This window comes from Megascapheus bottae, chromosome 2, assembly GCF_031878675.1.
Source record: "Megascapheus bottae isolate mThoBot1 chromosome 2, mThoBot2.hap1, whole genome shotgun sequence".
Classification (NCBI taxonomy): domain Eukaryota; kingdom Metazoa; phylum Chordata; class Mammalia; order Rodentia; family Geomyidae; genus Megascapheus; species Megascapheus bottae.
The window spans coordinates 51230524-51517402 of NC_143510.1; the positions used below are offsets into that span (position 1 = coordinate 51230524).

Sequence of the window (286879 nt, forward strand, 5' to 3'; positions counted from 1 at the left end):
ACAGCTGAAAGCCAGCACAGGCATTAAAATCTGTGAGACTCTTATCTCCAGTTAACCACCAGAAAACTGGAGGGTAAGAGTTTCTCAGACTTTTCTGCTGGGCTGGCTTTAAACCATGGTCCTCAGATCTCAGCCATCTGAGTAGCTGTGATTACAGGCATGAGTTATCAGTCTTCTGTTCAAAGTGGTAATTTATAGTCATTTCTGTTCTCAGTTTAACCAGAGCTTAACCATTATGTCAAAGTTAAAGTGGTTTGTTGACATGTCAATATACCCCTTTGTGGCCTACCATGCTTGAAAATCATCCTCCAATTCCAATCCAACCCAGTTCTTAGGATACAACTCTTTTTATCAGCATCCAGTATATTAGTACTATCCCAGGACATGACAAAGTTGATCAATAATGCAACTGTATATTATATAGAAGTATGAGAAATATTAGATTTTTTTCATATCAGACAGCTTTAGTTTACTCCTTTGTTACTGATATTGATTATTCTAGTTACTTTTCAAATAATTGTTACCTATATTATTAGATTGGTAGTTTAATTTTCAAAAGCATAGATGAGGTGTGGTGGCTCATGCCTGTAATCCTAGCTACTCAGGAGGCTGGGATATGAGGATGCCAGTTCAAAGCCAGTCTGGGCACTAAAGACCACGAGACTCTTTTCTCCAATTAACCACTAGAAAACTGGAAGTGGCGCTGTGGCTCAAGGGATAGGGTGGTAACCTTGAGCTGAAGAGCTGAGGGACAATGCCAAGGCCCAGGAGTAGGGCAGGAGCCTTGAGCTGAAGAGCATAGGGACAGTGCCCAGGTCCAGAGTTCAAGTCCCATGACTAATACCCATCCTACACCCCCAGAGAAATAAGAACAATCTGAAAAATCAAAACCAAACCAATCAAACTAAAAAACTCCTAGTCACTCACTAATGGCTCACTCCTGTAATTCTAGTGATTTAGTAGGCTGAGATCTGAGGATTATTGCTGGAGGCAGGTCAGGGCATAAAAGTATCTGAGACTCTGTTTCCAATGGCACTGTGGCTCAAGTGGTAGAGCACCAGATGAGAGCACAAAAATGGAAGGACAGCATCCAGGCTGAGTTTAAAGCCCAGTACTGAACAAAAAGAAACAAACAACTTTTGAGGCTAAGATAACTGAAGACATATGGACCTCTCATGGGAAAGAAAGCCCTTAACTTACAGTATGCTTTTTAAAAAGTACTCTTAGGCTATAAAAATATATCCAAACTGAGCCCCAAATCTTAATAAGCTTGGCTAAAGAAGGGTAATTAAATAGTTAAGCACATTCTGAGAACAATATACAACCTAATAAAATGCTCTTTCCATTCCTGAAGGATAAAAGTAAAGTAAGATAAACAACTCACATTTGATAAGATGCTTATAAGCCAGGAGAGTGCAATGAAAATCAGAAGCTAGTGTGGAATTGAAACAGACAGTTTCACTGGAAGAGTGGTAAACATGGAATAAATTGCTAACCATGATCGTGATGCAAATGAGCCAGAGAGGTGACTTGAAGGACGGAATGAACAAGAAGGAAAAGTCTTAAAGGACAGGCAGGCTTATGCCAAACAGGCGCTTCCTGACCAGCCATCTTTTCTCATTTCTGAAGCTTCAGAACACCCAGGGTGCATTTTTAGATGAAATTCTTGTTAGTTTCCCTTCATTTAATCCATTCCATCCCTGGCAAATATCAGGCCATGTCAACAGCTGACAGAATGGACATACCTTATGATTCATACACATTATATTGCCCATATAGTGGCACATATTAGGGTTTATGATGAGCTACCATAATGCTTTACTTTTAAGTCTTTTGGCAATTTAGGTCATCTCTAATTTATTTATTTATTTATTTTTTGCCGGTCCTGGGCTTGGGCTCAGGGCCGGAGCACTGTCCTTGGACTTTCTCAAGGCTAGCACTCTACCACTTGAGCCTCAGCACCACTCCTGGCTTTTTTCTATGTATGTGGTACCGAGGAATCGAACCTGCGTCTTCGTGCATGCTAGGCAAGCACTCTACCACTAGGCCAAACTCCCAGCCTCTAATTTGTTTTTTTAAATACAGTTTTATTTTATCTCTATTTTCAGTAGTAGGGACAAAACTTAGGGTCTTGCACATGCGAGGCAAATGTTCTACCACTGAGATACATCTCAGTTGTTGGTCTTTTCCTTTTTCCAGACAGGCTCTTAGCATATAGTCTAGGCTAGTTGCAATCCTCCTGCTGCAGCCTTCTGAGTGCTGTGATTATATGTATTGGCCACCATACCACTCCCGCTCCTGCTCCCTCTCTCCCTCTCCTACTCACACTCCCTCTCTCTCTCTCTCTGTTAATTTTGGGGCTTGGACTCTGGGCCTGGGATCTGTCCCTGACCTCTTCAGCTCAAGGCTACCACCCTACCACTTCCTGTTGTCTAATGGTTAATTGGAGATAAGAGTCTCACAGTTTTTTGTGCCCAGGCTGGCTTGGGATGTGATCCTCAGATCTCAGCTTCCTGAGTAGCTAGGATTACAAGTGTGAGCCACCACCCCTGGCTATTTCTTTTATTACTAAGCTTAAAGTGTCTATTTCAAAGCCCCAAGTCAGTGGCTTATGCTTGTAATCCTTGCTGAGATCTAAAAGTCACAGCTCCAAGCCAGCTTGGCAGGAATGTCTATGAGACTCTTAAAAATCTGGGAGTAGGGTCGGGAGTTTGGCCTAGTGGTAGAATGCCTGCCTAGCATGCACGAAGACCCAGGTTCGATTCCTCGGTACCACATACATAGAAAAAGGCTGGAAGTGGGGCTCAAGTGGCAGAGTGCTATCCTTGAGAAAAGCCCAAGAACAGTACTCAGGCCCTGAGCTCAAGCTCAGGACTGGCAAAAAAATAAAAAACCTGGGAGTGGAGCTGTGGCTCAAGTGGTGGAATGCCAGCCTTGAGCACAAAAGCAAAGGGTACCCAGGCCCTGAGTTCAAGTTCTAGTATACACACACATATATATATATATAAATACACACACACACACACACATACACACACACACACACATGCTCACATTTTGAGCATTTTTCTACATCAATTCCATATAGATCTTTTCTCTTCACAGCATACTGAAACTCTAGCCAGACATCAAACTGTGTGTAAACAACTCATTTTCTTAGAGCAACAAGAAGTACATACTGTAAGTGTTTTCCATGCTGAAAACCTGGGAGCTGTTTCCAACTGCTGAAAAAAAAAGGAAAAAAGTATAGTATAGTGAATCATAAATGAACCATATCAACAGTAGCCTTAAAAAGTGGAATTACTTCTTAGAAAACCTTAGTGCATGTTCTTTAAAAAAAAATAAAAGCGGGTCAGGAGTTTGGCCTAGTGGTAGAGTGCTTGCCTAGCAGGCATGAAGATCTAGGTTTGATTCCTTGGTACCACATACATAGAAAAAAGCTGGAAATGGTGCTATCGGTCAAGTGGTAGAGCTCTAGTCTTGAGAAAGCCCAAGGACAGTGCTCAGACCCTGAATTCAAGCCCCAGGACTGGCCAAAAAAAACAAAAACAATTTTTATTCCTTTAAAGCATTTCAACATCATTACCTAATTCAGTTTTGGAATTAGTTCTAGGACCTACCAAGAGTAAAATCAGAAAGGATTACTAATATCAACTATCCAGGTGACAAGATGTCTATTTTAATTTTTGTGGGCTGTGGGGCTTGAACTCAGGGCCTGAGCACCACCCTTGGGCTTTCCTCAAGGCCAGCGCTCCACCACTTCAGCCACAGCACCACTTCTGACTTTTTTTCAGTGTATGCGGTACCGAGGAATCAAACCTAGAGCATAGTGTATGCTAGGCAAGCACTCTACCACTAGGCCAAACTCCTGGCCCGCAAGATGTCTATTTTAAGTGGTACTAAAATAGCCTGCCATTATTTACCTATTGTTTCTGCACAGAGAAATAATAAGATACTGTTTTAAGGGGCCGTGAGTTTGGCCTAGTGGTAAAATGCTTGCCTAGCATGTATGAAGACCGGGGTTTGATTCCTTGGTACCACATACATAGAAAAAAAAGCTGGAAGTGGTTCTGAGGCTCTCAAGTGGTAGAGCTCTAGCCTTGAAAAAGTCCAAAGACAGTGATCAGGCCCTGAGCTCAAGCCCTGGACTGGCAAAAAAAAAAAAAAATACTGTTTTAAAGATTTCCTCTTAAATGAAAGGAAACTTATGGTAAATCATTAGGATTCAAGACTGTTTATATTAGTGGTAATCACAGTTATAAAAGAGAAAATCTAACAGAAATGTGAAATACTAAAAGAATGATTTTGAAGTTTAAATCCTCTACTACTAGAGACCTCTATTCATCACTGTGCCCTCACTGTGCTTAAATAAGCTATGATAAGAAATACTATGTTTTACTATAAAGCCATTCTCATAGAAAGCTCTGAAAAATGGATGTATGCACAGCTCTTGTTTCTTTGGCTCCATGACAATCCTATGCCCATTTCACCCATCACAACCTGTTAGAAGCCCTGCACATTGGTGGCTTACACCTATAATCCTAGTTACTTAGGAGGCTAAAATCTGAGGATTGAGGTTTGAAGCTGGCTTGGTCAGGAAAGTCAGTTAGCATTATCTCCAACTAAAGACTAAAAAAGCAGAAGTGGAGGTTTAGCTCAGGTGGTAGAGCACCAGTCTTTTTTAAATTTTTTTTTTATTTTTTTGCCAGTTCTGGGGTTTGAACTCTGAATTCAGCTGGGCACTGTCCCTGAGCCTCTTTGTGCTCAAGGCTAGTAGAAGTCTGAGTAGAGCCTGGCTGCGGGCCCTGAATTCAGTCACCCGTACTGCCAAAACAAAACTTGTAAGAAGTTTGGAAGAAAGAACAAGTATTGTTATTTCTCGATTTTAAGGTCTAGAAAAGACTGATGAAGCCCGGTGCTGGTGGCCCACACCTGTAATCTTAGCTATTTAGGAGGATGGCAGTTCAAAGCCACCTTAGGCAATCTGTTAAGAGTCTGTAAAACTCTATCTCCCAATTAACTACCAAAAGGTCAGAAGTGAAGCTGTGGCTAAAGTGAGTGCTAGCCACATTATAAATTATAATAATACACGATTTCGATTATTAGCCATAATATAAAAAAAGTTGAGGGAAAGTGTCCAGGCCCTGAGTTCAAGCCCAGGACTAGTGCGTGCACACACACATCCTATTGTTTCAACTTTTTTTTTTTTAAACTCAGGGCTTCTCTCTGATTAGGCAGGTGCTCTCTATCACGTGAGCTACGCCTGCAGCCTTCCCTCATCCTCTTTCTTTAGGCTTGTTTTGGTTAGTGTCTCGAATTTTTGCCAAGGATAGCCATCCTTCCTACTTACGTTTCTTGGCATAGCTTGGCTTGCACCACCACAACCAGGCTTGCTTGTTTAACTCCTCCCACCACCACTATTTATTTTATTTATTTAATAACTGATCCTTTGAACTCAAGAGCTCCCACTTGCTAGGCGGTGCTTCCCCCCTCCACCCCCACATATTTCTTTTCCCTTTTCTGTTTAAATTCTTAATAAGGGGTTGAATTCTCAGTAAATATTCTCCTTTAAACAAACAGATAATCCACCCCTCCAAATCAGAGCAGGTTCACACTAAATAAGAAAAGTCAGGGAAGATAGTTTGGAAACAAGATAGATAACAGGGCGGACTAAGGAAGATGGAGCCGCACAGGCCAATGGCGGCAACAGCTTCATGCAAATCCCGCGCCCCCGGGCCCTAAGGCTAGGGGAGAAAATGGGAAAGTGCTTCCTGATGAAGGTCCCCTAAAGCCGAATTGTCTGGAGGAGCTAAGTTGGGGGCCCTGTGACCTTCCTACCTCAGTCGAGACGCAAGAAGTGGTGTCACCACAGCCACCTTCGCCACAGTCGCTCTGGCCACAGCTGCCCTGGCCCAGCCACGGCCCCTCCGCAACGTCCACTTCCGGCGCAACGTTCACTTCCGGCCCGCCCACGCCAGGGTGGGGCCCACTTCCGGTGACTCATCATGGCCTCTGTGGGGCTGAGGCAGTGCGGTAGACCTGGGGTAGCCTTGCCTTACTCTTTCTCTGCTGGGGCTCGCCTTCACATCCTCGTTGCTTCTTGGCCTTCGTCCCATTCTTTTTGAGCCCACCCTTGTCTTGTCCCTAATGGTCCTCTGGCGGGGTGAGGAGGTGAAGCTTTCCTTCTTGGGGTTCGCATCCACCGTCTTAGGAAAGACAGTGTATACTTAGGCCTTCGAGGGGATAGGACTGGATTAAGGTGCTGTCTTGGAGCCTTATTTGAGGAAGTTGTCTGGATAGGAATGTAATTTAGAATTTGAGAGAAGAAAAATTATTTAAGACGGGAGACAATAATTTAAAAAAATACAAATTCAAAAGAAACAAATTATCAAGAGTGGGAGTTTTGTGTATGTTTAGCATGGCATAACAGAATCTCAAAATTCAAAAGGGAATAATAGTGTCTGAGGATGATTGGTAGGATGATGGATGGTGCCTGTTGAAATAAAGGGAGTTTTAGGTTGGAGATGGCAAGTGGGTCAGAGTTACAATTTGAAGTAGAAAACCAGACATACAAATCTACTGTGAGCCTTGTTATATATTATTTTGTTACACAATATGTGTACACATATTGGGTCATTTTGTTATACATATTGTGTAACAATAATATAGACATGTAACTAAAATATATATGTATGTGTAACAATAGCATTCATATATGTAATAAAACATATACATAATAAAACAGAGTCGTCTATGTGTGTGTGGGAGGGGTGGGAGGGGTTGAGGGGCTTGAACTCAGGACCTGGGCATTGTCCTTGAGCCTCTTTGTGCTTAAGGCTAGCACTCTAGTGCTTGAGCCATGCCCTCACTAATAATACAGATTTTTAATATAGATTTCATATATATGGATTTTAAACTAATATAGATGTATTGTTCCCAAAGTGCTTAGGAAATAGCTACTAAAGTGGACTAATAGTTAAATGACAATACTATGCATGCCAAAAAGTAATAGAGTTTATAAATTCCTATAAATTATGGAAAATAAGGACCTTTTGAAGGCTAACCAGAAAAGGAAAGTATTGGCCTTGAAGATGATGTATTGGTTATTATATAATTTGTTTGTATGTGTGCAAGTGGGTGGATGTGCTGGTTCTGGGGCTTGAAATCAGGGCCTAGATGCTGTCCCTGGCTTTTTTACTCAAGGCTATTTTTTTTTTATTTGCCAGTCCTGGGGCTTGAACTCAGGCCCTGGGTACTGTCATTGAGCTTTCTGAACGCAAGTACTCTACCACTTGAGCCATGGCACCACTTCTGGCTTTTTCTGTGTATGTGGTATCAAGGAATTGAACACAGAGCTTAGTGCATGCTAGGCAAGCACTCTACCATTAGGTCAACTCCCAGCCCTACTTCTGGCTTTTTGGTGGTTAACTGGAGATGAGAGTGTAGCAGACTTTCTTGCTTGGCTTTGAACTGTGATTCTCAAATATCAGACTCCTGAGTAGCTAGGATTACAGGTATGAGCCACTGGTACCCAGCTGTGGATTATACGATTTAAAGCCAAAATGTAAAAGATGTGGTATGCCAAAGAATTTTACTATCCAAAACCTAAGAGGCAGTCTGGAAAGTTATTCTGGGTGCTGAAATACTGAGATTTCAGTAGGTGGCATATTCAGTGTCCCATTTCAGTAGGTTAGAGCCTAAGTGTGACTTGAACAAACCTATAGACATTCTATTTTTACATGAGTAGTTTGTAAATATAAAAATTAAGTCCCCCTTCCAAAGAAATAAATATTGATGGAAGATGGGCTCAAGCCATTTTTTGTTGAGGGACAGTGTTTTTTTTTTTTTTTTTTTTTTTTTTTTTTTTTTTAAATCATGACTGCACATTAGAGTCATCTGGGGAGCTCTTGAGACATTCTAACATTCTATGCCAAGTTCCTATCCCAGACAAATTTATCAGAAATGGTCATAGTTATTTTTTAAAATCCTACCCGGATGATTCTAATATGCAGCCAGCACTGTTTTGAATTTCTAAAAGCTATTCTTTCACCTGGATGGCCTGGATGATTCATGGGAAGGAGGAGCAAGCCGTTAAGTGCTTTTTTTTCCTCCCACAGATAAATTGGGAAGAATGAAAGCATCTCTGCATGTTTTGAACAAAGCATTTTGAAAAGGCTCCTGTTTTGGGCAAGTCAGTTTCAGATTATGAAGAAATAGTTCCAAATAATTTTTATGAAATCCTTAATTTCTGAATAGATCACAATATCATTCATGCACAGTTAATGGGGCCAGAGTGTTTTGGACAAAAAATGTAATTTTTCAGGCATTTTTTGTCACTGCTATTGTGACCCATAAATACTCTTCACTCAAGATACCTGCAGATTGACATTTATGAGGAAGAAAGAGCTAAAAGCTTAAGAGAATGGGAGTGGGTCCTAAACCAGAACGCAGAATCAGGCTTCACTGCATTTAGTAATGCCTTCTCAGGGTGACAGGATGCTCAATTGACAAAACTGTTCCATTTAGCACCAGGGAACAAGCTTGCAAACATACCAACAAAAGCCAAACATGTCTTTCAGTGCTGATTTTGAAATAAAAATGCACCCCACATCTGTTATTTTTATTCATAAATACTTTGTTCATTCTCTTTCAGACCAGAAAGTTCCTGCCATATCTGAAATCCCTGCTGAGTTTTCTTTTAGACTGATTTTCTAGCCAGGTTGATCATATTTGAAAAGGAGAAAAAAATTCAATAAGACAAAGTAATTTGCACAAGAGTCATTGTAGGAGACAGCTGAGATTAATACCCAAAGCTGAATCTGATTCTTACTGGTTCTATTTGTGTGCAGACTGGCATTTATCCCTAAATTATACACTATATTTTTAGAATTAATAAAGGCTATAAATAAAGCCTTGGGACTAATGAGTAAAAAGACACATCTGTGCTTTGGGAGACTGAAAAAAAATCTTTGTGGGAAAATGAAATTTTTGGTGATTCAAGTGGTAGAGTTCCAGCCTTGAGGGAAAAAGCCAAGTGAGAGTACAAGGTCCTCAAGCCCTTAGACTGGTGTGCACACATCTCAGAAGTGGAAACATATCTTGGGAATGAGGGTGATGGGAGGCACATGAATAGATGCAGGGTGAGCAAATGCAGTAAAAATGGAACTATGTAATGTGGGTAGGGATTGGAGGGGGAAAATGATGGAAGGGATGACATTGATCAAGATGCATTGTACTTACAACCTGATTGAGGGAATTACAACCCTTTTTGTTCAGCTACTTAATAAAGTTAAAAAAAGAAAACAAACATCTTTAAAGAAAGGTTTCTAATGGAGGTTTGCCAAAGAATAGTCAATGTCTAGTTAGCTCTAGAAAGCTAAAGAAAATTACAAGATAGGTGAGGAGAATAAAAGTAGTGATATTTTATCTATAGTTTAGATCCAGTGTCAGAAAATGTGTCTCATGATTCTGTAATCCACATTGTCTATAAGAGTTACTAATCCACAAATAGTACTTAATAAATCTTGCTCTTTTTTTTCTGACTTTGATGCTGAGAATTCAGCATCAAATAGTCTCTGACACCTCTTCTGGTGTTGGCTTCTAATAGTAAATTGTAAGTCAATCTTTACAAACCACTATTGGTTTAAGATAGGAAAGGAAACAAGAATGTCCTGAAAATTGTTAGAAAGATGATAGAATGGCAAAATTATGTTGAAGAAACTTTACCTACTTTTGAAATGATTTTTAATTTTTTAAGGTGTGTGTGTGTACTGGGATTTGAACTCAGGATCTTGAGCTCTTGCTCAGTTTATTTTTATCACAGCTGGCATTCTATCCCATGAGCCATCCTTCCAGTCCAGTCATCTGGTAAGTCATTCTGGTTTTCTTCAACCCAAATAGTGATGTCTTAGCTTCTCTTGTGTTTTAGCTTCTCTTGTGCTTTCAAAGTGCTCAAAACTGGCCGGGAGTTTGGCCTAGTGGTTAAAGTGCTTGCCTAGCATGCATGAAGACCCGGGTTCGATTCCTTGGTACCACATATATAGAAAAAAGTCGGAAGTGGTGCTGAGGCTCAAGTGGTAGAGCTCTAGCCTTGAGAAAGTCCAAGGACAGTGCTCAGGCCCTGAGCTCAAGCCCAGGACTGGCAAAAAAAAAAAAAGTGCTCAAAACCTCTTAAAATTTGAGGTATGGCACCCATATTTTGAATGACAACTACGTAATAAGAAATACTTGATCTTTTAAGACTAGGATGGCGAGCCAAGATTGCTTGATTGTCCCAAGACAAATATTGACACTGTTCTTTTTTTTTGTGCTAAAAAATCCTTCTTTAGAAGATAATGAAATCACCCAAATTAAGACTGCATGGCAGTCAAATGCGGGTAGCTCACGTCTGTAATCCTAGCTGCTCAGGAGGTTGAGATCTGAGGATCTCGGTTCAAAGCCAGCCAGAGCAGGAAAGTCTGTGAAACTCTTTTTTTAATATATATATTTTTATTGTAATTAATAGAAGGGTTACATTATATTCACCAGATAGAAAGTTCATCACTTCACATACATTGATACCCTTTCTCATGTCTTGCTCCCCATTTCCCTCACCCCACTCCCACTCCTCATCTTGCTTTCCTCCCTTCCCTATCCGACTTCAAATAACCAAGTACACATATATACAATATATCAGACAACCAGGTGAAATACTGTAACAATAGGAGATAACCAAGGGACAGCCAAAGAGATGAGAGATAACATAGTACATTAAGGATAACAATCACTCATTATATGGCTTTTGTTTCTATATCCTGGAGGTCCTTTTATTCAGCGTCATTCTATATGGCCTTAAGTATCTAGGTTTTGCTCTATTGCAGATCTCTGCTAGGAGAGCCCAAGGTTTCTACTGATCATGACAAGTGAGGGAAACCATTGAGCCTATGTTCCTCTGGTTCTGGCTTATTTCACTTAATATGATTTTTTCTAAGTCTTTCCATTTCCTTACAAATGGGGTGATGTCATTCTTTCTGACAGCAGCATAGAATTCCATTGTGTAAAAATACCACATCTTGTTGATCCACTCATCAACTGAGGGGCATCTGGGTTGGTTCCATAGCTGTGCTATGGTAAATAGTGCTGCAATGAACATCGTTGTGCTGGTGGATTTAGTCTGTCTTTATTTCTGGACGATTGGGTAAATGCCAAGTAATAGAATTGCTGGGTCATAGGGGAGCTCTATATTTAGTCTTCTGAAGAACTGACATACTGCTTTCCATAGTGGTTGAATGAGTTTGCACTCCCACCAACAGTGTAGTAGTGATCCCTCCTGGCCATATCCCCACCAGCATCTGTTGTTATTAGATTTCTTGATCCTGGCCATTCTAACTGGAGTGAGATGGAATCTTAGAGTTGTTGTGATTTACATTTCCTCCCCCTCCTCCTCCTCCTCCTCTTCCTCCTCCTCCTCCTCCTCCTCCTCCTCCTCCTCCTCCTCCTTCTTCTTCTTCTTCTTCTTCTTCTTCTTCTTCTTCTGGTAGTCCTGGGCTTAAGCTCAGGGCCAGAGGACTTTTCTTGGATTTTTCTCAAGGCTAGAACTCTACCACTTGAGCCTCAGCACCACTTCTGGCTTTTTCTAAGTATGCGATACCAAGGAATCGAACCCGGGTCTTCGTGCATGCTAGGAAAGCACTCTACCACTAGGCCAAACTCCAGGCCGATTTACATTTCTTTTATGGCTAGAGATGTTGAGCATTTCTTCATGTGTCTATAGGTCAATCTTATTTCTTCTTCAGAGAAGACTCTCTTTAAGTCTTTGGCCCATCTTTTAATGGGATGGTTGTTTCTTTGGAGATTAGTTTTGGAGTGATTCAATTTTTTTAGCTGTTGATATATTTTAGATATGAGGCCTTTGTCTGTTGTATGATTATTGAAGATCTTCTCCTACTCTGTAGGCTTTCTAGTTAATTTGCTACCTATGTCCTTTGCCATACAGAAGCTCTGCAGTTTAATGCAGTCCCACTTATCCAGACTTTCTCGGATTTAAGTCTGTGAAACTCTTAACTTCAATTAACCATCAAAAAAACAGAAGTAGAATTGTGGCTCAACTGATTGAATGCTTTCCTTTATATATATAAAAAGATAAAGAGGGCCAGGAGTTTGGCCTAGTGGTTAAAGTGCTTGTCTAGCATGCATGAAGACCTGGGTTCGATTCCTCGGTACCACATACATAGAAAAAAGCCGGAAGTGGTGCTGAGGCACAAGTGGTAGAGCTCTGGCCTTGAGAAAGTCCAAGGACAGTGCTCAGGCCCTGAGCTCAAGCCCAGGACTGTTAAAAAAAAAAAGATAAAGAACATAGCTCAGATCCTGAGTTCAAGCCCTATTATCAGCATACATGACTTCATGACCTTGTAGAGAATGATTCCATATATCTAAAACTTAATACAGAAAGACATTTGATGAAATGAGGCTATTGTCCCTTGTAGTCTTTATAGTCTGTTGTTTAAATTAACAAGTGGACATATGTATGGCCTTAATTAAGAGAAGATAAAACAACGCTGTAGAGGCATGTGCCTGTAGTCACAGCTTCTTAGGAGGCTGAAATAGGAGAGTCATTCGAGGCCAAGAGTTTGCCTCACAACATAGCAAGTCCCTGTCTCAAAAAAGATCTTGTTTACATTATGCAATTTTAAGGGAGAAAGTGTTCCTTCATAAAAAGTAGGTTTGAATTATCAGATATTAAAAGTGACTAGTTTTTTCTTCCATTTTATGCTTTAATTGGAGGATATTGTTTGTAAAGAATTTAGAATAAATTTGCCCAGCCCATGGTGGCTCACACCTGTAATCCTAGCTACTCAGAAGACTGAAATCTGAGGATAACTGTTCAAAGCCAGCCCAGGCACTAAAGACTGTGAGACTCATCTCCAATTAACCACTAGAAAACTGGAAGTGCTGCTGTGGCTCAAGGGGTAAGGCAGTAGCCTTGACCTGAAGAGCTCAGGGACAACACCCAGGCCCAGAGTGTAAGACCCAGGACAGACCAAAAAAAGAGTACATTTCTTTTTGGATAATGTCATCCCTTCTTTTGCTCTCTTCCAGTTTTTTCCTTTCCATCCTCACCTATAAGTTGTATATATATATATTTTACAGCTTCATCTTTTTTTTAAAAGAATTTATTAATGTTGATTTTTACATCATATTTTAAATGACAAGTTTAACAAACAAGTGTTCAAGGAGGGAATCTCTATTTACAATCACTGGGACTTAGTATTTAGAACTTAATCAAAATTAGGCTAAGGGTTTATGTCATAGAAACATATTAATTTAAGAAATAAAACATTATGTCTATAGAGTCATAGGTTTTTATGTCTATATAGTTACGTTTATATTTCCATTACCATATCCATAGCTTTGGGTATGCAGTTATTGAGTCCTCGCTCTTGAACTCTTTGGATTTAATAGCCACATATTAAGGATACCATGCGCCTTTTGTTCCTTAGGTCTTGACTTGTCTCACTCAACGTGATTCGCTCTAGATTCATCCATTTCCCTGTGAATGCCATTATTTTATCTTGTCTGTTGGCTATGTAGAATTCCATTGTGTATATATACCACATTTTCTGTATCCATTCATCTGCAGTAGGGCATCTGGCTTGTTTCCATTGCCTGGCTATTGTGAATAGTGCAGAGATGAACATAGCTGAGTAGGTGTCCTTATATGTTGGGTCATGATGTTTAGGATAGATGCCTAGAGGTGGTATGGCGGGATTGTAGGGAAGGTCTATTTTCAGTTCTTTAAGAAACCTCCACACTGCTTTTCAGAGTGGCTGAACTAGTTTACATTCCCACTAGCAGTGCAGTAGGGTTCCTTTTTCTCCACAACCCCACCAGCAACTGTCATTGTCTGAGTTCAAGATCTTGGCCATTTTTGTTGGGGTAAGGTGGTATCTTAGGGTTGTTTTTATTTGTTTGTTTGTTTGTTTGTTTGTTTGTTTTGGCCAGTCCTGGGCTTGGGCTCAGGGCCTGAGCACTATCCTTGGGTTTTCTCAAGGCTAGTGCTCTTCACTTTTACTACAACACCACTTCTGGCTTTTTTTTTTTCTACGTATGTGGTACAGAGGAATCGAACCTGGGTCTTCGTGCATGCTAGGCAAGCACTCTACCACTAGGCCAAACTCCCGGCCCAGTTGTTTTTATTTGCATTTCCTTTATGACCATAAATGATGAACATTTTCTCATATGCTTTTCTGCCATTTTAATCTCTTCTTCTGATAAGTCTCTCTTTAGTTCCCTTGCCCATTTAGTGAATGGTTTATTGGGTTTGGGGGGGGGATTAGTTTCTTGAGTTCCCTGTAGATACTGGATATTAAGCATTTGTCAGATGTATTGTTGAATATCTTTTCCCAGTTGGTTGGCTGTCTCTCTACTTTGGTGACTATGTTTTTATCTTTACAGAAACTTTTTTTTAGGTAGTCCTATTTATCGAGTCTCTCTCCAATCTGTTGTGACCCTGGGATTCTGTTCAGGAATCTTTTGCCTATGCCTATGAGTTCCAGTGTTTCTCCTACTTTATCATGTAGCAGTTTCATGGTTTCTGGTCTGATGTTGAGGTCTTTGATCCACTTTGAGTTAATGCTTGTGCATGGTGAAAGGCTAGGGTCAATTTTTAGTTTTCTGCATGTGGCTTCCCAGTTTTGCCAGCACCAATAATTGAATAGGCTATGTTTGTTCCACTGTATATCTTTGGCTCCTTTGTCAAATACAAGTTGACTGTAGGTATGTGGTTCTATTTCTGGGTCTTCTATTCTGTTCCACTGATCTTCTGGTCTGTTTTTGTGCCAATACCAAGCAGTTTTTGTTATTATGGCTCTATAGTAGAGTTTGAAGTCTGGTATTGTAATACCACCAGCATTGGTCTTTTTGCCTAGAATTGTTTTGGCTATTCTAGGTCTTTTCTTGTTCCATATGAATCTTTGGATTATATTTTCTATTTCTGTAAAGAATGTCTTTGGGATTTTGATGGGGATTGCATTGAATTTGTATATCAATTTTGACAGTATAGCCATTTTCACTATGTTGGTTCTCCCTAGCCAGGAGCATGAGATGTCTTTCCATCTCCTAGTGTCCTCTTTAATTTCTTTTGTTAGACTTTTATAGTTTGAAAGTTGTATATTTTTAACAGTGTCCAGTGAGTACTATTGCTGCATTTGTTCACCCTTTGTCCCTGCGTTTCTCTTCCTCACCCTACGCTCTCAAAGACATATAAATGAACAAAGAACATAAAAATAGCAAAAAAAGAAAAATAGTCTTGTTTTCAGTTCCTGGAATTCATTTTGGTAAGTATTTTGAGGGCAAGGAGTGTGGCCTAGTGGTAGCACGTTTGCCTAGCATGCAAGAAGTCCTGGGTTCAATTCCTTAGAACCATACACAGAAAAAGCCAGAAGTGGTGCTGTGGCTCAAGTGGCAGAGTACGAGCCTTGAGCAAAAAGTGTCCAAGGATAGTGCCCAGGCCCCAAGTTCAAGCTCCAGGACTTTGAATGATCTGATGTACATAGGAAAGGAATAGAAAGGCATAATGCCTAAGAAGAGTGTCTTTCTTTGGTCTTACTTTGTGTGAATGCCTAGAGACCTGTATAATTTATGCCCCAGTATTTTAGATCTAGCTTCCATATATGAGAGAAAAAGTGCTGTATATCTCCTGAGTTTGGCTATGGCTAATCTCACTTTACATGAATTTTTCTAGTTCCATCCATTTTCCTGCAAATGACATTCTTTCTAAAGGCTATGTAAAATTCATTGTGTAGAGGTACCATATTTTTTGGATCTACTGATCTATTGTAGGGCATTTTGGCTGTTTCCATAACTTGGCTATTTTGAATATTGCAGCATGAATATGGATATGTGGGTATCTTTATGGTATCATGGGGCTTGAACTCTGGGCCTAGGCGCCATCTTACCCCTTAAGCCACAGCGTCACTTCTGGTTTTCTAGTGGTTAATTGGAGATAAGAGTCTTGCAGTCTTTAGTGCCTGGGCTTCAACAAAAAAATTACTGCCTAAGCCAGGTGATGGTGGCTCACATCTGTAATCCTAGCTCCTCAGGAGGTTGAGATGTTAGGTTTGAGGCTCAAAGTTGGCCTGAGTAGGAAAAGTCAGACTCTTATCTCCAATTAATAAGCAAAAAGCCTGGAACTGTGGTTCAAATTATAGAGCTCTAGCGTTGAGAAAAAAGAGGTCTAGCACTGAGAAAAAAAATAGCATCCAGGCCCTGAGTTCAATCCCCAGAATTGGCACAAGGCTGAATAATTGATGTTTGGCCTGCCATGAATGGGATGTTGGACTGGGCATTTGTGGTGCATTCCTATAATCCTAGCTACTGAGGAAGCTGAGATCTGAAGATTGCAGTTTGAAGCCAGCCTGGCAGCAAAGTTCATGAGACCTTATCTCCAATTAATCACCAGAAAACCAGGAGTAGTGCTGTGACTCAAAATGGTAGAGCACTAGCTCTGTGTGGAAAAAGCTCAGGCCCTTTATTCAAGTTCTATGACTGACTAAATATTACAACTTTATACCTTGAGCATGGACAACTAGTAGAGAAATGTATTAAAGAACATTGATATGATGGTTGTGTAAGTGACTTAGAACATAACAAATGAGAAAAGATTAGGAGATGAAGAACTTAGGAATAACATTACAACCATAGACTTATCGCTCTTACTAGTATCAGAAATAATCAAATAAACCCTCCAGTCTTTTGGTTAACAAATGAGAATGTGAACAGAAGGGAAAATAACAAACTGATCTTCATCATAGGAAAAATATTCTTTATTTAAATATTCTTTATTTAAGTAAAACATGTTAAGATTTCAGTGACAAAATTGTGACAAAATTGTTAAATTTGTTAATTAAGATTTCCCTAAAGTTTAATAATGACTTAAAAAAGCTCTGCTGATTCTTTACTCCATAGCTTCTCCACTCCATAGCTTCTCCATCAGTTTTTCTGACCTAAGAAGAGATCGGAAGTCTCGTCAATGGCATTTTGATATGGAGTGTTTTTAATGGAAGACCAAAGCTTGGGGTGTGTTAGTAGCATTTGTAGCCCTAGTCAACTTTGTCTCCAAAGTCAGATGTGAAAGGACTTTTGTCTCTAATGCCATTTTGTGCAGAAGACAAATGTCCAAGAATCTCAAAGTTTAGAATACAATATTAGTAATATTGTTTTAAATTGTGTTAGTTTATTTTTACCTTTTCTCTGGGACTTATGTTTTTTAGGTTGCTTAGCAGTCACAGCCTTTAGGTCTTTTGAATCACTACAGGAGGACCAGAAGAAAAGTTAGTTGTAAACCAGCAGTGGAAAGCAGTGGAAAATTAGTAATTACTTGTGGGTGGTTAACCTAAGTGATAGTACACAAGTGGTAAATTATATCTATGGCCTAATTTTCTATATCCCTTAAGAGTCCAATGGTGTGTTTGTGGGGAGGGTCTGTCATATAGCTGTTCAGGAGACTGAGATGTTAGGATCATGGTTAGAAGTCAGCCCAGGTAATCAGCCCTGAGCCTCTCATCTCTAACTGCAAAAAAGAAAAAGGAAAGAAAGAAAATAAGAAAGTAAAAATTCCTATGGTGGAGCTGTGGGTCAAGTGGCAGAGCACTAGCCTTGAGCAGATAAAGTTCAGGAACAGCTCCTAGGCCCGACTTCAAGCCTCAGGACTGGTACACACATTAAGTGTATGCGCACGCACACGTGCACACACGCGCGCACACGTGCGCGTGTCCCAATTGGCAAAATATTCTTTCTAGTGCAACAATGAAAATATAGTTTATCTTACCTTTCACAAACCAGCATCTTTGGAGCAAAAGCCTGAAGAACAAATGATGGAAAATGAGGCATGGTATCTAGGAAATAGGAAAGATGGAGAAACACAATGAGTAAGTAGTTTTATATCATTGCAAAGATGACAAACTGGCAGCAGAAATTTCAGTCTCTTCTCTGTGGTTGTTACTGGAAATGGCTGCTCTGGCAGGCCTACCTTCCTAGGATGTTGTGACCAGATTTGTCACAGTGGAATATGAATGAGAAGTATTTTTCTCTGGTTTGGAATAGCTCAAAGTCAGTTGCTCCTTCACTTTTCTTTTGGAAGCAAAATATGAAACACTAACAGCCAACAAGATTGTTGATGGCCACAAGATGAAGAATCCCTGTCCTCCATCACTACCACACAACCAGATTTCACCTTGACAAGATGATATAAGCATGGAGTTTATGTTAGTAGAGCTAGTATTACTGTAAATTTTCTGGAGGAACTGTACTTTGAACTCAAGTCCTACATAGTTACTGATCAAGTGCTTTACCACAAACTGTGCTCCCAGATTAGCCATTTTCTATTAAGGTTGTAAGACCGCCTTTCAGAGATGAGGAAGATGTGTATGAGAAGTAACTTCCTTAAGGATTTTTTTTTTGTGCCAGTTCTGAGGCTTAAACTCAGGGCTTCAAGATCTTATCTGAGTTCTTTGCTCAAGGTAAATGGTCTACCAATTGAGTCACCCCAACACTTCTGGCTTTTTGCTAATAGTCTCATGGACTCTTCTGCCCAGGCTAGCTCTGTACCTCAAAGCTGATCCTCAGATCTCAGTCTGCTGAGAGAAGTAAGTGCAGATAATAGTATGTAGATCTGACTAAAAGCCAGTGGGATCTTAATTATAATGTTTCATCTTAGGGACAGGTTATAACTTGAGATAAGCTAAATCCAAATCTTTCATACAAACTTCAGTTTGTGCCAGAAAAATATTTTTCGTGGTAAGGAAGCAACAAGATATCAGTTGTTAAAAATCTGAATTGTTTGAAATTTAGAACTTGTCCCCCCCAGACCCTCATCCCCTTTTCCAGAGAGATAGGCAAAAATCTTTAGATGTGGTAAAATCCTTAATTGTGCCAATTCAATTTTCCAAATGAAGGATTTTTATGTGAAGAGCATAAAGATCAGACAGAGCTGGGCTGTTACTTGGTATCTGCTAGCTATAAAGGCATAGGATTGACTTGAATCCTACGCCTTTATAGCTACCAACTCTTCATTCATTTGTGATGATGTTCACTTTTGTGATGTTCACAATTTCACCCTTGCTCACCTACATTCCAGACATCAGGGTCAGGGATTTGATTTGTTGCATTAGGAAGTTCCTCATTTGATTCCAAACTTGAGCAAGTAAACCTTGGAAGATTAAATGGTTCTGAAATAAAGCAGAACCAAAAGTGATGTAATTCTTCCTATTGGGTTAACATATATGTAGAAAATATCCTACATCTCCACTGATGTCAGTTATTTGCACTGTAATGCAAAACTTACCATCATCCACAGAAGTTCTGTTGACACAGTTATCCTCGTGTTCCTTGAGCCTTTTGATTGGAACCACATGACAAGCATTATATTTGCAATTAGCCATCTTTTTAGCTATCTTTGGGTTTTTCTAGAAGGGAAAAGTTCATGTTAGGTTTTTCCTGTATTACATCCACTACACAAAAATCTCTGGAAATGATAGAGGTCATCATATTGCAGCATGAAGAATTTCCAGGTTTTTTTCTATACAAGATCAGAAGGTTTTTTTGTTTTGTTTTGGTGCTGATACTAGTGCTTGAACTGCCCCTTCACACATTATTGCTTAATTTTTGCTCAAGGCTAGCATGCTACCACTTGAGCCACATCTCCACTTATGACTATTTTGTCAGTTGGAGATAAGAGTTTCTTGGATTTATCTGCCCAAGCTGGCTTTGAATCTTTGTCCTCAGATCTCAGCCTCCCAAGCAGCTAGGATTACAAGCACATTGTCACCTCGCTGTCTTTTTTCTCTTTCTCTTAAAAAAAAAAGCTTTAAAAGATTTATGTCATGAAAAATTTCCCATTAGTGATTGGTAGTTTTTCTCAAGAAAACTTACCTTTCTGCATGATGCAAGGTGGTATTGTAGCCTGCTGGCTGGCATTCTGTGGTTTGGGTCATAAGGACATATTTGTAAGGTTTCTGGCTCCATTAGTCCTAAATGACAGAAATCACGGATAAGCAGAGAGAAGATATTTAAAATCAGATCATTTTGACATAAGCCTGTTTTATATTCTCAAAAGGGGCATGGTGTGAAAGATACAGGTATGTCAAGTCTTACCTATGGGAAGTTTATTATTAAAGCAATAACCTAAGCAGTTAAGACAATGGAGTAGGGGATAAATCACTGATTCCATGCCTTAGAAGACCAAAAAAATTAATGTTGCATAATATAATTTTACTAGGTTTTTTTTTTTTTTTTTAAATCAGTTCTGGGGTTTAAACTCAGGTATTGGGAGCTGTCCCTGAGCCTCTTTGTGCTCAAGGCTAGTGCTCTACCACTTGAGCCACAGTGCCCCTTCTGGCTTTCTCTAGTAGTTTATTGGAGATAAGGATTGTAATATCCTGCTAAAATTGCTTAACTTGCTCAACTACCTGTGTGTGGTTTCGACCACCTGCCTGTGGATTTTTTTTTTTTTAACCTTTAAACGCTCAACTCCACTGAAGCTCAGGCTATTCTCCACTATCCTGATAGTGGGGAACAGTTTCTGCCCAGCTAATAGATTCCTAACCTGATTGAGCTTGAGTGTTGGTGTTTCCTTTGTAATTCTGGGACACTTCAGATGTAATTTTGGGATACTTCCGATGGAGGCCCCAGCGAGATACCAGCCAACTGACCAAGTGTTGGTGTCTCCTTTAAAATTTTAGGACTTCAGGGGCTCATGGACTTTTCTGCCCTAGCTGGCTTTGAACTGTGACCCTTAGATCTCAGCCTCCTGCATTTCTCAGCCTCCTGCATTACTAGAATTATAGGCATGAGCCACCGGTGCCTTGTTTACTAGTTTTACATGCACTATTTGGCTCTCAGACTATCAAGCAGCAAAGAATCATTGAAAAGCTGGGAATAGGGGCTCATGCCTGTAATCCTAGCTTCCTGAGATCTAAGGATCACAGTTTGAACCCAGCCAGCACAGGAAGGCCCGTGACAAAGCTAAAAGTGCTGCAGTGATTTAAGTGGCAAGAGTGTCCATCTTGAGTAACAAAACTAAGGGACAGTGCCCAGGCATTGAACTTACACCCTAGTATTAATACACGTGCACGCACATGCGCGCGAATCCTTGAAAACTCAAAAACCTGGGGTGAAATGAAATTTAACACTAAGCTTGAGTGCTGGAGAAAGTAAATCCTGGGCAGCTGTTTCCTTCAACTTTTTGGCATTCCCCTTCTCTACCTTTCTCAAATTAAGCTCTTAATTGTCAGATATCCCACAACTTTTGGGAGAAGCATTAAGAATGAACAGCACCAATGTTTTTAAGTTCAGGCTAGTTTTATAATTGTTTGAAATAGCTAAAGTATGAAGACTCCTCGATGTGAGCAATATACCATCTCAGATCTGTTGCATTTTACTGCCAATAGGAGGCTCACTTTCCTTTATGCGGGCTAGCCTAGCAGATATTCATTTCAAGGACTTCCAAGTTTCCAAGCAACAGCTACTGCTGAGATTTCTGCAGAGCAGGGGCATATAGTTTTATAATCAGGTTGGGGGAGGTTAAGCAAGACTGGCATAAGCGAAGTGCCCTGGAATAACCATTTCAGTTCTGCTTTGCATCATGCCCAGGGCATAGACAAAGGGCACAGAGCTAGGTTGCTAAATGTCAGATTTTCCTGAGGGTATTTTGGTGATTAAATCCAGGGATTTAGATCCAGGTAGCTTTCAAGAACACAAGCCACAGTGGTTCTTTCAAGCTTTTGCTGCATATTATGCTAGAGTCATGAGCAGATATTATTAAGTGAATTGGTTTTCTAGAAAATAAAGCCTGCAGTATAATCCAATATTGTATAGTTATCTGTTATCTTTATGTTCTTAAAAGATAATGGAAAAAGTATTTTAAATATGCAAATGTAGCCTTCAGACAAATCATTTTTGCCAGTAGCCTAGAAAAGTATAAATTTTCTTTCTTCCCTCCCTTCCCTTCCCTTCCTTTCCTTTTCCCTTTCCCTCCCTTCGTTTTCTTTTTCTTGTGCTTGAGGCTTGAACTCAGGGCCTTGGGATCACTTGACATTTCACTCAAGGCTGGAGCTTTATCACTTAAACAACAGTTTCACTCTGGCTTTTGGTGATTAATTGGAGTTAAGATTCCCAGATTTTTCTACCCATGCTGGCTCTTTGAACCTCAATATTCAGATCTGAACTTACTGTGTAGCTAGATTATAGGCATGAGCCACTGGTTCTCAGCTTAAATTTTTTTTTTTACTAGACTTCTAAGACTGGTTTTAATAAACAGTTTCAGGATAGGTAGTGACAACTTCTGACATTAGATTGCTTGCTTAATTATTGATGTTCTTACAGCCAAAATATGATGGAACCATTTGATTTAACACATTTTAGACATGGCAGAAATATTCTAATCTTGATGCTGCCTTGATGCTAACCCTAGCCCAAAAGATCTCAAAGCCTACCTTATTCTGGAAGCAGTTATCAAGAATCCGTTCAAGAATTCCAACAGAATTACCACTGGAAGAGGAAGACAATCCTGCAAGCCACACAAGATGAACAGCTGAAGTTTGAGGTGAGAGAAAGCATAAACTTTATAATCAATGGTGGGTATCAACTTGATTTCCCAAGCTTATCCTTCTATTCCTCTCCTCCCACCATAGGTTCTAAGGTTCCTCAGAATCACTCAGAATCTCCGGAACAATTCACTCAGAATTTCAAAAAGAGTAGCGTATGGCTGAATGTGGTTTTAAGAACGCCTCAGGGGAATCCAGTTCATAGCCAGGGCCTTGCTCTAGGGGAATTAAATACCTTTAGGGAGGTTCCTTCAGCATATAGGAGGAACTGCTGGATAGTATTTCCAATAAAGTCTCTGAAGATATCCCATTGCTATTCTTAATCTCTTCTTTAAACTGGCCTTTCTCTTTATGGGGTGTCATAATATGGGCTGTCATATTTCACTGTCTGGAATTCTATTAACAAGCCTACTAATTTTTTTTAATCAAAAATTTCAACTTTGAGATTCTACCTCATTCTAGTTAGAATGGCCATTATCAAGAAATTAATAACAACAGATGCTGGAGGGATGTGACCAGGAGGGATCACAACTACACTGTTGGGAGTGCAAACTTGTTCCAACCACTAAGGAAAGCAGTATGGTCATTCTTCAAAAGACTAAACATAGAGCTCCCGTATGACTCAGCAATTCCACTCTTTGGCATTTACCCGAATGTCCAGTAACAAGGACATACTAAAGCCACTAGCACAATGATGTTCGTCTCAGCACTATTTACCATAGCAAAGATATGGAACCAACCCAGATGCCCCTCAGAAGATGAATAGATTAAGAAGATGTGATACTTATACACAATGGAATTCTATGCTGCCATTAGAAAGAATGGTATCACCCCATGTATAAGGAGATAGAAAGACTTGGAAAAGTCATATTAAGTGAAGTAAGCCAGACCCACCCAAAGGAAAATAGGCTCAATGGTTTACCCTCGCTTGTAATAATTAGTACACACCTGGGACTCTTCTAGCAGAGGATTACAATAACTCAAAACCTAGGTACCTAAGGTCATATAGGATGAGACTAAATGAAATGTACTCTAGGATATGGAAATAAGAGCTTAATCCATGTGATTGTTGTTCTTAATGTACTATGTTATTTCTTTTCTCTTTTTTTGCCCTTATGGTTAATCTCATATTGTTACTGTATCTGACTTTGTTACCTGGTATAGTGTATATATGTTTAATTGTTTACTTGAAATAGGAAAAGGAAGGAGGAGAAACAAGATAATTGGGAGGGGGAATGTAACTGTAACCCCTCTATACATTATTCCGACAAAAAAAATCAGAATTTAATTTCTTGTTGGTATTCCTAATCTAACACACTAGGCCCAGAGCCAAACATTTACATATGCCAAATCACTCCCACAGGTGTATATGCGATCATCATCATTTTAGATATTTGGAAGCCACCTGAATGATAATGGCCTAAAGTTATAATGCTAGTAACATATTGTAATAGCATTGTTTGAAGTAGCATGTACAAGCCCCGAAAGTTACCTGGTCTGAAGATACAGCTCAATGGCAGAATGCTTGCTTAGCATGCACAGGCACTACATTCAATCCCCAGAAAAGAAAATGGTATATAGTAAATAAGAAGTCAATGTACATGTACGAATCAATTTAATATGCACAATAGTCCCATGAGATAGACATTATCAATATTATTTACATTATCAATATTATCTACATTTTACAACCAGGGAAACTGAGTCAGCTGGTAATTGATCAACTTGTGATATGAACTCAAAACTACTTGGATCCAGAACCTGGACTCTTAGCCACTAAGTCAAAAGCCCTGTCCAATGCCTGGAATTGGTGACATACCTATAATCCTAGTTACTCAAGAGACTGAGATCTGAGGATTGTAATTCAAAGCCAGCCAGGACAGGGGAGTCCATAAGATTTATCTCCAACTAACCACCCAAAAGCCAGAACCACTTCTGGCTCTAGTGGTTGAGTGCTACCCTTGAGAATAAAGGGTAAGGGGCAGCACCCAGTTTGAGTTTAAGCCACATACATGCTTGCACGAGTGCGCGCACACACACACCTCAGCCCATATTCAACTTCATGGGGGCCTGATTCTGACTTATACCCCAGTGTGAGCTTAAACAATTAAAGCATCTTTTTTCAAGTGCCAGTCAACTTTAAACTTCAGTTAAGCAAGGAGTATAATATCTAGGAGAGCCTGATTTAGAAATGAAACATGTGGTATAGACCAAGTGTTGTAAGAGTTTAGCAAAGCCTAGAATTGCATTGTTGCTTTAGGTCCTCAAGATTGAATAGGATTTGAATTAACAAAAGGGAAAACATCCATATGTGAAAAGGGAAATGAGCACAGCACATTCCCAGTAGACTGAGAACACAGTCCCCAGTAGATTGGAGAATTTAGACATTAGGGCATAGCAGGAAATAAACTTAGTTTAGTATGGAGCATCTTCACCCAAAGTTTTGGGATAAAGATAAGAAAACCAAGTTGAGAAAGAGCTAAAAGAAGGATACGCACCATGTGAAGCTTAATGCTACGCTGCTACTGAGCCTTCTTGATGAGGCCTCTAGAGGCTGGCTTGCTATTTATTCTCCCCCATCAAGGTAGAAGACCAATAGAAACCCCACAGATCTCTTTAGAAAAACCTGGGTTTCTTTGATAAAAGCAGATGCTTCAAATGTTCAGGGTTTATACTAATCCAGCTTTTCAAGGATAAAATCCAGTAAATAAACTGAAAGATAAATTCTCTTTTCTAAAAATCCTGTCTTTCTTACAGATGGTTGAAATGTTACATTAAATGTTACCATTTTTCTGTTTCTCTTTCTCTTTAAAGAAAATACACTCAGAATATTGTAAACATGTGTGGAGATGTAACAATAAAATCTCATTCTAGTCTGTATAACTAATGTAAAGGAGTAAAAAATACATTAATTTTAGTGCGAACACATTAAACTCTGTAAATAATGCGGGTCACCTCCTTCCCATCTCTTTCTCCTGTACATACCATGGTTTAAAGTCAGTGTGTCATACTTACTCAGCTAATGTTTTACCACTTAATCCATGACTCCATTTTTTTTTTTTTTTGGAGATGGAGTCTTGCAGACTTTTCTATCAGGGCTGGCTTTGAGCTATAATCCTCTAGATCTCAGCCTCCCGAGTGGCTAGGATTATAGGTACATCCTGACTCGGTTTTTCTAACTCCCTTGGAATAGTTGGCACAATGTGAGCTCTCAGGATGTAGAATACAGGACTCAAATGAGAGAAAATGAGTTGGAAAGAAAATAGATGCAAAGATGGCTCTGCCTGATTTTTGCATCTCTCTGATATGAAGACAACTGTCTGATTTACTTAGTGCCTTGAAAGAATCTTGAAATAAATAAAAAATTTTCCTGAGTTAGAGGTGAAGACTTGGTTGGAATAACAAGAATATCTTAGGGCTAAAATTTGTTCAGTCCTCTAAGACTTATGGATCATTATTAAATAATTAATTTTGATTAATTTGGTTCTTCACAGGGCTCATTTTTCAAACTAGCCTCAATAATTAGGTAAATTACTACAACTGGCATATTTATTCAGTTGTTACTGTGTCCAAGAGGTGTTGTTCTAAATCAGTATTTCCCTAAGCTGGCTTTGAACTGGGATCCTGAGATCTCAGCCTCCTGAATAGCTAGGATTAGAGGCACAAGCCACTGCGCCTGACTTTAAATTAGTATTTCTCAACACATGCCCCTTAGCAGCTAACCCTCCTACAGTACTTATAAATGAAGATTTCTAGGTCTACCAACCCAAATCTCAGAGGACAGGTATAAATCTATTTCTTTAGTGATTCTAAGTATCTTCATATTAGAGCAGTGGTTCTTAAACTCAAAGCCTAAGAACCTGGAGGGCTTGTTAAACCTGAGCGTGCTGGATCCAACCTACAGTTTTGGGTTTAATAGGTCTGGAGGGGGCCAGAGAATTTGTCAAACAAATGTCAAAGTGGTGTAGATGCTCTTGGAGTACTGTGAAGGATATATTAAGAAACATTTCTAGCTGAGCACTGGTGGCTTATACCTAGCTACTCAGGAAGCTGAGATCTGAGTACTGAGATTTAAAGACATCTCATGTACAGAAGTCCATGAGACGCTTATCTCCAATTAAAGAACAAAAAGCTAGAAGTGGAGACGTGACTCAGGTAGAACTCCAGCTTTGAGCAAAAAAAAAAAAAATCCAAGTGAGAGTGAGAGTCCCTTAGTTCAAGTCTCACTGGTTCACGTTCTACTACTGGCACCAAAAATCAAATAAGAGGAATCATTTTTATCATTCAGGAGTATATATTGTAGTGCAGAGACAGAAGATATACTAAAACAAGTAAGGGAGGCAAGTGCTGGTGTCTCAACATCTGTAATCTTATCTACTCAGGAGGCTGAGATCTGAGGATTATGGTTCTAAGCTAGTCTAGGCAGACAAATTCTTGAGACTCTTATCCTAATTAACCAGCAAAGAGCTGAAGGTGGAGCCACAGCGCAACTGATAAAGCACCAGTCCTGCATGAAAAAGCTGAGACAGCTGGAGGCCTCAGCTTCACTACTGGGGGTGGGGTTCGGGAAGGGGTGTGTGTGTAATAGTATATATTATTTTGACATTGGGTAGGGTAGTTAGTAAGCAATGTATCCTAAAAGACAATAGGGCCTGAGGTTCAGTTGAGAGTTACAGAAGCATTCTTGATGGGGGATATAAAAAAGGGGAAGTATATACATATTTTGGGGGGATGGGGTGGAAGATATTTGTCTGCCTGCTGTAGAGTTTTGTGTAGGACATTTATGGAGGGTTAAAGCCAAAACACAGGTGCTACACTGTGAAGAACCCTGAAAGCCTGTCCCTTTGCTCAGGCTTCACTCACTCTACAGCCTTTGCGAAAAGTGCTGCTTGGCCAGAAAGAGGAAGTCTCCTCCGCTGAGGGTGTTAGAGGAAGCACAAGAAACCATAATGATTACTTGCACCCATGAGCCAATTGCAGAGGCTACAGGAAGCCCAACGCACCAACCAGGCTGGGCCCCTCTACACAGAGGGTGTCACCACCCAGGCTGAGAGTGTTTGGGGAGATCAAGGCCTTGCTGTCTGGATACTCCTCTCTCTTGGTGTCCATCATGTCTTTGACCTCTGCTTACCAGCATAAATTAGCAGAGAAGCTCACTATCCTCAATGACCGAGGTCAGGGGGTTCTCATCCGAATATACAACATCAAGAAGGTAAGCACAAGTAATGATCTTATCCTAAACTGGCAGGTCTAGAAGTTAGACTCAAGTGATCTTCAGGCACCCAGATTATTATGGAGGCCAGCAGATTGGGGAGTAGAAGAGGACTTCTTTTTAGGTTTTCTCCATCCTACGTATGATTCTTAGAGTGGGAGTAACTGCTTTCTACTAGAATTGAAGCTAGGGCGATGGTGACTGTGGTGGGGAGAGTCATTTTATTCTCAATAGTTTGGACATAGGTTTGGGGCTGGAGTTATGGGTCTTATCACTTACTTATTTTCCCCTGTGTGCTGAGTTAAAGTTGAGTCTGTGGCAAAAAAGAAAAAGAAAAAAGGAAAAAAAATGTAGAAGCTATTCCCTTTAAGGGAAAAGGAGTATTTAGATTTTAAAAGAAAAGTGGTAAATGCTTTTTAGGTTACTTTAAGGGCAGTTTGTGCTGTATTTGTGTGCCTGTGTGAGCAGAATTAGAACTGGGCGTCTGGGAGAGGCTGGTGGCAAGGGATGAGCCAGGGGCTGGCTAAGACTTCGGAAGGAGAAATGAAGACGGGGGCACTGTGGAAAGTTATTAGGAGTGAGAATAAGGGACTCGTGGGAGGAAATGTTTGTGATTTTGCAATAAATCACTAGGAACATGTTTTGTTTGTTCCCATTTCCCCTGTAAGTGCACTTTGGGATAAAATCTTCATTTAATAGACATAACAGTGAGCCCAAGTCTCTCACAAATTCTTAACTCTATGGCAAACCACTTTTATTATAGCTTCCGGCTTCTCTGGAGGGGCGGGGAAATGACTTCCTCTTTATTCTGGGACCAAGAAGATGTTAAGCTTTATCCAGTGAGAACAGATGCTGGGGTTGTTGCTTAGCTCTTAAGATAGTTGGCTCATTGTCCTGGAACTTGTTCTTAACCTACTCTATGCGTTTATAATGAATTCTCAGCCTTCTTTTTCCTACGAGATTGTAGGAATGAATGATGCAGGAAAAGGTATGTTTCAGGGAGGCAAAGGGTTGAAATATACTGTGGTTTTTCTGTGCAGACTTGTTCAGACCCAAAATCCAAGCCACCTTTCCTCCTGGAAAAGTCTATGGAATCATGTCTCAAGTATATCAACAAGAAATTTCCCAACATAGATGTCCGAAATAGCACGGTGAGAACTCCACCCTACTTTTCTCCTTTGACAAACTGTCTGCCAAGATGGTTCACATTCTCCTCTTCAGACAGCTTTTCTTTACATTTGGCAGGGGATAGTGAATCCTACTCTGAGTTTCCTTAGACATAAACATCAGGGCTTCCTTCCAATCTTGAGAATTCTGAGATGGGAGCCTCTCAAGCTAGAACCTAGCATTGCCCTGTGCCCTCTGTTGCAAGATCATGCAGACACTTTACCAGCTCAGCAGGGTGCGTGTATGTGTTTTTGTTCCTGGTTTCCACTCAACATTTCCCTGCTTAGAATTACATCTTTGGTGGGAAATTCCTTCTTTCTCCTTTATTACATGCCAGCAGTAAACTTCTTACCTGTTTTGTCTGTTGTATCTTCTTATCCTGCTTCTTTTGACTTTGATTTAGACTGTACACTTTTCCAGCTAAAAGGGACCTTGAAATATCTTCTCATTTAGTTCTCTGAATCTAGTCAGAATCACAGGCCACCATCTTACCTAGGTCAAGAATGTCTATTTAAAGATCTGGAGAACACTGGAGAGAGTTCACCTCCTGTGTCAGTGTACCCTCTAAGAATGTTCAGGTATTAGTCCGGGTTTGGAGTTAACTTTGGCCAAATAGCCTTTTATTTGTATGTGTTTTGTGTTTCTCTCAGCAACATTTAGGACCAGTTCATCGTGAAAAATCTGAGATAATTAGATTCCTCATTAATTACTACCAGTCATTTGTGGATGTCATGGAATTTCGGGTGAGCTCTTTCTGGCCCAAATCTCCTACGGGGGCATTGTCATAAAGCTTTCCCCTCATTAGTTACTAGGTGTTCATTTATGTAGCTTCATGTAGTTTTTTTTTTTTTGGTGGGGGGAGAGATACACTGCTATAGAAAGTTGTCTAAGTTGTATTGTTAAAGAAAATAAATTACAGAATTATATAGAAACTATCAATCTTAAAAAAAATTATTTGCCTCTTGCTATCCTGTGGAGGAATTGCATTCAGAAAGAGTGAGTTCAGGGAGAGTATGCATGGTATGAAGTACCTTATATCTGTGGGTACATCTCTGAAAAGGGTCACTGATGGCTTCCAGAGAAGGAACATCTTTTCTTTTTCTTCCCTACTTTCTTTACGTGGAAACTCTCTGGGACTTATAAAGAAGTGGTCCCTTGTTCTCAAAATTTGATATTATGTGTCATCATTAAAAAAAATCTCTATTCACTTTCATTTTCAATTTCATTTCCAGGATCATGTATATGAACTTCTCAACACCATCGATGCCTGCCAGTGCCATTTTGATATTGTAAGATCCTTTGCAGTCTTCTATTGTATGATAGAATTAAAGAAAAGTGTAGGCCTATGTTGAGACCGTGTAGAATGGGATGGGACTAAAAGAATGGCGATTCCATTTATTCCTTTTCAGGACCACAGTTCTTTTGTAAACAGTGCTGATGTTAAAGTATACTAAATTTGATTAACAGTGTGATTTAATTAATACAAAGGTTATACATTGTTTTTACTTTATTTCCTTCAACTTCCATATTCTTCCTTATTTCCCAGTCTCCTTTTATCTTGAGCTCTTATTTAGCCCTTGATGTTGTGTGTGTGTGTGTGTATGTGGCTTGAACTCAGGGCTCTATCCCTCTAGCACTTGAGGCATTCCTCTATTTCTGGCTTTTTTCTGATTAATTGGAGATAGGGTGTCCCGGACTTTCTTGCCTTGACTGGCTTTGAATTGTGATCCTCAGATCTTACTCTCCTGAGTAGTGAGGATTACAATACAAGCCACCAGTGCTTGGTCAAGCTCTTGACTTTTGTTTCCATTTCTACCTCTGAATTTTCAGTCCTCCAAGTTTCTACTTGTTATAGATTCATTTAAAGTCTATTTGACACTTTTGGGACATGGTGAAATAGACCCAAATTACTTATTATTCTGTCCCTTATCTATTTTCCTTGCAGAATCTCAACTTTGACTTCACTCGCAGTTACCTGGACTTGATTGTGACTTATACCTCTGTCATTTTACTTCTGTCACGTATTGAGGACCGGCGGATACTTATTGGCCTGTACAACTGTGCCCATGAAATGCTACATGGGCATAGGTGAGTGAAGGGGAGGTAATGAGCTTCGTTTCTGGTGACTTGAAGTAGGAAGGTAGCTACAAAGGAAATGGATGCTGTGATTTTTATAAGAAAATCTACATCATGACCCAGGCAAAATAACAGGTTTTTATGTATAGTTAACTCTTGAATATCTGCTAATGGATTATTCAGTTTGCGTTATCTCTGTTCTATTTTTTTTTTAAATCCTGGACTGGCTTCCACTTTGCTTTTTAGGTTACTACAAAAGAAAAAAAGAGGGCTCAATGCTGGTGGCTCATGACTGTAATCCTAGCTACTCAGGTGGCTGAGATCTGAGAATCCTGGTTCCAAGCCAGCCTAGGCAGAAAAGTCTCTGTGAGATTCTTATCCCCAATTAACCACTCTAAAACTGGAAGTGGTGTTATGGCTCAAAGTGGTAGAGTATTAGTCTTGAAAGAGCTCAGGGACAGTGCCCAGGTCCTGAATTCAAGTCCCTTGAGTGATTAAAAAAGAAAAAAAAAACAGGGCCAGGAGTTTGGCCCAGTGGTAGAGTGCTTGCCTAGCATGCATGAAGACCCAGGTTCGATTCCTTGGTACCACATACATAGAAAAAATCCAGAAGGGGTGCTGAGGCTCAAATGGTAGAGCTCTAGCCTTGAGAAAGTTCAAGGACAGTGCTCAGGCCCTGAGCTCAAGCCCAGGACTGGCAAAAAAACAACAACAACAAAAAGACAATTTAAAAAAAATATTGGTAGAATTAATACCAGTAGGATTAAGCCATTAGAGGAAAGTAATATATGATAATACAGTTAAAGCCAAATATAAGTGAATTTTAGATTATCTGCAATTCTCTCCTACTTCCATTAATGTAAATATCAGAATTTCAGGACTAGAAAATGAAGTCAAGAAGGCTCAGGGTGTAAGATGATTATTCTCATGTGTTTAAATGGATACCTGCCCACATTCCTGTCCTTTTATCTATCTATAGTTTCCTGCCCCCCACTTGCTGTGAACATTTGTAAAGACTAGTTTGATGGTCTTTGAGAGTGATGGGGAATGCCAGCCTATGCATATGTCTTTATCCTATTTACAAACATATCCTTTAAATCATTTTTATTGTTATTATAAAGGTGATGGGAAGAGGGGTTATAGTCACATAAGTCAGGTAAAGAGTTCATTTTTTTGGGGACAATGTTATCCTTCCCTCACTCTCTTCCAGTTTTTCCTTCCCATCCCCATTTTCATCATAGTGTCTAGTGAGTACCTTTGGCTACATTTATGTTCCCCCTTTCCTTCCCTCCACCCCCATCTTGGGACTTGAACTCTGGGCCTGGATGCTGTCCCTACCCCTTGAGCCACAGTGTCACTTCCGGTTTTCTGGTGGTTAATTGGAGATAAGATTCTCATGGACTGGGCCTGGCTTTAAACCATGATCTTCAGATCTCAATCTCCTGAGTAGCTAGGATTACAAATGTGAACTACCATGCCTGGCTTGTTTATATTTTGTTCCTCCATTTCTGTGCCTGTTGATCCTTCCAAAGATAGGTAAATGAACAAACAAAACAAACAGAAAAGAAAGCAAAATGGTAACACATTTTTAAAAATTCCACCTCTTTTTTCTATTTCCTGGAGTTCATGCTGATGAATATTATTTTACACGATCAGATGCACATAGCAACTGCGCTGCTTTTGTCCTCTCCTAAGAATATCCTCCTTCGGTCTCACTGTATGTGAATGCCCAGAGTCCTGTATAATTTATCATATCTCAGTGCATTTTAGATTTAGCTTCCTCATAGGAGAGAAAACATCCTCTGTTTGTCCCTCTGAGCTTGGCTTACTTCACTTAACATGATTTGTTCTAGGTTGATCCGTTTCAAGCATATGTTTTTATGTCATGCTTGAGGCCTGTAACTCCCCCGTCTTCTGCTTTCTCCCAGTGACCCTAGTTTTGCTCGCCTGGGCCAGATGGTCTTGGAGTATGACCACCCACTGAAGAAGCTGACAGAGGAGTTTGGGCCTCACACAAAGGCAAGTTCTGTGAGAGAGTGAAGAATTTCTCAGGCAAAGATGTCCCCATCTGTGACATGCAGGGTTTGTCTTTTCCTACAGGCTGTGAGTGGAGCTCTCCTCTCTTTGCATTTTCTCTTTGTCCGAAGGAACCAAGGAGCAGAGCAATGGCGCAGTGCCCAGCTTCTTAGTCTCATCAGCAACCCGCCAGCCATGATTAACCCTGCTAACTCAGACACAGTAAGTTCCCTTTTCCTTCTGTGAGGGGAACTGTTCTCTGCCAAGCTGTATCTGTAGACAGTGCTTCTTTCAGGAAGCATCATTGGCTCTCTTCTAAGACATAGTTCTAAGCTGATTGTTTCTTGTTTTTGTTCTTTTATTTTTGGTGTCAGAACTGGGGCTTGAACTCAGGCACTCAGGCCTGAGTGCTATCCCTTAGCTTTTTTTTTTTTTTTTTTTTTTTTTTTGCTCAAGGCTAGCACTCTACCACTTGAGTAGCTAGGATTACAGGTATAAGCTACATGTGTCTGGCTTCAGGTCTCACTATTGCAAGGCAAGCACTATACCACTTGAATCATACTCCAGTCTATTTGGTAGCTTTTTTCTTTTTAAAGCCAGAACTGGAATTTGATTCAGGGTCTTGTGCTTGCTGCATACAAACTTTATTACTTGAACCATACTTCTAGGTACCCCTCACCCTTTTTTTCCTTTTGTTATTTTTAAAAAATAATGTCTTGCTTTTTTTCCCCACCTGGCCTAATATGGTCCTATTTATGCTTCCTGTGTAGTTGGATCGACAGTTATACACATTTGGGTTCTTCCTAGTGTTTTTGCTTGGATTGTCCTCTAGCTCCTCCTATCTTCCCCATTTTAGCTTCCCAAGAAGTTAAGATTACAATCATGAACTACCCAGTACTTGGCTCTGGTTACTTTTTATAGCCAAAATATCATGATCGGGTTTGAGCTTTTGTTTGGACCAGCAATAGTGTGTCCCTGCTCATGGGAAGGATTAAGTCAATATTCATAGAAGCATGAATACATAAAACTGAGTCAGCTGGTGCTGGTGGTTTACACATGTAACCCAGCACTAAGGAGGCAGAGGAAGGAGAATCATAAGTTTGAGACCAGCCTAGGTAACATACAGAGATCCTGTCTTTTTGTTTTTTTTTTTTTTTTGCCAGTCCTGGGCTTGAGCTCAGGGTCTGAGCACTGGCCTTGGGCTTTCCTCAAGGCTAGAGGCTCTACCACTTGAGCCTCAGCACCACTTCCGGCTTTTTTCTATGTATGTGGTACCAAGGAATCGAACCCGGGTCTTCACGCATGCTAGGCAAGCACTTTAACCACTAGGCCAAACTCCCGGCCCCAGAGATCCTGTCTTAAAAAGAAGTGAAGCCAGGCACCGTGGCTTACACCTGTAATCTTAGCTACTCAGGAGGCTGAGATCTGAGGATCATGGTTCAAAGCCAGCTCAGGCACTAAAAAGTCTGTGGGACTCTTATTTCCAATTAATCACCAGAAAACAGGAAGTGGGGCTGTGGCTCAAGGGGTAGGATGGTAGGCTTTGAGCTGAAATGCTCAGGGACAGAGCCCAGGCCCAGAGTTCAAGCCCTATGACCTACTCCCCCCCCCCAAGAAAAAAAAAAAGAAAGAAGCGAACACACCCTGTGCTGGTGGCTAACAGCTATAATTCCAGCTACTCAGGATGCTGGAGTCTGGAAGATCGCAGTTCGAAGCCAGTCTGGGCAGAAAAAGTCCCTGTGAGACTCCTATCTACAATTAACCATTCAAAAACTGGAAATAGTGCTGTAGCACCATGGAAGAACACTAGCCTTAAGCAGGAGAGTACCCAGGTCCCGAGTTCAAGCCTAACAACTGACAAAAAACAAGCCAAAACAAAACAAGAAGCAAGCACAAGGAATTTGAGCTTGTGAGTCAGTTAATAAATGCTTATATTCGATTTCTGTGGCCAAAAGTCCTCCCTCCAAGCTCTTATGGCCTAATATTTTATAGCATCTTGTTATAAAAATGCAACTGCAGATACAAGATCGATGATAACTGCCAAATGAGTGATTTCTACCTTAAGTTTGAAAAAATAATTCAATGAAGAATCATGTAAAGCCTTTGAGTTTTATTCTTTTGCTATTAAAAATATCTAAAGGTGTTTTTTGTGTATATGTGTGTGTGTGTGCATGCGTGTGTGTGCGTGCATGTGTACCAGTACTGGGGCTAGAACTCAGGACCTCATGGTCTCTCTTGGCTTTTTTTTTTTTTAAATGAAAGCTGGCATTCTGCCACTTGAGTCATAGCTCCACTTCTTGCTTTTTACTGGTTAATTGGAGTCAGAGTCTTACAGACTTCCCTTCCCAGAGGCTTCAAAATGTCATCTTCAGATGTCAGGCTCCTGAGTAGCTAGGATTACAGGCATGGTTTAGATGAGCTGCTGAAGAGAGAGAAAATGTTAAACATTTTGTTTCAAATTCTGTTCCAAGCTTCAATTCCTTTTCTCAATAATGATTTTCCCCTGTCTACTTTCAATGCCTTCCTTTCTTGGAACATTCTTAAGTATTAGCTTATTAAAGTGCTGTAATCTAGTCTGATGAAATAAGTGTGTGTGTGTGTGTGTGTGTGTGTGTGTGTGTGTGTGTGTGTGTGGCAGGGTCTTCAGAATTCTGGGCATGTCCCCCCTTCCTTACCAACTACATATCTGTAGCACCACCCTCCATTGATTCTCAGCTTCTAGATTGACTTTTTCCTTCTGGGGATGACTAAGTTAAATAACTGCTTGGTTGTCTCTGCCTCTCTTCTCCTAGATGGCCTGTGAGTATCTGTCTGTAGAAGTGATGGAGCGTTGGATCCTGAGTAAGTTTAGTGGGATTAGTGAGGAGGAGCCAAGTGGCATCTTTGCACAGGTGAACATTCTAAGTGCCTTTCTCTGCATTCGTTACTCTCTGCAGTTGGGTTTCTTCTTTGTCATGGGTGCCTCAACTCCAATAGCCAGTGCCAGAAGTTGTGGAAGCTGTGTCTGCAGGGCTCCCTCTACATCACCCTCATCCGGGAGGATGTGCTACAGGTGCACAAAGTCACCGAGGACCTGTTCAGCAGTTTTAAAGGGTGAGAGACACATGAGCCAAACCATTCTTTGTTAACGTTTAGTCCCTCTTGATAAGCGCACGTGCGCACATGCGCGCACACATGCTTTTATGTGTGTGTGTGTGTGTGTGTGTGTGTGTGTGTGTGTGTGTGTGTATACACCAGTATTGGCATTTGAACTCAGGGCTTGGGGTGCTTTCCTAGCTTATTCCACTCCAAGAAGAATCAAAGTATTAGTATTTGTAAAGTGCACATTAGAGTTTCCTGGTACATTGTAAGCACTGGGTATGTGCTTGTTAAGTAAAAGGAGTCTCAAGGGGGGTGTGGGGGGGGGAGGGAAATGGGTACCAAGACATGTGAAAGGGTATCAATGTATGTGAATTAATGCACCTTCTATCTGGCAAATATCATGTAACCCTTTTACTAATTACAATAATAATAAAAGAAAGGAGTCTCAAGCCAGGTTTGTTGGTATGTAATCCCAGCTCTTGGAAGGATGAAGCAAGAGGATAGCCTGGGCAAGAAAAATGAAAAAAAAAAACCTGTATAAGGAGTTTACAAACTGGTGAAAAATAGACAAATTGTTATATTAGGGTAAAGGATTATGGCTTGTAAACACAAAGAGTGCTGTGGAAACACTCTGAAGGACATTGTAAAAAGTGAAAGAAGACAGATGCTGGTGGCTGACACCTGTAATACTTGTTAATCAGGAGGCTGAGATGAGGATCATGGTTGGAAGCCAGCCCAGGCAGCAAAGCAAGCCTGTGAGACTTATCTCCAGTTAACCGCTGACAAGCCAGAAGTGGATCTGGGTTCTAAAGTAGTATAGCTGTAGTCTTGAGCACAAATCTCAGGGACAATGACATGGCTCGGGTTCAAGCCTCAGGGAAAAAGAAAAGCAAAAAAGCTGTGTGCTGATGGTTCATGCCTGTAATCCTGTCTACTTAGGACTTGGAGCTCTGATTACAGAGGTTCAAAACCGACCCAGGCAGGGAAGTCGTGTGTGAAGCTCCTATCTCTAATTAATCACCAACAAACCTGAAATGGAGCTGAAATTCAAGTAGTAGACCACTAGCCTCAAGTGAAAAAATTAAGAGACAGCACTCAGGCCCTGAATTCAAGCCCTAGTGCCAGCACAATCCTCATCCCCCCTGAGAAAGCACAAGATTTATGCACTTATGAGAAGAAACCAGACTGTCAGATGGATACTGATTGGCCTTTAAGTATCCAGAAAAACTAGAGATAGGTAGATGTAAGCTATGGCTGAAGCATGCATGTGTGATGTATATGTATAAAAGGCATATGTGGTGTGTGTGTGTGTGTGTGTGTGTGTGTGTGTGTGTGTGTGTGTGTGTGTGTGTGTGTGTGTGTATAGAGTGGAAAACAGAGGAGGAAGTTGTTTAAGGCAGGGAAAGGTATTCTAGGCAGAAACTCCAGCAAGATTTTCAAGATAAGAGAGAGGATGGCTAGAGTTAAAAGTGTAGTAGGCCAGGAGTGTGGCTTAGTGTTAGAGTGCTTGCCTAGCATGCATGAAGACCGGGGTTCAATTACTTGGTACCATAAACATAGAAAAAAAAAATCAGAAGTGGTATTGTGGCTCAAGTGGTAGAGCTCTATCCTTGAGAAAGCCCAAGGACCCTGGTCAGGCCCTGAGTTCAAGCTCTGGGACTGGCAAAAAAAAATGCTGGTGTAGTTTAGGGTGAGGATTAGAAAGATGGGGCTATGAAGAGATGGGCTTGGAGAGATAACTGGGGACCCCACATACTCTGCGGTGGGGTTTGTATCTGTCCCTAAGCTGATAGGGAACTGTTGGGTGAATTCAAACTGCACAGTTGAGCTGATCACATTTGTATTTTAGAAACACTGCTGCAGGGAAAACATAGATTACATGGGAAAAGCTAGCACGGGAGTTGAAGGAAGTAAATCGGAGGATAATGGCAGGATTTCCAGCATGGATCGCTGGCATTCCTTCAAGTTACAGAAGGTGTGAGCCGAAGTAAGTTTGTGGAGAGAGGCCTGTGAATTCAGTTTTGAAGAGATTGAAATGGAAGTGTTTGGAGGATGTGGAGGGGGAGATGTGTGAGGTCTTTTACTGTGTGATGCAGGAACTGAAGACTGAGGTCTGGAATCAGATGAAGATCAGTGAGGTGTCAATCAAAACCCTAAAAGTAGGTGTGATTCTCGAGGAGAATGTGCAAAGTGAGAGGAAGAGCTGGCTCTCCTCTGGCTACATTGCTATTTAAGGGCCAAGCAGAGGCAGGGAAACCAGTAGGGGACATTGGAAAGAAGAGATAATACAGAAATTAAGAGAAGAATAGAAGGATTGCAAGTGGAGGCTAGCTTGGGGTAGAAAGTTTATGAGACAATCCCCCCAATATCAACCAGTAAAGAGCGAGTCGCAATAGTACACAGCTGTCACTGAAATTAAACATGAGGTATAAATAGGAGGATTAAGGTCCAGACTAACATGGATAAAAAGAAAATGTATCTGAAAAGTAATAAAAGCAAAAAGGACTGAGAAGTGGCTTAAGTGGTAGAGCACTTGCCTTGAGAGTGTGAGGCCCTGAGTTCATACCACAATACTGCCATAATCAGACAAAATAAAATTAAATTTAAAAAGAGGGAATGCCCAATTATTTATACTAGTTGTTGCTTAGAAAGCAAACCCAGGACAAATGAAAAATGCTCTATGGATTTGGCTATACAGGTCATCTTTTGGGGAACAACTTCATACAAGTGGTCAGGTTGAAAACAGGGTTGCAGTGGGTTTAAAAATAAGAGGCTGGGCAACAGTGCCTCACACCTCTAAGTCTACTTCAGGAGGCTGAAATCTGAGAATCATCAATAGGTTTGAAGCCAGTTCAGGCAAGATAATCTGTGAAGCTCTTATCTCCTATTAGCCATTAAAAAAAAAAAAAGCAAACAGAAATGGATCTGTGGCTCAAGTAGTAGACTACCAATCTTGGACAAGAAAAGCTAAGAGACAGGGCCCAAGGCTTGAGTTCAAGCCCTATTACTGGCATTAGAAAAAGAAAAGAATAAATGGTAGATAAGGAACTTAGTAACTCTTGAGTAATTTGTGAAGGGAAGAAGAGAGATGTATATCAAAGGGAAGATGCATGGGATACCTATATTTCCTGCATTTATTTCTGGTGGCAAATAAAGCATCCAGAAATGTGATGATCACAAAGTAGAAACTGACTACAGTCTTAGTTCCTGGAATAGTTTGATGTGTCTGTGCCAGGTGTGTGTTTATGCATGCATGCATATGTTTTTGTACATTATATATCAAACTTTATAAATACATATATATATTATATGTGTTATATAAATATGTAATTTCCAGACTTAAGAGGAGTAAGTCTATAGTTAATAATTGGAAGTCTCAGGATGTAAGCCAGCCTCTAGTGGCTTAAACCTATAATCCTAGCTACTCAGGAGGCCGAGATCTGGAAGAACATGGTTCAAAGCCAGCCAGAGCAGCAAAGCCTGAGGGACTTCAGTAAGATCTGGAGGTGTAGCTCAAATGGTAGAACATAAGCTGAGCAAGCAAGCCAAGGGAGTGGGAGCCCACAGAAATAGCAAAAAAAGGAAAGGAAAAGAATGTTTCAGAATGTGGATTTGGGTTATCTGTATGAAGAAATTGTGTAATGATTACTAATTCTAAGGAATGGAAGGAATGAGCGTTGTTCTTTATCACTAAGAATAGCAATGTACATATGATTTATAGTTTAGGGAGTTCTTTGACATAAATGATCTAATTTGATCCCCATGATAACTCAGGTATAATAACTCAGGTGCAATATGGTTTCCTTTTGTAAATGAAGAGACTAGAGAGGTTCAGTCTCAATGTCCCTCGGTTAATAAAAGGTAAAACAATTCTAATTTTTTTAAATAGTCATTATCCTGTTTCTTTTCCTTGTCCCGTATAAATGTTGAAATAATTATCCTTTCAGATTGCTATGTAGTTGAATCCTGATTTAATTAAGATATTTTTCAACTCTGAGTTTCTATCATTTTGTGCTAAGTTCAATAAAATCTGGTTTGGCTGGGGCCAAGAGTTTGGCCTAGTGGTAGAGTGCTTGCCTAGCATGCACAAAGACCTGAGTTTGATTCCTCCACACTACATCCACAGAAAAGCCAGAAGTGGTGCTGTGACTCAAGTGGTAGAGCTCTAGCCTTGAGGAAAGTCCAAGAACAGTGCTCAGGCCCTGAGTTCAAGCCTCAAGACTGGCAAAACATGCACACACACACACATACATATCCCCAAACTGCTTTGGAGAAGGGAACTGGTACGCAGCGCCATTAATATGATGACAACAGTGATGCATGACAAAGCATGGGGTGGATGGCTCAGGCTTGTAATCAGCTACTTGGGAGACCGAGATTGGGAGGACTGAGATTTGAAGCCATTTGGGGCAGACATTTGATACCCCTTCTCAACCAATAGCTAAGTACATATCTGGTTTATTCCAGTTATAATAGGAAATGTATAATCGGTAGATTGTGGTTCTAGAGCAGCCAGGCAGAACCCTTCATGAGACTTCCATGTCAGTAGAAGAAGTTGAGCAAGGTGGTGTATGGCTGTCATACCAGCTACAATTGGAGGCATAAAAATAGACACATTGGAGCTCAAGCACATACCCAGATCTGAAGAAAGAAATAACTGGTGCAAAAAAAAAAAAGGGCCAGAGGTGTGGCTCAGTGGCAGAGCACTTGCCAAGCTCACATGAGGCCCTGAGTTCAAACCCTGGTACCACCAAAAATAAACAAATAAATAAACAAACCAACAGATAAAAGAAGAGAGATATGAAAGGAACCCAGAGAACAAAGGGTCAACACCAATGCTGAGATTCTGAGTTCAGATTGAGAGAGCACAAATCACTGTGGCCAAATACCGTTCCCAGCCATAGCCATGAAAAGGTTTCTTAATTTGGAAATTCACATTGGCTTCTGAGAGAGCAGTTTGTTAAGTATGGAAGACTTTGTGGGATTCATGGTGAGGAAGTTAAAAAAAGTATTTCTTTGGAGGAGTTTGATGGTATGAGAATGGATGAGGTTCAGCACATTGTCAAGGTCAAGTGAGGCCCTTTGTTTGCTGAGCAGGCACTCTGCCACTTGAGCCCCCTTTTCCCCCAGTACTGTGCCCTGCTTCTCCCAGAAGAGTGTCTTGCTTTGCTGGTTTTTGAGCAATGAGTGTAGGATTGGAAAAAGAAGTCCAGTCCCAGCTTTGCCATTAAGGCGCTGGGGGCTGGAGGCTGGTGGCTCGTGACTCCTATCTGTAATCCTAGCTACTCCAGGAGGCTGAGATCTGAGGCCAAAGGCAGCTGGGCAGGAAAATCTACTAGATTCTTATCTTCAATTAACCACCAGAAAGTCACAAGTAGTGCTGTGGTTCAAAGCACTAGCCTTGAACAAAATTGCTCAGGGACTGTGCCCTGACCCCCGAGTCAAGCCCTTGTGTGAACTTGGGCAAGTAATTTCCTTTCTTCTGGTTATTATCTTTAATTTTTATTTATTTCATTATTTTATTTTGTGCTGGTACTGGCACTTAAACTCGGGACCTAAGTACCATTCCTTAGCTTTTTTTTACTCAGGGCTGGTACTCTGTGACTTGTGCCATGCTCCACTTCAGGCTTTTGCTGGTTCATTAGAGTAAAGAGTCCCAGACTTTCCTACTTAGGCTGGCTTGAAACCTTGATCCTCACATCTCAGTCTCGTGAATAGCTAGGATTATAGGCACACGCCACCAGCGCCCAGCGTTCTAGTTATCATCTATCTAAAAAATGAAGAGCAGCAGCAGAGTGGCCCTGAATCTCTCCAAGTCCTGCACACTAAGGGTGAAGAGCGCCAGTGAGCAGTGCTGTGTTCTCCCTAGCCCGAAGGCTGGAATCTCTGACTAAGGAAAAGGTGGGACAAAATTTCTCACTAGTGGCATGGCTGACCCTGCTGTGCTGTTATTTTTCAGGTATGGCAAGCGAGTGGCAGACATCAAGGAGAGCAAGGAACATGCCATTGCAAACAGGTAATGGTGGGCTATGGGCTCTTGGAGAGGGGATAGACGGAACAAGACTCTCCTTTCTTGATGCTGACTGAGTTTCTTTGGAAACCCATTGTGTCAACTGAAGAACCTTGCTGTGGCTCCACAGATTCTTGTATTTTCTTTGCCAAATCAACCATCCTTCTTCAATGAAGCTTTCTTCTGAGGAGTGTGTGTGTGTGTGTGTGTGTGTGTGTGTGTGTGTGTGTGCTGGTACTGGGACTTGAACTCAGGGCCTGGACACTATCCCTTTGTGTTTTTCTTTATCACATAAGGCCAGCACTCTACCACTACTTGAGCTACAGCTCAGCTTCCAGCTTTTTGATGGTTGAGATAAGAGTCTCATGTAACAGTCCTTCCCAGGCTTGCCTGGAAACTCAGTCCTCAGATCTGAGCCTCGTGAGCAGCTAGGATTACAGGTGTGAGGCACTGCACCTGGCCCATGGGGGATTTTGAAGAGCAGCAATATTCTCAAGTTTCTACTTTTCTTCCTCAGTGGCCAATTTCACTGTCAACGACGCCAGTTCCTGCGCATGGCTGTGAAGGAGTTGGAGGCGATATTGGCTGATGAACCAGGACTTCTGGGTCCCAAGGCAAGAGAAACTCTGGGAAGAAGAGGATGGCCAGTGATGAGCGAGGACAGGGAGCCACTTTGGCATTTAGAAGAGTTTTCATTTCATTTCTTTCATTTGAGGGAGACTGGGGGTTTGGCCTAGTGGTAGAGTGCTTGCCTAGCATGCATGAAGACCTGGGTTCGATTCCTTGGTACCACATACATAGAAAAAAGCCAGAAGTGGTGCTGTGGCTCAAGTGGTAGAGCTCTAGCCTTGAGAAAGTCCAAGGACAGTGCTCAGGCCTCGAGTTCAAGCCCAGAACAGGAAAAAAATTTGAAGCAGTTGTGCAAAGGAGTTTCCATTCAACAAGTGATTGTGAGTGCAGTGCAATCAGTGTCACTCCCTCCATCCTTCTCCCTCATCCAGATTTTGCATTTCTGATCCATGTAGATTCCTTGAAGTTTAAAGTATTTAAGACATTTTATATGTTTATTTTCTAGCACTGTCACAGTATGTTACACATTAATTTTGTTTACTTGTCCTGTCTTCAATTTGAATGTGAACTAAGTTGGTGGCAGTCTTTGCTTTACTGTTTTGAACCATATAAATATCCAGTAAATATTTCTAGTATTTATTTGTGTGTGTGTGTGTGTGTGTGTGTGTGTGTGTGTGTGTGTGTGTGTGTGTGTGTTGGTACTAGTGCTTGAACTCAGGGACTGACACTCTTGCTTAACTTTTGCACTCAAAGCTGACACTATACCCCTTGAGCCATACTTCCTTTTCTAGCTTTTTTGCCTGTTAATTGGAGGTAGAAGTCTTATAGATTTTTCTTCTTAGGCTGGCTTCAAAGTGGGAACTTCAGATCTCAGGCACCCGAGTAGCTAGAATTATAGACAGGAGCCACAAATGCCTGGCTAAGAATTTAACTGGATAGAGAGGGTGGGGGAGGGACTGTTAGTGTCCACCTCTGCACATATCTGATTCTGTGTCATGGGGGATGTGTTTGTGGGTCTGAGTATCATTGAACATTGTGGATATAGCTAGACAGTAGTATCTTTATACAGATTAGCATCCTAGTTTTTTCCATCCTGTGTTTTGAAATCTGTTTTTAAAGCTGAAAATTCTAATAGCTCTTGTCTTCACCATAGGCCCTATTTGCTTTCATGGCTCTGTCCTTCATTCGTGATGAGGTCACCTGGCTGGTTCGCCATACAGAAAATGTCACCAAGACAAAGACACCCGAGGACTATGCTGATTCGTTAGTATTGACATAGTTAAGACTTTGTCTTTGGATGGACGGGGAGGAAGGGCAAGGAGGCATTCATGAACCTCAGGATTTCACAGCTTCCACCCTTTTACTCTTGTGTCTATCTCCATTCAGATTTCTGGTCTCATGCCTCTTTCCGTTCTCATCCTCAACTTTGTAGGAGCATTGCAGAGCTACTCTTCCTCTTGGAGGAGATTCGGGCTTTGGTTCGAAGACACATCAAAGTGATACAGCAATACCATCTTCAGTACCTGGCTAGATTTGATGCTCTTGTGCTCAGTGACGTCATTCAGGTGCGTTTCCATGGGTTAGGTTCTGGTGATTTTTTTTCCCCTGTGGATCCATACTATTTGAATCTTATAATCTGCATAGTGGGTGAAACATGATCTCTCTGTGCCCCAGCTGACCTCAAACTCCTGGTTCTTCTTCCTCAGCCTCTTGAGTGCTAGGATTACAGATGCATACCCTTATCTCTACTTCTTAACAAAAAAAAAGAACCTCAGCAATATTTTTTCTTATGTTAAACTATATATAAATAGAAAAAAAGAAGAGAAATGAAGTGTTAACATGGCAGAAATCCCAGGAAATTTCCTTCATCTCTTGCCTGACTTTTTCTCTGTTGTTTGCACTTAGGAATTTCTTCCTACTTTTATTCACTGAGTGAGCCTGGGGTCCCAGTTTCTTCCCTGGAACTTACACCCACTGACAGCAATCCCTACCCTTCTTTTAGAACCTGTCAGTGTGTCCAGAGGAGGAGTCTGTCATTATGTCCTCATTTGTCAGTACCCTCTCCTCTCTGAACCTCAAACAAGGTAACTGGAGGGAAGTAGGGAGGTGGGTATTCATAAGCTCAATGTATTGTGTGTGTGTGTGTGTGTGTGTGTGTGTGTGTGTGTGTGTGTGTGTGTTGGGCACTGTCTTTAGATTTTTTTGCTCAAGGCTGGTGGTCTCCCACGTGAGTCACAGCTCCATTTCCAGTTTTTCTCTGATTAACTGGAGATAAGAGTTTCATGAACTTTCCTTCCTGGGCTGTCTTCAGCCTCCTGAGTAACTAGGATTACAGGTATGAGCTACTAGCATCTGATCCAATACTTCCATCCATCCATCCATCCATCCATCCATCCATGTATTTTTTTTTCTTTATGTCCTCCTGTTTCTTTTTTTAATATATTTTTTATTGTAATTAATAGAAGGGTTACATGATATTTGCCAGATAAATGGTGCCTTAATTCCCACACATTGATACCCTTTCACATATCATGGTCCCCATTTTTTTTTTTTTTTTTTTGCAATCCTGAGTTTAAAGCTCAGGGCCTGAGGACTGCCCTTGGATTTTTCTTAAGGCTAGAACTCTGCCATGTGAGTCTCAGCACCACTTCTGGCTTTTTTTTCTAAGTATGTGGTACCAAGGAATCGAACCCGGGTCTTCGTGCACGCTAGGCAAGCACTCTACCACTAGGCCAAACTCCCAGCCCTATTTTTAAAAAATAAATGTTGATCTAAGATCTAGGAAATAGGACAAGAAGACTCACAAGACCTACCATTCTTTGAAGTTACGTTTTACATGTTGCTTTACCCTTTCCTTTCATGCTTGTATTTTATTCATAGTTGATAATGGAGAGGAGTTTGAATTCTCTGGATTGAGGCTGGACTGGTTTCGCCTTCAGGTAATGGTTTGCTTTTGTTAGTGGTCTGCATCACTGGGTTTTACCTTCCCTTTTTCCTTCTTAAACTCTGCCTTAAGAAGTGAGTGAATCTTGAACATTGCAGCCAGACAGGATATATATAGGCCAAGTCATAGTCTCAAAGCTGTGGCCCCATTTCACTCATTCTGTGCTTTTTCCCGCCTCCAATAACAGGCCTATACCAGTGTGGCAAAGGCTTCTTTCCACCTGCATGAGAACCCTGACTTAGCCAAGGTGATGAACCTCATAGTTTTTCACTCCCGAATGCTGGACTCAGTAGAGAAAATGCTGGTGGAAACCTCTGACCTCTCTATTTTCTGGTATGTCCAGGTTCAGATTATTGTTATTATCAATTTCTTCCTCCTCCTCCTCTTCCTCCTCTTCCCCCTCCTCCTCCTCCTCCTTCCCTCCTTTTCCTCTTCTTCCTTCTTCTTCTCCTCCTCCTCCACCTTATTCTCCTTCTCTTTTCTCCCTTCTTACTCTTCTTCTTCTTCTTCTTCTTTTTTTTTGCCAGTCCTGGGCTTGAGCTCAGGGCCTGAGCACTGTCCTTGGACTTTTTTCTCAAGGCTAGAGCTCTACCACTTGAGCCTCAGCACCACTTCTGGCTTTTTTCTATGTATGTGGTACTGAGGAATTGAACATGCTAGGCAAGCACTTTAACCACTAGGCCAAACTCCCGGCCCTTACTCCTTCTTCTTCTTCTTCTTCTTCTTCTTCTTCTTCTTCTTCTTCTTCTTCTTCTTCTTCTTCTTCTTCTTCTTCTTCTTCCTCCTCCTCCTCCTCCTCCTCCTCCTCCTCCTCTTCCTCCTCTTCCCCTTGCTTCTCCTCCTCTTTTCCTCCTTCTTCCCCTTCCTCCTCCCTCTTTCACTTCTTCCTCCTTCTACTTTTCCTCTTCCTCATCTTCCTCCTCCTTTGTGTGTGCATGTATGTGTGTGCTCACATGTGTGTGGTGATGACATTGAGGCTTGAACTCAGGACCTCTCATTCTCTTGGCTCTTTTGCTCCTCAGCTTCTATCAATTTGCTAGCTAATTGGAAATAAGAATCTCATGGATTTTTCTCCCTGGGCTGGCTTTGAACTTCATATCCTCAGATCTCAGCCTCTTGAATAGCTGAGATTACAGGAGTGAGTCACCAGTGCCCAGCTGGTTGACTTTTAAACAATTAATTTATTTGACCCTATAAGGATTTTAATTCCCCTAGACAGGTGGGAATTTGTAATTCTATAGACAAATAGGAAATTCTTCTTCTTTTTTTTCATACTCTTAATGGCAGATGCTCAGCACTACAGCTCACCCATGGCAGCTTCTCCCTCTAATCCCAAGTGAGGGGATTGAAGGTGATCCTTTTTGTTTGTCTCGAATTAGTTCATGGGAGGAAACTTTCCCCAGCCTCCCCCTCATGAGATTAACCCAGCTATTCATCTTCTTCTTGTCCTTTCTCATTCCACAGTTTCTCCTATATCTTTGGGGTGTTATAATTTAAAATAAAAACAAGGGGGAAGAGACAGAAGGGCTAACACTGATCTCACAGCACTGTACATATAAACTGAGATGTTGGATTGCAACTATAGAAAGATAATTAAAATATGAAGCATTTGGAAGTTTAATGGTCATAACTGAAAAATTAACAAAGTTCTTGGAAAAATGAATGTTTAGTGTGTCTTCCACATTTATGGCCACCATTGTGCATAACTATCCATCAAAGGAACAAGCAAACAAAAATACAGTATGTTGCTGGGTGCTGGTGGTTTACACCTGTAATTCTAGCTATGTAGAAGGCTGAGATCTGAAGATGGAGGTTTGAAGCCAGACCAAGCAGAAAAGTCCATGAAATTCTCCAATTAACCAGTAAAAATGAGGAAGTGGAGATGTGGCTCAGTAGAGCCTTGAGTGAAAAAGACAAGAGAGAATGTCAAGTCCTAACTTCAAGCTTTCGTATTGGTGCACATACACAAATACAATATGTTATGTCTGCTCTGTGAGCAGTATAAATGGAAAGATATAAATACTCACATGGTAATAAAAGACTGACATAATACTTGTAAGAATAAGAAAAGGCAAAAAAGAGTGAATGAAATTAAGATATTATGAAATTGAGTTAAAATTCAGTCTCATAGAAGTAATCTGAGACAGTTTTCAGGTGGCTAAGCATAAACAATTATTTTTTACTGTTCCTGGGGCTTAAACTCAGGACTTGGGTACTGTCCCCGGGCTTCTTTTATTCACATCTAGTGCTCTACCACTGGATCCGCAGCTCCACTTCTGGTTTTTGTTAGTTTATTGGAGATGAGAGTCTTGCGGACTTTTTTGCCTGGATTGACTTCAAACTGTGATCCTCAGGACGCAGCCTCCTGAGTAGCTAAGATTTCAGACAGGCATGGATCACTGGTACCTGAATTATCATCAAATTTTGACAGTAATGTGAATTTAAGACATAAATTAGAGAGAATAGCTCAAATCACACAGAGGTTCTAAGGGATAAATAGCAAATGTTATGCAATGAATGGAAAGAAGATGATTACTCAACTGACCTGATGATAATTTATAAAACTGAAAGGGTTTTTCTAAAGAGGTTTACTTGCTGGCCTCCCTTCTGGCTTAAGCCGAGGGAGTGGTGAATATCCATAAATACCTGTTGGAAGAATAAATATTTTTTTTTCTCCTTCAAAGGGACCAACTTGGCTGGGTGCTGATGGCTCAAGCCTGTAATTCTAGCTATTCAGAGGATCTGAGGATAACAGTTTGAAGTCAGTGTGGGCAGAAAACTCTGTGAGACTTTTATCTCCAATGAACTACCAGAAAATGGGATGTGATACTGAGGCTCAAAGTGGTAGAGCACTGTCTCTGAGCAAAAACGCTTGTTGACAGTGCCTAGCCCTGAGTTCAAGGCCCAGGACTGACTAAAAAAAAAAAAAAAAAAGGACTAATGTCTAAACCCTGGTTTTAAGTCTCTTTCCCCATCACTTTCAGCTTTCATCTCCGAACTTTTGAGAAGATGTTTGCTATGACCCTGGAGGAACCCACAATGTTGCGATATGCCATTGCTTTCCCTCTGATTTGTGCTCATTTTGTCCATTGCACTCATGAGATGTGCCCAGAAGAGGTGAGTATTTTGAACTCCAAGCTCCAGGGGTTGATTTTGATCTCACAAAGGGTTCAAACATAAGTAAATAACACAACCCCCTAAATATCTCAGTTTGATGTGCAGTATATTCTTGTGTGTGTGTGTGTGTGTGTGTGTGTGTGTGTGTGTGTCCACGTGTGCGCATACACACATGGGGGTGTACTTGTGTGTGCCAGTACTGGAGCTTGAACTCAGGGCTTCGAGTGCTCGCTTGGGTCTTTTGCTCAAAGCAGGAGCTCTTATCATTTGAGCCAGATTTCCACTTGTGACTTTTTGGTGGTTAACTGGAGATAAGGCATCTCACAGACTTTTTCTGGCTTTGTGCAATCTCCGTATCTCAGCCTCCTGCAGAGCCTCCTCTATTTTTCTCGTCTGGGTTTCTTTAAAGCGAGGGGAGCTTAGGCAATGGGATGGGAGTAGTGTTGTGAGGAGGAAGTGACCGTCATGGCGACGATAGCTTCTCCCTTGCTTCTTCCCCACAGTACCCCCACCTGAAGAACCACGGTCTTCATCACTGCAACACCTTCCTGGAAGAGCTGGCCAAGCAGACCAGCAACTGTGTGCTGGAGATCTGTGCTGAGCAGCGGAATCTGAGTGAGCAGGTAGTTCCCGATTCCTGTCTCATCTCCCCTCTCCACCCCCAGGACCTTCTCTCTCTCTCCCTTCATCTCCCTCTTACAGGCCAAGCTCTCTTAACTGTTCTGCAAGTAGGGTGTGAGCCTTTGGGTACTTGAATTGGTGGCAGAGTCCTCTCTCAGTGTGGTCCCTCCACTCCTTACTTACTCCCTTAGGACAAGATAGAAGCACCCCCACATATATATGCATTTTTTTTTTCATTTGAACAGCTGCACTCCAGCAAAATCTATTATTGCTCCATTTGGAGCACTCTGGGAGATGAGTTCACTTCCTTTTCCTGGCCCTTTATTTATACACAGGGGCAAAAGTCCCAGATTCAAATGACTCTGGACATTTTCAGGCATCTCTTCTGTGTGGAGGCTCAGGGCTGCTTTTGTGTGTGTGTGTGTGTGTGTGTGTGTGTGTGTGTGTGTGTGTGTGTGTGTGTGTGTGTAGCTTAGTGGTAAAGTGGTAAAGAAGTCCCTTCTTCCCTTCCCTTGACTGACTCAGAGCACCTGATCATAATTAGCACAATCTAAATTTTAGTAACTTGCAAACGAGGAAATAGGTTTGCCATTGCCCTGAAGTCTTTGGATTGCTCACATTACACACCCTTCCTGGCCTTGAGTCAGGCTTTGTAGTAATTTTGTAGTTGAGAGGAGCCAGGATGTGGATATATATGCCTGTGCATGCATAGTGTGTATATAAACACACAGTTACATTATTACTTCAGGGGTGTGTGTGTGTGTGTGTGTGTGTGTGTGTGTGTGTTTTGATGTTGGAGTTTGGACTCAGGGCCCTTTCTTCCTTCTTTCTTTTTTTTTTTTTTGCCAGGCCTGGGGCTTGAACTCAGGGCCTGGTCATGGTCCTTTCACACTTTTTGCTCTATCACTTGAGCCACAGTGCCATTTTCAGGTTTTCCTTTGTAGGTGGAATCAAACCCAAGGCTTTATGCGTGCTAGGCGAGAACTTTACCACTAAGCTACAGTCCTGACCCCAGGGTCTTGCATTCTTGCTTGGCTTTTTTGTTCAAGGCTGGAGAGCTACCACTTGAGCCACATCTCCACTTTGAGATTTTTTTTTTACATATATTTTATTGTAATCAGTAGAAGGGTTACGTTATATTTTCCAGATAGAAGATGCATGACTTCACAAACATTGATACTCTTTCTCATGTTTTGGTCCCCATTTCTCTCCCCACCCCTGCCCTTCATCTTGTTTTTCCCCCTTCCCTATCCTATTTCAAATAACCAAATAAACATATATGCAATATATGAGATAACAAGGCAAGATACTGTAACAATATGAGATAACCAAAGAACAGTAAAAGAGATGAGAAATAACATAGTACATTAAGGACAATAATCACACATTATATGGCTTTTGTTTCTATATTCTGGAGGTCCTTTCATTTAGCGTCATCCTATATGACCTTAAGTATCTAGGTTTTGCTCTATTGTAAGTCTCTGCTAGGAGAGCCCAAGGTTTCTACTTCCACTTTGAGATTTTTTGATGGTTAATTGGAGCTAAAGGTTTCAAGGACTTTCCTGCCCAGATGGAATCAAATTGTGACCATGCTATATTCAAACCGTGATCCTCAGATCTCTGCCTCCTGAATAGCGAGGATTACAGGCATGAGCTACCAGAGCTTGGTTAGCTTTTTACTTTTTTTCATATATAAAGCTAAAAGTACTTTCTTCATAGTGATATAATATAAATTAAGTAGAGCATGTTAAATATGTGGCACTCAATAATAATGTGGATCTTGTATTAGTTGATGTTTAGTGGACACTAGTCTTGTGGTAGGTGTCTGGGAGAGAAGGTGCACAATCTCTGTGTGCTTTAATACAAAGAAGGTATGCGAATGAGCACAGTTATAGGTATATTCATCAACTCTGTATGAATACTATGTGCAAGGGAGACAGGGGAAGAGATTTACTCATTGCTGTAACAGGGATGATTAAACTGTAGGATGAATAATTTGTGTATACATCTGTACTTTTGAAACCTAATGAATCTTGGCTCTCCAGAGTTAACACTTGGAGTAAATAATTAATGGTGCTATTACTAATGGAGTTACATTTTGGGAGACTGCTTTCAGCTTTTTTTTTCTTTGCCAGTCCTGGGGCTTGAATTTTGGATGTGGACTCCTTTTTGCTCAAGGCTATTGCTTTACTACTTGAGCCATGGCATCACTTCTGGCTTCTCCTATGATTAATTGGAGATTCAAGTCTCATGAAATTTCTTGCCTGGGATGGCTTGGACCCTCAGATTTCAGCCTCATGAGTACTAGGATTACAGTGTGAGCCCCCAGTACCTGGCTTCAAGGATTGTTTATCAACCATAAACACTATTTTTTTTTTGCTTGCCAGTCTTGGGCATTGAACACAGGGCCTGGGCACTGTCCAGCACTCTTCCAGGCTTGCACTCTACCACTTGAGCCACAGTTTCACTTCTAGCCTTTTCTTTTTGGTTTATGTGGTACTGAGGAATCAAACCCAGGGCTTAATGAATGTTAGGCAAGCACTTTACCACCAAGCCACATTCCCAGGCCCTACTATAAACACTTTTACACAGTCTCAGGGTTGACATGTCAAGCTAGACTTGATTTATTTCAAAATAACCAAGCATTTGGCTTTAAAAAAAAGTATGTCTATGAAGTAACAAAAGCAAGATGTGTGTGGTGGGGCACTCATGTAATCAAACTTAGCTACGTAGGAGGCAGAGGTAGGAGGATCACTGTCTGAGGTTTGCCCTGGATGTGGAAGGGGGTGGAGGAGGAAAGAGCAAGACCCTATCTAAAAAACAAACTAAAAGCAAAAGGACTGCGGCATGTGGGTCAAATGCCTAGCAAGTGTCAGGATCCAAATCCCATCCCAATCCCCCCAAAAAACAATCAAAATCAACTTTCATATACTAACCTAAAGGTAATTCCAGGATGGGGGTAGGGAAAGGGTGACATTGATCAGGATCTGCTGTATTCATAATACGATTTGTTGAAATGAAACTCTTTTGTACAACTACTTAAAGTAATTCAGTAGAGTACTTTCCCTGTAACAGAATCAAAGGTGAGAATCCCAGGTTGATTCCTTGAAGGTAAACGCCTGCATATCCAGTTGTATTCTGTATTTTCTGTAGAGCTAACTGGCGATGCGAACAGATGCAAGATGGATGCTTAAGTTAACTGCTGAGAAAAAAACTATATATATATATATATATATATATATAGTTTTTTTCTCTCTCTCTAAAAAGAGAAGGAGAAGTAGGAAGACATTGTTAGCCACAATATAACTCTATTTGGAGCCCTGTGGTGGCGTGGGTGACTTGGAGACAGAATGGGAAGGAATGTAGCCCATGAGACAGATGTTCTGTCTAGAAAAAAAAAAATCATTGTTTTCTGTCAGGCATGGTGGTGTAGGCCTGTAGTTCTGTAATTTAGGGAGGAGACCACCTGGCAGGAGAACCTTGAGTTTGAGGGCACCCTGGGCTGTGTGGCAAGTTCCAGGGAAGATTAGGCTTCATAGGCATGTCTGTAGTTCTAGCGACTGAAGAAGCTGAGCTCTGAGAAGCAAAGTTTGAAGCCAGAGAAATCGAAGAGTCTCTTATCTCCAATTAACTCACAAAAAGTAAGACTAGAGATGTGATTCAAGTGGTAGAGCACCATCCTTGGGTGGAAAAGCTAAGCCAGAGTGGGAGGATGAGAGGAGTTCAAGCCCCAGTACCGGCACAAACAAAACCTCCAGATCTGCGTTCCTATGTTGCAAAGCCCTACAAAGCACACAGTTGAGCAGAGCTCTTGATCTTCCTATGTTTACTTGTGAGGTTTTCTTTTTCTTCCTGTTAGGAAAGTTTTTCTTGAAACTTCGAGGTTGTACATGGGAGAAATTTATGACAACTAAAAGAGACAAGTACATTCATTCCAAGTAGGCCCCAATGAGAGAAGTATGAAGAGAGAGAGAGTAAAAAAGAACAGACAATAGCAGAGAACCTTTCTCATAGTTGAGAGCAAACAATCTCATTTTTCCCTTGGGTTGCATGTTCTCTAAAGCTCCTCCCTAAGCACTGTGCCACCACTATCAGCAAAGCCAAGAACAAGAAGACCATGAAGCAGAGGCAGGGTCCCAGGAAAGGAGAGCCTGAGAAGGACAAGCCTGGAGCGGAGAGTCACCGGAAGAACCGCAGCATTGTCACCAAGTGAGTAGCCGGGTCTCCAGGGGGTGAGGGATAAGCTGCCTGCCGCAAGGCATGAAAGGGAAGAAAGGAGGTGGTACAGGAAAACAAGAGAGGTGAGGAGAGGCTGTGGGAAGGGATGGCTGAGGGAGCCGATGCAAGTGTGAACCCTCTCCTTGGTGTTTGAAGTCAGCATCCACAGGAGCTGCTCTGGGAGGAAGATGAGAGAGTCTGAGGGCCCATGGGCCTGGCATTAGCAGATAGTGCCAGACTCATAATCAAGACTTGTTTTACTTTACAGCATGGACAAGCTCCACTTACACTTGACAGAACTGGCACTGACAATGAATCATGTATACAGTTTCTCCGTGTTCGAACACACTGTCTTCCCCTCTGAGTATCTCAGCAGCCACCTGGAAACCAGGCTCAACAGGTACCCTGCTTCCTTGACTATGTGTGCACAGGGTGGTGGATCTCAAGGTGGAGCTCTGTCACATTCAGCCTGACAGTTGTGATGCGATGAGCTAGATGCTGGTAGCTCATACCTGTAATCCTAGCTGCTGCTGCTACTGCTTCTTCTTCTTCTTCTCCTCCTCCTCCTCTTCCTCCTCCTCCTCTTCCTCCTCCTTCTCCTCCTCCTCCTTCTTCTTCCTCCTCCTCCTCCTTCTTCCTCCTCCTCCTTCTTTTTCCCCTCCCTCCCTCCCCCCTCCCCCTCCCCCCCCTCTCTCACGGCCCCAGGGCTGCATGCAGGCTAGGCAAGTACTCTACTACTAAGCCACATTCCTAGCCCTTACTCTTAGCTTTTTAGGAGGATGAGATCTGAGGATTAAGGTTCAAAGCCAGCCCATTCAGGAAAGTCTGTGAAACTCTCTTCTTCAATTATCCATCAGAGCCAAAAGTGGAAGTGTGGCTGTAGTGGTAGAGCACCAGACTTGAGTGAGAAAGGCAAGGACAGTACATAGGTCATGAGTTAAAGTTTTACTGCCAACATAACACACACACACACACACACACACACACACACACACACACACACACACAGCAGGAATAGAGGCATGGCTCAAGTGGGATTGAACACTAGCTGAGTTAGTATGCCAAGCAAGAGTGGGCCGTGAGTTAAAAAATTTAGTACGGTCAAAAAGAGGTAATTCAGAGTGCAAACTTGTGACATCTACCAGACCTTAAAAGACAATCCCTTTCCTGTATATTTTCCCTCCTTCGCAGTTCTTTAAAGTATGAGGAGCACCCCTGTTGCCCTGTCTATGGTCAGCAACTAGGGAAATGGGGAAGAATGATTATGAATGATCTTTTTGTCTTCTGCATTTTAGAATATGTAGCATATTCATTCAACAAGTATTTATTGAATATCTATTACATGTCAGGAGTGTTCTATATGCTGTTGATATGGCAATATAGGAAGAAAAAATGAGAAACCTTTGGCTTATATAGCTAACCTTGCAGTGGAGTTGATTTACAAACATCGATTAGATGTTGATAAGCCTTAAGCAGAAAGTTAAAGCAGGGATGGGAGATTGTGTGTGTGTGTGTGTGTGTGTGTGTGTGTGTGTGTGTGTGTATGCATCTGTTAGAGTTATAGAAGGAGCTAAGAAACCAGGTGTTCACCTCTCAGGGGAACAAGGATTGTAGGGAGAGGAAACAGCAGGTACCAAGGTTCTGGATGAGAACGTACTGGAATGTTTGAGGCCAGAGGGTCTGTGGCTGAAAGACTGTGGACCTGTAGTTAGCTGGGGCAGAAGGGAGGCACATCATGTGAATATTGCATGTCATTATTAGGATTTTAGTTGTGTGTGTGTGTACACACGTCTGCATGTGCATGTGTACTAGGCTTGAGCTCAGGGTTAGGCACTTTCCTTAAGTGTCTGTGTTTAAGGCTAGCACTTTAGTACCTGAGCCACAGCTCCACTTTCAGCTTTTTTTTTTTTTCTGGTTCATTGGAGATAAGAGTCTCATGGTCTTTCCTGCCTGTGCTGATATTGAACCTAGATCCTCAGATCTTAGCCTTCTGAGTAGCTGGTATTACAGGTGTGAGCCACCAGCACTTGTCTAGGACTCTGGTTTTTATTTGAGATGAGCCTTGACTAGCTCAGGGCAGAGCTGCAGATTTGCCTCTGTAGTTCATTCTGGCTCTATTAACAGGAGTAGAAGCAGAAAGGGCAGTGTTGAGTCTGTCTTGGGACTCTGAGCGATGTACATTTATCTTTCAATTAGGGTTTTGCTTGAGTAAGGTAAAACTGCTTTGCTTTCACTCCATACACGTTAGCACAATGTCAAGGAGATGACCGTGGGGTAATTGCACATTTGCAGCCCTTCAGCGGCTAGGGTTGGTTTCTGGGTGTGGGAGCAGTACAGGCACCCTAGTTGAGCTCTCCCTTAAGGGCACAGCTTCTTGTTTCACAACATCATTGTTCTCCAAGCCCCAGGATTGGTGCAGAGGTTTGATCTCAGTAAAGTCTGTCTCTTCTGTATTATTTCCTTTAAAGTGATATCAGGGGATATTTTCCCCTTACATCTAGGGAGCAGACTCTCCAGTACCCACTCCTACTATAAACATTTTGTCAAGAGCACCAACCAACCAAATATAAACTTCCAGACATTAGTAGCTTGGAAAGTCTGGGAGACTCTTGTACTAAGGAATAAATGACTGACATAGGCTTGAAGTGGGCTGCTTCTCTTCACCAAATGATTTATTTTATTTATTTATTTTTGCTAGCTTTTTTTAAAGCAAAGAAAAATCCTTGCTGGTGCTTGGTGGCTCACACTTGTAATCCTAGCTACTCAGGAGGCTAGATTTGAGGATCATGGTTCAAAGCCAGCCCAGAAAGGAAAGTCCGTGAGACTCTTATCTACAATTAACCATAAAAAGTTAGAAGTGGAGCTATGGTTCAAGTGGTAGATTGCTAGCTTTGAGCACACACACACACACACACACACACACACACACACACCCCAACAAGAACAAACAAACAAAAAAAACTTCCAGGAGAATGTCTAGGCCCTGAGTTCAAGGCCCAGGACCAGCAAAATGAATAAGTAAAATAAAAAATGGAAAACACCACCAACAAAAACCCCTTAAGTCAAAGCAGTGACTTGAATTGTGTAACCTCAGGTAACCTGGGAAGGTATTCTGGGGGAAGTAGGGGCTTCTGGAGGAGAGAGCTCTTCCTGATGTGTCCCTGCATAGGTGTGCAGTCCCGATGGTGGGCCTCGGCTGTCTTCCAGGCAGGGAGGCTCTATCCTGGCTGGCATCTGAGGCCACTGGGGATGACACTGCACATGCCTGGCTAAGCATGATTTCCATTCCTGTCAGCAGTCAGAACCAATACTCTTCTCAGAGAGAAGACAGACACTGGGCCTGAGCATGCAAGTGGTGTGAGCCCTCAGTTGCAGGTGTGTGTGTGTGTGTGTGTGTGTGTGTGTGTGTGTGTGTGTATGTGTATCCTCATTTCTCCAGAGGAGAAAGGAAAGAGCACAATGCTTGGAAACCAAATGTGAGTCCCAGCTGTGTTCCTCACTAGATGAGTAGTCTTCAGAATGGAACTTCAGTTTTGTTATCCGTCAAACTGCGAATAAAACTGCCAGGCCTTTATTATGTTGCCATGAGGTTAATTAATTAATTAATTTATTTACTTATTTATCTATTTATGATGATGTTGGGGCTTGGATTCAGGGCTTTGGGACTTAGAACTATTTCCTTTGAGATTTTTTTTTTTTGCCAGTCCTGGGGCTTTCTCAAGGCTAGAGCTCAACACCTGAGCCAGAGCACTACTTCCTGCTTTTTCTATGTCTGTGGTACTGAGGAATTGAACCTGGTTCTTTGTGCTTGCTAGGCAAGCCCTCTACAACTAGGCCATACTCCCAGCTCCTTTGAGATTTTTTTAAGGTTTTTTTTTTTTTCCTGGCTCAAGTCTAGTGCTCTACTACACTGAAACCACAGCTCCACTTCTGGATTTTCGGTGATAAGAGTCTTACAGACTTAACTTCCTGGACTGGCATGGGCTGGCTTTAGACCCTGGTCTTCAGATTTCAGCCTCCTCAGTAGCTAGGATGATAGGCATTAGCCACTGGTGCCCAGCTTGCCATGAGTTTTAAGTGGGTCCATATGTGTAGTCACATGCAATACTGATTCTGATTTTATTTCTGTTTTTGGTCCCTTAGAGCTATTGTGTGTTTGGCTGGCTACAATGCTACAACCCAGGAGATCCAAAGGCCTTCTGAGCTGTTGGCAGGCGTTCAAGCATACATCAGTCTTATTCAGTCCCTGGCACAGTTTTTGGGCACAGATGCTTCTAGAGTCGTGCGTCATGCCCTCCTGCAGCAGACGCAGCCCCTGGATGCGTGTGGGGAGCAGACCATTACCACGCTCTATACAAACTGGTTAGTGCTTCTGTGCTTCCCATTGCCGTACTTCCTGGTTAGCACTCTTACTTTACAGGCAGGATCTCAGGACCTAAGTATTGTCTCCTCGGACTGTCACCGGCCTCCAAAGGAGTCTTTCATTTGCTTAAAGACTGGAGGAACCAGCTGGGAGCAAACCCAATGCTTCTCTGTTTATGAGTTGTTTTGTTTCCCCCTGACCTTCAGTGTAACACTTATCCCGCCTTGCAGCCATTTGATCTTTAGCCTCTTGATCTCTAGCTCCTGACTTTGCCTTTCTGTATTTTGACTGTTTCGATTTTTAATGATTTTACAGTCAGGTAATGGTGGCACACACCTGTAATCTCAGTAAACCCTGTCTCAAAGCAACAACACCAACTAAACAACAATTTGCCTCCTCTTTCTGGTATGTCTTATGTCTCATTTTCTGTCGTGGCTTCTCCCTCTGAGAACCACACTGCTTGGAGCAATCTCTCTGGAGCAGGATCTCTTCATCCTCAAATATGACCGTATTGTTAAGAGCAGGGAAGAAGGCCTCTTCCAACTAGAGAAGGTTGACTTAGAACTATTTCCTTTGAGACTGTGTAAGGAATGGAGTTAGGATTCCTACCTCCCCAAGCCACTGGGTGGCACTCTTAATCTAATATCAGTTTAGCCCAAACTTCTACAAAGGAGAACCCCCTTAGGGGAAAGAAAGTTTCCAAGTACAAATGCCAATAGGAGTCCAGCAGGTAAGGAAAATGGATGTCTTGGGTCAGGTTGAGAAGAGAGAGGGGAGAGGGAGAGGGAGAGGGAGAGGAAGAGGGAAAGGAAGGGGAAAAGGGAGAGGGAGAGGAAGGAGACCCTGTAAAAGGGACCATTTTGCACCACCAGAGTATTGCCCTAGGATTTGGGCTTTTTGGTGATTAATTGGAGATAAGAATCTTATCTGTCTTTAGCTGGCTTAGGCAGCTTTCGGGGTAGCTAGAAGTACAGGCATGAGCCACTACTTCCCAGCTGTTGCTTTTTTTTTTTTTTTTTTTTTTTGGTCATTCATGGGGCTTGAACTTTGGGCCTGGGCAGTATCCCTGAGCTCTTCAGCTCAAGGCTACCACCCTACCCCTGGAGTCACAATGCCACTTCCAGTTTTCTAGTGGTTAATTCTAGTGGTTAATTGGAGACTTTAGTGCGTGGGCTGGCCTTGAACCAAGATCCTCCTGAGTAGCTAGGATTTCAGGCATGAGCCACTGTGTCTGGCTTTTTTCCCCCTTTTTTTCTTTTTTTTTTTTTTTGCCATTCCTGGGCTTGAGCTCAGGGCCTGAGCACTGTCCTTGAACTTTCTCAAGGCTAGAGCTTTACCACTTGAGCTTCAGCATCACTTCCAGCTTTTTTCTATATATGTGGTACTGAGGAATTGAACCCGGGTCTTTGTGCATGCTAGGCAAGCACTCTACCACTAGGCCAAAACTCCTGGCCTGCTATTTTTTTTTTTAAACAGCTTGAACTTGTGTTACATAACACAGGGTCAGAGCAAGAGGGGACTTTGAGGGGAAAAAAGAGGGGAGTGTGATTTTTAGGGGGAGGGGTGTGCACACTCCTACATTTGGCAGTATAGTGAAATACCCTGCAGATTAGAAGACAAGTGGAATTATATTTCTAAGACTGTTTTTGACCCAATAGCCTGCGGGTGATAATTAGCTGTCGGTTCTGTCTTCTTTGAGGCTCTTCTCAGTATTCCAGACTTTAGTGGAGTTTCTTATTCTGATTTAAGCAATGGTGATGGGGAGCAGGGTCAGGGAGAAGAGGCTGGACACTAACTTTCTTGGCCCACCCTGTAGGTACCTAGAAAGTCTCCTCCGCCAGACAAGCAGCGGGACCATCATCTTTTCTCCAGCCATGCAGGCCTTCATCAGCCTTCCCCAAGAGGGGGAGCAGAACTTCAGTGCAGAGGAGTTCTCAGACATCTCTGGTGAGTCCAGGATCTGGTCTCTGTGCTATAGAGCTAAAGGTTCCCTCTCAAACAGTTCCTTGGCCTACTGAACATGCCCAAATATCCTACCTAGAGTTCCCACTTCTATGCTAGGTGTGTGTGTGTGTGTGTTGGGGGGGTGGATATGGGTGGGTGTGCACCTGTGTATGTGTATGTGTGTGCATATTGGTACTGGAGTTTCAACCCTGTACTTGGATGCTGTCCCTTCCCTTTAGGCTCAAGGCTGGTGCTCTGTCATTTGAGCCACTTCCTGCTTTTTGTTGGTTATCTGGAGATCAGAGTCTCACAGACTTGCCTGTCCAGCTGGCTTCAAACTACCAGCCTCAGATCATAGCCTCTTGAGTAGCTACGACTAAAAGGTGTTAGCTCTCAGAGACAGTCTTTCTGCTAGACCCTGGGAGCAGTGATATTCGGAACATAGCTTAGAATTGAGGAATAGGTCAGGGTTGTTGAAGATAGGGAGAAGGAGAATTTAGGGGTTAGGCAAGCACACTCAAGTGAAACAAAGGGATTTAATGTTCAAAGAGTGGTAAAGGGTTATTGTGCTTTCAACCAAGAAGAATAAAAGAGCAGCATACACAGTAAGAGGAATGGGGTAATGTGTAGAGGCAGGGAGGGGGAGGGCAGGTGTTGTTATGCTTGCAGTGATGAAACAGAGTCAGATATCATGGCTGTGTCTTCCTGGAAGAGCCTTGACCAGTGTTTGCATCAGTGATGTTTAATAGGAGTGATGAGGTGAAGATGATGAATGATGTTTATTGTCAGCTAAGTTGTAAGTGTTTACAATCTACAGACGGACTCTGGTTCTCCTCATCTTTCATTGGAAGACACCGAGGTCCAGAATGGCTTGCTGGGTCATGCTTTCATAAATGATGGAACTGAGATTTCAACTCAGAACTGTGAAACATCACAACAGTGCAGAGTTGCTTTCCAGTGTATGGTAGTGTGTGTGTGTGTGTGTGTGTGTGTGTGTGTGTGTGTGTGTGTGTGTGTGAGAGAGAGAGAGAGAGAGAGAGAGAGAGAGAGAGAGAGAGAGAGAGTGTGTGAGAGAGAGAGAGACAGAAAGACAGACAGACAGAGAAACATACATGTGTTATAGGTATGGAGAAGGGAACATATAAAGAACATATAGTAGTTGGAAAACTAGAGGGATCTTCTTTTTCCTTCTTTCCTTTCTTCCCTTCCTTTCTTCCTTCCTCCCTCTTTCTCTCTCTCTCTCTCTCTCTCTCTCTCTCTCTCTCTCTCTCTCTCTCTCTCTTTCTTTCTTTCTTTCTTCCTTCCTTTATTTCGTGTGTGTGCTGCTACTGGGGTTTGACTTCAGAGCCTGGGCTATGTCTCTTAGCTTTTTTTTTTCTCAAGACTGGCCATCTATTACTTGAACTCATATAGGTCTTGTTTTCTTTTTAAACAGAGTTGTTTCACTGACTAATTTAGGCAAGAGTCAACCTCCTTCTTCCCCTCATCTCCATATATATTTCAGATTATGGCTGGGTGTGGTGGCTTACACGCATAACCCCAGCTACTTGAGGAGGTGAGGATTGGAATCATCGTTGTTTTCAAGAGGTGTGAGAGAATGATCTCAACTATTACAACTGAGCATGGTGGGGCATGTGTGTTGCTCACTTCTGCAGGAGATGTACATTTGGGGGATCACAGTTCAGGCTGGCCCAGGAAAGAGAGACCTTACCTAAAAAAGAAGGAAAGTAAAAAGGCTAGGAGCATGGCTCAACTGGTGGAACATCTGCCTAGCAAGTGTGAGGCCTCCACTTCAAAGCCAAGTGTTGCCTAAATACATAAACAAGCACACAAACTTAAAACGGTGCCCACCGTCCGAAACAGACAGGAGATTTTCCACTGATGCTTCCCTCTCTGTTCTCCAGTTTCTTTGGGGATATTAAGAAAGCCAAAGCACACGCCACTGTTTTCCAGTTCTGCCTCCTTACTATTACCTGGACTCCCTAGGTAATTGACCTTCACTTACTCTACCTGCTGGAGGGTCTGAGTGTCCTCTTCCTATCAACTCTACCCACAAGCTATAGGCAGCCTCTAAAGTCTGCTTTAGGTCTCGCTGACAACTGACAAGCAGCAGGAGGTAGTGCACATTCTTCCTTTTACCACCCCCACCCCAATTTCCCTGGGTTGCCATGGTGATGGGGCAATGCTACTGCAAAAATAGATAGATAGAGAAAAGGATGCCCTAGGGTGATAGCTGGGGGGTAGGGACAACTGAAGTTAGTTAGTTTTGCATATCAAACTGGTAGCCCAGCTTCTGAGAGGGCGATTCAGCCATTCTTCATCTCTGGCGGCCATGTTAGCACTACTTAAGGTGATCAGCTATGGATTTTTTTTTATTAGCTATGGATTTTTTTCTAATTATTAACTCACTTCTTTTGTAATTGGTTAGTTATTTTATTTATTTATTTTTATGTATGCGGTACTGAGGAATCAAACCCAGGGCTTCATGCATGCTAGGCAAGCACTCTATCACTAAGTCACATTCTCAGTCCTATTTGGGTAACTCTAAATATGTGGTTAGTATCTATTCTGGACCAAACTCTATGTCAATTGCTGTACCAACTCTGCTCCCTTTGTTGTTGTTGGATATGGATACCTATTTGTTTTGCTTTCAAAGACTGGAGTGTAGAGTCTTAACTTCCTGTCCTTTCAGAATGTAGAACAATGATGTTGGACTTGCCTTTCTTCTGCGACTGTGGCGTTGGTACTTTCTGGTCTTTTATGGCTGGCTCTGCTGGGATGGCCCATAGCCAGAGATTCTTCCAAGCTGAATTTGTTACTCATGTCTCTCATATGGCATAACCTCAGGCAGGTTTTTATTTAATTCACAAAGGGCAAGGACTTGCTAGAATGTGAGTGATAAGACATTAGAAAAGGCTAGATATAGAGAAATAAAAATGTAGAGCAAAAAAAAGGAGCTGAGACTCAGAGGTTATGTGTTGTTTATGAAATAAAAGAATCAAGAGCAAACCCAAGGAGGGGAAAACTGGGACAATGAGGCATTAAATAAGGGAAGAAGAGAGAGCCATAGAAAAATCTAGCCTCTAAGTAAGAAAAGAATAGTCTGTGTTGGGAGAAGCATAAGGAGCAGGGTGGCATAGTCCTGGGTTTCTGGAAATTCCCCTAAAGTGATTAAATAACCTTGGCCAAACATCTAACAACCCTTGTTTGTATCTCATACCTCAGATTTAATATGTGTCACAGTTTAATTTCTTATTCCTCTTTCCCTCCCTCCCTCCCTCCCTCCCTCCCTCTCTCTCTCCCTTCCTTCCTTCCTCCTTCCCTCCACCTCTCCCTCCCTCCCTCTCTCTCTCTCTCTCTCTCTCTCTCTCTCTCCCTCCCTCCCTCCCTCCCTCCCTCCCTCCCTCCCTCTCTCTCTCTCTCTCCCTCCCTCCCTCCCTCCCTCCCTCCCTCTCTCCTTCTGGGGGTTTGCTGGTAAATTGGAGATTAGAGTCTCATGAACTTTCCTGCCCAGGCAAATTTCAAGCTGTGATCTTCAGATCTCCGCCTCCCGAGCAGCATGAATAACAGGTGTTCATCTGTATCTCTAAGTATTCTAAGGTTTTTTTTCTTAATAATGTCATTTCTTATTATCACATCAACTCAAAGGATTTCACTGGAGATAACAATTTCTTCATTTTATAGCATATTAAATAGGCTCAGAGAGATTCAGGGACTTGTTTGAGCCCTAAATAGAATAGAGTGAGGAGAGCTAATTCAGTGAGAGAGAAATCCAGATGTGAATGAAGGGACTGGGAAGTCCAGGTTCATACAAGAAATCGATCAAAGAATGATGTTTTGTGGTAAGTTGTGGTGTCAGCGCCAGTGGGAAGACGGTGTCTCATTGGTAGACCTGTTACCTGAATGTAGGATTGCAGGCCATTTTCTTCCCCCTCCTTCACTTCTTTCTTCTTCTCCTTACTGGATGACATTTTAAATATTCAAATGACCCTATAGCTGTTTGTGTAAGTGTTCCAGTGTCTCTGAAACTATTCCAGAGATGCGGGCATTGGCTGAACTCCTGGGCCCTTATGGCATGAAGTTCCTGAGTGAAAATCTGATGTGGCACGTGACCTCTCAGATCGTGGAACTGAAGGTAAGGTGGAAGCCTGGCACCCAGGGAGAGGCCCTCTCTGGGGGAGGAGGGGAGAGTGGTGGGGACTGAGAGAGAGATGGGGTATTCTCTTCTTTTCCTTCTTGGTGCCTGTGTGTTCCTGGGCTGCAGAAGCTGGTGGTGGAAAACATGGATGTACTTGTTCAGATCAGATCTAACTTTAGCAAACCAGATATGATGGCATCTCTGCTGCCCCAGCTGACAGGTACCTCCCCCTGCATCAAAAAGGAGCCATGGTAACCACCTTGTGAATGACAAGGGATTTCAGGGATTTGAGGGGTCAGGCTAGATATGAAACATCTTTATTGTTCTAATTTCTCATTCTCTCTCTAAGTGCCAGTACTGGGACTTGAACTCAGGGACTTGTATCCTCCTTTAGTATTTTCACTCAAGGCTGGTGCTCTACCACTTGAGCCCCAGCTACACTTCTGACTTTTTGCTGGTAATTAAAGATAAACATCTCATGAATTTGTCTTCCCAGGTTGGTTTTGAACCAGGATCCTTAGATCCCAGCCTCCTGAGTAGCTAGGATTATAGGTGTGGGCCACTAGCTCCCAGCTCTAAGTTCTCTTCTTTACCAAACGTTTTTCTTCTTAGGGGCTGAAAATGTACTGAAGCGCATGACTATCATTGGAGTGATTCTCAGTTTTAGGGCCATGGCCCAAGAGGGACTTCAAGAGGTGAGAAGGGGCAGAGATGGCAAGGAATCCCAGTGCCACCATGGTAGGCTTCCCATCAGAAGTAGAGGGAAGGATTGGTGAACAGTTAGGAGAAGCAGTTGAATGGGGCAGAGGTTCTATGGAGAGCTCAGCTGAGGGACCTGGAGGCATCAGAAGACAGTGTTTTGTTTTGTTTTGCTTTTTCTTCCTCAAGGCTAACATTCTACCACTTGTGCTGCAGCTCTACTCTGGCTTGTTAGTGGTTAGTTTAGAGATAAGACTCTCATGGACTCTCTGCCCCAAACTAGCTTCAAATCACAATCTTCAGAGCTCAGACTCCTGAGTACCTGGGATTATAGGTGTGAGCCACCAGTGTCCGGCTCCTTTCCTTCCTACTTGTTTCTGGAGGTGTTGGCTTGGTGCTCTGTGGACTCAATCACCTTTTCTTTCTCCAGGTTTTCTCCTCTCACTGCCCCTTTCTTATGGGCCCCATTGAGTCCCTGAAGGATTTTGTCACTCCAGACACAGACATCAAGGTATGGAATCAAAGTGGGATCTGGTTAGGAGAATTTCTGTGGAAAAGTATGTCACTAGGATCATGTAAGAGGGGCATAACTCTGAAAAACTTTACAGGAAACTGGGTGCCTGGTGGTTTATGCCTGTAATCCTAACGAACCAATAGGCTAAAATATGAGGATTGAGGATCGAAATCAACCCAAGCTGACAAGTCTGAGAGACTCTTATGTAGAGTTAACCAGTAAAAAACTGGAACTGAATGTGTGGCTTAACTGGGAAAGTGCTAGTCAAAGAGTAAACAAGCTAAGTGAGGCCAGGTACCAGTGGCTGGCATCTGTTCTAATCCTAGCTCCTCTGGAGGCTGAGCTTGAATCCAGCCCAGGCAGAAAAGTGCGTGAGAGTCTTATCTCCAATAAACTACCCAGAAAAAAGCTGGAAGTAGAGCTGTGGCTTAAGTGGTAGAGTGCTAGCCTTGAGCACAAAGAGGCTCAGGGACAGTGCCTAGGCCTCGAGTTCAAATCCCAAGCCCAGAATAGAAGTGTGTGGAGAGGGAAAAAGAAGGCTGGGAAGCCATGGGGAGTACAAAGAGAAGTAGGGAGCCCTGTGTGGCTTGGGGAAACATTCCTGAAAGGTAAGAGTTGAAGTCTAGATTAAAACATGTAACTTTTCACCCAAAATGAGCGCTATGTAAATTAGATGCCAAGTTCTTTGCTAATAGCTCCTCTGTTTAGTTAGGGTTTTGGGTGTTCTTTTTTGGGGCGGGGGTAAGATTTGTTTCTTCCATTCCTATTCATTGCCTTCAGTTTCTTTTTCTTATCTTTTCTTAAACCTTCTGGTCCCTGTGTCTGTCACCTGTCTTGAGCTCCTATGCTACAGAAGAGGGATCAAAGGCAAAGGGCTTCTATGGGTAACCTGAGTTGATTGCCCATGCCCCTCCCCTTCTTGTGCCAGTCTTGAGCTGGAACTCAAGGGCCTGGGCACTGTCCCTTAGCTCTTTTGCTCAACGCTGCCACTCTACTCCTTGGGCCAAATCTCTACTTCCAGCATTATGCTAGCTAATTGGAGATTAGAGTCCCATGGAGTTTTCTTTTTTTTTTTTTTATCAATCCTGGAGCTTGAACTCAGGGCCTGTGCACTGTCCTTGGGCTTTCTTAAGGCTAGAACTCTACTACTTGAGCTACAGGATCATTTCCAGCTTTTTCTATGTGTTACTGAGGAATCGTCTTTGTGCATGCTAGGCAAGCACTTTATCATTAGGCCAAACTTCCGGCTCCATCCCATGGCGTTTTCTGCCAAGGCTGGCTTTGAACTGAGATCCTCAGGTCTCAGCCTCTGGAGTAGAATGATTATAATATCCAGTCAATTTGGGGGGATGTAAACCCCCAATAGTAGAGGTTATTACAGGATTACAGGCATGAGTGGCTGGTGCCTGGCCTGCCTTTCCCCAGTCATCCCTCCCCAGTCAGCTTGTCTTTTAATCATCTGGAGCAAGCAAGCATGTTACAGGAAATGCACGCAAAGCCCGGAGATAAGATCCTGTCAGTGATGGGCAGGCTACTTTTCTTATGACCAATTCCTTTAATGGAGAGAGATCTTGATGCTAGGGACTGGTGAGAAGGAAGAATTAAAGTGGGATGTGAAGAACTACCTCTCTTCTTACCCTGGGGAAAAAAAGACTTATGAAGTTCTCCTACCCCCATCCACCTGAAGCCATCTGAGAACCAGGAAGTTGCCAAAGGCATTGAGGGGCTATACTTCACCTGGTTGGCTGCCCTCTTGAATAGTCTTTGACTTGATATTGGCTGCTGCTGCTGTCTAGGCTGAGTGCTTCAGTCTGTCAGGAGCTTGTCTAGCTGACATCTCTTGGACAGCTCCAGCTGTTAGGTAAATGGTGGGGGGTAGCAGAGAAGGGGTAGAGATGCCCTGTTCTTTTGAGATTCTATTATTGCCTTAGAAGGATGAGATATAGAAGAAAGTTGAGTACCATTGCTCATGTCTGTAATCCAAACGGAAGTAGAGCTGTGGCTCAGGTGGTAGAGTTCCAGCCCTGAGAGAACAGGGATATTGCCCAGGCCCTGAGCTCAAGCCTTAGGACAAAAACTAGATTAGAGGTTTTGGAGACATGGCTTGGGTGGTAGATTGCCAACCAGTGAGTGAAAGTGTCAGATATTGAGTTTCAGTCTCTGTCTCAGATAAAAAAAAAAAGGAAAGACTGAAACAGACAAAATTAATTAGGAGGGGGGGAAACAGGGACAGAAACATGAGAAGGGGTATCAATGTGCGAGAAGTAATGCACCTACTATCTGATGAATGAAACTGTAACCCCTCTATACAATATCCTGACAATAAAATTAAAAATAATAATTAGGAGAGAATTGACATCTCTTCAAACATCCCTTTGCTTGTCCATGAAACTACAGGTCATGGGCCTGCTTCCTGATCTGCTTTACCAAAGTTGGGGCAAACAGAGCCATTTGGTTCAGAGAGGATTTGAATGAAGGGCAGGGAAGAAAGTAGCTGAAGTTTGGCTTCTGTGTCAGTATCAAGGGCAATGTGAATAGGTATTGTAATGTCTGTGGGATTCTCTGAGTAGGATGTGCTACTGAATTGTCCAGTATCGGGACAATTATCCTTGGTCTCTGATCATTTTAAAGTGTGTGTGTGTGTGTGTGTGTGTGTGTGTGTGTGTGTGTGTATGCACATGTGAACCCAAGGCCTGGGCACTGTTACCTTAGCTTTTTTATTCAAGGCTGGCACTCTACCACTTGAGCCACAGCTTCACTTCCAGCTCTTTGGTGCTTAACTGAAGACAAGAGTCTTATAATCTTTTCTGCCAGGCTGACTTTGGAACCTTGATCCTCAGATCTCAGCTTCCATGAGCCACCAGGGCCTGGCTACATATGAGAAAGCCAAGACTTAAAGTGGTTATGTAACTTTTAGCTAAAGGTATATATTTAATATGGGATGTTATAATTTGAAGCCAGATGTGTTTCACTTTAGCACTACCTTCTCCCTTTAGTAGGCCATGGGATTGAAACAATTAGATTCTGTTTGATGAAATAAGCCTTCTGTTTTGCCTCTTTTCTGAAAAATTAACCAATATCTGGTGCTAGGTGTGTTCAGTGCTAGATGGTGGGACTAGAAATGGGTTTGGGTTGAAGTAATCAAGGGAAGCCTGAATGAGAGAAGATTTGAGTTAAGCCAGAGGAATAAGCAGCAGGGAGAGAGGAAAAAAAAGCATCAAGGAGAGAGGCAAGGATGTGAGCCTCACTATGAGAAAAAAAAGAAAGGAAAAATGGATCTTGGAGACAATGAGTTCATGGAAAGAATTCAACATTTAGGGAAATAAGACTGAAACTAAACTTGTATTATAGAGGAGACCAAATACCAAGTGAAATTATTTTCTTTTCCTGAAAGGCTTGGGAGAAATAGCTAGTGAATAAGGGTAGTATACCAAAGGTTTCAAATCTCCCCCCCCCCTGTTTTTCTACCAGGTGACCCTGAGTGTGTTTGAGCTGGCCTCTGCTGCAGGAGTGGGTTGTGATATTGACCCAGCCCTGGTAGCTGCCATTGCCAATCTGAAAGCTGGTAAGATGGGGAAAGAGGGTAAGGGTAGGCTTGTGTTCTACTTTGAGTTGGGAAAATGTCATGTCAAAGAAGTCTTGACTGGAGATTGTGATTCAGAGGATATAAGTTGGGTGATAAGAGAAGACTTAAACTGGATACCCTAACATCCAGAACATAGTCATAGAGGTGATTTAGTTCCTCTTCAAGTTCCAGTCAACTCACCTACCAGTTGGGTAAAAGCTGTCCTAGCTAGGCTCATGCCTGTAATCCTAGCAACTCAGTCCAGGCAGAAAAAGCTATGAGACTCTATCTCTAATTAACCAGCAAAAAACTGCAAGTGGAGATATGGCTCAAGAGAGCTGATGATAGCAGTTCAAAGCCAGCCCAGGTACAAAAGCCCATGAGACTCTTTTTTTTTTTAAGATTTTTTTTATTGTGATTAATAGAAGGGTTACATTATATTCACCAGATAAAAGGTGCATAACTTCACAAATTTATCTCCAACTAGCCACCAGAAAACCAGAAGTAGCAGTATGCCTCATGTGGTAGAGCACTAGTCTTGAGCTGAAGAGCTCAGGGACAGCATCCAGTCCCAGAGTTCAAGCTCCATAACCAGCCAAAAATAGAAAGTCAGCTGGGGCAAAAAAGTTCATGAGTTGTCTAATCTCTAATTATAGAGGTATGCTTCAAGTGGTAGAGTGCTGGCCTAGAGCAAATATGCTCAAGTCTTGAGTTCAAGCCCTAGGATTGGCCAAAAACAACAACAACAAAAATCATTTCTGAGACTGTTGCGCACCAGATATACAAAGGAACTTATTGTCTGGTTGGGGAAATAAGATTAATGCCAATGGATCAATGAGAGAACAAGATAGTATCTGATTTCACGCTAAGTTGTGTAGTATATAGTATCTAAGTTTCCCAGAATGATCCTGTGCTCTTCCCTCCCACATAACACTTTGACACTCTCCGATCCTTCTCCAGGCTCCACTTGTCTCTTCTAAGTTCCCTTACACATTTCTTCTCATTAGCATATTCATACTTATACACATCCAGAAGATGATAGAACTCAGAGGTTGGTGTTAAGACCTTTAAAAGTGCCACATTCACCTTTGTTTCCCCTCCCTACTTGGTTAGTGAGAATCTTTTCTATCCTTTCTATCTCTCTGTTCCTTTAGGCAGTTGACAGGTGTTCCAGGACTACATATCAGCAGAGCTCTTAACTACGCGCTCTGGCCTCTTATGAGGGGAGGCCTCCAGGACTCAGGTGCTCAATAGAAGTGCATGCTAGTGCTGTTTCCTGGTCTATGTTTGATTAAAGCATGTTCATCAGATTTTGTAATTCTGCAGAGTAGGACTCCTGCAGAGGGTAACTCTTGTTCATTGACTACTTTCTCCTCTTCCTCCTGCTCCTCATTATCATCATCATCATCATCATCAACACCATCATCATCGTTGTTTTATTGTTGTGCCAGTACTGAGGCTTGAATTTAGGGCCTCAAAAATCACACTTGTTTTTTTTGCTTCAGGCTGGTGCTCTACCATTTGAGCTACTCCGCTATTCCTCCATTTCAAACTCTTTGGTGCTTAATTGGAGATATGGGTCTCATGGATTTTTCTGCCTGGTGAACTTTGGAATGGAATTCTCAGATCTCAGCCTCCTGAGTCGCTAGGAGTCCAGGCAGGAGCCACTGCTGCTCAGCTGACTTACCCTCATCTTTCCTCTTTTCCTCTTTCTCTCTCCCCAGATAGCTCCTCTCCTGAAGAAGACTACAAGGTGGCCTGTCTGCTGTTGGTCTTTATTGCTGTTTCCCTCCCACTCCTTGCTACTGACCCTTCTTCCTTCTACAGCATTGAAAAAGATGGTAAGTAAGGAGCAAATGAGAGGGACCAGTGCTCTTTAAGCATTTCCTGGGGAGGGAGGTGAGATAAAGACACATACCTGGAACTTATGATTCACCTGTAAATTTCTGTTTCCAAAAAAATCACTTGAGAATGAGCTACAAGTAAAATTCACTTCCAGTAAAATGTCATAGGAATATTCTTCCTCTAATCTACGAATGTCATCTAATTCATTTAGTATTTAAATAGGAGTGGTCCAGACTGAAAAAAAATAATTACTAAGTGTCATCAAGCTACAGGTATCTTCCTTGGTCAGTTCCTATATCTCTTCAGCTTTCTCTTTATAATAACCTAGGTTACAACAACAACATCCACTGCTTGACCAAAGCTATCATCCAGGTGTCTGCTGCCCTCTTCACACTCTATAACAAGAACATTGAAACTCACCTCAAGGAATTTCTGGTGGTGAGTAGTTCTAGATTTGTAAGGGATAGAACATTGCACAGGGCTGGAATTAGTTTGACTTAAATCCCTTTTAAGTCAGTGAGCTTTGGAGTCTAACCTTCCATCTAATTCATTCAGTAAACACTGAGAGGCTACTTTGTGGAAAGGAAAGAGCTAATTCTAAATTCCCTGACAGCTGGTGTTTGAGTCTCTGCTGAAATGCTTGGAAAGATCATTGGACAAAGAAATGAGAAAAATCTGCCAGGCACCGATGGCTCATGCCTATAATCCTGGCTACTCAGGAAGCTGGGATCTGGGGATCAAGGTTCAAAACCAGCCCAGGCAGGAATCTTCAATTAAAGAGTAAAAAAAGCTGGAAGTGAAAATGTAGCTTAAGTGGGAGAGCACTAGGCTTGAGCAGAAAAGCTTGGGGACAGCATCCAGGCCCTAAGTTCATGTCATGAGGCGGGGGGTGGGGGAGGAAAGGGGGGAAGGGAGAGGGAGGGAGAGAGGAAAAAAAGAGAAAAGTATGAATTTTGCCATTATGAACGTGTATGATCTCTGGAGAGTCAAAGTTGGAGCCTCAGTTTTCTCATTTATAAATGAGGGAGATTAAACTTAAATTATGATTCATTGTTTTGGGGTGCATCAGAATGTTCTGGAGAACTTGTTAAAATAGACTCCTGATCCTTACCCCAGACCTACTGAATTAGAATCCGTGTTTCTAGCTTAGCCTCCACAGTATCAGCTATGCATTAAAGTTCTAGAGACACTGAATTTTATAATCTATAGGGACTTTTGCCGGTGCTGGTAGCTTACACCTGTAACCTTAGCTACTCAGCAGGCTAAGATCTGAGGATCACAGTTCAAAGCCACCTCAGGGAAGAGAAGTCCTCATGAGACTCTTATCTCCAGTTAACCACTCAAAAATGGAAAGTGAAGCTGTGGCTAAAAGTGGTAGAGTGAGAGCAGAAGCACTCAGAGACTGTGCCCAGGCACCGAGTTTGAGCCCCACAACCAAAAACAAACAAAAAGGATCTTTCCATCTCTATGCTGAGTCAATGACTAGTTTTGAAATTTTCTGATAAATCAGAATCTCTTGGGGAATTAACATTGGTTTGCATTCCCAACAAGTTCGCAGTTAATGATGGTCTTTCTATCTTGGGATCTTAGCTTTGAGGATGATGGGATACCGGACTAGATTTCTTAGGACTGGAGTTTACCTTCAGCCAGCTAGCCGATTCCACTGTAGAACACGTCAATTTGTTTGAACAAATGGTTTAAAAATGGTTTGACTCCAACTATCACTATTGATCTTAGTCTTGCTCTGGAAAAACAGAACAAAAAGAATATCCTTCCGTAGTTGAAAGAGATCCTAGAGTTTTTCCATTCTAAATCTTCCATAGAACAATCCCGACAATGCACTCTGACACAGGGTCTATTGCCCAATATCTGCTCAGCAATAGGGATCCAATTCCTTTGTAAAGATGGTTCTCCTTTCCTCCCCCCAGAACGGAATAGTAGATTACATTGCTTTTCCCATGGTATACCCTGATTCTATCAAGGCTAGTAATATCACTGTAGGTTGGTGAGAAAAAAGTCTCATAGCAGATCTCTAAGATGGTGTGAGAAGGGACATTTTCCTCCTTTCCCTTTGAGCTCATTTGTTTGCTAAATGCAGGTAACCTGGGCCTGGAATATGACTCACATTTCTTCTCGGCTTTGATCTGTTGGGGGCCTGGAGGTGAATGGAGATGACAGCCACTTGGGAGTTGACAGGAGGAGAATACCAAGAGCACTGTGTCTGAATCAGAGGCCCAGCTCTGGCTTTAAGTGGAGTGAGGAGTCAGCTGTAAACAGCTTATGACAGGGGTGCCTGGAGGCTGCCTAGGAAAAAAAGAGACTCATCTCCTGGCACACAGTATCACCAGCCTTTGTTCTCCATTTTTTTACCTTTCTCCCTGCCCCTTGTGACCTGGGCAGGATCTTGTCTTCATTGGCAGAGCAGTTGGATCCAGGCTGGTCTGTAGGCTATGTATGCCTCTGAAACCTTGGGGACTTGCCACTTTGCCACTCTGGGAGTCTTCACACAGAACAGCCTAGCACTTCTTAACTCCTCCTTAATCTTTTCTTAACTTTTTGTAGCCTGAGGCTGTCCTATTCTGACCTCCATAAAAAAATATGCTTCTTTATAAATGTTTCCCTTACAGGTGGCCTCTGTCAGCCTTTTGCAGCTGGGCCAGGAGACTGACAAGCTTAAAACCAGAAATCGGGAATCCATTTCTCTGCTTATGCGCCTGGTATGTATCTTGTTTAAGCTGGTCTGTGAAAGAGAGGAGAGGAGAGCAGGAGACTCCTTTTTAGGGTCTTTGGGTCTCTGCCATCATCATCACTTAAAAGCACTAACAGGGAACTTAACTCTGCCTTACCCTCTCAGTCTGTCCTTCCCGAATGCTGAACATTTTAGATGTTTCTAAAGAAACATTTAGATTTCTTCTAAAATCCAAGAGTAGAGCGTTTAATGCTCTGCAAGACTTCTCTGAAGGATAGGAAGAAGACAGCTACGTCTGTATTGGTGACTGCCTGTCCAGCATGCATTTGGTTTTACTTGACAGCTTCCCACCACTATAATTCTTATCTTTAAAGTACTCTGAAGAGAGTACTTGTGGCAGGATGGAGGAGAACTGGAAAGGTTGGGGTGGGTCTCCTAAAAGGGTAGTGATTTTAGCTAAAGGGCAGGAAGTCTGATTGGTCAAGAATTAAGCAGTATCTGAGATCTCTTCTCCTTGCTTCCCAACCTATGGACTTGTCTCTGCTCTGGCAGAATGTTCTGGGAATTCTGACTCAGATGACTTTTTAAAATTTTCCCCATCATGATCCTATTTCCTTCTTCACTTTTCATCAGAGTCTGAGTCTCCGGGTTGGGACCACATTTAGATGAGGACAGAAGGGGCTCCTGCCCTGAACTCATTTTGGAAGTTCTCTTGTCCTCCCCTGGCTTAAGAGTCAAGGATGTGCCCCCTGGACCCTGTGCCCTACCTCATAGCCCACATTACAAGGTATTGGAGATCCCACAATCACCTGCCACCTGCCACAGTTCTCACCAGGCCACCAGGGCGTGGTGTGGAACTTCTTCCCCAAGTCCATCCTAAGAAGATAAACAGCTCAGTGTGAGAGGAGAGGATGTGTAGCTGCAGTTGAGATGTGCAAGCAGGGAAGTCCACATATGTATACAAAGCCCCTCAAACTGGGAGTGAGACGAGAAGGGGTCTGAGCTAAAAGCTGGTTTCCTCTTCTCTTTCATCTTCTTTTGGTGGTACTCTATGAGTAGTCTAGGAATTCTTAATTCAGACCCAAGTTTGAAGGTTGAAAGATAGAAAATTACAGTTTCATATCTCTCTCTCTCTCTCTCTCTCTCTCTCTCTCTCTCTCTCTCTCTCTCTCTCTCTCTCTCTCTCTCGTGTCACATGAGTTATAGGCCTCCATTTTTATTCTTGGCTCAGGGCCCAGAAATGTTAGGACTCCCTAACAAGTTGGGACTCCCTCCTGGTCCTCTTCTAATAAACAGGCTTGAGTGCTATCTATGGCTCAGTTTCTCCATCTAGAAAATGGTCTGGCCTGATTAAAGATTAAGATAGAGCAGAGGCTGGGTGTTGGTGGCTCACAGGAGGATCTGAGGATCACAGTTTGAAGCCAACCTAGCCAGTAAAGTCTATGAGACTCTTATCTCCAATTAACTACCAAGCATATTATCTCCAACTAAAACTACTACGAATAGCTAGGAGAGGACCTGTGGTTCAAGTAGTAGAGTGCTACATTTGAGCAGAAAAGCTCAGTGATAATGCCCAGGAACTGAAAGAAAGAAAGAAAGAAAGAAAGAAAGAAAGAAAGAAAGAAAGAAAGAAAAGATAGAGGAGAGGATGGACATGACCTGGAGTGTGCATCTATGCATGTATGTGTGTGTATGGGTGTGGGGAGGAATTATTTGATGAGGGGTGTTGGTGCTGAGTATATGCATGAAAAGAGGAGAGCAGATGCCAGTGGGCCAGGTGGAGAACAACATTTGGGGCAGCTTTTAAAATACCAACGTAATTAATTGTATAAGGGGGTGATTTTCTTTTCTTCTTCTAAGGCTGGGATCACAGGTGCATGCACCACTATACCAACAGTGTCATGTTCCTTTATTCACAAAGGTGGGCAAAGCGACGGAGTGGTTAGAATTAATGAGACAATGTGTAGGAAAGTGGCTTGTTCACTTTAGCTCCGCCAAATAGTAGGTGAAGTAGTTTCCATTGTCTACTGATCCTTTTAGTTTCTGGATGATTTAGACAACTGCCTTATTTTTCTTTCCTTCTTCCTTCCTTTTTCTCCTTCCCTTCCTCTCTTTCTCTCTCTCTCCTTCCTTTTCTTCCTTCTCTCCCCTCTCTCTCTCTGGATGATTTAGACAATTCTTCCCTCCCTTCCTCCCTCCTTCCCTCCCTCCCTCTGTCCTTCCCCCCCTCTCTTTCTCTTTCTCTTTCTCTCTTTCTTTGCCTCTCCTCCCCCCTCCTCTCCACTCTTCCCCCCTCCTCTCCCCTCCTCTTTTCTCTTCTGCCTTTTCTGCACATATTGAGTCTTGAACTCAAGACCTGGGCTCTTGATTAGCTTTTTCATTCAAAACTAGTGTTCTACCACATGAGCCACACTTGCACTTGTAGCTTTTGACTGATTTGTTGGTAGTAAGAGTCTCATGGACTTTCTTACCCTGGCTGGTTTTGAACCATAGATCCTCAGATCTCAGCCTCCCGAATAGCCTAGATTGACAGGCATGGGAAACCCCTTCCCCGCATAGTGTCTAGCTCCATTTAGGCAATTTTTACCTCTACTAATTCTGAACTGCTGGTCAACTCCAGTCTTTCTGCCTTGACTCCCACCTCAACTTCAGCCCTAAGGTCTAGGAAAGTATCTGCCCTTAGAGCCTTTAAGTGAGGCCTGCAGAAGCAGAGTTAGGAACAGGCACTTTTTGTTGGAGGTGAAGATTAGAGGTACTAGCTGCTACAAAGCAATTTAAATGCAAATGTTTTATTTTTTTTAAACAGAGAAATTGGAAATGGCTGGAGGGGAAGAAGTTGTATTTTGAGTTAAAAGTCTATTTGTCTAGCCCCAAATACTGGCCAGCTCTTATCTCTGTGGGAGTGGGCTGGGGAGTCTTCCTATCTTTCTGTCAAGCCTAGGCAGTTTCAAGGGAGTGTTACCAACCTGTTCCTAGGAGAGTTGGCTCTCTCAGAGGACCTCTCTCTCTCTCTCTCTCTCTCTCTCTCTCTCTCTCTCATCCTTCCTTCCTTCTTTCTTTTTTTCATGGTGCTAGTACTAGAATTTGAATTCAGACCCCCACTTGTTACTTTTTCCCCCTCACTATACCATTTGAGCCACATCTCCACATCCAGATTTTTGCTAGTTAATGGAAGATAAGAGCCTCATCAACTGTCAAGCTTTTTCCTGTCTAGATTGGCTTTGTACCAAGATCCTCAGCTCTCAGCCTCCTGAGTAGCTAAGATTACAGGCATGAACCATTGGCCTCTGATGGATTAGTGTACAGTTTGATATGAGTCATACCAGATCCTGGTGCTTAGCCCAGTACTTCACATTTATTGGTGAGGAACCTGAGGAAGAGAGAGGGGAGATGAGATGCAACTCAAGATCTCTAATATGAATACATTTGGGACCAGAACCTAAGTTATTTTTCCACCACCTCTTCCTCCTCCTCCTCCTTTGCCAGTCCTGGGGCTTGAACTCAGGGCCTGGGTGCTGTCCTTTAGCTTTCTTGCTCAAGGCTAGCAGTCTACTACTTGAGCCATAGCTGCACTTCCAGTCTTCACAATTTTTTTTGTCAGTCCTGGGGCTTGAACTCAGGGCCTGGGCATTGTCTTTGGGCTTTTTCAAGGCTAGAGATCTACCACTTGAGTCACAGCACCATTTCTGGCTTTTTCTATGTATGTAGTACTGAGGAATTGAACCCAGGTCTTCATGCATGCTATGCAAGCACTCTACCCCTATGCCAATCTCACAGCCCCTACTTCTTGTGTGTGTGTGTGTGTGTTTTTTTTTTTTTTTTTTTTTTGCCAGTCCTGAGCTTGAGCTCAGGGCGTGAGCACTGTCCTTGGACTTTCTCAAGGCTAGAGCTCTACCACTTGAGCTTCAGCACCACTTCCGGCTTTTTTCTATATATGTGGTACCGAGGAATCGAACCCGGGTCTTTGTGCATGCTAGGCAAGCACTCTACCACTAGGCCAAACTCCCGGCTCCCATACTTCCTGTGTTTTGCTGATTAATTGGAGTCTCATAAATTTGTCTGCTCAGGCTGGCATCCACCCTCAAACCTCAGATCTCAACCTCCCGAGTAGCAATGATTACAGGAATGAGCCACTGGCACCTGGTCTCGGAACTTAAGGTTTTTGGCCTTTACTCCAGGAACATTTCTATTGCCATAAACTTCTGCCAGTTAGGATCCCTTGGGACTCTCTCATGCTTGGTGGAGAATAGGAAATCAGGGCTGTACGTCCTTCCTGAAGTCACTCCTCATTTTCCTGTGCCTGTATGGAGTAAGACAGCCTAGGGCTGAGAAGGAGCTCTGTCACCACACCTCAGCTTTAGGTTTGCTGGCAGCTTTCCTTTCTTCCCAGACTGCTGTTTCTGCTCCTCTGAGGTTGGTGTGTGTATTGCACGTGCATGTATTTGAGAACAGCAAAATGTTACCAATGTAAAACTTGAAAGGAGTTCAGGGAGAGACATAGCAGAAATGTGTTCGAGTAGGTAGGATCGATTCTCTTTCCTTAGTGGATTTTTCCAACATGAAATATTTGACATCACTGGAGAAGCTATGTACAGAAATGCTCAGAGGATGTAATAACGCTTTCCCTTGGGAATAGAGTTTTTGTCCTGTAACCTTTTGACATGAGATACTAAAGGAAATAGGCCCTGCTTCTTTCTCAGAGATGGAGATTCTCCCTCCACTGGATTGTCCTCCTCCCATTTCTCCTCTCAGTCTTATCTAGGCATCCTGATCTCTCTTCCTGCTTGGCTGTGGGAGCTGCTGGGCTTACCATAGCACACAGGCTTCTAATTAAACTAATTAATCATGCCTGCTCCTTTATGTAGCATCCTTACTGTTCCCCAAGTGCTGTACCAGGAGAGGGAGGAACTGGAGGCCCATGTGGATTCCAGACCTCTTTTCCTTGGCCTGCAGGGGCAATTGTTTCTGTGACTGTAGAGCTGTGTAATTAGCTCTTCTTTCCAGCTTTACCTACATCTGTGCTGCACTCTCATACACGATTTAGTATCCAGAGCAGGAGAGAATGGGGTTGCCTGGCTGTTAGAACAGCAGTGTTATTATTATTGTTATTCTTTCTGTTTCTACTCTGTGTCCTTCACATTAGCACTGACAAAGCAGATGGGCCAGTGTCAGGAAGGAAGAAGTGAGAAGGGGGACTTGGGAGCCCCGAGTGCTCATTCTAAGGGCTGAAGTTGGGACCAGGAACTGCCTGAAGAGGAACTGAGTTATCACAGATTTGTGTTCTATTGAAGTTTCTCATCTCTTGGCCCTGTCTGTTCCAGGTGGTGGAGGAATCATCCTTCCTGACCCTCGACATGCTGGAGTCCTGTTTTCCTTACGTCTTGCTTCGAAATGCCTATAGGGAGGTATCTCGGGCCTTCCACCTGAACCGGGTGCCTGCCATTCCCCACTGAAGGTCCACGTGGCCCTACCTATCTAGACCTATGACTGGACGGAAGCTGTGGTTATTTTTCTCAAAGGGGGTGAGGGGTAGGGTGGGTCCACTAGAGACATACAGCGGGGGGGGGGGAGAGGGAGGGAGGGAAAGAGAGGGGGGGAGAGGCAGAGAGAGAGAGGGGAGAGAGGAGCTGATGAACAGTTATACAGCAGAACAATCCAAGGCAGAAAAATGGTAGAGAAGTAGGGTAGGCTGGGGCATGGAGGACAGTTCATGGATGGGCTACATGTGTAAATTTTGCTATGAAAAAACGAGTGACCTGTAAACGTATTTCTTATCTCTGGTGACTAGAGCTTGAGTTCTGATAGGCATGGGTCTCTCCGACCTTCATCACTATTCTAGGACAATGCTGGCGGGCAGAGATGATCAATCATCATATTAAACCATAATGAGTTTATAATCCTCCCTCTGGAGCTGCTATTGTCTCCTGCACATTCATTAGGACGATTATCTCCTCTTCCTTTTCCAAATATGTTCAGCAAACATTCAGCTTGCTTCTACGGCAGAGGACCAGCAAAAGGACCCCTCTTCTCCTTTAGGGACTCACTGGGTATCTCCGGCTTGACTGCGCTTCCCTCAGGGCCAGGGAGGAAGTGCCTACTGTAGTTTCACCATCCATCTTTCTCTTTGCCCTTTGTGGATAACGAGCGTGATCAACCATGCTCTCACTTGCCTGCCTCTTTGTTGTTGTTTATGCCCATCCTAGGGCTTGAACTCAGGGTCTGAGCTTTTTAATTTTATTTTGCTCAAGGCTACTGCTCTACCACTTGAGCCACAGTTCCAGTTCTCGCTTTTTGCTGGTTACTTGGAGATAAGAGTCTCAGAGGTTTTTCTGCCTCAGCTGGCTTTGAACGGAGAGCCTCGGATTGCAGCCTTCTCAGTAATTGGCATTAGAGGCACAAAACAGCAGGGCCAACTCCCTGCCTTTTTTTTTTTTTTTTTTGAGTGGAGGGGCAGTCTAGAGCAATCATAATGAAGTGGCCCAGATTCATGTAGACTTTCCCTCCTGCCGTACTTGTGGGTACCCTTCCGCCCTATTTGGAGGGAAAGATTTTAACCCCAAATCCCTATGTCAGCCTGAGCACAGCTGTTGCTCCAGGCAGGGATTTCTCTGGTAGATTTTAAATTTCCCAAACCTCATTAGGTTGTGGGGCCCTGGGAGTGGGTGTCCTTGAGGGAGTACAAGCTATTTCAACTTAGCCCTTTCCTGCACTAATTAGAATTTCAAGTGTCATAGAGCCTGGGGCGTTAAAGATAGCACTAAACTAGGTTTAGTTAACTCCATGGCAGGAAACAGTGGTCCCATCCATCACTCTGTATCTATCCACTGTCATTGGGATGCCATAGCAGGCCAGAGAAACAGATTAGGTGTGTCATAGGTTCAGAGTGGTTGGAATGGGCAAATATAATTAGCTAGTTGATTAATTAAGGTCATGTCTGTACTTTCATGATGAAAAGGAAGCAATTGTTGGCTTTCTGCAAAACCATCCGGCCTTCATTAAACCAATTTGATAGCTGTTTTGGTGATTTATTTTCTGTGTGTGTGTGTGTGTGTGTGTGTGTGTGTGTGTGTGTATTTTTCCAGATCTGGAATTATTTAATACTTTCTTGACTTGGCACCTATCATCAACACATGTTTTCTTCTTAGCAACAACTGTCTGGATAGAAGCAACAGTGAGTCCTGGCTTCATGCTTCAGCTAATTGTCCTTCCTTGCTATGGAAAGGACATGATGTTCTAAGGAGTGATTCAGTGTCAGGCCTCCTGAGACTGAAGCTGCAAATGCATTAGATGAGGAGGAGAAGGCTAAGAAGGATCTACTCAATGACCCTACACTCATTCTTTCTCTTGAATCAGTGTCTTGTTGAAATAGCTCAGCCTGGCCTTTAGCTGACAACCCTCTGCCTCAGTCTCCTGAGTGCTGGGATGCGAGGTGGGGACCACTACATTCAGCTGGTCCTTACACCATTATGCCCTCTGCTTGATTCATCTACTTTTTCTATATGTGTGGGGAGCTGCTCACATACACCCTCCTATGAAATAAGTTGTTCAGGGGGGCAGAGGGATAGACATATTCTTTTATTGTGGTTTATTTAGTTTGAGATAAAATCTTAACTTGCCCTAGGCTGGTCTTGAGCTCATGAGTTAAAAAGTAATCCTCTAGCCCTAGCCTTTTGGATAGTTGGAGTTATGGGCATGAGCCATCATGTCTGGGTGTTAACTTTTATGGAGATAATTAACCACATACACTTGTAAGACTCAGAAAGATTGTGTCTTACATTTTGAGTTTCCATCAATGAAAGTGTCTCACAGAACCATAGTACACTATCACAATGAGGAGAATGGCATTGATACAATCCACTGATCTTCAGATGTCCCAATTTTACAGGCACTGGTCTTTCTGTGCATCTGGTTTTAGCTCTTTGCAGGTTTGCAGGTTTGTGTTTGTGCCACCACACCAAGAGACAGAGCAGTTTCATTGCCACCAGGACCCCATCCTCACCTCTCTCTCCTCCAACCCCCCTTCCCCTCGCCAATCCAGGAAACATGGATTTGTCCTAAATTTTGTGACTTGATATCTTTTCATAAACATGTAATTTTACACACACACACACACACACACACACATTTACCTGCCACCACCTATACTTTTCCAAAATGTTTCCATCCTTAATAGTAATTCTGTAAGGTAGACTGGGAAAGCCTTTTTTTCAGGTCAGGAAACAGCTCAGTAATATTAATTAAATGAGTTAATAAAAGTCACATAGTTAGCAGGAAAACTAGAACTGGGACCCATATCTGATGCTCACTCCTAGATTTTCTATTTGACAAAGAAAGAAAAAGCCTTATTTTGGGGGGAGGGGTGAGTACTAGTACTGGAGCTTGAACTCAGGGCCTAGTGGTCTTGACTCATATTTTACTCAAAGCTGGTACTCTATTACTTGACCCACATATCCACATCTGGCTTTTTTTTAAATACATCTGGCTTTTTGGTAGCTAACTGAAGATAAGAGTCTCATGGGTGTCTCTGTCCAGGTTAGCTTCAAACTTTGATCTTCAGATCTCAGCCTCCTGAGTAGCTAGGATTATAGGTGACTCAGACTGCCTATTAATAAAGGAAACCCAGAGACCCGTGGAGGAGCAAGGAAGAGATGATGAGGGCCCAGATATCTTTTACCACTTGGAACCAAAGGTGAATGCAGAGTGAATGGACAGATGAGAGGACAAGAACTCATTTGTACTTCTGGTAACTTCACCTCCTGGTCAAGAAAGCAAGACATTTTGCAGCCTGGAACATAGCCAGTGATGAGCTGTTTTGCTCTCAGACTCCCCTATCATGCTTTGCTTAGCCCTTCTTCCCCCCACCCCCCCAAAAAAAAAACCCCTAGGAATGAGTTAACAGGAGAAATTGTGACCCTGATTGCTTTGTCTTGTTGGCAGAGAGTAGGTTCTAGCCTCAGCATTTTCATTAATGCAGTGTTTTCATTAAAGTCTCCATTAACTCACTTGCAGCAGTGAGATGGAATTATCCCTCCCACCAGGCCCGGGGGAGATGCTTGCCAAGACACGATTTCCTTTGGTCCGTAGAGAGACACTACCTCTTCTGCTATGATTTTTCACTCAGTGGGCAGGTGCAGAAGGTCCAAGGTATGGTCAAGGTGTGTGTGGGGACCTAATCCTTGCCTTGGAGAAAAGGAACACTTGTGGTTTGAGCTCCAGGACCTAGGAGGCAGGCAGAGAGGTCCCAGCTAGACACAGACTTCCATAGCTTCAAGGTTCTCACACCTGCTTCTGTCTTCTCGAACAAAGTTTGACTTTGAGACACAGCTAGCACATGGCTGAAATGCACTCACGTTGTTGGGGGAAGAATGTTCTTTCTGTCCTCCCCCCTAAGGCCTCCTGCTTCTCCTGAGTACCTGTCATGAAAAGGAGATGAAGATGAGTTTCCCCTCAGCCCCCACACCTCACAGGGTTGTCAAGTGTTCTCCCTCCCACCTGAACAGGAAGCAGGAACAGTGGGGCCAGGTTGCAGGTTGGGGAAGGCAGAAGTTAACTTGAGCTGAGTTTGCAGCCTGGGAGAGCTTGAGGAGCAGGCTTTTCTTTTGTCACTTTGGAAGGAGAGGATTGTGGGGATGCCCCTTTAAATAGCATTCCCGTAGGAGGCAGATCACATCTATCCGTCACCTGCTGCCAAAGCATCATTTTTGGGTGGCTCTATCAAACTTGGAGCTTGTTGGGGTTAAGTGAGTGAGGAAGCAGAGTTTCAAAGAGGGAGCAGAGACAGTTCCGAAGATAAAAAGGAGAGGAATGAGGTTGGACAGAAGGAACCCGGAGAAGGGGGTGGGGGTAAAGAACCAGAGAGAAAAACAGAGAGAAAAGAATGGCTGTCTTTTCAGTCTGTGAATGGCACAAATATATCCTATTCTTATCTCTTTAGAGGTTGGGGAAGGCAGAAATAGGATTGGATTGCAACAAGAGGAATGAGGTTGAGGTTTAACATTAGGACTCGTGACTAAAGAAAGTAAAAAGAGCTGGAGTGGCAAGTGCACTAGAAGAGACTCGGTTGTGGCTTTGTGGCTGATTCTGTGGAGGACAATATTAGTGTGTGTGTGCGTGTGTGTGTATACACACTGGCCCTTGAATTCTCCCTTAGCTTTATTGCTTAAAACTGGAGCTCTATCACTTGGGCCATACCTCCACTTCCTGAATTGTGGTTAATAAGAGATAAGAGTCCCACAGATTGTTCTGGATTTGAATTGTGGTCCTTAGATGTCAGCCTTCTGAATAGCTGGGTTACAGGCAAGAACCATTGGCATGTGGCTTAGTTTTCCTTCTTGTTTACTGGCTGCCACGATCAGTTTGATAGCCTCCAAAGTCTCCTTTACAGATGACCTCCTCTTAAAATGGGACCAAAGGGTTGCATGTGCCATTGTGTTGAGAGCAATCTTCCTGGAAGTATGTCTCTCAGCCTTTCCCTACCTCTCCCAATTTAAATACCTATCTGAATTGGAAAATTCCTTAGCTCAAATCCTAATTTTCTAATTAGATCTCTTTAAAAACTGATCATTCCAGTTTGTGCCAATTGGTAAGTACTGTCATCCAATTGATAAGGAAGGAGATTGCTCCCAGTTTTTTGTAACTGACCTCTCTATCACTCTCTCTATACATACATACATACACACATACATACATACATACAGAGATAGATACCTCTACCTCTACCTATCTATGGATTTATATGAATATGTCTATATAAATATTGATATATATATCCATATGGGTATAGTTTTTTTTTTTGCCAGTCCTGGGCTTGAGCTCAGGGCCTGAGCACTGTCCTTGGACTTTCTCAAGGCTAGAGCTCTACCTCTTGAGCCTCAGCACCACTTCTGGCTTTTTTTTCTATGTATGTGGTACCGAGGAATCGAACCCGGGTCTTCGTGCATGCTAGGCAAGTACTCTACCACTAGGCCAAACTCCCGGCCCCATATGGGTATAGTTTTATGTAGTTGTACAAAGGGGCTTCACTTCAGCAAATCATTTCCGAAGTATAATGCATCTCAATGAATTCACCCTTTCCATTGTATTCTCCCATCACTCCCGGATCTTGAGAACTGCGTGTGTCTGAATGTGACTAGGATGGCAGGTGCAGTGATTTCTGGGCTGGGATTGCTCAATGAGCTAAGAAAGGACAGTCATGTGTGCTGAAATTAGATAGACAGTGGGGGAAATCCTGATGTACTTCCTATGTTTTTGCTCCCTCATTGACCGCCACATCTGTCTGCCTGGGCTTCCCAGGGAGCTGCTTCAGCTGATACATCTGGCAGATCTGAAGCCATGATTTAAGCTGCCGATTCTTCTGCGCTGGGAGTCCTCCAGCTGTGACAGTCCATCCTCTCTTCCAGCTTGCCTCTTCCCTTCTGTTTTCTCTTCCTTTATTTGGGGAGAGGGAGAGCCTCCACCTGATATTTAGAATCATTTCTCCTGTTCCCCCTTCCTTCCAACCTCTGAGGTATTCTTCCTTGTCGGTGTGTATGTCTACCTTTCTTGGTCTCTGAGACAGTCTTGCTATGTAGCCAAGCAGGCCTCCAACTTGAAATCTTCCTGTCTCTACCTCCTGAGTGCTGGGATGGCAGGCATTGCCACCTCTGAATTCCTGCAATGAAAATTCACATTCGGAGATCTTGGATTAGTGTCTGGTATTAAATCCGATAGCCAGTGAGCCCATCTCCATTTTTATTTGCATACATGTTTCCCCAATGGAGAACAAAGGCATAGAAGTGGTTCCCTCAACACTCCCCCCAGGTAGGTACAAGAAGAACCTGAACCAGAAGAGGTTTCCTCCTGTCACAGGTCTCAAGTTCAGGTCACAAATGCATACGAAGTAGCTAGTGTGTGCTGGGCTGGGCCTTCCATTTCTTTCTCTGAAGACTGAGTAAGAGGAAGGGAACTGGAACGGCTGGCTGAGTGGAGGAGAGCTATCAGGAATGATTTCCCGGCTGGGTGCAGTTACTGGATAGTGAGAACAGAAGTGGGGCTGCCTGCACGGAAGAGCTTTAAACTTGAGAGGAATTCCCTCGGGCCAATCGGGTGTCTGGAGGCCTTCTAGGGTAGGCCTCGGTGATGGAGACCGGTGTGTGTGTGGGGGGGGGGGGGAGGTCCGAGCTTTACAAAGCCTGCACAAACTTGCAGGGGACCCCATACAAGTCAGGATCACCAGTGGGTTTTGGTCTGGCTGGGATCCCAGGGTGGGAGACATAGATTCTTTCTGCTCCCTCCTCCCCAGGGACCCCACAGCCTCCCGGGCACACTTGGACTCACGAGCCCAGGCACCTATACAGAAACTCAGAAGACACACGGAAGGAACCCGGACGCCCCCCACCCCCGCCCCCCAGGGTCCTGCCCACCTCCTCCACTGACACTCACCCCTCCCCGCCTTCCCCCCGGCCCTCGCGCGCAGGGCGCACACGGCCATCCCCGGAGGGGGCCCGTGGGCGCCGGGGCACGCGCGCTCGCCCTTGGGCAATCCCCGTCCGAGGGTGCCCCCCACCCGGCTTCCAATCGCTCCCGGGGGAGCGGGAGGAGTGGCTTGGCCGAGTGAGAGACAGCCGAGCGGGGCGGGCGGGCGGTGGAGCAGGGAGGGGAGCGGAGGGAGGGGGGCCCGGCCGGCGGACGCGGCGGCGGCGGTGGAGGAGGAGGTGGAGGAGAGCGAGGCGAGGAGCGAGGCGAGGAGGCGGCTCCGGCAGCGCGCGCGGCGGCGGCGGCAGCGGCGCCGGTGGAGAGCTGGGACCCGGAGGGAACCCGGAGCTCAGCCGGCCGGCGAGAGAGGAGGAACCGCAGCCGCAGCCGCTCTGCCAGCTTGGGCCGAGCTTAGAGACACCGGCCTGGCTGGTCCACGCCAGCCGCAGGTGGGAAGGGCCTGGCTTGGATGGGTGTGGGGGGTGGGAGGTGAGGGTCTCCGGATGAAGGGGCGGGCGGAATGGGGGCTGAGGGAGGGGTTGTCTCCTCCCTGTTTCCCTAGACCGTGGCTGAGCATGGAGCTGTCACCCCGCAGTCCTCCAGAGATGCTGGAGTCCGACTGCCCGTCACCCCTGGAGCTCAAGTCAGCCCCCAGCAAGAAGATGTGGATTAAACTGCGGTCCCTGTGAGTGATGGCCCTGTGTGTGTGTGTGTGTGTGTGTGTGTGTGTGTGTGTGTGTGTGTGTGTGTGTGTGTGTGATAAATGGGGAGTGTGTGTGTGGGGAGCTGGACTGAGTGTGTGTCTGTGTCTGTGTGTTGGGAGGGTAGCTAGAGCCCAGCTGGTAGATTCTTTCGGGCACACGCGTTAGCAGGTGTGAGGAAACTCGGCCCTGACACGCGTGTCCAGGCCACATGTGTGAGGCATGTGCAGAGCCAGCGGGTGTCGGGTAGAGCCGGCTTCGGAGTTGCAGAGCTGAGGTTGTGTGTGTGTGTGTGTGTGTGTGTGTACCTTCGGTGACACACGCAGCCGTGTGGCAGGGCTGCGGACAGGGCAGCATTCAGGAGGTGCCAGGCTGACTCACACGGATCCCTGTTGTAGGGCTGTGCAGATGTTGTGAGGGCGCAACACACGTGTGTGCACGCATGTCCCCGGGTCACGGGGTGTGCGGAGTGATTGCACACGGCTGCGGGTCACGTGCCTGGGGTCATAGGTAACCTGTGCCAACCTGTGGGTTCTAGGCACATGGACTGGGATCCTGCAGCTGATGGGGAATGGGGGTGCTCCATACCTGAGCACCTCCTCAGTCCTGGGAGCCTGGAAATTCATTCTGCATATGAATGATACACCTGGAATCTGGAGGAGGGGGTGAATGCCCCACTGGGAGCTGGAAGAGGGGGTGGTAGCCAAGCAAGATTGATTGACAGGAGCAAATTAAGCAAAGGCTTAATCAAAGCTTTTTTGTTTATATTTAGGATGTCTAAGCACATGGAGGCATCATTTCTCATTGTTGCAGGAGCAGCAGGGCTCTCTGGGAGGATTGGGGTGGGGGGGAACAAGAGGGACTCCTGTGTCCCATGGATGCACCAGTCCCACAGAGGAAAAGAACTTTTCTTCCTGTCCCTAAGAAGAGGACAGGATTGGGTCAAAGACAAGCCATGTATGGTGTTTACCTTCCAGCCAGCAGCCATTGGGCAATCCTCACAGTCTGTTGATTCTTAATGAGTGGAAAAGGGGCATTGCCTCTCTCCCTAAGATGACTCCCTGAAGCCCCAGGAAAGAGACTCTGTTAGATAGGAGATCCTGAATGCTTAATGAAGAAAACAGTCATCACAGCCCCTGAACTCCATTCCTTCCCAGTATCGACACCATCCCTCCCCCAGTAATAAGCATGGAAGTATTCCATTTTCTGGGGTTCTGATAAGGAGACAGAAGGAGGTAGGAGAAGGACAGACGCAGACAGTGGTACTATTCTTTAAGTATTTTACCTGAGATGGTAGGGTTTGTGCCTTTGTATTGGGCAGGTACATCTGAGGTCGATGCTTAGGGAGATCTTAGGGAGAAAAAGGCATAGTGGGCAACAAGGCTAATCTAAATGTGCTCCCTTCTGTCCCCCTCCATTGCTGCTTCTGGGCCAATGCAATTTGCTGGGCTCTATGAAGCGCAGCCTTGGAATGAGTTCTGGGATGAAGAAATGGAAAAGGGGAGGGAATTGATTTTTTGTTGGGTGAGTCTTGATAGAAAATGATGCTCTGCTAATGATAACTAAGCTGAGGAAAGAAGGTGAGCAGGTAAGGAAAAGGATAAGGGTTAAGCCTCAGGGTCTCTACATGGGAGAATTTGAGGTGTCTCAGGATGACTTCCCAATGACTCAGCCACACTCACCTGGCCTCTGGTCTAACTAAGTAGCAGGAGCTTTGTAAACGAGTGGGTTTTGCCATTTTATCACCTCTCACATCCCAAAGTCTTTCCTGAAAGGTAAATTGTGAATTGCTGTTTCTCCCTGTAGTGTGGTTAAATGCTCAGTAGTGAGAACACAGGATCCTAGAAGGGGGAATTAACTCTGGGGAGAGCAGGGAGCAGAGGCAACTCTGCCTTTAGTGGTACCTTAGCAGGAATGGCCTTTTGTGGTGGGCAAGGATTATTAATGGTCCATTAGATTACTCTGGCCTTCCCTCTAGTAATCTGGTTCTTAGGAGTGTAGCGGGTTAGATATAATGATTTACTCAGGAAAATAATGTTTTCTGGTTATTCCTCACCAGCAATAGACCCTCAATCTCATATTCTCAAAGCAGAGAAAGATCTGGATCTCAAGATAGGTCCTGAGTGAATGGCTTTTTGGACATGGCCTTTTTTAATATTAGGGAGTTTTTGACAATCAGTTGAAGGGAAAGTAAAGGCTTTTTAGGGCTTTTGCTGAGCTGAAGTTCCAAGTTCTCTGGGGTCAGATTGTTTCTAAAGAGGTGAGTAAGGAAGAATTCCTTTAAATGGAAATAGAGCTCTTCTGTCCCCTCATGACCTAAAGTAAAAAGAGGTTGTTAGTCTGGAAACAAGGAGGTAGAAATAATTGTAATAGTGAGTGGAAATGAAGACAAATGGAACATCTATGTATCTATTTTTCTTGATTCCCTACTCAAACATCCTACTCCCCCTACCCTTTTAATTTCTAATCTACTGTGTCTAGACCCTCTATGAGTTTTTCCTTTGTTTGTTTGTTGTTTGGCCTAGGGGTTTAAATTCAGGCACTTATGCATGCTAGGCAGGTACCACTTTGCCACACCTCCAGTCCTTTTTATTGCACTTATTATTTTTGAGATAGGGTCTAACTTTCTGTCCATGCCATGTTCCTGGACCATGATCCTCCTATGTTAGGTTTCCCATTGTAGCTGAGATGACAGGCACACACAACCACACTCAGCTTCCGCCAATGAGATGGTGTCTTGTGTACTTTTCTGCTGAAACTGTGATCCTCTCGATCTCAATCTCTCAGGGAACTGGTCAAAAAGATGTGCATCAACACCGGGTCAACATTGCCCAGCTCCTGGTTGAGAAAGGATCTCATGTGTACCGTGGCTGGCTTCAAACTGTGATCCTACAAAGCTCAGCCTCAGTGGAGTGGAATCTACTGGCAGCTAGCTTCTTTAGAATGTTTTTGCTTCTGGATGAAAGGCCCCAACAATGTGATTATGCAGGCAGCTTCTTGTTGAGGAAAACATGTAGGAATTTTGTTTCCCAGACAAGATCCCTGTGAAGGTTAAATTGAAAATGTGGAGCAGATGAATTAGAAAAATGGGATTTTTATCTCTGGCTAGCAGGAAAATTTCTTCTAATTAAGCAACCCTATAAACTGAAGCATGTGAGAGGTGTCAGTCTGGAAAGGATGGGTTGGTCAAGATGATTTTCAGCCTCTCTAAACCTAAGATGAAGGATTTGATGTGGCTGTCCATTCTCTGAGACCTTTTGGGGCTGTGGGGAGGAAATGTAGAAGTAAGAGTTGTCTGATTTTCTTTTTGTGAATCAAGAAAAAAGTCCTAGCAGGGATGGGTTTCCTGCCTCAGCGTATTCATTCATCTAGCAACAGGATGAATGGGCCCAGGGGCCCCTGTGTGCTGGGAGCTGGAGGTGAGATGGTAGATGTGATAGACTTGGTCTATGGGGCTTGGAATCTGGCTCAATCCTATCTGCTGAATTCCTCATTTTGCTATCTACACCTACCTAAGAGAGACAATTCTACCAGTATGGATGTTTGTCTGATTTTTTTTCTCCCGTGGGAGGGAGGTTTACATACACATAAAATGCATAAGAATTCTCTCTCCGAGGACAGTGTAAATGTTGCTCCTTGCTCCAGTTTCCCTTGGAATTTTTCAGATAGAAGGTATTTTCCCCGTCTTTGTTGTGGGATAGGGTGGATGTATTCTCCTTCCCGTCACATCCAAATTTCAAAGGCCCCGGCTCAATGTCCTATGATACAGTTTAAGGTCATAACAGCTGAGAGTAGTGCAGAGGACCCAGCTGGGGATGCTTTTCTGCTTATCTTTGTTTCATTTGAGTCTAAGGTGGTACTTTGAACATAATAGGCACTCAATAAATACTGTTAAATAAAGATATGAACAAATGGATGAAGACATATATGTGCATATGTCATGGAGCTCAGTTCTGTCTCTGATTTTGTGCTGCGTGTTTGTATATCTCCATGCAGGAGAGGGATGTAGGAAATTGAGATGGATGAAAGAGAGATGATTTTTTTTTAAGCTGGTAAAGCTGAAAAGGTATGGGGTTTGGTAACCTCGGGACAAGCTTGGAACGGAATGAGCTATAGAAACAATATAGAGGCTATGATGTTTAAATTGTGTGAATGAGATACATCAGGCTGAAATTGTGAGTGTCTGCTGTATGTATCTATGTGTCTCTGTGAAGGTTGATGTGAGTGCCGGAGGCAGAGTTGCCAATGATACCTTTTTGTTTTTATGTTTGTAAATGGCATGTGTGATAATAGATGGGTCTGGAAAGTACACACTAACCTGAATACCTGAAATTGTCTTAGGTCTGAATGAGATGATGATGTATGTATTCATGTTAGCTTAGCTTATAAGGAATGGGATAATGTGTATGATCTTGTGTATCTCTTTGTGACACTTTTTTTTTTTTTTTAACAATCCTGGGGAGATCCAGAGGGCAGGAAAAGGAAGCTAAAGACCTAGACTGGACACATCATTGATTTGCCCCTTTCAAAATATTCCCATTTTGTATGTGTTCCATGGAGCAATCTTCTATAGCTCTTATCTGTTTTTCTTTTTCTTTTTCTTTTATTTATTTTTTTTTTGCCTCTGGTCCTGTTTAAATTCAGGACCTTAGTGCAGTCCCTGAGGGTTTTTTCCCTCAAGACTAGTGCCTAAGCCACAGTTCCATTTCTGACTTTTCCCCTCTGTTTTGGTAGTTAGAGATAAGAAAATCATACACTCTCCTGTCTAGACTGGCTTTGAATCGTGGTCCTTAGATCTCAGCCTCCTGAGTATCTAGGACTACAGGCAAGAAAGAGTGGTACCCAGCTGGCTCTTATCAATTTTGAAAATCAAGCTGCAATCCTCTCCTGTCTGCCTATAACTCTGAAGCTGCTGTGAAGATTGCAGGATAAATTATGGCTCCTTGAGCCTCTGGAGAAAAGGAAGCATCATTCCTCCTAGGCCTTGGTGGGAGTAATTGTTTTGTTCTGTGTCCACTAGATAAGCCCTTCTTCCTTCATTTCCAGCTATGGTCCAAGAAATCTCTCCTTTCTGGCTTGCATCTTTTCTCCCTCTTCATTTGTATCAGATGTGTCCTATCTCTTTTCCTCCAGCAGCTTTGCTTGAATGAGGACTCTGAGGCATCTCTGAGATGGAAGAGGGTGGAGAAGTCCTTTAGTAAGGTGAAGAGGAGGTTTAGGGACTAGAGAATTCAAATGCAGACCAAAGGAAGAACTCTACACACCTCTAGCCAGAAGAGGTAGCTGGAGAGAATTGGGAAGAAAGGGTGACAAAAGAGGAATAACAGAGGAGCAAATAGTGGGGGCCTGGAGTTTTGAGCTACTAGGATTACTAGGTGTCATTTATATACAATCTCTCAGAGTCTTGGGGGGTTTTGTTTGTTTGATATTATCCATAGGAAAGTGCCTGTTAAATGATAAAGCCTGGAGATTTTCAGGCTGGGCGAGCTTGGTTTATGAAGAGGCAGGGGAATGGGAGTGAACGAGAGGCTATTGGCTTGAATGAAGGGAAGAGATAAGGATGCAAGGAGAAGAAATATGAATAAATTAGAGCACTCATATTTGGGTTATGATTTGGAAGAGACTTGATGAATGGTTATCTGGAAGAGATGCCATAAGGAGTCCTTCCCTGGTTGGTCCATCTGTCTGTCTGTCATCTATCTATCTATCTATCTATCTATCTATCTATCTATCTATCTATCTATCTATCTTTTGGGATAGGGTCTTGCCATATAGCTCAGGATGGCCTTGAACTTACAGTTCTTCTGCCAAGCCATTTCCAAAATGTGGGATTATAGGAATATGCCATTCTACTTTTCTCCCTGATTTTGTTTGTTTTGTTGTTGGTGGTAGTGGTCATAGGGCTTGAACTTTAGGCCTGGGAGCTGTCCCTGAGCTCTTCAGCTAGCTCAAGGCTAGCGTACTATCCACTTGAGCCACATCACCACTTCCAGTTTTCTGGTGGTTAACTGGAGGTAAGAATCTCATGGACTTTAGTGCTTGGGCTCATTTTGAACCACTATTTCAGCCTCCTGAGTAGCTAGGATTACAGGCGTGAGTCACTGATGCCTGGCCTCTCCCTGTTTTTTATATACCCTTTTCCTATCTGATATTTCCTATTTCTATAGCCTACTTAAAAAAAAATTCCCATTTCTGGGCCGGGAGTTTGGCCTAGTGGTAGAGTGCTTGCCTGGCATGCACGAAGACCAGGGTTCGATTCCTTGGTACCACATACATAGAAAAAAGCCAGAAGTGATGCTGTGGCTCAGGTGGTAGAGCTCTAGCCTTGAGGAAGTTCAAGGACAGTGCTCAGGCCCTGAGCTCAAGCCCAGGACTGGCAAAAAAAAATCCCATTTCTTCTTTAAGTCTTTTTGAACTTAAATATCACTCATTTTGTTCAGGACTCATAGGAGACAGGGTGGCAAAAGACAGGAGATTCAACACTTGAGATTGCATTTGCCTTTCTTTCTTTTGTGACAAAGGATTGAACCCAGGACCTCTTCCATGTTAGGCAAGCACTCTATCACTTGAGATAGAGTCTTGCTAGCTTTTCCCAGGTTGGCCTGGAACTCAAGCTCCTTTTGCTTCTGTCTCCCAAGTAGTTGAGATTATAGGGTGCTATCATGCCTGGCCACATTTGTCACTTTTTCCCAGGGGAAGATGATGGACTTTGAGGATCCAGTGGAACCGAAAGATCAGGTAAGAAGCCTGGGCATCTTTCCCTTTCCACTCCCTACTGTTTTTCCAACTGTTTCCCCCACCACAAAGAAAAAGACCTCACTGAAAGAAGTCTTGAGAGAGTTTATGAAGGAATTCTGAAGAATCAGTCTGTAACACTTCTACATTCTCTGTGTCTCTGTCTCTGTCTCTCTTTCTGTTGTGCCAATTCTGAGGCTTGAGCCCAGAAGCTGGGTGCTGTCCTGGAGCTTTTTTGTTCAGGGCTAGAGCACTACCATGTGAGCCATGGCTTCATTTCTAGCTTTTTGGTAGTCAATTTGGAGATAAGTGTCTCATGGATTTTCTTGTCTGGGGCTGGCTTTGAACTACGATCCTCAGATCTCAGCTTTCTGATTAGCTAGGATTGCAAGCATGAGTCACCTGTGTCTGGCTTCCTTTTTTTTAAATCCTTAAGGGTATCCTCTTTTCTGCCATCTTTCTTCAGCTCCTTTCCTTCCTATGCTTCTTTTTGCTCTTCTTTCCTCTCAGCCTCTGATCCCCTTGACTTTACTCTGTCCTTCTGACCTTTGGTCTCCTATTCCCCCATTTATCCCCTACTCCCCAGTCTTATCTAGGAGGCAAAAAAATCTCTGGGACCAGTCCTCCATCCCCTACCCAGGGAATAAGGTAAAGTTTGCTTGCAGGTACCCTTTGGGGCCTTTGTAGGAGTCTTATCTCAACTCCTGTTGAGACTCCATAAGGTCTTTCTTCTGCCTGCCCAGTGACCTCATCTTCCTTGAGCCTCTGGGGAGGAAGTGCAGTAATTGCCTTTGAATCTCAAGGGGCTGATTTTCTCAGGTACGGGAAGTTGAGTAGCTATTTTCCAACTCTCTTCAGGACAGTCACAAAGAAAGAGGGACAAAAACAGGGCAGCAGATGGAGTGGAGGTGAGACACTGGAGAGACTGGAAATTGTTAGATAATGAGATGACTCCTAAGGGGGGAAAAAGACAAGATGATCCAAGAGACCCAGGGAGAAAAATCTGAGCCAGGAGTATAAATGGACTGATGGGGAAAAGGAGAAAACTGGTTGTTATCCATTCAGTGTAAGGGTGGTCCCCAAGGCCGGTGCTCATACCTTTGTGTCCTTGCATCGTGTACCTGCTTCTGTTCCTTCAGCTCCTGCTGCAGCTATGAGATTATCCCTGTCTGGGAGGAAAACATCACGTTAGGATTCTCTGTCAGCATCCTAAAACTGGTGGAGGAGTATCCAGGGAGATATGATAGGGATTTTGTAAGAGGCAGAGAAAAAGGTTAGGGCATATATGCAGGGAGACCTGGGGCCTAGGGACTGGGGGCAGAGTTTAGAAATCATGGCTATGGCCCCACTCTCAGGTGAGCTGAGTGTACAGCTGCAGTGAGAAGTCAGATTTGCAAATAATTATAGTGGCTGCAGTGGGGGTGATTGGCTACCAGCTGGTATTGGCATCATCTAGGTTGGGAAGAGAGTGTAGATTGCTGGAGTGGGTGTGTGTGAGTGTGCTCTGTGATCCTCTGACAGGGAGGACCTGAGGGTTAGGAAGCTTCTCCTTTTAGTCCCAGCCCTTGGTCTCTTGCTTCTCTTGTTTATCAATTCTTACATATCTAGCTTGGCCCCTTCTCTCTCATTTTCTCTTCTGTTGCCCACCTTGTTTGGAAACTTCTTGGGCCTGGCTAAGTAAGCACACATGCCAGAGGTATTGCCAAGAGCTCCCTAACCCTGACCATCTTGCTGCAAAGCAGGGGATTTAGACATTCCAGGCTGAAAGATATATAGCAAAGCAAGCTGCTCTAACCTCATCCCAAAGACAACTCTGTCCCTTCCATTCTCTCTCCTTCCGCTCCCCCTTTGAAATGCCAACCGAGTTGAATATGGCTTTGATTGCAGCAAAATGGATTAGAGGTAGTTATGCCAGAGAAATTTCGTGGGAAATTCTTGGGATGTTTAGAATGTGACCTCTCCGGTTAATGAAGAAAGCTATCTTCCTCTTCTAAGAACTGATTAGAATTGGTTTGAGTCAGAAAGGGATGAACTCTGGAGCCTGGTAGTTGAGGTCCAGGCATCTTACTTTCCTAAAGCTTAAAATTGCAGGCTCTGAACTGACAGGTGACCTGTGACAGGAGTGGAAAATGATGCCCGGAGATAGTTGGCAGGATGGAGAGCAGTGCTGGAATCAGACTTGAATCTTGTGCTGCTAACCGGCCCCTGCAGTCCTCCCTTGCCATGCTTCCAATTCACTTTTCTATCCCAGACTGCCCTGAGCATCTGTTCCGCCCCCTGGAAGCAGGGCATCTGCTGGGAACATCTGTTGAGATGTGCTTAGGAGGGCTATGGGGTGGTCCATGTGGAGGTGTTAATGAGCAGAATTAAATAGCTCAGGGAAGGAGAGGATGGTGGACAAATGAGCGGGAGAAAGAGTTCTTTTGGATTGGGGACTGAGAACCTCCTCTCCCATCTGCCTTCCTCTGACATTGTTGCCTTCCCCCCCTCCCCACGCACCCTAACCCTCACTTCTCAAGGACTGAGGGACTGGTATCCAGGGACTGCCAGCTGGGACACCTGAAGGATCAAACTGCTTAGATGACTCCCTTCATCAGAGCTGTGTTGGTCTGTGGCTAGGAACACCTGTTAGATACAGTTTCTGGTTAGGAGGTGGGGGCTGGGGGTGGGAGGAGACTGTCTTCAGACACAGCATGGAAGAACCAGACCGCCCCTCCATCCCCTGTTCCTCAGTCTTTCTCCCTGTTCCCTCCTTCCCTTCTAATACCTGCTGCCTGTCTTCTGTTCTCTCCACTCTCCTGGTTTTGGTCCATCCCTGCTGCTCTCCTGAGTGCAGTGTCTAAAGATCTTTCACTACTGCTGCCATGTCAACCTGAGGCCTGCTGCCTCCCAGGATGGCACTCCAGCTCTGCCACTAGGGGGGTTATTTTTATCTCTCCAGCCACCCCCGCCACTCTGCCCAGCCAGCTGCCAGAATGGGGGCTGTGTGTATTGCCATAGAAAGCCACAGAGTGAGGGAAACAGTAGAGCTTGAGTGAGATTAAGGGCTAATTGCTCTTGGCACTAAAGTTCCATGCTCTGCACCATCTCTGGCCTCCCTGGCTGATGTGGACTAGGAAGGCAGAGAGGCACCAGAGGCATTTGGAGTTGTAGTGACAGGACAACCAGAGCTTTTCTTCAAATAAGCCCTGGTATCATTTGGGCCCTGGATGGAATATTGGGTCCTGAGTTCAAGACTGGACTTCTAGGACTTTGTCAATGGAGAATTCTCAATGAGTATTTATTGAACTAATTAAAGAATTGAACTAAATAATAATCCTTTGCATTCATGTATCAGTTTAGGGTTCCAAAATACTCTCATGCAATATTTCATTAGTTCCTTGTGAGCATTCTGGAAAGGGTATATTAATTTACCCACTTTAGACAAGGAAATTAGAGTTCAGAGTGGCTTCACATATAATAAAGTGTAGGCAAATTCTTCTGATTTTAAGTCATGTCCTATTTCTATTAGACATAGATGATGTTTTCATTCAGTTTCTGAGATTTTTGGAGATTTGAGATCAACCAGCTAATCCTTTACCCAATGCACTTCTTTTTTTTTTTTTTTTTTTTTTTTGCCAGTCCTGGGCTTGAGCTCAGGGCCTGAGCACTGTCCTTGGACTTTCTCAAGGCTAGAGCTCTACCACTTGAGCCTCAGCACCACTTCTGGCTTTTTTCTATGTATGTGGTACCAAGGAATCGAACCCGGGTCTTCATGCATGCTAGGCAAGCACTTTAACCACTAGGCCAAACTCCCGGCCCCTACCCAATGCACTTCTATCTTCTCTGACCAGAGGCAGAATGTCTCAACCTTCGTTCTGTTTGTGTGTGTGTGTGTGTGTGTGTGTGTGTGTGTGTGTGTATGTGTGTATGTGTGTGTGTGTGTGTGTGTTGGTACTGGAGCTTAACCTCAGAACCTTGTGCTCTCCTTTGGTTGTTCCTTTTACGCCCAAGGATGGTACTCTATCACTTGAGCCACAGCTCCTGCTCCTCCTCCTCTTCTTCCTCCTCCTCCTCCTCTTCTTCCTCCTCCTCCTCTTCTTCCTCCTCCTCTTCTTCTTCCTCTTCTTCTTCTTCTTCTTCTTCTTCTTCTTCTTCTTCTTCTTCTTCTTCTTCCTCTTCTTCTTCTGGAGGTATGAGTCTTACAGACTTTTCTGCTGGTTTCAAATCTTGATCCTCAGATCTCAGCCTCCTGAGTAACTAGGATTACATGTGTGAGCCACCAGCACCCAGCTAGGTTTAGATTCTTGAGTTCAGTCAGAGGTAGAGTTCAGGATATAGATATATGTGTGGGTGAGTGTGTGAAAATTTGTCTCCTAGGGAAGGGATCAATAGTCATTGCCCAAAGGTCCTTCTTAGTATGAAGCGATGGTGATCATGGGCTAGAATGAGCGATGCAGTGTGGGTATGTGGGGAGCAGTCCCTGTCCAACCAGCGTTGATTCTATCAAAGAGATATTCTTTCTGATCCCAGTCTAAGAAAACACTGCCTTTCAATAGGAGGGTTGAGGTTAGAACAACCTGGGGTGGGGAAGGAGGAGGGAGGAAAGGGGAGGAAGGAAGGGAGGGAGAGAGGTGGAGGGGGGAATTCCTTTCTCCACAATATATAGTAGTGGGGTTTCAAGGCTCACTGGAAAACAGCTTGTAGGTCTTTAACCTCCACTGCCCTGGTTGTCACTGAGATCCACTTCCACTCATCCCCAGTGCTCAGTGGAGCTGAGAAACAGCAGCTTCTCAAACTTCATTTGTTTATTATCCTTCAAGGCTTTGGCATAGTGACAAGGTATTTTAATTTCTCTTTGCTTTTGAGAGGTAGGAAGGAGAGAGGAGACTTCCTGTCATAAAAATCAAGCTTATGGCATGTTTCTTCTATTTTTCCCTTTCTCCTGCCATACTCATTTCCACCTAACCAGCCGGGCACCCTCCATGGAGGCTAAGAATGTGGACCCCGAGAACTCTCTTTGCAACTGGATGCAGGGAGCTTCACCCACCATCTTCCCTGGCCCTGTCCAAGCCCTTCAGCTGACCAGTCGTAGCCCCCATGCACTTGTGTTGGTGATGTCATCTCACAGCCAATAGGGAGGCAGCTGGGGCTGTGTTGGCATGTACTTTTCTGTGCTGCAGGAACAGGTCCTTTCCTCCCTAGCTCCTGAGAGTTCAAAGTCTGGGGGTGGTAGAAGGGGGTCTTGGCCCTGAGACTCTTCTGGAGGCCTTTCTCCCTACCACCCCCTCCCTCCATATTATTGAGCCATGCCATCACTTCTCCTCTATCTCTGGGCTGGATTGACTTCTCTGTAGTTAACTCACCAATCTGCACTTTATAGAGGAGCAAACTGGAGGCTAGGAACATTCAAGTTATTCAGACCCCCAGCCCCCTAGCACACACACACACACACACACACACACACACACACACACACACACACAGAGTAAGACCTGCCCACGTCACTCAGCCTCTTTTTGTTGTTGTTGTTGTTAATGGACAAAGTCCTCCTGACTTTCATTCACTGCTTTCAAGTGGGAATCCTTTCCTTCTGTGTATCAATGTCTGGTCTAGGTAAGGTTCCTTAGGCTCCTAGTTTCAATAAGCTCTTTTATTACAGCTTCTCATTTGCAGTGGGAAGGCCATCCTGTCTTACTTCTATTATTTCAGATAGTTAAAGGGCTCACTTGGAAGAATGACCTTTGAAAAAGATCTAGAGAGGGAGCTGAATCTGTTTGGCCACTCTATGGGGCCCTTTGCAGGCCTTTCTCTCCCCTGATAGATTTCTCTGTGACAGATCCAGGATAGTTCCTTGTCCTGTATCCTAAAGCAAGCCTGTTAATCCCTTTTTCCCAAAGAGGAGCCCCACCTCCTGAGAGCAAGGGGCTGGCCGGTGCTATTTCTGTCCTTTCTGGGATTCTTCTGACAACAGATTCTTGTTTTCAGTCTGATTCAGATGTGAAACTTTTCCCGTGGCCTCTTACCCAGTTCCTGTAGGCTGGGTCTTGCCTCATTCCCGTCTTCCTCTGTCCAGGCCCCTCTAGTTCCCCACCCCAAAGAGCATCTGGTTAGTCTCTCAGTAGATCTACTGAGAACTGGAGCAAGCTGGGGGCTGGAGAGTTGTTTGTCCCATAGGGACCCTGGGTCCCTGGGGTCAGCATTTTGGTATTGAGAAGTAAGAAACTGATTTCCATGGCAAGTCCCGTTCCTGTTCAGAGGAGCCATCTCCAGGGTCCCATCCTCAGGTAGGTGCCAGGGAAGAGGAGAGGGAAGGAACAAGAGGTTGCCTATGAACCCACATTTTCTGGTTTGTTGGTGGGGAAAGATCTAGACCTGACAATCTCTGTATGATTTGTGTGTGAGTGAGCCAACGTGTGTGTGTGTGTGTGTGTGTGTGTACACACATGTGCATGCGTGTGCCAACACTGGAGCTTAAACTCAGGGCCTAGGTACTGTCCCTTAGCTTTTTTGCTCAAGGCTGGTCTTCTGCCACTGAAGCCACACCTTCACTTCCAGCTTTTTTGCTGGTTAATTGGTGATAAGAGTATCAGAGACTTCCCTACCTGGAAAGTCAGCTGCCTCTACAGTGGCTGGCTTCAAACCACAATCCTCAGATCTCAGCCTGCTGAGTAGCTAGGATTACAGATGTGAGCCACCAGTACCTGGCTTCTAGCATCTTTTCTTTACCTTATCATCCTCCTATTTTCATTTCCTTTTCCTTCATACTGCTTCTTCTTCACTATGACATTTAACTCAGCAGGGTTTCCCCTTCTTTCTCTCCTTTCCTGATCCAAAGCATTCTTAGGATCTCACACCCCATTGAAATAACACCTCCCCCTCCCCACTTTGAAAACCTAAATTAACCTTCTAACTTTAGGCTGCCTTATTCCAAACTTCCTAAGTAGAATTTTTTTTTCCCATTTTGTTTTGTTGTTTGCTCATTTGGAAATACAGGCAAGGATCTGTGGAAATCCCTAGACCATCAACCACCCGTGGTGGGGACTGGGGAAGCTGGGCTCTTCTAAAGAATTTTTTTTTAGCAGCTGGAGTCTTATCTTTCAGCTGGTTCCCTAGCTAGAGAACAATGGTGCCTTTAGACTACAACAGGGGGCCAGGGTTTGTGGCGTTTTTCCATGGGCCAGGGGCTGAAGGTAAAGGAGATACTAATGGTGGTAGGTAGTAAAGCCTCTAATTCTCCCTGGAGCTGTATGAGGACTGGTTGGGGCTGCAAATCTGCAGGAAAGGGGACCATTCCCATGCCAGAGATTTGGAGGTGTTTGCACTAGAGGTTTAAACTGATATGGGTAGAGGGAATTCCCACAGAATGGTAAGATGAAAACTTGGGTTGGGTCTGAGGAAATCCTAGCCCAGAAGGACTTTGGCATAAGAAAAGCACTGCTGGCCACAGAATATGGCGTGCGTGTGTGTGTGTGTGTGTGTGTGTGTGTGTGTGTGTGTGTGTGCGCGCGCGCGCGCACGCATTTGTTTGACTTTTGGAGGGTGCAATTGAGCACCTGGACTCTTTCAGCTGCCTGAGTCCAGCTCTTCTTGGACTCCTCATTTGTCAAATTTATTCTTTATTCTTTCCTTCCTTCCCTGCCTCCCCTCCTTCTGGTGTCTGGGTTGTGTTTGGTTCAGACTTCAACAGAAGCTGTGTAAGAGCTGCTGGAGGAGATCTAGAGGTGAGAGAAGGAGGGACAGGAGGGAAGGGGCCCTGAGTTCAAAGTCAACAATGGGTTCTACTTTTTTCTACCCCCAAGCTCACCATTAGCTTTTCAGAAGTCCTGGCTCCAGAGTCTCTATGAGGAGCTAGGACTGGTGGCCTCTCTGATTTGTCTGTTCTCTTTTCCTTGACGGAACCTTTTCTAATCACATACTATGCATTCTGAGTATGGAGGCCAAGATAAACCAGTCACTGTGGGTATGTTCCAGACACTCAGTGTCTCTCCAAGTTGGATTGAGAGATCCCACAACAGAACACTTAGGATACAACTACTTGAGGCTGTACAGGCTTTGGTAGAATGCACTCTGCCTCTCTCCTAGCTAATTATATGATTGAGCTTTACCTGCCCTTGCACCTTCATTGTGTGGAGACCTAAGTAGGTCCCATTAGCCTGAGTTGTAGACAATGCCAATCTGAATGAGATTAATATGCTGTATGGCCTTGAATAAGTCACTGACTTCTATAGCTTATGAAAACTCATATGAGGGTTATTTATTTATTATTATTATTGATCGTAGATATTAACAACTCTTATTTCTTTTGTTGAGGGGTGTCTTCATCACTTTCTCTATCCAATTTATATTTTCTTGTCCTGGTCTGGGGTAGAACAGGCAGGTCCTGCCGTGTTTAAAAGGAGTTCAGTACAAATTCTGTGGGGCCATATGATGCTGTAATTCCTATTCAAAATCGGTTTATAGAGATCTTTAATATGTGCCACTTCTTTAGCCCATAGTATTTCCTTTTATTTTTTCTCCATGCCTGAACTGGGGCTAGACCTTTTTAAATACTCAGGCTGGTGCTCTACCACTTGAACTATTATTCTACTTCCAGCTTTTTGCTGTTTTTTTTTTTTTTAAATTAGAGACAAGAGCCTTGAAACCAGTCCAAGCAGACAAATCCTAGGGATTCTTATCTCCAGTTAACCAGCAAAACTCAGAAAGTAGTGTGACTCAAATGATAGAGCACTTGCCTTGAGTGAAAAAGCTTAACAAGAATGTGAGGCCATGAGTTCAAGCCCCAGTGCTAGGGGGGTGGATGCGCTTGTGTGTGCACATGCACACACACACACACACACACACACACACACAAGAGAGTCCACGTGCACGCACATATGCACCGGGTTTAGTAGGTGTGCAGTGAAGTCTACATTTTGACAGGTATCCAAAGTGATGGTAGTGCTGGTTGTCTCCAAGCCATCTTGCAATAAACACTGCTTAAAAGTTAGCGAGACTAGCCCTGGGACCCACCACAAGGAGAGATGGCTTTGAAGCTAAGATTTCAGCCTTCCAGACTAAGAGCAGCACCCTGTGCCAAAGCTTTTTCCTGAGTCTTTTTTTTTCTTTTTTGCATTGAAGCTATGGCTTGCAATTCTTTCTCCACCCACCTCCCTCCCTCCTAGGCCCATTGTGAGGATAAAATGAGATAATGTAGGAGAAAAATGCTTTCTAGAACGTAGAGCTGGCAGCATTGTTAGCGATTATGCAAATGCATGTAAATGAGCACCCGTGGGTGTGGCTGTTCACTTTGGAGCCAGTGTTGGGATAGATGTGTGCTTTAAGGGGTGTTTTAGGAACAGGGATAACTTTGGTGGTAGGCGCTGACCCTTGAGGGTGGAATTTGGGGTTGTAAACGAGTTGAGTGAAATGGAAGGTTAGGGTAGGGCTGTGGTGAAGAGGGCAGATGAAGCCATAGGCAGTAGGAGAGGCTTTCCTTTTTTCTTTCTGGGTTGCAAGTCCCTAAATTCCATGGTCCAAGGCCATGTGAGGGGGAGGCTAGGGGTGGGGGGGAGGGGAGGTGGAAGTGACAGAGAGATGGAAGACTCAGCTTGTACCTGGGCCTCAAAGACAGAGTGTTCCTCCTTAGGCTGGGGAATGCCTTCTGTTTCTCCTCTCTCTCTTCCTCTCCCTAATGAAGCAGGAGTGAGGCTGGCTTGTCCTAATCTTTCTTTCTTTTCTTCCTGTTAAACAACCTGCTGTTTCTACATGGAAACAGAGCAGCGGGAGGCTGGAAGTGAGATGTGACTGATAATGCCAAGGACAGAGCCCCTGAACACTTCTGCTCCTCCTCCTCCCATTTTGCCTCATTCCCTTCTGCCCCATTTGCTCTCAGACATGTGGACCAGAACTGCTGGGCTCTGATATGAGAATTGCCTAGGGATACTTACTGGGTCTGGCTATTTGGGGGACACCCCCTGATTCCAAAGTTTCTGTGATCCCCAGGATTCTAGAGCTGTTTCTGTTCAGGAATGCTATTGTTCTCCCCCCACCCCCACCCCTTGCCCCCAGCACCCTTGGGAATTGAGGCTAATTTCAGCCTCTGGTTTCCTGACTCATTCTCTTCTCTGACTCAGAGGGTGACCTTGGGTTTCCAAAGCCCCTTTGAGGGGGAATTGAAATGACTTCCATTGCACCCTTGTGTTGGCTTCAGGTGAGGTGGGATAGGGTGAAGAAGAGGGAGAAGATGAAGGGCTGTTTTGTGGCTTTCCTCAAAATCACCATCTACAACTAGAGAGTTTTATGACTGAGCTGGACACACTAGGCTTCTAGGAAACCTCTCATTAATTTCTAACCACCTCCCTCTGCACCCCAAATCTGTACCAGTGAGGAGATGGTCCCTGGAGGCAAAGTGTCCAGTGAGTGAGAGTCTGCCCCATCTCACTGCTTTTGCCCTGGCAGAAGCTTGGGCTTGTCCAGGGGCAGAGATCAGGCCTGGTAACTGGGCCAGGTTCTCTCTGCCACAAGCCCAGGCAGGCAGGGGTTAACCAGCTTTGTCCTGGCTGATGGATTCTGGAATCATAATCCATTAGCTCTGCCTGTGTGGAGTGAGGCCAGGCGAATGCATTGAGAATAGTCTTTGTTTGGTGTCTTTGCCATCTCTGCCAGGGAGAGGGGCTTGGGGCCATGGTCCCCTGCCCTGCCTTGATCCTCAGGGGGCTGCTAATCCCATGTTCAGACTATTTAACAAATTATCCCCAAAACATTATCCTAGTGGCTTGTATCTGCCTGATTTTGTGGGGCCCGGGCAGTTTAACCAAGAGTTAGCAAAAGCTGCTGGCTAACGGGTGGTACAGAAAGATCAGTTGGGAGATGGAGTGATGGAGTCAGAAAAACCTGGGCTTAAACTTTGGGGAGGGGGTTGTGGGAAGAGAATGTACTACAGGCAATATCTACAGTCTGGAATGAAAACCCAGGTGTTTTGAATGATTATGGAAGTCTGAGGATGTTTCTGTAGAATGTCCCCTACGGTAGTTCTCCGACAAGGGAACAGTGTCTAAGCAGGATGTCTGTATCTAAAACCCGCAGGCTGCGCTACATGGTGAAGCAGTTGGAGAATGGGGAGGTAAACATTGAGGAGCTGAAGAAAAACCTGGAATATACAGCATCTCTCCTGGAGGCCGTCTATATTGATGAGACACGGTGAGAGAGGCCTATAGTCAGAGGAGAAAGATAGCAGGTAGCCAGGGTTCCAGAAGGCTGGCCATGAAGGGTGTGTGAGGGGAACAGACAGGAAGAAAGAGATAGGGTGGAGTAGGTAGCGAGGCTTCTGAGCAGAGATAGAGGGACAGAGTAGGAGGCAGCAAGGCATGCTGTACTGCAAAAGAAAACAAAACTCAGATGTGTGGAGGGGAGGACGAGTGCTCGCCTTGAGGCCAGCACCCAAGGCCTATGTTCAAGCTCCAGTACTGGCATACACACACACACACACACACACACACACACACACACACACACACAAAATGATTTCAGAAATGGAAGGAACATTAAAGCTTATCTATTGTTAACCTTCCCAGTATAAAAGACCTTTCTAGACCTATGCTGGCCAATCTGGTAGCCTCTGAATTCACATGGCAATGTGGCAAAGATGAGTTGACATTTACATACATAATGTATGTAAATTACACACTGGATTTTGAAGATTTAGAAAAAAGTGTAAAAATCTGTCGATATGTTTGATGTGGATTTATGTTGAAATGCTAATGTTTTGGAGGGATTTGTTTAAATAAAATTCATCACAAAAACAAATTTTTAATCAGTTTCTATCTTCTCCATGTACCTCTTAGGATATTAAATTTTTTATGGATGTGGCTTGCAATTTATTTCTGCTGGATGGTTCTATTCTTTAACACTCTGGCAGATGATACTTCATTGCCTGCTTGAATATGGCTATAGACAGGCTGATTAAAGCCACACTGTGAGTGGAGAAGCTAGATAGCAATCCAGACAGGAAAAAACATAGTAAGAAGCTCAGTGCATGTGGCTCAGGCCTATAATCTTAGCCACTCAGGAGGCTGAGATCTGAGGATTGAGGTTTGAAGCCAGTCAATGCAGAAAAGACCGTGAAACTCTTATCTTGAATTAATCACCAAAAAAACTGGAAGCAGATGAACTGATAGAATGTTAGCTTTCAGCAGAAAAGCTCAGAGATAGCACCCAAGCCTTGAGTTCAAGCCCCAGGATATTCTCTCTCTCTCTCTCTCTCTCACACACACACACACACACACACACACACACACACACACACATACACACACACACACACACACACACACACACACACACACTCACAGATGTAGTAAGAAAAAGGAAGATCCATGACAGAGAGGACTGGTAGGAACATTAATTATTTTGTGGGTGGAGCTGGGTGCAGGGTCTCTAGGCTATGGAAACACTTGCCATCTTTTCTTCTGTGATTCTCCCTTCTGGATCTCAGGCAAATCTTAGATACAGAGGACGAGCTACAGGAGCTGCGGTCAGATGCTGTACCTTCAGAGGTACGGGACTGGCTGGCTTCCACCTTCACCCAGCAGACTCGAGCCAAAGGCCGCAGGGCAGAGGAGAAGCCAAAGTTCCGAAGCATCGTGCATGCTGTTCAGGCTGGAATCTTTGTGGAGCGGTAAGGTTTGCCAGGATGAGATCTTCCTCTGCCTCTAACGTGCTCCTCTTTCCAGTCTCTCTGTTATTTTTTTTATGACCCCACCAGCCATAAGCTTCTTATGACCATGTCTTATCTACGAAGCCCCACGGAACTGATCGGATACTGAGTCCCCAGACTTCATGGGTTTCATTCTTCTCCTTTAGGATGTTCCGGAGAACATATACCTCTGTGGCTCCCACCTACTCCACTGCAGTCCACAACTGTCTCAAGGTGACCCCTGGGTTTGGGGATATCAAGAAGCACGGGGTGGTGGTGGTGGAATAGCTGTTTATGGTGTGATTTTTTTTCCCCTCCCTCCTTTTCTTCCTTCCTCCCTTCTACTTCCTTCTTTCCTTCCTTTTTTTCCTTTCTTTTGTCCAGCCTCCCATCTTTGAAAGTGAAAGGAAAGCCACAAAAGTATGGAGACTCTCCAAAGGGGACCCAGACCAGGGAGTCCATTGGAGTCTGTGGGAAGTTTTTACAGTCCCAATCTCATCCCACAGCGCCTCCCTTAGGCTTTGCTGTAATTTACTTCATGGCCTGTATATGTGGTGGCCTGGCTCTTTTCATTGGTTGAATGGGCACCCCGAGCATTATGGGAAGGAGTATTTGAGTAGAACCAAGGCGCTATGGAAACAAGAAGTGCCAGGTTGGGCTGCTTGTTACCTCTGCTACTTTTTCTCCTTATCTGCCTATCCTTTCCCCTTTGCCTTCCTTTTTAGTGGCTGTTCCCATGATCCTCCAGAGGCAAATCCCTGTCTTCTTGTTCCTCCCATACTCAGATATACGTTGGAAGAAAGAGGCCCAGTCTACCACCTCGTTGTTTTCCTGCTCCCCAAGTTTCTGCAAACATTGGGCATCCTCCCTTGAAGTCTCAAAGAGAGTTTCCCTACCAAGTCCGTTGTTTCTCTGCAGAACCTGGACCTCTGGTGCTTTGACGTCTTTTCCTTGAACCGGGCAGCGGATGATCACGCCCTGAGGACCATTGTTTTTGAGCTGCTGACTCGACATAACCTCATCAGTCGCTTCAAGGTTAGCCTACCTCTCCTCTCCTTCATCTTCCAGGAGATTCTCTGCAAGTAGATTCCATGATGCCTTCTGTTAGTCTTTAGTGGCAAAGAAGTCTCCAGAGCTTGACCCAGTCTAACCTCTCTGGTACTGGCTGTGGTGTCTGACTTCACTTACTGTCTCCTGGGGAAAGGTTCTAGGTCTGCCAGTGCCAGCTGGGATGCTGTTCTCACTCCTCTGCCCTCTCCTGCCTTGCTCTGTCGGGGCTGGTTGCAGTTTACCTCTCTTCTCCACTCCTGTTTGTGTATTAGAGCCCAATACTGTATCAAGAGCCTTGGGGAACTAGAGTGTCTATTTGTTTCTCCAAGGTGGGGAAGTGAAGAGAGAACAAAATGAGCCACTCTGTCCTCTGCCCTTCAGCTCTGGTTTCTTCTCAGGGGATTTTCCTAGGGGTGTGTGTAGGGGGACTGGTGGCTGTTTCTTGGCAGGAGTAGGATGGGGCTATGTGGGACTTGCTGAGTGTGCAGGCCTTATTTTGCTCTCCAGCTGGGCTGGAAGGATAATCTAGGTGTAAGACCTCTTCTTTGGTCTTACTAGGAGAAAGGGATCAGGGCCAGGAAGAAATGAATCCACTTCGGAAAACAAAGTGATGAGCATGGGGCTGAAGAGTTGCTCATGTCTATTTGGAGGGTACCTGGGTCGATGTTAGAGGTGAAGAGAAATGTGTGCATATACAGTGAGCAAGAAATGTCCACATGGGGGTCCTACAAGGGTTGTTCCAGCTATTTCTGGTCTCACTTCACTAGAACAGACTATTTGTCTTTCTGTCCTTGACCCTTGACTCCTCCTTTTCTAACAACTCCCAAGAGAGTTTCTGTAAATTTTCTGAGGTGCTCAGAAAATTGTATTTCTTTCTACTTTTGCCCTCTGGCCAGAGACTAGCAGGGTCCTGACTTTACATTCTTCCATACTGGTACCCAGAAAACCCCAGTCACCAGCCATTTCCAAACTTTCTTCCTTACCTGGAACAAACTGGGTTTGGGGGAACCCCTAGAGCAGATGCACTGGGTTGGGTTTGGCCAGCCCATCTTCCTTTTCCAAGGCACTGAGAGAAAGGGAAGTACTTATTGTTTCCACTGGGATCTGCTGTTCTCCTGGGTCCCCACCTCCTTTCTTTCCCCATGCCTTTCCTTCCCTAGGAACGCCATGGCAACGCAAAAGCAAGGGCAGTTGTCATGGCAACCGTCCTTTAAAATTTCCTGAATTTGGGGCACAGCCCTCCAGGGGTAGGGGTGGGGGAGGTTAGGGTCTGACCAGTGGCACATCATCCGTGTCTTCTGTTATTCCTATAACTCATCTAGATGGAAGATTCCCCAAGTCCTGTGCCTCTGTCCCTTTCTTTCAGACTCAGGAGATCCAGGGACAGGTAAAGATGCATGCTAGCCTGCCCTCTGGGAGCCTGGAGGATGCAGAGGTACCCAGGACACGCACACAGTCAGGGGCAGAATCAGGGAATAGATGGACAGATTGCTGTTCTTGGTCATTTTTTTTTTAATTCTGGTTCTGGAGCTTCCCTCTCACTTAGCATTTTGCTCAAGACTGGAATTCTACTACTTGAATCACACCTCTCACTGTCAGCTTTTTTGCTGATTTATTAGAGATAAGAGTCTCTTGGCTTTGTCTTATCTGGGAAGGTTTTAAGCCAGGATCCTCAGATTTCAGCCTGAGTAGCTAGGATTACAGACACAAGCCACTGGTGTTTGGCTGCTCCCAATTGTGTGTGTGTGTGTGTGTGTGTGTGTGTGTGTGTGTGTGTGTATGTTGGAACTGGGGGGTTGTGTCTGCATGCTTAAAGGAGAGACTGATCCACTGCTGCTCTACCACTTGAGCCAAGCTCCTATGAGGTTATTTTACTTTTTTCCCTGCTTCTGAGCTCTTTCTTTGTGGCATTAGACTTAAAAGATGTGGTAGGGTGGTTAGAAAGTAGGAGGTAAGTGTTCTTTCCTTTTCTTAGAAATCTCCAGAGAAATAATAACAATGATAGCTACTCTTTAGAGAGCATTTACTCAGTGCCTTGTACTTATCTCATTAAATTCCAGGTAGGTGGCATTAGCTTCATCCTGCCATTAAGTATTGAAGGCGCAAGGAGGCATGTGACTTGTCCAAGGTCACACCAGCAGTTCTCTCTTCCTGGGAGAGCAGGATGGGAGCCCACTTAGATGCAAAGCTCATGCTTTTCTCTGGGTGGTTTTCTTTTTCGGTAGTCATGGTGGTTTGAGACAGAAGCTTGCTATGTAGCTCAAGGCAGGCCTTGAACTCCCAATGCTTTTGCCTCAGCCTCCCCAGTGCCCAGCTGCCGTGCTTTCTCTTAAAGGACGATGGCATTGCAGAACTTGGTCCTGTCACTGCCATATCTGGCATACTTTTTTGTTGTTGGTAGGAGTGGGGCTTGAACTCTGGGCCTGGGTACTGTCTCTGAGTGCTTCAGCTCAAGGCTACCAACCTAACCCTGGAGCCACAGCGCCACTTCCAGTTTTCTAGTGGTTAACTGAAGATAAGAGTCTCACGGTCCTTAGTGCCTAGGATAGCTTTGATCCTCAACCCTCAGATCTCAGCCTCCTGAGTAGCTAGGTTTATAGGCATGAGCCACTGCACTGGCTGACATCGCTTTGTGTGTGTGTGTGTGTGTACTGGTGTGTGTGTGTGTGTGTGTGTGTGTGTGTGTGTGTGTGTACTGGTGCAGGGCTTGAACTCAAGGTCTGGGCACTGTCACTGAGTGTTTTGCTCAAGTGCTCTATCACATGAGCTACAGTTCTACATTCACCTTTATGCTGGCTAACTGGAGATAAAAGTCTCATGGATATATATACATTTTTTTTGGCCTGGGCCTACTTTGAATTGTGATCCTCAGATCTCAGCCTCCTGAGTAACCAGAATTCCTTTGTGTTGCAGATTCCCACTGTGTTTTTGATGTCTTTCCTGGAGGCCTTGGAGACAGGCTATGGGAAATACAAGAACCCTTACCACAACCAGATCCACGCAGCCGACGTGACCCAGACGGTCCATTGCTTCCTGCTGCGCACAGGGATGGTGGTAGGTGCCCTGCAGTCCTGTGACCAAGTCTACCTCTGTAGCCTCAGAACTGGTGGAATCTCAGCTCCCCTGCAGGCCATTTTCCTCTCATTGGGTCTTCTTTTGGCACCTCTAGGCTTCTGAAGAAAACCTGAGTGTACCAAAATGTGGAAGGCAGTTCTAGGGACACATGCTAGGACACAGTGGGGATGGGGCATGCTGGGGGTGGAGGAATGTCCTTGCTACTTCAGGAACAGAGATATCCCGTTCTGCCTTCATTGTGCACTGGGCTTGAAGGATGGAAGATAGGCTGAGTGGCCTTGCTGTGCAGAGAGTCTTTGGGGCCAGTGACTGGTAAAAGACTGACCCTCTTTTACCCTCTGCCTCTTTCTCCTCAGCACTGCCTATCAGAGATTGAGGTATTGGCCATCACCTTTGCTGCAGCCATCCATGATTATGAGCACACAGGCACAACCAACAGCTTCCACATCCAGACCAAGTGAGCCGGGGTGGCAGGGAGAGAGCACTTGGAAGGGGCCAGGAGGAGCCAGGTGGTGTTCTGAGGGCGCTGGGCCTAATCACCTTGATCTGTGTAGGTCAGAATGCGCCATCCTATACAACGACCGCTCAGTGCTGGAGAATCACCACATCAGCTCTGTCTTCCGCATGATGCAGGATGATGAGATGAACATTTTCATCAACCTCACCAAGGATGAGTTTGTGTGAGCAGGAGACAGAAAGCATGGCTTCCCCCGAGACTGTGTATCCCAGTCTTCTCCCCTATCCCCAGAGCTTCTTGTCTGGGCAGAGTGAGAGAGGTGATTAAGTCTCTTTTGTTTTCTGTCCTGGCAGAGAGCTTCGGGCCTTGGTCATTGAGATGGTGTTGGCTACAGACATGTCTTGCCATTTTCAGCAAGTGAAGTCCATGAAGACGGCTTTACAGCAGCTGGAGAGGTAACACTTATAGAGTGACCCTTCTCATTGGGGGGTGGGGCAAGTAAATGGGGGGGGGACACTAGGTAATGGATGTGACAGGTCTTTTGCTGGCTATAGAGATTCGCATGGCTTCATACACGTCTCTGAATGTATCTGTGTAAGAGTTCATGGTGTATATGAATGTTGGACTACATATAGCCTGGGCAGCTGACCTGGGGAGTGTCCAGCGGCCTGGAATCTAGCAAGTCAGTCTTGTAGGTGCAGGACAGACAGAGGAGGGAAGGAAGAGGGGCTGAGTGTTGGGAATGTCAGGAAATGTATTCAATCCTTGTGGACCCGAATGTTCTCAGCAAACAGGTTCTGTAGCAACTCACTACTAGTTTCCACTCTGAGAGGACTACTAGCAGAGTCATGTGAGGTTATAAACAAAAGCATCCAGCTGGAGGTAGAGCTGTGGCTCAAATGGTAGAACACCAGCCTTCAATGATAACAACTTATAGAAGCACCTAGGCACCAAGTTCAAGCCCCAGTACCTACAAAAACAAAAACCATGCCAAGCCAGGCACTAGTAGCACAGGAATATAATCTTAGCTCCTCAGAAAGCTGAGATCTGAAGACTGAGGTTCGAGGTTAGCCTGGGAAAGTAATTCTAGGAGACTCTTATCTTTAACCATCAGAAGTAGCACTATGACTCAAAGTGGTAGAATGCTAGCCTTGAGTGAAAAAGCTCAGGCACAGTTCATATACCCTGAGTTCAAGTTCCATGTCCGACCGACCCCCTCCCACCCAGTTCCTCCATCCATGCAGATCAAATAATACAATTGGATCTAATGCTGCCTAGGAGTGGGGGTGTATACAAATGTGTGTGTGTGTGTGTGTGTGTGTGTGTGTGTGTGTGTGTTCTGAAGTGGGAGAATGTCTGGTGTCATAGTAGGCAATTGTTTGTGGCAAGTTATAGTAATTATTATTATTAGAAGTAATATCTACCTAGTACTCATTATATGAATACTTAGTTATTGTATGCCATTTATCCTCAGAACAACTCAATATGTGGTAGAGTTGAGTTGTTATTTCTATTGTTGTGGTAAAGAAAACAAAATATGAAAAATTTATGTAACTTGCTCAGGGTCACAGCTTGTGGGGGGAATTCAAACCTGTGCCTTTTGAGGCTAAGGCTGGGTTCTCAGCAAGGAACCTGGGCAGCTATATGTATATACATGAGTGTGTGTGTGTGTATGAGAGAGAGAGAGAGAGAGAGAGAGAGAGAGAGAGAGAGAGAGAGAGAGAGAGAGAGAGAGAGAGAGAGAGAGAGAGAGGTAGAGAGAGAAGCCTAGGAGGGTGTGTTTTGGGTCTGAGGAAGGGTAAATTGGGAAGTCAGGGAATGGCCCTGGTTTTTGTTTTTTCTTCTTCCTAAATCTGATCCTTTCCTAAAAGTTTGTCTCTATTTGACACTTTCCCTGACCAGGATTGACAAGTCCAAAGCCTTGTCTCTTTTGCTCCATGCTGCTGACATCAGCCACCCCACCAAACAGTGGTCTGTCCACAGCCGCTGGACCAAGGCCCTGATGGAGGAATTCTTCCGCCAGGTAGAATGGCACCGACGCCCATCCCTTGCCCTGGGTGGCTTCTTGCTCCCACTCTAGATCTTCTTCATTCCGTTGACCTTTTGCTTCTGACCTGATCCTAAACCCGTGTGATAAAGACCTCAGGGTTTGCACGATGGTGGCCTGTAGTTACATTCAGTTCACTCATTTCTAGGTCAAAAGGGCAGAAATTCCTCTCCTCCCAAAAACCCTCTAGTACTCGCTACCATTCTGGAAGGTGAGGGGCATCCTCTCCAAGCTTATCCTCTCTCCCCAGGGTGACAAGGAGGCTGAGCTGGGCCTGCCCTTTTCCCCGCTGTGTGATCGCACTTCCACTCTGGTGGCCCAGTCCCAGATTGGTGAGTCCTTTGCTCTCGGGACAAGAATGGGAAAGGAAAAGAGTGCTATGTGTACCTGAGCCAGCATTATTTGAACAGCTCCAAACCACATTTCCTACAGAGGCTGGCTGCTTAGCTAGAGCACAGGGTCTTGTGGCAGGTCAGGGGTCTGGGCTCACAAGGAAATAACCTAAAGCCATCCCCACAGGGAAGCCTGCCGCTCTAGGTCCCTCTCCGCCACGTTCTACCTGATAGTGCCAATTCTATCCTCTGCCCAGCTGCCCTCCAGTAAGACATCTCCGGTGCCTCATCCCCTTCCCCATAGGTTTTATTGACTTCATTGTGGAGCCTACGTTCTCTGTGCTGACTGATGTGGCAGAGAAGAGTGTCCAGCCCCTGGTGGATGATGGCTCCAAGTCTAAAAGCCAGCCCAGGTGAGAGTGGCTGGGCTTGCCTGATCTCCTGGTCCAGGGTTAGGGAGGAGGGGGAGTTGGATGCACTGAGGACTGACTCATGGCAGGAGGTCGTGGTGGATCCTGACTCCTCCAGGTCACAGGTGGAAGAGTGGGACCAGAAGTGTGAGATTGCTCCCAGTGCCCCCCACATCCATATTGTGGTTTCTTCTTTCAGTCTTTATTGCCTTTCAGATAATCTTGCTTTTGTTTTCTTTCTCCCAAGAGAGAAGATGTGGAGAAGGGGGGGGGGGTACAGCTAGGGAAGGGTGAAGGGGGGCAGGGAGGACAGGGGAACAGGAGGATTCAGTCCCCTAAAACTCATCCTGGTCTAGCATCTTCTCAGAACCCGTGAAGCAGATTCAGGAGTGGACTGGAATTGGGGTTTGGGGTGTGTGTGTGTGTGTATATGTGTGTCCCGCTCGTAGCTTCCAGTGGCGCCAGCCTTCCCTAGATGTGGACGTGGGAGACCCCAACCCTGACGTGGTCAGCTTCCGTTCCACCTGGACCAAGTACATTCAGGAGAACAAACAGAAATGGAAGGAACGAGCAGCAAGTGGTAGGCACTCTGGGATGGGGTGGGGTGGGCAGCCAACCTTCAAAGGGGGAGAAGAATTTCACAGAGACGCCTCAGGGCAGCTCTAACACCCAGTGGGAATGGAGCCAGACAGACTAAGGTTAGGCCCCAGGAGAGGCTGGAAGAGAGGAGAGGGGCCCTGTACATGGCACCTTGACACGTCTGGCTCTGCCTTGGGGGCATCCACTTGCGAGTTTCTGCAGGCTAGGGAGGATCTGATAGGTGGTGGATGCAAATCATCCACTTTTCATCATGTCATCCGTTCTGGGGGAAATACCCTTCTCCATCTAACTTTGGCATCCTTTGTACCCTTGCCCCCTGTAGGCATCACCAACCAGATGTCAATTGACGAGCTGTCCCCCTGCGAGGAGGAGACCCCACCCTCCCCAGCAGAAGATGAGCACAACCAGAATGGGAATCTGGACTAGCCCAGGGCTAGCCTAGGTGAGCTGCAGCTGGAGACCGGGTCAATATGGCCTCTGATGGTTCTTTGTCGCTGGGGTCTGATGGGCAAGAGTTTTTTCCTACCCTCTTTCTAGACTGTAAAGGCATAGGTGAGCTGGGGGTAGGGTGAGATGGGAAGCAGGGAAATCCTCCCACCATCTTTGGGCCCACAGCCTCTACAGGAAGAAAGGACAGAACAGCACAGGCAGGGTGGCCGGCCCACATGGCTGTGTGAGTGAGGGAGAAGGCTGGGCGAGGCCCCCTGGCTCCATGAGGTTAGGTGAGGGGGCTTCCATGTCAGCCTAGTTCATACTCCGGGCTCACATGCTTCTGAAGGACATTTGTGCTCAACTATAGGCTGGAAATGAAGTCAAAGACCAGGGAACTGAGCCATTTCACTCTTCCTTTCCCCAGGTCCTCACTGAGTCCAAAGTGTTCGATGTCATTAGCACCATCCATCGGGACTGGCTCCCCCATCTGCTCCAAGGGAGCATGGAGGTTGTGGAAGAGACAACCCACCCAAAGGCCAAATGCCAGAGAGTGTGGGGTTGGGGGAAGGGCCCCTCCCCACCTGCCATCCATTGGGGTGCACTTTAATTTCCTAGGGGACTTCAGGCTCCCAATGGTCACTGTGCCATCCCCCTGCCTCCAGACACCCCCCATCCCACCCCATGGCCAATTGGCTACCTGGGAGAGGGGGGAGATTCCAGAGGCTTCCCAGGGCCTAGAGGGGAGGGTCAGAGAGATGCCAGCCCACCCCCAGGCCCTCCTCTATCCACTTTGCCTCCGAGTTTCTAAGCAATACATTTTGGGGGTTTCCCCAGTCCCCCACCCCAGATCTTTGCTGGCAGGTCTGGGCTCCCCTTCTCCTCCCCCGAGAAGGGCTGAAATGGGATAACAAACTGGGGGTTTTCAAAGCCCTAACATGTGGGGCAGCGAGGGGGGGTGCTTTCAGAGTGTGGGGCCTTTCTAGGGGGGGGAGGTGCGGGTACCCTCTTTACCCCAGACTTGCACTGCTTTAGCCCATTCCACGTCCAGCCCTGCAATCTCCCCCTCTCTCCCATGCCCAAGTGGTGAGGAAGGGGAAGAGAGGAGCCCTCTAGACCAGGGACTGAGGGCAAGGCCTTTCCCAAGGCTTTGAGAACTTGGGGCTGGCCTGGACTCCTGGGGCTTGTTGCCTGCTCTGGAGGAGTCTTGGGGGGCCTTGGCTTCCTTCTTATTCCCTATAGCTAGAAGGCTCCCATCCGACCAATGTCTGTAAAGTGCTTTGAGGTCTTCCCAGCAAAGCACCTTCAGGATGTATTTTATGAGCACAGGCAGGAGAGTTCAGCCACGTTGGGGTTCAGGGTGGGTAGGGTAGGGGGAGGTATAATCCAGTGTAATGTATTGCTAACTGAGATGGTGCCTCTGACCCCTCTTCTCCCCATTGCCCATGTTCCCTCCACCCCCCTTTCCCCAACTGGCTCATCTATGGGCACCAAAAGACCCTCCTCCCTGGGATACTGGTGGGTGGAAGGTAGATGCAGGAGGGTCTCAGGACTGCTGTTGCAGCAGCAGCTGCTGCTGCTGTGACCTCTGGTGAGATCCCAGCCATATCCTGTGCCCCTTCCTGTCCTCAGGCTCCTCCTCTCCCCCACTCCACCCCAGGAAAGGTCAAAGTCCAGGCGACTGCCCTCCTCCTTCCTTGTAAATAGTGGCCATACATTTGTACGTGGGCCCTGTTCTTGTGAAGTCCATCTTCATGGTCTCTTAGACCTGCCACCCTGAGATTTATCCCTCCCTCCCCACCTGAGTGGGGCAGAGACGCATGTGACTCACCCCTGCCCTTGGTCTCCCAGGCCCCTGCTATAGCCAGAGATCAATAAAGAAGGGAGACCGGGCTTGCTGCTGGTGTGTTCTTCCTGAGTTCAAGATGAGGGCCCAGAGAGGCCTTGCCTGTCAGGGGTGGGGCCTTAACTTCACACTTCCCAGGCTCTGCTCTTTTATCTCTGCACTGACACTGTGGCTTCAACAAGGAGGGAGAAAGAACTTCCCTTCCCTCCCCTCCCCTCCCCACCTGGGAAAATGTAAAAAAAAAAAAAGTGGCACTAGGGGATCAGAGTACATGTCTTCGCCTATGACTGGTTTTTGTCTTGTTCATGCTCCTCAGTGCCTAGGACAAGGAGAAAGATTAACCTGGGTTGCCATCGAGGGGCTCTTAACAGACACTGTGTTCTCTAGTCACCTTTCCAATGGGTTGGAATCAGGGAAGTGGTTTCACCAGTGGAAGAGGAGATACTTGAACAATCAGCCCCCATCTTTCCCCAGGGTTTAGGACTAGGTTGCACTTCCTATTTTTATCCAGCAGATGGCAGCCCAAACAGTCCCAGCTGGGCAGGGTGGGTGGATCACCCTTAGTGAGAAAGAACTTTTTTTTTGGAGGGGGGGGAGAAGGGAGATGATTCTCTTTCCTTTTGGAAGCTGATTTTCCTACTGCCTGATCTTCATTTTCCTTCCACAGCAAGTGAAGGCTGGCTAGGGGAGAACTCCTGCTCGGTTTCCCAATTTCTCCTTTCCCTAGGCAGTTGGGCTGTGCAGAATGAGGACAAAAGGGGAGGGAGAAAGGATTCTCCCAAGTCTTAAAAGAAGGAAATTGCCAAGGACCTAACAGCAAATTTATCACTTTTTAAAAACAAGAGATTTTTTCCCCCAAAAGTGAAGGAATAAGAAAGAGATCCAGTGTCCATGCATCCCCAAACTTCAGGAGTCCAGGATACCTTCTCCTCTCAGACCTGTTGTGGGGAAGGGGGCAGAAAGGGCAGGTGACCCAGAGACCAGAGGGTCACCTCATTCCCTCTGATCTGCCCAACTACCCATCTTCTTGGGAAATTTATTCTTGTATGGCTCTCCATCTCTTCCCCCTTGCAACCTATAAGGGGAAAGGGGCAGCTAAGGGGAAGGGACTGACAATTATAAATTAAGTGCTCAGTCTCCTCATGCCTCTTACCTTTACCAGGTGAAGATTTCCCTTAGGCTATCACACAAAAAAATCTGTTGGCCTACTTCTATCACCTGTTCCAGGAGAGCCAGGAATCTACTCAGAGTTTAACGTCCATTATTTCTGCTATAGTTTAATCCCATTCCCTTTCTTTGTCAGGGAAGAAGATGCCAGTCCTCTTACCAGAAGGCTGCTTTTCCAGTGACAGAAGCTGGTCTTTGTGTCTACCCCTCCCCCCAGGCCCCTGATTCCAAATATTTACTCCTTGCTCTTATCCACACAGCTGTTCTCTTGCAGGCCTGGTGGCCTACCTGGCAGTCAGGCTTGGGGAAGAGATAGGGGGAATGGGGTGTCTTACCGAATTGGCCCCTTGGGAATCCAGTGGTGGCATGTGGGTTGAGGATTCCTCCTCATTGCACCTCTCTTGAGTTTTGGGGATAGATTCTGCAGGCTCTAAAGAGGAAACATGGGTGTTGGGAGAAGGATTTATGAAAACCTTGAAGAGAAGAGGCTGCTGCTTCTTAGAACAGGCGCCACCCAGTAATGCCTGAATGAGGCCTGAATCCAGCGCAAACTGACAAGATCAACTGTTTTGTTTCTGATCACAGTACTGTTAGAGGCTCATCATTTTTGAAAAATGTATGATTATTAATTATTATTATTAATCTACAATCAGAAGTTGGAGGGGGGGAAGACCCTAAAGAAAAGTTTAAAAAAATTGTGGTCCAAACTCCATGTATGGCTATAGCTGACCTGAACTGATACGAATCTAGTTTTAGTCCTTATTTATCCCACTTAGTGAGACCATTCATTGGATTGTTGAAATATTCATGTATTTGATTACATGGTGCTCTGCAGGGAGTATTATATACAGTATTATATTCTGTATCACTTTCATAAAGTTAGAAGCATTTTGAATTCTGGAATACATCCAGAGGAAAGGGTTGGTGGCCAGCGGGTGAATACCACACTGCTACCATGGGTTTTGTATGTGTCAGGGAACTGAGGCGAACTCATCTAATTCCCACAACCCAATAAAATAGGCACCATGGTTATCACATTATCATTTTATAGACCAAGGTTAAGTTTAGCTCAAGGCCCTTCAGCTGGTAAAGTGGCAAATGGCAGAGCCAGAATTCCTGTCCTGGCTCTGTTCCAGGGCTGAGAGCTTTTCCTCTAGGCTCTCCCCTCCTCCCCCAAGCCACCAGAGGGCTCTCTGAGGCTCAAGATGGGAAGGGCCCAGTGACATACAGTAAGATGATGTAAATGCATGCAAATACATCCATATCTATGGCTACCCTTCCACCTCTGCCCGGCTCCAATTCTTTCCCTATTTCCTAGCAGTTGAGGGAAGCCTGGGGCCCTTCCCAGCTTGTACATACTCTGTGCTGTCCCAGAGCTGCCCAGCCATGACGCTCCTGTGTCTGGCATCCCACGTGGGCAGGGCTCCTGGGTCCCTGTGCTCTCAGGTGCTCCCTCAGCTTCTTCTTGCTTCTGTTGCCCCAGGTGATGTTCAACCATCGTCTGGAGCTCTGGGAGCATGGAGAGAAGGAAGGAAACCATGGATGGCTAGAGTCTCCCCTATCATACCCCCTCCCCACTCATCTGACATCCCCACTAACAGCTCAGCACATATTTGCTGGGTGTTTGTCTTTCCTATGCATTGAGATCTAAACAAGAGGTTGGTGGGGGGGGGGGGTGGCCGATGGCCAAGAAGAAAGGGGAAGAAAGCTAGATTACAAAAAGATACTGCTTTTAAAGGGAAGGGAGGAGTATGGAAAAAGAGCCTTTAAGAACAAGATCCTCCTAACTTTCGGGAATCTATGGTTTCCCTTGGAACCAGGGTAAAAGACTCAATTTAGATTCAGGAAGTATTTGAGTACCTTATGTGAGCTGGATGTCCTGCTGGTGAACTCACATACATTATCATCATCATTATTATTATTTGATGTGTGTGTGTGTGTGTGTGTGTGTGTGTGTGTGTGTGTGTGTGTGTATGTGTGTGTTGGTATTGGGGCTTGAACTCAGGGCCTGGGCATTTTTGCTCAAAGCTGGTACTCTACCATTTGAGCCACAGCTTCACTTCCAGGATTTTTGCTGATTATTATCCAATAAGAGTCTCACAAACTTTCCTTCCTAGGCTGGCTTTGAATTGTGATCCTCAGATCTCCACCTCCTGAGTGGCTAAAGATTACAGGCATAAAATACTAAGTCTCAGCCACATACAGTATTTATCTGCCACCGTGAGGCAGTGTTCAGGCTTGGTACTATAGGTTAAGCAATTTCTCCACTCAGAGGCAGGGTTGGGGGTTTCCGTCCCCCTTCAGCTACCCATGGTTCCACAGCCTCCTCCTATGGGTCAGTAGGGTCTTCTCCCTGCTTCAGGCATGGAGGGAACAAGGGCTGGGAAGGGTCTGCCAAACCTTTCATTGTGGGTGTGGTCCTCGTCATCTTCTTCCGTTGCCGTGGAGACATTGCCAAAGTGGACTGTGAAGGACATAGGGCGCAGATGGGTGCCAGTCCCTCCCGCTCCCCCCTCTGCCTTGTCATGCTTTTACATGGTAGATTTCAGAAAGGAGGGAGTTCCCCCTTTCCATCTGCCCCTATCCTGAGGAGCAGGGAGAATGTGGGTGTTGGGGTCCTATGTACAGGTCCAGCCATGTACCTCTTTTGGGGATGGGGGTGGGGGTGGGGGGGAGCACAAGGAAAAGCAAGTCAAAAGATTCCACAAGTCAGGCGCAGAGTTTTGGGGCCACACCCCCAGATCTAGAAGGGGCAGAGTCTTGGGGAATAATATCCATATTTGCCGGCGGGTCTGGGGGATTGGGCTGAGTGGGAGGAGCCAGCTCACCTTGAGAAGTGGATTGGGGAGTCGATCTTCATCTATCTCTGAGGGGAATAGGGAAAGAAGATGATGAGGACAAGAAATCCAGGGAAGAGGCCCCCAAATTGCTGAGTACCTAAGGGGAGGGGATTGTCCAATCACTTTCCTCTTGATATGTCCCCAGGAAGTCTGTACATGCTGAGGCTCTTCTCCTGTGTCCCTGGCTGGCTCCATCCAGGCTTGGCCTTGACCCTGGAGTTGATCTGTATGTGCATCTTTAACTCAGACCCTGAGGTCCTTGAAGGCACAATCTGTGGTCATTTTTTTTTTAACCAGTCCTGGGGCTTGAACTCAGGTCCTGAGCACTGTCCTTGGGCTTCCTCAAGGCCAGAACTCTACCACTTGAGCCACAGTACCACTTCTAGCCTTTTCTATGTAGGTGGTAACAAGGAATTGAACCTGGGTCTTCGTGCATGCTAGGCAAGCACTCTATCACTAGGCCAAACTCATGGCCCCAATCTGTGGTCTTTTAGGGGTGTGTGTGTGTGTGTGTGTGTGTGTCTTTTGTTTTTTTGTTTTTTGTGTTTTTGGTTGTGGGGCTTGAACTCGGAGCCTGGGCGCTATCCTTGAGCTCTTCAGCTTAAAGCTACCACCCTACCCACTGGACCACAGTGCCACTTCCAATTTTCTGGTGATTAATTGGAGATAAGGGTCTCACATTTTTTAGTGCCCGGGCTGGCTTTGAACCTCAATTCTTAGATCTCAGCCTCCTGAAAAGCTAGGATTACAGGCGTGAGCCACAGCACCCAACTCTATTTCCTTTTTTCATGTGAAATACCCCTGGCTCCTTCTGCTTCCCCAAGGCTAGCACTGAGTCCTGTACTGGAGTATAGTATGCCAGTATATACTCTACACTGATGGAGAACAGTACACTTATTCTGTGAGGGATCCAGGAAGACAAATCACTTATGGTAGCTGGAGGGGAGCTGAAGACCTAGGGCACCTCCAGTACCAGCCTAGCTCATCCACCTGCCCACCTCTCCTCCATTACGGTCAAGTTCCCTAGACACAACAGAATCTGACACCTTGTTCTCCCTTTAGACATTAGTGGGGAAACTGGTGACCAGAATCCCCAGCTGCACCCTGAGCTGTTGCTAACCTCCCCTGCCCCTCTGGGGGCCCCTGAAGATAGCTAATGGAGGCGGTCCCTCCCCCTCACAGCTGTCATTGCCTCTGGGGGTGGGGGCAGCCTGTGTCTCAGTTGCTGGAGAAACCTGGAAGGCTGTTGCCATAGCAACCAGCACTCAGTTGACCATCCCAAACCCCTAGGGGGTCTTGGGAACCAGGTGGCCCCCTTGACTTTTTAGCACTGCTCCATCTTTCCAAAAGCTAAAGAAATCTGCACGATCCAGCCACTCCCTCTTTGCCTTTGAGCTCTAGGAGAAAGAAGCCTGAGCTCTCCGATCTGTCCATCTGGCCAGTCCTGCCCCCTCCTTTCCTCCTCTAATCCCTCCCTTGGGTTACCTGGGGATGACTGGTCACTGGTCAGCACAAGGGTGGCAGGGGTGGGGCGGCGCCTCCGAATCTGGGAGAAAAGGAAAAGGTCAAATATGTTGAAAGGTGTCACTTACTAACATCCCTCAAACACACACACACACACACACACACACACACACACACACACACACCCCAAACCCAGGTTATACTGGGTCCGATAGGTTACTGTGGGCATGCTTGTATGCCCATCTCCCTCCTTGGGTAGGGCTGAATGGGCTGGACCAGCTCACCTTGAGGAGTATGTAAGGACTCTGGGGAAAGCTACCCAAAAGACCACCTTAGCTCCCTGTGTGGCCCCATCCCCCTATTTTGTCTCCTCATTTCTCCTGGTTCCATCTAGTTTTCCATCTTAGCAGCTCTGTTTGCTCTAAGGCATCGATCTCTGGCCTGCTGTCCTTCCGTCCATCCTGGATCAATGGTCAGAAAATAACCTGAGAGGGCACAGGGCCTTCCCTCAGCCTCCCAGCCATCCTCCCAGCATAGATGATAACTTTTTGTGGGCCAGTGGTTGCAGAAAGCCTCTCCGTCAAGCCCACCCAAGCTAGGAGGACGACTCACAGAGGGGCATCTGGATATGACTGCCTCTCACTCCCTAAGGTCCTCTTTATCCTTGGCCATGCTGGCTTTTTGACTTGCCAGGAAAAGAGGTCTGGAGAAATCTCATGGTAAATATACTGTGAAGAAGGGCCCTAGGTAGGGCCTAGAAACTAGCTGAAGAATCATATGCTGGTGCCAGCATGGTGGCACATGTCCATGATCCCAGAACTTGGAAGTGGGACTGAGATGGAGGCAGGGGTGTTCCTGAGTTAAGAGGCTGGCTGAGGTTACAAAGTAGAAGTTCAAGGCTAGTGTGGGGTATCAAGAGAGATCCTGTCTCAAAATAACATGTTTTTCTGAGTTCCAGTCCTATCCTGAGAAATTAACATATAAGCTGATTGGAACCGCCCCCCCCCCCGCCCCTCCTGCTGCTGTTCTTTCATCCTGCTGCTGATAAAGTTGTTTGTGTTGATGTCAGTCCAAAGGCTGCTGGGACAAGTAGTTTTCCATTTTCTGGGGGAAGCTCTAAAGGTTTGGAAGAGAGTGAAACAATGGGGGTTGGCACCCCTGTTTCCTCCAGGCAGTAGTGGGCAGGAGAGACTAATGGGGCCAGGGAAGGGACTAAAATTGTTCACAGTGGAGAGAAGAGATGCTGAATAAGGAAATTCTCATCTTGGTGTGAGGACTTACTATCATTTCTGGCAGTGAAGGCTGGGGGTGTTGAGATCATGCCCTTCTCTTCAAAGTGGGTATAGTAAGATGGGCTCTGAAAGCTAGCCAGGGGGTCTCTCCCCAAAGAGAAAAAATGGTATGTGCAGAACAGGGGTAGGGCACCATCGTTCCTGGAGAATGTAGTGGCATCTGTTTTTAGTGACATTTCAAGGTCCCAGCTGTGTGTGTACACATGCATACATTGTCCAAACATAAACTGCTAGTTGTCTGTGACTATTCTTGGTACAAATGGGTGGAGAACAGAGAGTCTGGCATGTGTGTTTCATGTGTGTAGGGGCATCCCTTTACTAAGGGAAGGCTCCCCAGCTTTCTTCCTGCCTTAGTGAGAAAGCAGTGGGGGTAAGGGGAGTGGAGGGAGACTGTGAGTGAGAGGGTGGAGTGGAGGGTGGTACAGTGAGAGGACATCAGAACTTGTAGCCCTGGGAGACTTTATGTGTGACAAAAATGGCCTTTGGAAGGGTACCAGGCCTATATGATTGGTCCCTAACTTACCTCTATTTTTTTTTTACGTGTGTCTGTGTGTGTGTGTGTGTGTGTGTGTGTGTGTGTGTGTGTACATGTGCATACTCCTCGGCTTGAACTTGGGGCCTGGGCCTTGTCCCTGAGCTTTTTGCTCAAAGCGAATGCTCTATCTACCACTTTTACTACAGCTCCAATTCCAGCCTTTTGGTAGTTAATTGGAGAGGAGAGTTTCATATACATTCCTGCCTGGGCTGGCTTTGAACCAGTATCTGCAGACCTCAGCTTCCTCCATCACTAGGATTACATGCCTGATTCACCAGTACCCAGGCCTGGACTGAGTTCTGGGAAATTGTGGCATCCTCTAGCAGAGGGAGGAAAATCAGGCTCCTTGACTCCCAGCCTCCTGAACCCCCAGGAAGTGAGCAAGTGTCTCTTTCCTTGTACCTACCCCAATCCCTAGCTCTCAAGGACACTTGGCAGCTTCATTTCTGATTTGTTTCCAAACCAGTCACGCCAAAGCTTTGGTAGTTTGTGGGCACCCTCTCCACCCCCTGCCCCTCTGCTCAGAGCTTCTGCCAAGCCTGGAACGTTTTGCCTACACACTTGAGGTCACAGCTGGAGAGGTTGAGGTTAGACTTGCAGGTAGACTTTCATACCAAGGAGACAGACACTTCAGAAGATAGGAGAATAGCAGGCTTCTGATCCCCTCATTTCCCTCACCCCTGCTCTGTAGTCTCTTGGTCCTGGTGCCTGCCCCTCCTTCTCCCGACAGGCACTGACCACACCTGCCTGCTTCAAAATCAAACAGAAGCAGGTGTGGGCTCTGTCTGTGCCAGTGGGAGGCAGTTCTCCTTAGAGCCCCCAGTCCTCTTGGCCCCCACTTTTTTTCTTGACTCTTCCCCCTCCTCTTTGGGTTAGGAGTCATCTTAGCCAGTCCTTTTAGCTGTATCTTAGTTCTGTTACCAGGCAGAACAGCCTCACCCCACGGAAGTACTGCCCATTCTTCCTCACCCTTCCTAAAGCTTTTCCTAAAGCCACACCTGAGAGATGTGGAGGTGAGACAGTCCCCTACAGAGGAGCAAACAATCAATCCCTACCTGACTTTGGGAAGCTACAGGCAGAGCCACCAAAACTGCCCTTTGTGTGTCATTCAGACTTGTTCTACCCAAAACAACGATGAAACAACGACAAAATGCCACAATCTATTGCCCATCCTAAGAGGTCACAAAGTTTCTCAGGTGGGGAGTCTGGGGCAGAGTCTGACAGCTACCTGGGGGGCTCTAGAGTGCTGGCCTTGTGGGAACTGGCTTCTCCTTGGGAATGGGGAGGTCTAGGTAAATAAAGAATGCAAAAAGGTGGGGGGGGCAGTAGTTAAATGTTTGGCAGACAGGCAGTCGGTTGTAACCTTCTCCACACTCGCTCCACACTTTAGGGAGACACACACTGCGCGCCCTCGCTCACTCGCTGCTGCCTCTGCCAGGCTGCTCTGAGCTAAAAATAGACCAGGCCAGGAGTCTGGGCCAGGGCCCCCGGCCTCCCACCTCGCGAGCCCAGGCCCTCACCTAGCCTCGCAGATGGCTTCAGCCTGGACCCCAACCTCTAGACAGCCACCAATTCCAGCCCTCCACCGCCCTCCCACTGTCACCCCATCATCTCACCCCCCCACTTCCCCACTCCTAAGGGCAGTAGTTGAACATCAGGACCCACGTGTTCACACTTGAGCAAGGGAGCCTCAGTCGGCAGACCTCACCACCCTTCTCCCCCCCCTCCAGCCCCCAGCCCCCAGCCCTCCGCGCAGACCTCCGCCCTTTCTCTAGTTAGGAGGGGGACAGGCAGAGCCAGCTCTCTTCTGACGCGCACAGCATCAGGCTTCCTCCATTACCGACCCCCGCCCTCCCCTCTGCGCGGTCACCCAGCGCAGAAACTCCGGTGGAGGGGAAGGGGCTGATGGGGGGGGACGAAATTGCTCAAGGGGATGAGTCGTGTCCTCAAGTGGGCCCCCTCCTCCAGGGCTGGGGAGGGGAAGAGCGGCTCTCGGGGACACCGGTCCCAGGGACGCGCTCGTCCATCCTCCAAGCGCAGATGGGGCGGGGTGGGGGGCGGGATGTGGCTCCGCTGGCGGGGGAGGGGATGAAGACCCCCTCCCCTCCCGAACGGAGCGCGTTCGCCCTCCAAGGCAAAAAGAAACGGGTGGTGGGGAGGGGGTCGTAGTGGGGAGGGAGAGCGAGGCAGGACCAGGCGAGGGATCCCGGGTGTGCCGGCGTCCCCGGTCCCCCGGCCCCGCGCCCCGCCCTGCTCCGCACCTGCTCGGCCGCCTCGGGGTCCAGGTGTGGCTCCAGCAGCGGGACGGTGAACTGGATCTTGCGGGGGCTGTTGTCTGGCTCCATGGCTGGCGGCGGTGGGCTGGGCGCGGGGCCGGCGCTTGGCGGCGGCGGGGACTCGGGGAGGGCGCGGCGCGGCGCGGCGCGGCGGGGACTCGGGGCTGGGGCGGGCGCGCTCTCTCTGGCTGCGCTCCGGCCCCGGCCCCAGCCCGGCGCGCTGAGCTCTGCGCGAAGCTCCCGGCACTGCGCTCCGAGCTCCGGGGCTCCCGGCTCCCGGGCTCCGGGGACTCAGAAACCACCGATTGGCTCCGCACCCGCCCCTCCTGGTCCCCTTCTCCACCCTTCCCTCCTCCCCAGCCTGGAACCTTAACCCGTTCGTGGCTGCGCCAGCTGCTCCAGAGAGGAGGAGGTGGGGTGGGGGTGGGGTCACCTCCCCTAGGAGCCAGCCAGCCAGAAGGCGCCCGCGCCTGGGTTTGCCTTAATGGACAGCCAGGGCGGGTACCCAGGTGAGGGCTGGGAGAGGATTTGGGAACCGTTATCGGGAAGTTCTCCCAGCGTGGGCAGGTTTTAGGGGGTCGGGAAAGTGGAGGGGCGCAGCGGAGAAGAGGTGGCACACCATGCATGATCAAAAGGCGATTGTCACTTAGAGAAAAGATGGGGAAAAGGGAGAATTGAGGCGTGCCGCAGGAAAAAGGATTAAGGTTAGACTTGGAAAGGGTCTCCTTTGAGAGGGAAACACTAGAATGGAGGTGAAAACTTGGGGGGGGATTTGCAGGGAGACAGAGCTGAAAGACTCAGGGGGGTCTGGGGGTGGGGGTGGTCAATGGGAGCGTGTGGAGGGCTTGGAAAGAGACCTTCTGGGGTTCGCCCTAAGGAGCAGTGGGGAAGGGGAGCCAAAGAATGCTTGTGAAATAGATTTCACTCTCTACTTGCTAAATTATGGGGCTGTAAAATAGGTGAAAGGCTGGCAAGGGACAGAGGAGGGTTGGTTGGTTCAAGGAAGCCCCTGGCCTTGGGGTGGAGGTGTTTACAGTGTTTACAGGGATCCATGACTAGTTTCACTACTGGCAGAATAATGAGAATCATCTGCTATGCCTGGGAAGTTAGACTATGTAAAGAACTTACTGGCTTGGTGTGGAATCAAGATGTCAACTAATACTAGCCAGTGAGGGAGATAGGATATTCATAGGCTGTGGTTTGCCCTGTGCCAGGGACTGGGGATCATTGGACAGAGGGAGGGGAGGTGCTGGGCACTGAGCTTGCATGCCTTCTAGGGGAGGGAGGGGAAGAGAGGTGGGGGAGCCGAGCTGAGGAAGGAGAAAGGGCAGAGTACTGGAGGAGGGGCGGGGGCCCGGCCAGGAGATCTGTTTCTTTTTACACCCTAAGCCAAGCAATTGACAAGTTCCTTACAAATCTCTGCCTTGTGCTCTAGGGACCTGAGGGTTGGTCACCCATTCTCCCCACCAAAGGGTCAACTTCAACTCTCAGTCTCCTACCCTCTTGGCCCATATTTGTCTGGCCCCTTCCCCACCTGCCTCCCAAAATAGCCTCCCAGGTCTCCCTCCCCTAGCAGGATCTTTTTACTTGGAGGCTACTTGATTGCTCCTTGGTTTGGTTTTCTCAGAGCAGAGGCTGGGTTTATAAAGACCCTGAGGGCTGCGAAGTCTCTGTTTGCCAGACCTCAATTTACATGTTTATTGGCCCTTGAGTGATGTTGTCTTGGACTCCTGGAATGCCTCCTCACACTTAGACTGAACTAATAGGACCTCTGCTTTCAGTCTGAGGAGTGGGATGGGTCCTTGAACAGTAGATTGGGCTCCCAAGCCCTCCTCATCTCCAGTGTCTGTCTGTGTGCTCCTAGCCCCAGCAGGAGCAGCAATAAATAGGCCATGAAGTCATGGAGGCTGGGAAGGTGGAGTCCCTGGAGACCATTGCTTCTCCTCACTCACCTTCCTCACTCACTGAGAAATGGGATCTGACTAGGTCAGTTTCCCTGACCCCTTCTCCCAGGGCTGTGGGACTTGAAGTCATCATTTCTATCCTTCTCTTGGGGACCAGGCCTTGCTCACTGAGCCTTAGACTTCTCTGTGACATGGGTGAAGTCCTTGGCTCCTAAGAGTAAGATGGAGCATCAATCTTAGGCATGTAGATGATTGCTGTGCTTCCTCAAGAGCTGCTGTGACAGGTTCTGGTTGTCTGGCAGGGCTGGCAGAGTTAGGGGTCACTTCTCCAGACTCCAGTGGGTCATCCGGAGTGCCTAGATGTGTGTGTGTGTGTGTGTGTGTGTGTGTGTGTGTGTGTGTGTGTGTGTGTGTGTGTACTGGGGCTTGAACTCAGGGCCTTCATATTCTCAGTGTGCCTTCTCACACTTTGGGCTATTAAGTAGTTAATTAGAGATAAGAGTCTATTGGGGTGGGAGCGTAGCCTAGTGGTAGAGTGCTGCCTTTCATCCACAAAGCCCTGGGTTCGATTCCTCCATACCACATACTCAGAAAAAGCCAGAAGTGGCACTGTGGTTCAAGTGGCAGAGTGCTAGCCTTGAGCAAAAGTGTCCAAGGTCAGGCCAGAGTTCAAGTCCCAGGTCTGGCAATAAATAAATAAAAAACTAACTAAATAAATAGTTATTCTGAGATAAGAGTCTATTGGACTTTCCTGCCTGGGGTGGCTTTGAGTAACATGATCCTCAGCTCTCTCTGAGTGGTTAGGATTATAGATGCAAACTACCAGCTCTTGGCTGTTAGAGTGCTTAGATTCTTTTCATATTCCTTTCTTTTCCTCAAACTTTGTTCTAATTATGAGAATCCCCCCCTCAGTCTCACCTTTGAAAGTTCCAGATTCAGAGACAACTCTCCTCCCCACCAGCTTATTTGAAAACTACAAATTAGGAACAAGGCGGTGGAGAGAGGGGTCCTAGAATAACATGCAGGGATAGGGGCAGAGGAGGAGAGAGCAGGAAGAGGGAAGGAAGAGAGGGAGGAGAGAGCTCTTAGGGGAGGAGTGAGGAGTGGAGGAGGAGTCTGGAGAGACAGGCACAGGAGCATTTGTGGGTAGTAGGGAGGTGGAGTGGCTGAGTGCAGACTCTGGTACGGGGTGAGTTGGCGCTAGCCGTCTGTGAAGGTGTGTATATGTATGTTGTTTTGCCCTTTATTTGTGCCCAGAACTGAGTGAGTAACTGCCAGTGCCTGCTGGGCATGTGGGTGTATGGAAGCAGGCGTGGGTGGCTCACCCAGGGCCTGGGAGTTGCAGAAGCCTGCACCTGCTCTGGGGGCCATGGTGGTGGAGTGAGAATCAGAGCCTAGGGTCTCAACTCTAGCCCTCATACATTGATTTACATGAGGTGGCTCAGGCTGTCTGTAGTCCAGCCTGGGTGCATACTTCTGGGCCATGAATATTTAAGGTGACAGCCATGTGACTTGGTGATGCAGTCACTTCATGGCTCCTCCAAACCTCCCCCTCCACACACACTCCTGTACCAATTTAGTGTTCAATGCGACTGCTCTTTGTTGTCCTGAGCACTCTGTTTTTACTCATCTCCCCTCCCCACTTCCACAACGTCCTCATGTATTAATTCACTCACCCTCGCAGGCCGCCAGGAGGAAGGGCAGATGCTAGTTGCTGTCTTATCTTTTGAGTGCCAGGTGGTGTGGAGAGGTGACATTGTGGTGGATCACTGGAGCTGGGGTGTGGGATATTGGGTTGAATGTTTTCCTTTATTAACGAAATCTAGAATGACCCCATAATGGGGCTTATTTTCTTCTTCTACAAGAGTCTTCCTGTTCTCCCATTTTCATGTGCATAGCTGGGGAGACTCAGAACTGGGGTTAGAACCTGCAGGCACAGACCTTACCCAGAACATATGTTCGGGGTGTTGAGTACATGTTGCATGCAAACATTTGCACACTTCGTTCAGAGGTTGTGAGGCTAAAGCCTGCCTCTCTCTCTCTCTCTCTCTCTCTCTCTCTCTCTCTCTCTCTCTCTCTCTCTCTCTCTCTCTCTCTCTCTCTGTGTGTGTGTGTGTGTGTGTGTGTGCATGCACGAGGTGGTACTAGGGCTTGAACTCAGGGTCTTAGTGCTGTCCCTTAGTTTCTGTTGTGGTTGTTATTTAAAGCTGGCACTCCAGCCCATTTGAGTCACTGCTTCACTTCTGGGGTTTTGGTGGTTCACTGGAGATAAGAGTCTCCTGGACTGTCCTGAGAAAGTGATCCTCAGATCTATGATCCTCAGATCTCAGCTTTTTTAAGTAGCTAGGATTATAGGAGAGGGAGAGGGAGAGGAAGAGGGAGGGAGGGAGGGAGAAAGAGAGAGAGAGAGAGGGAGAGAGAGAGAGAAAGAGAGAGAGAGAGAGAGAGAGAGAGAGAGAGAGAGAGAGAGAGAGAGAGAGAGAGAGACAGAGTGAGGGACAGAGAGACAGAGAGACAGAGAGACAGAGAGACAGAGACAGAGAGAGAGCAAGAGAACGGAGGGAGGGAGGGAGGAAGGGAGGGAGGGAGGGAGGGGAGGGAGGGAGGGAGAGAAAGAAATCACCAGCCTCTAACTAGAAGCTGCTTTTAACCCAAAGGAGCACTAACCCCATCCCAGTGGTCTCTCAGACTGCCATATGCTCATACCAATGTGCTGCTGTCCTCCCTCCATTCCAGGAAACTTTTTAGGGACGATCACAGGGCTTGTGGCATATGCTCTGGAAACTCTCACTGAGGAAGGAGTCCTTGTTCTATAGAAGCAGCATTGCTCTCTTGAAAATGACTTCAAATCCTTAGGGCCTAAGTCTCCTGAAAAAGGAGAGGACTTGTGGTTGGGGGGAGCAGGCCCTTCCCGGGAGGAAGACATTCTTCCATGAGACTATGTGTCCCATACTACTATAAAACCTAGCTAACAATCCTTTCTTCAAGAGAAGTTTCCAGAATGTCTTGTGGGTCCCAGAAGCCCCACTGGCCTAGATGACTGGCCTCCTGGAATGCCTTGCAAGGCTGGGCCTCCCGGAATGGAGCAGGGCCTTATTCGCCTGTGAAAAAGCCCATGCTGCAGTTCTGCCAGGCTCCAGTGCTCACTCCCTGCAGCTGGCCACTCTCGGGAATGGGGCCAGAGCTGCTGATTCGAGCAGAAGGGAGTCTCATTTGCAAAGAACTGCTCCTCTTCTCTACTGGCAGAGTGGGGAGAGACTTAGGGAGCAGCCATCCCAGCCCCTTGGGTTACAAAGGGAAAGGAGCTTCCTGGACTGAGCCATGCCAGAGGTTTTCCTCAGAATTCAGCCTGGGCTATGGCAGGGCAAATGGCTGGACTGACCTCCTGAAATCTGTGGCTTTTGCGGTCACTTGCAGTCTAGAAGATCAAGCCGTAGGTAGCCTTCCACCCCCTAACTTGCTCATAGGCTAAATTTGTACTTCTTTCTTTTCTTGTGTGTGCCAGTCCTGGGCTTGAACTCAGTCCCTAGGAACTGCCCCTGAGCTTTTCTGCTCAAGGCTAGCCGCACTCTGCCACTTGAGCCACAGCTCCATTTTCAACTTTTCGGTAGTTAATTGCAGATAAAAGTCTCACAGACTTTCCTGCCCAGGCTGGCTTCAAACTGTGATCCTCAAACCTCTGCTTCCTGAGTAGCTAGGATTACAGGTGTGAGCCACCTGTGCACTGGGCCTCGGCATTGTTCCTGAGCTCTCTAGCTCAAGGCTACCACCCTACCCTTGAGCCACAGCTCCACTTCCTGTTTTCTGGGGGTTAATTGGAGATAAGAGTCTCAGGTTCTTTTGTGCCTGGGCTGGCTTTGAACCTTGTCCTCAGACCTCAGCCTCCTGTGTAGCTAGGATTACAGGCGTGAGCAGCTATGCCCGGCCATATTTATTCTTTAGATAATACTTACTGAGCAGTCCTCAATAGTACTGAGGTCCTATGCCTCACTGGGCCCTGTGCTAAGTTCAGAGGTTACAATGAATCCAAACAGATCCAATTTCTGTCTACTGACAGCTTTCAGCGTAGCAGAATCCAGGGGCTTAATGGGTAGCCAAGTACCTATCTATCTTGAGAATTACACAAGTAGTAGATGGATACGATGCCTGGGCAGAGGGACAGCAGGACAGGGGAAGGAAGTGAGCATGACCTCTGATGACTCTTCCATGCTTAGCTGTCTTTGGCAGGGGTCTCCTCAGGTTCAAATCCCAGTTTTGACACTGAGGAAATCCATGATCTTGGACAAGTTGCTTCACAACTCCAAGCCTCATTTTCCTCAGCCTTTAAAATGAACTTCGTAGCCAAATGCTGGTGGCTCATTCCTGTAACTCTAGCTACTCAGGAGGCTGAGATCTGAGGATTGCAGTTCAAAGCCAGCTCAAGCAGGGAAGTCTGTGAGCCTCCCCCAAAAGCCAGTAGTGGAGATATGGCTCAAGTGGTAGAGCCTTGAGCAAAAGAAGCACAGGAACAGTGTCTAGGCCCTGATTTCTAGCACCAGAACCAGCACAAAACCAACCAACCAACCAAACAAACAAACAAATAAAAATGGATTTCACAACAAGAGTTGGAGAAGCCAGTGTCCCCAAATACATAGGTGCACCCATGAGATGTTTGCAGATATTTTCTCTGTTGTCTTTTGCAGAAGCCGGTCTGAGTTGGGCACTGGTGCCTCACCCCTGTAATCCTAAGTACTTAGGCTGAGAGGTGAAGAATGTTGTTTGAAACCAACTCTGGGCAGAAAAGTCTGTGAGACTCTTATCTACAGTGAACTGCCAAATAACTGGAAGTGGAGCTGCGGCTCAGGTGGTAGAGCACTAGCTTTGAGCAGCGAAGCTCAGAGACAGAGCCCAGGCCTTGAGTTCAAAAACCACAACCAAAAAAAAAAAAAAAAATCAAATCCAAAGAAGACCTTCAGTGCTTTCTGAGTTTTGGAGGGAGGACACAGGAGGCCCCATCCATCTCTTTTTGTCCAGGTCCTAGTCCCAATCTTCTCCTCCCCTTGTCATCAGCTGTGCTTGATGTCCAGTTGTGTCCTCAACAGCAGGGACAATCACCCTACCCTACTAATTAACATCCACCCTGTTAATGATTAAATCTAATGACTTTGACTGGGGTGTGTGTGTGTGTGTGTGTGTGTGTGGAGGATGGAAAATTCCTAAGCCACAGGACAGGATGAGGTTAGGTTACCAGGATCAGGACGAGAAGGCCCCCTGGGCTCTGGGCATGTTGTTATAGGTGGCACAGGGAACAGATGCCAGATTTTCTCCAGGGCTGCTCAGCGGGAACGGTAGCTAGAGGAGGAGGGAGTCAGCTAAAAGTTACAGAGTTGCTGGAGAACACCAGGTCCAGGCCTCAGCCTGTGCCAGGAGGGAGCCATTTGTGCTGCTGAGCTGGGAGGAATCTGCCCCTTGGCTTCCTAGGGCAAAGCATCACCAGCTGAATGGCTTCAAACAACAGGAATTCATTCTCTCCCAGCTCTGGAGGCCAGAGGAATTAGAATGTTAGGGCCATGGGCTGTAGGGAAGAATGAATATGTACATATATATACACATATATATGTATATATGCATATATGTGTGCATGTGTTTGTATATAATCATATGCATGTATATACTCATATGTATATATTTAAAATATGAATACATGTATACATATGTATATATACAAGTATATATGTATATATATATATATATATGTGTGTATTTGATTTTGTCAGTTGTGGGGCTTGAATTTAGGGTCTGGGTTTAGTCCCTGGGGTTTTTTGCTCGAAGCTACCACTTTCAGCCACAGCACCACTTCCAGTTAATCAACAGTGTTAATTGGAGATACAATTCTCAGGGACTTTCCTGCCCATGCTGGCTTTTAACTGTGAGTAGCTAGGATTTTAGGCCCGAGGCATGCATGCTAGGCAAGAATATATACCTGTCCTTTATGGTTCCTTGAAATGTGGCAGCAGAACTTGAGTATCTTTCTTCTTTATGTCTCCTGTGTCCTCTCCTCTGATAGGAACTCACCAGTAGATTTTGGGTCCATCCCAAATCCAGGGCAATTTCATCTTGAGATCCTGACTTCACAGCATCTCGTTTCTACATGCTGAGGTTCTGACTGCACGGGTATTGAAAGGTTTCACATTCTCACTTGGCTTTTTCACTTAAGGTTGGTGCTTAATCACTTGAGCCAGAGTTCCACTTCTGGCTTTTTGCTGGTTAATTGGAGCTAAGAATCTCAGGAGCTTTTCTGCCCAGGCTGGTTTCTAACCTTTATCTTCAGATCTCAGCCTTCTGAGTAGTTAGGGTTACTTGCATGAGCCACTGGTTCTTTTCTATTTCTATATGCATGGAGGAGTGGCTAGGGGTAATTTATTTTTCTTCTGTGCTCCTGGGTGAAAATCCAGTAAAGCCTCCTCTTTTTCCTCCTCACAGATAAGGTAGAGTCTCCATTCAGAAATGAGAACAAAGGATGAATATATGATGCTGAAACTAGATAATGCTGCTTCTTCAGGCTGTTGAGCCCTGGCCTGGGGTAAAGTGTTAAGAGATGGGCTTCAGTTTGTCTTGCTGTCCCTGCTCTCCAGGCCCTCCTGCTTCAGTGTGTGTGTGTGTGTGGGGGGGTGTTGGTGTGGAAGGCTCAGAGCAGACAAGTATAGCTGTCAGTCTTCCAGTTGGCCTTTAGCTTCTTCCTCCTACTTCTGATTCGATCTCTGGGTTTCCTCAGTGCTCTCTCATTGTTTTTCCTCCCCTGGGCTTTTCCTGGTTCCTCAGAGGTCCTGCCAGCCCCATTTGCTTGTGCTTTCTTGTTCTAGGAGCTTGAAATTCCTTCCTCACCTGCCCAGGTCTTTCTTCTCTTGAGTCCCTATTGAATGAGACCTAAGACTGACACATGGGGGTGTACCTGCCTCCCTCTCTTAGGGTGGCAGAGCTCATTTTTCCAACAGGCAAACTGTGGAAGCCAGGGGATCATACACAAAGCCTTGTCAGGCTACTGATGTGGCTAGTTCTTATTTCTGTCTTTCTTAACCTTTTTTTCTTTTCATATATTTTTTATTGTAATTAATAGAAGGGTTACATGATATTTGCAAGATAGATGGTGCATTAATTCCCATACATTGATACCCTTTCACATGTCTTAGTCCCCATTTCCCTCCCCCTTAACCTTTTTTTTTGTCAGTATGGAGATTTGAACTCAGGGCCCCACATTCACTCTGCTTGCTTGCTGGACTGGTGCCTTGAGCTATGCCTTCAGTTCTGCTTTTTGCTGATTGTGGAGATAGAATTTCAAGGTCTTTTCTAGTGGGCCTAGCTTTAAACTTCTATCCTTCAGTTCTCAATTTCCCAAGTAGCTACATGGCTCATGGCATAAACCATGAGCACTTGTTGTCCTAAACTTCAGTTAGTACCCAGACAGAACACTGTGACTCTTCTCTTCACCTATGGATCATGTTCTCAGCTCCTGGGGTTAGCCTACAAGCACAACTTCCTCCATCCATTTCTTCCTCATGAAATTCCCTTTTTCTTCCAGACTAGGGGCCCTTTTTGCTATCTATCATATGGTTGAGGTGATGAAGAACTCATTTCTTTTTATTTTTAAATTCCCTTTGCAATTCCTCGTATGAAGGCTGGGCATGGTGATACACATCTGTAATTTCAGCACTCAATAGGCTCAGGTAGGAGGATGGAAAGTTGAAGGCCAGCCTGAGTCACAGGTTTGTTTGTTTGTTTCCAAAAGACAAAACCCAACCAAACAAAATGGTATGAATTCTTTATATGCTGTTTGGATTCCTCACTTTGAAATTTCACCTATTGTATTTTGGTGCCTGTCTTGGTTTAGTCTCGATGGTTCATTTGATTGGCCCAAGCTTCGTAAAGCCTACCTTTGCCTGTGTCTGTGTCTCATGAGAGCTCTGGCCTAATGAATGCTTTCATTCATGGATGGATTCAGACTTGGAAGAGAAAGACTATTGGGAGATGTCAAAACTTTGAAGGTGGGCCTTGTTTGGAGGAATGGGTCACCTGGGGTCGTGTCCTTGGCTATCTTTGTCCTGGCCCCTTCCTGCTGCTGCTCTGCTCTATTTCCTGTCCACCATAAGGTCAGTAGCCTTTGCCACCGGCTCTCACAGCCATGATATTCTGCTTCACTGTAGATCCAAAGTCAATGGAGCCAGATTATGGGATGAAACTTCTGAAACTGTGAGCCAGAATAAATCCTTTTCCCTTGTCTCTGTGGAGTGTTTCATCACAATGATGCCAAGTCTGACAAATCCAGGGCCTTGTTGGCATCCTAATTTTAATGCTCCATCACAAGAGCAATTGAGGTAGCTCCAAGTGTGTCAGGTTCTGGGTCTACAATCTGCTTCTTCTCTTTGAGAAAATGCCCAGAGGCAAAATGGCCACTAGAGGGCAGCACATCCTATGCCTAACCCTGATTCTTTTCTAGGACTTACAGGAAAAATATTATTTTATCCAGTCTCCCAGAGGCCACCTGGGGGCTCAGCTGCTGGGTGCTGTTGGTCCTGCTTGGGGGATTTCTGCAGTGTAATTCCTGTTTTTCCATTTGGGATGTCAAAAGTGAATCAACCTATCTGTAGCCATTTACAAAACTACCAGACTGTAATGAGAGAGAGAGAGAGAGAGAGAGAGAGAGAGAGAGAGAGAGAGAGAGAGAGAGAGAGAGAGAGAGAGAGAGAGAGAGAGAGAGAGAGAGAGAGAGAGAGAGAGAGAGAGAGAGAGAGCGAGCGAGCTGAGAACAGACAACAGGAGCTGCTAAGCAGTGACTCACTGCTGGGAAAGCAGGAATAAAGGCTTTGGGAGCATTGAGCAAAAGTCTGGGGAAAGCTTTGCAGACCAGAGGACATTGTCGTTAGATTTTCTTTTCCCTTTCCTTTTATTAGGGGCTGAATAGGACTTTGGAGAAGAAGAATGTGAGAACAAAGGGAGGTGGACTGATAGATTTCTGAAGAAGAGGGAGGTAAAATGTGACAAAGGAGGCAGAGGGAGGGTAGCAGCAAGTGGTGGGGTTTCTGGGTCTGTACCGACTGAGGGAAGATTGAGGCCCAGTCTGGGAGCTTTGGAGAAAGATTCTATTTCCTCTTTTGGGAATCAGTATCATTTCATTTTTTAAATTTCCAGTGTTGGGGGAACGTGCATGAGGCCGTGTAGCTCAAGGATGTATTGAAGTTGGAGGTTAGAGAAGGAAATGGGAGAGGGTGTGAACATAAGCTTTCTGAAAAGAAGAAAGGAAGGAAGAAAGGAAGGAAAGAAGGAAAGAAGGAAGGATGGAAGAAAAGCCTGCAGGATGGCTGTGGTTTATTAGTTTTCTTCTTTAGGAGAAGACCCAATTGAGGGATGGCCCTGTGACTTTTTTTTTTTCTTTCTTTTTTGTACTGATCCTGAGGCTTGACCTCAGAGCCTGGGCATTCTCCTTGAGATTTTTTGCTCAAGGGTAGTTCTTTTTTTTTTTTTTGCCAGTCCTGGGCTTGAACTCAGGGCCTGAGCACTGTCCTTGGACTTTCTCAAGGCTAGAACTCTACCACTTGAGCCTCAGCACCACTTCCAGCTTTTTTCTATATATGTGGTACCAAGGAATTGAACCCGGGTCTTCATGCATGCTAGGCAAGCACTTTAACCACTAGGCCAAACTCCCGGTCCTCAAAGCTAGTTCTGTACCACTTGAGCCACAGGTCCATTTCTAGCTCTTTGGAGATAAGAGTCTCACAATCTTTCCTGCAATCTTCAGATTCTAGCCTCTCAAGTAACAGTGATTACTGGGGTAAGCAACTGACACACAGCCTGTGACAATCTCCATTCATTTAATACCTGAATTACTGACTATAGACCCTTCTCCCCCCAGCTTATTATCTTGTCAGTGGAGTGGGAACAATAATTCCTACATCCTAGGAATGGTTGCAACTACTGAATGAAGTAGTCTAAATCAAGTTCTCAGCATCATTCCCAGTAAGAGCTTGTTAAATGGTAGCATTTGATATTGGGATAATCACTATCTGCAGATATTTCCAGTTGCTCGCATGGAAATAAGAACTGACTTATCTGTGCCACTCTGCCAGGCTGAGCCCTCCATGTTCATTAGATGGAGAGTGGTTTGGGCTAGTTGGGAGGGAGAAGACTCCCTTGGGGCCCCCGGAGCCTGTGTGCTAGAGGTGATCTCTGTGTGGAGATGCCCAAGCAGAAGCTGTCTGGCTTAATGTTTGGAGATCTTAGGTTGTTCTGAAACTACATATCAGAGTTCATGGGTGAAAGATTTTAAAGGAGAAGGGGAGCCTGGGACAGGAAAGAGTCAGCCGTGGAAAGAATCAGTTGTTTTGTTAGATGATGGTAGGCCTTTGGTGTTCTGTCTGCTTGGTTCAGGGGAGAGCCCAAGGCAGGTCTGTGGAGATTGTCTGCCCTTCCTCCTGATAGAGCTCCCCGTTTTGTGGCTGGAAATGGGGAATGGTGAGGATCCTGCCTGAACCACTCATAAGATTTTCCATCCCTTACCCAACATGCATTGCAGAGCCTTCTAGTGTGTGAATCTCTGGTACTGTATCAGGTTCTGTGGACAGGAGCCTTCTCCTCATCTTTACATTAATTCCACACAGGCTGAGAGGGAAGCCAGAGGCCTTCCCAGCCCTTCCCAGAATCCTTTTCTTCCCAGCTACTCTGAAAGACCAAGGCTGTTTTCTGCTTCTCCTTTTATTGGAGAAGCACTTGCTTTCTTCCTCACCATAGGTGAGTGTCAGCACTCCTGTCTGTTCTTTGCTTGCTCTGTTCTAGGAAAAGAGCCGCTATTCACCATGCATCCATTCATTTACCCAGCACACTCCAGCGTCCCACCCACATTCATTCATTGAACTCCAACTCTTTGCCCAGTAGTTACTATTTCAGGTACCAGAGAGAGAAAATCATGAATAATGACCATTGAAATGATCATGGAACTGATGTTTTTCTGTGGTAAAAAATCAAACAAATGTAGAAATAGGACAATTCTGGAACACAGACAGTGCCATGGGGGTATTATAAGGACAGGTGACAGAGTGTCTGAATAAGGCGGGCTGGGAGCCTGTATGGAGAAGGTAGCATTAGAGCCAGTTAAGCAAACACTAAGAGGAAGGAGATAGACAAGAGCCCTGAACTAGGTTCATCTTGTCTAAGAATCATGAAGCATGTAAGAATGGCTATCATTTATTGAGCAGGACAATGGGAAAGAGATGAGGCTGGGCATATTTGGAATCCAGGCTATGTCTGGATTTTAGGCTGGGTTGTGGCTCAAGTGATAGAGCGCTTGCCTAACAAATATGAGGCCCTGGTTCACATTGAAATAATAATAAGACTTTTAGAATTTCTTTAAAGCCCAACTGGATACTCCCTGTGGGTTTTAGGTAGGAAGCTGACTAACAGGATCTGATCCATACTTTAGAAAGATCTCACTTGTTTCAATGCTAAATGGAGGAGGGTCTGGAAGAGGAAGAGTGGACACAGAGTGATTCATGAAGTGATGGCTCTGGAATCAGAGGGGAGGAGAAGTCAAGATGTGACAGAGCCTATTGATTATGGGGTCTAAGGGATAGGCAGAAATCAAAGTTGATCTGCAGGTGTTTGATTTTGGAAACCTTGTCTCTAAGTTGCCTTCACCAAGGCCTTGCTTCCCGTAGTTTATCCTCCTCAGTGGGATCCTTCACTTTTGGATCTCAGGGGTTACAGTGCACAGTGCAGCTTGAATGAGCTTGGTTGGGGTAAGTACTGAGAAATCACAGCGATGGAGCCACCTTCATAAATAGTGTATGATGACAGGAAGTCCAGGAAGGCAAAGAGCTCAGGGTGGGGGCTAACCTGTATCCTGAGCTTCAGAGGAGGGGTGATTTTGAAGAGAAGGAGGGAATGTGGCTTAGAGCAGTGATGGGGGAGAAGGAAGACAGACACCTCTTCTACCTTCTGAGGTAACTAATGGCTTGGGGTGCTTCTGCTTGAAAAGTTTAGAGAGGCTGTGGGATTGTCAGAAAAACATGTTATTTAAGATTAGGTAGTAGACCATTCAAAAGATATTAGGCATATCAAGGAATTTTCAGATCATAGCTGAGAAGTGCTAGAAGCACAAGGAAAAAGTTTGGTAGGGAGGAGGAGCTGGGCCCAGGTCTGGCTGAGATTGGGAGTCTACAGAGCCGAGTAGAGATAGAGGTCTGGATAGCAGAGGCCTCTGGAGGCTTCGCTTTGATCCTGGTGTTGACTGAGGCCAGCCTCACAGGCACGGCTGGGTGGAGAATAGATCCCAGTATGGATGTACATGGTCTGGGAGTCTTGGGAACCTGTGGTTTAAGGTGATGGCTGTAAGGATTGAGAAAAAGGACCCCTATCTGGTCGTTCAGGCAGAAGAGTTTGGTAGGGAGAGGCAACTGCAGGCCGGCAGGGCAGGAGGAATTATTGGGGGAGGTTGATTATATAGGGAGAGGGCAGGGGGACCCAGAGCCTGGGGGACCTCCCATTGCCCCCAGGTGGGTCAGTTACCTGGTACTGGGCAGGGACTTTTAAGGAAGGGCCACGTGTGTATGGAGGGAAAACAATAGGGGAAGGGAACATTTTTCCCTGGGCTGACCTAACAATGGCCACTCCCACGGGAGCTGGGTATGTATAGAAACAGAACAATCAGTGATGCTGGACAGTGACATGTATTTCATGTATTATTGTGCGTAATACTAGGTTACAGACACTGGGCAGTTACGATTTGCTAATTAGCTGGCCTTAGAATAAGGAGATTGCTGGACTCAGCTGGCTCATGCCTGTAATCCTAGTTACTCAAGAGGCTGAGACCTGGGGATCATGGTTTGAAACCAGCCAGAGCCAAGAAAGTTCATGAGATTCTTACCTCCAATTAAACATCAAAAAAGCCAGAAGTGAAAGCAGTGTGGAGGTTTCTTAAAGAACTGAAAATTGACCTTCCCTATGATCCTGCCATACCACTTCTGGCATCTACCCTGAACATCATGACCCAAGATATTATAAGGACACCTGCTCAGCTATGTTCATCTCTGCACTATTCACAATAGCCAGGCGAAGGAAACAATCCAGATGCCCTACTGCAGATGAATGGATACAGAAAATGTGGTATATATACACAATGGAATTCTACATAGCCAACAGACAAGATAAAATAATGGCATTTGCAAGGAAGTGGATGAATCTAGAGCGAATCATGTTGAGTGAGACAAGTCAAGACCAAAGGAACAAAAGGCGCATGGTATCCTTAATATGTGGCTATTAGGTCTAAACAGTACAAGAGCGAGGATTCAATATTTGCATACCCAACGCTATGGACATGGTATTGGAAATATAAACATAACTACATAGACATAAAAACCTATGACTCTCTAAACATAATGTTTTATTTCATAAATTAATATGTATCTATGATATACAAACCCGTAGCCTAATTTTGATTATGTTCTAAAACTAAATGCCAGTGATTGTATATAGAGATTCCCTTCTTGAACACCTGTTTGTTAAACATATCATTTGAAATATGATGTAACAATCAACGTTAATAAATTCTTCAATGAAAAAAAAGCCAGAAGTGGATCCGTGGCTCAAGTGATAGAGCAAAAAAGCTTATAAGGACAATGCCCAGGCCTTGAATTAAGCCCCAGGAGGAGCATGCAAAAGTAGAATAAAATAAAATAGGGAGATTGTCTTTGATTATCCAGACAGGCCCAAGAGAATCCAAAGAGTTGATCACTGCAGAGCAAGGCAGAAGGGAGGACCAGATTGATAGCAGGGTGAGAAGGCCTTGTCTGGATGGGGCTGGCTTTGAAAACAGAGGCCTGGGCCAAAGAATGTGGGCGGCCCCTTTGAAGTGGGAAAGCGCCAGGGAGCAGATTCCTGCAGACACTCCTTGACTTTAACCTCCAGTGAGACCCATCTGGGATTTCTGAAGTATGGAACTGCCAGATAATAAATTGGTGTTGTTTTAAGCTAGTGAATCTGTGGTAATTTGTAATTAGGAAACTCATACAACATAAAAGGCTCTCCACTCCCCATGACTGCTCCCTCCTCCAGGCTCTGACAGCTGGAGAGACAGAACATTTCCTAGGCTGGGTTTCACAAGGGGTGGGGTTAATGCATCATTCCACAGGGGAGTGTTCCTGAGCAGCTTGGGCCCTTTCTCTCCTGCCCTTTCTGGTGAGGGCAGGAGCTGGAACAGGGTCTCCGTCCTCTCCACCTCTCTCTTGGGAGAGGGCTGCTGTTGCTTTCTCTGTTTAATGACTCAGACAGCAAGAAGGCAAAAAGGCCCCTTTGGACTTGTGTCCTGACAATAACTTTCCAGCCTAGCATTGCCAGATAGGTCAGGGTGCTGTGGTTGTCTGGCAGTGATCTGGCCATTAATAAAATGATCTCATGGTTCTTTTCTTATCTCGATGTCTATTCTCTGGTGTTTTCTCCAATGGTCTGGACTCAGATGGTAGAGCATTCAGTTGTGCTTGGGCCTCCCTAGAGCCTTGACGGTGAGTTTATTTATTTATATTCTCCCCCCAGTCATGGGGCTTGAACTCAGGGGCTGGGCACTGTCCCTGAGCTCGTTTGTTTTGCTCAAGGCTAGTGCTCTACCACTTGAAGCCTCAGCTCCACTTCTGGTTTTTGAGTGGTTAATTGGAGAGAAGAGTCTCACTGGGATTTTTCTGCCTGGATTGACTTCAAACCATGATCCTCAGACCGTACCTCCTGAGTAGCTAGGATCACAGGCACAAGTCACCAGTGCCCATATTATTTATTTTTAATATTTTATTGTTATTATAAAGGGGTTACAGTTACATAAGTCAGGTAAAGAGTACATTTCTTTTTGGACAATGTCACCCCTTCCCTCCTTGATGGTGAATTCAAAAATTGACTTTGGTGACCCCTTATAAAGTGGATTTGAATGGACCAAATCTCTGAAGATAACTGACCTGCAGCTGTGTAAATGCAGTGGAGGCTGGGCTGAAATTGCATGTGGCAGCAGGGCACCAGACTGTGAAATTTTGGCTTCAGGTTATGTGGATGCCAGGGTGGCCACCCCAGCTCCTGGTTATTTCTGTGGCTTCGAGTGTCATTTGGGATCATGGGGTGGGGTGGGGGACAGTGAGGGAGGTTTCATTTACTGTCTCATCACATGTCCTGGGAATTATTTCATGATTCTGGTCAGCTTCAGCTTGTACATCTATTGAACTTGGCCTGGAACCATGGATTTCACATATCTGTTGTGGGTCTAAGCATGGTGTGTGTCAGAATCCATAAGTAAGAGCAGTTTTCCTAGAGGAAATGTCATTGTGGGTGAAAGTGGGGAAAATGGTGGGATTATTACAGATCTGAAGGATCAGAGAGAAATGAACAAGTCTTGTACCTGGAACATTCTTTCCCTAGAAATCTGGTTTACTCAGAGTCAGAACCATGGAGACCAATGGAGGATTCAAATTTTGATCCTGTTGTGAGAAAAGTCAGAGGAAGAGGGAAAGAAAGAAGGCAGTTGTTTTGATCGAACTGAGAGAATAACTAATTTCTGTCTCTTCCTCTTTCCCTTATTCCCCTTCTCCTCCTTCTTTCTTTCTCTTCCTTCTGTTCCTTCTCTGGCTTTTGCTCTTCTTCCTGCTCTTCCTATGTCTCTTCTTCTGCCTATTGAGCTGAAGATCTTGCACATGTTAAGCATGGATTTTTACCAGAGTTATTCAGACCAAGGATAATATTTTCTTTGGAGAAAGATTGAGTTCGTAGAGCCCATGCTTGAAATAATATGAAAAGGAGAAGAAGGAGGAGGAGGTGGAGGAGGAGAAGGAGAAGGAGAAGGAGAAGGAGAAGGAGAAGGAGGAGGAGGAGGAGAAGAAGAAGAAGAAAAGGAGGAAGAAGAAGAAGAAGAAGAAGAAGAAGAAGAAGAAGAAGAAGAAGAAGAAGAAGAAGAAGAAGAAGAAGAGGAGGAGGAGGAGGAGGAGGAGGAGGAGGAGGAAGAAGAAGAAGAAGAAGAAGAAGAAGAAGAAGAAGAAGAAGAAGAAGAAGAAGAAGAAGAAGAGCTCAAGTGGAAAGCACCTGCCAAGCAAACACTGGGCCCTAAGTTCAAACATCAATACCGCCAAAAAATTAACAAAATAAGTGGAAGCAATCCATACCTGGGTACTTAAGGATGGAACTAGAATATTTACTACATAGATCAGAACAGGGTAAATGGGACCAGATATAAATGATGCAAAACTAAATGAGTCCACTAGAGGGAGAGTGGATTCAAGGAACTATTGCAAAAAATTACTTGCATGGATTTAGGGAAAGTGGGAGTTGTCTGCCTTCCTTCCTTCCTTCCTTCCTTCCTTCCTTCCTTCCTTCCTCCGTCTCTCCCTCCCTCCCTCCTTCCTCCTCCTCCTCTCTCTCTTTCTCTCTCTTTCTCTCCCTTCCTCCTTCCCTCCCTCCCTCCTTCCCTCTTCCTCTCCATCTCCCTTTCTCTCTTTCCTTCTTTTAAACCCCAGTCATTATGAGGTAAGTTTCAGAAGGATGCAGTTTTCTTTAAGGGTAGAATATTGTCTATGCTCTGAGCAAATGTGCCCAGGAAGGTGCCATGTAATTACTGAGAAGATGCAACACTCTAAAGGGAATTCATGCATGAAAGAAATAGATTCTAGTCACAACTGAGTCAGGGTGGGGCTAATGAGAGCAATATTTCAAATCCCTAAATATCACCAAAGAGGCAGTGTGCATGCTCCCACCTTCATTAATTTCTCCATGGGAGATTTCTGCCACTTGAGGTTTTTGGTCACATGCTGAGAACTTTAAAGGTGGAATCAAAATGGTCTTTCCTCTTTCCCTCTCTCTCCCTTCTCTCAGATATCATGAAGTTTCTGCCATGCCCAGGCATTTGCCGGGTGATTCCTGCTCAGTTTATAGTGCCTATGGTATCTTTTGGAATTTGAGGAGAACTTTAAGCATCAGATGTCACGAGACGTCTGCCCCTCACTTCTTTAATTCCAGAAGCATGTCTTGGCTAAGCACAGCCAATTCCTGCCCTCTAAGCTTCCATAAACTAGCTGTCCACGGATGACCTTCGAGAAGAGTATGGACTAGATAGAGCTTGCAAGTAGCACCAGCCAGGGGGTCCAGATGTCCTTGGAGCTGTGCATATGTGAGGTGCTGTGCTGGCCACTATTCCTTTGTGACATCTTTCTCTTGTGCCTTCAGCTTGCATTAAGGTTTCTTTGGCATTGTTTTCCTTACTCCCGAGAAACTCATTAAAATAAAAGTCACACAGTAGGATCTGGGCCTCTAATTGCCCTAGAATTGAGAGTATACCAGGTTTTGTTGACATTGTAGTTGGTGCCACGGTATCTTCCATATGATCTAGGTACTCTGATTTTGAAAGAAACGTGGGTGCAGATGGCTCAGACCTGTAATTCTAGCTATTCAGGAGGCTGAGATTTGAGGACCCTATTTCAAAACCAGACAGGAGAGTTTGTGAGAACCTCATATCTCAAGTTCACCACCAAAAAGCCAGAAGTAGTGGTATGGCTCAAGTGGTACTAGCCTTGTGCAGAAAATCTCAGTAACAGCACCCAGGCTTTGAGCTCAAACTCCAGAACCATCACAAAAAAAATAAAGAAAGAAAGAAAACAAAAAGGAAAAAGGAAGAGGAAAAAGGAAGAGGAAAGACATGAGCCCCTTATGAATAGATCGAGTCAACCTAGGAGATGCTAGAGGAAGTACTCTTACTTCAGGAAGGAAAAGGCCACGATGGAGCAAATCCACAGTCCCTGGCCAGAGCAGCCTTCCCTCCCTCCTCACCCCAAGGGAGAGCTCTCTGTCCTCCTTAACTCCAGAACACTGAGGTCTCAACATAATTCTACCGATAGTCACACCTGAGAGAAAGAGGGATATATAGCTCTTCCAAGATCAGGAAAGCAGAGGCACAGGCTAGCTGACCCTTCTTACCTGGCTTTGGGAAGCTAAAGTCACCCAGACCAAATCTACCCTCTCTGTTCTCATCAGATCTTGTTCTAACCAACAATGACAAAACCCCACTGCCTCCTGCCCATCTCAAGCGGTCGCAGAGTTTCTCAGGTGGGGAGACTGGGGGCAGAGCCTGGCAGCTGTCTGGATGAAGCTCCATCCCTGGCTGTGTGAGAACTCCATAGTGATGCCAAGGTCTGGGTCTAGATGAATGGCTACACCCAGATTCCATCACATTGAGACCCCTTTGGTGAAGAATGAACAGCATAAGCTGATGCAGGTGGCTCACACCCGTAATCCTGAAGCCAGCTTCGGTGGAAAGTCCACAAGACTCTTATCTCCAATCAACCACAGGCCTGAGCTGTGGCTCAGGTGGTAGAGGGTTAGCCTTGAACACAAAAGCCCGGGGACACTGTCCAGGCCTGGACATAAAACAAAAAGAATGAGCAGCATAAGAAGTTAGTTGGGCAGGAAGGAATTTAGACTTTCATTTCTATGTATTTTGAATTAAAAGAGAATATATTTGAATTTTCTTCCCTGATTTCAAACTTAGGACAGGTTTATGTTTAAAAGCTTTTGGCCATTTTTTTTTAGTTACTGAAGTGACACTTGACAATAATATGTACTTGACACTGCGTGCTACTTGACAATGATGTGTAATGATTACTTTGTTGCCCTCAAGTGAGCAATGGCACTAAGCCGATGGGAGAGAGGAAGTAGAATATAGGGTATAATACGATTTTTGAGTCAATTTCTATCTTACTTGGATTAAATTCAGAGGCTCTGGGGGCCAGCACTGACCTGGCTACACACTGATCTTGGCGAATAGAAAGACTGGTGGTGAGCTGGGCTCTGTGGCTTGTAATTTTAGCTACTCAGGGGTTTGAATCTGAGGATCATGGTTCAAAGCCAGCCTGGGCAGACAAGACAGAAAAGATTTGTATCTCCAATTAACCAGCAAGAAAGCTAAAAGTGGAGGTATGGCTCAAGTGGTAGTGCCGCACTAATACTAAGCAATAGCATGAGTTCAAACTCATATTAAAAAACAAATAAACAAAAACAATGAGTAACCACCCGGCTATGTTTCCAGCTTGTCTACCTTACCCTCTCCAGTTTAAGGACACAGAATGCCATCAAAACCATCTCCCAAGCAAGGTGGAAAGTTCCACTAAGTCTTTTTCAAGAGGTAACTTGTGACATGGCAAACATTCTTGCCAAAATAACAGAGAGATTTGTGGAGTTCAGGAAGAAGTTTGGAGGGGAAGTTTCTGCAGTTAGATGAAGAAAATGGAAGGTTTTAGAGATTTTAACATTCCAAGTTTATCTTTCTGACTTTCTGGTCCAAGCCAGTATCCAAAATGAGGCACACTGCCCAATGGGGATCTAAGTGTCCAGCTTGCTGATGGTTGAGCAGCTGCGCCAATAAATTCCAAATACAAGGCTTCCCACTAAAAGGGGATAAGATGCCAGGACTGGAGGTTCATACCTGTAACCCTAGCTACTCAGTAGGCTGAGATATGAAGAAAATGGTTCAAAGCCAATCTGAGCAGGAAAATCTCTGAGACTCTTACCTTCTATTAACCAACTAAAAAGTAAAAAGTGGAGCTGTGTCTTTTAAAAAATGTATTTTATTTTTGGGGTGATGTATAGAGGGGTTACAGTTACATTCATCATGTAGTGAGTACATTACTTCTTGAACATTGTTACCCCTTCCCCTGTTTTTCTCACACTTTTTCTTCCCCCACCCCCTCTCAGTCATCTTGGTTTTCTCTTTCTCTTCCCTATTTCAAATAAATAAATGTATATATAACATACCAAGTTTCAGAGTCAGATACAGTAACAACATGAGATAAACCATAAGGGGAAAAAAAAGAGAAAAGAAATAACCTCACATAGTACATTAAAAACAACCATCACAAAGATTAACCTCTTGTTTACATATCCTGGAGTTTATTTCGCTTAGCCTCATCCTATATGGCCATATGTATATGGCTTGTGAGCTATTGTGATCCTCTGCGAGGAGAATCCTAGATGTGTACTAATGGTTACAAATGAGGGAAATCATGGAACCTATGTTCTTTGGGGTCTGGCTTACTTCACTTAATATGAATTTTTCCAAGTCTTTCCATTTCCTTATGATGGGCCGATGTGAGCTGTGTCTTAAATAGTAGAAGATCAGCCTGGACCACAAAGCTAAGGGACAATGTTCAGGACCTGAGTTCAAGCCTCCAGTACTCCTCTCCCCCACATACACACAGAAGATAAAGAGTGCTCAGGCTAAAGGGACTATTATGCAAGTTGGTTACGGGTTACCCTGTCTTATATACTTTTCTATCGAGGCTGGCTTTGAACAGCGATCCTCTGTATTTTAGCTTTGGGAATAGCTAGGGTTCTAGGCTTAAGCCCTAGTCCCTAGCTGATGAGTGGCCACTTTCTATACCAGGAAAGAGCAATGGATGGAGAAAGATTCTTTTCATCATCTCCAGCTCAGAACACACTTCTGCCAGATTTTCCTGGGCCAGGACAGAGCTAGCTAGCTTTGAACAATAGTAGCTCAGTTTCTCTGTTGATAATACTGAGTACCTTTTTATATGTGCTGTTGGTAGGACATTAGCAATGAGATGGCTCCTTCCTGCCTTCCTATCAACTCATAAATGCGTCATCATGACTTTGTAGGACACAAAGAGACTTTAGCTTTCCTATGTTTGTTTTCTTTCCTTTTCTCTGTCTCTCTCTCTGTCTCTCCCTGTCTCTCTCTCTGTCTCTGTCTCTCTGTCTCTGTCTCTGTCTCTGTCTCTCTGTCTCTCTCTGTCTCTGTCTCTCTCTGTCTCTGTCTCTGTCTCTCTCTGTCTCTGTCTCTCTGTCTCTGTCTCTCTCTCTCTCTCTCTCTCTCTCTCTCTCTCTCTCAATTTTGTCAGTCCTGGGGTTTACACTCAGGGCCTGGGTGCTTTCCTTGAGCTCTTCCGGCTCAAGGCTAGCACTCTACCACTTGAGCCATATTTCTACATCTGGCTTTTTCTGAGTATGTGGTACTGAGGAATCGAACCTAGGGCTTCATGCATGCAAGGCAAGCACTCTACCACTAAGCCACATTCCCAGCACTTCTTTTCTTTTCTTTCTTTTCTGTCCTGGCTAAGCACAACAAATTCCAGCACTGGGGCTTGAACTCAGGGCCAGGGCATTCTCCTTGAACTTTTTCACTCAAGGCTAGTGTTCTATCACTTGAGTCAGAGTTCCACTACTAGTATTTTTTTTTGGGGGGGGTAGATAATTGGAGGTTAGATCTTATGGAATTCCTGCCTAAGCTGGCTTTGAACCATGGTCCTCAGATCTTAGCCTCCTGAGTAGCCTGAGTCACCAGTGCCCAGCTCTCCTCTTCCTCCTCTTCCTCCTCCTCTTCCTCCTCCCCTCTTCCTCCTCCCCTCCTCCTCCTCCTCCTCCTCCTCCTCCTCCTCTTCCTCCTCCTCCTCCTCCTCCTCCTCCTCCTCCTCCTCCTCCTCCTCCTTCTTCTTCTTCTTCTTCTTCTTCTTCTTCTTCTTCTTCTTCTTCTTCTTCTTCTTCTTCTTCTTCTTCCTCTTCTTCTTCCTCTTCTTCTTCTTCTCCTTTTTTAATCTGATGAGTCCCACATGCCTTTACAGCAAAGACTGTGCATGGTTGCAGGGAAAGCAACACATACTAGCTAGATGAAGTCTGTTAAACACTTGGTAGATGTCAATTGATTGGGACACTCAGCCGTGAGAAGTCCTAGCGGATGTACACACCCTGCAGAAGGGTGGAGAGAGCAAAAGAAGTGCAGGATAGGGTATCAGGAACCTACAGTCATTAGATCAATCAGACTGGGAAAGGAACAAGGAGTTTAGCAAAAGAGGGGAGTGTAATGTCTAGGACAGTTAGTGAGAAGATTCTAGAAGATGTCTCTCTCTTTGTAGTTCAGAGAAGTTAGGTCTGAGGAACAGCTGTGGGACCCTTGGAAGAGCAGCCGCTGAGTGGGCTAAGGGAAGAGGTGGATTGTGTGGGGAGAGGTGGTGAGGGGACCCAGAGACATGGATGGAGTGAGGCCGGATGCTCAAGGGATGTAAGGCATATGGTGGTTTGGAAAGATTTGAATAGATCTGAAGCTGGAGAGGATGAAGGGTTAGAACTCAAAGGGGTAGAGGAGCGATGGAAGAAGCCCAGTGTAGTAGGAAGGCATCTTGGCCTCCCTTCCAAGGCCCAACAAAGCCACCACAAAGCTGAGTTTGGATTGCAACACTTTAATGCATGGATTTGAGGGGATTGAGCCATGGTGGGGGAGATGAGCAATTGTGGGGTGACACCAATGCCTCCCATGGCTAACTGAGGACCTCTCAGATATTCTTTCCTTTAGGGCCTGGCGACAGTGTGGGCCCTAGGGATTATGTCTCTGGAAGCATTCAGCAATCCTTGTAATGCTTCTTGCAGTTCCTTCTTGATTCCACGGATCACCTTGCTTAGTTTTCCCTCTGAGGTGGTTGCTGGGGAGCATGAAGAGAAACATCTAGTTAAAGGCCCATTTTGCCTCACTCCTCCATTAACTACGACACTAGGCTTCCATAGTGCTGGCGGTCTGTGTGGCATTTCAAGTCATCTACACCTTTTTTCCCCCCCAAATTAGCTTAATATTAGTTATGCAAGGAGGGGATTTCATTGCTATATTTCCATACCTATATAATACATATAATATAATATCTTCTATTCACTCTCATCCCCTCTATCAATCTTCATTGTCCATGACCCTCTTTCCCCAAACAATTTTACCAATCTATTTTAGGTGTACATAATCTATTTTGACCATCTTCAGATCTCATTTACATTTAATTTTGTTCCCCATGGCTTCCTCTCTCTTTCTAATCCCACCTTGCCTCTACCCACGTTGTTTTCTACTCCTGTCCTTTTCTACTTAATTCCTCTCCAACTGCTTCCCTAGCTCATACCAGGCCTGGTAAAGAATTCTGTAGTCTTTTCTGATACGAGGTCAGCATTTTGGGATCTGTCCTGCGCCTGCTGCTCTTGCTGCTGTGGCTGTGGCTGCTGCTGCGGCTGCTGCTGCGGCTGTGGCTGCTGCTGCGGCTGCTGCTGTGGCTGTGGCTGCTGCTGTGGCTGTGGCTGCTGCTGTGGCTGTGGCTGCTGCTGTGGCTGTGGCTGTGGCTGTGGCTGCTGCTGTGGTTGCGGCTGCTGCTGTGGCTGTGGCTGTGGCTGCTGCTGTGGCTGTGGCTGTGGCTGCTGCTGTGGCTGTGGCTGCTGCTGTGGCTGTGGCTGCTGCTGTGGCTGTGGCTGCTGCTGTGGTTGTGGCTGCTGCTGGGGCTGTGGCTGTGGCTGCTGCTGTGGCTGTGGCTGCTGCTGCGGCTGTGGCTGCTGCTGTGGCTGTGACTGCTGCTGTGGCTGCGGCTGCTGCTGCGGCTGTGGCTGTGGCTGTGGCTGCTGTTGTGGCTGTGGCTGCTGCTGCGGCTGTGGCTGCTGCTGCGGCTGCTGCTGTGGCTGTGGCTGCTGCTGTGGCTGCGGCTGCTGCTGTGGCTGTGGCTGTGGCTGCTGCTGCTGTGGCTGCTTTGGCTGCTGCGGCTGCTGCTGGGTCTTTTGACTCTTTGGGCTGGTAGATTGGATTACCACATTCTCTTCAGAATTCAGCTCTTCTCTGAAGACGAAAGGCTCCTGAGAAATGCCCTGGTTGGAAATTTGATCCTTCCTGGAATAGCTAGTTTGAGTAAACTGTGTAGCTGTGACCAAGGAGATAGAGAGGGTGAGGTGTAGAGAAAGAGCTCACCATGAAAAGCACATACCCAGATATATTATGACCCCTTTATGTGGAATGGGTATTGGGCTGAGTTACCACCTATTTAATATACAAGCAGGACCATGTACCAGATTCCATACTCTCAAAGCACAGATACTTGGAGTGTGTGTGTGTGTGTGTGTGTGTGTGTGTGTGTGTGTGTGTGTGTGTGTATTGGTCCTGAGGCTTGACCTCAGGACCTGGGCACTGGCCCTGAGTTGTTTTTTCCTTCTTCTTCTCAAGGCAAGCACTGTATCACTTGAGGCACAACTCTCTTTCTGGCTCTTTTGGGTAGTTAACTGGAGACCAGAGTCTTACAGATTTTTCTGGGCTGACTTCAAACCACAATCCCCAGGTCTCCGCCTCCTGAGTAGCTAGGATTACAGGCATGAGCCACCAGCACCTGGCTACACATACAGAATTTTGAATGCCATTACTTGGGAAATCCACTTCTCCCAGCAAATCCACCTTCCTAAAGATCTACTTTTTTCTTTTTCAAACATCTATCTCATAGTCTAGTTCATAGCCAGAGTTAATTAACATTGATTCTTTTTCTTTCCATTATGCTCATTGTTCCCATTTTCAATTCAGGTAACTTGGGGGAAGCTGGCTTGAGGTTAAACTATCTGTACAAATAATTCATGAAATGCTCATGTCAGGGCTCTGAGGCCTCTAGTCTTCTTGCTTTGAGGTAATCTGCAGTGCTTTGCCTGGTAACAGCTGGGTGTGAGATGCGTCCCTACTCGAACATCCAATGACTGCCTAGCATAAGTACTGTTCATATGGATTCTGACCCTCACATCTTGGCCAATTAGTGCCAAAGGAAAGGCTAATACTGGGAGAGACTGTCTTTCCTTCTTCTTCTCCTGATGGCAAGGTATTCATCTACTGGATAACTTACGGGGATCTGTGTGCTGAGCCTCTGCGGGGACATCATCTTTTGGCTCTGAAGAGGAAAAGATGAAGATCTTCAGAAGTAGTTTCAAGACAGTTACATGTGTGAGTCCCTTCCCTGAGACCACTCCATACACCATGCCGCCAGTTTTTTACTCCCCACTCTTCTTTCTGTTCTTCTTAGCATTTCTAACATGGTATATGTAATGTATTTAACATGTGGGTCATTTATCTCTTGGTGATGACTTCGATGTCTGTCTAGTCTCTTTGTGTATCCTAAGTCCCTAGAACTCTGACACAATGTAAATGTTCAATGAGTAGCTACTGAAGCACGTGTGTGTGTGTCGGGGTGTGTGTTTTTGTCCTCATTTTACAGAGCAGAGGCAGAAGATCCAGCTTGGATTGTCCAGAATCAGCGCATCAGTGATCTGGCTACTAGTTGATGAATAATCTTCCCTGATATGGACCTAAAATGGCTCCTCTGGACCTGCTCTTGGCTTTCTGGGTGGTAGGATTCCTGGGGTTCTATGTTCTTACCCTCTGTCTCTACCCTGAAGGCCTTTCCCATCTTTCTATACAGCACCTTATGAGGGTTAAAGAAGTGTTGAACCTGGCTGAGTTCTGTCTCTCAGCTGACAACACAGTGACAGTGACATCTGGGGTACTGGGGGATGTGGGAGGGAGGCTGTACTCACCAGGAGGGGCTGTGAGCGAGGTGGCAGCAAGGCTGGCCAGCAGCAGAACGGTGAAGAATTTCATGGTGGAGCAGAGTGGGATCAGCTTTCCCTGGGGAGACTGTTTAGAGTGGTAGGGAGTCAGCCTTTATTTATTTGTGGGTAATAATAGGAAACTGGTACAGGATTGGACCTTGGAGCATGCTGCATTTCCCCATTCTGAATATATTTGGTTTTTGGAATTGGAGTTTCTGGAAAACCAATGAACAGGAAAATAAGTCCCCTAGTCTTCCACCTGCCTTGAGCCATGCCAAGGTGTGCCAGCCTCAGGCCCTACCCTATATACCTTTAGGATGACTTACTAGTCGAGTTACCTCATTTATGGCATTCCTTTTGGTCCAATCGTACTTTCACTGATGTGAGCATTTACTTAATATCTATTCTTCTTCAGAAGAGTAAAATTTCCAAGTATGGCTGAGATTATACTAGTTTTCCTTGTCATTTCTTCCTCCCTCTCCCCTTCCCCCCTTCCCTGCAGAGCTTCTGTAGTAGTTGGCATATAATAGGGATTCTGAGAATAAAAGTTGGATGAATGGATCAAAGAAAAGCCAGATTTCTCCATAGAGCTAAAACTTCCTATCATTTCAGGAGTAAAGAAGCAAAGCAGTTACAGGAATTCTAACACCAGGCCAGGCACCCTTCTCCCCACCCCAAACTTGTTCATATGGGATGCCTCATTTAACATGATGTGCCGGAGTTGACTTATTAGTTAAAGAAACTCATATTCACAAAGGTAAGGGGCAAGTGCATAAAGCTCACTCATCTAGATGGATTTGAACCAGCTACATTCAGGGTCTGATGATGACCTGTGAAACCTGCTTCTGGATCCTCTCCAGGCAGAGAGGGACTGCTGTACCCTGAGGCTGAGCCTCTGCTCCTCAGCAGGAAGCAGCTTGCTGGGTAAGGGCAGGTTCTACTGAGGATATGGTCTTGCTTATAGGTGGCAGAAAGCCACCATTGTGAATCCTGAACCCTTGGGAGTGGAGAGCCCCAGGGGGCTGGCATGGTCTCCCTCATTGCTACAGCAAGGGCTCACTGACGAACTGAAGGAAGTTTGTCTTGGGCCACCTCCCACCTCCCCTTCCTCCCCTCTGTTTCCTCTCACCAGCCATATCCTCTCCCATAGCCCAGGGCACTTAAAAGTGAGGTCAGGCTGATGAGGGTATTCATAGAGAGTCCATGAATGTTGGACTTCAGTTCTGCAAACGTATTTCCTAATGCATGTGAAACACATTCCACCAGCAGAGACCCCATTCTTTCCATGCTACCTTATTTTAGTAGTGTCTCACTGCTTTTTCTGACTTCCAGTCTGTCTCCTCCACGGGCCATCATTCATTCATGTCATGTTAGTGGTGGAGAAAAGTTCAGGCCACATCTCTGCTTGCAAGCCTTTAGTGATTATTCATCACTCATGGGCTAAAGCTAGACACCTTAGCACTCCACCTTTCCAATCTCACTTCTTACCTCAGTGAGTTGTTTTCTGCTCACTGAAGTTCTAGGCCAGGATTCATGCTATTCCTCTGCCAGGAACTTTTTCCTCCTTTCCATCTGTCTGGTATATTCCTACCCCATGTCCCAGACTTGACCCTGCTTCTCTCTTGTCCCACTTGATGAATCACCTCACCTCTGAGGGGCATTATTTATATCTTTGTATTTTCATCCTTGCAAACCACTGCTATTTATTATCTGCCATTTGCAAATTTTGGAGATAGAACAGAGATGTAACAGGATTGTCTGGTTCATGATCTTTTGGTTTTTATTGGTTAGCATTTATCAGCACACTGCCATCATTATGTGCTTGGAAATCCACTGGTCACTTACTGTTTTGAGGGCAGGGTCTGTAGTTTATTTCTGAATCTCCATTTATTTAGTATATATTTTTTTTCTGGACAATCCACTCTGGTTTTATTGAGTCACTTTGCTTGTTCAAAGCTTTCCCAATAAAGCATTTCATTACAGTGCATGTGAATAGGTGTGCATAAGACAACTGAGATGCCCTCAACAAATAAATAATACAACAAGAGTGTTGTATTATTGCTGTATTGTATGTCTGCTAAGTAGCAGGTATGATAAAGGTAGCATGCTGGATCTCCAACCTTTCAAGACAATCCTGCTTCCTGTCCTCTCAGGTAAGAGTGCCAGATAGGAGTTGTCACCTACTTAGATGTGAATTTCCTATAAACAATGAGTTTAAAAATATTACAATATTTCAAAGTTGACTAAGATATAAACACATCTCAAAGACATCTAAAACTACATTTAGTTGGATGTTCTGGATTTATGTGTTAAATGTGGCTCTCAGCACTCAGAACCTCAGAGGAACAGGAGAAGCTAGTGAGGCCTTTGCTTCTACCTTTTTTAGTCCAGTCTCATGCCATGTACTCAGTTAAGGATTCAGGAAGAGGGGCCAGGGAGACTGGACAGCTGGCTAGGTGTCTGTCCTGCCTAAGACCCCTGAGAAAACAGTTGCTGAGGAGCTCTCCAGTCAGAGTGCCAAGACTGTGTGTGGGTCAGCTGACCTTGCTACCCTGACTGCCCCTGCTCTCCTCCGAAACACATGGCCAGAAGGAGTCACATGGGAATAAAGCCAATCTGTTAACAAAAGAGAAAGGTTTGGCTTACAAGGAAGACCAGAGGCGTGTGTGTGTGTGTGTGTGTGTGTGTGTGTGTGTGTGTGTGTGTGTAACAAATGCCCATTTCTGGTGTTCCATGTTGGTTCATTCCCAATTAAGTAAATGAAGTCCCCTTCAGTGAAATTTGAGACAGAGATAACAAAGAGAAGGGCAAGTCAGAGATATCAAGGGGCAGGAAGGAGGAAGCAGAGGGACAACAGCTTAAAGGCAAAGAGATGCCAAGACTCCTGTCCAGAGAATCTCTTGGGCCTGAGGTTCTGATGAGTGACTCAGCAGAGCTACCATAGTTTAGCCACACCAGTCCGTGCCCAGCATCCCTGGAGGCCTTCTCACGTAGTTTCTACTCTTTTTCCTTCCCTCCATTCTTAGGTGAAAGTGATGTATCTGGACATTAGCTCCTAGTCAGGGCAACTGCATCCAGTGTTCAGCTTGCTAGTATTTCACTATGTGGCTTTGACCCTGGCTATTCCCCAGCTCTAGGCCCCAATCTCCTTGGCAAGGGGCTCTCCAAGGATGTCTAGTATTTTACTCCAGGCCCATGGATGAGCAGTGGAAAACATTTTGGGAGATTTTTATTTAGAAACAGCAGTTGAAAACAGCATTCAACTTTGACTCACATCACAATCAGCCTGGGAATTTCTGTGATCCTCTCTCTCTCCTTAGATAAGGGGTCCAGCCCAGGAATCTGCATTTAAAAACCTAGAATCCAGGGCAACTGTGATACTTAGGGTGCTTTTTAAATTTTGTTCTGCAGGTTCTGAAGTTGGAACTCAGGGTCTGGGTGCTGTCTCTGAGCTTTTTCTTTTTGCTCAAGGCCAGTGCTCTACCACTTGAGTCACACCTCTACTTCTGACTTTTTGGAAGTTTATTTAAGATAAGAGTTTCATGAATTTTCCTGCCTGGGCTGGGTTTGAATCTTGATCCTCAACTTTCAGCTTCCTGAGTAGGTAGGATTACATGTATGAGCCACCAGCGTAGGTTTTGAGGACATCACGCCCTCAGGCTGACAGAATGGCTTCTAAGCTCAGACTTCTTTTCTCGCAAATACTTTGGGAGTTACAGTCTGTGTGTGTGTGTGTGTGTGTGTGTGTGTGTGTGTGTGTGTGTGTGTGTGAGAGAGAGAGAGAGAGAGAGAGAGAGAGAGAGAGAGAGAGAGAGAGAGAGAGAGAGAGAGAGAGAGAAGAGGTAGGGAGGGGAGGGGACTGGGGCAGGTGATCAGGTGACGCTGGACATAAAAGGGGTAGGATATTTTTTGAGCTCTGACTTTGAGCCAGGCACACAATTATTCAACTTCCACAAAAATTTTCAGAGTAGTACTGATGGCTTCTGACCTACTGGGAAAATGAAGGCTCAGAGAGGTTGAGTAAATCTACCGAGATAGCACAGATGCCCAACGGCATGGATGGGATGTGAACCCTGAGCTGACTTGACTCAGATTCTTATGCTCTTCCCATCATGCCTCATCTTTCCTTTGTCCTGGCATCACCTATGTGGGGACCACAGACCCGTGGTTCCCAGATTTTCTGGGAAATCTGTGTTTCTGCCTTCAAATGCTTCTCAAGTTGGACATCTCATCCTGGGGAGCTGCAGGGAAGTCTGGAGCTGGAGCAGGAGGAGAACCAGGCCACAGGAAGGGAGCCTAAGGGAAGCAAGTCCACATCACAGACTGGGGATGGTTAGAGACTCGGGGGGTCAGGAGGCAGGGAGATCCCATTTCAAAGGATCATTGGACTGGTGGGGGCTGAAGGCAGCTTCTGTTTTCTTTCTAGCAGGTTCTAGAAGGTTCTTCCTGCTTCTCTAGTTCCTTGCTGAGGGTTCCTTGCAGCCATAGCTGGTTCTGCTGCAGGAAGTTGTGAGCCAGTCTAGGCTTAGCTTGGTTCTGTATGAAAACACTGTGGGGTGAGATGGGGGAGGAAGAGTTCTTTAGAATGATGCTTTCATGGGGTGGAGGCTCAGAATCCCCCACACAGCCTCCTGAGCTGCATCCAGGGAGGGGAGACACCAGGGGTGACAGCGGGGTGGACCTGCTACTCTGGGAGTTATGGGCCTGCCTCACTGTCTGATCATTCACCCATTCCTGGAGCTGGGAGCAGTCTTCTCTACCTAAAAGCCCCTTGGAACCACTCCGCAGACTTCATAGGCCATACCCAAACTGGGCTTCATGTCAACCAATCCTGCTGGCTCTGGTCTTTCAGGACTGAAGGGTGTGTGTGTCTGTGGGGGCTACGGTCCATGGGGTAGGGCAAAGGTGGGGATCCAGGGTTCAGGTGAAGGAGGCAGGGAAGCCATTCTCTGCAATATCCTCGTTCTTATTCCTCTCTGCCTGTCTCTGTTGCTCTCTCTGTCTTTGTCTCTGTTTTTGTCTGTCTCTGTCTCTGTCTCTCTCGATAAGTCAGAGATAATGGGTTATCTATTCCTTCCTAAACAATCAGCTCTTGGATAATTTAAGTATAGGTTCTATAGTTTTCTGCTTAATTAACTTCTGCTTTTACTAATTTCTCCTTTCAGTTTTTCATTAAATTGAATTTATTCATCAGTTATTTTGGTATTTAAAAAACGTTTTCTATCTGGGGGAAGTCAAAGGAAGGGGGGACTTATCAAAAAAAATAAAATAATCATATGCATTACTTAACTTATGAAATAGTGACCTCTCTCTATAACACCTCAATAATAAAAATAAGATTATAATCGAATTTTTTCTTTGCCGAGTGCTGGTGGCACATACCTGCAAGCTTAACTATTCTAAAGGCTGAGATCTGGGGATTAAGGTTTGAAGCCAGTTCCAGCAAGGAAAAAAACAAAACAAAACCTAAGAGACTCTTGTCTGAGTAATCAGCCAGAAAATGCTAGACTAGAGGTGTGGCCTGAATGGCAAAGGGCCCGTTTTGATTGAAGAAACTGCATCCTGAGTTCAAAAGTTTATACCAGCTCAAGAAAGAAAGAGTCTTTGCTTAATGCAAATATTTAACACTTTGAGATTTCCTGCAACACTGTTTTATCTCATAAATTTTGAAATATTGTATTTTAGATAATCAATAATTTTGTTTTTGTTTTTCTCTTTGAACTGAGAGTTGTTTAAGAGGCTTACAAATTTGAGCCCAGTGCCAGTGACTTACACTGAGTTATAGGACATAGCTATATATAGAAAGTGGAAGGATTGTGGTTAAAGGCTAGTTTAGGCAGAAAAAATTCATGAAAACCTATGTTCAAAATAACCAGTAAGCCTGGCAACAGTGGCTTGTGCCTAAAATCCTAGTTATTCAAGAGGCTGAGATCTGAGAATCAAGGTGTTAAACCAGCCCTGAGCAGAAAAAGTCCATGAGACTCTTATCTTTTCTAAACTAACAACAACAAAAAAAGCCAGAAGTGAAGCTGTGGCTCAAGTAGTGGAGTGAGCAAACAGAAGCTCAGGGACTGTGCCCAGGCTTTGAGTTCAAAATCTAAGACCCACCCCTTACACACACACACACACACACACACACACACCAGCAAAAAGTGATACTCTCATGGCTCACACCTGAAATACTAGTTACTCAGGAGGCTAAGATTCAGAGGATCACAGTTCAAAGCCATCTTCGGCAGAAAAATCTGGGAGACTCCATCCCCAAAATTAAGCAGCAAAAAGCCAGGCTGAAGATATGTCTCAAGTGATAGAGTGCCAACTGTGCTAATAAGATACGCAATAGTGAGGTGCTGAGTTAAAACCCTGATACCAGTGATAAAAGAGTGCTACAAATTTGTAGATGTGTTTTAAGTTTTATTGATTATCTAGTACTTATTTAATTTTCACCTCTATTGTCTCATGATGGAGAAAGTCCAGTTGCATTATTTCTATATTTTGAAGTTCATTGAGGTATTAGTGATCAAAGATACAGGTTTGGATACAGTGTGGCACTTACCATGAATTCAGTATTGGCTAAAAGAAAGATCAATATTTTGTTTTTCACTTCCCACAATGGGCATTGCCAACTTTCCATGAAAAGTTAATTTTTTTTTAAAGATTTTTTTTTGGTCCAGTCCTGGGCTTGAGCTCAGGGCCTGAGCACAGTCCTTGGGCTTTCTCAAGTCTAGAGCACTACCACTTGAGCCTCTTTTGGCTTTTCTCTATGTATGTGGAACCAAGGAATTGAACCTGGATCTTCATGCATGCTAGGCAAGCACTCTACCAGTAGGCCAAACTCCCAGCCCCTGAAAAGTTAAAATTTTTTTAATTAGATTTTTTTCCATTAAATTTTATGTAATTCTCACCAGAACACTCTCATTAACGGTCAACATAACCATTAAAATCCTAAGCCTTGATACACTGTTTGTACTGTATTACTAACTAAACCATAAACTCCATTTAAAAGTTCCCCATTGCAGGGTGCTGCTGACTCACGCCTGTAATCTTAGCTACTCAGGAGGTTGGGATATGAGAATCCTGGTTCAACGCAAGCCTGGGAAGGAAAGTCCTTGAGACACTTATCTCCAATGAACTACCAGAAAAGTAGAAGTGGGGCTGTGGCTCAAAGTGTTAGAATGGTAACATTGAACAGAAGAGTTCAGGGACAGTGCTTAGACCCTGAGTTCAAGCCCCATGATGTACAGAGAAACAAAAGTTGCAAATTGTTGTTACAACCTAAAGATTTCAGCCAAAGCGTTTGTCACAGTTCTCAGTCTTGCTCTGTATATCACAGAATTGCTATTTTTGAAGATTAGGTTCTATCAGTTGATGCCCACTTTCAATTTTTCCCATTATTATAGTGTTAATTTTGAGCATTGAAGTAATCTCTGCCATGTTTCTCCATTGAGAAGTTGCTCTTTTTCCTCTTTCGTAATTGATAATTATTTTGTGGGAAGTTACTCTGGGACTATCTAAATAGCTTTTTTCATTAAAAAAAACCCCACCAATTAGTTTGAATGCCTATGGATGTTTCTTGGCTGAATTAATTACTACTGTGATAGTTGTCCAAAGTGATTTCCTAATTTAATCATTCTCTCTACCTTCATTAGCTGCCATTCCACTCTAAGGCAAACTTTCTTCACATCTATTTATTGGTTCACTTACATAAGTATGGCTTCCTACTTATTCATAGAGTTTCTATCTTGCTTGTATTGTTTAGTTATTATAATCTTTATCTTTAGCTAACCTGGGACAATTAATTAGTATTGCGATAATGCTGGCCTTTTGTTAGCTCCTCTTCCTCCTTTTTGGTGCTGATCCTGGGGCTTGAACTTAGAGACTGGGAGCTGTCCCTGAGCTTTTTTGTTCAAAGCTATGGCTCTACCCCTTGAACCACACCTCTGCTTCTGAATTTTTTTTGGGGGGGGGTAAGGTTAATTGGAGATAAGAGTCTCACAGACTTTCCTGCCTGGGTTGGCTTTAAACTGTGATTCTCAGATCTCATCTTGCTCAGTAGCTAGAATTACAGAGGGTAAGCCATGGGCGTCCAGCTCTTCTATCATTTTTGGCTATGTCTCCATTATTATTTGAGTATCTTCTTACTTTCTGGCACTCGGAGATCATCATAAGCTTTTCTCTGCCCTGGTCCAGGCATCAGCCATTTTTCCAAGGTCTTTGTTCCCTTTATGGTATTTGGAAACTAAGAAATTGGCTCAGTGGACTCTTGTTTTTCAATGTCTGTGCATATTGGCCTGACCCCCTCCCTCCGCCCCATGATTAAGCTAGGAAATGTATACACGTATTTACATAGGTATGTGCATGCAGAGTTCTAAAGGGAAACACTACATCTATATGCTTTTTTATTTGTGTATTTATGCATCTTCTGTATGCATCTACTTCTGCATACAGAAGACTATAAATTCTCAGTTATTTCTAATTCCAAGTTGACATCAGAGTTCAGGCTCAGGTGCCCTCCATCAGGGAGAAACCTACTTTAGCTCAGAAGTGCGCCCTTCTCATTCTGCCCAGGCTCTGCTGTCCCATGTCAGGTCACAGTTTCCCCTCCCCTCCTGACAAGACAACCTCCTCAACAGCAAGATCCTATTCCAGATTCCCCTCCCTCCCCCGCCCCCAATCCCTGCCCCCTAGCAGATGCCATTGAATTCATCTCTGACCTGCCAGCTTCTCTACTGAGTTATGCAGGAAGGCATGGATCTAATCAGCCCAGCATGAGGACAACATAGAACATTTGTTTTGTGCTTTGTGTATATTTTAATCATTCTTTAATAGTAGGGTTTTGCTTTAAGAACCACTAGGAGAATCTATTGCAGCGAAGAGATGAATTGGTGGTATTTTTAGAATCTTCTTTCCATTTTCCTTCTTTTCCAACAGTCTACAATGGATTCTTTTTTCTCTCCTCCCTCCCTCCTTTCTTTCCCCCCTATCTTTCCTTCTGTCTTTCTTTTTTTTTCCAGCTGTGAATTTCAAATCTTTTTTTTCTAAATTTTATTTTTATTGTCTGGATAATATATAGAGGAATTACAAGTTACATTCACCAGATAGAAGGTGCATTACTTTTCACACATTGATACCCCTTCTCATGTTTTTGTCCCCATTTCTCTCCCCCAACCCCTCCCAATCATCTTGTTTTTCCCCCTTCCCTTTCCTATTTCAAATAAACAAATAAAGGTATATACAATATACCAGATAACAAAGTCAGATACAGTAACAATATGAGATTAACCAAGGAGCAACAAAAGAGAACAATAATCACACAAGATAAAGCTCTTGTTTCCATATCCTAGAGTTCCTTTCATTTAGTCTCATCTTATATGACCTTATGTACCTAGGTTTTGCGCTATTGCAATCCTCAGCTAGGATATCCTAGATGTGCACTAATTATTACAAATGAGGGAAACCATTGAGCCAATGTTCCTTTGGGTATGGCTTACTTTACTTAATATGATTTCTTCCCCAAGTCTCTCCATTTCCTTATGAACGGGGTGATGTCATTCTTTCTTTTTTAGTACTGGGGGCTGAATCCAGAGCCTCATGCCAAGCACTCTATTGCTTGAGCTACATCCCGTCCTTTTGTTTTTATTTTGTTTCTGAAATAGAGTTTCACTAGTTTGACTGGGTAAATGACATGCCATTTTTCCTGTCTCTGCTCCCTAAGTAGCTGGGATTACAGGCATATGCTAATGGATCATCCTCCTCCTCCTTTCCCTCCCCACCCTTCTCTCTCCTCCCCTCTCCCTTCCTCCCTCCTGCTTTTTTAATTTTTAATTTCTTGTACTGGGGCATGATTGACACTTTACCACTTGAGTCATATCTCCAGCACAAATTTTGTTTATTAATTGGAGATGAAATCTCACAGACATTTCTCCCCAAGCCAATTTTGAAATGAGATACTTCAGATCTCAGCCCCCTTGAGTAGCTAGGATTATTGGCCTAAATTAATATCTAATGAGGATTCTTTATTTTTGAAAACAAGGAGTTATAATTGGCCACTTATCAAAATTGGTCCTTTGGAATCAGTTCTTCATTTAAGTCTGTAGATTCAAGTGTTTTTTTTTTTCTTTCTTCCAAACTCAAGTTTCAAAAAAATGTCCTGGTGGTAAAATACACTCACATAAAATTTACCATCGCAGTGGTTACAAATTGTACAGGTCAACAATGTTAAGTATATTCCGTGTGTTATGCAATGACTCCCCAGAACTTTCTTGTCTTGTAAAACTGAAACTCTATCCCCATTAAACTACCCATCTCCCCTCTCTCCCCAGCAGATTCAAGTTTTCATTTCTTTGTAAAGAACATTTTATTCAGTTATGCCTGCCTGTTCCACGTGCTCAGTTCTTTTTATTGGAGCATTAGCATTCATGTGCTGGGTCTGGTTATGAACAAAGTGTCCTTGTGTTTTGTTCCCGTCGGTGTTGATGTGTACTTTGTGCCTTGCTGACTCGGCCTGTGAGCTGTCAATACTGGACCCTGTGTCCTGTCGGTACAGGACGCTGTGTCAGCATTCTTGCCCAGTTTGATTCCAGGTCCACTGGCTCTGCTAGAACCACTTCATAAAAAGTGGGTTAAGAATGCTGCTATAGGGGTTATAAATGCTTTCTATTTTCGCCTAAGTTGGCATTTATGTATCTGTGTTTATTTTTCTTGTTTTAATCAATTGGTTTAGAGATCAGAAGTGAGTAGACACGTCTTTTTTTTTTTCCTTGCTCCTCCTTGCACTTGTTCTTTCTCTATTAAGATGGATCGAGTTTAATGACAATACCAACCGTATCTGCCTCAAGGAGCAGGAAAACAGTGGTAAACCTAGACATAAGCCTACTTTTCATTAAACAAGTTTTTTTTTTTCTGGGTTATTTTTGAGGTCTGTAGTGATATGGAAGGTGAAAGACTTTTTCTTAGCCTTTCACCTGGTACAGATGTGATTTGAGTCTAAGGTCCAATCTCTCTCACAATAAAATAACATATTAGAGTCTACCTACCCTACCCCGGGGGTACTGTCTGCCTCATGTTTGTGGTAGATACTCTGGGCTACCCTGGTCCCTGAGGTTGAGAAAGATTTCATTAGGGATGGCATTTATTTAAAATGGTGAACCTGAAAATGTATCTGGAGAATTTGTTTTCCCTTCTGCAGATTTAGTTGTCTTCAGATTTGTCCGTCAGCCAGTTGTGGATGGAAGATGGTCTGCAGTTTCTTCCTTCTGAGGGGAATAGATCTGGAGTTTGGGTGTGGCAGGCAGGCATCATGGGAGCCTGGGCAGGTGATGTTCTCTGGGTAGGCCAGGCCTGACTGGACTAGTCCCACTGTTTATTTATTATCCATCAGTTACCTACTGGGTGTTAGATAGTCCAATACAGACCTGCTCCTGAAGAGCCGCTTATTTGGCAACTATTCATGTAAAATATGAGGCTTGGTTTTTGAGAATAAAGAGGCTGGAGATACAAATTTCATGGAATGGAATGAGGAGAGGGTGAGTGGAAGGAGAGATGCGTTCAGTATCCAGCTAATGTTACTCGAGTGTCTGCTGTGGAAGGTAGATAGTACAGGCATGAGGTAAGCGTGTTTATGCACCATTCATTTTAAATCTCTTGCCTTTACTTTTGGAAGGGCTGGCACAAGCAACTCCATTTGGATTTTGATAATTTTCCCTCTTCTCTGAACAGATCCCTTGTCTTGGATACGATTTATTCTGGTAGATCTCTCCCCATTGCTGAGATGAGAGGTCCCTGTTGGTCTGATTTGATCCCAGGTTGGAGGGAAGGCAGTCAGTCCTTAGAAGACTCATTTTGGCTGAATGTGAGCAATGAAGTGGTTTAGAAGAAACAGTCTTTAGGCGGGGCTTAATTGGAGTTTATTGAATTAAAATAAATCAAACTTGTTTAGCAAGTAAGGGTTCATTTCAATGGGACTGACTACAAATGCTCCCGATCAACACTAATGAAGTTGGGTGCTGGTGGCTCACGCTTACCTGCCTAGTTACTCAGAGGCTGAGATCCAGAGCATAGTGCTTTTCTGGAGTTCTAGAGACAACTGAGAAATTTGCCCAGTGCTTGGTAGACAAATGCACAAATGTAACATTTAATAAACAAGTATCTGAATCTGGAGGGCTCTCAGGTAGCTCTTTTAGCCACATGTGAATTACAAGTTTCTGCAGGAGGTCCAAAGATGGCGTGGCTGAAGATGGTGCAGACCCAGTGTCTGAACCTTCCTCACCTCACTGATGGCACCTTCCCCCCACCATCATGGTGGAGAGCATTGCTGTAGAGCTGGGCCACAGCGCGAGGTGAAAGGGCCCTACCTTGGTGGTAACATTTCCTCACCTTTTCCACAGAGACCAAAACCACAGTGTTTTCCCAGAAGGCTTATGTAGATGGATATAAAGCTATGGGACAGCCAACATATAAACACAGGACCAACAAACAAGAAATTTCCTTTGGGGCTCCTCGAGTCCAATGTTGATATAAACAATTTAAGGAGCTCTGTCACGGCTCTAATGTCCAACAGCTTGAGGAATGACATAATACCAAATGGGAGACCTGGAAGTTGCCTGGATATTAACCTGCAGCAAAAATATTTGAGGAAAAGAAGCCATACTTGGCAGAGGCTTCCCCTCATGGCAGAGGTGGAATAACTAAGCCTGTCCAGATGGTAGCAGTGCAGGCAGAAAGAAGAAAATGAAGAAAGGGGTTTATTTCCTTAAAAAAACACATCAGAGAGTCAGGAAGGAATCCACAAGCTCTTTCTGGAAGGTTTTTTGTGGTCTGAACCAGAGTCCGTGTGCTTGCCAAGTAGGTACTCTACCACTTGAGTCATGCCTCTGGCCCCTCTGAGGAATTTCAAAAGTGGAGAGAGTCTTCATCTACACATATCATGAACCCACTTTTTGGCAAGGGACAAAATCTTGTAAAGTGGCAGGAAAAAACTTCAGAGAAAGTGCTTGAAGAATGGAGAAGAAAGACGGGAAAGACAAGGTGGCAGAAGCAAATGGAAGGAGCTAAAATGTCCAGAAGACGCCCGACACATGTGGCCGCCATTCACAGGTTTGGAGCCTGTGAGAGGGGCCCGAAGATCTAGATGGAGGAGATCCTGGACCATTTATTTACAGGACTTGTAACACAAAAGCTTAGACTTGCCATCTTTTGTCAGGGAATTTTATGTAATGGATTTGAGATGGAACAAAAGGCAAAGAAAAGAAAAAGCCCATGAAAAGACCAGGTAGTTGCAGCAAAGAGAGGAGAGAGAAAACACTGCCTTAAGGAACTCACTAGGTATGGCAGAGTCCGCATCCTGATGAAATCTCAAAGCAACGCATGCATTGCCACACTGCCCAAAGATAATATTGGATTTTTTTAAAGGTTGGGCTGGGAATGTGGCTCAGTGGTAGAGTGCTTGCCTTAAGCACAAAGAGGCACAGGGACAGTGCCCAGGCCCTGAGTTCAAGCCCCAAGACCAGAAAAAGAAAGTAATATTGTGAAAGAAGAAAAGAAAGCCCAGAATCCAAACAATAGAGAAGTCCTTGCAGAGCAGAGCAAACAGGCATACCCTTGGTCTGGGTTGAAATGGGAAGGACAGCATTTACCCCTTTTCAAGAGATGGCAGTTGAGTTCATAACAGAAAAAACTATTACTTGAGCAGCAATTTACCTGTGTTGTATATTTTGTCTGTCCAGCTCAGGAAGAGGAGTGGAATGATGGCAGCTAAAATGAGATTGTTGGACAAATCTTTAGGAAAAGAATAGGAAATGTAAGTTCTAAAATCCAGGGCTTCCAAATGTCAGATCTGGACACTTGATATGGAAAAAGGAACATGGTGATAGGCAGAGGAAGGAAGGAGATTTACTTCATGGTATAGGGATGCTCTGAGAACATAGAACTGCAACTCATCTTTAGGTTTAAATAGAGGAAAAAGTAGGGGCAGGGCAAAAGCTATGGATAAACAGCGCCAGTTTCAGGTGTGGTCTCATGATCTGAGTATTTCTGCTCCAGGTTGCAGCTTCAGTAATTGTTCTCTTGGTGGGGTTGGGATGTGTGTGGGGGAGTCTGTCCTACAAGGCTCCAGACTATCCCTTTAGGAGTAATTTTGGTCTCTGGTCACATGATGATGTAATTAATTAAGTTCTATCCTTCTCAGGACCCAAGCTGATTGCAAAGTGACTAATAGAGAGAAATGGCTTAGAACAAAGGAAACCTAAAATGGCACCTTAGAGCAGCCCATTCTACTCCAAAATGGAGTGATTCAGTTTCCCAACAAGATCAGTATTTCTTTTCTGGCAGTGCTGGGGTTTTAACTTAGGGCCTTGCACATGCTAGGTAGGTGCTCTACCACTTGATCCATGCGTCTAGACCTTTTGCACTCTATTTTTCAGGCAGGGCCTTGCATTTTTGATTGGTCTGGACTTCAATCCTTTTACTTCTGAGTTTTTGGGATCACAAACATGTCTGACTACACCCAGATTTTTGTTGTTGAGATGGGCTCTTGATAACTTTTTGCCCGGGCTGGCCTAGAACCCCAATCTTCCTGATTTCTGACTCTTGAATAGCAAGGATTTGGGCTACCATATCCAACCCTTTCACATGTCTTTTTAGAGGATAAGACCCAACCTATGAGAGGGTGACAGTCTACTCCAGTGTGAAATGTTCGGTTTGCTCAGCACTGATCACGCTCTCTGTTCATCCCTTCAGCTCCCCCTGCTTCCTTCGTGTTGATCTCCACAGTGGAGGATATGTACCGAGGGGCTTAGGGAGAGGCATTCCTTCCCTCGCTTGAAACAGAGACTGGGTTGAAAGTCTCCCACACCCAGAATGGAGACAGGGCAGAGAGACCCTGTGCCCATCCTGAGTTCAGATCACTCTTCCCTGGCTCACCTGTGTGCAAGGAACAATGATGGGATGTGGGGATTGGCCATGAGAGATGCAGGTGGAAGGTGTGGCTGCAGCCCTTGGAGAGACTTTAGTCATTTGGGTGGTCATGGGCAGATTTTACATGTTACCTCACAATGATCATGCCAATGGATTCAAGTGATTGTGTGTGTGTGTGTGTGTGTGTGTGTGTGTGTGTGTGCACGCACATGTGTGTGTGTGTGAAGTACTAGTATAAATATGGCACATTATTTTACTATCTGACCTAATTAACCTTTGTACTTTGGCCTGAACAGAAGTCAGGAGACAAGAGTTTCTAATCAATGTACTAGAAAGTACTTTCAGAGCCAAGATTCAAGCTTTGGATTATCTTAGTGATAAGGAATCCCAGTTCGGTGGAGTATGGCTTAATTTTTGGAAGTGCTCAAATGTCACCAGTTGCTGCCTGTGAAGACAGCAGCAGGAGGCTCAGCACAGTTCGGTGTGAATAAAAAGGGCTTGTGAGAGGCCCTGTGGCTAAGGTGGGACTGGCTAAGGGCCTTGGCCTGGACAACCTGGGCATTATGTATCCATGTCCCCCATCCCTCATTCTCTCCTGGAGTCCGCCCCACAGAACACAGCCACACTGACTCTGGTGTACTCCATTTAATCAACTTTGGGCTGTGTCCAGTGATTCCCCCATGTTTTTTCAGCATTTAGTATGAAGAATTTCAGTTTGCAAGTGCCTCAACAATTAGTTTTTTCCATGCATCTTTACCTAGAAGGAAAGCTAGAGGTGAGAATTAGGCTTCAAGGGTTTCAGCTATCAGCTCTAACCTTTTCTGCACCTGCTGAACTCCATATCTTCTGCCCTATCAAACTTACTGAGCTCTTAGATACTTAGAGCTGGGGGTTGGAAGTTAGATTCAGTATATGTGAAAAGTTCTGCCCTCTTCCCTTACCTTAGCAGGAGGCAAGTACTCCAGAAACGGGTAAGCTGTCTAGTGGGAATACTGGTGCTCAGACTCCAGGGAGAATCACTATCCCCACAAGGGCAATGTGAATATGGGTGAGGACTGGAGGCATTTGAGAACAGGAAGTGAGGGGAACTTTAAAGGTGGGGCTACGGGTTTCACACCATAGTGGTAGAATTGTGGCCAATTCTGTCTTACCTCTCATTCCTGGGTGGGTAGGTGGTGAATATTCTCATTTTTCTGCTCACCTTTCTTAGGGATAAACTCACCTGAATAAAGTTTTTTCCCAGTTTCAGCACCTTCTTCAATTTTTTTTATTACTTCTTGAATGGCAGCTTTGGTTATTTTAGGATCTGTGGCTATCAGTTTTTCTAATTTTGGAGGGAAACAAAACCCCACATTAGCAGAAAAGCCACAGCATTTGAAAATCTCTTCCTTCACCCCAACCAGAGTCATTTCTATATGAATTCCTAAGGTGGAAAAGTTTTGCTCAGAGGTCGAGAGTGGTAGAGGCAGAAAAATCTATTGAAATCTTGTGCATAGGTTGCATACTGCATGCCTGCTCTTGGGGTAAAGGTGCCAGGTGGACCTCTTGCCTACATGGTTGTTGATGTTACATAAAGATAGATATTTACAGCCAGACATCAGTAGCTCATGCCTGTAATCCTAGCTACTCAGGAGGCTGAGATCTGAGGATTGTGGTTTGAAACTAGCTCAGGCAGGAAAGTCCATAGGGTCTTATCTCTAATTAACCACCAGAAAAACTGGAAGTGGAGCTGTGGCTCAAAGTGATAGAACACTAGCTTTGAGAAAAAGAGCTCAGGGACAGCTCCCAGGCCCTGAGCTCAAGCCTCCAAGCCTCATGACCAACAAAGAGGAAGAGAGAGAGAGAGAGAGAGAGAGAGAGAGAGAGAGAGAGAGAGAGAGAGAGAGAGAGAGAGAGAGAGAGAGAGAGAGACAGAGAGAGAGACAGAGAGAGAGAGACAGAGAGAGAGAGACAGAGAGAGAGAGAGAGAGAGAGAGAGAGAGAGAGAGAGAGAGAGAGAGAGAGAGAGAGAGAGAGAGAGAGAGAAATTTACAGTGGATGTCAGTGGCTCATGCTTATAATTCTGGCAACTCAGGAGGCTGAGATCTGAGGATCACAATTCAAAGCCAGCCCAGGCAGGAAAATTCATCAGACTTTTATCCCCAATAATTCACCATAAAAAGATAAAAGGAGAAAAAAAAGCTGGAAGTAGAGTTATGGCTCTAGTACTAGAGTGCTATCCTTGAACACAAAAGCTCAGGGATAGTGCCCAGACCCTGAGTTCAAGCCTCAGGACTAGCATTATACACACATGCATGCATACACACACACATACATGCAAGGTAGACATTTACTTAAGTTTAGATCTGATGTTCCTGAGATTGCTGCTGTGATCTCCTCAGTATTAATTACAAAGGCACAAGTTTATTGATTTGAACAAAGTCAAGATGCTTTTATCCTTTGGAATGGCTGGCTGGGCCGGTGATACATGCTATATATGCTGGGTGACAGGATCCAGAAGTGATAGGGCAAAAATCCCCTTTTCTGAAGCAAGAAAGGATTTGTACACATTGTTTCTCCTGAAGCCAGGTAATGGGACTGTGCTAAGTAGTTGAGAGTTACAGAAGATGTGTGTGAGTGAAGATATTCATATTATGTAGGATCCTTAGCTCACCTTGTCATCATATAACCTCTTATTTCTTTCTCCTTCAATCATAGCAAACCTTTTCTGCAAGTTTCCTCCTGGCCTTGCCTGCCCTGGTTATTCTCGTTTGCCCTTAGATTTTTATTTTTATTTATTTATTTTTTTGGTTGTGGGGCTTGAACTCTGGGCTTGGGCACTGTCCAGTAGCTCTTCAGCTCAAGACTAGTGCTCTATCGCTTGAGCCACAATGCCCCTTTTGGTTTTCTGGTGATTAATTGGAGATAAGAGTCTCCAATTTTCGTGTCCTGGCTGGCTTTGAACCATGATCCTGAGGTCTCAGCCTCCTGAGTAGCTAGAATTATAGGCGTGAGCCACCCGTGCCCAGCTTGTCCTTAGCTTTGTCTTACTCCAATTTACACTATCTTCCCCATTATATTACGTTCTTCACAAAGAGCGGAAACATGATCACCTCTTCCCTTTCCTACCCCCAGCTTCTTCTCCCAGCCACTGCTCACTTCCCCAATAGTTGATCCATCTTTTAAGAGGACCAGGGTGGGAGGAAATTCAGGATAACTTACGGATGGTAGGGTCCTGTTCAATGAAATTCTCTATCAGCTTTTTAAAGAATTCATTTTCTGTAGTGGGGGAAACAGATGTCAGGTTAGAGTGAAGACTGAGCCAGGCCACCTGGATTGCCTCTTTCCCACTCCCAGAATGCAGCTGTCAGAAACGTTTGTGGACCGAGTTGCATGAAGTTCCCTTTTGGTTGTAGATCCTCTTCTGACCCTCAGCAGGCCCAAAGGGCCTTTTCTCTGAGGTTTACATCCCCACCGCCGTAGAGTCTTTTGAAATGGAAACGTGTGTTATCCTGAGAATTCTGGCCTCTTCTGGCTAAGGAAGGTTCCCTGAGATCTTTGTCAGAAACAGCTGGGATCAGCTGGGATACAGCATGGTATGACAAGGGTCATGAGAACTAAAGATCATGAACCAGACATAAGACTTGGTTGGTGGTTAGACAGGGACAGGAAAAGCATTCCAGGCAGAGAGATCAAGGAACATATTGTTGCTTAAGGGATAGCAGCATGGTGCTGGCCCACCAAGGATGTGACTAGAAAGGCATTGCTTTCTTCTGAGAGACATGGCTCCTGCAGGCCACACTGCTTCATAAGTGGAGCATAGACTAGAATCAGCTCCTACCACCTCTTTGCCTGAGCGTCCTTCTATAGAGGCAACTTGCCCAATTCTGTTCAGCGGCTCCAAAGTACCAGATACATGTGTCTGAAGCATGGAGGGGAAAGAATTGATTCGGGGAGAAGAGTGAGGAACAGGAGGCAGGCACTAGGGGGACCTTGGTCCTCCTGCTTGGAGCTGTCAAGAAGCTACAAGTGGAGAGCTGTGAGTCAGAGTCATTTGCAGAATTCGGAAAGCCAGGATATCAGGGAGAGGATGTGAGGAGATCTTTGCTAGGGTGCTAGAGTGAAAGGCCATACTCACCTGTGTAGACGGGGGTTGCAGCCAGAGCTACCAGAAATAGCAGAATAATGACTTTCATGCTTTGGGTAATGAGCCACAGAATTCTCAGAGAGACTGGACGTGGAGTGTAAACATGGGCCCTTTTAAAGCTATCAGGGGCCAATGGGAATCAAGCTTGGAGGGGCGTGGCTTCAGCATCCTCTTTTCTTCCTCCTGTCAACTGCTAAGTCAACAAGGGCCATCTGGTCTCCTGCAGGCAGATCTTGTAGGCAGGTCCGAACTGAACTCCTCCTCTAACTTCCCCGGCCCACCACCCCAGCCACAACCCTGTCCCTATTTGCTTCTCCTACATTCCTTCATGCTTGATTTCCATCCTGGGGTCTCAGAAGCTGTAGTAGAGCATGTTACACATGGGGTGATACTGGAATGTGTCTGCTGAGGGTGCTGACATAGGACTTTAAGTCTTATCTCTCTATAAAGGGGGATTGAAAGCTCAGGAAATCACATTGTCTACTTCCTAACACAGGGTGGGTGGGTAGGTGGGTGGGTGGGGGTGATGCGAAGGTTTCTCCAAATTAAGATTTCTTCTCTTTATATGCAGAACACCTGAGTGGGTGCTTTCCTGCCTGGAGGGTATGGGTTTGAAGAGTCATACTTTTTCTCTCTCCTTCTCTGTCTCTATCTCTCTGTCTCTGTCTCTTCTCTGTCTCCCTGTCTCTGTCTCTGTCTCTCTCGCTCTCTGTCTCTCTCTCTCTCTCCTCTGTTTTTGAAACTAGGGTTTGAACTCAGGACCTTGTACTTACTAGGCAGGTGCTCTGTCACTTGGACCATGTCCTCCAGCCCTTTTAGTTTTAGTTAGTTTGTTGGATAAGGTCTTACATTTCCCCCACCCTCCCTGGACTGGCTTGTTCCCTAATCCTCCTAGCTATACCATTCCTCTACTTGGGACAATAGGTTTCTTTTCCCCCCTAGTCCTGGGGTTGGAACTCAGGGCCTGGACATTGTCCATGAACACTGGTAACGTGCTGGGCAAGCACTTTACCATCAAATCACATTCCCGGAACAATAGGCTTTTGCAATCGTATTCAGCTCATTGGTTGAGATTAGTTTCCATTAACCTTTGTTTTTTCTTTTTTTTGGCCTGGGTTGTACTCAGACTACAATTTTTCATCTCTATGCATCCTGAGTAGCTGGGATAGTCATGAGTCACGGTATCAAGTCAGTATCTGTGTGCAGGCCTCACCAGTGGGACTCCACACTTCTGAGAAGGTCTAGAAAAGGAATGGAATGGGAGTTGGCCTTGATTGGAGCTCACTTCTCTTTAAGTGATCCTACTATGGATAATCTAGAAAGGCAGAACAAGAAGCCCCTTATGATGTAGATTTTTTTCTTCTTCTCCGGATCTGGAATTATTGAGGTCTTCTGGCATTGCCACAGGCCTATGGTTTTATGCTGTGAGTAAAACACAGGAAACATTGGGAAAGACAGAATAGCCAGAGGTGCTCCTTGAAGGGTGGCTGTGTCTGAGACAGTGAGAACTCTGGGTCCATAGAGTTCTAAATGATTTACGGGTTGGAGGTCCACCAGAGCTACTCACTGTCCCCCCACAGCTGCAAGGAGCTGTTCTTAGAAGAGCTGCCTCGGGTGCTCTTAGAACCAGGATTCTGGTCTTGACTATAGTCCACATTTGTGCTCTGACTTCAATTCTTAAATTCTCTTTCTGAAGAATAGGACTTGTCTTCCTCCACCCCAACTTCCCAGGGAAAATCTGAAACAGACCCATATGCACCCCAACAGGCCTTTTATGAGTGCTTACTCTGTTATCCATGGCTTGACTTGGGAAACCCAAAGATGAATAAAATGTTTTCCAGGCCCTGAAGAAGCCCAAGACAGCAACGTGGGCAAGCAAAGCCAAGCAAATAAAGATAATCCCTTATTTGGAATTTTTGGGGTCAGATGTGTTTGGAATGCTATGATTTTCTAATTTGGGGAAATGTTAAGGAAAGTGTATTATACATTATAAGGCTGCTTCATTGTCAAACACATTACCGCTTCAACTTACAACTATTCCTATCAAGTGAGCTAAAGAAGGAGTATAAATAGCTGTGTCAGTCTAAAACAAGAATTTTTTTTAAAGCAAATGAGTGAAGTGCCGGTCAAATTATCCCACCAAATGGAAGTAGCATGAGGAATGTAGGGAGAAGGTGGGTAAGACCAATTCTCAAGTTCGAAGTCCTAGGGAATGAATTTCTGTGCTATTATCTGACATAAGTTTGGGGGAGCAGTTAGTCCCTTATCTCAGTTCTTGTATCTGACACCTACAAACAAGAACTCAAAGCTATTGTGAAAATGGAACAAGGAGAGCCACGTGTGTGCCGCCTCAGCTCTCTCTCAAGCACATCGGAATCCTTCCCTTCAAAGGATGTGGGAACTCATTTGTTTGGCACATACTCTTTTTGGCAGAGACTCTGGGAGTGAAGAGATGTGGATGGAAGGTGCTTGTCTTTAAGGAACTAAGATCACCTTGACATTAAAGTTACGTTAGAGGATTTGGGATTTATTTGGCCTCTAATTGTGAGGTGTGAGTGAAGTGAGGTGCACTGAAAAAATCCATAGACAGGACTTGACAATATTTGCCTCCCTGAGGGCCTGGGAGCTTCCAAGGGGGGTGGTGGCCTTACTTGGACTTGTCCAGGCTAAGGAAATGCGATGTTTTGATTGCATTAGTGTGCTGGATGTGCACAACATGTAGGGAAATGTTATAGAGGGGTGGGCATTCTAGTCCAGATGCCAGGCAGTCTCCACTATATATATTTAAACATTTTATTATTAAGTTTTACAAAGAGGTTATAATTCTATAAGCCAAGTTATCCATACAATGTATCATGATATATTTAAAAAGTGAATAGGAGCCAATTCCAGCCCTGCAGGGCAGAGGAAAGAGGAGTTGAAGTTCAAGGCCAACTTAGGCCACATAGTGAATCCTGCCTCAAAGAAAATAAAACAATCATCTCTCCATTCCAACAGCTCAAAAGTCAACAGGATCAGGCTATATTTATCCAAGATTTTTCTAAAAGGAAATTAGGAAATTAGGACGAGAGCTGTCACAGAGCAGGTACTTTCTGAATGTCACTGCTTAGGACTTTCCGGTTCCAGTACTCCTCTTTGCCTCAGAAATTAAAGAGGCAGATTTTTACATTTTTTTTCATATGGAAACAAGTGAGAATGAGAAAACATTATATATAAAATTTTAATTACTTTATAACAAATGAGAGGGCCTGGGGTGGAAATGTGTGTGTGTGTGTGTGTGTGTGTGTGTGTGTGTGTGTGTGTGTGTGTAGTAGAAGACACACTGATTCCAGGTGAGAGGCCATTCTATGTGAGAGGTCATCTGACTTCCAGAATATCTGCTGGTGTGTTTCATTTCTCCTATGCGGCTTATTCTTTATCTATTGGACATCTCCTAGTCCCGAGCTGCCTAGCTCTGCATTGGCAGGGAAGGCTGACTTGTCTGGGCTGCTTCATTGCCTTGTCCTCTGGCTTCTAGGACACTAGTGAAAGATGAGGGGATGGGAAGTGGGAGAGGCGAGAGGTTCAGGCATTTGTTCTTCCTTTTGCTTGCTGATCACAGGTGTGGAGGATTACATCTCAGATATGGCTCCTGTTGTGTGGTGGATCCTCTGACTCCTAGCTGGGGTAACTCCGTTTTGCTGTGAGCCTCACTATGAAGCAGTGCATCTTGGCAGCACACGAAGTCTCCACTTCCCACAGTCAGATATTGTCTGCCAAGGTCATCAAGACCCGTGAGGAAAGCTGCGTTAGCAGCAGGTGTCAATATATGACTTGGCAAGGCTTTTAATTGAGCCTGTTGTTGTGTATGTGGTTTTGACCTCAGGTAGGGTTCAAGTCCAGACTCTGCTGGGAGTTTGGTAGGCAGGGGTTGGAGGGATTCTACATGACAGCTGCTTAGCAATTACGGAGCAGAATACAATCTCTCGTGGTCATCCATTGCTCTACACGGAACCCTCCATGTAGCTGCCAGCACCATTCTAATTGGGAGGCACACGACTCTGAATATCTTGAGAGAAAGATTATGTAACAGCTCTCAGTGATGCCTACTTCCCAGTACTCATGCCCTTGCAGGACCTTCTGTTGAGGATGGGCCAGGACCTAATGATTCACTAGCCATCTATTTCTAGTAATCATAAGATGACAAAAGAGATGGGAGTCACTTCTGCGATTAGGCCACAAAACACTGGATTTTTGTCTTGCCTAAGCACACAAACTTTGAATTTTCTCAACTTGCTGTCTTCGGGCTAGGTAAGCTGCCAAGAAGTGGCCCACATGAAAAGGATCTGAGGGCAGCTGCTGTCCATAGCCAGTGAGGAAATGGAGACCCTCAGCCTGAGTCTATGTGGAACTGACCTCTACTAGTCAATCACTTCACAGTTGACCTTGGATGGATCTTGGCCCAGATGAGTTCTAGTGTCAATGCAACCTTGACAATGCATGTAGCCTTGCTGAAGATGGAGAGTCTTGAGGATACAGCTGAGAAGCTGTACGGAGACTACTGACCTACAGTGGCAGTGAGATTAAAAATGATGTTGGTTGTGCCGGGCTTGGGGGCTCACACCTCTAATCCTAGCTACTCAGGAAGCTGAAATCTGAGGATCGAGGTTCAAAGCCAGCCTAGGCACTAAAGTCTGTGAGACTTTTATCTCCAATTAACCAAGAGAAAACTGTAAGTGGAGCTGTGCTTCAAGGGGTAGGGGGATGGCCTTGAGCTGAAGAGCTCAGGGACAGCACCCAGGTCCAGAGTTCAAGCCCCAAGACTGACAAAAATTTAAAAAAAATTGATGTTGGTTGAAAGCTACCAAATGATCTGGAATGCTGTGGTTTGCAGGCACAGATATAATATCACATGATGCAGCAATGGCTGAGCTCCCGTGATGATAGCTTGTGTTCGGTGGCTTCTGTACCAGAGCCTTACTTCTCCACACACAAGTCTCAGGTAACACCACTTCTTTCCCTGCTTCAGTTTCAGAGAGGGCAATAGATTCCTGCTGCCACTTGTCTTCATAAGTATTATCTATTTGTTTATTTAGATATGTGAGCCAGTACTGGGGCTTGAACGCAGGGCTGGGGTGCTGGCCTTGAACTATATTGCTCAAGGCTAGCAGTCTACCAGTTGAACCATAGCTCCACTTCTGTTTTTTTTTTTTTTCTGGCTTATTGGAAATAAGAGTCTCATAGATTTTTCCTGCACGAGCTGGCTTTGAACCATGATTCTTAGATCTTAGTCTCCTGAGTTGCTAGGGTGATAGGTGTGAACCATTGGTGTGTGATTCCAGCTCTGTTTTCCTGAACAAAGATGGGGTATGATCTACGCGCCAAGCATTACTCTTAGGGTTTTGCAAATTTCCATCATGTTGAATCCTGACACCCCAGTGAACTAAATACTTACGAGGTAAGTGTACTGTTGGGCTTCTTGGTCACAGATGCACAAACGAAGGCAAAGGCCAGAGGTGGAGCTGACTCATGATGACACAGCCAACAAGTGACATAGCTGGATTTTAAACGCAACCTGGGCTTCAGAGTCTGTGGTAAAACCACCACCAAGCCCTATTGAAATGGTAAATTCTATTTTTATAATAAATAATTCATCTCCGGTAATATTAACTTTGTCTCATTTTAATCACTGTTTCTCTAGGGACCAAGAAACCGATTGCTTGTGTGTGTGTGTGTGTGTGTGTGTGTGTGTGTGTGTGAGAGAGAGAGAGAGAGAGAGAGAGAGAGAGAGAGAGAGAGAGAGAGAGAGAGAGAGAGGAAGAGGCAGAGGGAAGGAGAGTGAGCAAGGGAGAGTTATTTTAAAGAAATTGGATCATGTGATCCAGCTTCTACATAGTTCAATTCCAAAGGTCTTCTGGCAGAAGTTCCTCTTGCCTGGGGAAGGTTAGTTTTTGGTTCTGTTCAGCCCTTCATCTGGCTGAGCGAGTCCCCCTCACATGCTGAAGACCAAGCTGCTGTACTCAAAGGCCATCGTTTTAAATGTTAATCTCATCTCCAAACACCCAGACAGATTCACTGGAATAATGTGTTACCACATATCTTGGTATTATAGCCAACCAATTGGGCACCTAAAATCAATCATGAGAGCACCCTTTTAGATTCTGGAAATTTTTTGGTGGTGGGACTTGAACTCAGGGCCTGATACCATCCCTGAACTTTTTCATTCAAGGCAAGCACGCTATCATTTTGAGCCACAGTACCACTTCCAAGAATTATACTTTTTATACTTTGAGTTTGCTAGGTAAAGCGGGGAGCACCAGAGAGCCCCAGAACCAGTCTCTAAGGAAAATGAAGAAGGCTCCCCTCCTTCTTTCAGTGACTTCAGCAGAAGGACAGATCACAGCTCCTGCGTGGCTTCCATATTTCATTTGGTAATGACCAGATAGAGACTTGGAGTCAAAGGCCAGGGTTTGAAGTTGCAAATCAATGTCTATAGGAGTCAAGTAAGTGACATACAGTCAGGTAAACACCAACGCAAGTGCAACGATGGGTGAAACACGTCCCTTCATTTCAGGTTCACAGAACCAGGAGGAAGCGGCAGAGCTGGAGCCATGTGCAGTATGCCTGCGTGACCTGAAGCCAGCAGGGTCCTCTCCCTTGAGCTCACATTCTCGTTCTCTGAGAGAACTTGGAAAATCTGAGTTTCATGTGCAACCTCCTGATTTTCTTCTTAGTGTCTACATTTTATGTACTATTTGTCCTTTCACTTAATTCTTATGTATACAGAAGGTATGTGTATCCTGCAAAACAATGTTTTGAAGCATGTCTTCCTTGTGGAATGGCTGAATTAAGCCAATCATAATACGATTATTGCCTTTTATTTTGAGAAAATTTTAGACTTAGGGGGAGTTAGTAAAAATAGCACAAAGAATTTCCACATATGCTTCTTAGGTCCACAGGGGCGGTAGAATTCCCAGCGCTCACCTTTAATCATGCTTGCTTCCTTCTTGCCTTTGTCTTTTTCTGAGCCTTTTCAGAGTTAGAGCTGGCTTTTCATCTTGATGGCAAATCCTGGTTATTTTGGGTTAATCTTTGGGAACAATAGTTGTTTGAACAGTCAGCTCTCAGTAGAATTTTTGCTGTGAAAGCTCCCTTTCCTACTTCTTCATGACTTATCAAGGAGATTCTGTTTGTTGGTTCCTTTTGTGGGTTAAGAGTCCTTGCAGTTTAAGAGCTTATTTCCTCTTCTCTTCCAGCAGACATTTCAGTGGAGATACACGGAGGGAGATGGGTCTGGTCTTGATTATTGGCAGGTGGAGTAGTTGAGGGAGAGCTCTTCAAAGATTACTCTGTCTCTTTCTGGCTTGTTTCCCTCTGGAGCCCTCCACTGGTGTAGGATGTCATGGAGTCCTTTTAGAGGGTGCAACCCCTCAAAGAACGGCCATTCCTTTAGGCCTGCCTCCTTCACCTGTTGACCGAGTGCTGTCACCTTTCATCTTCTTATCTACTGATAATTAGGCAGTTAGCCATGAGTGAGTGATGGGAAATAACAAAGGGGAATCCAAAGGAGAGGAAGGCATTGACGAAGTTTCTGAGAATAACAATATTGTAATTAAACATTCTAACTTAATGATGACCAGACTATGTGGCCTACCAAAGTCATAAAATGTCACGAGATGGATTTTTTTGGACCATCACACCCACTTAGGTAGTAAATGAAAGGGTTCATTTTGGTGAAATTTTTTTTTTTTGCCAGTCCTGGGCTTGGGCTTAGGGCTTGAACACTGTCCTTGGACTTTCTCAAGGCTAGCACTCTACCACTTGAGCCTCAGCGCCACTTCGGGCTTTTTGCTATTTATGTGGGGTACCGAGGAATCGAACCCGGGTCTTTATGCATGCTAGGCAAGCACTCTACCACTAGGCCAAACTCCCGGCCCCTAAAGGGTTCATTTTGTAAGAGGCAAATGTGCAAGATGCTTTGTCTTAGTGAATTAACTGAAACCCAGAGCCTTCCCCAGTTGTATTTGTGCCTCTGACCTGAAGTAATCTCTCCAGTGGTCATTTTACCACTACTTTGGGCTTCAGGAAAGGACAGAATAAGAATCTTGTGACAGAGGACAAACTATTTTTTAAACAAGTAAAGCCATCTTCTTACCATCTTAAAGGAAAACAGCCCCAAATCCAGAAGATCACCTGCCAGGGACTGTATTTGTGTTCTGTCCCAAAGGGAACATAATTTTTCTGGAACTTCTTGAGAGACAAAGACTAAATGAGCAACCAGGCCATACAGTGACCGGGACGGTTTTAACTATGCCTATCTTTCTAATCCTGTGCTCCAAATTCTCCCAATTTAGCTTTCTTTTTTCCAGTCTTGGGGTGAGAACTCAGTGCCTGGGCACTGCCCCCGAGTCTCTTTGTACTTCAGGTTCATTTGGGAGAATTTGGAAATAGCACTGTGGCTCACATGGTAGAGTGTTAGCCTTGAGAAAGCCCAGGGGATGTGCACAGACCTTGAATTCAAGCCCCAGGACTAACAAAAAAAATGGGGAGGGAATGAGAAGAAGGAAAATAAAGAGAAAGAAAAAAGAGAGAATGGAAGCTAGGGAAGAGAAAAAAGAAAGGAAGATGAGTGAGGCTGCAAAGACCCCAGGCCCATCGTTGTCTCTGCCTGCCCTTCTCAACTGCAACCTCTGCATTCCATGGTCGCTGAGCTACCAGAGGAAGCCAAGGGATGGAAGTTAGATTCACTTGAGGCTGATCCCATCCCTTCTCCTTAATTTTGAAAGGGAACAAGAGGCAGAAAGAGACTAGAAACAAGCAGGCTATTTCTATCAGCCAGAAACTAGAAAGACTGGGGGTTGGATCAGGGCCTAGGCCCTGAGTTCAAGCTCCAAGACCGGCAAAAAAAAGGTGCTGGTGGTGGTTTAGAAGAGCTATTTAGCTAGATATATCTTTGAGGGAACAGACTGTCTTTGATGAGGCTGATAGTCAATGGGAGACTTGGAGGAATGAACATAATTACATTAATAGTTAATGAATTTGTGACAGTGCTAGGAAGGACCTATACAAAAGCTGATATTAAAAAAAAATCAAACAACAATCAAACCTTGACCACTCTGGGGCTTCAGGAACACTGCTTAGAGGAAAGTCACTGATCCAGAAAAGTATAAGTATACACATTGTGAAGGTTGGGTAGGGGAGAGGTTGACAGGGGATGGGTGAAGGAGTGGGGTGGGGAAGAGGCAAAAGGAAGTGGAAAATCTTGGTGATGGGAAATGTCGGGCATGTTGAGGGGACAGAAAGGCCTGAGGGCTGCAGCAGACTGGGCAGATCAGAGATGGGGAGGGTATTTGGCTGCAGAGCGAGGTCAGGACTGTCAGGGAGCTTGTCTGGGAAGTGAGTGTGGGGAGTCGGCTAGGCGATTGGCTGCTAGGAGTTTGGCTACTGGGACAGATTTGGGAATGCTCCCCCTGCTGAGGGCAGGAGCCATTCTTTGGGAGAGGGGTGCAGGTAAAAGCCATACTCACTGGCATAGTCCAATGTCCCCAGCAGAACTGTCAGGAAGAGGAAAGCTGTGCATCTTATGCTTCTATAAGCCAGAGAGGGTATGCTTCAGATTTCCCTGGAGATCTTTAGCTTGATGGTGTCCTCTTTGTCCTTCTGGGCCTCCTTTAATCTTGATACGAACCAATGGGAGCCAGCCTGCCAGTGGTGTGTTCCCTTCTCCTCCCCTTCTCCCACCTCAGAGCCACTTACTAAGTCAACAAATGCTGGCTTGGGCCAGCTGGGGGCTATGTTCCCTGCAGGTAGGTTCTGGACAGCAATTCTGGAGCTGGCATCATCCTGCCTGGCATCTTTTGGTTTCCTCACTCCACCTATCACCTGGCTTCCCATCTTTGATGAGGTTGTGGGGAGACTCTGAGGGCTCTGGCAGGCAGGGATGTGACCAGAAATGTCTTCCCCTGTGGAGAAACAGAAGGTGTCTCAGGACTTGATCAGAGATGGGATTTCCCTAGAGTGGCTCAAGCCCACCCCAAATAGCTTCTCTTGGAACATTTGGGGGCCCCTCTTAGTAAGTGAAAGTCCAGGGATGCTAAGGCTTTCTTTCAGGGTCTCCACATTGTGGCTAGAACTTTCTAAACCCTTTAGGTCTTAACTAGGGTGTCTTCAGTCCCAGCCAATGATCTTTAATTCCAGAAAAATTTCCCAGTGAAGTAGCAAGAATAGGAATTCAGATCTTGGCTTGTCTTCAGATGGAAGAGAGAAGCCAGTGGGACTCCCTCCTTTCCTTTCCATCATGTATGTATGTATGTATGTATGTATGTATGTATGTATGTATTAATTTTTGGCAGTCCTAGGGTTTAAACTCAGGGCCTTAGGTTTGCTAGGCAGGTGCTCTACCACTTGAGTCATGTCACCACCCTTTTTTGCTTTCATTATTTTTGCATAGTCTTACTTTTTTGCTCCAGCTGGTTGGGACTATGATTCTCTTCTCCGTGCCTCTTGTATAGCTGAGATGACAGGTGTGCAGCACTGCTTAAAGGATTCACAGTGGGTCAGGACCCCAGCCAGATGAAAAGGAAACTTAGATTCAGGGGTGGTAGCTGGTGAGTAATGTTCTAGAAGACCTGGAAGCCCATCCTAGAGCAAGGATTTGGGCATCTGCTATGGCATTTGTTACTGGAGTGATCTGGGATGTATTATCTCTCGGCCTCTCTGTCTACAGTGTGCAGAATCACCAGGAGGTTTTAAATTTCAATGGGGAAAGCTCCAGGGCTATCCTGAGGCTCCTCTCTGTGCTCCAGATATGTGGCTCCTCATCTCTGCAGGAACTTTTCACCAAGCACCCTCTTCTCTCTCTTCATTATGAGCTTCTCGGCTCTCTTCCCTTAACATATGGATATCCTAGATAGAAATGAACTAAACATTTCCTTTCCTCTATCCCTTCCAACTCCTTTCACACACCAATCCTCTCGCAACCAAGCCTTTTGAAAACAACCATATTCTGCATTTGCTTCAATATCCCTATTTTTAGTACTGTTTTACTGTACATTGTCACCATCCCGTAGCATTTTCACCACCATTGCTGGAACAGAGACAAAAATCCTGGCTAAGGTACGTAGATACAATCACAGTTTTTCATTCTGATTTTCTTCGATCTTGGTGGGTTTGTAACACCATTGACCACCATCCCTTGAAATACTGGCATTCTTTCTTTCTTCCTAGTTGACCTCCTTTGACATGCCTTCCCTGCCTCTTCCTTTCCAATTTCTATTCTTAGCCTTTTCTTTTCTCCTCGTATGCTGTCTCCCTCCTGTGTGACTTATCCTTGGACTCATACTTATTGCCTTCTCACCTTTATTCCAGGCCAGACCTCTCTCCTGAACGTTAATATCTACTAACTAATGGCCAATAATAGAAAGCACCCCAAACCTACAAACCCTACAGGTCTTATTTGCCTTGTTCCTGACATTTCACCCATCACCTGCTCATCCCCCTCTATGTTTTTGATTCTGATCAACAGCACCAACATCCACCCAGTAATTAAAATGGGGGTTGGCAAGCCTAGAAGCTAGATGAAGACACAGGGGATCCTTGGCTGAAGGGAGAGTTGTCGCTGCTCTTTTTAACTAATGGGTTCCAGCACATTCTTTAGAAGGAAGGGTCAGATAGACCCAACAGAGTAGGAAGAAAGTTGGTTGAGAACCGAGGGGGATGGATCAGGAGACAAATCAATCCAGTGCCAGAGGTGGCTAGTTGAGAACTTTCCAGGAAGAAGTGGGGTGAACTGAGAGACAAAGTAGGCCGGAGTTTCCTTACTTGTGCAGATACCTGGCACTGGCACAAGAGAGATGAGGATTCACAAGACAGACTTGGCAATAAAGTTAAACCAAACAAGCAGATACTAACGATCAGATGTTCCTGTAATGGAAAACAAATAAATGAGGGTCTAAAATAGGTCAGGGATGTTGAGAGAAGAAGGGAATGGCTAGATGAATCACTTGAGGCATTATGGTGAGAAGAGGGAGTGACACAAACATGCTCACTCTCGGAAGATCTAAACCCAAATGAGTAATAGTCTAAGATGAGGAAGGCGTGTGTGTGTGTGTGTGTGTGTGTGTGTGTGTGTGTGTGTGTGTGTGTGTGGTGAGGAAGGCGTGTGTGTGTGTGTGTGTGTGTGTGTGTGTGTGTGTGTGTGGTGTTTGAATGGCAGGTATGTATAGGCAGAGAAGAATGTACCCATAGGATATAAATTAATCTATTCAGATGATGTCATGTGTGAGCAGTCCTTGCTCTTTGCACATGTCTTTTCTGGGTGGAAATTAACCTTCAGGTTTCTGGACTCTGCCTCCCTGTACTCTTCTCCTCTCATTCTTCCTGGGCCTCAGAAGTAAAGGGACAGGTCTTTCTAGGAAAGGCAGAGGTCTGTGTGGTAATGACATACTTTGTCATTCATTTAGACTAGGACGCTTTGTGTGAATTTAAAGGCCTGTAACAATCCATTGCTTATTCCCTGGGATTGAAGGAAGGCATGCATGGGATGGGATTGGGTTGGATGGGAAATGCCCAGATTTTGGGGTCCCTGAAGACCACCAAAGAGCCAAATCCGATGTAAGCACATGAGAGTATTTTATCGCAAGCTTGAGCCTGCACAACCATCACCGATGCAGCGGGTCCGAGTTGAGAGTCCTGACTCCTTTGCTCCCAGCGTTTTTATAATACACTGACCATATGGCACTGGTTGACCACATGCAAGTGGCCAATAGGATTGTAATATTCATACAGAACTGCACAATTATGCCTTGTCATGAGTAGGTGACCAGTTAAGTCATAACTGGTTTCTGGGGAGTCATTTGAATTACCCTATCTTTTTCTGCCTGATTTTGGCATGCAGTCTTGGTGGGCAAGAGGAGGGGTCAGCAACTGTGGCAGGAAGTGGCAGGGGGAGCTGCCCATATGCCCCTTTCTGATTGGGCATGTCCATCTAGTTCCTTACCTTTGTTCCCTGAGTTCTGTTATGGGAAGTTTACAGTTCACAGCTTGTTTGGGAATTTCCTGAGTTAATTGAGTTTTTATGGGGTCTGGGTTAATTTTAGGTAACATAAGATTAATGTTTTACGAGTCACATATTCGATTGTCTTCATCATGGGAATGGAAGATGCCTATAGAGGATGGAAGAGGTGTCTCACAGGAGGTTTTAGTGGAGGGGGTTGTCAACACATTTCCAGTCATTGTTTCTTTAGCAGGATGAGATCTAAGCCTGAAATGGCTATATTTTATTCAGGTTTCACAGACGATTCCTGAAAAACTTCAATTTCGTCTGCCTTAGACCTGGTTGAAGAAAAACAGGCCTGATTTTTTGGGTTCCTTGAAGGGCTGATTGTCCTTGGTGCCTGGTTGATAATCCTGGTGATGAGGTGTGGACCAAATCCTCTTTCTCACCTGCAATAAGCAATGTCTCAGGCTTTGAATAATATTCAGATGACATGTCACATGTCTCAAAAAGTTGATTTAATATTTTGGCAAGAATGTAAGGTAGAGGAGAGATGCAGGTTGAAAAGCTAGCCTGGTCACTTGGAGATTCCTTTTCTTGTTTGGCTCCTAAATTGGTTTTGAAAGCCACCTAAGAGGGAAGATCTTTTCAGAGCACTGGAAATCCATTTGGGATTTTCATTGCTTCCCAAAGTGACAAATTTAAAGGACATAGTGCTTCTGCACTTGTAGTTCTCTTCTCTGCATTATAAACTTGAATATAGCCTTAGAAAATTCTTTGGCACACTTTCATAATTCTGAATTCCCTTATCCTAAAAAAACAGCCAAAAAGTCATCAGATATTGAAAATTTACCCTGGGGAATTAATCTGGAGAGACTTCCTAGACAGGCTGGAAATGGGAATGTGATCCTTAGAGCGGGGAGATATAGTAGTGTGAAGGTTGGATTAAAAAAAACTGAGGGAGCTGGGTGCTGGTGGCTCACACCTATAATTCTAGTTACTCAGGAGGCTGAGATTGGAGGATCATGGTTCAAAGCCAGCCTGGAACTAAAGTCCATGAGACTCTTATCTCCAATTAACCACCAGAAAACTGGAAGTGGCACTGTGTCTTAAGTGGTAGAGTGGGTAGCCTTGAGATGAGGAGCTCAGGGACAGTTCCCAGGCCCAGAGTTCAAGCCCCACAACCACCACCATCAATAACAACAACGAAAACTGAGGGTATATAGTCTATAGGATTGACTCAAAGGACTCCCAAAATAATATTATTGTAATAGAGCTGAGGAGAGCAGGCGTTAGAAAGCTAAGTTGTTGCAAAGGCGTTTTATACAGGAGGAAGGGGATATCATCTTGGTTTGCCTGCCGTTCTTGGCTTCTAGATAGTTCTAAAGAACTAATAGGGCCCAAGTTAGGATCAGAGTCTCCCTCAATCCCCAGATCTTAAGTTGTGTCTCATAATGCCCAGAAGTGCCAGCAGGTCGGGTCCAGGTCTACAATGAGCTCATATCCTCATGGAGATGATCTGGACCAACAGGATCTTCATGTTCTTGTGGGTTCATGTGTGAGCCTGGGGCATTTGGGGCTGGAGGCTGAGGAAAGGAATTTCCAAGAGCTGTTTGTGGGAAGCCATTGGGCTGGTTTTCTGAGGAATTCTAGGAACCCAGAAGTCTGCTGTTCTAAAATGTCCCCAGTTGGTCACAAGCCCAGGCCTTCTTTGTTCCTCTTTGTCTCTCTGCTGGGTAGAATTCCAATTTCTTCCCTGCTTCCCATTCTAAGACAATAACAAGGAAGAGGCCTACTGGGTAAGTGGGAAGACACCTTGGAAAAGGGTTGAAATGACGCAGGTGAGGGGATGAAAGGGAGGGGGTGGAAGAACTCTTTCCTTACATTCTGCCATTCACTTTATGCAAGTTTTTTTTTTTGCCCACATTTAGAATCTAGCTTTTTAATATTTTATTTTAAGGGGGTAAGGAAACCTTTAGGCTTTCTGGCTTTTGCCAATACAGTTGACTCTTTGCATCTGTAGGCAATTGGTTCCATGATCCCTATAGAGTAACAAAATCCAAGAATAAAATCTGCAAGACTTAAGCCGGCGCACTAGTGCATACTGGTAATCCAGCTACTCAGGAGGTTGACATCTGAGGATCAAGGTTCAAAGCCATCCCAGGACAATAGAACCTGAGACTCTTATCGCCAATTAACCTCTAGAAAACAGGCAATGGGGCCTGATTCAAGGGTAAGGTGGTAGCCTTGAGCTGAAGAGCTCAGGGACACCGCCAAGATCGAGTTTAGGCCCCAAGACCCACAAAAAAAAAATCTGCGAGACTTTTACATGAAAGATATGATATTTGCAAAGACCCTAAATGTATTCTCTTAATCTTTCTCTCTTTCTTTCTTTCTCTCTTTCTTTCTTTCTTTCTTTCTTTCTTTCTTTCTTTCTTTCTTTCTTTCTTTCTTTCTTTCTCAGGACTGGATGCAGTTGTGTAGCTTCTTCACTCAAGGCTAGTGCTCTACCACGTGAACCACAGTGTAATTGGAGGTAAGAGCCTCATGGACTTGTCTGATTAGGCTGGATTTGAACTGGGATCCTCAGATGTCAGCCTCCTGAGTGGCTAGGATTATAGGTATGAGAAGTGGCACCCAGCCTCTCCCATGTACTTCAAATTATTGTAGATGACTGAGAACACATAGTACAGTGTAAATGCTATATAAACAGTTGTTAAGCTATGTTGTCTAGGAAATAATGACAAGAAAGAAGTTTGTACATTTTTCAGTACAGATGGATATTAAAAATATTTTCTGATCCCCAGTTGGTATTTTTTAATGCACAAAGAATAGACTTGACCCCCTCTTTCTAGGGACACAATCCAACTCACTCCTCAGCATCTGTTTGCATTCCCAGAAGCTTCTGCTTTCGTGACCACAATTCTCCATGATTTCCTCTCACTGATGATCATTAGCTTCATTTCTGTCTTCATCTCTCAGCTGTGCTCTGTGCCCTTGAAAACAAAAGCAGAACAAACCAAACAAAAAACTCCCAAGGCACACAGCCACTTTCTCGGAGCTCCCCTGAGCACACCGAGACAAGATTTTTGTCTATACTGAAAATACCAGCACAAAACACTTTAGCACGGACTTATTTCTTTCTTTCTTTCTTTTTCTGAGAGGTCTGAATTGGAAGTCTTTATTAGAGAGCCGGCGGCTGTATTGTACCAAACACCTGCAGCTCAGAAGCGAGCTTGAACAAAGCTTTTCAAGACAAAAAAACACATTTTTGGGGTGGGCCAAAGGGTGACCTTTAACAAAAGGGTCATATATAGAATAAAGTAGCTGCAGCCTCCATGGCCCTGGTTTGCTCTGTAGCTTCTCCTGTGGGCTGCCTGGTGTCCCACCCCATCCAGTGAGTTGGAGCACCTCTCCCCAGCATTAGGCTGAGTCCCAAAGAGAACACAAGGCCCACAACAGTAGCAGCAGGAGGAACCCCGCTCGGGGGAACTAGAACTTGGGGGAACCTCTCCCCTCAGGTTTCATGATTAGCAGTGAAGATGAATCAACCATACCCCAAATTTCACTGGCTCTGTGCCCCCCGGGGGTCAACCGCGAGCTTCCTGGTATCTAACTCTCCTCAGAGCCTCTGTTTCTCCCTGGCAGCTTGTCTGCTCTCATTACACACTCTTTATTTGACTTGATTCTTCATCAGCTTGTCAATATTGTAGAAATACCCTGAAAATAAAATTATTTTATTTTTAAATGTTTAAATTTGCTTCCAAGTGTTTCAGCTTTCTTTTCATTTTGCCTCCAGGTCCTTCTTTTTGACATTGCCCAAAGCTCACCTATTTCCCTAAATGCTAATTTTGTATAGCTAGATAAATTATATACTTATTTTGGAAAATTGGAGGTCTGCAGCCAGTTATTACTATTTTTATTATAAAGCATTCTAACAAAAATGATGCAAGGCGATTGGTTTTATAAGGTGGATTTTGGGAGGGATGGGTGAAGTAATCTCTCCTTCCCTCTCTTCCTCCTTCTCTCCCTCCTTGCCTCCCGCCCCTCCTTCTTCCTGTGCTGGTATTGGGACTTGAACTAAGGGTTTTGCAATCTCATGTGGCTTTTTAGCTTGAGGCTGGCACTCTACTCCTTGAGCTCTACCTCCGCTTCCAGTGTTTGGCTGGGTAAATGGAGTTCAGACTCTCATGCACTTTTCTGCCTAGGGTGGATTCTAGCTACAGTCCTCAGACCTTAGCCTTCTGAGTACCTAGGATTACAGGCATGAACCACTAGCTCTCTGCAGGTTCTGATATATCAAGTCTCTGGCACACCTACCCCTCCCCCCCCGCCATGTATCCCCAATGCTTATGCCACCACCTCGAAATCAGATGCCATCACACAGAAAACACAACTGGCCAGCCAATCCTAGGGAGAGCACAGCAGTTTATTATCAATCTAGACAGTGAGATGAGAGTGAACTATCTTGAATAAACACAAGCCAGTAGGCTAGGGAGAGTCAGAACCCAGACAAGTGCCTACCATCTGTCAGAAGACTCTCAGCAACATCTTACTGAGACATAAGACAGCCTATGAATCTTCATAGGAAGCCCTCTCTGGGAGCACTCTTGGGTAGCCTCAGGATTCTGTTAGCTGCGTTATATGAACCCTGGATAAAAAGAATTCCCTATTTTTTCTCCAAAAATAAAGTTATGTAGAAAATTCTAGGACATTTATGCTGGGCTGATGAGTTAAAAAAAAAAAAGGCTATTTTACTCAATATGAGCCGGGAGAACTTCCAGAGCAGTTATGTTGAGGCATAGAAGTGACATTTTCCAGAACAACTCATGGGGACAGATTCTGGCTAGCTGGCCTGGTGCTCTCGATTTTTTAAAGAGGGCCAAGGACATGAGGAATAGTTAAGAATGTTAGCCTTATTCAAGTAGAGGTTTGGGGGAGGCAGAGAGGACATGTGGTAGGATGGTGTCTTTCAGGACTTGAGAACAATTCTGAATCTGGATTGCCTCTTCCTTTGGGTTCTTCTACAATGGAGGGCTTGTGTTAGCCAGAAGAGGGCGCTGTGGGAATAACCAGATGGCCTCAAGGCTTCTGTCTATGGCCTCCATAAGTCACCCAGGAAACCTTTGCCTTTAAGCCATTCTCCTTCTTACAGTTCAGATTACTCCCCCCGCCCCCGCCCGCTTTCCTCTCTCTGTCTCTTTTTATTCATGTAGGTTTATTGTTCAAAAGGATTTCATTGTGTTATGTCCATTCCTGCTTATAATAAATGGATTGAATCCCCTGTCCCCATTACTTTTTTTTTAACCACCTATTTTTATAAGTAATTTTAGTGGCTTCATTACTCTATTTCTCTATCATATTGACCATTACCTTCAACCTCTCCTTTCATTCTTCCTCTTCTGCTGGTTCTGGCCTTCAACAATATCTACACAAAAAGTCATTGACTTGTTTGAGCTTCTGCACATAAGAGAGAACAGAAAGTATTTGTCTACCTTGGGCTATTGCCTTTCCCACTGCAATTCCCACCCATGCCATGCACACAAAAGGCAGAGGGCTGAGCAACGTGCTTGGTGAAGTTTGTCAGATAAGTGAATCAATGTTAGAAATATTGATTTTCAGTATCTACCAGCTAAGGATAGAGGAGAGGTGTCTGTATCTCAGTGAATCATCATGTCTCACTGAACCTGTGGCCTCCTGTGTCCAGGGATGATGAACACAGGCAATGGTAAATTTGGAGCAGCAATCTTGGGTCACTGCCCTGGCTGTGTAGGTGCATCTGGGGCACATCTAACTGACTTCAGGAATATCCCTGAGACAGAAGGTCAAGAAGTCAGTGAGTTGGAAGGAAGGAAGATAGGGCCTGTCTTCCTGCAATCTCCTGGTGGGAGTCTCAGAAAGAGACAAGAACATAGAACATAAGAGACATAGTCTTGAGACAAGTGTCATGGGGTAGCATTTCCTCTCCCTCCTCCTTTTTCTCCTCCTCCTTTTCATCCTCCTCCTCTATCTCCTCACTATTCTTCCTCCTTCTCTTCCCCCTCTTCTACTGCATATGTTACAGGTGTTTCTGGTGCTCAGCACTGGGTTGACCACTGATGTGACAAAGATTGGGTTATGGCCTGAGCTCTGATCCCTTGGGAAGAAGAAGGCAGGCTGCTGTCTTGGGTTGTGTGCTGTTTTCTTTGAGTACTGCAGCGTGCCAGGCCATTCACTAGTGAGCTGTGACAGGCTTTCAAGGAGCTCATGTTTAGTAGCATGGAGAAATACAAAGGACAGTACTTCAGAACAGACCTGAGAGTCAATGAGTAGACTCCGGTGCAAGTAAAAAAGGTGAGGATCATCAGGATGGAGGGCAATGTCATGGCAAAGCAGGATGTGGTTTGCTCAAGCATGATTGGCAAGACTGCAAGCTGAGACTGGGATTAGTGGGGCCTGGTGGGGGAAGGAATTGGGGGTTGTTGTTTTAGACTGCAGGAGGGATTTGCTAGAGTGCAGCTGGAGATTAGTCCAGAGAGAGAATTGTGTATGGGGACAGGGAGGAAAATCAATTCAAGAATGACTATTTTTGCTTGTCATTTCTGAAAAGAAGAGAATAGAGTGATCACTTCCTAATAAGGAAGGTGTCATTGTGACACATGTGTCATATTATCTACAGCACTGGCATACTGCTTTTTAAAATTCCACATCTCATTATACGTTGTTATACATTTGAGGCTCAGCCTGTTGTAATTCTTGCTTGTACCCTCTTACCCCACCTCAGGCCTGGGGATTGAACCCAGGGCTTTGCTCATGGTAGGTGAGCACGCTGCTCTTTGTAAAATTCCTAGCTCATCCATAACCTCTTAATTGGCATCCAAGCTTTTTGTATCTCACAGCCCAGGCCTCTGTAAAAATGGACTTTTGGAAAAGAATGTCAAATCATGCTAGCTTTCTCTTTCAGGATCTTGGCCAGCACTTCACTTGTGGTGTGAATTTTTAAGCTTTTTAGCCTAGCGTTAAGGATTTTTAAAAATCTAGCATCTGTTTAAAGAAGATTATGTGAAACAAGGCAGCTAAGGCATAGATTTTTGTTTTTCCTCAATTCTCAGTTATGGGAATTATTCACAACAAAGCACATACCAAGGGGTGAGGACAAATTACTGACATCAGGCCTTTGTAACATTGGTATCTACACAGCAGAAAGCAGAGGCAAAGCTCTGTGAAATATGGTAGACCTAGGAAAAGGAAGACCCCAAAATACCCAGCAGCTACTTCCTGGAAAGCAAGAAAGACCAAAGTGAGAGCAGATGTTGGGGATCTCTGAGAAGATCTCTCTCTCTCCCTCCTTCCCCCACCTCTCTCCAATCTCTCTCTGGGTTGGTATAAATGAACATAGTAAGATTGGAAGGGGCAGTAGCCCCAGAGCTGCCTTCCATGGAGAAGAGCTGCTGGTCATGGACTAAAATGGAGCTGGGGGTGGGAGGGCAGCCAGAGAGACAAAGAAATCATGGTAAAGAGAGGGCAGGGAACAGAGCTGGAAATGTTAGAAGGCAAGCTGCTGTATAAAGAGCCTCTTAAGATAACATGAAAACAATGAGAGAGAGTTCTGTGAAGTTTTTTTTTTTTTTTTTTAAAGAAAAAATCCTCTGTAGGCCAGGAGTTTGGCCTAGAGGTAGAGTGCTTGCCTAGCATGCACAAAGACCCGGGTTCAATTCCTCGGTACCACATACATAGAAAAAAGCCGGAAGTGGTGCTATGGCTCAAGTGGTAGAGCTCTAGCCTTGAGAAAGTCCAAGGACAGTGCTCAGGCCCTGAGCTCAAGCCCAGGACTGGCAAAAACAAACAAACAAACAAACAAAAAAACAAAACAAGAAAACCTCTGTAATATATTATTTAAAAATGAGCTGAAAAGCATTCAGAAAATGCCATGTGATATAAATAAATGACATACATCCAAATTATGATCTCAGCAACAAGGCACCAAAACTCAGGAAAGAGTGAGAAATTAAAGAAAAAAATATACTGCAGTTAAGCCTGAGCTTAACTAGAAGGAACATAAGAATGAGCTAACCAAACAATAAAATAGGAAAAATTGAAGATTAAAAGGAAATCAAGAATTCAAAAAAGAAAGTAAATACTAAATAGAAACAGAGAAGAGCCATATAAACAAACATACATATAACAAACATACATATAAACATACATAAAACAAAAGTTATTGGAAAAGAATATGATGGGAGGAAGGAGACTACCAATAATCTTATGTTAAGGAAAATTTCCTTAAGTACAACAGATTTGAAGCTACATATTGAGATAATGTACCTCATACCTGAGAAAACCAACCTTGAGTGATCAACTCCAAAATTCAATGGTGTAGCCAGTTTGCTAGACTTTAAAGAAAACAAAAAGGCACTGGGCCAGTATGCAAACATAGTTACTGGCTTGAAAATGAAGAAAAAATAGATTGTTGTTAGAGTTTGTTTGACAGCAATGCTATTTTTGTAAGAAGAAAACAGAGCAACATATTTAAGAAATGGTGAGTCATAAATTGTTTATCTAGCAAGTATACAAGAAGATAGAACAAGTGGCTTTCAATGTATTATTCCCAAGGAATTATCTAGAGCAAAGATTTACCTTCAAATAACTACCCAGATCACCACAAGGAATGGTAGTGATTGTTCAATAAAAATAGTTCTTTATTGAATGAAAATGAGGGTTAAAAGGAGGCTATCATGAAAGATTTACATACAGGGTTCATGGAAGGCTGGGTTTAGAAGAATTCAGAGAGTTGAATAGCATTGAAATATTGTGAGGATGGCATTGTGACGTGGCGTTGCTATTGCTTCTCTTAGCCAACAGATATTGGACACACCAATAACTGCTCACATCACATGATAAAAAAGAAAGAGACCCCCCCAAAAAACATAAGCAGGCACTTATTATCTGCCTCCTACATAGTCTTACCAATTAGATGGAACATAGCTGCTGGACCCAGATGTCCATTTGCTGAAAATACAGAGAAAAAAGATACACATTGCACAGACGCACAAACATGAGATCAAGGAAAACCTAGACTACAGAGAGTTGTAGAGCTCCTATGTCTGTAGGGGTTCACTGTCTATCTTCAGGCAGAGCCTGTATCTTCTGTAAATGCATCGAGAAGAAAATATGTCCGTGGAGGGGAGTCTTTAGATGAAGAGAAAGAGTATCAATGTTTGTGAAGTTATGCACCTTTTATCTGGTGAATATAATGTAACCCTTCTATTAATCACAATAAAAAATTAAAAAAAATCATATTAAGTGAAGTAAGCCAGACTCAAAGGAACTTAGGCTCAATGGTTTCCCTCATTCGTCATAATCAGTAGAAACCTCGGGCTCTACTAGCAGAGATCTGCAATAGAGCAAAATCTTGATACATAAGGCCATATAGTATGAAGCTAATTGAAAGGACCTCCAGGATATCGAAACAAAAGCCATATAACGAATGATTGTTGTCCTTAATGTACTATGTTGTCTCTCATCTCCTTTGCTGTCCCTTGGTTATCTCATATTGTTATAGTATCTCACTTTGTTATCTGATATATTGAATTTATTTGTATTTGGTTATTTGAAATTTGATAGGGAAGGGGGGAAAACCAAGACTGGTGGGGGGCATGGGGGGGAGGGAAATGGGTACCAAGACATGTGAAAGGGTATCAATGTACGTGAATTAATGCACCTTCTATCTGGCAAATATCATGTAACCCTTTTACTAAAAAAATGCAAAAAAAAAGAAATTACAACAAAAGTTATGAATGCAATGAGAGGTATGGATTACAATAAAAGTTACTCACTACAATAAGAGATTCATGCTTAGGTGTTTAAAACTGGGCACATGGACCGACTTCTATAGCCACCAGTCATGTGTAGGGCAAGCTCTGTGATATATGTATTTTTTTTAAAGAATATAACCCACTACATCCTACCTTTGTTAGCAAAGCAACAACAAAACAAAAGTAAGCAAACATCTCTTTTCTGAATCTAGGATTGAGCTGATATTTGGTCTTCATATATCCTTAGTTTCCTTTCATCTTGGAAAGTTGCCTTCTTTTTCTCCAGGATGAAGAAAAGAACCTCAATTACTGCTGATTTTTTTTCAATTAAAAAGGTAAAAGAAAAAATATCTCCTGGATCCAGATGATGGAGAATGGATGCAGAAAATAAACACATGCTTATTGCAGATTCATTTGGACAGAGCTGAAGCCAGGAATCAGCCAAAGGAGACAGGAGCCACATCTACAATCATAAAGGTAAGCATGGACTTGACTGCTACTGCAGGAGCCGTCCGGCCCCATCTATGTGGGGTAAAGTTTGTTTTTGGACTGAGCAAACCAAAGAAGGGGAACCTGGCTGCTGACACTCTGGACTACAGATGGCCACAAAGAAAAAAGAGGAAGGAATGATCTCTGTGGAAGGGACATCGGCTTGCCTGTTAGCTGCACTTCCCTACATGTACAGCCCTAATGGGAAAAGGCTTCTGCTAACATTTTTACTCTGTTTGTCCCTTTAGGCTTTCTAAGAGGAGGGAGAGGGACATGCAGAACTGGTAGGAGCCTATGCTAGCTGTCTGTGGTATTGCAAAGTGCCAAGACAAGAAGGTGCCAGGAAACCTTTGCATTGTCTTAAAAAGTACCTTTGAAGCTGGGTACTAGTGGCTCACACCTGTAATCCTAGCTACTCAGGAGGCTGAGATCTAAGGATTGCAGTTTGAGGGCAGCCCAGGCAGAAAGTCCCCATGAGACTTCTATCTCCAATTAACCACTCAAAAACCAGAAGTGGCACTGCAGTTCAATTGGGCTAGCACCCAGGCCCGACAGAACAAACCTTTTCCTGTCATCGGAAATTATAATTACATAGGAATAATTTAGTGGAGAAGTAAAGATTCAATCCATAAAACTAAGTTAGAGTTCCAGGAAGAAGAATTAGTAAAAAGGCTTGTGATTAAAAATAAATGATTATAAGAAAGAAAGCAATTAGTTGGAGGGCTGAGTAACTGAAAGTATATGACTAAAGAGTGAATCATCTGTGAATGATGAGGGTAAAAATGAAGCTCACTGAATAATAGCATTGTGGGTGACAGGGGAAAGTGAGATGAAGCCAGGGTCAGTGTGATTAAGTACTGCATATAAGTATTTGAAATACCCCAGAAGCACTCTTTTGTAAAACAGTTTCTGTGTGTGTGTGTATGTGGAGGTATGAGTGGGAGTGATTCCTAAAACAGAAATATAATCTCTGTGGAATGAACAATTAAGAAATAGTGAACAAATGATGCCCTTTTATTAATACATTCATATGTAATCAAAGAAGCCTGCTATCATAATCAATGATAACTATATACTATGCATAAAACCATAGAATTGTGGAATTGTATGTTCTGATTGCAACACATTAAAGAAAGTCATGGAGTTTCCTTAAGAGTTTAGAAGGTTAAGTGGGAAAGAAGAGTAAATTATACACAGCACAAGGTTGGAGGTAGAGCATAGTCATAAGCTTTTGCCTAGCATGCAGAAGGCCCTGGGTTCAATCCTTATCCTTTCACACATTATGAATGTTATTTTACTTGATTGTTTGGGAGGTACTAAAGTTTGAAGGGTTAGAGCCTTTGTCAGTCTTCTGGCTCCCTCTCGTTTCATCTGCAAGTCTCCTAAGCACTCCACTTCCTTCATACAAAACTGATTCCTGGATGCTGACCTTTCTTTTATCCCTCCTGATATTATACATTTGTTGCTAACTGATAGATAATACAAACATTATAGATATTAATAGGCACCATGTGATATTTCCTTATATGTGTCCATTGTGTCATCAGGGTAAAAAATATTGATCGTGGGTTGGGAAGTTTGGCCTGTGGTAGAGTGCTTGCCTAGCATGCACGAAGACCCAGGTTCGATTCTTCGGTACCACATACATAGAAAAAGCTGGAAGTGGTGCTGTGGCTTAAGTGGTAGAGCTCTAGCCTTGAGAAAACCTAAGGACAGTGCTCAGGCCCTGAGCAAAAACAAAAATAAATAAATAAAAAATATTGATCTTGATTATTTGTCATTTATGGAAAAAGCATTCAAAGTTTTTTGAAATATATAGTACAATATTGCTATTTGTAGTCATTTTATAGTACAATAGCGCATCAGAACTTCTTACTCCTGTTTATAGCTTAGAACCCATCAATCAACCTCCCCCACTCCTCCAGTAGCTTCTGATGACCTGTGTTCTGTTCTCAGATTCTGTATGAATGAGATCCTGTATTGCTTGTCTTTCTGTGCTTGGCTTCTTTCACTTGGCATAATGATCTACAATTCCATCCGCATTGTCACTAGTAACATTTTACCTTTTTACTTATAACTGTGTATATGTATATGTATGTACACATTTTTTCCCCTTATCCATTCATGATAGTATGTTTATGTGAGTTCCCATTGTTTGGCTATTTTGAATAGTGTTGCATTTGATAATTACATGTTTCCTTGAATTTTCACTCAAATATGAAAAGTCAATGTATAACTGTTCATTTATGGACCTCATTAACAAATAACTTATAACTGTTTGTGTATTGACCCCACTAACAAAACTTTGCACACAGCTAAAAGATGTGTTTCGAGTAAAAACTCAGTCATGACTTTATTTTATTTTCTAGATAATTTCTGGACACAAAGATTTTGGAGATTTATTTGATAATATTCAAATATTATTATTAAATTAGTTAAATGTTTCATTTTGAGGATCAAATTGTTTTTGTCATGATCATATTAAATATTCAAATATTATTATTAAATTAGTTAAATGTTTCATTTTGAGGATCAAATTGTTTTTGTCATGATCATATTAGTAACATTTTTGGTAGACCATCACATTATGGTAAAAAGTTAAAAAAATTTGAAAGTCTATAAAATGGAAAGTACATTTTTTTACATAGAGAACTTGTAATTGAGGCCAAACAAATGATATCTGTCAATTTAATTATAGCGATAGTAATCAAATTTATAATATGTACACATATTATGTGTTTGTTTATGTACATGCATCTATCTATCTATGTTCTATTTATCTATTAATGTCATATGTATGCATGTATGTATATGGTTTATCTATATCATCAATTTATTTAAAACATATATCTGTATTAGAATTTGTGGAGCAGCTGGTATAAGTCAACCTAAGTGCTTGACAGTGGTGCTACAGTTTAAAACAATAAGTGGCTTTTGTTATATACTCATGAAAATTAAACAGTTCATTGTAAGCACATTAAAAAGATCAGTGTCATTCTTTCCATCACCCTCCTTCCCCTACCCCCGACCCCATCTACCCTACCACCACTTAAAGGTAATAGTAAAAAAAAAAACCCCAAAATGTTTATCAAATAAAGTGCTGAAAAATTTTAGCCTTGGAAGCTTTTAAAAATAAATGAGGTGATTGAAAAAAAACAAAGCTTTCAAGCAGAGCAACATTGAGAATTAAGTACAAGAGAAGTACTGAACCATTAAATGATGAGTATTTGCAGGGTTTAGTGGTGTGATGCTAGACCATGCCAAACTGGTGGGGAGGATCTTTTGGTAGATCTTCCATATTTAAATGAGTAAGTTGATATTCTATGTGAGAACTGGATGTAATTGAAAAAGCCTATGAATTTTCAGCACCTAAATCTGCCACAACACTAACAGGATGTTAAAAAAAGACAAATGATTATTTCATCTTGTCTTCTATATTTATTAAGTAATGTTACTTTGAATAGGGTAGAAAGATGGTGCCTGTGAAAATAGCTGGATTGAAATTTTTACACATTTCAATGATAAATCACGGAAAGAGATGGCTTTTTTCCTGGCAGAATTTTTCTGTGTTTTCCAGGTACAACAATTAAGTACTGAATATTTTTCTCACTTAAATTATTATGGTGTGCAGGAAACAGTCAATTGAAAGTGTCAACAATTAATTTAAATTTATTTATCATAAACTTTGGAAAAGATTACAGAGGATTTTGATAAGCATTAAATCATAAAAAAAAAATCAAGTGTTGGAAGCATGGCTCAGCTGGCAGAGTGCTAGCCAATGAGCAAAAGCATCAGGTACTACTTTCAAATCCTGACCTCCGAGATTTGGAGGTCATTGTTTGGAGCTAGCGTAGGCAGAAAAGTCTTTTGTGACTTGGTCACCAAAATAACCAGGGAAAGGCAGGGCCAGGAGTGTGGCTCAGGTTGTAGTGTGCCAGCTGACCAAATAAATAGAGCAGCATTCAAATCATGGTACCACCAAAAAATGATAGTGATTTTTACTGATTTTTTAATCTGGTGTATAGTTTTGAGTAATTATATGCCTATTAAATTCTATAAATCTGAACACTTGCATTTGAAGTATATTATAACTTAACAAAAATCTGTAATTACTTGTGCTGCTCTCTTTAGAACTGTGGGGAATTAATGATTTTCCCGAAATAGGAAACAGTCCTCCATGAACTCACTCGGTGGGTAGGAGATGTCTGCCAGTTTCTGCAGACCTGAGGGAAACAGTCAGGCCTTCAGACTCAATATGTAAGCATGCCTAACACCCCTGAGATGATTTTTGCCATGGACAGTCCACTCGGTTTGGAGGGAGGGAGGGAGGGGGGAGGAGGGACGAAAAGAGAGGGAAGAAGAGAGAGACGGGGAGAGGGAGAGGGAAAGAGGGAGGGAGAGAAAGGGATAGGAGAAGGGTAGAAAGGGAGGGAGAGAAAGAGAGGGAAAGAGAATGAGAGAGAAAGAGGGAGAGAGGGAGAGCCACATCAGTGTAATGTTCAGGGCCCAAACTGACACTTGGTTGTCAGTTTCTGATTTCCAAGGATCAGGGAAAAGCAAGGCAGGACTGTGGGAACCTCCATAGCCTGACCCATGCCTTAGAGAAATCAAATGTAGTGGAGGATTCAGGGTTATATTTCACAACGTCAGGCTGTAACATGAACATTTCTCGAGCTTGTGGAGTTTTGAGTCATGATTACAGATTACCTTTGTAACTCCCCTCCCTTATCTTCATCTCCTTCCACACTCTTCCCCTTCTATCCCTTTCCCTCCTGTATCCTTCCTTTTACCTCTTCCTGTTGTGACACATTTATTCTTAACTGAAAGCACAAAAAACTGTACATATTACTAGGACACCATGTGATATTTTATTATGTGTGTACATTGCATAATCAGGGTAAACATCTATCTTCTAAATATTTCTAGTAAAAATGTTCGTTTTTTTTGAAATATTTAGTATATTATTGCCATTTACAGTTACCTTACAGTACAACAGCCTTCTCCCCTCCTCTCCCCTATTTTCTCTTTCCATTTCTTCAGAGAAACTGCACTATAATCTTTCTTGCCCACCCGCCTCCCCAGGAAGGGGGATTTCTACATTTAAGACATTTGGTTCCTTTTTAAAGAAAGTTAAGACTTTCATAAAAAATTGTTGGGCCGCGAGTTTGGCCTAGTGGTTAAAGTGCTTGCCTAGCATGCACGAAGGCCCGGGTTCGATTCCTTGGTACCACATACATAGAAAAAAGCCGGAAGTGGTGCTGAGGCTCAGGTGGTAGAGCTCTAGCCTTGAGAAAGTCCAAGGACAGTGCTCAGGCCCTGAGCTCAAGCCCAGGACTGGCAAAAAAAAAAATTGTTGGCCTGTTTTGTGAAGAAGCTGGCAAGACCAAATCTACATAGGTGGTTCTGCAATAATGGAGGAATGAAAAGAAAGTTATGGATTGACAATCAGTGTATGAGAGATGACCTAGTGTTGTTTATGCTTTGAAATAATCCAGTGTAAGTCAAAATGGTTGTATGTTAGTCAGTGAAAAGAAGTCCAGCATCGAGTCCTCGAGGCACATAGGAGATGACTGCCTATTGATGGAGACAATCATGCCTACTGGCCTTAATTAAATTGATGATTACAGGCCTATATTGGCCAGCCCTTCTATAATTTAGTCAATATGTTTCACCACTCAGGATAATGCTATTAAAAGCAAACAGTAACTACTTGGATCTAAGTCTATTCTGTGTTGCTGCAATAAATGTCCAAGATCAGGAACTTTGCAAAGAAAAGAGATTTATTTGGTTCACAGTGACCTTGCTGAAATGGGCAAAGGGCTTCACATCTCCAAAGCAGATATACAAATGGGCAAGAGCTGTGTGAAAATGTACACTAGTCACAAATGAAGCGAACTTCAGAACTGCACCACACACCTGACAAGATCGTTTAAAGAATGCAATGTATAATCCTGTCACTCCTAGCCTAGAATCTCACAGAGCCTATTAACAACTCTTAGGGACAAGACCATGATCTTTAGCAGAACAAATATGACCTTTCACAAGCTGGCCTGTCTACTTTATGCTTTTGTCTCCTTATTCCCTAATTTGGAGAGAAAATTGAGGACTTATCTGTAGAACTAGTTTTTTGGGTTTTATTGGTCAACTTCTAACTTTTCCCAAGTGATTCCCTCAATGTTGAGACTGTCTTATTTAAACAAAGTTTTTTTTTTTTTTGCCAGTACTGGGGCTTGAACTCAGGGCCTGAGTGCTGTCTTTAGTCTTTCTCAAGGCTAAAGCTCTACCACTTGAGCCACAAAACCATTTCTGGCCTTTTCTATGTATGTGGTACCAAGGAATAGAATCCAGGTTTTTGTGCATGCTAGGCAAGCACTCGACCACTAATCCAAACTAATCCAAACTACCGGCCCGAGACTGTCTTCTTTTAACAGCTTGCACATGCTCATTTTCTGGAGTTCTTGGAGTCATCTCCCATTCTTTTGAAGCCTGGATCAAGAGTTTGAGAGGTGGTTCTGTGGAACATGGCCTGGGTAAGTTTACTTAGCACAGGCCTTAAGAGAAATGTCAGAGGGGGTTAAGACACCTGACCTGGGTTTGTGGGATATCTATCTGAAGGAGCTTCTTGCAGGGGATTAAACACAGAAAGACCAGGTGAACGAAGTAGACATAAAGTGATCAGGAATGTCTAGGGGTCAAGTGCTTCTATGAATAAGAATGCTTGAGAAAGCTGGACTCCGGTGGCTCATGTCTATAACCCTGGCTACTTAAGAGGCTGAGATGTAGAGGTTCCTGATTTAAGGACAGACTGGGATAAAAGTCTGTGAGATTTCATCTCCAAAATGACTAGCAGAAAGCAGGGCTGGAGGTATAGTTTAAGTGGTAAAGCACCAGCTGAGCAAGCACAAGACCCTGAGTTCTGATCCCAGGACCTCAAAAAAAAAAAAAGATACCAGTGATTGGTTGATAGTCATGTCAGTGTGGCAGGGAAGGTGGTGGTGGGACCGAATCAGTAAACTTATGCTCCATTTATCACAGGATATAAAAATTATTATTAAAGTTCTGTGAAGTGCCAGTGGCTCATGCCGATAATCCTTGCTATTCCACAGGCTGAGATCTGAGGATTGCTGTTCCAACAGCCCAGGCAGGAAAGGCCATGAGACCTTAATCTCCAATTAACTACTAAAACAAGAGCCATATGTAGAGTTGTGGCTCTAAAGATAGAGTGCCAGCCTTGAGCATAAAAGCTCAAGGACAATGCCCAGGTCCTGAGTTCAAGCCCCAGGAAAAGCAGCCTCTCCCCCCGCCACAAAAAAAGTGAGCAATTTTCACAGAGTATAATTATTTTTGGTGGGTCATGAGGCTTGAACTCTGGGCCTGGATGTTGTTCCTGAGCTCTTCAGCTCAAGGCTATGGCCCTACCCTTGAGCCAAGCCTCACTTCCCGTTTTTGTTTTGGCCTGGGCCTTGAACTCAGGACCTTGGTATTGTCCTTGGGCTTTCTCAAGGCTAGGGTTCTGCTACTTGAGCCACAGCACCATTTCTGGCTTTTTTTCCCCTATGTATATGGTACTGAGGAATCAAACCCGGGTCTTCGTGCATGCTAGGCAAGCACTCTACCACTAGGCTAAACTCCTGGCCCCAGAGAATATTTTTTTTTAAAGCAATAGATACACTTTGGAAAAAAGTATTACTTCCAATAGTGATTAGTTTGAAGAATATACTGGCTATTTTTGTAGCCTGGTTTATTTGCAAACAAACCTTTTCTTACTATTTGCCATTGTGAATCTGGCCTTAACAAAAACACTGACATATGTAGTTAAACAAAACAAAACAAAACCCAGCTGTGTTCTAAAATGATGGAAGGCTAAGTCATGTTTGATTCTGGGGAGGTATTCAATTTCTGGGGACTTTTAGAAGAAAAAGAAACCTATGTGATAGTATTAAAAGGAGGAAAAGGGTCTTAAGCCAGAGATATTGTGTTTTATGTATGGAATGGGAGGAAAATCTGGGGAAGACCAGCTTAGTGGAAGTTATTATGGAGACTCTTCTAAGTGAAGAACGACATTAATGTGAGGTGATGGGGCTTTCTAGGTTTCCATTGTAGGAGGCTGTGACAAGATGGGGTTGTGAACAGGAGAAAAGGACTACATAACTGCCTGCCTCTACATATTTTTGGCAAATGGAGACAGTCCCAAGGTACTGATGGAACCTGAATTTGGGTCTGGATCCAACTATCAGTCCACTAAGCCATCCTTTTAATCCCTGGAGGTGCCCAGGAGTCAAGCCCAGATACACACATTGCCAATTCCCTGATGGGAATGAGTTGGGTAAATAGGATTTTTATGCTCTTGTTAGTTCATGTATAAACAGGAGCCGGGGAAAAAGGAACTGCTCAGTGGGGTGTAAAGGACACAGGGCTCATGGTCCCTGTTGAGATTGCAGGAACCTCAGGGGCCAATGTGTCCTGAAATGTCCCAAATGGCAACAATCTCCACTCCACCCCAAGTAACCTGGTTACTTCTGGTTCTGGGTAGAATTCTATCATTTATTACATAGTGGTTAACAAGGAGATATCTAGCTTGATACGTTGAGGGATTTCATTTGTTAATGGTTCAGGGTCTTGGTGAGAAATAGCCAGGGGGATGTCATTCCATTCATAACTATGTGACTCTCTAAGGATGTGAGCAAAAGTAGTTGAGTCAGGGAATTCTTCCTTCCGGCTTTACATTTTTGTGCTGTGATTGTGTGTTAATAAATACACTTCTCTCAAGTCCTCCAGTCTTCTTTAATATCTCCTTTTTTTTTAGTCCGTCATGGGGCTTGAACTCAGGGCCTAGCTGGTATCCCTAAGCCCTTTTGTTCAAGGATAGTACTCTACCACTTTGAACCACAGCTCCACTTCTGTTTTTCTGTGGTAATTGGAGATAAGGGTCTCATGGACTTTCCTACCTGAGGTTGGATTCAAACGAAGATCCTCAGATCTCAGCATCCTAAGTAGGATTATATAGTCATGAACTACTATGTGAGCAGCAGCATTTCCTTTTAGTATGGAAAAATTACATGTGGGAAATTCCAGTTCACCCTGTAAGCCTGCAATTTCCTCTTCCTGCACATCTGCCAGTCTCATGACTGCTGTCATGCTACCAGCTTTGAATATGAGACTTATTCCCCGTTTTGTGGATCATCTGAGTGCTATCAGCAGGGGGCCACTGTGCAACAGGCTCTTGCTCAGCGCTCTGATTGACATCTCAGTGTGACAATTTAGCCCATGTTTATTGGCTATGGCAGACAGAATTCCTGTCCATCTAACCTCTGCTTTGGGTTTCACCTACACACAAGGATCCTCTTGGACTCTTACATCTCCTGATGACTGTCTCTTTTCTCACCTCCTCCTCTGATTATTTCTGCTTTTGAGGGACTCTCACTATTCACAAAGCACTTGTTCCACAGGCAGGTACCTATATATGGAATTAGTTCAGCTCTTCTTGCTTCTTGTTGCATTAGAGAACTTCAACTCTTGCCAGCCACAGGCCTTTGAGGGATCCCTAGGATTCTCATCCTCTCTTTCTCTCCCTCTTCCCCCCTCTCTTTCTCTCTGTTTCCCTCCCTCCCTCCCATCTATCTCTATATCAATACTGGGGACTGAACTCAAAGGCTTCTACTATTGAGCCATGCCCCTAGTCATTTTACTTTTAGGTTTATTTTTTCCTTCAGATAGGCTTCCATATACCAGGATTGCAGGTGTATGCTAACACACTCAGCTGTGTGTGTGTGTGTATTTAATCTCTGGAAAACCAAGACAAAAATAAAACAAACAACAAGGGCTTCTGAATGAAAGCAGATACCCTTATACATAGCAGGAGGTTATGTAATTTTATTACAGATCTTCTTAGTCTCCTTGGTCTGTAATTAGAGCTAAGTTACTAGAGGTTGTGTGTGGATGTAAGGAGGCTCAGAGGGTTCTTCCTGAAAGCTGGGGTCATTCCCTAGCTGAGCTTGGCCATGTTTGTCATTAGCAATGCTCTGATGCTAACCTTGAGTGCTGGTCCTCGCTCTCTCCCAGGCTCTCAGTGCACTCTTGGCCCTCTTTAGTCTCTTGCCTCCCAAGACCAGTGCTGCACAGCTCATCTTGTGGGAGGCAGGGTAGTCTTATGACCTGCACAGAAATCCTCTCTGTCCTTGATAAACTCCTGGTGCTGGAATTTAAGAGAGTTCCAGGTGGGAATAGAGCAAGATTAGGAATATTCCTGCTTAACAGCTTCTATTTTTTGGGAAGGATCTTGAGAGGGGCCATTTGGGGAGGCAAGGTGGCAAAATGGGGAAGTCTAGAAGCTGTGGCTATAAGACCAGGACCACGAGTGTGAGATAGAAGGATGTGGGCTCTGTAGACAGAGTGCTTGGCTTGATTTCCTGGGTGGCCTTAAGGGGATCCTGGGCTATTATATGAGACAGATAGGTTCTTACCTTTAGTCCTGATTAAAGTTATATCACAGAATTAGAAGCCATTGTAGCTTGAGAAGCAAGGAAGAAGGCCAGAATGCAGATGCCAGGGGTTGCAGTGGTGGTCAGTGGGCTCAAAAAGAGGGGCCATGTCAGGTCAACAGGGCAGTGTAGAGAGGATCTGGTATCTGGCTGGAAATGGGAGACAGGAGAGGAAGAGGCGCTGTATGCCTAAGGGCTGCAGGGTAATGGTGCCAAGGAGGTAGTGCATGAGAGCTGTGCTTGAGGATTTGTGCAAATACTACTTCTGCATGGGTTGTGTTGTGTTGTGGAGTCTGCCTACTATGTGTACATTGTGTTGTGTGATTTAGTTTCAGCTTTTTAGGGTCAGACTTTTGTGCAGTGTGACAGGGGCTGCTCAAGTTAAGGGAGCCTGTAGGCAATGTCAAGGGGTTTGGCCAAATGAGTGGTGTCTCTGTTGACCCAGATGTTGACACTCCTTGCCAGCTCCCCAAACTGAGCCTCATCTGTTTGCATCTCTACTGGCTAGGTGTTCCGATGCTCACTTGACTCTTCAGTCTCCTGAGTGATATCCTAGGATTAGGGAGCTGCGTGGGTCATCTCTAGAGGCTCTAAGTTTTCAAATCATGAGTCCCCATCATAGTCCACCCTTCCCCCACCCCTCTGACCTTGGGGAAATGAACGTCAGGGCCACTGTTAAGCCAAAGTAAATACTAAGCTGGCCCCCCTGGGAAAACATGTGGCCAAACTGCAAATAACTTCCCTCTGGCAGGAAAAGCTGGGCTGCTGGCTTAGAGGCCAGGTGAAGGACAGAGGTAGGAACAGGAGGGGAAGTCTTTCGGCCAAGTGCCTTGAGCCCTGTGAAGGTTACCGAGGAGGGTCCATCTGGTGTTTAAGGACAAAGCCTGAGTTAGAACTCACAGACTTCGGATTTAGAATTGACAGTAGAAGTATCTCCTAAACAATGTGTGAAAGAACCAGGAGAGAGAGCATTAAGCAAGGGAATGGGTAAGGCTGGGCATGAGGGTGAGGAATCCCTGAGACACCTCATAAAATTTCCTTTAGTTGCTGAACAAATAGAACCCACATAGAATCTCTCTCCCCTTCTCTCTCTCTTGCTCTCTCGCTCTCTCTCTCCTTCCCTCCCCTCTCCCCCCATTGGTCCTCAGGGACTGAGGGCTATCCTTGATCTTTGGTATGCAAGGTAGCACTTTACCACTTAAGCCACAGCTCCACTTCCAACTTTTAGTGGTTAACTGGAGATGACAGTCTCATGAATTTTTTTCTTGCTCAGGCTGGCCTTTTTTTTTTTTTTTTTCCTTTTTTTGCTGTTGTTGTTGTTGGTCCTGGAACTTGAACTCTGGGCCTGAGCACATCCCTGAGCTTTTCAGCTCAAGGCTAGTGCTCTATCACTTGAGCCACAGTGCCATTTCCTATTTCCTGGTGATTAATTGGAGATAAGAGCCTCACAGACTTTCATGCCCAGGCGGTCTCTGAACCACAATGCTCAAATCTCAACCTCCTGAGTAGCTAGGATTACAGGTGTGGGTCACCAGTGCCCATCTTGAAAATATATATATTTTTTATTGTATTAGTCTTTCAGGTAGCCAAGGAATTGTCTATGGAGTGAAGATCCTCTCAAGGCTGGAATGATGAATAGTGAGGACCCTTGGGCATCTGAAGGCTGGGCATGCCTGTGTAAAGATTCTCCTTCCATGGTCTGCGTCTTCTCCACTAGCATCCTAACTTCAGTAGAAGTGGAACTTGTGACTGGTGTTCTGACTGACATCTTGCTAATCATACCTGACTACGGTCCTTTGCCACCCCTTTTCTCTGACCAGATAAGATGAGAAATGCCTTCAAAACTGCCTTGAAGGCTTTGTGTGCTCCACATTCTTTTCTCTAGTGGATTCCAAGTTTCCCCTCCTTCTCCCCTTACATTATACATTCTAACCCTGTAGGAAGAAATCACACAACTCTATTTTTTTTCCCTGAAAATACCACTGTTGCCAGATGCTTGTGGCTCATGCCTATAATCCTAGCTACTCCAGAGGCTGAGATGTGGGAATCATTGTTCAAAGACACCCCAGGCGGGAAAGTCTATGAAACTCTTACCTACAATTATAACCACCACAATAGACAAGGACAGTGCCCAGGTCCTGAGTTCAAGCCCCATACTGCCTCCAAATCCCCAGCCAAATATCACAGTTGTCCTAAAAATGAGGTGCTAGAGGCATTCTTTCTCCTGATCCCTTCCTTGCCCAGCACTTTGCAGCAGACTACCACTACTAATAATTTTGAGGAATGTGATGTAGAAAGCTCAGAATATAGATTACTAGAGTTTGTGTTCTCCAGGGCAACGAAGACTATGCAGCTTTCTGTTGAGAAGAAAACCACCAGATGTCCTTGCCAAGGCTTCCTACACCAAACCTCAGGAGTGTAATAAATAGAATACAGGAGATGTATCTAGGACATCACAGAATTCTTCTGACATAGTAATAGGAGACATGATGGACTGTTGGCAGGAAAGATTCTTCCCTTCCTAGCCAAAACCTGTGAAGTAGTACAGAGTGCTGCTGACCTGCTGTTGATCTTTTCCCCTTCATAGCCTATAAGTCATCCAACTGCATGGAAGGATATTTTGAAAAGAAAAATTAAAAAAGGACAGATGAATCACACAGTAAAAAGAATTTAGAAAGATGACTAAAACATGTTAAAACAGACCCTGGGATTCGGCTAATTTTAGAGCTGAAATTATAGCTAAGATTTAAAGTAGTATTTCTCAAAGTTTCCATGGTGAAGAATTACTTTAAAAAAAGTTTTCAGTCTACTTCAGACCAGTATCTGTCTCAGCATAGTTTCTTTTCCTATAAAAATAAAATGACATGCAAAGTAAACACTTAAATGCTCTTTTATTAGGTTTTGGGGACATGAAATTACTCTGTTAAATTGCTATACAAGTTTTTAAACACTTACTCTTGACTTGTTTGTGGTCAGTAGAATTTTGGGCTCCCTTAGGAAGTCCCTGTCCCAGCCTCTGGAACTGATGACTATGCTACCTTACATGGTAAAAGACTTCACAGATGTGATTAAGTATCATGGGGTGGGAGGATGGTCTTGGTCATCCAGGTGGGCCCAGTGTCCTAATCCAGGTTCTCACAAGTGAAGGAGCTGTGAGGAGTGGAGCAGAGGGCAGCGTGAGGCAAGCCAAGGAACCTGGACAGCTCTAGCAGCTGGAAAAGACAGGGTATAGATTTTACTGTGGACCCTCTGGAAGGAAGATAGCCTTGTTAGGTATCTGGGTTTCTAGCTAAGCTTGAGGTCCCTTAATTGTATGTCCCTTCCCTCCTCCCCAAATTGCTTGTGGCAGTTTGTTATAGCACCAGTAGGTAACCAAAAGCACTGTACTTGCCTTATCGAGATCCAGGAATAGATTATACTTTATTGGTTTGAGGACCACATCTTAAGTTGTGCCATTTTAAAGAGCATGTAATTTGATGCTATTTGAACAATTTCAGCTCATATGTCCCCAAATTAATTTCATGAGGCTTTTTAGAAAGTAATCTGAAACTAATAAAGGAACTAAGAGAAAAGAATTGTAAAAATTGATTTAACACAGAGGGAAAAAACTCTTAAGCACCCTCATTAGCAAATAAGATAGGCACTTTATTATAAAAACAAGTAGAGTGGAAAAATAGGATATGCCAAAAAATGTTAGCACAATTCTCTATAGAAAGTCTTATTAAGAAGTATTTAAATGCATTTATCAGACTAGCAAATGAAAGGAGAAAGTTCATATTAATAGATTATCTCAATTTAATTGAGTCTCCAAATACTATTATTCTATTCATGAGTAATTCTTAATTAAGCTCTAAGGGGAAAAAAAAAAGAAGGCGGAAAACTACATTAGAAATCAGTAACAAACATTGTAATTATAACAGAATATGGAAGCATTTGCAGTTACAATTAGGAAAATATGGGATACATGGCATCTCCATTACCACTCGATATCACGAAGGTCTCAACAAGTACATTAAATCCAGAAGAGCAAATGATCAGGATTAGTATGAGGAAAAAGAGGAAATTTATTTTCATCTGCAGATGATAAGCTGATTAACCCATCCATTTCTACCAAAAAAAAAATGCAAGGCAGTGTGTTAACAAAAACCTATGAAAGAGTTATACAAAGCTTAGGAAGGTGTTTGGCTATATAACAAATATATATATATGTATATATATGTATGTGTATGTATATGTATATATACGTATACGTATATATATGTATACGTATATACATATATGTATGTGTATACACACACACACAGCCTTACCCTGAAGGTGAAAAATTTAAAAAAGAAAAGAAAGGAAAGGAAAAGCTAAGTCAGAAACCCCACAGAATCAGACATGGAAACACATGGAAATGTATGGAACTAAAGGAACAAGGTTGTTGATCCAGATAGTAAAGCTCACAGTGCAAGTCCTGCAAGGCATGCACTCACTCCGCAAATGCGTTCTGATCTCTTAGCCTGGAGGAGCGGCCGTGCTGTGCTGAGCGCGGAGGTGTCTTTTAGGTGTCTTTTAGCTGTCTGTCGTTGAGGAAGCGGCAGTGTGGCTTTGACAACGCGACAAGCAAGCCCACATGGTGGACTGAGGAGTCCCCCACTGCACTGGAGAACTCTCCTTGGAACTCAGTGAGTACTGTTAGGCCCGGTGCGCCCAGGAGACCAGACCCTCCCTCCTTCCGCTTGCCTGGAACCCGCTGTGTGTGAATCAGCAAAGGATCCCAGGCTGTGAGGTCACTTCCGCACCCGCCGACGTCATTTCCTGACCCGCCCTCGGTCACGCCTCCCTGGGCTCTGAGGTCACTTCCGTGTCCGCTGGGCTCCCGCCTCCCGCCTGTCCCTCAACACGAGTCCCCTCTCCCCTTTTCCTCTTTTTCTCCTCCCCTCTGTCTCTGCTTGCCTCCCTCTTGTGCGGGCCAGCCCTTTGCGCTTCCTCCTATAAATCCTACAAATGCAAAGTGACGTGAGAATAACTTGCTCTCCAGCTCCTTTTTTGCCGTGGGTCCTGGGCTTGAGCTCAGGGCCTGAGCACTGTCCTTGGACTTTCTCAAGGCTGGAGCTCTACCACTTGAGCCTCAGCACCACTTCTGCTCCTGATGTATGTGGGACCGTGGAATCAAACCCGCATCTTCGTGCATGCCAGGCAAGCACTCTACCATGAGGCCAAACTCGCGGCCATGTTCTCTCTCCTAGGTGAAAGCTAGGTTTGAACTACATGGAGGCGTGACAAATGATCCAGGATTCCAGGCACTCACACCCAGGGCGAAGATCACAACAATGAGCCGTCACAGTGAGATCAGAGGAAGCTGTCCGTAGGAGAGGAAGGCACAGATGCCGAGTCTACATATATCTGATCATGTGAAATAATATTGGTTGTAATGAATTCCAGGAAATGGGAAAAAGTGGTTTTTTTTCTTTTTCTTTTTGCTGTTTTTATTTTCTTTTTTTTGTCTAGTTGGTTCATTTATCTGTCTTCAGTAGGGTAAGAGGGAATCACAGAAATGGAAGGGAAAAAGGTGAACAAATGCCGCAGTGGTACTCACTGGACTCTGTGGAAAAGGAACTACACAACTCGTGGATGGGGTTGGGAGGGAAGCACTGGGAGAGAGGGGGAGAGGGGAGACACTGTCCCCAAAGAAATGTGCTCTGACTTATGTAACTGTAATCCCTTTGTACATCACCTTTATAATAACACTAGAAATAAAAATGGAAAAGAAGCCTATACAGAGGAACAGAGTGCCTAGAAGCCAGATCAGCCTCTGCTGCCTATGGGTTCCACATCCACGGTCCTGAAGGGAAGTTGCTAAAAGCATTTTCTCTTTGTATACCCTCAGCCCACCAGGGGTCAGTACTGCTCCAGAAAGATGGAAGGGCTGACGGCTTGCTGTCCATGTCATTCCACCTAGCTCTTTGTTTAAAGCAAAGCATTAGTAATAATTACTGGAGGAAAACCACACTAATAATGAAAGAAGGGCCAAGGAGATGTAGAATGAAAATACTTACTTTTACTATCTTCAGATAATGTTGAGAGGATAAGGATGTTCATAAATTAAGATCTCATCCTAGGCAAAATGTTATTATTACAAAGGGAAAAACCCCTACATAATGATTAAAATGAATCGTTAATTTGAAAATGAAGATATGCTCTCATAGCATAGACCCAAAACACAGGAGATGAAAATTAGGAGAGTAAAGATCAGAGATACACAGGATAGATAGATCCAGGAGATGAAATATAAATATTAAGAAGATGCCAGAAGGATAACAGAATAGGAAGAGAGAGGAAAACTCTGGAAGTATAAGCACATTTAGTACTTGTGATGAAACAGACTACTGATGATTGGCAGGAATAGCTAGTTAAAAATTCTAGATTCTGAAATTTAGAGGTAAAGAAAATAATTTCCATGCTTTAGAAAATAACTGTACTCAAAGGAAATCCAGATACAATGACAGAAGAGTTATCTTCCAAATTAAATGTTAGTAGACAAGGTAGCAGGATGTAGTTGGTTCAGAGGAAAAATAATGACAAAACAAAATTTCTGTAGTTGGAAAATATCACAAGAATTAGACAAAACTACAGGGCTCTTAGAAATATGCCACTTAAAAAAATGAACCATTTCTTAAAATATTACTCCCAGGGAAATTTTTAAATTGTATTTTATTGTACGGGTAACATATGGAGGGGTTACAGTTACATTTGTCAGAGAGTGGGTACATTACTTCTTGAACACTGATACCCCCTTTCATGTTTTTGTCTGACTTTCTCCACCCTCCCAAGCATCTTGTTTTTCCCCTTCCCTTTCCTATTTCAAATAAACAGACGTATACACAACATACCAGGTACCAAAGTCAGATACAGTAACAACATGAAATAAATCATAAGGGAAAAGAAGAAAAGAAATAACTTGTTTCCATATCCTCAAGTTCATTTCGCTTAGTCTTGTCCTAAATGGCCATATGTACATAGCTATTGAGCTATTGTGATCCTCTCTAGAAGACTCCTAGATGTGTACTAATTATTACAAATGAGGGAAACCATGGAACCTATGTTCTTTTGGCTCTGGCTTACTTCACTTAATATGAAAATTTCTTAAATGAGGTAAATTACAAGAGTTGGTAAAGAAAGTAATTTACAGTTAAATTCAATCATTATGATTGTAACACTTCCTCATATCACTATGAGGAACTGATTCTGAGAATAAGATAGCATATAGGGTAAAACAGCATAATCCAAAAGCAAAACTTTACTAATATTTGAGAGATATAATTGGTTGATAATCGAAATAGCTCTTTTTTTTTGGTAGTGCTGAGGTTTGAACTCAGAGTCTCATTCTTGCTAGACAGGATCACTACCATTTGAGACACACTCTCATCCTTGTTTGGATCTAGTATTTTCAAGCTAGAATCTTGCGCTTTAGCCTCAGGCAAAAGAGCCTTCTTCTACCTATCCCATCTAGGTAGCTGAGATTCTGGCTTTGCACACAAAACATCTAGCTTGCTTGTTGAGGTGGTGATGCTACCAAGTTTTTGCTAGGTTTCATCTTGAACTATGTATGCTCTTCCGGATCTCCACCTCCTGAGCACTTGTGATTACCAGGTGTGAACCACTGGGTCTGATCCTACGTACAAAGAAGCAAAGAAAGAATGAATGAAATGCAGTTATGATATTCAATGTATATGTGAAAAAAATGGAACTAGAAAAATGGAAGGGAAGAGTGAGGTTGGAAGAGATGGAGGAGAACAATGAAACGGATGACACTGATTGTGATACACTGTACTCACAAGCTGTCATGTTGAATTGAAACCCCTTTACAGAAATGATAAGAATGGTAATAATAATAATAATAATAATAATAATAATAATAGTCCTAGGTAATTGTTACAGAAGAATCGAGGCTAGTTAGGAAATAAGGGGAGAAAATATCAAACAATGAACAACCAACATGGAATAAAAACAAAACAAAATAAAAAAGCAAGTCTAGGGCCTGGTGTATGGCCTAGTTGGCAGAGTGCTTGCCTAGCATGCACGAATCCTTGGTACCACATACATAGAAAAAAGCCAGAAGTGGTGCTGTGGCTGAAGTGGTAGAGCACTAGCCTTAAGGAAAACCTAAGGATAGTGCTCAAGCCCTGAGGTCAAGCCCCAGGACTGGCAAAAAGAAAAGGAAGTCTAATGTTAGTAGATTTGTAGAATGGCAATAGTGTGTAGATAGCCAGCTGACATCTCATATGCCTTCTACACTTCTTCCTTAGAAATAGAATGGAAATATCCAAGCCCAGCTAAAGGACTGCATTTTTTTCAGTCAACCTTACAATGAGGCATATAACACATATATACAGACATATCCATATGACCATTCTTTAATGATATAAAGTTGCCAAGTGGTGTGCCATTCAGCGACTTTTAGCCAATGGGGTCAATCTAACTGGGATAGGGCTCCCCTTTTCCCCACCCCCCTTCCTTTGTAATGTGTGGGATTTGGGCATGGAGTCCTAGAAGCTCTTTTAGGACTTTTAGAGGAGAAATGACTTTCTAAGCATGACAGAGCATAGGAGTGGGTGCCTGGCTTACTGAGGATAATGGCATTTGGTCTCTTTCCTGCAGTGTCATCTTCCAGATTTCAGCATGAAAGAACATTTAAAAAAATCTGTCCTTATTTTAGAATTCCTGCTTTTCTCAGAGGAATCAAGTACTCACTTATAGGTAGATATTTGAAAGCACTTGAGGAAAAAGAGGAGGAGGGGAGGGGTACGTTGTTAGGATACTTGTCTAGCCCACAAAAGCCCTGGATTTGATCCCAACACAGGGAGAGATCTGGGAAAGAAAAAGAAGCTGAAAAGTGAATTGATCTTGGAAAGGTCAGTAAAGGGACAAAAAGAGAAAATCTACAAAAAGAAAAGGCAAAAAGGCACACAAATCATACTAGGTGGCCAAATCAAAAAGCAAAATTCAGAAATATGCTTTTTTATGAGAGTAGATAAAAAATAAATAGACACGAAAAGGTTGAAAAATAAAGGGGTGAATACATAAATGTGAAGTAAATGCTAGCCAAAAGAAAAGAAGGTGAGCCAGGGAGGTGTCAGACAGCAGAAAGGCTAAGATCTTTAAATGGAACAAAGAATATTATTTTTTACAGAAGAAAGAAAAAAGTACAATTTGGAAGGAAGGTAGAAGTCACGAACTTTTATATATCAAAACTGCTCTGCACTGAGACAAATAAAACCTGTTTAAAAAAATAAAGGAGAAATTTGATAGGGAAGGGGGGAAAACCAAGACGGGTGGGGGGTGTGGGGGGGAGGGAAATGGGTACCAAGACATGTGAAAGGGTATCAATGTATGTGAATTAATGCACCTTCTATCTGGCAAATATCATGTAACCCTATTACTAATTACAATAAAAAATTCTTAATAAAAAAAATAAAGGAAAAAAATAATCATTTAAATACCTCTTTTCAAAAATACAAAACGAACAAAAGAATGGGGGAGATTTCGATGGTGTAGGGGAAAAGGCTGTGTTGTGGCCTTGCACAGTCGGAACAAAGAAAGAATGCCCTTTTTGTTTCCTAGGGGGCATTAAAAATGGGACAGTGATCAATACTAGGCATTGAAGAAAATGTCAATAAATTGCAAAGCTTGAAAATACACAAATTACCATTCCAAGTCCAATGCCATGTAAGTAGAATTAAAAATAAAATTGTAATAAGAAATGTTTAGAACCATCTAGAAAAATAAAAACAATACTCTGAATATCTTTCGATACTGCTTGTTTCAAACTGATAATCAGAGTACTTTACATCTTAACATAGGATTTCTTGTAAGGAATTTTTCATTTGTAGCGATTTTAATTTAATTTAACAACTTATTTCATTTATTTTTGAGATAAGGTCTGGCTATGTAGCCCAGGTTGGCCTTGAACTCATAAACTTCCTCTGTCTGCCTCCCAAGTGCTGGAATTTCAGCCACTTTTGTTGCAAAATGAGATGCATCAAAAGTAAATGAGCAAAATGTCTAACTTTAAAAAAAAACCTACAGTATAAGAACAAAGAAGCCAAGGGGAAAGCAGAGATCACTTAAAGAGGAAATGATGAACATAGAGAATTTCACAGGAGCCGCTCTGTCTTGAGAGGTCTGGACATGGCAGCCCACCAAAGCCTGGGCTGCACTGTGGGGCGGCTGGGTTGGGGCACCTCCTTAGCACTGCACTTTACCCATCACCTTGCTCTCGCAGGCTCTTGCCCACTGCCCTTCTTATCCCTTCTTACTGCTTCATTTGCTCACTTCCCAGTGGCCTCCCTTTTCTTTAGGTAGCTAACTCCTGGATCACACATCCTATGTCCTGCCTACATTTTGGATGACTTCTGTTTTCTGGAGCTTCCCCATTCTTGGACTTTCTAGTCCAACGAGTTACATTCCAACTGCTTTGGCAGCATACAGGCTACTTAATTTGGTAAGTTTGTTCTATTTATGAAATGATGAATTTAAATGTTACCTTGTCCTGTGACCACATTTCCCCATTCCTAAGTTTTCTGTAGCTATTACACACACACACACACACACACACACACACACACACTTCATTTATAATATATTAAATAGTACATAGTACATAATTATAATTAAATTAATGTAAATTAATATAAATATATGATATATTTCATGTATATAACACATGATATATATGAAATATGTGATGGTCTTGGGCCCTAGGTACTGTCTCAAGTGATTTTGTTCAAGAAAGAGAAAGAGAAAGCTGGGCGCTGGTGGCTTACGTCTATAATTCTAGCTACTCGGGAGTGTGAGATCTGAGGATTGTGGTTAAACCAGCCTGGGGAAAAAAATCTATGAGACTCTTAGCTCCAATAAACTACTCAAAAAAAGCCTGTGACTTAAGTGGTAGAGCACTAGCCTTGTATACAAAGAGGCTAAGGGACAGTGCTCAGTCCCAGAGTTCAAGCCCCAGGACAGGCAAAATAGAGAGAGGTACGGGGAGGTAGGGAGAGAAGGAGGGAGGATATTGAGAAGTGAATACAAGGGAACGAGAGAGGTGGAGGGTGCATCTTAGGTGCATCTTTCATTATGTCAGTTCTGGCCGTGGGTGAAGTGTGACAAATAGAAAACAGTGGAAAATTCAGATTCTAACTCCTGAGTCTGGGCCTATGTGACACCACGAGGCAGGCTTAAGTTTGCTAGTCAACTGATGTGGAGATTAGATCATCTTAGAAGTTCTAAGTCATTGTAATGTCTAGAGATAAGGTCCGGGAAAGATAGCGATGGAGAGGTTCTGAGGACAATCGAGGGTGTGGAGTGGGGGTGGACAGCTTTGAAGGGGATCAGGAGGGTTGCAGGCAGAGTCCTCTGTGATTTCCCAAACTGTATTTCTAGGACACTTTAAGAGAGTCTGTAGCTGGGTACAGTGGCTCACACCTGTAACCCTAGCTACTCAGGAGGCTGAGATCCGAGGATCACAGTTCAAAGCCAGCTTGGGCACTAAAGAACATGAGACTCTTAGCTTCAATTAATCACTAGAAATTGGGAAGTGGTGCTGTGGCTCAAGGGGTAGGGCAGTAGCCTTGGGCTGAAGAAATCAGGGACAGTGCTCAGGCCTGGAGTTCAATCCCCATGAATCCCACAGCACACAAAAAAGAGAGCATGTAACTTAGTAGCGATTTGTTACAGCAGCAATAGGCAGATCTGTTTGGCAGGCTGCTTCCTCCACTTGCACCCCCAGAGGGAGATTCTCCTCCTAAGCATTTCTGTGCGGTGGAGCTAACATGGGAGGACAATTCTGTTGTGGTGTAGTACTCACTTGCATATGGCATGGGTGGTGCTGAAGACGGAAGGGGTGAGCAAGGAAGGGGAACACGGTCATCAGACTTGGCAAGTGAGCAGGGATTTTACCTGGACCTGCATGTGCGAGCAGAGGACCCACCAACCCGTGTCTGGTTCTCTTTTCCTTGTATGGTTTGGAGACACTGGGTAAGGCTGGACCTCAAATTCCTCACATCTAAGTTAGGGGCCACGTCCTAAAATTCAGCTTACATGAATTTTCTTGTTTGACACTTGCAGGATCTAAAAGATAGCCTCTCTCTTAGTCTCTCTGTCTGTCTCTTTGTCTCTCTGTCTCTATGTCTTTCTCTTTGTGTTCTCAAAAACAGCTTTTATCCTATTCCTGGTGCCTTATTTACTTGTGAAAATCACTTTGCACAGAATGATTATAACACACTAAATGGTTATTTTCTGGATTCCAAAACAAGATCCTGCTTCCTGCTGGAGTGGAAGGAGAAGGTGCATGGCAGACTTTTTTGGTTTCTTCATCATTGACCTTCTGCTGTAACTTTCTGGCTGTGCCCCTTAGAGTACAGCAGAGGGCACTGTTAGGCAGCTAAAGTTCCACAATGTGAAATTTCATTTCTCAGAATTGTGTGACACTTGGATGGATTATTATTATCATCAGCATACCCTCTAGTTTGTGAGGCTTTTCAATCCACACATCCAGCATTCCCCCTTCTGTGCCCTTTTGCACTCTGCCTCCTCTGAGTGAGTCCTTGTCCTTTACAAAACACAAGCCACAGCTGTCATTTCATTTTGTTGAAACATAATTACATGACAAAGGGCTTCTAACATAATTCTGATGACAGAAAACCAGTGACAGTGGCTCATTATTTTCTTGTTTCCAGACAGTAATTTTGTTAATTGCACTGTGCTTTGTTGTTTTCTGAACAAACAACTGAAGGACATGAACCAAACATGATGGTTATGGCTGCATGACTTTCCTTATTGCTTCTATACTTGCTGTTCCTCCCTCATTCCTTCATACACGCGGGGGGCTCATTTCAGAGCTTCCCTGAGTACCTCACCTCCTTTATATAAGACAACGTAGCATTTATTTATAGCCCATGCCTATACTCCTGTGGGTTTTAAATCATCTTGAGGTTCCTTTAGTACCTGCCGCCGTGTCAGTACTATGCTCCTAATTGTTCTGCTGTTTTGCTTAAGGAATAAGGACAAGAAAAAAAGTGTGTTCGTATTCAGTAGTGATGCTGCTTTCCACCACCAATAGTTTTGATTTGGGTTGTTTGAATGTGAGGATGCCAAACCCATGCATAGTGAGGGCTACACCCAGCTACCACTATGCCTGTGTGAAACCCAGACACCTTCTGAAAGCCAGTGAAAGAGAGCAGGTGTGTGGTATATAAGATACTGAAGCAAAATTATATATTGACACCAGTGAATGGCAAATTCATAACCTATTTCCTGAAGAGAACTTGAAAACCTAAGATTAATACACTCGGGAAAATGTAAAGCTGTTTCTTCAGATGCCCTACAACTGATGAGTAGATCAAGACATATATACACCCACATATTCATTAGAATATATTACACACATATGACATTTTCTTGATCCATGCATATATACACACACATACATCCATGTATGGCTGTATGGAGTATGGCTGAGCCATAAAGTAGATGAAGAATGAAATTACATTATTCACATGGAGATGGATGGATTTGGAAACCATCTTGTTAAGCCAAGCAAATCATATTCAGAAGGACAAAGGTCATTTTTCTTATTTAGATACTGTACATAAAAGATATATATATATACATATATACGAACATATACACATATATGTCGCTTTTCTTGTTTATATAATTTTGAGCTAGAAAAGTTGACATTCTGCTTTTATTCATTCATTATATACTGTGACAAATTTCCTGACAAGGATATTTTCACATAAGGCTCACGGTCTAGATTTAACTAATGAGCTACAATAATAAAAATGAAATATAGCACTTTTGGTTTTTTGGTAGTTTTGGGTTTTGAACTCAGGGACTTGCACTTACTAGTTTCAACTCTACCACTGATTCAAGACTCTGGTCACTTTTTGCACTAAATTATCCTCCTCCTCTTCCTCCTCCTCCTCCTCCTCTTCCTCCTCCTCCTCCTCCTAATTTGTGCTGATACTAGGGCTTGATGTCAGGGACTGAGTACTGTCTCTTAGCTGTTTTGCTCAAGGTTAGTGCCATGCCTCCATTTCTGGCTCTTTGGAGGTTAACTGGAGATGAAATAGTCTCACTGACTTTCCTGCCCAGGCTGGTTTTGAACCAAGATCCTCAGATCTCAGTCTCTGGAGTAGCCAGGATGATAGGCATGAGCCACTGGTATCCAAATGCATTGTTGATGGAGACAGGCTCTTGTTTTTTTTGTCTGGGCATGTGCCTGGACTGTGATCCACCAATTTCATGCTTGTGATCGTGGTAGCAATTACAGATGTGTGCTACACACTGAGATTCTTCCATAGAGATGGAGGTTGGCTAGAATGTCCGTCCTCAGAATCTTAGACTTCTATGTGGTATGAGCCATTGGAAAATATGACAAGGAAAAAAAAAGTGATTTCACTTTGTATAAAGTTTAAACATGTGTCAAGATGTAACAATGAGATGCATCCTCCCCCACATAAATGACATTTCTTTGTCTCCTCAACAATTTTCTTATTGCATTTTGGATAAAGTTTGTTTTTTTTCCCCCTTAATGTAATGAAGACTAATTTTTAATGAATTGGGGAGAGTAGGGACTTAGCAGTTCACAGATGAAAGTAATTCTGATTGACATACAGTATCTTTGAATATGAATGGTCTCAACATGAAAAAAATACAAAACATTCAAATCTGCTTGAAAAAAATTCTTGAAAGCTGTTATACTTCCTATTCAGGATTCTGTGTTAATTATAGAGAAATCCTATTTTAAAGCTGATCATTTATTATAAAAGACACAGCTGCTCATGAAAAATAATCTTAGAATGTTCCACTCTATTCTTAGTCTTTCTGTGTTACTTTTGCATTTGTACCTTAATGTGGCATTTTTTTTTGTTTTAATCTCACAGGGCTTCAACAGTCTTGCTCCTTTGTTACTTACGGATTAAGCCTATTTTTCTCTTTTTCTGGCATGTTCCTTTTCCATTTCAGATCTCCTTTTGTGTGAGGCACTCAGGCTACCACTTCCTTTAATGATGGCCAGCTGGTGGTAGATGATTCTCTTTATTTGTTTCATCAACTATGTCTTCAGCTCCTCTCTCCCTCTCCCTTCCTCCCTCCCTCCCTCCTTCCCACTCACTCTTTTTCACTCTCTCCCTCCCTCCCTCCCTTCCCCTCCCCCTGTCAGTTATGGGCTTGAACTCTTGACTTGAGTGCTATCTCTGAGCTCTTCAGCTCAAGGCTAGTGCTTTACTACTTTGAGCCATAGCTCCACTTCTGGTTTTCTGGTGGTTAGAGATGAGGCTTACCAACTTTCATGCTGGGGCTGCCTTTGAACCATGATCCTCAGATCTCAGCCTCCTGAGTAGCTAGGATTACAGGCGTACCTGTACCTGGCTCTCCTATATTCTTGAAAGATATTTGGGAGAAGTAGAAGTCAGTGGAGGTCTGTGAAGTGTCTGTAGAAGCCCACTGTGGCTTCCATGATGCAAACCACACCTGAGACAAACAGGAAACACACATTAGAGTCACTTACCACAACAGCTGAGCCATGTGGCCAGATCTCTGATTTTCTGTATAATAACTACAGAGTCCAATTAGTATCTCAGAGCCTGTGAGAGTAACATTTCTGCGCAAAGTTGCCAGCAGAAGTGAGGATGGCTCACGTTTTCCTTCTGTTGTTTTTTTGAGACATACATATGATGGTCAGCCCCTTGGAGGAGTAAAATTTTTACTTTAAAGGTGATATAGTTAGGGGTAAGGTATAGAGTACATTTCTTTTTGAACAGTGTCACCTTCTCTTTTGTCTTTTTCTAGATGTATTTTTTTTTTTGCTTTTGCTAGTCCTGGGGACTGAAATCAGGGCCTGAACACTGTCCTTGGGCTTTTACTCAGGGTAGCGCTCTACCACTTGAGCCACAGCACCACTTCTGGCTTTTCTATGTATATGATACCAAGGAATGGTACCTGCGTCTTTGTGTATGCTAGGCAAGCACTCTACCACTATGCCAAACTCCAGGCCCGTGTTATTGTTTTTATATAAAAACAAATTGATTCCAACACTTTCAGTGGCTAAAGAGTAAGAGCTTTTTTCCTCAAGGCTGACATTCTTTTTTTTTTTTTTTTGCCAGTCCTGGACTTGAGCTCAGGGCCTGAGCACTGTCCTTGGACTTTCTCAAGGCTAGAGCTCTACCACTTGAGCCTCAGCACCATTTCTGGCTTTTTTTTTGCTATGTATGTGGGGTACCGAGGAATTGAACCCGGGTCTTCATGCATGCTAGGCAAGCACTTTAACCACTAGGCCAAACTCCCGGCCCCTCAAGGCTGACATTCTACCACTAGAGTCACGCCTTCACTTTCAACTTTTTATTGGTTAGTTGGAGATAAGAGTCTCAGATTTGTCTGTCTGGGATGACTTCAAATATTTTTTTGTCAGTCCTGGGGCTTGAACTCAGTTCCTGGGTACTGTCTTTGAGCCTTTCTGTACTTTACCAAATTGAACCATAGCACCACTTCTGGCTTTCTCTGTGTATGTAGTACTGAGGAGTGGAACTCATGGCTTCATGCATGTCAGGCAAGCACTCTACCCCTCACCCATGGCTGCAAATTTTTATCCCCAGAGTTGAGCCTCCTAAATAGCTGGGTACCTGGCTCTATTATCAGTGTTCTAAGGACTCTGTAGCTGATAATGTAGAAAATATATTCCCATGTGATGAAAACAATTGACCACAAATGCTTTGATGTTGTCAGGGCTGCATGTGGAATGTATCCAAGAAGAAATTATTAGTTGATTTCAGCATAGTACAGTAAGGGTTCACTTTTGCTAGTCATTCTTGATTTTATCTTTGGCTAGAGTGTAACATTGTTGGATATGGCATGACTTCACAGTGACCACCAGAGGTCAGCATAATCCAACTTAATACACTAAGATGTGCCCAACCCAAACAACAGCCCCTCCAACCAAAAACCAAACCAAAGCAAAACAAAACAAAACAAAATTTATGCTCATGTTGCCACACCAAAGTATATTAAATTCAAAATGGAATATTATGCCCCTTGATCCCACAGACAAATAATCTGTTAAGAAATTTTCTTTCTCTTGTTCGGTTACAGCCACATTAACCTTTTATCCACTGTGGCCAGTCCTGCACTACATTTTCTCATTTAACATTTATATCAAGTGCTTAAGGGAATATAATAGAGAATATAATAGAGTTATATAGAGAATATAATAGAGTTCAAAGTGTACTGTACACATTTATGAGATTATCATGACTAATGTTACTACTACTAATATTAATAAAGATGCATTAAAATAGATGGTAGCCACGTCCATAATCCTAGCTATCTGGGAAGCATAGATGAGAAGGATTATGGTTTGAGGATAGCTTGTGCATAAACACAACACCCCCATTTCAATTAATAGCTGGGTGAAGTGGTGCATCACTTTCACCCTAAGTACATGGAAAGTGTATGTAGGGAATCAAGGTCAAGGCTGGTTAGATTATTCATATCAGACCCTATTTGAAAAAGTGTTGGGGATCTGGGGTCCCCAGCCTGTCCACTTCACACAGAAAGCTTTTATTCCAGGAACACCTGAGTGTTCCCCTTTGGCCACAGTACATCCTCCTTCTGGAAGATTCCTTAGAGAATGAATCTACCAAGGAATCGTGAAAGCAGTAAGATGTCTAGGGCATAGCTAACAGATGATTCCACTCAGGGCACCCACTCTCTTCCGACCTCCTTGCTTGGACTCTTCCCTTTGCTGTCCTCTGAAGGTGAGGTTGCTGTTCATCTCACATTTCATGTTCAAATGACAGCTCTGCTGGTGCACACCGAACATTTTAGTACTTGTTCATAATCGTGTCAATGATGAGCCCGGAGGTCAGCATACAGCACCATTACCCTTACTCCTCCTCTCTGAGCCTTTTACTCACCTGTTTTCGTAGGGTGAAATCACTTCTTTTTTGTTCTTTTAAGTTGTGTGCGTGTGTGTGTGGGGGGGCTTGAACTCAGAGCATGGGCACAGCTTTATGGCTTAGGGGTAGGGCTCTTCCACCTGAGCCACAGTTCCTCTTCTGGCTTTTGGTGGTTAATTGCAGATAAGAGTTGCATGGACTTTTGGGCTCAGAGTGAGCTTTGAATCATGACCCTCAGATCCCAGTCTCCTGAGTAGCTAGGATTACAGGCATGAGCCCAGCTCTTTGTTTTACATTTTGGCACCTGCTTAGCCATTGCCATCTAGTATACAGTTTTTACATTAGATTTCATTACTTGAGTGATTTCCATGGACTGATTGATACAGTTAATATATTAGGCTCGACTGATTACTTCAGTTCCTAAATAAGTGATGGTTAGTAAAGAGAATTAGATCTGTAATATTAAAATGGGTATTGAGGGGAACATGCCTTATGGGTATATGAATACACACAGTATAAATGGAACAAATTTCTATTATACTTATGTTCAAAAGAAAACCACCTCTCCTATCCATGCAGAATGCATGCATTCCCATGATGGGTACAATCTGCACCTATCAAATGGAGAGTTATTAGGAAATGAACACCAGGGTGAAAACATGATTGTTTCTGATGACTGAATAATTAACCATCATGCAAATCAAGTGGCCTCTAAACTTTTGTCAGCTGACAGATGGCTATTTTTTTGGTAAAAGATGATGGCAATCATACAACTTTAAAAGACTACAAAGAACTGAGTGATACTATGGAAATAACATTGTATTCATTTCTACCAAATAGTTGGTTTGAAATTATTTGATCAATGCTCATGAATGAAAATAGAAAATAGAAGTAGATTAGGCCCTGGTGCCTCATATTTCGTATCCTAGCTATTTTAGAGGCTGAGATTTGAGGTTTACCATTCGAAGCTAGCGTGGTCAGATAAATCTAATAATCTCTAATAAAGCAGCAAAAAGCCCAAACTGGAGGCTTAAGGCTGTGAGCAAAAAAAAAAAAAAGTTGTGGTTCAACAAGAGGCCTCGAGTTCAAGCCCTACTACCTGTGCATACACGCAGACACATATATACACACAGAAAACAGAAATAATATTAACACTTAACTTTATGTATTAATATTAATTCTTAAATTCATCAGATAAATGGAAGCAGTATGAGATGTGTGGGATACATTTCCAATGATGCATTCAATATTGGTCAAGATGTATAAGTTGTATCTATTATTCTATTGATAACAAATTAAAACAATGGTCATAATTCAATCCAGAAATAAATTTTTACTAGCTGGAACCTTATGTCTTAATGAAAATTTAAATTATGGGTGTATTTTTATGAGAGAATGTGATCAAATAATCAACAAAACCTGCTGATGCACAAAGAAGTTTTCAGGTAAAGTTTCATAGAAGACTATAAATACAAGTTTAAGGAGAAAAGGCAATTTCACGAAATCTTCAATTTTAAAAATACCTTGTCTTTTAAAAATGTTTAATAGTGGGTGTGCATTGCTTTGGCATTTTGGCTCCACTGAATACAGTAAAGAGTGAAATAGCAGTTTTACTTAAAATGTCAGCATTTTAATGTGATGGGAGTCTTATCATTTTCAACTGTCTTAACTTAAATAGTGTCTTTAAAAAATCTTAAATGTCAATTTAAAAAAGCATGTAAGAGGATATGTAGATTATCGTGTGTTTTTCCCCCCTGCATGGATGTTGGTTTAGAAATCACAGAGTGGGCCCATGCAGACAGGGGTCCATGTTTAAGTAGTGCCCTCCTTCTTTGCTGAAGACTATGTCTTAGAAGGCTTTGTACTTAAAAATATTAGAGGTGGCTGGGAATGTGACTTAGTGGTAGAATGTTTGCCTAGCTTGCAAGATGCCCTGGGTTCCATTCCTCAGTACCATATAAATGCAAAAAGCCAGAAGTGGTGCTGTGGGCTCAGGTGGTAGAGTGCTGGCTTTGAACAAATAAGCTCAGGGACAGTGCCCAGGCCTGGCAAAAAAAGTTAGGATGGAAAAGGCCACAGAGTGGGGATTTCCTTAATTACCTTCACCCACTTAAAAATGCCTCTATATTTGTTCCGAGATCTGAGCAATTGGAACAGCACTATTTATCCCGGAGAAAACTTGAGCTTCAGTTATAGGTTAAAAACCAAGAGAGATTTTGAACAGCTACCAGAGACCAGGAATCCTATAAAATGGAGAGGTAACAGAAAGGAACCTGAGCTAAAGTAGAGCGATGGATTCTCATTTCATCATGGTGAGATGGTATGTATGGCCATCACAATGGCCATGCGTGTTTCAGTGTACATTATACTGAGGCATGTCACGTCTCATTTATGATCACAATGTGGACATTTGTCAGCACACTCTACTAATATGCAACAATTGCTATAATTCTTTACTGTGATAGGTATGTATATATAATTATATACAAATGTACAACCATATATATATGTATGCCTGGCTACAGATGTGAGATATGAGTCTTGTGGATGTTTCTGTCCCTGGCTGGTTTTGATTTGAACAGGGATTCTCACGTCTCAGCTTTCTAAGTCACTAGGATGATGAGTGTGAGCCACCAGTGCCCAGATGATTATTTGAATGAAGATGAGCTGTTTGGGGACGAGGGAGTTCTCCTTGATAACAGGGAAGCTGTTAGTTAGATGAAATCACATGAACATGTTTTCTGGGACACCTGAGCAGGACCACATGCAAAGGAGCAGGTGGAGGCCCTGTCCAGCGAAAGAAATTTTGCATAGGCATTTCAAAATTACTGGTTAGACTGTGTGAAAATAATTATTGTGAACAGTATTGTACCAAGAATAAAAAAATGTGGTCTAATGTTCTTTTTGGGTCGAAATCAGAACTAGTTATGATTGATGCCACTTCACTGAAGCCTCTAGGTATATATTTATATGCATATATGTATATATATAATTTCAAAAGTAACCAATAGAAGTTTAAAAAACCAGTTTTTTAAAAAAGAAAAATGAGTATTTGGATGTACAGGGGATGTGCTAGAATGCCTAGTGAACTCCAGGATGGTGATCTAAACTTATTACAACAAACAAACAAACAAAAACCCTGAAAGCAAAAACAAGGAAAGAATTCGGTATGTAACAAAACCCAGAAGTCTCTGTAGCTTCAAAGTTTGCAGAGAATAGGATGAAGGGTAAAATGAATTAGTTTCTTCTGTAGTGCAACACAAAATAATTTAGCCTCCTTCTAAAGAAGAAAAAGTTATTTTATTATTTAGTCAATTGACATTTTGTGGAAGAAAATACCCAACCACTGACCAGAAATGAACAAGATTCCAGAAGAATAGGATGAACACTGAGCACTTTCAGTTCTGTGTCTTACTATCCTGGTACTCAAGGAAACATTTTCCTTTACAAATTCCTGCCCTCCCCCCATTATAAAAATATTTCAGGCTGTGGATAGAGTTCAGTAATAGAGGGCTTGCATCCTACATCTAAGGCCCTGCTTTCAATCTCTATCACCAGAACCAAATAAGTGAAAAACAAGCAGGAAATGTTCTACTACTTTAAAGTCCATGAAGAAAATCTAAAGGAGTGATGTTGATGGTTCACCAGGGAAAGAAGTTTGTTGGGCTCATGCATGGACATGTACACTCACTCCATCCTCAGTGCATCTCTGCCAATCTGTCGTTGTTTCTACTGTGTAGTCCTTAAGCTGAGCGTATCCACAGGAAAGTTGATTGACTTGAGGCCAAGAATGGAAAAATGATCATTACAAAAAGGAGAAGAGAGGCAAAAGAACAAATTACCAGCACCGGAGATGGGGCTGCCATTGTGGAATTTTCACTAGGACGAGAAGAAAGATACAACGGCCCGTGGCTCATGTCTATAGTCAGAACTACATAGGAGGCTGAGACCTAGAGGATTGTAATTTGAAGTCGGGGGGGTGGGGGGAAGTCCATGATGTCGTCATTAACCAGACCTTAGTCCTGAGTGGACAAACTAAAGAAAATCACACGAACACCAAATATAAAACACTTAGAAATCTAATGTATGGCCAGGTGCAGTGGCTCACATCTGTAATCCTAGCTACTCAGGATGCTGAGATCTGAGGATTTTGGTTCAAAGCCAGCCCAGGCACTAAAGATTGTGGGACTCTTATCTCCAATTAACCACCAGAAAACCAGAAGTGGGGCTGTAGCCTTGAGTTGAAGAGCTCATAGGACAGCACCCATGCCCAAAGTTCAAGCCCTATGATCCACAAAACAACAACAACAACAACACAAAACAAAACAAAAAAGACAAAGAAATCTAATGTATGCTTAGTCTCGTGTTCCTTAAACTATACTTTTGGTTATTTTCTTAAATATATTCAGTAGACATAAAAACGCATGCCAGTGTCAACCTTAGCACAGAAGGAAGATATGGTGGAATGAAGGGCAAATGAAATCCAATCTCATAACTGGAGCAAGAATGGAAAAGGTAGAGAACTAGACAACAGGAGTTGTTCTCTATTCTCATTCTAGACACTAATGACAAACATTACAACAGTAGATGGAATTATTTAAAGGATCCCTAAATTTCTGTTCAAGTAAGAATCCTTTTTTTCTGCCTTGCCAGAGCTCCCCAAAACAGAAATACTCACTAGAACCTGGTTTGTGAGAACTCCATGGTAAAAAAATGAAAATGAAGCAGCCCTGTGAAGATGGCTTCAGAGGACAGCAAGGTGCTGACCCCAGGACTCTCCATCAGGACACTTAATCCACAGAGCACACAAGGGGCTGCCAAGCCTGAGTCTGGATTACTTAATGCCAGGAAGTTTGGGGAAGAGAGCAAACACGCAGAATGAATAGCACAACAGATGGCCATTTGTAAACATCAGAAGTTCAAATGTCTGTCAGATTCTTCTTTTACGACCCGTGTTTTAATCCAACTGTTTATCATTTTAAGTACTGTTCAGATAACAATTTCTCTTCCAGGTTTCTTCTTTCTTGTAAAAGAGCTTGCATAGTTCCAGCATTTCTGGCAAGTTGGAGAAACCCATGACCAACCAACTTGATACGTGGTGTGTCCTTTTGAAAGGTTTAGAGGTGACAAATTTACAGCACCTGTGTAAAGGAAACGTACACAGAGTAGAGCAGCCAGTTCCAGGATCTGTGTCCTGAGTCAAACTCTGCCTTCTTCATGTCAGGGTCTCTCTCCTCTACTTATAATGTGGTCAGATGAATTCATAGTGAGTGAGATCAACACTGATATAAACAACCAAGTTTTCTCCCACTAGATTTGCCCCTCTCATATACAAGTTCAAGAGCACAGAGTCAAAAGGATATGGAATTAACTGACATGCATGAATTAATGAGTCTACTCTATCAGTTGGTAAGGCTGGTATTGGGGAGGGGGGTGTACAGTTAACAATATTAGAAGAAAACCCTGGAAGCAAAGTGCAACACTTTTTGCTACCTACTCTTTTAGAAAATCAGTGCATTGAAAATTATAGGAATAAAGAAAGAAAAGGAAGAGATCAGGCAATGTGTCATGTATGAGGTTGAAAAGTTTCCTAAAAACTAATGCAGGGGAGCTAAAAGCACAGTAAGACTAGAGGAAGAACATAGTGATGGAATTTCAGACCATTTGACCCAAACTGGCACATCTAAAGAACCCTCCAAAACCGAAGTCCCCACACACTTGAATAGACATGGCTGGTTCTTGAAAGGCCCCACACAAATATAACTACCTATGATGCAATCCAATGAAAGGCAACTGAGAAGTTGCATACTTTGATTTTTCCTGGGGTCCCTCCAGTACTTTGTTGGGCTAATGACTGCACCGACATGTGTGCCATTACTTCTCCATTGCGGTAACTGATATGGGCACGTAAGGAAACTCAAGGGGAAATCTGTACGTATGTTCAATTCAAGTGCAAGACCCTCAAGAGCAGTGCTGAAACACCTAGAGTTTGTCTTATATTTATTTCTAGGACCCCAGGCTTCTGCTCCCTGAATGTTTAAACAGTCCTGCAGTCACCATTCATTACCTCTCCCTAACCACATATCTCCAGACAAGGCTCCAGGATATTAGATGCTCTGATGAAGTTGTGTTTTGTATCTTTTAATGCTTGTTATTTTTACTGAATCAGATTTGTTTTTGGGGTATCTATTTATTAGGTAATGCTTCTTAGAAAATCTTATGGTAATCTCAAAGTACATATACACTCTATTAAACTTGTATAAAACATTATGAGGACTTTTCAGAGTATGTTTAAGTTATGTTGTACAGGTATCTAGCTTGACACTATATACTTGTCTGCCTGGATGCGTGTTAGAGAGACAGAATTTGGATACCCAAATAACAGCAATATTATGTAGATAACCCAGGGAATCACAATCTGGTTTTTTTTTTTATCAGTAAAACCAGACCCACCAAGGTTTTTTTAGTCTTTCAGAGGGAAAAATAAACTAGATGATTCTCTTCTCTAAAGAAACTTAACACAAGTTGATTGACACTATATGTGATGTGTTCAAACTCAGATAAAGGACTCTTTCATGTTCATATATCATATGATGACAATAGTTCTTTGTGAGACCACATCTTCCTGCCAGATCTTAGAGGATACTGGTGATTATTAAACTTGGCACCTTCTGTTCTAAGTGAAGAACACCCAAGGGCTTTCTTAGTAAGAAATTGTTAAAAAAAACCCTTAGATGCCCATGTGTCCTCAGTGCTTAATAGGAGTATAAAAAAGACAAATATTAAGTGATGCTGTGGTTCTAGTGATAGAGTGATAGCCTTGAGCTAAAGAGTTCAAAGACAGCACCCAGGCCCAGAGTTCAAGCCCCATAAATGATAAAAAAAAACCCAAAACAAAAACAAAGACAAATATTTGTGACTGAGTAATTTTTACAAACCAGGAGAGTAGGGTGGAGGGAAAGAGGGGTGAAGGGCAGGCAGGGTAGTGTGGAAGAGGGTTAAAGTGCTATACTACCAAGTTGGTGATGAAGCAGCAGTCATATCATTAGGATTGAGAAAATGATGTTTTTGTTTTGTTATTTTGTGAGTGATAGTAATTGCTTTTTTGTCTTCTTTTCTGTTTTGTTGCTCTTCTAGCAGTTCAGGGTTTTGATTTGGTGAGTTGTTATTATTAATTTCATTTTATTGTAGATGATCCTCTCTATGGTGACATTTTGTGAGACTGTTGGTCCAACAGAAAACCTTCACCTTGGTTATAGGAGCATCAAGTAAATGGAAATTATTTATTATTATTAAGTATTTCAAATTTATAAGTCAGCTTATAAGTATAATGCATCTCTATCAATGTCTTCTCTTCCTTTCTTCTCTCCATTTACTTTTTCTTTTTTTTAATTTTATTTTATTATAGGTGTAATATACAGAGGGGTTATAGTTACATTTGTCAGGTAGTGGATGCATTACTTCTCACACATTGATACCCCTTCTCATGTTTTTGTCCCCATTTTCCTCCCCTCACCCTCTCCCAATCATTTTGTTCCCTCTTCCCTTCCCTATTTCAAATAAACATATATATATATATAAATATATGTACATACAATATATGGTAACAAAGTCAGATACAATAACCACATGAAATTAACCATTAGGGAAAAAAGAGAAAAGAAATAACATAGTACATTAAGAATAACAATCACAAAGATAAAGCTCTTGTTTCCATATCCTAGAGTTCCTTTCATTTAGTCTCATCCTATATGACCTTATGTACCTAGGTTTTTGAGCTATTGTACTTCTCTGCTAGAAGAATCCTAGATGTGTAATAATTATTACAAATGAGGGAAACCATTGAGCCTATGTTCCTTTGGGTCTGGCTTACTTCACTTAATATGATTTTTTTTCCAAATCATTCTTTCCTTTTCCTTATGAATGGGGTAATGTCATTCCTTTCGGTGGCAACATAGAATTCCATTGTGTATAAGTACCACATCTTTTTTTTTTTTTTTTTTGGCCAGTCCTGGGCTTGAGCTCAGGGCCTGAGCACTGTCCTTGGACTTTCTCAAGGCTAGAGCTCTACCACTTGAGCCTCAGCACCACTTCCAGCTTCTTTCTATGTATGTGGTACCGAGGATTCGAACCCGGGTCTTCATGCATGCTAGGCAAGCACTTTAACCACTAGGCCAAACTCCCGGCCCGAAGTACCACATCTTCTTGATTCATTCATTTACTGAGGGGAATCTGGGTTGGTTCCATATCGTCCCTATAGTAAATAATGATGCAATGAACATCATTGTGCTAGTGGCTTTAGTATGCCCTTGTTTCTGGACATTTGGGTAAACGCTAAGAAATAGGACTATTGGATCATAGGGGAGCTCTATTTGTCTTTTGAGGAACCACCATACTGATATCCAGAGTGGTTGAAGGAGTTTAGAGTCCCGCCAACGGTGTAGTAGTGATCCCTGCTGGCTACATCCCCACCAGCATCTGTTATTAAATTTCTTGATTATGGCCATTCTAACTGGAGTGAGGGGGAATTTCATAGTTGTTTTGATTTGCATTTCTTTTATGGTCAGAGATGTCATGTTTCTTCATGTGTCTAAGGGCCATTCTTATTTCCTCTCCAGAGAAGTATCTCTTTAAGTCTTTAGCCCACCTTTTAATGGGACAGTTGTTTCTTTGAGAATTTGTTTTTGAGAGATTCTAGTTTTTGTGCTGTAGGTATATTTTAGATATGAGGCCCTTGTCTGCTTTATGGCTTGTGAAGATCTTCTCCCACCCTATGGCCTTTCTATTTAACTTGCTAGCTATATCCTTTGCCATACAGAAGCTCTGCAATTTAATTCAGTTTAATGTACAAACTTTAATTTGTTGTGTTTCTGGGTCTTTATTAAAAAAGTTTCTATCACTTCACACCAGAATCAATTTCACATGGATCAAAGGCCTCTTGTAAGGTCAGATACCATGAAAATATTAGAAAGGATTAGAGAAAGCTATAGAGCACCTTGGCATAGATAAAAACTTCCTAAGCAAAGATCCAGAATCATAACAAGTCAAAGGAAGCCTAGATAAATGGGATTATATCCAATTGAAGTGTTTCTACATGGCAAAGGACATAGCTAGCAAGGTCAACAGAGAGCTCACAGAATGGGAGAAAATGTTTACTATCTGCGCATCGGACAAGGGCCTCATATCTAGAATATACATAGAAGTCAAATACCCTCCCGCTCGCAAAATAAACAAATAGGAAACATCAACTCAATTAATAAATGAGCTAAAGATGTAAATACAGACTGCTCAGAAGAAGAAGTAAGGATGTCCCCTAGTCACAAGAAGAATGTTCACCATCTCTGGCCATAAAAGAAATGCAAATCCAAACAGCATTGATATTCTATCTCATCACAATCAGAATGGCCATGATCAAGAAAACTAAAAAAGACAGATACTGGCAAGGATGTGGCATAAAGGGAACTCTTCTACACTGTTGGTGGGAATGTCAACTTGTTCACTTTGGAAGTGGTATGGAGGTTCCTCATAACACCCAGCATAGAACTTCACTATGACCTAGAAATGCCACTCCTGAGCATTTATCTAACAAGCCACAAACAAAACAACACTGAAGCTACCAGCGCATCAATGTTTGTTGCAACATTATTTACCATAGCCAATAGATGTTCCTCAGTGGATACACAGATTAAATGAATGTGGTTCGCCGGGCGCTGGTGGCTCACGCCTCTAATCCTAGCTACTCAGGAGGCTGAGATCTGATGATTGAGGTTCAAAGGCAGCTTGATATGAAAGTCTCTGGGAATCTTATCTCCAAATAACCACTAGAAAGCCAGAAATGGTGCTATGGCTCAAATGGAAGAGCTCAGGAACAGTGCCCAGCTCACAGTTCAAGCCCTGAGACCAACCATCAGAAAGAATATTGCCTGTTTTGTAAGGAAATGTAAAGATCTGGAAAGACTTGTACCAGGGCACTGAGGGAAGGGAAGGCCGCTGGAACCACTCTCTATACAGAAATACCAACTCCCTAGCCTTGGGCGCTGATCACAGTTGCCTCAAGTAAGAATTTCTGCTTATTAACAGTTCTGTTTTTACCCCAACCATAAAAGCCCTGCTGCAATCAGAGCCAGTGCAACCTCTCTGGGTTTGCCCAGGGGGTTCACCTGGAAATGTACCCCAATAAACTTTCCTCTACTTGCCTCATTTTTCCAAGTGCTCTTTTCTCACCCAAAACCTTACAACTTGTAGTAAGCAAAATAAGCCAGATCCAGAAAGGGTAGCTCTCATTTGTTGGAACTATATTGTGCCTATAAATCTATAAGTAAACACAATGGATGGTAAAAAAAAATTACACTTGAACGTAATAATTTGTACAGGACTCTAAACACTCATACGATAAGACCAGAGGAGAATGCTTCTAGGAGAGGATCACAAAAGCTCAATTGCTATGTGCGTATGATCATACAAAGTGATGCTTATTGAAATCAGTTCCAAGAAATGGAAACAGGAGGAGTTATTTTTTGTTGTTGTTATTTTTCTTTATGTTCCTGTCTCTTGCTTTCTCTCCTTGGTTGCTGCTTTTGATTTCTGTACATTTTGTGTTGTATGTAAGTTCATCCGTTTTAGGGAGGATAAGGAAGGAGAAGCACAGAATGGCTGGGACAAAGCGTGAATAAATGCATCTGTATTACTCACTAGATACTATGTTAAAAATGAACTATACAGCTTGAGGAGGAGTGAGGTTGGGAGGGAAAAATTGGGAGAAAATGAGGGAAGAGGTTAGTAGTATTCAGAAAGAAATATACTCATTACCTGGCTTATGTAACTATAGCACTTCAGTCACAATAAAAAGAGAAAATAAAAAACATATTCCTCCTTCCAAATTCATACGTGCTTTCCTGCCATCAGTGTGTTCACACCTTCATTTTCTTACCAATTTCCTTTTGTATTCTTCCCACAGCAATCTGTGCTTGTACGATGCATAAAGAATTTGAGTTTTCCCACCTTGTGCAGTAATACTTACAAAGGAGAGAGGCAAAGGCTTTGTCCCAGACAAAGAGCACAGAAGATAAAATCCACCTGTGGTTTTATTCAGACGTGGGGACCCAGAAGCAAGATGGGCATATTATAGTCCAAAACGTTTTTTTTTTTTTTTTTTTTTTTTTGCCAGTCCTGGGCTTGGGCTCAGGGCCTGAGCACTGTCCTTGGGCTTTCTCAAGGCTAGAGCTCTACCACTTGAGCCTCAGCACCACTTCCGGCTTTTTTCTATGTATGTGGTACCGAGGAATCGAACCCAGGTCTTCATGCATGCTAGGCAAGCACTTTAACCATTAGGCCAAACTCCCGGCCAGTCCAAAACGTTTGTAGTCACTTCAGAGAAGGGAAGCAAACACTGTTTAGAGTATTTGACAAATAAAAACATACCTGGCAAATTGTTAAAAGTCCAGTTCATAAAAACAAAAGAAGGAGTAGATCAGTTTGTGTCTTCAATGCATTGTCTAAACAATGAAGAATCACCACCAATCCATAATGAAGAAAAACATTGTGAATATGTATGTAACTATTTTTTTTTCTTTGAAAGATTATACTGATTAGAGGTGAGTGAATTACAGTAGGCAAGGTAGGTGGTTGAATGGAATTAAATGAAGATATGTTCTCCTACAGTGAAAAGAATAAGTTTAGGGCTGGGATATAGTTCATTGATAGATCACTTACTGAGCAAGTGCAATGTCCTGGGCTTGATTCCCAGTATTAAAAAGAAAAGGCAAAAATCTAGTAAAAAACCCAAGCAAGTGAAGTAAGCCACACTCAGGGAAATATAGACTGCAGGTTTTTTAAATCTACAAGTAAATACACTATGTGTTAAGCCAGGGGTTACAGATGAATAAAATGAAGTATAGTAGACTATATAGAGAGAGCACAAATAGTATAATTCTTTTAAAAGACAAAGTCAAAGCCCAATGAAATAAATACCTTGAAATGGGTACTTGCAAGAGTGGAGGGTGTGCCAAGAGGAGAGGGGTAGAAGAATGAATGGGGCAGGGGTGAGTGTGTAGGCAAGAATTCATTGTATATACCACAGAATTGAGAAAAGGGAATGGGTGGGTCAAAGGAGGGTAAAATTGTAGTGTTGACGAAGATCATGATGCCTTATACACATAAACTGCTTTGCTAAATAGCAAACACTTCAATATATAATTTAAAATTAGATAAGCAATGGAAGGGGTGGGTTGGGAAGCATGGGTGAGAAAAATGAAAGGGGTGACATGGATCAAAATGCACTGTATCATAAACTGTTTTGGTAAATGGAAACTCCTGGTATAACTACTTAAAGATGATAAAATATTTGAAAAACAAACAATAAATCTAGAAGATACCAATGTCTTTATGATCAGTCATATATTAATTTCTAGTTACAGCAGGTAGCCAATACATACAATCTGAAAATCAAGTAATGATGAAAAGAGGTTGGCAAACAGGATGAAGAATTCATGGCAAACTTAATGGGAGTAACAGCTATCAGATGCCACTAAATTGAAGGGAGTCCCCTTGAGGGCCAAAGAGGAAAAAAACCCACAAATTTGGAGATGGACCTTGATCCTCAATGAATTTACAAGTTCTCCAGTTTTTGAGACTCTTAATCTAATTAACCACCAGGACACTTGGAAGTGTGGGATGGGAGTTTGGCTTAGTGGTAGAGTGATTTCCCAGCATGCATGAAGCTCTGAGTTTAATTCCGTGGCACCATATACACAGACTGGAGGTGGTGCTGTGGCTTAAGTGGTAAAACATTAGTTCTGAGAAAGCTCAGGGACAGTGCTCAGGCACTGAGTTCAAGCCCCAGGCCAAGCAAACAAAATAGAAGAAAACAAAACAAAGAACAAAACAATAACAACAACTAAAACCCCTGGCCATGGCACTGTGTACTGCTCTCCCTGGTATGCATGCAGCCTTGGGTTTGGTTCCTCAGTATCACGGAAGTAGGGACAGCTGGAAATGGGCTGGGGTTCAAGTGGTAGAGTGCTAGCCTTGAATGAAAGACAGTCAGGGACAGTGCCCAGGTCCTGAGTACAAGCCCCAAGACTGGCAAAATAAAATAAAATAAAATAACTAGACAGTTATTTTTTTCTGCCTAAACTTTCCAAAGAGTTGATTTGCATATCATGTCTGGAAATAGATTGCTTTAGTAGCCAAATGGTAGTAAAGAAACACTCATAACTTCAGCACACAGAGAAGCATATTCTGTTCTATGCGTTTTCACATTGCCAATGGATTTGGATATTTATTTCTTTGTTTTGTTTAATGTATTTTTTTCTTTTTCTTTTTCTTTTCTGCTAGCGGGTTGAACTTAGTACCTCCTCACTGTGCTAGCTGCTTCTGCCTTCCACTGCCCCACAGTTACCTGGAGACAGAATGAGGCATACTGTTCTTCCTTGTTTTGGTTTCTCCTCTTGAAGAAACCTATAGATCTCCTGCTCCAAACCAAGCACCATACAGATGGGGCAGAGAAAATTTTTAGATGTCCTGTTGTTCTAATTTTCTTCTGGTGACTGAGTGGGCCTGTCTGATGATGATAATTTGGGGACTTGCTGGGTCTGCCCAAAAACCAGCCCATGGATATTTGATTGCTGTAGTTCAGTAGTAATGACCCTGAACATGGAGTGATTGCACCAGAGCTTATCTGCTCTTTCATTTCCAGTCATCAAATTCCAGAAAACAAATCCTTTTATGTCATGTGATAGAAGGGTTTGATGGCATGAGTGTTGATTTAGTATGATTATGAAACGAAATAACTCTAGTATATGTCTAAAACCATACCAAGAAAGCATAAAATCCAGTTATGAGAAAAAACACAGAAGTATTTAAGTAATATTCCAGAATTGATTGTCTAAACAATGGGAAATTCCAGAAATTTGTAATAAAAACACATATGATGATGCTCACAGTATTATTTATTTCAAAGATTATTAAAGTGTTTGAAGATGAGAAGCTACATTACCAGGGTGGGGGGCAGATGGGATAAAATCAAACGAAAGTATGTTCTTGTCCAGTCAAGAGGAACAAATCTAGATGTAGAAAATGTTTTCAGACATTCACCCATAATCTGATCCATGACACCTGAGTTATCCTTTGAAAAAAATCTGAAAATGAAAAACAGTGTGAAGAGATTGGTCATAAAGATGCGGACTGTGTTCTCAGAGTCTTGGAATCTGAGTGGAGAGGAACATTTAGAAAATGCTAGTAAGTTCCCTGGAGTCACCTGGAGAGCAATGGGGAGATGAATGCAGTGCCGGAAAAGGCATCTCAGTGCTGATGAGGTGTCAGCTTCCCAAAGTCATCTTGACTCTCTCACAGAGGAGTGCACCTGCAGAGACTGCATCATCAAACCATTTCTAGTGTCTGAATAATTCCCAAAGATAACAGCGTTTTGCGTTTTCAATTAAAAATAGGATGTCTACCCAGTACATAGAGAAATTTTGTTCCTCCTGTGATTTCTACTAAGGATAAACTTTCTCCAACACCATTATTCCATCAAGGATGCAGTTAATATCGATAACTTAAAAAACTTCAACCTTTTGACTCCTTTAAAATTTATATAGTAACTTGAATCAGAACACAAAGAATTAGATGGTCGTAGGAAGAGAATCACAGTTTATTCCCGCTACTCTTTCTTCTTGATAGAGCTTGCTGATGTAAGGAAAAAAACAGAGTATGTAATGAGTGTCACAAAGAAAAAAAGCAGTAAAATGAAATGTTTCTACCTTTTAGGCTTAAGAAAGTATCAGCTTGAGTTGTGCAGAATGCTGCTGTTGATGTATTATCATCTGCAGTGGAGCTCTCTGGCGTGAAACCACCTGTAGCATTGTTGTTGGCAGCAGGGTCATCTGAGGACATTGGAATGGGAGAGAAAACTGTCAGGTGACAGACACATCCTCTCTCAGTTAGTAAAATGTGTCCCTCCCAGTACTGGACACATATTATTTCATTCCATACTCATGTCTGCATTCTTTGTTTTAATTCGATGTGTTAGTTTTTTAGTACAATGCATCTTGAACAAGGTTGACCTATTCATAATTTTCTTTTATCTTTCCCAACCCACTCCTCCTCTTTAGTGTTCTTTAGAATGTGTGATTCTGAGATGGGAAAAAAAAATCTGTTGGTGGCTTGGTGAGTTGAGCAGCCTCTATCCATGGGTAGGCATCTGATAGAGACAAAGAAGAGCATTGAAAGCTTCCTGACCAGATGGTGTCTAAACAACACAACTGACACCTGATGACTTCTCTCTTTTACTCTTCCAACCTAGATGATGGCTGCTACAAATGTTCCCCAACAAGCTCTGATTGTGCTCTCTGTTTAGCAGCTGTGGCTGTACCAGGAGTGTTAGGAGGTGAGTGTGGAAGGAGATGTCCAAGAGGTGGGCTAATGCAGAATGTCTTAGAGAATAACTGCATCAACTCAGGACAGGAGCTCAAATGAAGAGGAATGGCCGTTCTCTCCAGCTCACAATATGGTGTCCTCGTATACCTGAGAGAAGTCCATGAAAATCTTGTTCAACTGCCTGTGTTCTACATAGAAAAAGTGAGGCTCTGAAATATATAGCTACTGAATTAGTAGAATCAGAGATGGAATTTAGATTTCTAAATTCTTATTCTTTCATTCTTTCTTTGATTTTTTAAGCATAATATTGTTGGTCCTAAAGAATTACTGTGGCTAACATCCAAGAGTTTATTTATCTGAACAGTTTTATAAGTGGCTAGTTAGTTTCTCTATAATAATTTACATATTTTTAGTTATCATAGGGCTTGAAATGAGGGCTTGTACTCTAGCCTTGTGGTTTTTTTATTCTCAAGGCTAGCACAATAGAAATTTGAGCCACAGCTCCACTTCTGGTGTTTAGATGGTTAACTGGAAATACAAGAGTCACCAACTTGCCAGTCTGGGCTGGCTTTGACTCACAATTCTCAGATTTTAGACTTTGTTTTTTTTGCAGGTACAGCTTCATATTGACTCTACCTTTTAAAATATTATTATTTTATTGTAATTCATAGAAGGGTTACATTATATTCACCAGATAGAAGGTGCATTACTTCACAAACATTGATACCCATTCTCATGTCTTGGGCCCCATTTCCCTCCCCCCCATCTCCACCTCTCATCTTTTTTTCCCCCCTTCCCCATCCAATTTCAAATAATGAAATACAAATATATCCAATATATCAGATAACAAAGTGAGATACTGTAACACTATGAGATAACCAAGGGACAGCAAAAGAGATGAGAGATAACATAGTACATGAAGGACAACAATTACTCATTATATGGCTTTTGTTTCTATATCCTAGAGGTCCTTTCATTTAGCGTCATACTGTATGGCCTTATGTATCTAGGTTTTGCTCTATTGCAAATCTCTGATAGAAGAGCCCAAGGTTTCTACTGATTATGATAAATGAGGGAAACCATTGAGCCTATGTTCCTTTGAGTCTGGCTTACTTCACTTAATATGATTTTTTCTAAGTCTTTCCATTTCCTAACGAATGGGGCAATGTCATTCTTTCTGACAGCAGCATAGAATTCCGTTGTGTACAAATACCACATCTTGTTGATCCACTCATTAACTGAGGGACATCTGGGTTGGTTCCATATCTTTGCTATGGTAAATAGTGCTGAAATGAACATTGTTGTGCTGGTGGATTTAGTATGTCCTTTTTTCTGGACAATTGGGTAAATGCCTAGTAGTGGAATTGCTGGGTCATAGGGGAGTTCTATGTTTAGTCTTTTGAGGAACTGCCATAGTGGTTGAACAAGTTTGCACTTTCACCAACAGTGTAGTAGTGATCCCTCTTGGCCACATCCCCTCCAGCACCTGTTGTTATTAGTTTTCTTTATCCTGGCCATTCTAACTGGAGTGAGGTGGAATCTTAGAGTTGTTTTGATTTGCATTTCTTTTTTGACCAGAGATGTTGACATTTCTTCATGTGTCTATAGGCCATTTTTGTTTCTTCTTCAGAGGAAACTCTCTTTACGCCTTTGGCCCATCTTTTAATGGGCTGGTTGTTTCTTTGGAGATTAGTTTTGGAGTGATTCAATTTTTTGAGCTGTTGATATATTTTAGATATGAGGCATTTGTTCGTTGTATGGTTGGTGAAGATCTTCTCCCATTCTGTAGATTTCCTAATTAATTTGCTAGCTTTGTCCTTTGCCATACAAAACTCTGCAGTTTAATGCGGTCACACTTATCCAGACTTTCTCTGATACGTTGTGATTCTTGGACCTTATTAAGAAAGTTTTGACCTGTGCCAAGGAGGCCTAGTGTGTGTACTATTCCTCCCTGTAAACTTTTCAGTGTGTCAGCTTTTACCTTGAGGTCTCTGATCCATTTGGAGTTAATTCTAGTGCAGGGTGACAAAGAAGGATCCAACTTTAGTTTTCTGCAGGTGCTTAACCAGTTCTGCCAGTACAGCTTGTTGAAGAGGCTGTCTTTCTTCCATTCTATTTTTTTGGCTCCCTTGTCAAAGATTAGGTGGCCATAGGTCTATGGTATAATATCTGGGTCCTCAGTTCTACTCCATTGGTCTTCAGGCCTGTTCTTGTGCCAGTACCATGCTGTTTTGGTCACTATGTTCTGTAATAGAGTTTAAAGTTTGGTATTGAAATTCATCCTGCACTGTTCTTTCTGCTAAGAACTGTTTTTGCTATATGGGGTCTTTTATTATTCCATGTGAAATTTTGGATTGCCACTTCTATTTCTTTAAAGAATGACATTGGGTTATTGATGGGTATTGCGCTGAATTTGTAGATAGCTCTTGGCAAGATTGTCATTTTCATGATGTTGATTCTTCCAATCCAGGAGCATGGGAGGTTTTTCCATCTCCTCAGTTCTGCTTTAATTTCCTTTTTCAGGGTTTTAAATTTTTATTAAAAAGGTCCTTTACATTCTTAATTAAGATAATTCCTAGGTAATTTATTTTATGTTTGCATTCTTTTTGTTAACTTGCTCACATTTCCATGCCCCCTACAAGCTTCCAGAACTCCCTATTCCTTTTACAGCTTATTCTTGCTGAGAAACAAATATATCGAGTCTTCCTCCCTGTGTAGTGATAGGGTAGTTCTCTGTCTCAGGAATTAGCAAGAACTTCTAATTCCCCTTTTTCCTTATCCAAACAAATGTGTTGCCCAGCAGCAATAAGGGAGCCTACGGTCCACATCCCTGGCTGCCAACTCAGAGAAGGGAACATGGGTGTAGGCATTAGACATACACCCCATCTGTGACAACACATCCCGCACCCCACTTTCTCAATGCTTACAGCATCCTGTCCTGTACCCAATTCTTCCCTCATTAAGCAAAATCTATAAAATTTATTAGCTCTTAATTTCAGCTCTTGAAAGTTACTTGACTTTAATATTAACCTGTATTAGGTCCTGGAATGTAGAATGCTACAAATACATAAAAAAAAACAACAACAGTACTCTAAGCAGGGTTCTGACTTCTAATGTTTATACTTATGTCTACTCAAGAGGCAGTGATCTGAGGATTAGGGGACAAAAACCATAAAACAGAAGAGAAACCTTCAAACATCCATGTGCTCATAACTCATATTTATCAATCTGAGAAATTTATGTGAGAGGCTTTTTTTTTATAAAAATATGTAAGAGAGGAGGAGATTATCTGCCTGCCAATAAACTTACTCATCAGGTATGCAGCTTTGCCTGAAAGTCTTTAATAACACATTGTATCCATGGAAGCTGATAGGAACGAGGCTGGGAAGGAAATGGTCCTTGAAAGAAGGAGAATAGCAGAGCAGGCTACCATTGGCTGTGGTCTCAGATGACTCCTTGAAAGGGAAAAAAGTAAAAGAAACAGCATTGGAGAGGGAAGATAGAAATAAACCAGTAATGGGAATGTTTGTCATTGGGAAGCTGTGGTCCTCAGTGGTGACACTAAAGACAAATGATATCTAGAGAAGACAGCAGAGGTCCCTTTCACTTCTTGAATGAAGCCATTGATTACCTCCTGAAGACCTTTAAAAATTTTAATTAGTTTAGATCGAACAGAAGCCCCAGAGCTGAGCTCTAGATCATCAGGGTATGGAGGAGATACACCAAATGGCACAGCAGTGACTGAATGTTACTGAACATTTCCTTTGTTTATTATTTAGGAAGGCCTTATCCTCCCAGAAATAAGAAATATATCCCAATTCTTTTGTGTGATAGTTCTTTAGACTCTTTACATGTGTTTATTTTGAACATAATAATGTGAAATAGAGTGCTGACTTCATTTATTTTTCCCTATTGCATAACCAATTATTCTTAGGTTATTTGTTATATAACTCAGCATTTTCTCACTTGTTTATTATGACAACCTTATTATAAATCACATTGTGAGATGCATCTAAGTTTACTTTTGGTTTTCACCTTCTGTTCAATTATTCTCTCTTTAATTATTAACAATATGATTTTACTTTGGTAAAATTAATGCTTTTATTTTGTGGATATACAAATCTTTGATGATTAATTTTCATATTTTTTTCATCATTTAAGCTTTCATATCATTACATTCCTCATTAAAAACCCTCCACTGTATTTTAAATGGTATGATATTATGAGTATACATTACTTTATAAAGCTTCACATATTTTAAAAATATTTCTCTCTGTAATGAATCTGATTAATCCCTAAAAAATTAATTATCTTACCAGGCTTATGTATGGAGGGGTTACATTTCCATAAATAGGATACTGAATATATTTCTTGTTAGATAATGTTATCCTTCCCTGTTTTCTCCTCCTCCTTTATTCCCAAGTTGTAGAGTTTAATACATATTCTATTGTGTGTATCACTGTTATATTGGTTCAATCGTTGTCCTTTGTCTCACCATTTTGCTGTTTCCCTGCCCTTCCTTAATTCAAATAATACTGTATACAATATACAGGTACCAAAATCAGATACAGTGACTGGAGGGAATAAAACATAGGGGGAAAGCAAAAAAAAATATGACTTTACATTGTACATTAAAAACAACAACCACAAAGAAAATTCTCCTCTTCCTATGTCTACAAGTTCCCCTTGACTCCATCCAATCCCTTTTGACTATCAACTTTATAGTATTTTCTTTTGCTGAAATTTGATTGTGAGTAAGGATTTGGCTTCTTGTATGATTTCCCTTGATCCTACTGTATTTTAGGGTTTTTTTAATTCTTTTTTTATTGTAATTAATTGAAGGGTTGTGTCTTTCAGGATTTTTGTTTCTATATATTCACATTCAATCTAGTGTATTTACTTATGTGTTTTAAAGCTAAATCTAGCTTTTACATATAAGGGAAACATGGATAGAAAGTAGAGGAGTGGGAAAATGGAGTAGAGAATCAAATACATATTCTATAAAATTGAGAAAGTAAAGGGTTGGTAGGGGAAGGCCAGATGAGACTGTTGAAAGAAGTGAAATTAATTAAAATATATTGTGTTCCTAGCTTTTTAAAATGGCCACTCTGTACAATTTATTAAGGATATCAATAAACAACAAAAAACCTTGTACTAACTGCAATTGGCACTGGCATGTCAAGTTAATAACTCAAAATATTAGACTGATGTAGAAAAATAAATCCAGTGTCATAATAATTTAGTATTCAAACAGAGATGGAACTAGGTTCTAGAAAACAGATCAGGAACCTTCAGGTTCCTGAAAGTCTCTCAACTCACTACCCCAGGCAGAACGAATTTGCACACCTCGGCCCCAAATTTAACTCACTTAAGTCTGATACTTACCAGCAGAAACTAGGATGGTGAAAATTTCCAATAATACAAGAAGCACTAAGAAATTCATGGTGTTGAATTGAAGAATTAGGGTCACACAACAAGACAACTGCAGTACACGGAGGAGGTAAGATGTTGACACGGTTGTTCTAGGTGTGATGTTTTGCATATAGTGAGTACGCCAATCTGGATTCTCCAGGTAAGTATCCAGCTAGGAAATTCCTGGGGACATTGGAGCACAATGGACAAACGTTATTCAAGATTAAAGACAGAATTCATTTGAACAGGTCATGGTTTCTGATACTTGATTCTGATGTCACAGCTCTCATTTGAAGAATGAGACGTGACACTTCTTGACACTGACTTCCATCTTGGACAAATGTGGAGCTTCATCAGGCCTCAGACATATAGTTCCTAATGATAATTATAAGAAAACAATCAAACCTAACCACTCTCCACTCAAGCTATCTGGTTTAAAAAAATGCGAAGGCCAGACAGACACCAATGGTTTTTAACTGGAATCCTAGTTCGTCTGGATGCAGTGAGGCAGGAAAGTCATAGAGAACCTATTCTCCACTAAGGTACCAGAAAATTCAAAAATGGAGCTGTGGATGAATAGGTAAAGCAATGGCCTTGAGCAAAAGAATCTCAGAGACAACATCGAAGAACTGTTCAGGTGGCACATCTGGTCCACACATCAAAAGGAAAATCCAGGAGTGAGAAGTGGAAACAGCAAACTGTTTACTACAACTAAAGGAGCTAATAAGTTATCTGCTGTGTTTTAAAATTTTATTTTATTGGCAGTGTGACATATAGATAGGTTCCAGTTACATTCATAAGATCATGAGTACATTCACTCTTTTAAATTTTGTTTATTACCAGGGTGTTTCCTGGTTCAAACCAGTTCTACCAACTCCATTTGTTGAAGAGGCCATCTTTATTCCATCATTTAAACCCAGTCCTATATAACTGCGTTGTATCCCAACTCCATCTAGGAATGCCAGTTCTTGCCCGATATGTCAGGATCATTTCCACTGTAAGTAAGCTGAGTTTTGTATTTTTCAATTCTTGTTACTTGGACTAAACAGAAAACTCTCGCTGTATCCATTTGTTTTGGCATTCCTCTAAGAAAAGAATGAAAACATATGATTTTGTGCAGATTTCCTTTTACCAGTTCTGGGCCTTGAACTCAGGGCATGGGCCCTGTCAAGTTTTCTCAAGGCGAGAATTCTACCACTTGAGCCACAACACCATTTCTGGATTTTTTTCTATGTATGTGGTTCCAAGGATTTGAACCAGGGCCCTTGGTCATGCTAGGCAAGCACTCTACCACTAGGCTAAACTCCTAACCTAGTGTGCAAATTTTCTTTTTAAGTATTATTGAGTTAAGTCTTTTTTGGAAGGATCTCTAGTTTGAGAACTGAATTCTGTTTTTCTGAAATTAGAACTATACAATTTGGAAATTAAAATTGCAGAAATATTCTGTACAGTAAACAAGAGAATTATGATTTCCTTTCCTGAATGGCTTTAGAGCCAGCAAGTTTTTGGTCTCCCCAGAGGGACAAGTGAGCTAGACAATATATTTTTCTTCCTAAACCTTCCAAAGTGTTCATTTGCACACTAAGTCTGGACAATAGATTGCTTTATTAGCCAAGGATAATGAAGAAGCATCCATAATTCTAGCACACAGAGAAGCATATTTGCTGTTATGTGGGTTTTCACATGGCCAATGGATTTGGATGTTGCTTTCTTTCTTTGTTATCTAAAATGTGGGGTTGTCCTTTTTCTCTTGCTTTTCTCCTGTTGGGTCGAACTTAGAGCTTCTATTTCTGAGTGTGCTGCATGCTCCTGGATTTTACAGTGAGAAGGATTAATTGGAGACAGAATGAGAAAAACTGTTCTGCCTTGGTTGGACTTTTCCTGCTCTCATGATTCTCTACATCACCTGCTCCCTCACCAAGAACCATAATGAAGGGGCAGTTATTTTAATTATCTCCTGGTCACTGAGTGACACTTTCTGAGGATGATATTCTGGAAGCTTTCTGGGTCCACTCAGGAATCCCTGTTATATGGAAAATGATGGCTCCCGGCTGCAATCCTAGCTATTCAGGAGGCTGAGCTCTGAGGATAGCAGGTCAAAGGCAGCCTGGGCACTGAATAACTTGAAACACTTAACTAACATTATCCACCAGAAAACCGGAAGTGGGGATGTGGTTCAAGGAGTAGGGTTGTAACCTTTAGCTAAAGAGCTCAGGGACAGTGTCCAGACCCAGAGTCCAAGCCCTATGACCCACCCCCCCAAAAAAAATCCAGTTATTTGAAAGTGGAGGTTCAAAACTAACTCTTCTGAGCACTGACTGATGGCATCAGAACTAAACCAGAACTTCCAACTTCCCTTTCATTTCTGGTCATCAAATTCCAGAAAAACAAACCCTTGTATATCATGTGCCGGAAGGGTTTGCTGGGATTAGCCTGGACATTGAAACCTTGTAAGTGTTCATGTACTTTGATCATGTAAAGAAATGACTTGAATCTAGTATTATGTCTTTAACAATACTAGTAAACATAAACTCCTGTGAAGAGCAAAAACAATAGAAATATTTTTTAAAAGTTTCCAAAGGATTGATTTCCTAAACAATGGCACATTCCAGAAATTCAAGGAAAGCAAGTATGAGGAGGCTAACAATTACTATTTATTTGGAAGTTGATTAAAGTGATTTGAGATGAGAAGATACATTTCCAGGGTTAGGGGTGAAGGCATCCATTAAAATTAAAGGATGTTCTGGTCAAGTCCTGAAGAAGAAATCTTGATGAGGAAATTGTTTTCCTTCTCACAGCCATATTTATTTACCAAATTGATTGAAGAAGTCTAAAATACCTGAAGAAAGAAAAAAACCAATGTGAAGTGTTTGATCATACACATGGGGACTGTGTTCTCAGAGTCTTGGCATCTGAGTGGAGAGGAACACCTAGAAAATACAAGTAAGTTTCTAGGAGTCACCTGGAGAGCAAAGGGGAGATGAATGAAGCACCAAAAACAGGACCTCAGTGCTAATGAAGTATCAGCTTCCCAAAGTTGTCCTGACTTTCTCAGCGAGGAGTGCACCTGCAGAAGCCTTGTCCTCAAATCATTTCTAGTGTCTGAATAATTCCCAAAGATACCAGTGATTTCAAATCAAGATAAAACGTTTGCAATCGGCAGGGAGAAGTTTTCTCCTTCCAGTAATATCTACTAAGGACACACTCTCCAATTCCATTTTTGGAGCAAATTTGCAGTTAACAGTGTTAACTAAAGAGAAAATTTACCGTCTTAGGTCCTTGAACATTCATAAATTAACTTGAATCAGAACACAAAAATTGGAGGGTCACTAGCTGAAAATCAAAGTTTGTTCCTGCTACTATTTGTCCCTCATACAGTTTTGGAAGGGAAGGAAAAACAGAGAGGAAAATGGATGTCACAAAGAAAAGAACCACTGAGGTGAAATTATCTTACTTGGTGGCTTCCAAGCAGTGGTTGTGGCAGATGTAGTAGTGGTTGCAGGTGCAGCTGTAGTTTCGGGTGCAGCTGTAGTTGTAGTAACCTCTGCAGTGGTGCTGTTAGCGTCTTCTGTGGATATTGGAATTGAAGAGATAAAGGTCAGGGGATCTGTCCTCTCTTCCTGTCTTCACACTCCCAATTTCATTCCAAAACTTTCTCTAATTTCTACTTTTAATTTGCTCACATTATCATTCTCCCCACAAGCCTCCATCTTTCTGAATTCTTTTGTCACATATTTTTTGAGAACCAAGCACAGGGAGGTTTTCCTCCTTGTGTAGTCACAGTAATCAAGTAGACGGGGCCATTTAACGCCTAGAAATAAGCAAAAATTCAAATCACCGTGTTTTTTTTTTTCGACAAAAAACTGTGGCCGAAAGCAATGTGGGAGTTGTGGTCAACAACATTGGGTGCCAGCCGAGAGACTGGGAGTGAACATGGTTTGGGCATTAGACATACTCCCACTCATTGCAGCACACTTTGTACCCGACATCCTTCATGCTTATAGCTCTCTGTCCGGTACCTAATATTTTCCTCATAAAACAGAACTTAGATGGTGTGTTCCCTTTCACTTTAGACTCATGAAAGTTGTCTTACTCCTAACATCAGCCCCATGTTTGGACTTGCAAATTCTATAGAACTACAAATAAATGAAGAACAGCATTACTCTAATCAGTGCACTGTGGGCTCTTGCTTGCACTTCTATCTACTGAGGAGGCCGAGATCTGAGGAGTAAGGTTCCAACATATAAATAAAGTCAAAGAAATACACGACTAAGCAGTCTCGAATGTCTTTGCTCAGAGTGTTGAGCCTTTGAGTAGGGAAGGAGAAATTATAACTTGAAGTCTGATAACTATTTCTGAGAGGCTGTTCTCTAAGAATAGCTAAAAAAGGAGGAGATTAGCTGCCTTCCAGTCAACTTAATCATAAGGCATGCAGCTTTGCCTGGAAGTCTTCATAACATCGAAGATGTACATGGAAGCTGATAGCAATGAGGCTGGGAGGGAAATGGTCCTAGCAAGAAGGATAATGGCAGAGAAGGATTCTATTACTGTGCCGACAGACCTAGTCCCTCTACCTCTATTCTATTTGTAGGAGAAAGAACTGAAAGAAATAGCATCGGAGAGATAAGCTAGAATGAGTCCAGTGATGGTAATATTTCCCCTTAGGAACCCATGGTCTAGAGTGGTGATGCTACAGAGAAATCGCACCTGGAGAAGACAGCAAAGTGCCCTTTCACTTATTGAAAGAAGACCCCGATTGCATCCTAAGCACCTTTTGCTCTTCTCTATTTCTTACTCTTAACCCTTAATCCCATCCTGCTTTGAGTATCAGCTTTCTGGTATTTTATTTTGCTGAATTCTGATTGTGGCTTTTGCCGCATTTGCCATCTATAATTTTTTCCTTGAATATACTGTATTTCACTACTTCTTGCATATATTTGCATGCCACCCAACATATGCACTAAAGATTTTCTCATCTAAGTCCAACTTCCAACATATAAGGGAAAATGGATGAAGTGCAGAGGAGAGGAAAAAGGCAGGCTATAATTCAATGTTCATTCTATTAAACTGAGAGAGTAAAGGAAAGGGTGCATACGGAAAGGCTAGGTGAGAATGATGGAAGAAGTGGCAGTGATGAAGGTAGATTGCATTTCCTGCTTTCTTAAATGGAAATTCCTTGGACTTAAAGATCATGACGAAAAAGTAAAGAAACCTTATATTAACTGTAATTGGTACTAGCATTTCAAGTACACAATCCGCAAACTATCAGACTGATGTAGGAAAATAAATCCAGTGTCATAGTAATTTAGTATTCAAACACAGATGGAGCTATGTTCAAGTCAGCAGGTAAAGAAGGAACAGGCTCCTGAAAACCTCCCAAGTTGCTTCCCAGACAGTAGTATATTTTGCACACAACGACCCCAAACTTGAACTTGGTTAAGTCTGTTACTTACGAGCAGAAACCAGGATGGTGGAAACTCCCAGTAATACAAGGAGAGCTAGGAACTTCATGATGCTGAGTTGAAGACCTAGAGTCCCACACAAGTCAAGTCCAGTACCAGAAGAAGGCAAGGTGCTGATAGCAGAATTCTAGATCTGATGTTTTATATACAGTGAGTGCTCCAAACAGGAAGGTCCAGTCACATATCTGGGAAGGTGGGGCACAGTCGACAGAGGAAAGGGAAGATTAAACCCACAATTCATTTGGAATATATATTTATGTAAAGTATATTTATACTCATTATACACTTATATACATATAGGTTGTTAATACACATATTTGTGTTTGTTGTGGGTTAGTTTTTGTCTTGTTTATTGTATTATCTATCTTGGGATTGTAAGCTGAGGCACAAACATGCAGGCACTCAGGGTTGAAAGGTAACATTTAAAGAGACAACAACAAACTGGCTCTCTTTAGACAGACTTCTTAGAAGGTGATCTAAGAATGTCCAGTAGACATGTGAAGCATCATTCAACATCGGCCAATAAAGGAAATGTAAATCAGAACAAGACTGAGAGTATACCTCATCCCAGTTAAAAGGCCAAGAAAACTAATAACAAGTAATTGCAATATAGGAGAGACTAAACCAGAACTCTATTAAACATTGGTGCAAATGAAAACTTGCATTACCACTCTGGAGCTCACTCTGGAGGTTCTTTTAAGGACTGATTATAGAGCTTCTGTATACCCAGCAATTATACTGCAGGGCATTTATCCAGTAGGACACAATAAAGGTCACACTGAAGCTACTGGTACAACCATATTCTTTGCAGTGTTGTTTACCATAGCCAAGACATGGAAGCAGCCTGATGCCCCCTAGTGGAAGAATGGATCAAGAAAATATGGGAGATACACAATGGGATTCCATTCATGTTTCAGAATGAAATACATTGTACCATTTGTAAGGGAATGGAAAGTGTTGGAACAAATTAAATGAAGTGAGACCAGAGGAGGATCATTCTTTGCAAAGTATCACAATAGCCCAGTTCATCTGCTCATATAACATGATGTTTATTGAAAGGAAGGAATCTGAGGAAATGGAAACAATAGGTTTTGGTTTGATTGGTTGCTATTTTTGTTTAGATTTCCTCTTTTGTTGTCAGAATAGCAATACTAATGTCAGATCAAAGGGACTTCAATTTAAATGAGTGAGAAGGGAAAAGGAGGGCATTACACACTAATAAAGCAAACTCTCCTACAGCAGCATGTAACAATTCTGAGGAAAGCACAGAGCTATTCTATGAACAGAGAGAGAGAAACTCTTAGAAACATGAGTGCACTGGAAAATAAAGAATCCAGGGAGAATGAAGGAATCATACAAACTTTTGAATTTGAAAGGCCTTGACAGAAATTATACAGGAGGTTTAAAGGACATTGGCCTTGGAGGAAGAAAATGGGGATGTAGTTTCACATGAGGTGACCCAAGGAGACATTTCTGAAAACTGGCACTGAGGTAGAGAGAGGGTGTTGAGATGGTGCCATGTATTTGTGTGCACAGTGCATCTCAACACAAGGGACTTAAATGCTAGTGGGATTGTCCATGGTGGCAGCAGGCTCAGGAGAAAGCAAGCCAAGGGGAAAATTCTGCATACTTATTCTATCCTATTTTACATACCAGGTACACGGCCTAGAATGGCTTGTCTAAATAATGGTGAATTTCAGAAATTCAAAATAAAGAAAAGCATGAATGATGATGCTTATAATTACTATTTATTTGAAAGTATGATTAAAGCAATTGGAGATGAGAAGCTGCCCTGCCAGTGGAGTGGGTTGATGGGATCAAATCAAGTGAAAGGAAGTTCTGGTGCAGTTTTTCAGAACAAATCTTAATGATGATAATGTTTTCATACTGACTCCCAAAACGATTTCCCTGGCACGTTAAATAGCTCTTTTAGAAAATCTGGAAAAGTAATAAACAAACAATGTGAAGAGGTTGGTCATAAGGATGTGGACTGTGTTTTCACAATGTATGACACTGAGTGGAGAGGAAGAACTACAAAAAGCTACTGTGTTCCCAGCAGTCACCTGCAGAGCAGAGGGGACATGACTGCCCCAGTGGAAAAGGGACCTCAGTGCTGATGAAGCGTCATGCTCACAAAGTTGTCCTGACTCTCACAAAGGAGTGCAGCTGCAGAAGCCTCATGCTCAAACCATTTCTACTGTCTGAAAAATTCCCAAAGATATCAGTGTTTTCCATTAAAAATGAAATGTTCTTTTCAGTTCTGGCTGAACAGGAGGCGCCTTCATGGGCGTCATCCTCCAGCACAACACAGACAAGAAGGTTTGGCACAAAGAATCCAAGAACCAGGACATCTACCTGAGGCTGTCGGTCACGATTTTGAGGTTTCCAGACAGGTGATCTACCTCTCCCTCAACCTAGTGGTGCTGAAAAGGTTGTTCATGAGTCCTACAGCCCTCTCCCCACTCCCCCAGCCGGTCCCTGTCCTGCGTGATCCAGAAGATGAAGCTTCCTGTTCAGGAGAAAAGTCAGCTATGGTCGTGGAGAACGTCATGGGTGGCGTTCGAGTCCTGGACATGCCCAAGCTCAAGGTGTGCACGCTGCGTGCCACTGGCTGGGCCTGCACCTGCATCCCTAAGGCTGGGGTTAGATCCTCTACTTTGTCCAGCTGGCCCTGGACTCGCAGAAAGGCCCGGGAACCTTCCTGCTCTCTTGTGATTGGAAGGGCCCAGAGGTGGACCGACACTTTGGCAAGGCTCCCGGACGGCCGAGCAGCCACACCACACCCCATGTCAGCTCCAAGAGCTGCTAGTTTCAGAGGGCAGATGCAGACAGGACAGCGGAGGCTACAAAAATTAACCTGGGACCTTCTCCTAGTAATAAAGATGGTTTGCATGCCAATAACATAACATAAAATAAAATAAAACAAAATAAAATGTTTACATGGTCTATGATGTTTTGTTCTTCCAGTCATTTCTACTAATAATATACTTCCTCCAATACCATTATTCCAACAAGAATGGCATTAACATTGATAACTAAAAAAACTTTAAACTCTAAGATTCTTTGAAACTCATATATTAACTTGAATCAGAACACAAATAATTAGAGAGCCATATGAAGACAATTACAGCACATTCCTGATACTCTTTTCCTCAGAGTTTGTTGAGGTAAGGAAATCAGAGAGGATCTAAGGTAAATTATTGTTTTAAAGAAATGGAGCACTAAGAGGGAATGTTCTTACTTGATAGAGCCATGAAGGAGCATCAGAATTGGTGGGTGAGCAGTTCACTGTGTAGTGTTATCTGCAGTGACTCTATCTAAAGCAGTATCACTGGCAGCAGCCAGGACACTTGAGTTGAAGAGATCTCTCTATCAGGTAATAATATGGGTCCTACTCAGTATTGAACATGCATTATTCTGTTCCATAGTCATGTCTGCATTTCTGTTGTTGATAGGCTCACCTCTTCATTCTCCCTATCAGTCTCCATCTTTCCCCATTTCTTTTGCCACTTATTCTTGCTGAGATACAAGCCTTCCTCCCTGTGTAGTGACAGCAACTGAGAAGACAGACAAAGTCTTTCTCCCAGGTGTGAGCAAAAATTCAACCCCCCCCCTATTTTCTTATCCACAAAAAACTGTTGCCCAGAAGCAATAAGTGAAGCTGCAGTCCACAATCTTGGTTGTCAACTAGGAGATTGGAAGTGAACATTGTTTAGGCATTAGGCTTACGCTTCCCTTGTTACAACACACCTTGGAGCCTTGTTTTCTTCATACTTACAACATCCTGTCCTGTACCCACAACAGTATCTTCCTTAAAGAGAATCTATAGGATTTTACCTTTCATTTGAGAGCCACAAATGTTGCCTTACTTCTGTCATTAGCCACACATTTGGCTTTGCAAATTATAAAAAGCCAAACATACATAACAGAACAGCCGTGATACTTTTAGCACAGTGCTTATGGCTCTTCCTTGTACTTCTATCTACACAGAAGGCCAAGATCTGCGGACTAGGGGTCAAACACAGACAATAAAACAATACAAAATCTACTCAGTCCTCCATGTCTGGACTTGCAGCTTTGAGCCTTTTGCTAAGGAAGGAGAAATAGTATATACAAAGCTGGTAACACTGCATGAGAGGATTTTCTATAACAATATGTAAGAAAGTAGGAGATTATCTGCCTTCAGATAACGTAAATCATCTGGATTGCAGCTTTTCCTGGAAGTTTTAGTTAATTAATTGGTTAATTAATTAATTTATTTTGTTGTTGGTCGTGGGGTTTGATCTCTGGACCTGGGTGCTCTCGTTGAGCTGTTCACCTCAAGGCTAGAGCTCTGTCAGTTTGAGCCACAGTGCCACTTAAGGTTTTCTGGTAGTAAATTGGAGGTAATTATCTCACAGATTTTTGTTTCCAGCTGGCTTGAACTGTGATCCTCAGATCTCAGCCTCCTGAGTAGCTAGGATTAAAGGTGTTATCCACCATAGCCCAGCTCCTTTGTCACACAGGTTGTTTTGTGCCCTGTCTACCTTTGAACCTTGATCCTCAGATTGCAGCCTCCTGAGTAGATAGGATTACAGGTTTCACCCATGAAAACTGGCTATGATATTTCTTCTTGAACAACGTTACCTCTCAATTTGTTCCTCCCATCCTCACTCCAGGTGTAAACATTTGAAAAGCTTTAGCCCTATATGGACATATTGAGAGAAAAATAATGCACAGAAAACAGAAAATATTTGGAAACTTCATATGCTCTCATTCTTACATTTTTGTAATAAAACTATGATACTTTCTTAAACATATATTGTAGATTTAAAAAATGCCATGTAATGGCAGATTAGACTAGAAGTTGTAGCTGAATAGGGAAAACTGTAGAGCCAAGCCAACTCTACAGGAAATAATCACCAAAAACAAGATTAAACAGGTTGTGGACTAAAACAAGAGTTGTTCTCTAATCCCTTTGTAGGCTCTGGCAGACAAACTCCGCAACAGTAGATAGCTTTAGGATGCTTTTCTGTTCAGCTGAGAATCCTGACATAATGACTCAGAACCAGATACCAGGAAAGCAGAAACGTCCTCAGAGCCCAGGGCTCAATTATTTCATGGTGGTAACTGGAAGTCAAGGAGCATTATCAAACTTGCTGCTTCAGATTAAGGCAATGTGCTGACCCCAGGATTCCATGTCATGACACTTAATACACAGACACAGAGAGGAATTTCCCGATTACAATTTTGTTCACTGAATGTCAGGGAGTTGGGAAGAAAGCGACTGAGCAGAAACATTAGCTTAGCTTAAAACCATTTGTAAAGGTCAGGGTGTCAAATATTGGTCAAGTTCCTCATTTGACAGGGTTGAATTCTACTTTTCTAATCTTAAGTAGTGACCGACAGCCTCAGGTAGATGTCCTGGTTCTTGGATTCTTTGTGCCAAACCTTCTTGTCTGTGTTGTGCTGGAAGATGACGCCCATGAAGGTGCCTCCTGTTCAGCCAGACCTGAAAAGAACATTTCATTTTTAATGACTGCCACTGGGGCAGTCATGTCCCCTCTGCTCTGCAGGTGACTGCTGGGAACACAGTAGCTTTTTGTAGTTCTTCCTCTCCACTCAGTGTCATAGATTGTGAAAACACAGTCCACATCCTTATGACCAACCTCTTCACATTGTTTGTTTATTACTTTTCCAGATTTTCTAAAAGAGCTATTTAATGTGCCAGGGAAATCGTTTTGGGAGTCAGTATGAAAACATTATCATCATTAAGATTTGTTCTGAAAAACTGCACCAGAACTTCCTTTCACTTGATTTGATCCCATCAACCCACTCCACTGGCAGGGCAGCTTCTCATCTCCAATTGCTTTAATCATACTTTCAAATAAATAGTAATTATAAGCATCATCATTCATGCTTTTCTTTATTTTGAATTTCTGAAATTCACCATTATTTAGACAAGCCATTCTAGGCCGTGTACCTGGTATGTAAAATAGGATAGAATAAGTATGCAGAATTTTCCCCTTGGCTTGCTTTCTCCTGAGCCTGCTGCCACCATGGACAATCCCACTAGCATTTAAGTCCCTTGTGTTGAGATGCACTGTGCACACAAATACATGGCACCATCTCAACACCCTCTCTCTACCTCAGTGCCAGTTTTCAGAAATGTCTCCTTGGGTCACCTCATGTGAAACTACATCCCCATTTTCTTCCTCCAAGGCCAATGTCCTTTAAACCTCCTGTATAATTTCTGTCAAGGCCTTTCAAATTCAAAAGTTTGTATGATTCCTTCATTCTCCCTGGATTCTTTATTTTCCAGTGCACTCATGTTTCTAAGAGTTTCTCTCTCTCTGTTCATAGAATAGCTCTGTGCTTTCCTCAGAATTGTTACATGCTGCTGTAGGAGAGTTTGCTTTATTAGTGTGTAATGCCCTCCTTTTCCCTTCTCACTCATTTAAATTGAAGTCCCTTTGATCTGACATTAGTATTGCTATTCTGACAACAAAAGAGGAAATCTAAACAAAAATAGCAACCAATCAAACCAAAACCTATTGTTTCCATTTCCTCAGATTCCTTCCTTTCAATAAACATCATGTTATATGAGCAGATGAACTGGGCTATTGTGATACTTTGCAAAGAATGATCCTCCTCTGGTCTCACTTCATTTAATTTGTTCCAACACTTTCCATTCCCTTACAAATGGTACAATGTATTTCATTCTGAAACATGAATGGAATCCCATTGTGTATCTCCCATATTTTCTTGATCCATTCTTCCACTAGGGGGCATCAGGCTGCTTCCATGTCTTGGCTATGGTAAACAACACTGCAAAGAATATGGTTGTACCAGTAGCTTCAGTGTGACCTTTATTGTGTCCTACTGGATAAATGCCCTGCAGTATAATTGCTGGGTATACAGAAGCTCTATAATCAGTCCTTAAAAGAACCTCCAGAGTGAGCTCCAGAGTGGTAATGCAAGTTTTCATTTGCACCAATGTTTAATAGAGTTCTGGTTTAGTCTCTCCTATATTGCAATTACTTGTTATTAGTTTTCTTGGCCTTTTAACTGGGATGAGGTATACTCTCAGTCTTGTTCTGATTTACATTTCCTTTATTGGCCGATGTTGAATGATGCTTCACATGTCTACTGGACATTCTTAGATCACCTTCTAAGAAGTCTGTCTAAAGAGAGCCAGTTTGTTGTTGTCTCTTTAAATGTTACCTTTCAACCCTGAGTGCCTGCATGTTTGTGCCTCAGCTTACAATCCCAAGATAGATAATACAATAAACAAGACAAAAACTAACCCACAACAAACACAAATATGTGTATTAACAACCTATATGTATATAAGTGTATAATGAGTATAAATATACTTTACATAAATATATATTCCACTGCTACATTTTCATTATTTTCTTTTTTGGTCCTTTATATGAAACTGCAATCTCATCCCAAGGTTTCTTTCTCCTGTAATAATTCTTTCTTCTCTTAGACTGTGCTTTGGTTGGCAAAGACCAGAACTGAATGAAGGAGTATGCACAAGCTAGGAAAGTGCTCTCCCATTATTCTACCCACACAGATCTCTGCTGATATTCAATATAATAATATTTCACCACAGTTATCATTAATTCAGTTCTTCTTCCCTATCTCTCTAATTTTCATGACTTTAAATAGACTATATTTTCCCAGTATATATAGACAGTCAAGCTTCATTTTTTTGCTCTTTACTGTTTATTTTTTTCAGGTGTTTCTTACATGAAATAATGCCCCATCGATAAGGTTAGGTAAAGCACTGACTCACAGACTGCAGAAAAATTTTAATATGCTCATTCTCATCTGAATCTTAGATTTTGCTTTTCATTGGCATTCCAGATCTGTGGCTTCAGCACAGCCTGGATGCTGTCCCAGAGCATATTTTGCTCAAGTCTATGGCTTTATATCTTCAGCCACAGCTCCACATTCCGTTTTCTGGTACTTTAGCGGATATGAGATTCTCTCAGAAATTCCTGCCAGGCTACATCCATAATGGCTGGGATTCCATGCAGGAACCATCAACAGGTGGCTTGATGTTACATCTTAAACCAGAATTCCTGATTACAGAGAAATTTGATTTCATCGCTTTTCATCATGTTTAGAGTCTATCTGCCTAAAGCCAGATGAACCTCCACACATGTCCATGATGAAGGTAAGCGTCAAGAATGTGCAATCTGGCTAAGAAGAATTCTGGAGATTGGTTGTGTACCTCCAATAGACAATAGAAAAGATTAAAATTGTGGGAGTAACAGTTCACATCAGGGACACTGGCCTTTGAACTATCCAAATTGACAAAAGAGATTATAACAAGGAAACTAAAAGTCGCAGTATAAGAGACAGGTGGGAAAAATTATGACCTAGAACACATTAAACATAAAACATCCTTGACTGAAAGCTGTGACATTAGAATAAGAGATCAGAAGCTGTGACCTTTTCAAATGAATTGTGGGTTTAATCTTCCCTTTCCTCTGTCGACTGTGCCCCACCTTCCCAGATATGTGACTGGACCTTCCTGTTTGGAGCACTCACTGTATATAAAACATCAGATCCAGAATCCTGGTGTCAGTGCCTTGCCTTCTTCTGGTACTGGAGTTGGCTTGTGTGGGACTCTAAGTCTTCAACTCAGCATCATGAAGTTCCTAGCTCTCCTTGTATTACTGGGAGTTTCCACCATGCTGGTTTCTGCTCGTAAGTAACAGACTTAACCAAGCTCAAGTTTGGGGTGGTTGTGTGCAAAATATACTACTGTCTGGGAAGCAACTTGGGAGGTTTTCAGGAGCCTGTTCCTTCTTTACCTGCTGACTTGAACATAGCTCCATCTGTGTTTGAATACTAAATTACTATGACACTGGATTTATTTTCCTACATCAGTCTGATAGTTTACGGACTGTGTACTTGAAATGCTAGTACCAATTACAGTTAATATAAGGTTTCTTTACTTTTTCGTCATGATCTTTAAGTCCAAAGAATTTCCATTTAAGAAAGCAGGAAATGCAATCTACCTTCATCACTGCCACTTCTTCCATCATTCTCACCTAGCCTTTCCGTATGCACCCTTTCCTTTACTCTCTCAGTTTAATGGAATGAACATTGAATTATAGCCTGCCTTTTTCCTCTCCTCTGCACTTCATCCATTTTTCCCTTATATGTGGAAGTTGGACTTAGATGAGAAAATCTTTAGTGAATATGTTGGATGGCATGCAAATATGTGCAAGAAGTAGTGAAATACAGTATATTCAAAGGAAAAATTATAGATGGCAAATGCGGCAAAAGCCACAATCAGAATTCAGCAAAATAAAATACCAGAAAGCTGATACTCAAAGCAGGATGGGATTAAGGGTTAAGAGTAAGAAATAGAGAAGAGCAAAAGGTGCTTAGGATGCAATCGGGGTCTTCTTTCAATAAGTGAAAGGGCACTTTGCTGTCTTCTCCAGGTGCGATTTCTCTGTTCCTAAGGGCAAATATTACCATCACAGGACTCATTGTAGCTTATCTCTCCGATGCTATTTCTTTCAGTTCTTTCTCCTACAAATAGAATAGAGGTAGAGGGACTAGGTCTGTCAGCACAGTAATAGAATCCTTCTCTGCCATTATCCTTCTTGCTAGGACCATTTCCCTCCCGGCCTCATTGCTATCAGCTTCCATGTACATCTTCGATGTTATGAAGACTTCCAGGCAAAGCTGCATGCCTTATGATTAAGTTGACTGGAAGGCAGCTAATCTCCTCCTTTTCTTAGCTATTCTTAGAGAAAATTCTGCCCCTCAGAAATAGTTATCAGACTTCAAGTTATAATTTCTCCTTCCCTACTCAAAGGCTCAACACTCTGAGCAAAGACATTTGAGACTGCTTAGTCGTGTATTTCTTTGACTTTATTTATATGTTGGAACCTTACTCCTCACATCTCGGGCTCTTCAGTAGATAGAAGTGCAAGCAAGAGCCCGCAGTGCACTGATTAGAGTAATGGTGTTCTTCATTTATTTGTAGTTCTATAGAATTTGCAAGTCCAAACATGGGGCTGATGTTAGGAGTAAGACAACTTTCATGAGTCTAAAGTGAAAGGGAACACATCGTCTAAGTTCTGTTTTTTTGAGGAAAATATTAGGTACCCGACAGAGAGCTATAAGCATGAAGGATGTCGGGTACAAGGTGTGCTGCAATGAGTGGGAGTATGTCTAATGCCCAAACCATGTTCACTCCCAGTCTCTCGGCTGGCACCCAATGTTGTTGACCACAACTCCCACATTGCTTTCGGCCACAGTTTTTTGTCGAAAAAAAAAACCAGGGTGATTTGAATTTTTGCTTATTTCTAGGCATTAAATGGCCCCGTCTACTTGGTTACTGTGACTACACAAGGAGGAAAACCTCCCTGTGCTTGGTTCTCAAAAAATATGTGACAAAAGAATTCAGAAAGATGGAGGCTTGTGGGGAGAATGATAATGTGAGCAAATTAAAAGTAGAAATTAGAGAAAGTTTTGGAATGAAATTGGGAGTGTGAAGACAGGAAGAGTGGACAGATCCCCTGACCTTTATCTCTTCAATTCCAATATCCACAGAAGACGCTAACAGCACCACTGCAGAGGTTACTACAACTACAGCTGCACCCGAAACTACAACTGCACATGCAACCACTACTACAGCTGCCACAACTACTGCTTGGAAGCCACCAAGTAAGATAATTTCACCTCAGTGGTTCTTTTCTTTGTGACATCCATTTTCCTCTCTGTTTTTCCTTCCCTTCCAAAACTGTATGAGGGACAAATAGTAGCAGGAACAAACTTTGATTTTCAGCTAGTGACCCTCCAAGTTTGTGTTCTGATTCAAGTTAATTTATGAATGTTCAAGGACCTAAGACGGTAAATTTTCTTTTTAGTTAACACTGTTAACTGCAAATTTGCTCCAAAAATGGAATTGGAGAAAGTGTGTCCTTAGTAGATATTACTGGAAGGAGAAAACTTCTCCCTGCCGATTGCAAACATTTTATCTTGATTTGAAATCACTGGTATCTTTGGGAATTATTCAGACACTAGAAATGATTTGAGGACAAGGCTTCTGCAGGTGCACTCCTCGCTGAGAAAGTCAGGACAACTTTGGGAAGCTGATACTTCATTAGCACTGAGGTCCTGTTTTTGGTGCTTCATTCATCTCCCCTTTGCTCTCCAGGTGACTCCTAGAAACTTACTTGTATTTTCTAGGTGTTCCTCTCCACTCAGATGCCAAGACTCTGAGAACACAGTCCCCATGTGTATGATCAAACACTTCACATTGGTTTTTTTCTTTCTTCAGGTATTTTAGACTTCTTCAATCAATTTGGTAAATAAATATGGCTGTGAGAAGGAAATTAATTTCCTCTTCAAGATTTCTTCTTCAGGACTTGACCAGAACATCCTTTAATTTTAATGGATGCCTTCACCCCTAACCCTGGAAATGTATCTTCTCATCTCAAATCACTTTAATCAACTTCCAAATAAATAGTAATTGTTAGCCTCCTCATACTTGCTTTCCTTTGTTTTGAATTTCTGGAACGTCCCATTGTTTAGGAAATCAATCCTTTGGAAACTTTTAAAAAATATTTCTATTGTTTTTGCTCTTCACAGGAGTTTATGTTTACTAGTATTGTTAAAGACATAATACTAGATTCAAGTCATTTCTTTACATGATCAAAGTACATGAACATTTACAAGGTTTCAATGTCCAGGCTAATCCCAGTAAACCCTTCCGGCACATGATATACAAGGGTTTGTTTTTCTGGAATTTGATGACCAGAAATGAAAGGGAAGTTGGAAGTTCTGGTTTAGTTCTGATGCCATCAGTCAGTGTTCAGAAGAGTTAGTATTGAACCTCCACTTTCAAATAACTGGATTTTTTTTTGGGGGGGGGTGAGTCATAGGGCTTGGACTCTGGGTCTGGACACTGTCCCTGAGCTTTTTAGCTACAGGTTACAACCCTACCCCTTGAACCACATCCCCACTTCCGGTTTTCTGGTGGATAATGTTAGTTAAGTGTTTCAAGTTATTCAGTGCCCAGGCTGCCTTTGACCTGCTAACCTCAGAGCTCAGCCTCCTGAATACCCAGGATTGCAGCCGGGAGCCATCATTTTCCATATAACAGGGATTCCTGAGTGGACCCAGAAAGCTTCCAGAATATCATCCTCAGAAAGTGTCACTCGGTGACCATTAGAAAATTAAAATACCTGCCCCTTCATTATGGTTCTTGGTGAGGGAGCAGGTGATGTAGAGCATCATGAGAGCAGGAAAAGTCCAACCAAGGCAGAACAGTTTGTCTCATTCTGTCTACAATTAATCCTTCTCACCGTAAAATCCTGGAGCATGCAGCACACTCAGAAATAGAAGCTCTAAGTTCGACCCAACAGGAGAAAAGCAAGAGAAAAAGGACAACCCCACATTTTAGATAGCAAAGAAAGAAAGCAACATCCAAATCCTTTGGCTATGTGAAAACCCACAGAACAGCAAATATGCTTCTCTGTGTGCTAGCTAGATTTATGGATGCTTCTTCATCATCCTTGGCTAATAAAGCAATCTATTGTCTTGACATAGTTTTCAAATGAACACTTTGGAAGGTTTAGGAAGAAAAATATATTGTCTACCTCACTTGTCCCTCTGGAGAGACCAAAAACTTGCTGGCTTAAAGCCATTCAGGAAAGGAAATCATAATTCTCTTGTTTACTGTACATAATATTTCTGCAATTTTAATTTCCAAATTGTATAGTTCTAACTTCAGAAAAACAGAGTTCAGTTCTCAAACTAGAGATCCTTCAATAAAGACTTAACCCAATAATACTTAAAAAGTAAATTTGCACACTGGGTCAGGAATTTAGCCTAGTGGTAGAGTGCTTGCCTAGCATGACCAAGGACCCTGGTTCAAATCCTTGGAACCACATACAGAGAAAAAATCCAGAAATAGTGCTGTGGCTTAAGTGGTAGAACTGTTGCCTTAAGAAAACCTAAGGACGGTGCCCATGCCCAGAGTTCAAGGCCCAGAACTGGTAAAAGGAAATCTGCGCACATCAGATATTTTCATTCTTTAAATTCTTAGAGGCATGCCATATCAAATGGGTACAGGTAAAGTTTTCTGTTTAGTTCCAAGTAACAAGAATTGAAAATACAAACTTCAGCTTACTTAAGGTGGAAATGATCCTGATATATGGGGCAAGAACTGGCATTACCAGATGGAGTTGGGGCATAGTTCAGTTATATAGGACTGGGTTTAAATGATGAAATAAAGACGGCCTCTTCAAAAAATGGAGCTGGAAGAACTGGTTAAACTCCTGTAAAAAATTAAAGCTGAGTTCTTATTTGTTGCCCTTTACCAGAATCAACTCCAAATACATCAAAGACCTTGAAGAAAAAGCAAGTATCCTGACACTGGCCTCACACTAGACAAGAGCCTTATCCTAAATATATCTACAGCTCAAAAACATGTCCACAAAGAAACATTCATCCCCACAAAAAGGTGGGATAAAGACATAAAGAGAGACTTCTCTGAAGAGGAAAAAAGAATATCCTTTAGACACCTGAAGGAATGCTCGACATCTCTGGCCATAAAAGAAATGTAATAAATACAACTTTCAGATTCCATCTCACTCCAGTTTTAATGGCCATGATCAAGAAATCTAGTATCAACAGATACTGTCGGGTATGTGGCCAGGATGGAATACTACTACACTTTTGGTAGGAGTGTAAACTTGTTCAGCAACTCTGGAAAACAGTATGTCAATTCCTCAAAACACTAAACATAGAGCTCTCCTAGGACACAGCAATCCTACTCCTGAGCATTTACCAGATGTGCAGGAACAAGAGCATTCTAAACTTACTAGGACACAGTGTTCATTGCAGCATTTTTTAACCATAGCTAAGATATATAACCAACCCAGATGTAAATAAATGCATCAAGAATATGTGGTACTTATATACAATGGAATTCTTTGCTGCCATCAGAAAGAATTGCATTGCCCCATTCATAAGGAATTGGAAAGACTTGGAAAAAATCATATTAAGTGAAGGAAGCCAAACCCAAAGAAACATTACCCCCATGATTTCCCTCATTTGTCTTAATTAGTTTACGTCTAGGATTTTCCTAACAGAGGAGAGCTATGTGCTTATCACTGTATATAATAAGCCTAACTGAAATGAACTCAAGGATACAGAAACAAGAGATTTGTTCCTGTGGTTTTCTTTTTCAATATACCATGTGAAGTTCTTTCTTTACTGTTTTGATGTTTTCTATTGTTGCTTGCTTTTTTCTCCTCATCATTTATCCACTCTTGTTGTATCTGACTTGGTACCTGGTGTACCATACATATGTTTATTGGTTTGTTTGTATCCAGATAAAGGAAGAGAAGTGGAAAAACAAGATGATGAGATAAGGACAAAGGGTGAATCAGTGTAACAGTGATAGTTACTGGAAAATATGTTTCAAAAGTACTTTACAACTTGGTTGGGGTGGGGGTAAAAGAAAGTGGGAGCAAAACATGGGAAGGGGTAACAATGCTCAAGATGTACTCTCTACCACATGAACATAACTATAATCCCTGTATACAACACCCTGGTAATAAACAACATTTAAAAGAGTGAATGAACTCATGATCTTATGAATGTAACTTATTAGCTCCTTTAGTTGCAGTAAACAGTTTGCTGTTTCCTCTTTTTACTTCCTTTCTATGTGTGGCCAGTACTGCCACCTGAACAGTTCTTGGATGTTGTCTCTGAGCTTCTTTTGCTCAAGGCCATTGCTTTACCTATTCATCCACAGCTCCATTTTTGAATTTTCTGGTACCTTAGTGGAGAATAGGTTCTCTATAACTTTCCTGCCTCACTGCATCCAGATGAACTAGGATAACAATTAAAAACCACTGGTATCTGTCTGGCCTTCGCATTTTTTTAACCAGATTGCTTGAGTGGAGAGTGGTTAGATTTGATAGTTTTCTTATAATTATCATTAGGAACTGTGTGTCTAAGGCCTGATGAAGCTCCACACTTGTCCAGGATGGAAGTCAGTGTCAAGAATGCACATCCCAGTCAAGAAAGACTCTGTAGGTTGCTACTCTACCTCAAATAGAAAACAAAACCTTTATAAAATTATTATTTAGTAGGAGTAATTCATATCAAGGACACTGGACCTTACACTGTCCAACTTTATTAAGGGATTATAACAAGGAAGTTAAAAGATCCAAAGTAAGAAAGAAATCTGTGGCCTAAAACACATTTAATAAAAAATTTTTCTTCAAATGAGAGCTGTGACATCAGAATCAAGAATCAGAAGCCATGACCTGTTCAAATGAATTCTGTCTTTAATCTTGACTAACATTTGTCCATTGTGCTCCAATGTCCCCAAGAATTTCCTAGCTGGATACTTCACTAGAAAATCCTGATTGGTGCACTCACTATATATAAAACATCACACCTAGAATCCTGTGTCAACATCTTACCTCCTCCAAGTACTGGAGTTGCCTTGTGTGTGAATCTAATTCTTCAATTCAATACCATGAAGTTCTTAGCGCACGTTGTAGTACTGGAAATTTTCACCATCCTGGTTTCTGCTTGTAGGTATCAAACTTAAGCGAGTTAAATTTGGGGCCGATTTGTGCAAATTCATTCTGTCTGGGGTAGTGAGTTGTGTGGCTTTCAGGAAGCTGAACGTTCCTGATCTGTTTTCTAGAACCTAGCTCCTTCTCTGTTTGAATACTAAATTATCATGACACTGGATACATTTTTCTACATCAGTCTAATATTTTGAGTTGTTAACTTGACATGCCAATGCCAGTTGCTGTTACTACAAGGTTTTTTGTTGTTTATTGATATCTTTAATTAATTGTACAGAGTGACCATTTAAAAAAGCTAGGAACACAATATATTTTAATTAATTTCACTTCTTTCAGCAGTCTACGCTGGCCTTCCCCTACCCACCCTGTATTTTCTCAGTTTTACAGACTATGTATATGATTCTTGACTGCATTTTCCCCCTCTGTTGGAGACCATTGCTTTCAGCCTCCTGAGGAAGTAAGATTATAAGATGGCACCTGGCAGCTTGCTAATGAGTCAGTACTTGCTGACCAGGAAGTTTCTTTGCATTTGTTGATTTGTTTCTTCTGTGCTTGTGGATAGAGTGGATCGCTAGATTTCTTCCAAGTTTGTTTGCTGCTTTACAGATGACCTTTACTGTGATTGGCTGCTTAACGATATAAACAGTATGGGATTTCTGGGGAAGAGAGGAGGAGAAGGTAGAAGGGAGAAGGGAGAAAAGACAGAGAAGAGAGAAGACAGAAGGAGAAAGGCAGAGAGAGAAGAAAGGAGAGAGAAATAAAAGACATCTGCTTGCAGCTATTTGAGTCTCTGATCATTCCCAGTCTGCCTCTGAATTGATGCGTCGTTGCGGTGGGCAGTGACACCCCTCCTCTACTCTCCATCCATATTTCCCTTATATGTAAAGGCTAGATTTAGCTTTAAAACACATAAGTAAATACATTAGATTGAATGCGAATATATAGAAACAAAAATCCTGAAATATGTAATCCTTCGATTAATTACAATAAAATAAAGAATTTTAAAAACTCTGAAATAGAGTAGATTCAAAGGAATTCATACAAGAGACCAAATCCTTAGCCAGAATAAAAGTTCAGCAAAAGAAAACACTATAAAATTGATAGTCAAAAGGGATTGGATGGAGTTAAGGGGAAAGTGTAGACAAAGGAAGAGAAGAGTTTTCTTTGTGGTTGTTGTTTTTAATGTACTATGTAAAGTAATATCGTTTTTTTTTTTATTTCCCCACTATGTTTTATTCCCTGCTTTCACTGCACCTGATTTAGGTACCTGTGTATTGTATACAGTATTATTTGAATTAAGGAAGGGCAGGGGAACAACAAAATTGTGAGACAAAGGACAACAATTGAACCAATATAACAGTGATACACACAATACAATATGTATTAAACTCTACAACTTGGGAGGGGTGGGAAGAAAGGAGAAGGAGAAAAATAGGGAAGGGTAACAATATCTAACAAGAAATCTATTCACTACATTATATATATAACTGTAACCCCTCCGTACATAAGCCTGGCAATATAATTAATTTTTTACAGATTAATCAGTTGCATTACAAAGAGAAATATTTTAAAAAATATGTGAATCTTTGTAAAGGAACGTATACACATAATATCATACCATTTAAAATACAGTGGAGTTTTTTAATGAGGAATGTGATGATATGAAAGTTTAAATAATGAAAAAATTGTGAAAATTGTTCATCAAAGATTTGTGCATCCACAAAATAAAAGCATTAAATTTTACCAAAGTAAAATCCTATTGTTAACAATTAAAGAGAGAACTATTGAACAGAAGGTGAAAAGCAAAAATAAACTTAGATGCATCTCACAATGTGATTTATGATAAGGTTGTCATCTTAAGCAAGTGTGAGAATGCTGAGTTATATAATAAAGACCCTAAGAATAATTGGTTATGCAATAGGAAAAAATAAATGAAGTCAGGACTCTATTTCATATGATTATGTTCAAAATAAACACATGTAAACAGTTTAAGGAACTATCACACAAAAGAATCGGGATATATTTCTTATTTCTGGGTGGATAAGGCCTTCCTAAACAATAAGCAAAGGAAATGTTCATTAACATTCAGTCACTGCTGTGCCATTTGGTGTATCTCCTCCATACCCTGATGATCTAGAGCTCAGCTCTGGGGCTTCTGTTCGATCTAAACTAATTAAAATTTTTAAAGATCTTCAGGAGGTAATCAATGGCTTCATTCAAGAAGTGAAAGGGACCTCTGCTGTCTTCTCTAGATATCATTTGTCTTTAGTGTCACCACTGAGGACCACAGCTTCCCAATGACAAACATTCCCATTACTGGTTTATTTCTATCTTCCCTCTCCAGTGCTGTTTCTTTTAATTTTTTCCCTTTCAAGGAGTCATCTGAGACCACAGCCAATGGTAGCCTGCTCTGCTATTCTCTTTCTTTCAAGGACCATTTCCTTCCCAGCCTCATTCCTATCAGCTTCCATGGATATAATGTGTTATTAAAGACTTTCAGGCAAAGATGCATACCTGATGAGTAAGTTTATTGGCAGGCAGATAATCTCCTCCTCTCTTACATACCTTTATAGAAAAGCCTCTCACATAAATTTAGCAGATCGGTAGATATGTGTTATGAGCCCATGGATGTTTGAAGGTTTGTGTTTTATGGTTTGTGTCCATTAATCCTCAAATCACTGCCTCTTGAGTAGACATAAGTATAAACATTAGAAGTGAGAACCCTGCTTAGAGTATAGTTGGGTTTTTTTTTTATGTAGTTGTAGCATTCTAATTTCCAGGATCCAATACAGGTTAATGTTAAAGTAAAACAACTTTCAAGAGACTAAAGGAAAATGTAATAAATTTTATACATTCTGCTTAATGAGGAAAGAATTGGGTACAGGATGCTGTAAGCATTTAGAAAGTGGGGTGCAGTATGTGTTGTTACAGATGGGGCATATGTCTACTGCCTCAACCCAGGTTCCCTTCACTGAGTTGGCAACCAAGGATGTGGACTGTGGGTTCCCTCATTGCTGCTGGGCAACAGTTTTATTTGGATGAGGAAAAACGGGGAATAGATGTTCTTGCTAATTACTGAGACAGAGAACTAGCCTATCACTGCACAGAGAGGAAGACTCAATACATTTGTTTCTCAAGAAGAATAAGTTGCAAAAGGAATAGGGAGTGATGGAAGCTTGTCGGAGGCATGGAAATGTGAGCAAGTTAACAACAAGAATGCAAACATAAAATAAAATACCTAGTAATGACCTTAACTAAGAATGTAAATTACCTTTTTGATGAAAAATTTAAAACCCCGACAAAGGAAATTAAAGCAGAACTGAGAAATGGAAAACCTCCCATGCCCCCGAATTGGAAGAATCAACAGATTAAAAATCACAATCTTGCCAAGGGCTATCTACAAATTCAATGCAATACCCATCAATATCTCAACACCATTCTTTAAAGAAATACAAGAGGCAATCAAAATTTCACACGGAATGATAAATGACCCAGTATAGCAAAAACATTTCTTAGCAGAAAGAACAGCGCAGGAGGAATTTCAATACCAAACTTCAGACTCTTTTACAGAGCTATAATAATCAAAACAGCTTTGTACTGGCACAAGAACAGGCCTGAAGACCAATGGAATAGAACTGAGAACCAAGATTTTAAACCATAGACCTATATCTAAAATATATCAACAGCTCAAAAAATTGAATCACTCCAAAACTAATCTCCAAAGAAACAACCATCCCATTAAAAGACAGGCCAAAGACTTAAAGAGAGTCTTCTCTAAAGAAGAAATAAAAATGGCCTATAGACACATGGAGAAATGCTTGACATCTCTAGTCATAAATAAATGCAAATCAAAACAACTCCAAGATTCCACCTCACTCCAGTTAGAATGGCCAGGATAAAGAAAACTAATAACAACAGGTGCTGGAGGGGATGTGGCCAGGAGGGATCACTACTACACTGTTGGTGGGAGTGCAAACTTGTTCAACCACTATGGAAAGCAGTATGGCAGTTCCTCAAAAGATTAAACATTGAGCTCCCCTATAATCCAGCAATTCTACTACTATGCATTTACCCAATTGTCCAGACAAAAGGACATACTAAATCCACTAGCACAACAATGTTCATTGCAGCACTATTTACTATAGCAAAGATATGGAACCAACCCAGATGTCCCTCAGTTGATGAGTGCATCAACAAGATATGGTATTTGTATACAATGGAATTCTATGCTGCTGTCAGAAAGAATGACATTGCCCCACTTGTTAGGAAATGGAAAGACTTAGAAAAAAATTCATATTAAGTGAAGTAAGTCAGACTCAAAGGAACTTAGGCTCAATGGTTTCCCTCATTTGTCATAATTAGTAGAAACCTTGGGCTCTTCTATCAGAGATTTGCAATAGAGCAAAACCTAGATACATAAGGCCATACAGTATGACGCTAAATGAAAGGACCTCTAGGATATAGAAACAAAAGCCATATAATGAGTGATTGTTGTCCTTAATGTACTGTTATCTCTCATCTCTTTTGCTGTCCCTTGGTTATCTCATAGTGTTACAGTATCTCCCTTTGTTATCTGATATATTGGATATATTTGTATTTGATTAACTGAAATTGGATAGGGAAGGGGGGAAAACAAGAAGAGGGGCGGGGATTGGGGGGAGGGAAATGGGGACCAAGAATTGAGAAAAGGTATCAATGTATGTGAATTAATGCACCTTCTATCTGGTGAATATAATGTAACCCTTCTATTAATTACACTAAAAATATATGAGAAAAATCTGGGAAAAAAAGGATCTCTCATTTGAGAATTGAACTATGTTTTTCTGAAGTTAGAACTGTAAGATTTGGAAATTAAAATATTCTGTACATTAAACAAGAGAATTATGTTTCCTTTTCTGTATGGCTTAAAAGATAACAAGTTTTTTGTCTCTCCAGAGGGACAAGTGAGCTAGAAAATATATTTTTCCTCCTAATCTTTCCAAACTGTTCATTTGCACACTAAGTCGGTACAGTAGATTGCTTTATTAGCCAAGGATGATGAAGAAGCACCCATAATTCTAGCTAGCACACAGAGAAGCATATTTGCTGTTCTGTGAGTTTTCACATGGCCAATGGATTCGGATGTTGCTTTCTTTCTTTGTTATCTAAAATGTGGGTTTTTCTTTTTTCTCTACCTTCTTTCCTGTTGGTTCCAACTTCATGCCTCCATTTCTCAGTGTGCTCCCTGCTACTGGCTTTTACTATGCCAAGGGTTACCTGGAGAGACAATGAGACAAACTGTTCTGCCTTGGTTGGACTTTTCCTGCTCACATGATGCTCAACATCACCTGCTCTCACACCAAAAACCATAATGAAGGAGCAGTTATATTAATTTTCTCCTGGTCACCAAGTGGCACTTTCTGAGGATTATATTTTGGAAGCATTCTGGGTCCACTCAGAAATCCCAGTTATGCTGGGCACAGTGGCTCCTGTTTTTAATCCTAGCTACTCAGGAATCTGAGATCAGAGGATCACAGTTTCAAAGCAACATGGGTATTGTAGAACCCAAAAATCTTAGCTAAAATTGACCACCAGAAAACCGGAAGTGGGGATGTGGTTCAAGTTTTAGGGAGGTAGACTTGAGCTGAAGAGCTCAGGGATAATGTCCATGCCCAGAATCCAAGCCCCAGGACCCACCCCACACACCCTACTGCAAATTCCATTTATTTGATAGCAGTGGTTAAGTACTAACTCTTCTGAACACTGTCTGATGACATCAGAGCTGGACCAAAACTTCCAACTACTTTTGCATTTCTGGTCATCAAATTCCAGAAAAACAAATCCTTGTATGTCATGTGACAGAAGGGTTTTCTGGGATTAGCCTGGACATTGATACCTTGTAAGTGTTCATTTACTATGATTATGTAAAGAAATGACATGAATCTAGTATTATGTCTTTAACAATACTAAGTAAACATAAACTCCAGGGAAGAGCTAAAACAATAGAACTATTTTTTAAAATTTTCCAAGGATTGATTTCCTAAACAATGGGACGTTCCAGAAATTCATAATAAAGGAAAGCAAGTATGAGGAGGCTAACAATTACTATTTATTTGGAAGTTGATTAAAGTGATTTGAGATGAGAAGATATGTTTCCAGGGTTAGGGGTGAGGGAATCAATTTAAATGAAAAGATGTTCTGGTCAAGTCCTGAAGAAGAAATCTTGATGATGAAAATATTTTCCTTCTCAATGCCATATTTATTTCCCAAGTCGTTTGAAGAAGTCTAAGAGACCTGAAGAAAGAAAAAAAAAAAACCAATGTGAAGTGTTTGATCGTACACATAGGGACTGTGTTCTCAGAGTCTTGGAATCTGAGTGGAGGGGCACATCTGGAAAATGACAGTTCCCAGGAGTCACTTGCAGAGTAAAGGGCAGATGAATGCAGCACTGAAATAGGGACCTTAGCGCTAATGAAATATCAGCTTCTAAATTGTCCCGACTGTCTCACAGAGAAGCACATCCGCAAAAGCCTCATCATCAAACCAATTCTAGTGTCTGAACAATTCCCAAAGATACCCATGATTTCAATTCAAAAGAAAAAGCTTGTGTTCTGAAGGGAGAAGTTTTCTCCTTCCAGTAATTTCTACTAAGGACACACGTTCTCCAATTCCATTTCTAGAGCAAACGTGCAGTTAACACTGATAACCAAAAAGAACCTTTAGCCTCTTGGGTCCTTCAAAATTCATAAATTAACTGGGATCAGAACACAAACAATTGGAGGGTCATGGGCTGAAGATCAAAGTTTATTCCTGCTACTATTTCTCCCTCATACAGTTTTGGAAGGGAAGGAAAAACAGAGGATAATGGATGTCACAAAGAAAAGAACCACTGAGGTGAAATTATCTTACTTGGTGGCTTCAAAGCAGTGGTTGTGGCAGATGCAGTAGTGGTTGCGGGTATAGTTGTAGTTTCAGGTGCAGCTGTAGTTGTAGTAACTTCTGCAGTGGTGCTGTTAGCATTCTCTGTGGATATTGGAATTGAAGAGAAAAAGGTCAGGGGATCTGTCCTCTCTTCCTCAGGTAATAACGTGTGTCCCCCCCCCCAGTATTGCACACTCCTAATTTCATTCCAAAACTTTGTCTGAATCTCTATTGTTAATGTGCTCAAATCATCATTCTCCCTACAAGTGTCCATCTTCCCCAATTACCTTTGTCACTTATTTTTTGACTAGCAAACAAAGTGAATTTTCCTTCTTGTGCAGTCACAGTAACCAAGTAGACAGGGCCTTTCTCCTAGAAATGAGCAAAAATTAAAATCTCCTTGTTTTCTTTTTTTTTGCTTTTCCATATATTTTTATTGTAATTATTAGAGGGGTTACATTATATTCACCAGATAGAAGGTACATTACTTCATAAACATTGATAACCTTTCTCACGTCTTTGTTCCTATTTCCCTCCCTAGGCTCCCACTCCTCATCTTGGTTTCCCCTTCCCTATTCAATTTGAAATATCCAAATAAGCATATATACAATATATCAGATATCAAGGTGAAATAATGTAACAATATGAGATAACCAAGGGACAGCAAAAGAGATGAGAGATAACACAGTACATTATGGACAACAATCACTCATTATATGGCTTTTGTGTGTATATCCTGGAGGTCCTTTCATTTTGTCACACTATATGGCCTTATGTATCTAGGTTTTGCTCTATTGTAAATCTCTGCTAGGAGACCCCAAGGTTTCTACTGAGTATGACAAATGAGGGAAACCACTTGAGCCTATATTCCTTTGAGTCTGGCTTACTTCTCACCCTGTTTTCTTATCCACAGAAAACTGTTGCCCAAAAGGAATGAGGGATTTGAAGTCAACAACAGCCTAGAGATTGGAGTGAACATGGTTTGGGCATTAGACATACTGCCACTCATTGCAGCACACCTTGTACCCGACAGCTTTTATGCTTATAGTATTCTATCCTGTATCCAATACTTTCCCCTTGAAACAGAACTTAGATGATGTGGTGAAAGTTGTCTTACTACTAACATTTGTCTCATGTTTTGTCTTGCAAATTATAAAAAGCTACAAATAAATGAAGAACAGCAATACTCTGAGCAGAGTGCTGCCGGCTCTTGCTTACACTTTTATCTACTGAAGAGGGCAAAATATGAGGAGTAAGAATAAAGCATATACAAGAAAACAAAATAAACACAGACCAATCACTCCTAATATCTGTACTCAGGGTGTTGAGTCTTTGAGAAAGGAAGGTGAAATAATATCTTGAAGTCTGGTAACTATATCTGAGAGCTTTTCTCTAAGAAAATGTGGAGATTATCTGCCTTCCAACAAACTTAATCATAAGGTATGCAACTTAGCCTGGAAATCTTCATAAAATAGAATATGTACATGGAAGCTGAATGCAATGAGGCTGGGAGGGAGACGGTCCTAGGAAGAAGGACAATAGCAGAGAAGGATTCTATTACTGTGCTGACTGACCTAGTCCCTCTACCTCTATTCTATTTGATGGAGAAAAACAATAGAAAGGAACAGCATTGGAGAGACAAGATAGAATGAGTGCAGTAATGATGTTATTTGTCATTAGGAACCCATGGTCATGAATGGTGATGCTACAGAGAAATGGCACCTGGACAGGACAGCAGAGCTCCCTTTCACTTATTGAAAGAAGACCTTGATTACCTCTTAAGCACCTTTTATCTTCTCTATTACTTACCTTAACCCTTGATCCCATCCTGCCTTGAGTGTAAGCTTTCTGGTACTTTATTTGCTGAGCTCTAATTGTGGCTTTTGTTGAAATTAAACTCTACAACTTGGGAGGGGTGGGAAGAAAGGAGGAGGAGAAAAACAGGGAAGCGCAACAATATCTAATAAGAAATATATTCACTACCTTAAATATGTAACTGTAACCCCTCCATACATAAGCCTGGCAATATAAATAATTATTTATAGATTAATCAGTTTCATTACAGAGAAAAATACTTTTTAACATATGTGAAGCTTTGTGAAGTAACGTATACTCATAATATCATACCATTAAAAATACAGTGGAGTTTTTTAAGGAGCAATGTGATGATATGAAAGTTTAAACAATGAAAAAATTGTGAAAATTATTGATTAAAGATTTGTGTATCCACAAAATAAAAGCATTAAATTGTATCAAAGTAAAATTGTATTGCTAATAATTAAAGAGAGAACAATTTAACAGAAGGTGAAAAGCAAAAGTAAACTTAGATGCATCTCACAATGTGATTTATAATATGGTTGTTATCTTAACCAAGTGAGAAAATGCTGAGTTATATAACAAAGAATCTAAGAATAATTGATTAGGCAATAGGAAAAAATAAACGAATTCAGCACTCTCACATTATTATGTTCAAAATAAACACATGTATAGAATTTAAGGAATTATCACACAAAAGAATCAGGAGGTATCTCTAATTTCTGGCTGTATAAGGTCTTCCTAAATAAAAAGCAAAGGAAATGTTCAGTAACGTTCAGTAACTGCTGTGCCATTTGGGGTATCTCCTTCATGCCCCGATGATCTAGATCTCAGCTCTGGGGCTTCTGTTCGATCTAATATAATTAAATATTTTAAAGGTTTAAGGTCTTCAGGGGTAATCAGTGGCTTCACTCAAGAAGTGAAAGGGTACTCTGTTGTTTTCTCTAGGTATCATTTGTCTTTAGTGTCACCACTTAGGACCACAGCTTTACTGGTTTATTTCTATCCTCGCTCCCCAATGCTGTTTCTTTTACTTTTTTCCCTTTCAAAGGGTCAACATCTGAGACCACAGGCAATGGTAACCTGCTCTGCTATTCTCTTTCTTTCAATGACCATTTCCTTCCCAGCCACATTCCTATCAGCTTCCATGTACATATTGTGTTATTAAAGACTTCCAGGCAAAGCTGCATACTTGATGAGTAAGTTTATTCACAGGCAGATAATCTCCTCCTCTCTTACATATCTTTATAGAAAAGCCTCTCACATAAATTTAACAGATCGGTAGATTTGAGTTATGATGAATGTTTGAAGGTTTGTGTTTTGTTTTATGGTTTGTGTGCCTTAATCCTCAGATCTCTGCCTCTTGAATAGAAATAAGTATAAACATTAGAAGTCAGAACCCTGCTTAGAGTATTGTTGGTTCTTTTTTATGTAGGTATAGCAATCTAATTTCCAGGACCTAATGCAAGTTAATAAAGTAGAGCAACTTTCAAGAGACTAAAGAAAAAGGTAATAAATTTTATAGATTCTGCTTAATGAGGGAAGAATTGTGTACAGGACAGGATGCTGTAAGCATTAAGAAAGTGAGGTTCGGGATGTGTTGTCACAGATGGGGTGTATGTCTAATGCCTACACCCATGTTCCCTTCTCTGAGTTGGCAGCCAGAGATGTGGACTGTGGGCTCCCTTATTGCTGCTGCACAACAGTTTTGTTTGGATAAGGAAAAGGGGGAATTAGAAGTTCTTGCTAGCCTATTACTACACGGGGAGGAAACTCAATATATTTGTTTCTCAACAAGAATAAGTTGCAAAAGGAATAGGGGGTGATGGAAGCTTGTCGGGGGCATGGAAATGTGAGCAAGTTAACAACAAGAAGGCAGACATAAAATAAAGTACCTAGGAAATAACTAAGAATGTAAAGAACCTTTCTGATGAAAAATTTAAAACCCTGAAAATGGAAATTAAAGCAGAACTGAGAAATGCAAAACCTCCCATGCTCCTGAATTGGAAGAATCAACAGAGTGAAAATCACAATCTTGCCAAGGGCTATCTACAAATTCAACACAATACCCATCAATATCCCAATGTTATTCTTTAAAGAAATACAAGAGGCAATCAAAATTTCACACAGAATAATAAAACACCCTGCATAGCAAAAACACTACTTAGCAGAAAGAACAGTGCAGGAAGAATTTCAATACCAAACTTTAGACTCTATTATAGAGCTATAGTGGCCAAAACAGCTTTGTCCTGGCAGAAGAACAGGCCTGTAGACCAATGAAATAGAACTGAGGACTGAGATATTAACCCACAGATCTATGACCACCTAATCTTTGATAAGGGAGCCAAAAAAATAGAATGGAAGAAAGACAGCCTCTTCAACAAAAGTTGCTGGCAGAGCTGGTTAAGCACCTGCAGAAAACTAAAGTTGGAGCCTTCTTTGTCACCCTGAACTAGAATTTACTCCAAATGGATCAAAGACCTCGAGGTAAAAACGGACACACTGAAAACTTTACAAGAATGAATATGAGATACACTATGCCTCCTTGGCACAGGTCAAAACTTTCTTTATAAGGACCAAGAAACACAACAATTGAGAGAAAGTCTGCATAAGTGGGACCGCATTAAACTGCAGAGCTTGTGTATGGCAAAGGACATAGCTAGTAAATCAATTAGGAAGCCTGCAGAGTGGGAGAAAATCTTCACTAACCATACAATGGACAAAGGCCTCATATCTAAAATATATCAACAGCTCAAAAAATTGAATCACTCCAAAACTAATCTCCAAAGAAACAACCATCCCATTAAAAGATGGGCCAAAGATTTAAAGAGAGTCTTCTCTGAAAAAAAAATAAAAATGGCCTATAGACACATGAAGAAATGCTGGACATCTGTGGTCATAAAAGAAATGCAAATCAAAACAACTCTAAGATTCCACCTCACTCCAGTGAGAATGGCCATTATCAAGAAATCTAATAACAACAGATGCTGCAGGGGATGTGGCCAAGAGGGATCCCTACTACACTGTTGGTGGGAGTGCAAACTTGTTCAACCACTATGGAAATCAGTATGGCAGTTCCTCAAAAGACTAAACATAGAGCTCCCCTATGACCCAGCAATTCCACTACTCGGCACTTACCCAATCATCACGAAACAAGGACAGATTAAATCCACTAGCACAACAACGTTCATTACAACACTGTTTACCATAGCAAAGATATGGAACCAACCCAGATGTTCCTCAGTTGATGAGTGGATCAACAAGATGTGGTATTTATACACAATGGAAATCTAAGCTCTTGTCAAAATGAACGCTATTTCCCCATTTGTAAGGAAATGGAAAGACTTAGAAAAAAATCATATTAAGTGAAGCAAGCCAGACTCAAAGGAACATAGGACCAAGAGACTACCTAATTTTTCAAAATCAGTAGAAACCTTAGGCTCTCCTAGCAGAGGTTTACAATAGAACAAAATCTAGAGACATAAAACCAAGTAGTATGACACTAAATGTAAGGACTGCCAGGATAAGGAATCAAAAGCCATATAAAGAGTGATTGTTGTCCTTAATGTACTGTTATCTCTCATCCCTTTTGCTGTCCCTTGGTTAGTTTATGTTGTTACAATATTTCATCTTGTTTTCTGATATATTTTGTATGTGCTTAATTTGTTATTTGATATAGTAAAGGGAAGGGGGGACATCAAGATGAGCGGGGGGATCAAGATGAGAAACGGAATTAAAGTTTGTGAAGTAATGCACCTTCTATTTGGTGAATATAATGTAACCATTCTATTAATTGCAATAAAACAATCGAAATAAAAAAGAATGCAGACATATTTATGGAATGAAGTACTATTTGTCCAATACTGGGAGGGACACATGTTATTACCTGAGAGAGGAAGAATGTGTCACCTGACAGTTTTCTCTTCCATTCCAATGTCTTCATATGACCTTGCTGCCAATGACAATGCTCCAGGTGGTTACACGAGCAAGACCTCCACTGCAGATGATAATTTATTGACAGCAACATCCTGCACAACTCAAGCAGATACTTTCTCAAGCCTAAAAAGTAGGAACTTTTCATCTTACTGCTTCTTTTCTTTGTGACACTCATTATATACTGTTTTTCCTTACATCAGCAAGCTCTATAAGGAAGAAAGAGCAGCAGGATTAAACTTTGATTTCTTCCTATGGAGGTCTAATTGTGTTCTGATTCAAGTTAGTATATAAATTTCAAAGGAGTCAAGAAGTTGAAGGTTTTTTAAGTGATCAATGTTCACTTCATCCTTGATGGAATAATGGTGTTGGAGAAAGCTTATCCTTAGTACAAATCACAGGAGGAACAAAACTTCTCTACGTACCATGTCGGCATCCTATTTTTAATTGAAAACACTGTTATGCTTGGGAAATATTCAGGCACTAGAAATAGTTTGATGATGTGGCTTCTGCAGGTGCACTCCTATGTGAGAGAGTCAGGATAGCTTTGGGAAGGTGACACTTCATCAGCACTGAGGTCCCCTTTTCAATGCTGCATTCATCTCCCCTTTGCTCTCCAGGTGATTCCTGGGTACTTACTAGTATTTTCTAGGTGTTTCTCTCCACTCAGATTCCAAGGCTCTGAGAACGCAGTCTGCACCCTTATGACAAACCTCTTCACATTGTTTTTCATTTTCAGATTTTTTTCAAAGGATAACTCAAGTGTCATAGATCAGATTATGGGTGAATGTCTGAAAATATTCATAATCACACTAAATCAACACTTACAAGATTTCATTGTCCAGGCTCATGCCATCAAACCTTTCTATCACATGATATACAAGGATTTGTTTTCTGGAATTTGACGACTGGACAGGAAAGAGAAGATAAGCTCTGGCGCAATCACTCCATTTTCAGGGTCATTAGTATTGAACTGCAGCAATCAAATATCCATGGTCTGATTTCAGGTGGACCTAGCAAGCCCCCAAAATATCATCATCCGACAGGCCCACTCAGTGACCAGGAGAAAATTAGAAGAACAGAACATCTAAAAATATTCTCTGCCCTGTCTACATGGTGCTTGGTTTGGAGCCAGAGATCTATAGGTTTCTCCAAGAGGAGAAACCAAAACAAGGAAGAACGGTATGCCTCATTCTGTCTCCAGGTAACTGTGGGGCAGTGGAAGGCAAAGGAGCTAGCACAGTGAGGAGGTACTAAGTTCAATCCGCTAGCAGAAAAGAAAAAGAAAAAGAAAAAAAATACTTTAAACAAAACAAAGAAAGAAATATTCAAATCCATTGGCAATGTGAAAACCCTTGGAACAGAATATGCTTCTTGCTGTGCTGAAGTTATGATTGTTTCTTTATCACCATTTGGCTACTAAAGCAGTCTTTCCAGACATGATATGCAAATCAACTCTTTGGAAAGTTTAGGCAGAAAAAAATAACTGTCTAGTTATTTTATTTTATTTTATTTTGCCAGTCTTGGGGCTTGTACTCAGAACCTGGGCACTGTCCCTGTCCCTGACCTTCTTTCATTCAAGGCTAGCACTCTACCACTTGAACCCCAGCCCATTTCCAGCTTTCCCTACTTCCGTGGTACCGAGCAACCAAGCCCAAGGCTGCATGCATATTAGGAATAACAGTACACAGTGCCACTTCCAGGGGTTTTGGTTGTTGTTGTTGTTGTTTTGTTCTTTGTTTTGTTTTCTTCCATTTTGTTTGCTTGGCCTGGGGCTTGAACTCAGTGCCTGAGAACTGTCCTTGAGCTTTCTCAGAACTAGTGTTTTACCACGTAAGCCACAGCACCACCTCCAGTCTGTGTATATGCTGCCACGGAATTAAACTCAGAGCTCCATGCATGCTGGGAAATCACTCTACCACTAAGCCAAACTCCCGTCCCACACTTCCAAGTGTCCTGGTGGTTAATTAGATTAAGAGTCTCAAAAACTGAGATCTCAGCCTACTTAGGGGCTACCATTACAGGCATGATCCACCTGTACCCACCTGACTCCAGACAGGCCTTAGAAATCATTACTCTACACTGATTTTTTCCCCTAAAAGTAGAAGTGAGATGTAGTGGTTTGTATATTTGTAAGGTCTACTGAAAGTAGCAAAGTGGTGAGTAGGATGGAGTTTTGTGGGCTTCTCCAATTCCACATAAGTGCTGGTAATTGTATATGTCTGTTTCCCTCAAAAAGGAAGTTGTGACCTGAAAACCACTTAAGTCTGGAATCAGTAGAATTTAGCCCTGTCTCATAGAAATTATAGTTTGACTAATATTTGACAGCATGACCTTTACAAATGATTTTAAGCTAGACTGATGTTTCTGCTTAGTCGCTTTCTTCCCCAAGCTCACTAGCATTCAGTGAACAAATTTGTGATCTGGAAGTTCCTCTCTGTGTGTTCTGTGTATTAAGTGTCATGGCATGGAATCCTGGGGTCAGCACATTGCCTTAATCTGAAGCAGCAGGCTTGATAATGCTGCTTGACTTTCAGTTACCACCATGAAATAGCCTTGGGCTCTGAGGATGTTTCTGCTTTCCTGGTCTCTGACTCTAAGTCATTATGTCAGGATTCTCAGCTGAACAGAAGTGTATCCTAAAGCTATCTACTGTTGAGGAGGTTGTCTGCCAGAGCCTACAAAGAGAGTGGAGAGCAACTTTTGCTGTTTTAATCCATTACATGTTTAATCTTGTATTTAGTGATTATTTCATGTAGAGTTATCTTGGTTCCTAAATTTTCTTTTTTTTCCCCTTTTTTCCAGTCACAGAGCTTGAACTCAAGACCTGGGCAGTGTCCTAGAGCTTTCTCAAGGCTAGCTCTCTACCACTTGAGCCACAGCAACACTTCTGGCTTTTTTGTGTGTGTATGTGGTACCAAGGAATTCAACCCAGTGCTTCGTACATGCTAGGCAAGCACTCTACTGAGGACATACTTCCAGTTCCTTGGCTGTTAAATTTTCCTCATTCAGTCATATCCTCTGGTCTAACCTGTCATGTAATGGCTTTGTTTGAAATTACAGTATATGTTTAAGAAAAAATTATAGGTTTACTACAAGGAAAGGAAGAATATGAGCATATGAAGTTTCAAAACATTTTAAGTTGCCTGTGCATTTTTTTCTCTCAAAGTGTCCACACAGGTCTAAAACTTTTAAAGTTTTTTTACCTATAATATTGGTTAAATAAAAACAAAGTTCAGATTATTTTTCCCACCTTACTTTTAGAATAGAAATTTAACCCAGCCATCTCAGTGTTGCTGGGATTCCTTGATCAAAGCTAGAACCCTCCAACATGATCCATGGCTCCAGCCCACATTTTTTCATTGGTGGCCATTTGGAAATGGAATACCTATCGGTTGACTTCCTCTATTCATTGACACTGTGATCAAGCCCTTTCTTTCTCTCTCCTGCTGGTCTTCCCTTCAGTTCCATGCTGTGTTTCAAGGAAGTACTGCAAGGCATTTGACTGAGAGTCTTTCTATGACTCTGTAGCACCCCCTCCCTCCCACTTGGTGCTGGCTTGCCACAGGCTCCCAGCAGAAGGGCATCCCACCTAGTTTTGGTTCAGTCAGATGCTGGCAGGCAGACTCACACACACCCCAACCTGCTGATGAAAGGCAGGATCTCAGATCCTCAGTCTCCAATTTCAGTGGCCTGGAGGGGACTGTTGAGCAAGTGGGAGCTGGAACACCCCCACACCCTTTGTTGGGGTGTTGTCTCTCAGCACTGCGCACCTGTCAGTCTCCAGTCTATGGCCTGGGTAGGGGGCTGTTGGAAGAAGAGACAGGATTCTGATTTCCTTCGCCACCCCACAACACCACCCCCCACTTGCCAGTCTTTTTTGGTCGGGGTGAGAGTGGTCTGGGTTAAGTTCTGTAGCTTGCCACCAGCTCTGCCTTCCCAAAGGGTTTGGGGGAACCCACTGGCCCATTTTCTCATTGGGATTGGGCTGAGAGCTGCCCCACGGTCTACCTCCCCTCTGGTCTCTACTGTTGTCTGTGCTGTCTGAGCACGGTCTGTGTGGGATTCCTGTGTCTGGATTCCACCACTTGCTGGAGTTCTGGGCTTCCTGGCCCAGCTCCCCCTGCTGCTGCTTTTGTGGCTGGGAGCCAGTGGCTAGGGTTGGGGGAGGGGTCCTTGCATTTCAGATTCTTTGAGAGCATTGGATATAAGCTTTATCTGTGTTTCTTTTCCGGTTTGTATTCTTCTCTGTTGCTTCTTAAATTTGTAGTTGTTGATTTCTTAAGATACTTGGCTCCTGGGATTCCTCAATTCTCTCCTCTTGTGGGAGAGAGCTAGGCTTGAGTCCCTATTGTTTCAGTGCCATCTTGCTTCTGCTGGCTCTCACTTCTTTTTCCCCCTCCCCAACCAAGTTGTAAAGTTCAACTGAAACATATTGTCCAGTAAATATCACTGTTACACTGTTTCACCCTTTGTCCTTGTCTCATCATCTTGTTTTTCCACTTCTCTTCCCTTTTCTGGATTCAAACAAACAAATAAATGCATATACAGTACACCAGGTACAAAGTCAGATTACAACAACAAGAGGGGATAAACCCTAAGGGGAGGAAAGGAAACAATAATAGAAAACATCAACACAGTAAATAAATAACTTCACGTAGCACGTTGAAAAAAAACAACCACAAGGATAAATCTCTTGTTTCCCTGTCCAGGACACATTTCATGTAGGCTCATTATATATGGCCATAAGCACATAGCTCTCCTCTGTTAGGAAAATCCTACACTTATAGTAATGATTACAAATAAGGGAAACCATGGAGATTATGTTCCTTTGGCTTACTTCATTTAATATGATTTATTTCTCAAGTTTTTACATTTCCTTATGAATGGGACGATGTCATCCTTTCTGATGGCAGCATAGAATTCCATTGTGTATTTTTACCGTCTTCTTCATCCATTCATACGCAGAGGGGCACTCCCAGGAGTGAACAAAATTCTTCCCATCCTATTTTCTTTGAGCTGCAGTCCATAATCTTGGTTGTCAACTAGGAGATTGGAAGTAAACATGGTTTAGGCATTAGGCATACGCTCCCCTTGTTACAACACAGCTTAGAACCTAGTTTTCTTCAAGCTTACAACATCCTACCCTGTACCCACAACAGTGTCTTCCTTAAACAGAATCAACAGGAGTTTACCTTTTAATTGGGAGCCACAAAAGTTGCCTTCTTTCTAACATTCGGCTTTGCAAATTATAAAAAGCCAAACATACATAACAGACCAACCATGACACTTTAAGCACAGTGCTTATGCCTCTTTCTTGTACTTCTATCTACACAGAAGGCCCAGATCTGAGGATTAGGGGTCAAACACAAACAATAAAACAATATAAAATCCACTCAGTCCTCCATGTATGGACTTGTAGCTTTGAGCCTTTAGCTAAGGAAGGAGAAATAGTATATACAGAGCTGGTAACACTGCATGAGAGGATTTTCTATAACAATATGTAAGAAAGGAGGAGATTATCTGCCTTCAGATAATGTAAATCATCAGGATTGCAGCTTTTCCTGGAAGTTTTAATTAATTAATTAAGTAAGTAAGTAAGTAATTTTGTTGTTGGTCACGGGGTTTGAACTCTGGACCTGGGTGCTCTCCTGAGCTGTTCACCTCAATGCTAGAGCTCTATCAATTTTAGCCACAGTGCCACTTCTGGTTTTGTGGTGGTAAACTGGAGATAAGTATTCCACAGACTTTGGAGTCCAGCTGGCTTGAACTGTGATCCTCAGATCTCAGCCTACTGAGTAGCTAGGAGTAAAGGCATGAGCCACCATTGCCCAGCTCCTTTACCATACAGAATATGTATATGGAAGATGACAGGAGTGAGGCTGGGAAGGAAATGGCTCTCGAAAGAAGGAAGATAGCAAAGCAGCTTTCTAGTAACTGTGGTGTCAGATCTATAGTCCCTGTTGTCTCCTTTGAAAGAGACAAAATTAAATGAAAGAGCATTGAAGCAGACAGCTAGAATGAGACCGCCAAGGTTACTGTTTGTCCTTGTGCAGGTATGGTCCTGAGCAGTGATGCTAAAGACAAATGGTGCCTGGACAAAACGACAGAGTTGTTGTTGTTCTTGAAATTATTCACTGATCACCTCCTGAACACCTTTCACTCCTCTCCATGCTCTTCCCCTTCCCCTTGATACCATCTGGTTTGGTGTAGCAGATGCTTGATATTTCATGTTGCTGAACGTTGATTGTGGATTTCTAAGGATTTGCATTGTTCTTGATCTGCCTAGAATCTACCATCCTTCAATACTTTTATTTGTATATATTTGCATACCATCCAACACATTTAAAAAATAAATTTGTCAGCTAAATCTAGCTTCCACATGCAAGGGCAAACATGTATAAAGAGGAGAGGAGGGGGGTAATGCAGGCAAGAATCCAATGTGAATTCTAGAAACGAGAAATGTTAGTGAAAGTGTAGATAGGGGAAGGCTAAGTGAGCATTATGAGAGAAGTGACATTGATGAAGATACAGTGTCTTCACTGCTTCCTTTTTTTAAACCTTTTGTTTGTTTGTTTTTAATTTTATTTTATTGTTTTGGTGATGTACAGAGGGGTACAGTTATATCCATTAGGTAGCTGGTACATTACTTCTTGAATATTGTTACCCCTTCCCATATTTTTCTCCCACTTTCCCCATTGCAGGTACTGTTACACCACAGCTTCATCATATAATCTGCAAGTACGTTTTGACATGCATCAGTCACACGAGGACAGATGTAGTAGACACTTTCACTTCTTGGTGTCATTTTGGTCAGAGGCACATGTGCCTAATTTGGGAGCATTTCTGGTTTGGAGATCTGGGGAGTGTAAGGGATGTTAAACCTGTAGAAATCCCCCCCACCTTTTTGTTTTGTTTGGTTTAGTTTCTGTTCCTACCTTTTGAAGTGCTCATGATGATTAAAATGCAATAGAAGCTGGTAACTCACACCTGTAATCCTAGCTAGTAGGAGGCTAAGATCTGAGAATCCAGGTTCAAAGCCAGTGTGGGATGTTTTAGAACAGAATTAAAATTACGCTGAGATTTTATATGTTATAGGTACATATTGTATGTGATAAAACATTGTGTCTGTAGCGTATTTGGCACATCATAGAATTTTATGTCTACATAGTTATGTTTATATCTCCAACACCATATTCATAAGCTTGGGTACCCAAATATTGAGTCATCCGTCTTGTACTGATTGTATTTAATAGCCATATTTTAAGGATACCATGCGCCTTTTGTTCCTTTGATCTTGCCTTATCTCACTCAACGTGATTAGCTCTAGCTTCATCCACTTCCGGGCGAATGCCATTATTTTACCCTGTCTGTTGGCTATGTAGAATTCCACTATATATATATATCACATTTTTTGTATCCATTCAACTGCAGTAGGGCATCTGGGTTGTTTCCATCGCTTGGCTCTTGTGAATAGTGCAGAGATGAACATATCTGAGCAGCTGTCCTTATGATACCTTGGAGAGCATCACAGTGCTAAGTGCATCTGCTCATATGAATAATATTTATTTAAATGAAATTGAGAAAACAAGAGTTTTTTTTTCCATGGGTTTTGGGATCCGGACTGGGCCTGGGTGCTTTCCCTGAGCTCTTCAGCTCAAGGATACCACCCTACCCTTGAGCCAAACCCTACTTTCCATTTTCTGGAGGTTTATTGGAGATAAGAGTCTCAGGTTCTTTTGTGCCCTGGCTGGCTTTGAACCTTGATCCTCAGATTGTAGCCTCCTGAGTAGGTAGGATTACAGGTGTCACCCATGACATCTGGCTATGACATTTCTTTTTGAACAATGTTACCTCTCAATTTGTTCCTCCCATCCTCACTCTAGGTGTAAAAATTTGAAAAGCTTTAGCACTATATGGACATATTGAGAGAAAAATAATGCACAGAAAACAGAAAATATTTGGAAACTTTATATGCTCTCATTCTTACATTTCTTGTAATAAACGTATGATTACTTTCTTATAATGACTTTCTTATTATTTATATATTGTAGATCCAAAAAATGCCATGTAATGACAGATTAGACTAGAAGTTGTAGCTGAATAGGGAAAACTGAAGAGCCAAGCCAACTCTACAGGAAACAATCACTAAAAACAAGATTTTACAGGTCATGGACTAAAACAACAGGAGTTGCTCTCCACTCTCTTTGTAGGCTCTGGCAGACAACCTCCTCAACAGTAGGTAGCTTTAGGATGCTTTTCTGTTCAGCTGAGAATCCTGACATAATGACTTAGAGCCAGAGACCAGGAAAGCAGAAACGTCCTCAGAGCCCAGGGCTCAATTATTTCATGGTGGTAACTGAAAGTCAAGCAGCATTATCAAGCCTGCTGCTTCAGATTAAGGCAATGTGCTGACCCCAGGATTCCATGTCATGACACTTAATACACAGAGCACACAGAGAGGAACTTCCCGATTACCATTTTGTTCACTGAATGTCAGGGAGTTGGAGAAGAAAGTGACTGAGCAGAAACATTAACTTAGCTTGAAACCATTTGTAAAGGTCAGGGTGTCAAATATTGGTCAAGATCCTCTTTGACAGGGCTGAATTGTACTGTTTCTAATCTTAAGTAGTTTTCAGATCACAACTTCTCCAACTTTCGGCCTCTTTGTGGGAAACAGACTT

General features: G+C 43.1%; 6 protein-coding genes, 2 long non-coding RNA genes and 1 pseudogene across 12 annotated transcripts in view; 4 read left to right on the forward strand and 5 right to left on the reverse strand.

Annotated features, from left to right (window-relative positions):
• Positions 1-5939, reverse strand: part of Gtsf1 (gametocyte specific factor 1) — a 15801-nt gene extending 9862 nt beyond the window's left edge. The window contains exons 1-2 of one of the 2 annotated variants that reach the window (XM_090356477.1): positions 5839-5939; positions 3180-3221 (exon numbers count right to left, since the gene is read on the reverse strand). In XM_090356477.1, coding sequence (XP_090212603.1) covers positions 3180-3195 — 16 coding nt within the window. In that variant the 5' untranslated portion in view covers positions 3196-3221; positions 5839-5939. Of the gene's footprint in view, positions 1-3179; positions 3225-5838 lie in introns of both variants that reach the window. The other variant, XM_090356469.1, reaches the window with a different exon arrangement.
• Positions 5940-16968: 11029 nt separating this feature from the next.
• On the reverse strand, positions 16969-20001 carry Gtsf1l (gametocyte specific factor 1 like). The gene is made up of 6 exons (XM_090353380.1): positions 19909-20001; positions 19322-19442; positions 19104-19205; positions 17807-17873; positions 17223-17287; positions 16969-16982 (listed from the first exon to the last, which is right to left on the reverse strand). The coding sequence occupies exons 1-6, from the start codon at positions 19999-20001 to the stop codon at positions 16969-16971; spliced, it is 462 nt and encodes a 153-aa protein (XP_090209506.1).
• A 7672-nt stretch (positions 20002-27673) lies between these two features.
• Nckap1l (NCK associated protein 1 like) lies at positions 27674-78871 on the forward strand. Its single transcript, XM_090326853.1, has 31 exons — positions 27674-27792; positions 28833-28943; positions 29610-29702; positions 30192-30248; positions 30905-31047; positions 32964-33054; positions 33136-33273; positions 35844-35892; positions 35988-36144; positions 42092-42148; positions 42660-42756; positions 43866-43975; positions 44145-44277; positions 44715-44796; positions 45593-45651; positions 45844-45989; positions 48641-48773; positions 49277-49396; positions 53458-53603; positions 53881-54012; positions 57756-57974; positions 59792-59922; positions 63957-64054; positions 64184-64277; positions 64670-64752; positions 65187-65267; positions 68742-68835; positions 70560-70676; positions 71009-71118; positions 73308-73397; positions 78691-78871. Exons 1-31 carry the CDS (start codon positions 27691-27693, stop codon positions 78820-78822), a joined length of 3405 nt encoding a protein of 1134 aa, XP_090182979.1. The 5' UTR covers positions 27674-27690; the 3' UTR covers positions 78823-78871.
• Positions 78872-86083: 7212 nt separating this feature from the next.
• On the forward strand, positions 86084-115284 carry Pde1b (phosphodiesterase 1B). 4 transcript variants are annotated; one of them, XM_090326865.1, is made up of 16 exons: positions 86084-86271; positions 86385-86507; positions 104305-104418; positions 105713-105895; positions 106081-106147; positions 106832-106948; positions 109877-110017; positions 110395-110495; positions 110593-110718; positions 110849-110950; positions 112398-112518; positions 112793-112874; positions 113179-113287; positions 113734-113864; positions 114207-114326; positions 114741-115284. In XM_090326865.1, exons 2-15 carry the CDS (start codon positions 86398-86400, stop codon positions 114308-114310), a joined length of 1608 nt encoding a protein of 535 aa, XP_090182991.1. In that variant the 5' UTR covers positions 86084-86271; positions 86385-86397; the 3' UTR covers positions 114311-114326; positions 114741-115284. The 4 variants fall into 4 exon arrangements, with proteins under 4 accessions (XP_090182991.1, XP_090182998.1, XP_090183007.1 ...); XM_090326872.1 differs by lacking the exons at positions 86084-86271; positions 86385-86507 and adding an exon at positions 99371-99524; XM_090326881.1 differs by lacking the exons at positions 86084-86271; positions 86385-86507 and adding an exon at positions 103315-103429.
• Positions 115285-116966: 1682 nt separating this feature from the next.
• Positions 116967-126035, reverse strand: Ppp1r1a (protein phosphatase 1 regulatory inhibitor subunit 1A). The gene is made up of 7 exons (XM_090326901.1): positions 125719-126035; positions 121652-121712; positions 120155-120192; positions 119727-119790; positions 118686-118835; positions 117662-117756; positions 116967-117097 (listed from the first exon to the last, which is right to left on the reverse strand). The coding sequence occupies exons 1-7, from the start codon at positions 125800-125802 to the stop codon at positions 117092-117094; spliced, it is 498 nt and encodes a 165-aa protein (XP_090183027.1). The 5' UTR covers positions 125803-126035; the 3' UTR covers positions 116967-117091.
• A 2754-nt stretch (positions 126036-128789) lies between these two features.
• LOC150066951 (uncharacterized) lies at positions 128790-141616 on the forward strand. Its single transcript, XR_016539346.1, has 3 exons — positions 128790-128853; positions 140711-140901; positions 141570-141616. It is a non-coding gene; the product is annotated as an uncharacterized LOC150066951 (long non-coding RNA).
• Positions 141617-149892: 8276 nt separating this feature from the next.
• LOC150066952 (glycosylation-dependent cell adhesion molecule 1-like) lies at positions 149893-153057 on the reverse strand. The gene is made up of 5 exons (XM_090356480.1): positions 152994-153057; positions 152306-152350; positions 151202-151348; positions 150569-150643; positions 149893-150109 (listed from the first exon to the last, which is right to left on the reverse strand). The coding sequence occupies exons 1-5, from the start codon at positions 153055-153057 to the stop codon at positions 149979-149981; spliced, it is 462 nt and encodes a 153-aa protein (XP_090212606.1). The 3' UTR covers positions 149893-149978.
• Positions 153058-168566: 15509 nt separating this feature from the next.
• On the reverse strand, positions 168567-172118 carry LOC150066953 (uncharacterized). Its single transcript, XR_016539345.1, has 4 exons — positions 172039-172118; positions 171123-171179; positions 169144-169245; positions 168567-168678 (listed from the first exon to the last, which is right to left on the reverse strand). It is a non-coding gene; the product is annotated as an uncharacterized LOC150066953 (long non-coding RNA).
• Positions 172119-252255: 80137 nt separating this feature from the next.
• On the forward strand, positions 252256-252781 carry LOC150066954 (large ribosomal subunit protein eL18 pseudogene; annotated as a pseudogene).
• Positions 252782-286879: the final 34098 nt, after the last annotated feature.

Excerpts from the sequence above, each read along its gene's own strand:
- Pde1b (XM_090326865.1), top strand. The coding sequence starts at position 86,398 with ATGGAGCTGTCACCCCGCAGTCCTCCAGAGATGCTGGAGTCCGACTGC. Across the intron at positions 105,896-106,080 it reads GCTGGAATCTTTGTGGAGCG|GATGTTCCGGAGAACATATA; the intron begins GTAAGGTTTGCC and ends CTTCTCCTTTAG. Across the intron at positions 110,719-110,848 it reads CTCACCAAGGATGAGTTTGT|AGAGCTTCGGGCCTTGGTCA; the intron begins GTGAGCAGGAGA and ends CTGTCCTGGCAG.
- LOC150066952 (XM_090356480.1), bottom strand. The coding sequence starts at position 153,057 with ATGAAATTCTTCACCGTTCTGCTGCTGGCCAGCCTTGCTGCCACCTCG. Across the intron at positions 151,349-152,305 it reads GGCTCAGCACACAGATCCCC|CTACACAGTTTACTCAAACT; the intron begins GTAAGTTATCCA and ends CCTTGGTCACAG. Across the intron at positions 150,110-150,568 it reads AGAATTCTTTACCAGGCCTG|CAACCACCTCAGAGGGAAAA; the intron begins GTATGAGCTAGG and ends CATGCTCCCCAG.
- Nckap1l (XM_090326853.1), top strand. The coding sequence starts at position 27,691 with ATGTCTTTGACCTCTGCTTACCAGCATAAATTAGCAGAGAAGCTCACT. Across the intron at positions 44,278-44,714 it reads TGCTCAGTGACGTCATTCAG|AACCTGTCAGTGTGTCCAGA; the intron begins GTGCGTTTCCAT and ends CCCTTCTTTTAG. Across the intron at positions 45,652-45,843 it reads TGGACTGGTTTCGCCTTCAG|GCCTATACCAGTGTGGCAAA; the intron begins GTAATGGTTTGC and ends CTCCAATAACAG.
- Ppp1r1a (XM_090326901.1), bottom strand. The coding sequence starts at position 125,802 with ATGGAGCCAGACAACAGCCCCCGCAAGATCCAGTTCACCGTCCCGCTG. Across the intron at positions 120,193-121,651 it reads CAGTGACCAGTCATCCCCAG|AGATAGATGAAGATCGACTC; the intron begins GTAACCCAAGGG and ends TATTCCCCTCAG. Across the intron at positions 118,836-119,726 it reads GACCACACCCACAATGAAAG|AGCTCCAGACGATGGTTGAA; the intron begins GTTTGGCAGACC and ends CCATGCTCCCAG.
- Gtsf1l (XM_090353380.1), bottom strand. The coding sequence starts at position 20,001 with ATGGAGCCAGAAACCTTACAAATATGTCCTTATGACCCAAACCACAGA. Across the intron at positions 19,206-19,321 it reads CAGAACTTCTGTGGATGATG|AACCATTTAATCTTCCAAGG; the intron begins GTAAGTTTTGCA and ends GCTTTATTTCAG. Across the intron at positions 17,288-17,806 it reads AAGATGCTGGTTTGTGAAAG|TGATTCAAAAGACCTAAAGG; the intron begins GTAAGATAAACT and ends GTCCTCCTGTAG.